Here is a 288358-nt window from a genome sequence, read left to right on the forward strand (position 1 = left end):
TTTCGTTTCATCAATGTTGATTGAGCATCAGTGCTGCTGGTCTGGGAAAGATTATATCTACCAGATCCAGGATGTCTTAACAGCTACTAGGGCTTATTTAATTAAGCTGAGCATCTGGTTTATAGCTGCTATATTAGGCTTCTAATTAAAAAAAGAAAAGAAGAATTACCCAACTAACATCACGTACCACACACGCACACACACAGCCCAATATTCCATCTTGGGTTGCATTTGATTTGGTGCAAACATTTTCCTTCCTGCTTTTCCTGAATGTCTTAGTATTTACTTGGTCCAAAGTCTGGGCTTCACTGAGCAAAGGGTCCATCTCAGGGTGGTTGTAGTTCTTAGCCATCCAATTCTGATTTTCCTCTGGCCTGCCGCGGTCGGCAACAGAATTTTGTTTCAGTTTGTTTTTGACATTACCAAACTTTGTAAGTGTCTTCTTAGAAAGAACTTGAGATTTTTATTTTTATTTATTTTTTAAATCAAATGCAGGAGAAACAGAAGCAGAAAATGATGGGATTCATCGAACTAGGCCCAGGGCTTTGAGTATCGCCTCTTAAGCCTGGGTTGGAATTCCTGTGCATTCAGCCATGTTTGTGGCACTGAATTCAGGTTGCCACCTCTCTCTATTTCTTCTTCATATTGAACCAACTATATGGCAGGCTGGTACAACATAGTTAACTCCGTGTAGGTTACCTATTGCAGAGGATTTAGAATTTCATTTTGACTTTTCTGTTAAGAATTTACCAAAAATGTGCTAAGTTATTCATATTTGACATGGAATGAATGTAAGATTAGTAAAACTAGATGAATACAGGAGACCACAGAACAGACTGATTTCATTCATTTCTAGTTCATGATTGTAGGATCAGCGAGCGCCATGAAATACTACCTCTCATATGAGCCTGCCTGATGGGGTGGGTGTGAGGAGATGTGAGGCTTCCCCTCCCACCCTGCAAGTCAGTACACGGACCTTAAGTTTCTAGAAACCAGTGGTGGCTTCACATCTTGGATGGCTGGAGTTCTGACTGAAACCCGGAGCGGATTCTCTGCCCCACTGACACTGGAGCCACCAGCCTCCACTGAGAAACTTAAGGCAGGGGTCGGTAACAGGCAACCCATGAGCTGCATGAAGCCTGTCTGGCCTTCTTTGCACCCCCATTGCCCCTGCCAACATACTACTGAATTTGTGATAGCCCACCACCAAAATGCAGTGGCACCAGGGTGCCAAAAGAGTCAAAGTTAAAGCGAAAGAGACCCCTTTCCCTGCTGCAGGTGCACTGCTGAATTTTAGTGACAAACCACCATGTTTGGTTGTTTTTTTAAAAATTGATGTTTCCTCACAGAGGCAGGGAGTTAAGAACATCAGAAGTGCCCTGATGCTGGATCAGACCAAGGGTCCATCTAGTCCAGCACTCTGTTCCCATAGTGGCCAAACAGCTGTCAACCAGGGACCCATGAGCAGGGACCCTCCCATGTTCCCCAGCAACTGGTGTACATAGGCTTACTGGCTCAGATACTGGAGGTATCACATAGCCATCAGGGCTAGTAGCCATTGATAGCCTTTGTGGCGTTACATGTCACAAGTCAGTTCCCTAATGCATGTCTGGAATTGGTAAGTTTGGTGCTTAGAATGTTGACCTGAGTGGATGGAGTTAGAATATCTGAGGAGGAGGAGGAGGAGTGATATATAAGGGAATGACTGAGAGGATTGAGGGAGACTTTTAGGTCCTCTTAGGCCACAGCTAGACCTAAGGTTTATCCCTGGATCGTCCAGGGGTCAAACCTGTCCATCCAGGTGACACACAGGGGATCCAGTGCTCAGGCAGGGGCGAACCCTGGATGATCCCAAGATAAACCTTAGGTCTAGCTGTGGCCTAAGAGTCTTTAGCGCTTCAGCTCTCTCTGGGTTAGCTCTGTATGTTAGCTCTTGGTGTGTAGAGTACTTGGGTTCTGGAGAATTTGAGGGTCAGTGTAGAGAGTGGTGTCTTTTGAGGGTGGTGTGCTGATAGTCAGTTGGTGTACATTAATCAATACTGATAATAAAAGTTCAAGAGTGAATGTGTGTGAGAAAGGAAAGCGTGTATGAGAAGAGTGAAAGGATTGGATGGGAGGTTTTAAAAAGTTTTTTTTAACTGTTTTATTATGAAACAAAGCGTGTGAACTTGTAAAATATTTTTTTAATCAGTTTGTTTTAACTACCACAAAAATCCCACGTGTCTGGCAATGATCATCTGCAGTTATTTACATTTAACACCCACTCTGACAATAATTCACCTCAGTACATATAATTCACAGCGCTTTAATTTATTACAATAGCTTTTGGTATTTTAGCTTGATTTACTGTTCTTATTACTATGATTATTCTCTAATTTCTGTTTTGTGTAACCCCTTCCCCCCTTCATATGTTTTAATGTGATTTTAAGTTGTAAGCCTCTAGGCAGGGTATCGCTGTTTTATTTGTATATTTTGTACAGCACCAAGTACATTGTTGGTGCTATATAAATAAATAAATAAATAATTACTGAAATCCTTCCAGTTTAACCCCTTTCTCCACATAGTTTGGAGAAAGGCAGTGGTTGTCCCTCGCCTCAGGCTCCTCAAGTGGCGGGGCTTAGCTTGAGCAGGGAGTGTCCGCGGCTGGGCCTGTTGTTCAGAGCCTGTGTGGTGGCATATATAGCCATCAGGGCTAGTAGTTTTAAACTGTTGGGTGTTTTACTGTGGTTTTAATTTTTGTGAACCGCCCAGAGAGCTTCGGCTATTGGGCGGTATAAAAATGTAATAAATAAATAAATAAATAAATAGCCATTGATCGTCATCTCCTCCAGGAATTTATCCAACCCCTTTTCAAAGCCATCCGAATTGGTGGCCATCACTACAGTTCCATAGTTCAGTGAAGTCCATAATTTAACTATGTGCTGTGTGAAGAACTACTTCCTTTTATTTGTCCTGGATCTCCCACCAATCACCTTCATGGGATGACCTCATTGGGTTCTAGTATTTTGAGAGAGGGAGAAAAATGTCTCCCTATCCACATTCTCCACACCATGCATGTTTTTGTACACCTCTATCACGTCTTCCCTTAGCCTTGGCCATCCCTGAACTAAAGCAATCACAGGGAGCTTCCCTGCATGAGTGATTTATTGCACACTCATGACTGGCCACTCACGGAAGTTTGTGGGTCCATTACATGACACTGTAACTTCCAGGATGTCTCCCCCACCTTCCCCCAGAAATCTTGGCTAACTCCCTCCCCCCCCCCACCAAGATAACCTGGTATGTAAAATAACCGTGGCTTTAATTCCTCCACTAGATGACGCTGTTACATCGAGCTTAATGAACATTGTCCAGAGGGGAAGGTTTCAATTATAAATCATGTGATTGCGTGTAAAGAAGCCTGTAGTGAACGCGGAAGGGCCCAAGAAAAAAAAGCCTGCTAAGTTTTCATCCCTCCCGCCACTTAATGTAGAGATGCTCAGTGTCTGTTTACAAAGCGTAGAATCCTGATGGCTGTATCAAACCTCCCTGTTTAAGGGCAGTCTATGCTGAGTATCATTTGCTAGAAGGCAGCAGCGGGAGAGGGCTATTGCCTTCATGCCCTACTTGGAGGGCTCCTCCAAAGCATCTGGCTGGCTGCTGGACTAGTTGGACCTCCGCTCTGGTCTCCCAGTTTCTCTTACAATCTTCTTTATTGCCCTTCTCCTCTCGGAGGAAATCTAGGCTTCACCTATGTGTACTTACCTTTTCCCAGGTAAGGTGGAGCCACATCTGGGGGAAAGTTGGGGGCTGGCCCTGCTCCACCTCCTTCCTTTGGGCCCGCCCCTCCCTGTCTTCCTCCCTCCCTCCCTCCCTCCTGGCAAACAGTAAGCAGCCTGCACTGGGCTCTCGCAATGAAGTGCTAACAAGATGGTTCTGTCAGGAAGCTGCACTCTATGCAGAGAAGCAAAGAGGCGCACGGGAAGCCATCCGTAGCTGCCAAGAAGCCTGCAAGGCACGGCTCCCTCCTTCCCCTCCCTGCGCCTGGGCTGCTCTTGCTGATGGGACAGGATGGAGAACAGCCTGAGCAGTGCCTTGAAGCAAAAAGCAACCGAGAGGCACCACAGAGCCGAGGTCATGATTGCAGGAGAGCAGCTGAGGTATGTTTTGTGCTTCAGCCTCTCTCTCTCTCTCTCTCTCTCTCTCTCTTCCATTTTTCCTTCTGCAAAGTGTCTAGATGCCACTTTGCAGTACTTGGTTTTATACATAAAACCGAAAGAGAGCATAGTTCCACGCTTAACTCCCGCGCCCTCTGTTTCTCCCCTGGGAATGGTTTATATGGAATGGGAAATGCAAACATTATTATTATCTCTCTTTTCTCGCTTGTGTCAGTTGTTTATTATTATTATTATTACAACGTTATGTCCCTCCTTTTTACCCCAAGGAACCCAATGCAGCTCACATGGTCCTCCCCGCCCCCATTTTATCCTCACAACAGCCCTGTGAGGTAGGTTAGGCTGAGAATCCGTGACTATCCTAGTGTCACCCAGTGACCTTCATAGCCCGACTGGGGAGTAGAACCCTGATCTCTGAAGTTCCAGTCCAACACTCTAACCACTACACCACAATGGCTTTCAATGTATAGCTTAAGTGTTGAAGCTGTGTGTGAACGAAACCAGTACATAAAGCTGTATATTTTCCCAATCATTTCTATTCCAACGGCTTGCAAATGAACTCCATGTTTTCCATCAACGTGGGCGTGCAGAAGGAGCTTTAAACGTAGGAACTGCAAGGATGGCTCGTGACTCTAGTACAGCTTTCTCCATACCTGGCACCCTCCAGAGTTGTTGGACTACAGTACCCATCACCTCAACCAGCACGATGAGGTATGATAGGAGTTGTAGTCCAACAAGTCAGGAGGGTGTCAGGCTGGGGAAGTCTGGCTTAACAGGATGGGTTGTCCTTAGAAAGTTAGATTTATAGTGCAGCCTAAGAAACATGTCTTTCAGCCCCCCCAAGTGAGTCATGTCCCAACCTGAGGAGGGTCTTTCCTGCAGCATCCCCATAGCTTGTTCTCTGGCTTTGCTTTGCTTTTTGGCTCAGATATTTTCTAAGAAATCTTCAGTGTTTCTGAACTCAAATCTTCAGTGATGACCGTCACTTCGGATGGCTTTAAAGGGATTGGACAAATTCATGGAGGAGAATGGCTATCCATGGCTACTAGTCCTGATGGCTATGTGTTACCTCCAGTATCAGAAGTAGTAAACCCATATACGACGGTTGCTGGGAAAGATGGTTGGGAGGGTGCTGTTGACTTGCCTCCTGTTCTGCTTGTGAGTGGTTGACAGCTGGTCGGCCACTGTGTGAAAAGAATGTTGGACTAGATGGACCCTTGGTCTGATCCAGCAGGGCTCATCTTATGTTCTTCCTGGTCCAGTGGTGGCAACTGATGGCCAAAGAGTGTAATCAGCCCATAGACAACTGCCACATGCCTCATCAGTTCTGTTCTGATACCCAGAAGGACTCTTTTAACTCTAGCTAGCCTCCAAAATAGATGGTTTTAGGACGGAGTGGAACTGTGGAAAACATGCATGCTGACCAACATGGTTTCCGAAGTCTTCTCCTTCTGCCTATGAAAAACGCTGAGGGTTGGCACAGGGGGAGGCAGGAAGAGCCCCAAGGGGAATAGTGCCGGGGTGGAGATGGGGGAGCAATACAGGTTAGAGGGGGATATATTCTTACTGTGTAAAATGTAAATGTAAAATGTGGTAAGGGTAGGCAGGAGAGTGGAATCGAATGTGCGTTCCCAGTCTGAAAAGATCGCTGATCTGAGGAGAGTGGGGCTCAGTCATTGCCACGAGTTCCAGTCCTGCTTCTCCACTGTACAGATCTTCATTTGTGAAAATGGAAATCAAAGTGGCTTTCCTCACAGTGTTTTTGTGAAGTCAAAAAGAGCTACTGCTACACATGATAAACATAACAGTTGTACATCCCAGAACCTGCTTATAAATGTCTAATAATAATAATAATAATAATAATAATAATAATAATAATAATAATTTATTTATTATTATTTATTTATTTATTTAGAATATTTATATACCGCTCCCCATTGAAAAATTTCGGAGCGGTGTACAAGGTAAAATGAAAATAAAAACAGAATAAAACAGTTAAAACAAAATTTAAAAAGAAGCAAAAAAAAACCCAACAACATCACAGAAATCCAAGGCTGCGTGTTAAAGAAAGGCTTCTTGGAATAAAGATGTTTTCAGGAGGCGCCGAAAGGAGTACAAGGTTGAATAATAATATCATCAGGGGGACTTTAGATGACTTGGGGGAACTTCACCCACCCCACCTCTGCACTTCTAGAGCACAAATACATAATAAAATGCAATAAAACCATTTACACAACCAATAAAAAAACAAAGGACTTGCCTATAAGTCAAAAGCCTACTCAAATAAATAAGTCTAACTGTTGCCTAAAGGACAACAGCATGGAGGACATCCTAATCTCTACTGGAAATGAGTTTCACAGCCAGGGTGCTGCCACTGAAAAGGCCCTGTCATGTGTGGCAGCTCTGTGGGCTACATTTTCTCAAGGGCACCACAAGCAAAGCCTCTGAATTGGTTGGTTTTGGGGAAAGCAATCCTCTAAGCTTTTTAATAATAATAAAAAAGCCGTCTTTATTGCTTCCTGTTCAGCACGGCCTGGGATTAGTGATGAATTGCTGCTTATTAGTCATTTTCTGTTCCCTGCAAGCAGAGCAGCTGAGTAACAAGTTCCTTTGCATTTCTTTTCATTTTCTGAAGAGCAAAATGACACCATTTCACTATATAAGAAAAATGTAGTAATGTAAGAAAACCATCCCTCTCATCCACTCCACAAAATGGGGAACAAATGCTAAGGGGCAATTCATTACTCGTCCCCCCGCCAGCTGTGCTGAACAGGAAGTAATAAAACAGGCAAAACGGCAATCAGGAAAGCTTTGATTCACATTGGAAATGACCTTGGCTGACTTATTTGCAAGTAAACATTATAGAAGGCTCTTGGCCATGAGGAAGGGCATTGCAGAATAATATAGCATCGTATTAAAGTGCTCCGTGGAACCGCCACTTCAATTCTGCTTCGAGCTAGTTATGAAAAAGCCATGCCGGAGGTAGGGCTTTTATAGCCACAGTCAGAAAATTTACAAAATACAACTCTGCATTCATGATGGCTGGAAGCCTGTTGGTTTATTTGTTTTGTGGCGTGTGTATGTGTGTGCCTATTTACAAAAAATGAAAGCTGCATTTCAAGTTCGATGCGAGAATGGCTTTGTAAAAGCCCCTCTTGAACAGGACTGATGGAAGTCACCCAAGCTTCCACTCTGAGCTGAACATGTCTGCATGAACTACGTCTTTCAAGCAAAAAATCATGGCATGGATTCCAGAAGATTTCAAGCAGGAGGGACACTTGTGGGTTTTCTGAACTGTAGGGGTTATTTCAGGACAAGATCTCCATTGCCTGAGATTGCTGCATGCAGGACGGCCTGCAAGGCGAATGTATGAGAGGGTGACCAGCATCCACGGCACTGGGAAAGGGCAGGTCTGACCTATAATTTTGTGGCAGAAGGGAATGTGATGCGGGAAGGGTTAAAAGCAGCATGTGTAAAATGCTTTTTACAAGGTCTGACTCGAGTGAACTGTTGGCAGGGAAAGAACTTGGGAAAGGTTGCATTCTGTGTACTTTTCATTGGGGAGCAAATATAGGTGTACATCATCTTTGGGAGGACCAACTGCTAATAATAGTATTTACCATTTATAGAGCCCCTAAAAGAACAGACTACTGTACATAGTATGAAAAGAGAGAGCCTGTGCTGACAAACTTGCCATCTTCCCCCGACCCCCACCCATTTTCTTTTAAAGTAGTAGAAGTGTGATTTTATATGATATTTGTAGCAATGAGGGGCAGAATGTTATCGATTCTCTGAAGAATTGGAATCATGGATCTGTGCTGCATTTGTGTATGGGGTTTTCCCTTCTGCAAAACAGAAGAAATTTTAGCAAGTGCAGCTTAAATACCTAAGACCAAATGTCCATCTTCTCCAGAATTGCAGAATCTCCAGCTTGCTGGTGTCAGGATCAGGCTTGTTCTCCTAGTGTGGGGAAAGGGATTTTGGGGGCTGAATTGGAAGAAGAAGAAGGAGGAGGAGGAAGAGGAAGAGGAGGAAGAAGAAGAAGAGGAGGAGGAGGAATACGACAACGACAGGAAGAGCATGAAGAGATTCTCCAAGGCCACAGCTAGACCTAAGGTTTATCCTGGGATCATCCAAGGTTCACCCCTGCCTGAGCACTGGATCCCCTGTGTGTCACCTGGATGAACAGGTTTGACCCCTGGACGATCCAGGGATAAACCTTAGGTCTAGCTATGGCCCAAGACTCTTCAGGAGTCAAGGATGTATCTTCCCAGGAACTTATCAGACCCGATGCTGAAGGCTCACAGACCATTCCCACACACCCCAGAAGCTCAGCCTCTGTCAGAGGGGAAAGGAACACCAGAGCTGACACAGCCCAGGTTCCTCTGCAGGGTCAAGCAAGCAGAGCTTGAGAGAAGGTGGGAGCTGGTCCTTTAGGGTAGCCACTCACCAGAGGCTTTTCCAAAACGGTCCTCCCTGATTTAAAGTACCTGCTGGACTGCAGGCAAACTGTCAAGTTTTAATTGAAAGACAACTGTCTAGCTTATTTAGCCTAATTAAGCTCAGAGGATAGCTCCTAGCGTTCACCCTGCCATCAGGTGTGAAGACATGTTTATTTGTTTGCTAAAGCTTTATGGATTACACGGCAGACCTCTTTATCGTCTTACATCTTGGCGGGAGGTCTTACAGTCATGGCAGCTGGCCAAATTTGCCCTGTCAGGCTCCCCAATCCTGCCCACGGAGCTTACTCTGGCTCGACACTGCTCATTCTACTCCAGCTTCCCGCTTTGAAAAACAGTCCACTGGATGTTTTAGGGAACGCCACTAACAGTTAGGAAGGCCTCTGCCTTTGCTACTATTTGCTGCCAAGCAGCTGGAATTCAGTGCTACAAGTGGAACCTGCGATGGAACGTTGCAGCCAGCCAGTCAGCCATCTCTTTGTCCACGATATTCCATTCCATCCTCCCTCCAATCTGGCTTTCTGTTCCTGTCCCCTGTACACAGTTGGAATGTCATGGCCAGAGAGGTCCGCCTGGCGCCTACACTGTATTCTTTTCATCGCCAGCTGAAGACCTTTTTATTTTCTCAGTATTTTAACACCTGAATTTAAACTTTGCTGTTTTAATTCTGTATTTTAATCCTATATCAATTTCTGCTGTGCGGTTTTAGCCTGGTTGTGCTTTTTATATTGTATTTTGTATTTGGGTTTTTAGATTGTTGGATGTTTTATTATGTTCTTAATGGTTTTAATTTTTGTGAACCGCCCAGAGAGCTTCAGCTATTGGACAGTATAAAAATGTAATAAATAAATAAACAAACAAACATATTCCACCCTCACTGGACTTTTTCTAGTGTTCCCCCAAGCCTTGGGGGGGGGGGGGGTGGAGTCTAGTTTTTTAAAAAATATTTTCTGGATTACAACTCCCATAAACCCCAGCTAGCATGCCCAGTGGTTAGAGATTATGGAAGTTGAAATCCAAATCACCAGGAGGGCACCAGGTGTCCTGCCTCCTGCCCTATGCCTTTGGGTACTTTCCTTTTGTGCATGGGTGGTGTTGTTTTGGCTCCAGTAGCCATGTCACTTCCCCTTGAACCACACTGTGCTGAAGATTTCTTGCCCAGCGCATCCAGCCAAGAGGGAGAAAAAGGCAGGGAAGAACCTCCATCTTCTCTTCCCGTGTCCCCCTGCTCTGCAACTGCTTGAAGGGAAGAGAGTGTGTATGGTGGACCTAGTAGGCACATTGGGGGCCAGCAGGATGTGTGGGTAGAAGCAGAAGCACAGAAGGGTCTACAGGGACCCCTCCGCCAGCTTTGTTGAGAGACCAGCTCCAACAGACTCCTCCTCTGCCTGAATGTTTCTTCGCAAGCTGGTCATTATAAGAAGAACTCTGTAACTTTAAAAAATGGTTTGCTTATTTTCCTCATCCCTCCCCAACCCCTCTTCCTTTCCTGTCGTGTCATTTAGATTGTGAGCCTGCAAGCAGTGACTGTCCTGTTTATGATTGATCTTCTGTAAAAACAACAACAACACGCTCTTTCAGCAGATGAGCAGGCTAAAAATAAATATGCTGGGACTTCTTCCCTGACTCACGGATTTGTTTCTGAGGCAGGCTTTTTACCCGAGCCTGGCTTCAGAGAACATCTCTGGCATCTCTGTCTACACCATCAGGGAAGCTGAATTAGGCTGTGATTACCCAAGTCTGTATTCGGAGTGCCACGCGCACTTGTGTGTTTTCACACATGGTGATCTTCATGTTTTACCTGACACTGAACAATTTGTTCATGCACAAAAAGCATTGCATGTGCAGCAGCTGTCAGAGACTATATAAGCAGGATTATTCCTGAGGGTTATTTATTTCTTGCTTTTCTTTTGTTGTTATGTGCAAAGAAGCCCTGAGGACAAACAGATGTCTGATTGGCATCTCTGCTTCATGGCTGTTTCTTTCAGTAAACACGGCCAAACCATTTGGTTCCTTGTTTTGTGCCGTGACCTTCCACTGGGTTTGGTGATCGAAATCTGGTTTCAGGCTAACTGGGACTTAATGTGATTTCCCTGGCGCTTCTAGATCAGACTGGCTGTGGACAAGAAACCAGTTACCTGTCAAACCAGATCTCTTGGCCAAAAGAGCTGCCAGCGATGTATAAAGAACCTCTTTCAGACGTCCTGCTTTTCATCCCTTGGAAATAAAACCTAGATTGCAAAATCGGATCACGTGTTGGTTCACCTCCTTTTATTGCCCCAACTTACTCTCAGACAGGCCAGTCAAAGATCGGCTCTATGCAGACCTTTATTTGCTGCATCCAATTGGATATAGGTGTAGCATTATCAAGACAGGATACCATTTATAGAGAAAAGAATAGGTGGGCGAAAAATTCGTTCATTTTGCACCTTTATGCGAACTCATCTAATTTCACACGTTCAACATTTGCACTTCTTCGAATTTACAGCGTCATTCTCCAGTAAAAAAAAAAAAAAATGCTTACAAAATGTAGGTATTTGGGGGACTAATATGAAGAAATGTGTTATATTAGGAAAATTGCTTCCAAAAAAATGTGTATGTTAGGCACAAATGCCTGCATTAGGCGAAATTTGCACGAGAAGGCTTATGAATATTCATTCAGCCTTCTTTTAAAAATTCTCAAAGCTTGTGTTGAACCAAACTTAAGAACAAAGAAATCCTCAACGTTCAAGATGAACCAAATTTAAGACTGGGGAAAAAAAAACACCCCTGAAATTGACAGCGCTTTAATATTAGAGCTGTGCACCAGCGGCCTCTCAAACTTTTCCACCCTATTCATGGGCAGAGAAATTGGAGGGGGGGGGGCAATTTCACCAAATTTCTCCAGCTGGAGAAATTGATCCCTGGAGACCTGATTTGAGAGCAGTGGACAATGTTTAGTTCAGTCTTCCCTGAACTGGTACCCAATGGCTTTCTCAGTGGAGATTAGTGCCTCCAATGTCAACGGGTTGGTGAATCACTCCAGGTTTCAGTCGGAACCAGCCAGGAACTATTCAATTCTGACTGAAACCCGGAGTGGATTCACTGCCCTATTGACATTGTAGCCCGATGCATCTGCAGTTTGGAGGGCACCGGGCTGGGGAGTGCTGGTTTAAGCTGTGCGCCTCTACCTGTACTCAACCTTGCCAAACATTTTTTTTAAAAAATTATTATTTTGATTTAAAAGAGGTGGTTTTTAAAGGCCTCTTGAAGCTTCTACTTTTCTCTTTCCCACAGTATTTGATTGCAGTCCCCTGCTGCCTGCATCTGCATTGTTATCTCTGATCTCAAAATGGAGATAACAATGAGGATTTATTTAGGAAGAATCCCTGCAATAGGAAGGACTTGGAGGAGTTCAAGGAAGGTCTCTGGGCTAGACAGGAATCCCACGGGCTGGAGGTCCTCCACCTCTGCCTTAAGGCCAACAGCATGCCCTTAGAGTCCCTCACCCATCTGCAAAATCCAAGACTTCTTCCTCCATTCCCTTCAGCCTCTCCCAGGGATATACATTTTTGCTGGGAAGTGACCAGCCACTGAGTTCCTTCAGGCTTTTTTCAGAAGGCATCGTACGTCGATCCGTCACCACTATCCGTCAGTGAACATCTTTAGCTGTGAGCTACCCAAAAAGTTTGGAGAGGGCCGTCTCTTCGCTTTACACCCTACAGTGGCACTCACGTGACATTGCGTCGAATGAATTTGACAAATAATGGCAAGTACCCAAATAGCAGCGTGGGTGTGCACACGCAGAGCAAACAACGAACACGAGGGCCCGGGATGGAGTGAAGGGTTGGGCTATTGTCAGAAACAGCTTGAACTCAAACTTGAGCCTGATAGCAGTGAGGCACTTGGCTGCGAGCACAGCCTGTCATTGTTTGAACAAAAGCAATATTTGAACGAGCCCTGGAGGCGATTTTGTCGGCGTTGGATAACTTCACATTTATTTTTGTTTAATGTGCCAAGGCTTTGCCTTTGAACAAGGCCGTAGAGGAGGATCTCCTGCTCTTGACCTTGACAAAGTAACACTGTTGCTTCTGCTGTCCCCGGCCCAGGGCCAGGTTTTTGAGAGAGGCTGTTTGAGGGATAGCTAATAGATCCACTTTCGCAGGCTCCCACCAATGTCCATGGACTCGTACAGATGTCAAGCTGTTAGGGATGGGCGAACCCACCCGTGCACGATTTGTCGGACAGTTGCCCCAACATAGCCCACCCCTGTTCATCAGGACTCATGAGCTTCTTTTGAGACCTGGTGAGGCCCGATAAGTGCTCGACAGCCGTCTCCCTTCACTCTGGAAATTACATATTTCCCCCCGCCCCATTTGCAGAAATGGCATCCATAAAGGCCCCATTTATGCAAGAGTAAAGGTGTGAATGGAAATATATAATTTCCGGAGCCTCCATTGTGGCGCACAACGGAGGCTCCAGATGAGGGTGGCAGCTGTCGGGCCTCATTGGCACATGGAGCAGGAGTCTGCGAATGTACCACAGGTGCCTGACTGGGTCCTGGGGGTGGGCAGATATGGGGGAGTCCATTGAACTTGCGGACTCAGTCTCACCTCTGTGACATTCCTAACTTTGAGGTATTTGGTCCTGCTCTATCTCCCCTGCTAAACCAGAGCGGCTGAGGGCCTGCATCAAGTTTGGGAATCTTACTGAATTGTAGCAGGGCAAAGCAGATATTCACCTGTTCAGAGAGCTTATTCTTTCAAGAATCACTCCCCTAGTCCAAGGGTGGGCAGAAGGTAGATCTCCAGATGTTTTAGACAACTTCCATCAGCACCAACTAGCATGGCCAGTGTTCAGGAATTCTGGAAGTTGTAACCCAACGTATCTGAGGGTTGCCAGGTTGGGCAAGGTTGTCCTAAAGAGTGACCTAATCCTGCTTCACAAGCTTCCTTTTTGCCAACTTTGTGAAATCCAAAGATTTTCGCTCTGTATGTCCTTGCTTCTTGATGCATACTGAAAGTAGAGCACAGAAGACCAAGAATATCTGGTCTTTTCATGCCTATGCTTTGACATTGAGCAGTATTGTTAAGCAGTACTGTTAAGTATTGTTCTAGTGTGAATATATGCAGTGCGTATTATATTGCAGTCCTTGCTGGTTAACTTCCGTTAACAGGAAGTCAACTCAGAACAAGTTAAGGGAAAGGAAGTGAGGCAGGTGGCTACTAGGAGGAGGGCTTTCTCCGCTGTGGCACCCCGGTTGTGGAACGAGCTCCCCAGAGAGGTCCGCCTGGCGCCTACACTGTACTGCTTTCGTCGCCAGCTGAAGACTTTTTTATTCACTCAGTATTTTAACACTTAATTTTAACTTAAATTTAAATTTTACTGTTTTAACTCTGTATTTTAATCTTATAATCAACTTTGCTGTGTGGTTTTATCCTGGTTGCGCTTTTTATACTGTATTTCGTAGTTGTGTTTTAACCTGTTGGGTGTTTTATTGTGGTTTTAATTTTTGTGAACCGCCCAGAGAGCTTCGGCTATTGGGCGGTATAAAAATGTAATAAATAAATAAATAAATAAATAAATAAAGGGAAAGATAAGAACATAAGAACACGGAATAAGAACACGGAATAACAGGCTCAAGTTAAAGGAAGCCAGATTCCAGCTGGACATCAGGAAAAACTTCCTGACTGTTAGAGCAGTACGACAATGGAATCAGTTACCTAGGGAGGTTGTGGGCTCTCCCACCCTAGAGGCATTCAAGAGGCAGCTGGACAACCATCTGTCAGGGATGCTTTAGGGTAGATTCCTGCATTGAGCGGGGGGTTGGACTCGATGGCCTTGTAGGCCCCTTCCAACTCTGCTATTCTATGATTCTATGATAAGACCATAAGAGGACCCCTGATGAATCAGACCAAGGGTCCATCTAGTCCACCATTCTGTTCACACAGTGGCCAATCAGCTGCCCATGGGAAACTCACAAGCAGGGCATGAGTGCAACAGCACCTTCCCACCCATGATCCTCAGCAACTGCTGTACATAGGCCTCTGATACCAGAGGCGGCATATAGCTACGAGGACTAGTAGCCATCGATAAATTAAGCAGTTTTCTCTGTGTTTGTTTTGTTCTGCCTTGTAGGCTGCTTTGTGATGCGCCTTTGCTGATTTATTGCTATTTTTCAGATGATGATGATGATGATTAATATTAATATTATTATTTCATACCCGCCTCTCCCTCTGGATCTAGGCAGGGAACAACATTGAATACAAAAACGTAAAATATATAAAACCAATTAAAAACATAAAACCAATACATTATTACAATCTCAAAATCTTTTAAGACATTTAAAAATTCGACTGGGTAGGCCTGCCAGAAGAGATCTGCCTTTACAGCTTTTTGAAATTCAGAAAGACTATTAACCTGGCGGATCTCCATTTAGTGATGTCTATCTAAGATAAGTACGCGTGGGTTTGTTGTTTTATGCTTTCGTAGATTGCTTTGGCTATATTTATGGCTAAAGCAAGTTCTAAATATTCTAAAAAACTTATCTGTAACGTCAGATGCCAGGCCTGTCCCTGGATAAGCTTTGAGCAAAAAAAGAGCAAGGCCTGAAAGAGCGTTCAGTAGTGATGAATGTCTAAGCAAAGCAAAAGGCCTGTAGAAACCGAACGTTCATCATGTTTTTCATGTGTTCGGAGCCGCTGACCTTGCTATCACTCGGCACTAGCAATTACTGAAGTAATTGGGCCCCAGAGAGCGCATAATAACAAAGACTGGTTGGACACGTTTCAAATAGTATGGCGGGCAAAAGACCTTGCCGCTCACATTTCAAGTGCAAACGTTTGCTATGTCAACCGCGGCCGCCGTCGCTCCCATCGATTTTCCTTTCTGTTCCAGGCTTCGGCTCCATGATGGGAAGCTTATTAAAGACAAGCGCTACCACCTCCGCACCTACCCCAATTGCTTTGTGGCCAAGGAGCTCACCGATTGGTTGATTGACCACAAAGAAGCCCCCGACCGGGAAACGGGCATCCGGCTGATGCAGAAGCTCATGGACCACTACATCATCCATCATGGTTTGTGAGCTTCTCAGTTTTGATAGCACTTGAAGATTCCCTGCTCATTTGCAGGAGAGCCAGTGTTAGGGTGACCATATTTGGGAAACCAAAAAAGAGGACACCTAGTGTGTGTGTGGGGGAAGCAGCTTTCTGAGTCCTGCAGAAAGTATGTTATTCCCCCGCCACCTTAAAGAACCCGATTGGAATGGAGGAGGGGAAAGGATTTCGTTCTGCACCACCACCATCCACTCCAATTGGGGCCTTTTCTATAATGTCCACAAATGACCCACTTTCTCCTTTAAGACCTCAATTGGAACTCGGGGTGGGGGAATGATGTGCCTCAAGAAAGCATGTCATTCCCTCCTGCCATGCTAATGGCAGCCTTAAAGAGGAAGGTGTGTCATTCCAGGACATTATTGAAAATGATAGAAAATCCCTCCTGACACCATGGAAAGAACAAAAACCAGGACAAATCCGGGGAAATCCTGACAGTTGGTCACCCTAGCCAGTGTGGTGTAGTGGTAACAGTGTTGGACTAAGACTCAGGCGATCTGGGTTCTAGTCCCCACTCGGCCATGAAATGCACTGGGGCTGGGTTCACACGTAATGTTAAGCCATGATGGGTTGCTAACCACTCTGTGCCATAGAATCATAGAATAGCAGAGTTGGAAGGGGCCTACAAGGCCATCGAGTCCAACCCCCTGCTCAACGCAGGAATCCACCCTAAAGCATCCCTGACAGATGGATTATACAAACAGCCCATTCTGCCCATTCTGCAGATTAACCCATTGTGGGTTAACCCTACAGATGACACATGGACTCATCATGGGTTGAACCAGAAGATAAACCATTATGGCTTAGCGTGTGAATGCAGCCTGGTTGACTTTTGGCCAGTCACTGATTCAGCCTAACCTGCCTCACAGGGTTGTGTTATATCCAGTCATAGGGATCTCAGAGAAATCCACAATGGAATCAAATGAGTTTGGATTTCTATGAATCCGAACCATGGATTCTGCAGCTGACCCGCTCTTCCCAAGTCACACAGATTCCATGGGCTGTTTTTATCTACTTGTAGAAAAATACATTAAATAACACCACTAGCCAAAAATATGCATTTCCTTCATAGGGTAAAGCATGAAGATGCAAATTTGGTGGGTTTTTTGTGCATATTTGGGGGGGGGTGTATTTGCACATTTGTGCAAGTATAATTTTGTGTATGTGTGAATCTGCACAAGTTTGGGAAATTGGGAAAAACACAATTTCACCAATGAGCGGACAGTGGAACGGAAGGGACCATAGTTAAATTATGCACTTCACTATCACAGGATGTAGTGATGGCCACCAATTTGGATGGCTTTAAAAGTGGGTTGGATAAATTCCTGGAGGCAAAGGCTATCAATGGCTACTAGCCCTGATGATTGTGTGCTAACTCCAGTATTCGAGGCAGTACAGACCCAACAGTATCATCCTGCCCATCTTCCCCTGTTGCACCATGTCCGGCTTGTTCATCCCAGGCTGATGTGAACAGAGTGCTGGACTACATGGACTCCTGGCCTGATCCAGCAGGGCACTTCTCATGTTCTTATGACCTGATGATCTGCGAAACACATATGGAACGGATTTTACAAAGTCCATACATCCCATAAAAGTATACGTAACAAAGGTAGTAGAACTAGCAGCTATGTCTAGAACTAAGTTTACTCCTTTGCTGCTTCCTATTTCTTTTTATAGGCTGGCTCCTTTTCGCTGGGCAGCTCTCATAAAGGTACAGTATGTACAAAATCACCACTGTTTGTTGTGAGGATAAAAGGGAGAGCAGTTTTATTTAATTTGGTTCCTTGCAAGAGTTGGGATATAAATGTGATGATGATGATGATGATGATGATGATGATGATGATGATGATATGCCAAATAGCTGTCCATGGTGCTGCCTTAAACAGCTGGGCAAGGATTTTGTGGACATGGAAGGATAAAATATAAGAACTTAAGAAGAGCCATGCTGGATCAGACCAATGCTCCATCTAGTCCAATGCTATAACAGTAGTGACAACTGTTGGGGTCACTACTACACAATTATACACACTACTACACAATTCAAGAAGGATGCAGACAAGCTGGAGTGTGTTCAGAGGAGGGCAACCAGGATGATCAGAGGTCTGGAAACAAAGCTCTATGAAGAGAGACTGAAAGAACTGGGCATGTTTAGCCTGGAGAAGAGAAGATTGAGGGGAGACATGATAGCACTCTTCAAATACTTGAAAGGTTGTCACACAGAGGGGGGCCAGGATCTCTTCTCGATCCTCCCAGAGTGCAGGACACAAAATAATGGGCTCAAGTTAAGCAACTGAATGTGATGATCGAGAAGAGGAGGGCCAGGATCTTTTCTCGGTCCTCCCAGAGTGCAGGACACAAAATAATGGGCTCAAGTTACAGGAAGCCAGATTCCGGCTGGACATCAGGAAAAACTTCCTGACTGTTAGAGCAGTATGACAATGGGATCAGTTACCTAGGGAGGTGGTGGGCTCTCCCACACTAGAGGCCTTCAAGAGGCAGCTGGACAACCATCTGTCAGGGATGCTTCAGGGTGGATTCCTGCCTTGAGTAGGGGGTTGGACTCAATGGCCTTGTAGTCCCCTTCCAACTCTGCTATTCTATGATTCTATGATCCAGGACACACTCCATACATAGTTTTCAAACAGTTTTCAAAGTATCAGATCCTGCTTGGTGTAGATCGGTCCACAGTGATCGACCAACTGTCAACTAGGAACCCACAAGCAGGACACAGATCTAACAGTACCCTCCTGCCCATCTTCCCCTGGCAACTGGTATATGTAGGCTTATTGTCTCTGATACTGGAGATAGCTCATAGCCATGAGGAAAAGCAGTCATTGGTCGCTTTCTCCTCCAGGAATTTAACCAGCCCACTAATGACATTTATATGAACTAAAACCTTGATGCCTTGTGACTTCGTCCTAGATCTGCTCCAAATTCTTGTGATAGAAGAGGTATGTGTTCTTTTTAAAAGACTGGTGCTTGGGTTCTTGGACGGAGTCAGCCAGGATGAAGCTGGCCATTGAGAAGTGGATGGTCATGTGAGGAGTTGCAGGGTGCCTGGTCTCGTGCTGGCTGATGAATGCTCCCCTTTCAGGTTTATCTGGCAGAGTCCCTGCCAGGCAACACTCTTCCTGAGGAGCTGCACAAAGCTTGGGTCTGTGTCTGTCTCGCTCACAGCCGGAGGCTGTCTGAAATAAAAATATACACAGGCTTGTGGGGTGCCTTACATAGACAGTCCGGAGCAGGGCTGAAGGCGTTAGGAAGGAAAAAGAAGAAGAAGCAACTTTGAGAGATGCTCTGGGAACATGCACAAGGGTTGGGGTGAGGGAACGTCATGTCTGCCTCGTGGGGCAGGGCAGGGAAATTCCATGTCTACATGGCACATTAGTGCCCACCTCTGAAAATGCAAGCTCCAGAGATCAAGGGCTACTTTGATGGATTTTCTTCCGTAGATATAAACTGAGCATAGGAAAAGCATCCAGAGGGGCTTTGGTTGGTATGGATCAAAGCCACATCAGAAGCTGTTTTGGTCCATCTAGCCCAATATTGTCAACACTGGCTGGCAGGGATGGCTCCCCAGGGTTTCTGGCAGGAGTTTTTCCAGCCCTCCTTGGAGACGCCACGGATCGAACCCACTGAACTATGGCCTTGTTTAGTCTCCAAGTGGATCCAGTAAATGTTCCTTCAGTGAAATAATTTCAGTTGGCCTTGAAGATGCAACAGGGTTCTTGATATAGACTTCTCAGATGGCTAAGTCTGTTGGGCATATCAACAGCTGGTGCCCTCTGCATGTCGTCTTTCATAAGTAGTGTATGTGTGGCAGGGAGGTTGGAATCACCTGGATGGGAGAGACCTCTCCTTAGTCTTCTCTCTATTCAACAGAGGCCTTAGCTAGACCAAGCGGTCTAGCAGGGTGGAGGGGTGAAGATCCCGCGATATTTTTATCATGAGATCTCCCTATCAGTACACACGCGGTGCGCGATGACCTCAGAGGCGGCGCACCCGCCATTTTCTTTTTTTTACTTAAGGGGACAGTAGCGCACAAATGCTCGTGCACAAAACATAAGTAAAGTTTTTTAAAATATTTACTTTCCCTGCTCCCCCCACCCCACCCCACCCACCGATGGGCGCAGTGTGGGTCCCGGCTCCTCGTGAGGAATCAGGACAAACCGCAGCAACCAGGCCTAAAGGGGAGGGCGAGATCCCTGGGCAAGGGAGGCGTCATCCTTCCCTGATCCCAGGATCCCCTGTGCATCACACAGGGATGATCCCGGGGATCACTCCAGGACTTCGCCCCATCTAGCTGTGGCCAGAATCTACCATTTGTGACAAAAGCCATATGGACAGCCTTTTCCAACCTGGCTCCTTCCGGATTTTTTGGGCTACAACTCCCATCACCCCCAGCCATGCTCATTGGGGATGATGGAAGTTGGTAGCCCAACACATCTGGAGGGAACCAGGTAGGGAAAGGCTGGATAAGAACATAAGAAGAGCCCTGATGGACTACAGGCCAGTATTCTTTTTTCTACCATGGCTGAACAGATGCTGTAATAGGAAGTCTACAAGCAGGACATGAAAGCAGTAGCTCACTCCTGATGGTGACCCTGAGCTTTGGGGTTTTGGGGGCGTACTTATCTGATCTTTGGGAAGATTAAGGGTGCAACCCTACACATGTTTAGGCAGAGAAAAGTCCTGCAACTCCCAGTATCCCCCAGTCAGCTGCCTGTTAGCTACTGAGACACATACAAAGTTAAGTTCTTATCCTAAACAACTTGGCACCAGGATATCTACAACACCACCTTCCCTTATATACACTGATGACATATTACGATCTTCAGAGGAGGTCTCACTGGTCTTTCCGAAATGTCGCCATGAAGACCTTCAATGGCGGGGCCTTCTCTGTAGCAGTACCCACCCTCCGGAAAACCCTCCCTCCTGCATTTCTGGAGGCGAAAAATATAGCATCCTTTAAACCCCGCTTGAAAACATATCTTTTCACACATATCTTTCCCTGGGCTGTAACTTATTTTGGTTTTATATGATTTTTTTTTTCACTTAATGCTTTATATTACACTTTAACTAGTTGTGTTTTTCGGTTTTAATTGTGAACTGTCCAGAGAGCTCTGAGTATCGGGCAGTATAAAAATGTAATAAATAAAATAAAAATAAATAAATTCAGGGATGTTGAACCTCTTTTCACCTGAGGGCCAAATTCCATTCTGGGGAAGCTCTCAGAGGCTGCAGTCCGGTGGTGAGTGGAGCGGAAGTAAAACGGGGCAAGGCAAAAAATACCAAAGATGCCGCCATGTTTTTGCTTAAATTTCTTACTGCCGGCAACTAAAGCCTAAGTCTTAATGGCACCTATATTGTGCATCTTACCTGCCACCTATCTTGCAGATCTGGGTCACGGACAACCAGGCAGTCTGATGTAGTGGTTAGAGTGTTGGACCAGGGCTTGTGAAACCCAAGTTCTAGTCCCCGCTCAGCCATAAGGCTCACTGGGTGACCTTGGGCAACTCACAGACTCTCAGCCCAACCTACCTCACAGGGTTCTTGTGAGGATAAAATGGAGAGGAGAAAGAGGATCATGTACAGCCCTTTGCTCGTCTTGTAGGAAAGGCAGGATATAAAGGTAACCAGCAAATAAATACCCACCCCTCCCTATTGGGACACCTATTGGCAAAAGAGCCAATGTGGTTTTCACACTGGGAATGGAAAATCACAGATATTAACAGCACTCGTAGTAGCTCCTGGAGGGGAATGCATTGTGCCCTCATTTGTGTCAATAGTAAGGGTTTAGGTAAGAAGGGAATGAATGAGTTGAGTTTTGAGCTTTAGTATGGGCAAAGGAGCACTTTTTGCAGATCTTTTGACTCTGCTTGGATTATATTGCAAGGTAAACATTCTACTCCCTGACATCTGCTGCCTGGGGGGAAAGACTGATCTACCTTGAATTAAATTAAACTCTGCTGTGGCACTATAATGCAGTTGCAATTAGTTTCGGGTAAATTATTAACACTTCTATCTGATTTTTCCACCCCTCTCCCCAAAATAACCGCTATTAATTTTTCACAGCCAGCAGGGTAGTTTCAAAAGAATCCCAAGACTTTTAATTAAATAATAGAACATTGGCAAGGAACGGAACCTTTTTGGCTGGTTATCAAGGACGTCATCAGCCCATAATAATCCCTTGCAAAATGTGCAGAGCTGGCCAGGGTTTTTGCTGCGTTTGACTTTCCTTTGTGTGATTCGTATGGGCTTTTTTATGTGGGCGGGGGGAGGTGTAGGGATAGTTGTATCAGATAGTAATTTCCTTTTGAGCCCACACCTAAGTGACTAAGAGTTATCTTCCTATGGAATGTGCTAGGTCTTAATCAATTCCCCCTCTTCAGAAATGTGGTCATTCAGACAACACGCTTATCCATGGTGGTTAAGCATTTTGAGCTAAACATTACGGCTTAGAGGATCATAGAATGAAATTTAATAGGGATAAATGCCAAGTTCTACATTTGGGAAATAGAAACCAAAGGCACAGTTACAAGATGGGGAATACTTGGCTCAGCAATACTACAAACGAGAAGGATCTTGGAATTGTTGTAGATCGCAAGCTGAATCTGAGCCAACAGTGCGATATGGCTGCAAGAAAGGCCAATGCTATTTTGGGCTGCATTAATAGAAGTATAGCTTCCAAATCACGGGAGGTACTGGTTCCTCTCTATTCGGCCCTGGTTAGGCCTCATCTAGAGTATTGCATCCAGTTCTGGGCGCCACAATTCAAGAAGGAGGCAGGCAAGCTGGAGCGTGTTCAGAGGAGGGCAACCAGGATGATCAGGGGTCTGGAAACAAAGCCCTATAAAGAGAGACTGAAAGAACTGGGCAGGTTTAGCCTGGAGAAGAGAAGATTGAGGGGAGACATGATAGCACTCTTCAAATACTTAAAAGGTTGTCACACAGAGGAGGGCCAGGATCTCTTCTCGATCCTCCCAGAGTGCAGGACATGGAATAACGGGCTCAAGTTACAGGAAGCCAGATTCCAGTTGAACATCAGGAAAACTTCCTGACTGTTAGAGCGGTACGACAATGGAATCGGTTACCTAGGGAGGTTGTGGGCTCTCCCACACTAGAGGCCTTCAAGAGGCAGCTGGACAATCATCTGTCAGGGATGCTTTAGGGTGGATTCCTGCATTGAGCAGGGGGTTGGACTCTATGACCTTGTAGGCCCCTTCCAACTCTGCTATTCTATGATTCTATGTCAGCCATGACTTAGCATGTCGTATGAACCGTTCCTAACCATAGTGGCTACATAACCATGGTTTAAACACACTCACTAACCGTTTGCTGCAAAAGGGTTAGTGACCTAACCATGGCTTAGCGTGTTGTTTTTACAAGACCATCATGCATCATTGCCCCTAGTAGAGTTCACCAAGGTTCTCATATCAATGAAATAATGTGAAGTAAGGCCATAGCTAGACCTTAGGTTTGTCCCGGGGTCATCCCTGCCTGTTCCTGGGATCCCCTGTGTGTCATTTACATGAACAGGGATGACCCCGGGACGATCCTGGGATAAACCTTAGGTCTAGCTAAGGCCTAAGACACACCATTCTGTAAAGGACAAAAATATGTTACACACTCAAAAGCAGTGGAGGCTGGTGGCTCCGATGTCATTGGGATGGGGCATTTTCTCTGAGTTTTATTTAGAATTCTGATAAAGTGATCCAAGGTGTGAAGTTCTGACTGGTTCTAAACGAAATCCAGAGTGGATTTAGCGCCCTACTGACATTGCAGCCACTGGCCTCCACTACACTAAAGTAGATTTGGAGAGCAATCCTATGGTCTCTAGACTGCAGTGCAGGGGCAATAGGATTGTGCAACACCAACACCACCCCAGAGGTCTTGGTCAGAGCTCTGACCTCAGAGGGGGTTTCCTGATGTCGGAGCCTCCCCCCTGGCCCTGCCTGGTCACCACAGAAAACTCTGTATTAGCTCCCTTTCCCGAGATAGGATTCAGGAACTACGTCATTGGAACTCTGACCTCAGGAAGGGGGTTGACAAGTGTGTTAGATCCAACATCCTCTCAGCCCCCATCATGCCCCCGTACTTGGATCAGCTCTTGGGCTGGTCTAAATATTTCCTGTCCATTGCCAGCAACGGACAGGACATTTTCTGTGGAAGGGAGGGGTGGGGTGGGGTGAAACCAGGAAGCCCCGCCTCCTCCTGATCTGCACCCAGTCATCTCTTGCTGATAGGGCATAGCAAGGGGTGGAGGCTCTGATATTGGCATTTCTGATATTGGCATTTCTGCATAGAGGCCATAGGACTGCTTTCTCAGGAATATACACAGGCCAGGATCTCTTCTCGATCCTCCCAGAGTGCAGGACACGGAATAACGGGGTCAAGTTAAAGGAAGCCAGATTCCGGCTGGACATCAGGAAAAACTTCCTAACTGTTAGAGCAGTGCAACGGTAGAATCAGTTACCTAGGGAGGTTGTGGGCTCTCCCACACTCGAGGCCTTCAAGAGGCAGCTGGACAAGCATCTGTCAGGGATGCTTTAGGGTGGATTCCTGCATTGAGCAGGGGGTTGGACTCGATGGCCTTGTAGGCCCCTTCCAACTCTGCTATTCTATGTTTCTATGATTCTATGACAAAACATTACGTAAATTGCATGTAAACTACTTTATATGTCCAAATGACTTGCATCTTCTCAAGCATTCAAAAGACTAGAGAAGATGCAAAGGATCCCATATATAGTATACAAAAATAGCAAACTCCTTGTCTGAGTGCTAATCCTGACTGAGGTTCGGAAAATGCAGAACTACAAAATGAAAAAGTTGTGTGTTTTTTTAAGAAAGAAAGAAGACACCACAATGGAGAAGAAATCAGCAGAAAAGCCCAACGAGGACAGGGTATATTCAGTGGCTATGGAATTCTGACTGACCATTGATGGGGGGGGGGGGCAGGTGGAATGGAGTGTCCAGGAAGAAACTGGCTGGCTGGAACCCTGAACTGGTACATTCCACACTGCAACGTTTTGTTACAGGTCCCACTAGCCCAGCCTTCCTCAACCTGGGGCGCTCCAGATGTGTTGGACTGCATCTCTCAGAATGCCCCAGCCAGGCTGGGGCATTCTGGGAGTTGTAGTCCAACACATCTGGAGCGCCCCAGGTTGAGGAAGGCTGGGCTAGCTGATCCCTGGCCTCCATTACATTCTAGGCATCGTACCAGGGAGGAGAACACAGGGATGAGGATATACTGATGAATGGGGTGGAGATATGTAGATGAGGAGTAAAACCATGGCAGTCTCTATTCTCAATAGCTCTCATTGAGTTCTATGGGAAAAGCGGACTGTCATTGAGCATGCAGCACACTGCCCATCATAGTGGTGGCCATTTCATTAGTCACCATAACAGAGATCAGGAAATTAGCAGTCATAGAATCATAGAATCATAGAATAGCAGAGTTGGAAGGGGCCTACAAGGCCGTCGAGTCCAACCCCCTGCTCAATGCAGGAATCCACCCTAAAGCATCCCTGACAGATGGTTGTCCAGCTGCCTCTTGAAGGCCTCTAGTGTGGGAGAGCCCACAACCTCCCTAGGTAGCTGATTCCACCGTCGCACTGCTCTAACAGTCAGGAAGTTTTTCCTGATGTCCAGCCGGAATCTGGCTTCCTTTAACTTGAGCCCGTTATTCCATGTCCTGCACTCTGGGAGGATCGAGAAGAGATCCTGGCCCTCCTCTGGGTGACAACCTTTTAAGTATTTGAAGAGTGCTATCATGTCTCCCCTCAATCTTCTCTTCTCCAGGCTAAACATGTCCAGTTCTTTCAGTCCCCATAAAGCTTCTCTTTGTTTCTCTCTGACTACCAGTTGCCGGGGAACTTGAGTGGGAGGGGGATGATTTACCCATGTCCTGCTTGCTGCGGGTTTTCTATTGAGGCATCTGGTTGCCCACTGTGGGAACAGAAGCTTGGTCTGATCCAGAAGGACTCTTCTTATGGGGGGATTTCAGCAGGTGCTCCTTCTCCCTTTATTGTCGCAGCGTTAAAACACATGACGGCACTGAGTGTCATGTTATGCCAGGTAGTGAGTCAGGTATTGTCTGGGAAGGGGGGTTATTCAGAGGGGCTAAAACTATTAACAGCTGCATGGAGCCTCCAGGTATATCTCTGAGTGCCCTGTGCTGGCTTTTCCTATCCTGATGCCCTCCGGCTTGCCTTATGCTGAGGACAAACAGCAGACAAGACCTTCACGCCCTGCTTTGGCTCTCCTAGCATCCATTGGAGAAAGCAGGGTTGGATCCAGAAGACCTCGCCGCCTTCTGTTCTTACATGACTTTCTGCTACCTCACGGATTGCACATATATATAGCCAGGTGTTTACAGCCTTGGCATGTGCGTAATTGTCATGGTTGGAAAGGAGATCGGCATCTCTAATTTCCCTCCCTTCTGCATCACATGCTGAAAGCTTGCCACACACTTTTTGCGGAGCTGCCCTTGAAAAGCCTTTGGAGGCTGGAGCTAGTACAAAAGCATGGCCATGGCCATTTGGCAGCTCCAGCCAAGGACTCGATGAGAGCTCAGAAGAAAAGACAGACTCTGTTGCTGGCCCCAGTACATCTGGTAGTCAGCCAAGACCAGCAACCCTCTTGAGACCACCACCCAGGCAGATGTCCAACTTCAGTTGCTGTTGTTGCATTTAAATCCCGCTTTTTTTCCTCCAAGGAACCCAAGGCAGCATACATAATCTTCCTCCTCTCCATTTTATCCTCACAACAACAACCCTGTGAGGTGGGTTGGGCTGAGAGTCTGTGACTAGCCCAAAGTCACCCAGTGGGTTTCCATGGCCAAGTGGGGACTAGAACCCAGATCTCCTGACTACCAGTCCAACATTTTAGCCACTACACTGGCTGCAGGTTCAAGAAGACAAAGGCATCCTGACTTCACCCGCCCCACACATACACCTTCCAGATCTGCCAAGGTCACCTCCAGGAACAGAGGTGGTGGTGTGTCTGACTGGAAGCTCCAGAGCTGAAGGCACAGTGCTTGTCCGACAGCCGCAGGTCATCTCTCCCTGAGCCCTTCACTCATAAAGAGGAAGGCTGACTCTTCACATGCTCTGGATCAGGGCTCTGAAGGTGGGGGGGGGCTAGTAGAGCCATCTATGAGGCTGCCCATTTGGGGTGTAGGCCAGTGCTGATGCAACACCTTCTCTTGCTGTGCTCTCGTGCGATCCCAAACATCTTGTTCAATGACCCCTTGAAACACTCCATGACCTCTCTGATAAAACAGGGTTGGTAGGAATGGGACAGCCAGAGGGCTGCCTCTTTGAGACTCTGCACTCTCCAGCAAGTGGGCAGAGGCTGGGAAGGGTAGTCAGGCTCCAGGAACATGAAATGACTCAGTTTGGACTTCGGTCTCCTCTGTTGTCTGGGGTCCTGAAAGACCTGCCTATCCCATTTCTTCCATCCCTGCTACAGGGCTCAAAAAAATCCAGGAACTGTCAATCCAAAATCTGGAGATGCAGATTAGCGGGGGAGCTGTCCAACAGTTTGCCCAAGAAGATGTTGCTTCAGCAAAGGTTAGACTTGAAATCAGCAGCTTTATAGATGGTGTTGCTGTCCCAGCCCATTCGTGGTCTGTCACTAGGGACCTGATGACAGAGGGTGTGAGTAGAGCTCAGGGAGAGATGACCCCGTACTACCATCTTGGTGGAGAGGAGGAACAAGTGTGGCAGCGTTGGGCTGCAATGAGGTGGGTAGCAGGGGCCATGAGTTCCCCATCTCTGGCCTAGATGACTGTGCCCTTGAATACTTGGTCACAGAACTGGCCAGAAGGTAGGTGCCCATAACCTAGTGTGAGATGTGAGAGTTGCTAAACTGTTTGGAAAGAGCAAGTAACAATTTGATGGCCCCTCATGACAGCCAAACGCAGCTGCCCAATGCCACTGCCTCACTCTGCCTTATGGTAGGGCCCGCCTGGTGCTCCCATGCATTATGATTATTCTTGGTGGTTCCAGTTCTGCAGAACTTCCTTGCTTGAAAAGTTTGTCATAGCTTGTCCTTGCTTGCCTCCTGGAGCCAAGCTAAAACCTGTTTTATAAGCCAGCTTTTTGTCCCCTGTAGGAATCTGGCCTTCGACATGGTAGCATTTGATGTTTTGATTATAAATGGTTGGAGGCTACACAGAAGGACAGAACAGAAATATTTTAAGTAATTAACAAAATACACTAATCTGTAATTTTTAACTCTGTAGAATGCAAGTCTGCATATGTTTGGAGGCAGAAGACGGGAGTCTAAGTCAGAGGATATACTGATATTTCCCTTGAACTCCTTTCAGTTTGTGATGAACATTTTGACTACAAGGACGCCAAGCTGCTATATCGCTTTCGCAAGGACGACGGGACCTTCCCCCTCAACAAGGATGTCAAGGTGTTCATGAGGGGTCAGAGCCTCTATGAGACGTGAGTCCTTTTGTCCCAGGTCATGGGCCTGAAGCCTTGCTGCTCTCACTGTTGGCGGTAGGGGTGTGCACGGACCCCCCGCTCCGCTTCACTTGCAGATCCGCCATTTTTCGGAGCGGGTCGCTCCGCCCCGCCCCCGCTCCGCCCACTTCCGCTCCGCTCCGCCCGGAGCTCCGGATCGGATCCGGAGCTCCGTTTTTGCCCCCCCATAGGCTTGCATTGAAAGCTAAAAAAGTAAACAACTTTTTTTCCGTTGAAGTTAGAAACCTCACGTTTGGCACCATGACACCTCATGGGCGTATACACACACACGCCAAGTTTCAAGGCAATCCCATCATCCCCTGATTTTTGGCGAATTTTTGAAAATCGGGCACCCCATTCACACCCCTTGGGATAGCTCCGTCAATTTGCATGTTACAAACCTCAAACTCGGCACCAGGGCAGCTTATCCATGTGTCCACATGCACGCCAAGTTGCAAGCAAATCCCATCATCCCCTGATTTTTGGCGCGGCTCTACCCTCTAACGCACCTCCCATAACCCTAATTCACACCCCTTTAGATAGCTCCGTCAATTTGCACGTTAGAAACCTCAAACTCAGCACCATGATAGCTTATCCACGTGTCCACATGCACGCCAAGTTTCAAGGCAATCCCATCATCCCCTGATTTTTGGGGAATTTATGAAAATCGGGCACCCCATTCACACCCCTTGGGATAGCTCCGTCAATTTGCATGTTAGAAACCTCAAACTCGGCACCAGGAGAGCTTATCCATGTGTCCACATGCACGCCAAGTTGCAAGCAAATCCCATCATCCCCTGATTTTTGGCATGGCTTAACTCACCCCAAATTGTCCCATTCTACAACTACGTCAATTTGCACGTTAGAAACCTCAAACTCAGCACCATGATAGCTTATCCACGTGTCCACATGCACGCCAAGTTTCAAGGCAATCCCATCATCCCCTGATTTTTGGGGAATTTATGAAAATCGGGCACCCCATTCACACCCCTTGGGATAGCTCCGTCAATTTGCATGTTAGAAACCTCAAACTCGGCACCAGGAGAGCTTATCCATGTGTCCACATGCACGCCAAGTTGCAAGCAAATCCCATCATCCCCTGATTTTTGGCGCGGCTTAAACTTTTTAACTCACCCCAAATCAAGTCCCATTCTACAACTACGTCAATTTGCACGTTAGAAACCTATCCTTTGGTCCCATGACAGCTTACCCATGTGTCCCCATGGACACCAAGTTTCAAGGCAATCCCATCATCCCCTGATGTTAGGGGAACTTTTGAAATTTGAACACTCCAGTATGTCAGGGATTTAAAGTTGCAATTGCAGACAGCTCAATGGGGCCAGTTCCAAGGCAATCCCAACATGCCACGAGATAACCCTAAATCTTCTGGCACATTTGAAAAAGGGATTATTGAATTTGATAAAGTCTAAGTGAGCGCAGGAAGGACTTCTCCCCTTAGTCAAAGCAAGACACATACACCATCGCTGCAAGGCGGGAAGGGGAGAATTATTATTATTATTATTATTTATTTATATAGCACCATCAATGGAAAGCAGGCAGGCAGCATGCATTGTAGTGCCGCAAGGATGGCTTGAGCACTAACGCATAGCAAACCAACCCATAAGTGGGCGCAAAGTGAGGCAAAGATGGCTGGTTGTTTCTTTCTAAGCCAGCAGTTACGCCTTGAGGGGCACAGAGGAGGACGATTGGGAGCAAACCAGGCACCAGGCGGGCAGAGAGGCAGGCAGAGTAGGCGAGGAGTCAGTCCTGGCAGATGCCCCACCACAGCAGCACCCCGGGGGAGGCGGGCAGGCAGGCAGGCAGGCTGCGGGCATTTCTGGGGGCACAAGGAAGTGATGGCTGGTTTCTAAGCCAGCATTGCAGTTAGTCACGCATTGCAAACGCAAACCATCCCAGCGAGTCGGTCACCGAGGAGGACAGGCTAGCAGAGGGGCAGGCAGAGTGACATGTCATAGATCTAGTATTGGGGAGGAGTCAGTCCCGGCAGATGCCCCAACACAGTAGCACCCTGGGTGGGCATTGGAAAACGCCATCTTGTGGGTCAATACTTCCCCCACCCCATGTCCTGCAGGGTTGCCTGCCTAACCCTTGTGGGGATGGGAGATGGAGAGCTTAGAGTGGCAGTGCCAGCAGCAGCCTTCGGCTTTCCCCTGGAACCAGTCGCCTTGCCCGCCTCTTTCCCCAGCAAGATCGCCTGGTGCTGCCTATGAAGATGCATCTTCATGCTGCTGGTTCCATAATGCCCTGTCGATGAACCCCTGCTTAGGCTGAGTTTGCAGTGGCGACAGACAGCAAAGCGGGGATCCGCTCCCAACTCAAAGTGGTCCCACACGATGCTTGTCTTTCGTTTCTGTGGTGACACCACCAATTGCCCGCCTGAGCTCTCTGGTGTTGCCACAGAAACAGGGGTGTGGGATGAGACTGGGGAGAGAGCCTCGGCCTGCTGCTGCTCCTCCTCAGCCCCCACATCCTGGAGGCCCACCGCCTCCTCCTCCTCCCCCCCCTCCACTGTGCTGAGGACCTCGTCTAGGTCCATCAGCGGGCTCGTGGGCTGAAAGGAGAATGAAGGAGTTGGGGATACTCCTCCTCCTCTAATGGCACTGCTGCCACGTGCCTCTTGCAAACGGGCACTTTTCCCATTCCCACCCTCAAAAAGAGAACGCCGGGCACAAGTTGCAGAAGAGAGTGGCTCTGCCTGCTGCTTGTCCTGCTTCTGTTTTGGAGCAGTCAGCCAAGGAGTTGCCCGTTTGAGTTTCACAGGAGGAGAGGAAGCCCTGCTGGCAGACTGAGCCTTGCTGCTTTCAGCACGCCTGCTTTCTCTTTTCATGATGACTAACAAAATATTAATACTACTAATACTATGTATAAGGTACTACTAAGAATATGTATAAGAAGAATATAATATGTTTAAATGTAGGGAAATGGGACAAGAACAATAAAATATACTACTACTAATATGTATGAGAATATACTACTAAGAATATCTACAAGAATATAATAATATGTTTTAGAATATTACTAATAAATGTAGGGAAATGGGACAAGAAATGGGACAACCACTACTATAAGAAGAACAAAATATGAATACTACTACTAATATGTATGAGAATGTATACTAATAGACTACTAAGACTATGTCAAAGAATATAATAATAATATGTTTAAGAATAGGGAAATGGTGTGCGTATGCTTTCCCCAAAATGCTCAATCTGTGGCTGCCTGTTGAACTTGACAAAAGCAGCCCACTCCGTCGAAGTTACACAGAGAAGAAAAAGAGAATCCAATTTTTTTGGTATATTTGGTATATAGAAGATAGAAGGAAACACAATCAGGATTTAAGAGAGGGGAGGGGGAAAAAGAACCAACCACTACTATAAGAAGAACAAAATATGAATACTAATATAATATGTATGAGAATATATACTAATGGACTATGTGAAAGAATATAATAAAATATGTTTAAGAATATAAATGTAGGGAAATGGGACAAAAAGTGTGTGTATGCTTTCAAAAGAAAGCTTTCACAAAAGCAGAACAGTCAGGCTTTAATACAGGGAAGGGGGGGGGCAACCAACCCAACCACACACTCCAAAATTCAAAAATAAAGTTTATATTAAATCAAAGTAAGGGGAAAACACAGGGCAAACTAAGCTACAAGTCAGAAAGAAGCAAACAAACACACACACGCGCCAAACTAAACCTATATTAAATTAATCTATCTCCAAAGCAGGAGCACTAGCTAAGTAAGTGTTCCCTCCACGAACGCCAACCCACAAAGAGACACAAAACAGAAAGTTCTCAGGGTGGGTCTGCCTTAGTCCCCCCTCCAACGCTGGGATTGGAGGAGGATGCTTTCTGAGGAGATGAATTCTCATCAGGATTGGGAGTTGAATGTGCCTGTCATCGCTTCCAAAAAAATAATAATAATAAAAAAAAAAAACCCAAACCCCGATTTTTAAAAAAATATTGCACGTGAACCACAGCACGCAGAAAGTTGAGAGTGGTCTCAAAATGACCCCCATCCACGACTCTCTGTGCACAAGAATTTTCAGAACGATAGCTTAAACCCCCCCCCAGTTATCCCCGATTCTTTCCCTCAATGCAATCCTATGGGCGAAAAGCCGAAACGGAGCCCCGCGGTTGACCCTATTTTTAAAAAACTTCTAGCCCGCGACCCGTACGATGCAGAAAGTTGAGAGTGGTCTCAAAATGACCCCCATCCACGACTCTCTGTGCACAAGAATTTTCAGAACGATAGCTTAAACCCCCCCCCAGTTATCCCCGATTCTTTCCCTCAATGCAATCCTATGGGCGAAAAGCCGAAACGCAGTTTGAGCCCCGCGGTTGACCCGATTTTTAAAAAAATATTGCACGTGAACCACAGCACGCAGAGAGGTGAGAGTGGTCTCAAAATGACCCCCATCCACGACTCTCTGTGCACAAGAATTTCCAGAACGATAGCTTCAAAAACAACGTAGTTATGCGCGATTATTTGCCGCAATGCAATCCTATGGCGAAATGTTTTCAAGATGGCGACCGGAGCGCTCCGACTGAACTCGGAGCTCCGAAAAATGGTCGCTTCTCTTCGCCTTGCTTCTAGGGGGTCCGCGGTCCGCTCCTACTCCGCCTCTGGGTAAGGCGGAGCAGGCCAATCCGCTACTGCTTCTACGCTCCTAATCGGAGCGGAGCACATCCCTAGTTGGCGGTCTCTGGAGTGTTCCACCACTTTCCCACCTAGTTTTACCTCAGGACTGGCATCAAGGGTAGGCATGGTTGGAGACTTGCCAAGGGATCACAGCCCAGCAAGGGACCACTGACAAGCACCCCCCTCAGCTTGCTCCTCCTCTTCACCATGGCAACCTGCTTGTTCACCTGCCTCTCACTCAGGCCCAGACAATGGTGGTGGTGAGGAGAAGGACCAGGGGATGCTGCCGCCCACCTGCCCCCTGGCTCTCTGCCTGTCAAGCAAGCAAGTACGAACAATGAATGGGGGGAAAGATGAGGGGCAAGAGCAGCTGGTAGCAATGGTGGTGAGGAGGTGGACTCACTGAGGGAGGGGCACCACTGAGGGTCTCTTCCTCTGTTGCATCCTTGTGTAGGATGACCCTATGGCAAGGAGGAAAAGGCTCCTGTATCTTTAACAGTTGCATAGAAAAGGGGATTTCAGCAGGTGTCATTTGTATGCCTGCAGCACCTGGTGAAATTCCCTCTTCATCACAACCATTTATTTATTTATTTATTTATTTATTTATTTATTTATTTATTACATTTTTATACCGCCCAATAGCCGAAGCTCTCTGGGTGGTTCACAAAAATTAAAACCACAATAAAACAACCAACAATTACAAAATACAGTATAAAAAGCACAACCAGGACAAAACCACGCAGCAAAATTGATATAAGATTAAAATACAGAGTTAGAACAATAAAATTTAAATGTAAGTTAAAATTAATTGTTAAAATACTGAGAGAATAAAAAGGTCTTCAGCTGGCGACGAAAGCAGTACAGTGTAGGCGCCAGGCGGACCTCTCTGGGGAGCTCATTCCACAACCGGGGTGCCACAGCGGAGAAAACCCTCCTTCTAGGCTTAAAGCTGCAGGCGCCCTGCCCTCTTTTGTATCTGGCCTCTTTTGTATAGTTCCTGCAGATGTAATGGTTGTGATGGAGGGAATTTCACCAGGTGCTGCATGCATCCGAATGACACCTGCTGAAATTCCCTTTTCTAGACAACTGTTAAAGATACAGGAGACCTGTCCTCCTTTTCATAGGGTCACCCTATGTAATAAAACCTGGAGCCGGCACTGTGACATCTGCCACTTGCCTGGAGCTTTGAGATCTTAATTCTTCCCCGAGAGATTTGGGAGAGGAAGGGAACAGATAATTCCTCAAGCTCTGATGGTGCAAAAAAGGGGGAAAATATTTTTTAAAAATGAAAATGAACATCTGTTCAATATTGGAGCCAAGTGTTGACAAATTTATCTTGCTTCTAGTTCTTACATACTTCACATCCTCATTGCAATTTTTTAAGACAGGCTCCTGATAGAATATCTTATTTAATTGCTTGTTTTTTAATTTAATTTCAAAATGTGACTAAAAGGACATCTCCCATGTTCCAGTCCAAAATGTTGCTTATTTAAAAAAGAAAACTGTATATTTGGAAGTACAGTTTCAACTTGTGGTGGTATTTCCGTATTATTAATAAATGGTTAGATCAATAAAAAGTATCAGTACGGACATTGGATTTCAGGTTTCGTAAATCGAAACCTTTTTCGTGGTGGCAAGTGCACAAAAGTAGGGTGACCCTATGGAAAGGAGGACAGGGCTCCTGTATCTTTAACACTTGTATAGAAAAGGGAGTTTCAGCAGCTGTCATTTTTATGCATGCAGCACCTGGTGAAATTCCCTCTTTAGCACAACAGAAAGCTGCAGGAGCCCTGCTCTCTTTTGTATCTGGTCATTCTAGCTATACTCCTGCAGCTTTAACTGTTGTGATGAAGAGGAAATTTCACCAGGTGCTGCATGCATAACAATGACACCTGTTGAAATTCCCTTTTCAATACACCTGTAAAGATACCGGAGCCCTGTGCTCCTTTCCATAGGATCACCCTAACAAAAGGGCAATCAAAATGCTTAGACATGAAAGAAGTTTCTAAAACTTATAGTGAAAGTTTTTAGAGGCCATTTCCCTCTCCTTCTTTCACAATACTAGAACCCAGAGTCATCCAATTAAGCTTACTGGCATGAAATTTAGGAGAAACAGAAGACAGTACTCCTTTGCACAATGCATTAATTTATGAAATTAGCTGTTTCAAGATGTAGTGGCGTTTCCCTTTTACCCTTTGGTCTGATCCAGCCCAGCAGGGTGGTTCTTATGTTTTTATATTTACATTTTTCCTTGGTTTGGGAGTCAGCGGTTTGAAAAGGAAGGAAGGGGAAATGCCGAGATCAGATGCGACCACAACATATTTTAAGGTGGCAGAGAAAATGCTAAGCTAAACATCTATTGTTACTATCTTGGCCTCCAGAAATTGACGATTGACATAGAATCTAATTCCTTGCACAACCAAAACATGTTCTGGAATGGCATCTGGGAACCAGCTGGGCCCTCTCTGGCAACCATCTTCCTTCTCATAGGGATGTTTATTGTTGCACTCTGAGAACCATCAGTAAAAACTCTGGATACAGGAGGGGTTTGCTTCATCTAGACCTCATCTAGAGTATTGCGTCCAGTTCTGGGCTCCACAATTCAAGAAGGATGTAGATAAAGCTGGAGAGTGTTCAGAGATTATCAGGGGTCTGGAAACAAAGCCCTGTGAAGAGACACTGAAAGAACTGGGCAGGTTTAGCCTGGAGAAGAGAAGATTGAGGGGAGACATGATAGCACTCTTCAAATACTTAAAAGGTTGTCACACAGAAGAGGGCCAGGATCTCTTCTCAATCCTCCCAGAGTGCAGGACACGGAATAACTGGCTCAAGTTAAAGGAAGCCAGATTCCAGCTGGACATCAGGAAAAATGTCCTGACTGTTAGAGCAGTATGACAATGGAATCAGTTACCTAGGGAGGTTGTGGGCTCTCCCACACTAGAGGCCTTCAAGAGGCAGCTGGACAACCCTCTGTCAGGGATGCTTTAGGGTGGATTCCTGCATTGAGCAGGGGGTTGGACTCGATGGCCTTGTAGGCCCCTTCCAACTCTGCTATTCTATGATTCTATAACAACTTGGAAGAAGAATCAGCTCTTGGTTATATAGGCTTGGAATGCCCTCTTGTGGTTGAGGCCATATTAACATCCATACACGAGAAGAGCAGCTCATTTTCAGAGTGTAGAGAGTTTAAAGAATTCAGGGGAGCATTCAATGCTGCACCTCCCCCCCCCCAAATCTGTAGTCTGAAGTGGTACAGTCCCATCAGGGCTGTAGTACTTGGCCATGATGCATATCCACCGTGCTCTTTTTGACATGCTCTTTCCTGACTCTAGACTGATCAGCGTGGAAGACTCCATCCTGAAAGTTAGAGAGGAGAACTCGGTGAAATATCAAAGGACCTTTCTGGGTTGTGAAATGATCGACTGGCTGGTCCAGGAAGGAGAGGCAGCAAACCGGAAGGAGGCTGTAGAACTCTGCCAGACTCTCCTGGAACATGGGATTATCCAGCATGGTATGAGGAAGGAAACCATGAAAAGAACTGAGAATGGGGTGGGTTGTTTTAGCTGCCTGCAGGTAGGGAACAAAGGGCTTGGCTAGCTGCTAACACTGGAGAGCAGCATGGTATAATGGGTGGAGCGTATCAACTCCAAGTTAGCTTGGGAAAGGGTCCGAATCGATTCGAACCAATCCGATTCGGAGTGATTCGGACTTCCCCGGTCCACTTCGGATCTGTTTTAGGGAGGTCTGAATTGCCCTGATTCCGTTCGGATTCGGGATTCAGATCTGAAGTGGTGCACAGCCCTAGTTTTAATGGTGTTAAAACTAGGCATGGGAAAATAAGGCACCAAAAGATAAGAGAGTAGGTGCCAGGTGCGCCTTCCTAGAAAGAGCGTTCTATAACCTGGGCACCACCACCCAGAAGGCCCTCTCTCTCCTTGCCACCCACCTCACCTCCGATGGAAGGGGCACCTGGAGGAAAGGCTCTGAAGATGGACAATACGGTTATCAATGGATACGAATCCTGACTGCTGTATGCTACCTCCAGTATCAGATGCAGTATGCCTACATACAACGGTTGCTGGGGAACATGGGTGGGAGGGTACTGTTGCATTCATGTCCTGCTTTTGGGTTTCCCATGGGCAGCTGGCTTAGCTGGGCTAGATGAAACCTTAGTCTGATCCAACATGACTCTTCTTTTTTCTTAAGATGATGATATGGGCAAGCTGAGGTGGAGACAGGTGGTCTTTGGGCACCCAGGTCTGGTGGTCACAAGCTATGCAGAGCATTGAAGGTAGTGGGAGTTCTGCCATGAAATATTCTGGGAGCAGCCAGTACAGAGAGAGAGAGAGAGAGAGAGAGAGACAGAGAGAGAGATTGCCTCCAGTCCCCAAACTGGTGAATCCTGTCACCTGACAGCTGCCAATATTTCCTGGGGAGGGGAGCAGGCTGTGCAGAACCACTGCCTTAATCTCCCCCCTCCCTTTCTCGTTGTCTTCTCCTCAGTTGCTGTCCGGCACCATTTCTATGACAGTGACCTCCTCTATCAGTTTCACATCAACTTCCGTCGGAGGAGGCGTCTCACGGAGTTGCTCAATGAGAACTCGCCCAGGGCTCTCTCGGACAGCCCCGACAGCCCCTTCTGCCTCCGCAAGCTCAACCCTGAGCAGAACAGTTCCAGCTTCCTGTCCGGTAACTCTGGATGATGGCGCCATTGCAGGGGCATGTGGGGAGGGATGGTGGTCATTGTGGGGGCACACTGTGTCTTTGCAGCCCGGTTGTTGCTACTTTGGGGCCATGGGAGGGGACAATTTGGGCAGGAAGAGAGTGCTTAACCCTTACCCTCACACATGGATTTCCCCCTCACCCTACATTTTGGGCAGTAGGAGAGTGCTTAACCCCTTCGCTCACCCTACATTTTGGGCAAGAGAAGAGTGCTTAACCCCTTCCCTCACCCTACATTTTGGGCAGTAGGAGAGTGCTTAACCCCTTCCCTCACCCTACATTTTGGGCAAGAGAAGAGTGCTTAACCCCTTCCCACACCCTACATTTTGGGCAAGAGAAGAGTGCTTAACCCCTTCCCTCACCCTACATTTTGGGCAGTAGGAGAGTGCTTAACCCCTTCCCACACCCTACATTTTGGGCAAGAGAAGAGTGCTTAACCCTTACCCTCACCCTACATTTTGGGCAAGAGAAGAGTGCTTAACCCCTTCCCTCACCCTACATTTTGGGCAGTAGGAGAGTGCTTAACCCCTTCGCTCACCCTACATTTTGGGCAAGAGAAGAGTGCTTAACCCCTTCCCTCACCCTACATTTTGGGCAGTAGGAGAGTGCTTAACCCCTTCGCTCACCCTACATTTTGGGCAAGAGAAGAGTGCTTAACCCCTTCCCTCACCCTACATTTTGGGCAGTACGAGAGTGCTTAACCCCTTCCCTCACCCTACATTTTGGGCAACAGAAGAGTGCTTAACCCCTTCCCTCACCCTACATTTTGAGCAGGAGGAGAGTGCTTAACCCCTTCCCTCACCCTACATTTTGGGCAGTAGGAGAGTGCTTAACCCCTTCCCTCACCCTACATTTTGGGCAGTAGGAGAGTGCTTAACCCCTTCCCTCACCCTACATTTTGAGCAGGAGGAAAGTGCTTAACCCTTTCCCCTCACCCACTGATGTCCCCCTCAGCCTACATTTTGGGCAGGAGGAAAATGTTTAACCCCTTCCCTCTCCCTACATTTTGGGCAGGAGGAGAGTACTTCTTCTCTTGCCCAAAACAACACTCATAGGGATCTCGAACCTGACCTGAAGATTGCGGAAGCAGCACGTAAGGAAAAGGTTACATGCCTGCTCCCACTCATAAATTCTCTAGTGCAAAGCATCCCCCCCCCCCCGGCACTGACTTGCTTAGAAACAGCAGCAACCAAGCTACAGAGAGACAAGTTTGAGGCAGAATGTGTAGTTCTTCCCTTATTCTATACAATAACGACAACAAAACTTTGCACAACAAATGGGATGATTTTCGTTCATTTAAAATTAGTGATGTGCCAAAAATTTAGATTATTCTGTTTTCAACATTTCATGGGGTGTGGGAGAAAACCAAAAACTCTGGTGAAACAGACTGGGAGAAGTGAGAATTTCAGAGAATTTTCTCCTTGGGGAGAGGGACAGGGTTTCTACATACCTTTCTAAGTATAGGAACTTTTGAGGAGTTTTCTTTCTATTTTTTATATTGTTAAGAAACACACAGCATTTGCAGGAGCCCAGGAGTTCTTCCTGAATGCCTATTGGAGAGGGCAAGGTCACATGGTCTCCAATAGGCATTCAGGAAGAACTGCTGAGCTGCTCCAAGTGCCAGGGTGTTTTTCTAATTAAAAAAAACAAAACATAAAGAAGAGCCCTAAACAACTGGCTACACTTTTTAAAAGGCATGCGGAAATGCTGTCTCCTTCCACAATGAGAACATTTCCTGAAATTTCTCCCTGTGCCTGAGAAAGAAGCAGAAAAAAAGCAATGCCTCTTTCACAGGGTGAGAAAAAGTTCCTGAAAATAGGGGAAGGATTCAGCACAGCACTATTCAAAATAGTTGACATTTGACATGTATCAATCAAGTCAAATGAAATGTGCATTTCACAGCTGAGATTCAGATTCTGAAGCTCCAATCAACTTCAGCTTTCTACTTGAAGAATTATTATTTTAAAAATAAATAGATAAACAAACCTGCAGGGTTGATTATTTTTGTTTCAGCTGAGCTCCATTTGTCTCTTTCAGTCCAACCCAATAAGGAAATCAAGACTGTCTCAGCTGTTCGAAGGAGTAGTGTCACCTCGCTTGCTGGTGGACCCAATTCATATTTCAATTTCTCCCCAAGCTTGGGGTTCCTTCCATCTGTTGAGTGCAACCCCAAATCTGGTGAGGATGCCTTCTCTGTGCCGTCTAGGGGTGTGCTTTGCCTTGGTCCCAAACCCCGAATCTGAGCTGAAGTGGGTTGATTCGCCCCGAAGCACTTCAAGCCGATTCAGCTGAATCGCCAGTCACTGCCCCCTCCCCTCCCACCCCCTTGCAGGACTTACCTGAAGCCTCAGTGCACACCATCAAGCCACCCATCCTCCCTAGATCTACTGTTGGAAACTACGGCAACCAGAAAGGGCCATTTCTGACCATTGTAGTTTTGCAACAGCAGATCTACAGCAGGTCAGAGCACAACACCCTGCCAAATCCAAAGTGGGCTGGAGTGGCATTGAGGCACCCCAAGTTGAATCAGGGCCAATTTGGAAGCTCTGTATCGTCTTCCAAGTCGAATCGGTGTTTCCGTGCACAGCCCTGGTGCTTTCCCTTTCTTTTAAGTATAAGTAGAGACAGCTAGGAACCATGAATCGTCATGACGATATCACAGAGCGTAGAATGTGGCCCTGGGTGTGTGGCATTGAATAGCAGGAGGATAAGAACCTAAGGCACAAACTATAACTCCTGTGGAGTTTTGTTATTGTTTCCTCTGCTTTCCCCCCATCTTTTTCTTGATTCCTAAATGGAAGAAGGCAGGCTGGGAGAGGCTGCTTAACCTGTTCCCTTCCAGCTGTTTTAATTTCATAATTCCCCTCCTCAAACTGGGGAAAGATACAAGGGGGATAGGAGGTTCCTGTATGTGGTTGAAAATCCAGTTGGGGAGAGTGAGGGCATGTCTACACCAGGCAATATCCCAGGGATCATAGAATCATAGACTAGCAGAGTTGGAAGGGGCCTACAAGGCCATCGAGTCCAACCCCCTGCTCAATGCAGGAATCCACCCTAAAGCATCCCTGACAGATGGTTGTCCAGCTGCCTCTTGAAGGCCTCTAGTGTGGGAGAGCCCACAACCTCCCTAGGTCACTGATTCCACTGTCGTACTGCTCTAACAGTCAGGAAGTTTTTCCTGATGTCCAGCTGGAATCTGGCTTCCTTTAACTTGAGCCCGTTATCCCGTGTCCTGCACTCTTTTTTTATTTATTTATTTTATTTATTTATTACATTTTTATACCGCCCAATAGCCGAAGCTCTCTGGGTGGTTCACAAAAATTAAAACCATCATAAAACAACCAAGTTAAAGATACAAATACAAAATACAATATAAAAAGCACAACCAGGATAAAACCAAGCAGCACAATTGATATAAGGTTAAAATACAGAGTTAAAACAGTATAATTTAAATTTGAGTTAAAATTAAGTGTTAAAATACTGAGTGAATAAAAAGGTCTTCAGCTGGCGACGAAAGGAGTACAGTGTAGGAGCCAGGCGGACCTCTCTGGGAGGTCCGAGGATCGAGAGGATCTCCCACTCTGGGAGGATCGAGAAGAGATCCTGGCCCTCCTCTGTGTGACAAACTTTTAAGTATTTGAAGGGTGTTATCTTTACTGTCCCTGTGCATCCACATGCTACACCAGGGATCCTGGGAACAGGGAGGGATGATCCCTCCACTTCCCTGGGATATTGCCATATCCATTTTTTTCGGTTTTTCCCGTGGTCCCGGGATGATCCCGAGGATTGCGGGTGGTGTGGCTGCCCATCACAGCTTCTTCTCTCCTCCCCATGAGTAGCGGGGGTCCATCAGAGGGAAAGAGCCAGGACAGGGGGAATCCAGGGCCATCGGGGTGGAGTGGGGAGTGGGGTCAGGGCTTTTATTTTTAACTTACTTTTTCACTGGAGCGCAGGTGCACTCCAGCTCCTGTCTTCTTAAACAAAAAATGTGGGCCCGACATCCTCCTTCCTCCCTTGATGTCACGCGCCATGTGTGAACCCAGGGGGAGGATCTCGCGACCAGCAGCGTTAAAATGAAAGTGGAGAAAAGAACCACCAACACTTGATGTGTACCTTGGACCTCAGCCTTTGTGCTAAAAAATAAGGGAGGCACATCCACTCCTGAACCAACGTGATTTGCTCTTTTAGAGCAATTCGGGCTTTGTCCACGGTGAAACTGGGCTTCCCGCAAGCAGCCTGCAGTGAAGCAGGATGCTCCCAATGCCTCAGCATCACCTTGGAAATTTGGAGGATGCAGACAGAGTCACAAGAGGGTTATAAAAGGAAAACATAAAAGGAAAGCAGTAGGCAGGGGAGATGGAAGGAGGAGCAGGTGTGTAGTTTGTATCTGATAGCCAGGGAATCACTTTACCAGGGGACTCTTCTTTTACTTCCATCTGCAGTGCTTTGGAGGAGGGATGTAGGAGGAACTTAATCAGTTGAAGACAAAAAGCCTCAAACGGTTTTCATTCATCACACCTCCCCAGACCCTGCACCTATCCTTCTGACATTTTGCAAATTTGTTACCTGGGGGCGCTTCTATAATGTGTGCTATTTTCATAGAAACCCCCTGGCACAAAACTCCCTGCACCTATCTGTCTGGCATTTGGCAAACTTCATCGCTCTACACTTGCAAATGTCCTCTAATTCTGCAAACAAATACAAAGAGGTATATGCACCCCCCTTTTTCTTTTTCTTTTTTTAAGAAGCAACCCTGGAAGTGAAAAGGCGTTTAGCTCTTTAACCCTCAGCACCTATTTATCTGAAATTTGTCAGGCTCCTTCCACACAGCAAGGGTGACTTTGAAGGCGAAGCGGTCTGAACTTGAACCAGCCCACTTTCCAAAGTGCTGAAGCAGCAGCAGGGTCCAAATTGGAGCTGGTCTTTGCTGTGCGTTCTGCAAGAAAGTGAGGTTTCTGGGCCTTGAATGCATAGCAGAATCAGCCACCCGTGAAGCTGCACACTAGGAAAGCCTGGAGTGAGTTCACTACAGCTCTTCCACTGTCTGACCTTGCTCTGGTGTTGCGCCAGGGGCATTCCCGGGCAGAAGGTCACCGGATTAGTCACCGGAAACCAGGCGAGGGGCAAGTGGCAGGACCAGCAAGTCAAATGGCCACCAGAAAGCCCTCGCTGCCTCCTCCAGTGAGGATTACTCACCGCCACCCTGCAGCAGTGATACCGCAGGGTTTGGCGCATAGTGGTGCCAACGACAGAGTCAGACAGAAACAGAGAGACTCAAAGATGCACCGACACAGACACACCTTTCTCTGCCTTCTGATCTATTCTCCCTCCCCATTCCCTTGTCTCTGTGACTGAGGGAGCCTTTTCTGTCATCCCAGCCCACTGCACTCATCAGCAGACGCAGGGAGGTGAGCCTCTGAACATCGCGGTTGGTGTAGCTTCCTTTCATTCCTCTTCCCAAGGAGCCCTCCATGCTGTTTCGCAGGGCATTTGAATCTCTTTTTAACATTGCAGAGGCCAAAGTCTACACATTCCTTTGCAAATTGTCTCTGACCTTAAGGCAGGTGTGTGTGTGTGTGTGTGTGTGTTTCACCCGGCCACACCAAGAACTCCCTGCGTGCACGAAACAAGCCTGTCTTTTCTTCTTAACATCCCTGGTTCATTTCTCCAGTTGCTCCGCTGTGTTGCTCTTTTGCACACTTGACTCTCAGATTAGACCTGTCATTTCCCTTCCTCTCCAAGTCTTAAAGAGGCCTGTCACCAATGAAGAGCTTCTGACCCCCGGGGCGCCGTATCTCAAGAAAACACTAACGGTAAGTCACCCCGGTCATCAGAATGTTACATTAGCATTATTGCTGAAGTAAATCCTTCTGACTGCTTGCTGTAGAATGAAGCCTCACTTAAGGGCAGGATGTACAAGCAGAAGAATCGACTGGTAACACTTTTCCACTGGGTGATACAGATCATGCCCTGATGGATCAAAGTGGTTTTTTGCTTCTCCCATGCTGGAGAGTGAAATGCCTCTAGGAAGCCCACAAACAGGATGTGAAAGCAACAATTCTCCCCTTGGGTTGATCCGTGCATCTGATATTTAGGGGCATACTGCTCTGGAGCATGGAAGTTCTACCTATTATTATACTCCTGGATATTGATACTCAGAAACTACAGCAAGCTGCACAGGGCCCATGTTCCCCGTATGCCTTGGGGCTACGGGATCACGACCAAAATAGTGTACCTCTGTATTTAAGCTGGTTATCTATACCCAAACATAGGAGGGCATTTTCCCTAGCAAGGCTTAATGCTATGCCTTCTAGGGTAATGGAGGGCAGATTTGGGAAAGTCCCACTATCAGATAGATGCTACCCCTGTAACAACGAGGAGGTGGAATCTATCTCCCACGTATTATTCAACTGCAGCTTCTATCAGGAGGCAAGAAAAGCCCTTATCCATCCTTTCACGCAACGATTACCTGGACGATCATCCGTGACCCTTATGCCGGTCCTTTTACAGGCTCAAGATAAGCGTACCACCGAACAAGTTGCTAAATTTCTTAATCACGCAATCCTTACCAGATCAGTTATGGTGGCAGGACTTTCCTTTGCTTCTAGCACAGAACTTTAAGGAGGCTCATGCAATCATACTCTGTTTTAATTTCATGTATTTAAAATATTTATTATGTGTTTTTATATGTTTTATTGGTCTGTTGACTGTAATAAAAGGAATTGATATTATTATTATTATTATTATTATTATTATTATTATTATTATTATTATTATTATTACATTTGTATACCACCCCATAGCCAAGGCTCTCTGGGCAGTTTACACTTAAAACAAAAAACAACAACATTTAAAATCACACACAAAAAAACCCATACAAAAACAAACCCAGGCTAATTACAGATTGCTAAATGCCTGGGAGAAGAGAAAAGTCTTGACCTGGTGCTGAAAAGATGACAATGTTGGTGCCAGGGGGGCCTCGGCAGGGAGATTGTTCCACAGTTGGGGGGCCACCACAGAAAAACCCCTCTCTCTTGTTGCCATCCTCTGACCTTCCCTCGGAGTAGGCACTTGGAGGAGGACCTTGGATGTTGAGCGCAGTGTATGGGTAGGTTCATGTCGGGAGAGGTGTTCCATCAGGTGTTGTGGTCCCAAGCCATATAAGGCTTTATAGGTTAAAACCAGTACCTTAAATTGAGCTCAGAAACATACAGGAAGCCAATGCAAGCGGGCCAGAGTGGGTCTTATATATTCGAAACTTCTGGGCCCTGTTATCACTCTGGCTGCTGCATTGTGCACAAGCTGCAGCTTCCGGACCATCTTCAAAGGCAGCCCCACGTAGAGTGCATTGCAGTAATCTAACTTGGAGGTTACTTGGGCGTAAACAACTGAAGCCAGGTTATCCCTAGCTTTCATGTCTGTTGCTAGACCTGTCCTGCTCTATGAATTGTCTAATCCACCCTTCCCCAATCCTGGGCCCTCCAAATGTGTCACGGAGGATGGTGGGATATAGAGGCCGGGAATGAGCTCACGCCCTGGCGCCTCTGCTTCTCCAGCCCTGCTGTGATCTGTGGAGGGGGCTCCGAAGTGTGCGGAGCTTCAAAGTTCAGGCAAGTGGAACTTGCGTGGAGCAGCTTTTCAAAAATCAGGTCCTTAGTAGCGGTAGGAAAGACTCACATTATGGCATCGTGGCATTTTATTATTGGTTTTAGCTGTTTTAAATTGTTTTAAATTTTTGCATATCTTAATTTTGTAAGTCGCCTTGAGTCTTTTTTTTTAAAAGAAAGGCATAATAATAATAATAATAATAATAATAATAATAATAATAATAATAATAATAATAAGGCAACTGCCGTCATCCCCAGCCAGGAGGGCTGAAGCATTTGGCAGGTCCGTCTTGGGCTGTTTTCCTCCAAGACAGAAGATGGGAGCAAGAAGACAGACAGTATCTGATGGCTCTTTGAAAAGAAGGGTTTCATGGAGAAAGGGGTTGGTGCATTCCCAACGGTGGGGGTGGGGGCACAGAACTGAACCAGAGAACTCTGCATGGCCAGGCCAGGGTGGTGCTTGAATGGCGGCTGCAGAAAGAAACTACTGTTTGGGGCTCCTTACAGCTGCATTAATTGAATTAAACCGTATCAGAATTTCCTTATGTCAGTCTGAAAATGGGGTAGGATAGCAGGGGGGAGGGGTATAAAGGTCATGGGAATATGCCTTATAGAAACATAGATTCATAGAATTATGTGGTTGGAAGGGACCACAAGGATCATCTAGTTCAACCCTCTGCAATGGGCAGGAAAACCAATTAAACCATCCATGAGAAGTGACTGTCCGCCCAGCCTCTTCTTAAAAACCTCCAGAGATGGAGAACCCACAACCTCCGTAGGTAGGCTGTTGCACTGTTGAACAGAACTTGCCGTGTGGATGTTTTTCCTTATACTTAATTGAAATCTAGGTAGCTGTAGCTTACACCCGTGACTCCTGGTCCTAATTTCTGTGGCCGTGGAAAATAGTTCTTGACCATCTTCCCTGTGGCACCCTTTTATGTACCTGAACACTGCTGACATGTCTCCCCTCAGTCTTTTTTTCTCCAGACTGAATATCCCAAGTTCCTTCAGCCTGTCCTCGTAGGGCACATCCTCAAGTCCTTGTATCCTCTTCGTTGCCTTCCTCTGAACCTGTTCTTACCTCTCCATGTCCTTCTGGGAATGGGGTGCCCAGAATCGTACACAGTATTTCCAGGTGTGGTCTCAGAGAGGCATAAGGACTTCATGCATCTTGGGGACAATGCGTCTTCTAACGCAGCCCAGAACTGGCAGTGGGTCTACAGAGTCTTCCGCAGGAATCTTTCCTCTCACCTGTGACCTCATCCTTCCACCTCAAGATGCCGGGGAGTGAACCTGGCGCCTTCTGCATGCCAAGCAGGTGATCCAACTGCAAGCCCTTGCTGGTCCCAGAACATCCTGTAGAGTTTAAAAACCACTGGATAGATCCAAAGGAAGTTCTACACCTGTTTTGTCCTTCCTCTCCCTTCCTGCCGCACCTTTCCTTCACTTCTGAACTTGCCCTGCCCTTCAACTCCCAGAGTCTTGTGGGGGACATCTTAGAATCATAGAATCCTAGAATAGCAGAGTTGGAAGGGGCCTACAAGGCCATCGAGTCCAACCCCCTGCTCAATGCAGGAATCCTCCTTAATGTATCCCTGACAGATGGTTGTCCAGCTGCCTCTTGAAGGCTTCTAGTGTGGGAGAGGCCACAACCTCACCAGGCAACTGATTCCATTGTCGTACTGCTCTAACTGTCAGGAAGTTTTTCCTGATCTCCAGCTGGAATCTGGCTTCCTTTAACTTGAGCCCGTTATTCCGTGTCCTGCACTCTGGGAGGATCGAGAAGAGATCCTGGCCCTCCTCTGTGTGACAACCTTTTAAGTATTGGAAGAGTGCTATCATGTCTCCCCTCAATCTTCTCTTCTCCAGGCTAAACCTGCCCAGTTCTTTCAGTCTCTCCTCATAGGGCTTTGTTTCCAAACCCCTGATCATCCTGGTTGCCCTCCTCTGAACACGCTCCAGCTTGTCTGCGTCCTTCTTGAATTGTGGAGCCCAGAACTGGACGCAATACTCTAGATGAGGCCTAACCAGGGCCGAATAGAGAGGAACCAGTACCTCACGTGATTTGGAAGCTATACTTCCATTAATGTATACTTCTATTAATCTTTTGTCCTTGTCATGGCTTGTTGCCTCTCCTTGCTGAAGCAGCAGCTGCTGCATTAATTCTCTTGTTTTAAATCAAATGAAGTCCTTTGAGTGATGCCCTCTCTCCACTTCCACCCCCAGGGATGTTGCTGGGGGCTCTAAAAGGAGCTTTGGTCGTTGTGCATGAAAGCCCAGCTTCTTTTTTCAAGGGCATCGTGAGCGCGCTGAGCAGTTGCATGCTATGACAATGGGTCTCACTGGGACCTACGTGTACCTCTCGCTCTCCGGTACTGGTGCTGCGTTCATAGAATCATAGAATCATAGAATAGCAGAGTTGGAAGGGGCCTACAAGGCCATCGAGTCCAACCCCCTGCTCAATGCAGGAATCCACCCTAAAGCATCCCTGACAGATGGTTGTCCAGCTGCCTCTTGAATGCCTCTAGTGTGGGAGAGCCCACAACCTCCCTAGGTAGCTGATTCCACTGTCGCACTGCTCTAACAGTCAGGAAGTTTTTCCTGATGTCCAGCCGGAATCTGGCTTCCTTTAACTTGAGCCCGTTATTCCGTGTCCTGCACTCTGGGAGAATCGAGAAGAGATCCTGGCCCTCCTCTGTGTGACGTTCGGCACGGTAGGCCTTCTGCTAGAATCCCTGTGTTTCGCACATGCTTTGCGCGATTGGGTCGGAGGAGAGAGATGCAGGTGGTTTGAGATGGGATGATCACAACAGAGTTGGCTTTAGGGGTGGGGATATTGAGCAATGGCCTGGGGGTGCTGACTGGAGGGGGGGCACCCAACTTTGCTGAGAAGGGAGCCAAGCTGAGGTCAGTGGCTGTGTTTTTCTGACTGGGACTGTCTGCAGTGAGTTAGGGTGGCAAAAAGCATGGGTCGATAACCCCCTTTCCCCCAAGGTCCTACAAAAGTGAATTTCCTTCAGTTAGCTTTAAAGCATGTTTCTTTTCGAATTTCCGCTTTGATGTCATTTGCGCTCGGTAAAAATCAATGGAACAGAGCTTTACTTTGAGGCTACATGACTGATCGCTTTGCACTTTAGATACAATCCATTCATTCTTGCACCAGCTTCCACCCCAGCTTTGTACACATAAGGATTGGGGGGCAGCAGCAGGGTCCTAAACTTGGAGTGAGCGAACCCGTCTGCGCTCGCCTCGGTGGGTGCTTGGCCCACTGCCGCCAGGCCAAGCGAGCCTCTTCTGAGGTCGCCTGCTGCCTGCTCATGTGCCGAAATCACACACTTCGGGAGCCTCTGTAAGTTGCGCACTCCTTCCCCCCACTTTGTGCCAGTGGCAGCCTTAAAGGTGCCATTGATGCAAGGGCAAAGACTGGTGGCCCAGGGGGCAATTTGCGGAGGGTCCCAAAATTGCACAATTCCCCTGTTGCATCAATGGTGGCTACCAAACCAAGCACTCACCATGGCCTTGTGAGTGCTTGGGCAGGGGGTCTGCACTTGTGTCCGGAGCACCCAACTGGTGGGGGGCAGACATGGGGGTCTGCCAACCTCCTGGACCCAGACAGGAGCTTGCAGCATCCCTACCCCCAACATCACACCTGTACCAGGTTACAGATATTTTTATGCATGCAGCACCTGGTGAAATTCCCTCTTCATCAAAACAGTTAAAGCTGCTCTAGCTATATGAGAGCGACAAGATACAAAAGAGGGCAGGGCTCCTGCAGCTTTAACTGGTGTGCTGAAGAGGGAATTTCATCAGGTGCTGCATGCAAACAAATGACACCTGCTGAAATTCACTTTTCTAAACAACTGTTAAAGATACAGGAGCCCGGTCCTCCTTTTCATATGGTCACCCTGTCTTAAGGCCCTAGCCTTGGAACTCACTTCTCAGCCCAAAGAATTTGTCTCTAGTGTGAGCACACTGCTTGCCTCTTCCTTTGGATCCTGTCCCCTGCCGGTCTTGACTTCACACCTGCCTCTGGCCTCTCTAGCCATTGTTTGCTGTCCTCACTCCTCCCTGTTTCAAATCACACATCTCCTTCTGGGCCGCTTAGATGGGCAGCCCTTTAAAAGAAAGAAGCCAAAATCTCATGGACCGAGAGGGATTGGACTCAGCCCCACCCCCTCACTCACAGTTCCCTACTGTCATGATTCCAAACCTTCCCACCAAAACGTGAGACAAAGAGATTCACTGTGCCATCCACAAAGTCTTCATTCAGTGAATAGACATGAATCAACTGTGAAGGCTAGGAGCTACCCTCCTAGCTTAATTACCCTAACAAAGCAAGGTTGTTGCCTATCCACTAAATGGATGGTTTCCTGCCATGCCCAACAGGCTTTTACCAGACCCCTCCTTCAGGGAAGATCCTCTTGACCCAACTTCTGATATGCAGCTAGTCTGGCAGACCCCCTCCCACCTTCTCCCAACTCTGCCTGCTTGACCCTGCGACGGACTCTGGGTTCTGTCAATTCTGGTGCTCACTCCTACTCTGTCAAAGGCTGAGTTCCCAAGGGTGGGAGGGGGGGAAATGATCTCTGAACCTGGGCCTCCTGTCTGATAAGCTCCTGGGAAGATTCCTCCTTGACTCCTGGAGAGACTCGGATAATCCACTTCCTGTCTTGGCTCAGCTTCTTCTAGTTCTGTCTCTGCAACTGAAGACAAACCAAGGAGCCTGGGGCCCATCCTGATACCTACCAAAGTGCTGATGGGTGGGATTTCGGCTTTCTAAAAAGAGCTTCATTCTTTGCTTTTATCCCAAAGAGCCTTTTTGCAGGATTGATGTGGAAACAGAACAACTGCAATTGCTTTCTCTCTTGTTTTCAGATTGTGGGAGATGCAGTTGGTTGGGGATTTGTGGTCCGTGGAGGTCAGCCTTGCCACATCCAGGCTGTGGATCCTGGAGGACCAGCTGCTGCAGCTGGCATGAAGGTAGGTACCAGGCCGTAGCTAGACCTAAGGTTTATCCCAGGATCATCCCGGGTTCGTCCCTGCCTGAGCGCTGGATGCCCTGTGTGGCACATAGATGAACAGGTTTGACCCCAGGACAATCCTGGGATAAACCTTAGGTCTAGCTACAGCCCCAGTCTTATGTTGAGCCTCATGAACTGAGCAGGAATGTAGTCTACTTCCCTTACATCAGGGGTGGGGAAAACTTCTCAGGGGCCTGCATTCCAGCTGTGGGTGGGGCCAAAATGTGATCCTCTCTGATTTTAAACCTACTCACAAGTAAGCAGAACAAACCTCTGCATGCCTACTCAGAAAGAACCATGACTACATCAATCAGCAACACTTTCAAATACCAAGTCTCTGCATATATACTCAGAAGGAAGCATGAGCAGCATGTGTACTCAGAAGAAAGTGGGATAAGCTTCAGAAGTAAGAAGGACTGAATCACTCAGTCCCCAGTTGCTACCCCATCTCCTGGGCAGGGAAATGCTCTTATCTCCAATCAGTTACTAACTGGAGATAAGAGCTTTTCTCTTCCAGGAGAGGGCATGCATCCTAGGGATGTGAGAATCAGCAAAAGGTGAGCTTGCTGAAGTTCTCCAAACTCCACCTCAAAGCTTGTTTTGACTCATGTCCTTACTGGACTGTGAGCCTCGATTTTGTGTGTGTTTTCCTATGTATTTTTCCAAATGTACGCATCAATTGTGCACATTTTTGAAATGTTTCTCCCATAGATTAAAGCATGCTTGTGCTCATTTTTCAAAAGTATCCTTTTTTTCAGGCACATTTTTCCAAAGTATGCATTTTTGAACTCATGTTTTGGTTCTGTGAATCACACCGCAAGCTCCAAAATGTGTTCAACCACAGATTGCATTCATAAGAACATAAGAAGTGCCCTGATGCTGGATCAGACCAAGGGTCCATCTAGTCCAGCACTCTGTTCGCACAGTGGCCAACCAGCCATCGGCCAGGGATGAACAAGCAGGACATGGTGCAACAGCACCCTCCCACCCACGTTCCCCAGCAACTGGTGCACACAGGCTTACTGCCTCAAATACTGGAGATAGCCCACAACCATCAGGGCTAGTAGCCACTGATAGCCTTCTCCTCCAGGAGTTCACGTTCGGATTTATGATCAGTCAATTCCAGTCAAAAGCAAACTCAAATGAATTTCTCACACATCCCTGGTGTGGCCTGGGGGAGAAGCTGGCAGGCTGGATGGGGACCCTGTATCAGCCTGTGGTACCCCAGGCCTGCCTTATACAGATGATGAGCCAAACATATGGTTACCCAAACTCACTGCTACCATGCAACATACCATCTGGCAGCTGTCATTCCCCCCAAAAGCCCCTGGGAATGATGCTATATCATCACACAGCATCACTCCTGGGCACCTTTTAGGAATAATTTCCCCCCTAACCAGGATTCCATTTGGAACAACACTCCTTCCAGGGAATTATGGGAAAATAAAGACGGTAGTTGCCAACCAATGATTTTCCTCCACTTTCAACATCATCCCCCTTCACACAAACACACACACACACACACACACACACACACACATAATTTGGCTGAAAGTTCTCTCCTGGGAACATTTGCACTAGCACAGGCCAGCTCTAAGCCTAAAAAGCTGCCGGGATTGAGATGCCTTGGGTGTTGTACAAAGCGGCATGAAGAGACTCATTCTAGCACTTAGAAGCTGATAGTGGTAGAAGTGTACGGTTTAATTCAACAAGCAAATCCTTTCTGTCTACTCAAGCATGAAAGGCGATAAATGCCACCTGAGCCCACTGAACCAAAAGTAAGTGGGTTTTGTGCTCTGCTGAGATCAGTTCCTAAGGAATGAAGGAAGTGTGTGTGTGTGTGTGTGTGTGTGTGTGTGTGTGTGTGATGGCTTTATTGCCTAAAGGCTTTTGAGCGGGTGGGGGAAAGCGGAAAAAAACACACGAAGGGAGTGGTTTACAGAAATGCACTTTTGCTATCATTCCAATCACTTCGATGGGTTTTTGAAATAATGGGATTCTCAAAAGGCTGGTTCTAATAGAACAGGTATGTGTACGCCAGTCTCACATTGGCTGATGAAGAGCGCTTTCTTTTAAATGGGATTATGATTTTGCAAAATGTATTCAATTAAAATTATTTTTTAGGCTGCCCTTAAGGACAGAACTCTCTCAAGGCAGTGTATAAGATAAAAACCAATTCAAAACTATGCAAAACAAATACACTAGCAGATCAATAATTATTCAATCAAATGCTTAAATACTGATAACGCTACTAAAACCTGCAGCCCACAGACTATTACTAGGCTGGTAAAAACAGGTGGAAGTTCAGAACTTTCCTGAAGACCTGCAAAGAAGGGGCTTGACCCCAACCCCTGATGGAAACTGATTCCAGAGGTGTGGGGCCACCTCTGAAAAGGCCCTCTCCTTTGTACTTTCCAGACTAACCACCTTTGGTGTTTACGAGGGAATTAAAACTCATACTTAGGTTCTTTTCTGGTTTAAAGCTACATCCTTGGTCCTAAAAGGAGTGTGGCTTATTCTCCTGAGTTTTCTGTAGAAATGCATTTTGTTCTACTTCCTAGTATGGCACTTAATATACATTGGGCCTCATTATAGTGGTGAAAGTGTTTGTGTAAACTTGCTTTATTAATGGTTTAAACAATTCTCACATGCAAAAAATGCCAGTATTGAAATATAGCTGCCCTCCAGAAAGCCATTTGCTTGGCCTCAATCTCACCCCTTGCAGTAGTGATGAGCATAGTATCTTACCATGCTTAAGGATTACTGTGATAATTTATCTTTGAACATATACATGATAATGCAACATACTATTATTTTTATCATCTTCATGAACTCTTAGTCAATTTCTTGAACTGCTTAGAGGTGATGTGTAGATCATGAGCTACCACTGCCAGCCAGACAACGATGACCTTTCCTCAGATACTCCATTCCATGTCTTCTCCCATCCTAGTTTTCCAATATTTCCCCCAACAAACACTCGGTTTTTTGTGGCCACTGGACATGCTCAGTCTTCAAAAGGCTGTTTGTGAGAAGTTGTTCTCTTGGGGGGGGGGTCCTCCTAAAGATCCCCAGAATTCTGAGCCCACTTCCCAAGTAAACCTCTAGCATGCCTAGAGATTTGGGAACATATGAAGGTGCTTTATGCTCTGTCTGACCGTTTCTGCATTTACGTCAATATTGTTTAGTCTGACTAGCAGCACTTCTTGGGGTCTCGGGCCAAGAAGGTCCTCTTCCAACACATGTGACCAGATCCTTTTGACTGGAGATAGCAAGGACTGAACCTGCGACCTTCTGAGGGCAAAGCATGCGTTCCACAACTCAGCTATGGGGAAAATGTGCATTTTCCTCCAATCAAAACCACACATTTAACCCTGTAGGCTAAATCGTGAAAATGCAGATTTTAGGGGGATTTGCACACGTATGCAAGTGAGCAAATGCACATTTTTGGAAGTGTTCACTTTTAAATGCAAATGCAAGTTTGGGAAATTGCAAAAAAAAATCCTGATAAATGAGTTTCTACTCATGTTCGGGGTTGCAAAAGGGACGTGTTCGCAATGATTTATAAACAAGAATAAAATTCTTGCACACACTCCCTCCAATTTCGCTCTAGGCAGAACTTCTGGCAGGCCTACCCAGATGAATTTTAAACCTAAGAATTTTAAGATGCCGTGATTGTTATTTTAATATTGTATTGGTTTTATATGCTCTTTTAACTAATTTTATGTATTATATTGTATTTGGTGGTGTTCCCTGCCTCGATCCAGAGAGAGAGGCGGGTAATAATTAAAATTATTATTATTATTATTATTATTATTATTGAAACTCCAGTCCCTGATCTACACTATTCATTACACCGTTGTTTAAGTGCATTGTTGCGTCCTCCCTTGCTACGTTACAAAATGCAACTTGAGCCCAGTCAATCGAAATACCTTTTCTTCTATCGTTTTACCCGGGCACACTCTTCTTTAGAACGTTCTTCATTATGCTCATACTGGCTCTGAAGTAAACCTCTTTCTTCCGGTGACTCTGAGCTAGACCTGCCGGGATAAGCCGGCAGGGAGGCGGGGCGACGCGTAGGGACGAGGGTCTTAAAGGGGCCACGTGCGCCCCGAAAGATAAGCAGTTTTTTAAAAAAATTAAGCCTCTGTCCCCTCTTTCACCGCCCGCCCTCCCCCTCCCCCTCGTCGCATTGTGCCAGCTCTCCCTCCCCTAGAAAAGCCCTCACGTCCTAATCAGGAAGCAAAGACCATGGTCACGAGACATGACTTTGAAAGACGGCATTGAATACAACGAAAGGTTGGGGCACATTGTTAGTTTTAAAACGATTTTAACAGAAAGTGGAACGGTTTTAAAAGTCAGAAGAAATGTAACAACAACAGCATCATGTGACTGCTGACGTCATCTCTGCCAACTTGTTAGACGGGCTCCAGGTGTGACTCCTCTTCTGCTTCCCTCATTTTAGGTATGCCAGTTTGTGTATTCTGTGAACGGGATGTACGTTTTACATTTGGACTATCAGACGATCAGCAGCCTCATCATGACGGGACCTCGGACGCTTGTCCTCGAAGTCATGGAAGCCATGGAATGAATGAAAAGGCACATCCATTGGTCTTGCTTCTCCACACGTCCACCAACATTTTTCTGAGACTTCCTTTGCCAAGGATGCAAAGACTTCCTTTGCCAAGGTTGAGACATTCTGCGAAGTGACTACTCAGAAACCAGACAGGGTGTTTTTAACTCATGCCAACTGACCTAACAGAAGATGGAGCATGTCTCTTAGATTCTGAAGTGATCTTGAAGGAGGCCTTGTGAAAACACCAAAAAAAAAAAAAAAAAAAAGATTATCTTTCCATATGGAGAAAGGGGTTTATAGTAAGGCAGGATTTTCTTAAATGAGTGGTAACTAAATGTAATTATGAATGTGCCTTTTCAATAAGGGTTTGTCTAACTTGCACAACTGTTGGAGATGTAATGCATCTAATGCTTCTTTAACTCATATGTTTTGGCAATGCGCCATAGTCACCCCTTTTTGGGAGGAATTTATAATAAGGGTTAGGGTAAAACCCAATCTGTAATATGGAACAATGTCCACGTCCTCCTAAATTACCTACCAGCTTTGTGGAAGTTAACACATGGTCAGCACAGATAGATCGTCAGAGCCCTTATGACAGCCAAAAGTCTTATCCTATCACATTGGAAGGACAAATGCTCACCTCCCATAATGCAATGGATCGAGGACCTAATAAGGTTATCAACTTTTGAACGGGTATTATATAGATGCAACTTGTGAGTGGATAAATACACGGATATTTGATCTGCTTTTCTTGAAACTTTTATATAACTCTCCCCCCCCCCTTTTTAATGAATGGTACACATGATGGAAAAATGACGATAATCATATATATATATATATATATATATATATATATATTTCACGATGTATTTTCTGTTCTGTTTTGTCGATATTCACAATAAAAAGGAAAAAAAAAGTAATTGTAAATGGTTAGTTGTTCATAAAAATGATGCCAAAATATAGCGATATCCCCCTTGTATCTTCTGTCTAGAGAAAAGAAAAGGGTTCTTTCCTAGAATGGGGAAGAGGACGATCACTCAGATATCCTTACAGGACTTCACTGTGTCAGCCAGCCATGCCCTCTTCTAGCGTACCCCATTTCTTTGTAAACCTCTCAGAGGGCTTCAGCTATGGGGTGGCATCATCATCATCATCATCATCATCATCATCATCATCATCATCATTCCCCCACCCCATTGCTGCCATTCTTTTCTTTAATAGATACTCAACATTCTGTAGCTACTGAGCATGCTCAGTCTTCAATAGGCTGTTATTTTGTGGAGGAGGGGAGTGTTCTGAAGTTTTTTTGTTCTTCTGCAAAACTTGGAGTTTCCTCGACCATGCTGATACCTCCCATTTGTTTCTCAGTGGTCCCGTTTCAGCCACAATCTTGTTGGCCCTGACCACCTGAGTTTGCCATTAGAAGGAGTATTAATACTTTACATAGATGTAATGCTTTGGAGAGTTCAATGAGTTTCATACGATTCTCCCAATAGTTCTTGCAAGAGGCCTGAAAAAAGGGATAGGGCAGGTCCCACTTCAGCAGGAATCTGAGCAGAGACCACAGCTTCCAGGTGAGATGGGAGCATTTCCGGAGAGGGTCCGTGACCTGCTGCTCTCTGGCAAGTTCTGGGCACATTCCAGAAATATGTGAAGTACATAAGCAGTGGACGCAGCATGGCCCAGGGTTTTCCCCAGTCAAACCATGCCTGCCTTGCATTCAAGTAGGTTTCTGGTTCATTAAGGGAACACTGCTGGGCACTTGGTCTCTTAGAAGCCATGGAACCAATGACAGGGTGCAATATTTCCTGAGGGACCTCTTCCAGGTTACTCTAGGCTTCCTCTAAGTATGTAAGGGGTGGGTATTGCATAATCCCAGTTATCCCAGAAGGGTACTAGTGTGCTCACGTCCTGCCTGTTGGCTTCCCATTGGAACATCTGGTTGGCTACTGTAGGAACAGCATGTTGGACTAGATACATCTTTGATCTGATCCAGCATAGCTCTTCCTATGTTCTTATCCCCAGACATGTAAGGCTCATGGGATTGGTACTATGACTAGCTTGCCATGTACTAGAAACTTTTGAGGAATGTGTAGAGCATGCACAGAGTGGACTGTAGAACCCTTCTGTCTACCATGGCCTGCTCCAGAGTGTTGGTAGAGCAGAATGCATTTATTCGGCTCTCTTCTTCTGAAACAAATTCAAAGAACTTAATAGTACTGCTGGTCTGTACATTTGTACCCTGAAAGAATGAACTGGTTGTGTTCTCTCTTTCATATGAGAACAGAAAGTGATTATATATAGATCTGGCATTGACCTTCTGCGAACTATGAATTCTAATGGCTTTTCCACACTTGGGTTTTTCCCCACAGAAAGAAATGTAAAGATTTGGTGTGCGTCATTGATGTTTTAGGCGGTTTCCGGATGTATTTCATCATAATAGCTCTCAGCTTGCAAGGAATACCAACTTTTCGCAGCATCTAAATTATTTCTCTCTGACACATTTCAGCGTATTTGCATTGCAGTTGTGAACATGGTTGTGGGCACTGGTTTCATACCATGACATCATCAACAGAGATGAGTAATGCAGCTCTCGCTCTCGCTCTCTCACTCTCTCATGCACATACATGGCTATCTCAACTATTTTTTGTGAATGGCACTTAGAATTTAAATTTATTTAAAGCGGATGAGTGCTCCCCATGATACCACTTTAATGCAAGGACACTCGTTAGCCAACGGAAGATACAAAGATGTATTGTAGTGCAAGACCTCTGTAATAATACGTTTCACTATACTATTTAATTCATTTTTAATGGTGGTGTTTTTCTTAGCAAACGATGAATCTGTCAATATGGTTTCTCTCAATTTCTTGTTTTTCCAGCCTTGAGTTCAGTTTGTCTCAAACTTTAAGAATTTCTCCAGTCTTAAGTTTTGTTCTTTGAGATATTTTTCAGATTCTTATTTTTTAAGTTTGTGTGAAAATTCATAAGCATTTTGTGCACATTTTTCATAATACATGCATTTTGTATGCAGTTTTGCATAATATGCACATGTGTGCAAGCAAGTTTCCTAATATGGTGCATTTTTGAATATTATTTTCCTTAATATACCCATTTTTGTATGCTTTGCAGAGTGGTGGTGGTGAATCAGAGAACTCCATCATAAAATTTGGAGATATACACGTTTTGAAGGATAACTGAGTTTAGGTTCACACAATGGTTTGAAAGTGCACAATTAGTTAAGCATCTGAATGTGATGATCGAGAAGAGGAGGGCCAGGATCTTTTCTCTATCCTCCCAGAGTGCAGGACACAAAATAATGGGCTCAAGTTACAGGAAGCCAGATTCCGGCTGGACATCAGGAAAAACTTCCTGACTGTTAGAGCAGTACGACAATGGAACTAGTTCCCTAGGGAGGTTGTGGGCTCTCCCACACTAGAGGCCCTCAAGAGGCAGCTGGACAACCATCTGTCAGGGATGCTTTAAGGTGGATTCCTGCATTGAGCAGTGGGTTGGACTTGATGGCCTTGTAGGCCCCTGCCAACTCTACTATTCTATGATTCTATGAATGAATTTCTTCCTCTTCCCTAATGTTCCCCCTTTCCATTGGAACAAACTTCTCTGTTCTTTTATTTATGTGTCCAACAGCACATTCCTATGCATATTGTGACTGAAAAAAACCCTACAACTCTCAGCCTTCTTGAGAGTTGTAGGACTCCCCGCCTCCCATCTAAACATGCATAGGATTGCACCCTAAAAGAGGGATGGCAATTCTGTGTCACCCATCATTATTATTGGGGACATAACTTCATAATATTTGTTCTGGATTCATGTTTCCCTAAACATGGCAGTAAAAGAAATGTGTGCGGGTTTTGGCCACAAGGCAAAAATCCCCGTTCACTGGATACTAGATTACAGTTTTCCTAATTCTCTCCCCCACCTCACCTTCCCAAGTTCTGCTGCTCAATGCCTCACTGTGATGATCTCCTCCGCTGCCTTTCGCTCGCTCTGGCCGCTGCACACCCATGAATAGAATATTCCATCCTTCATCAAGAGGCTCAAAAGCCTGTGACCCTTCCCTGCCATGCAGAGTTCAGATCCTGTTGAATTCTCATGAAGGGGCTTTTCAAAAACTTGAAAGGAGTGCTTGTTTAATAAAAAAAAAAAAGGGAGGGTGGAGAAATCCTTGTCTGAAGATATTTCTGCTGGGTAATGATCTAGCATCATTTCCCGTTTTGACGAGATGTTATAATAGCCACACCAAAGGAAGCAGGTGGGGTGGAGGAAGAGGCCTTTCTTGACTGCATGGGGGGCAATACTGGTGCAATCCCAAAGAAGAAGCAAGTTAGCTTAAAGACTAGAGATGCGATGAATGCCTGACTGGGTTTGGGAGACCCTGAGGATGCCCCCCCCTCACAAGTCCAGCCCTTAGATCTAGTCAGGTGCTCCCAATGCAAGCACTCATGACATGAGCAGAGACTCCTCAACAACTGGCCACATTTAAAAAGGTCTATGGAAACCCTGTCCCCAAGGAAAAAAATCTCCAAAATTCTCACCTCTCCCAGCCTCTTTCACCTGAGTTTTTGTTCTCCCCGCATCCCCCACGAAATGCCCAAAATGGAATGGTCAAAATTTTCAGCCCAGCACTAGCAAAAACATAACGTAGCTCCCACAAGCATGGAATAATAGGCTCCCAAATGCACATGATATTGTAACACCAGCCCTCACTTCAGAAGTGACTGGAACAGAATTGCATTCAAAGATCCCTGCCATGGCTTGCTTGGCCCTAGATAACAAGATGACCTTCAAATCCCAAGGATTAGAAATAATTCATTGACGGCTTTCATTTCCTCTGGCTTGATGAGCCAGTAAACTAGAGACCTTCGAATTGAACTTGCTACAATCTACTTTCTGAATAAATGCACCATGAGGCTCAGTCTGCTAGCCTTTTCTCCTATTATTTTATTATTATTATTATTATTATTATTATTATTATTATTATTATTATTTATTTATTTATTTATTTATATAGCACCATCAATGTACATGGTGCAGGTCTTGTGTGTTCGCTCCCACCTTACATGTGGAAATTTAAACAACGGTGGTTGTACTTTTATGTTGTGGTTTGAAATCATGGTTTTAAGCTTCCATATTTTATATTTGGTGCTGTACCATTACATTAGAGCCTTGTGTGGCGCAGAGCGGTAAAGCAGCAGTTTCTGCAGCTGAAACTCTCCCCACGGCCTGAGTTCGATCCCAGCGGAAGCTGGTTTCAGGCAGCCGGCTCGGGTCAACTCAGCCTTCCATCCTCCCGAGGTCGGTAAAATGAGTACCCAGTTAGCTGGGTGAAAGGGAATAATGGCCGGGGAAGGCAACGGCAAACCACCCCGCTATAAGGCCTGCCAAGAAAACATCAGCGAAAGCTGGCATCCCTCCAAGAGTCAGGAATGACTCAGTACTTGCACGAGAGGTTCCTTTCCTTTCCTTCCATTACATTGCAGCTTCCTTGTTCACCTGCCTCTTTCTCTGGCCCAGACAATGCGGGTGGTGAGAAGGAGGAGCGGGACACGTCACGGCCTACTTGCTCACTGCCTCTCTTAAAAACATCCCAAATGTCTTGACTTTTCCTTCCCCTCCCAAAATGACTTGACAAGAGCCTACTAGGGTTGCTTCTCCTCTTCACCATTGTGACCTTTGCATCCAGTTCTGGGCACCACACTTCAAGAAGGACGCAGACAAGCTGGAGCGTGTTCAGAGGAGGGCAACCAGGATGATCAGGGGTCTGGAAACAAAACCCTATGAAGAGAGACTGGAAGAACTGGGCATGTTTAGCCTGGAGAAGATAAGATTGAGGAGAGTTATGACAGCACTCGTCAAAGACTTAAAAGGTGGTCACGAGGAGGAGGGCCAAGATGTCTTCTCAATCATTTCAGAGTGCAGGGCTCAAGTTACAGGAAGCCAGTTTCTGGCTGGACATCAGGAAAAACTTCCTGTTAGAGCAATACAACAATGGAACCAGTTACCTAGGGAGGTGGTGGGTTCTCCCACACTAGAGGCCTTCAAGAGGCAGCTGGCAACCATCTGTCAGGGATGCTTTCGGGTGGATTCCTGCCTTGAGCAGGGGGTTGGACTTGATGGCCTTATAGGCCCCTTCCAACTCTGCTATTCTATGATTCTATGACCTGATCATTCACCTGAGGAGCAGTAGATGCCACGGCCTACTTGCTCCCTGGCTCTCTGGCCGGCAAGCAAGAAAGTGGGAGTAGTGATGAGAAACAGGAGAAGGAGAAATAGCAGCCGGTGACACTGGTAGAGTCACTCAGGGAGGGGGGGCATTGAGAGTGCCTTGCCCAAAAATCAGAGCCAGCACCATCCCACACACACTTTAAAGTTTCTCCCCCCACTCAACAGACACCCAGCATTTATTTTTATTTTTTTTAGACACCCAGCATTTTGTGGCCACGAGCATCCTCAGCCCACACTGAGCTGTTATGAGTTCCCACTTTTCGGGTTTTTCTTCTTGATTTTTTCTGCAAACTAAGCCTGCCGTTTACTCCCTTTTTTGTGTATGTGGATGGGGCAGTTTTAGCACCACAAATAACGGAACTCTTCCCCTGTTAAAAAATTCCCAGTAAAGAGTGCGAGAAGAATAACAAAGGTAAACTAAGGCCTTTGCTAGACCTTACCTGTAAATCTGGGCCTGACCAGGGGAGATCCCGCGCTGCAAATATCGCGGGATCTCACCCTAGTCTACATGCGAGGCACACTGGCGAGCCCACCATTTTTTTTTTTTTACTGATGGGGCTGGATGCGCAGGAGTGCTCCTGCATGAAAGTGAGTATGTTTTTTTTTAAAAAAAAAAGTCCACCAAACTCCCCCCTGTCCCTGATCTCTCCCCTTCTGTAGCCCCAATCTCTCCCCTTCCATGGCCCTGATCTATCCCCCCCGTCCCCGATCTCTCCCCTTCCGTGGCCCCGATCCTTACCCCCCATCCCTGATGAGTGCAGGGCTCCTGGGGAGCGCTGCACCCTGTCCGCAGCTCCTGGCTCTTTGTGAGTAATTGCAAGGAGCCGGGAAAACCATTTGTTAGAGGCACCACATGCTTGAGGTCTTGGGCTCAGCCTGAGACTGCGAAAAATATCAGGCTAAAAGTGGTGCCTGTTATCCCGGGGCAAGGGAGGGTTGATCCCTCCCTGAGCCCGGGATCCCCTGTGCATCATCTGGATGCACAGGGACAATCCCGGGGTTCACCCTGTGATAAACGCTGGTCTAGCAAAGGCCTTAGATGTCGGGTCCATATATTTCATAAAGATATCTATGCTTCTCGTCTCTCAGATTGGAAGGCTGAAACATATCTCTGCCAAGAAAACTGATTATCCCTACCCATAGCAGGTTTTTGTTATCAAATGTTCAAAAGCAAACTGTTTGGGACTTGTTGGTGCTTGAGCCTGAGACGAACGTATGTCTACTCCAGACTCAAATCAATTCAATATTATTCCAGCCAAGCTGATTCAGCATGGAGACATGCCCTTTCCCTTGAAGCCCTAAGCTGTTCCACCAGCTAATGAGAGCAATTGAAGTTAATTAGGTGAATATTTCTGTTACTAAAAAGAAGAGGCCCTTGTAAACCAGTTTGGCTTGCCACTCATGTTAAGGAATGTATGGTGCTGTGGAGAAGCAGAGGGGAGTATAAAATGTGGATGAGATTGGATGTTGGAGGAAGAGACTGGACAGGAGAGTGAGGATGAGGAGCAACAGCAGCTGGTATCAATGGATGAAGCGAGGATGAGGAGCAATAGCAAGTTGTGTCAAAGGGGGTGAGAAGGTATGCTCATTGAGGGAGGGAGCCCATTGAGCATGTCTTACCCAAGGCTCTCCAAAACCTGGAGGTGACACTGCATCTTGCTCAGTTCTTTCTATTTTGACTGGCAGCAAAATAGGCAGAACCAAGCAAAGTAGATAGAAGATAGCCCCGCAGTGTCTTAGATAATTTGGTGGCCATCCCTACAGTCATAGCTAGATGGCCCCGGGATCGTCCCTGTGTGTCCAAATGATGCACAGGGCATCCCGGGAGCAGGGAGGGATGATCCTTCCCTTGCCTCGGGATATCGCCCTACAGTTCTAGCCTGCTTTTTCTGTGGTCTCAGGATGATCCTGAGACTGTGGAATTTGTGGGTGCGCGTCGTGGTTTGTCCCAGCTTCTCGCGAGTAACCACTAGGAGCCGGGAGCCGGGCACTGGGCACAGAGCTCCTCAGGAGCACTGTGCCCATTGGGTGGGGTGAGGGGAGTGGGGAAATTTAGGTTTTTTTAAAAAAATACTCACCATTTGTGCCTGAGTGCCCATGCGCTCTTTCTTCTTTAAAAACAAAACAAAACGGCGGCCACAATGTCACACACTGCATGTAAACCAGGGCAGCGATCTTGCGATCATAAAATCGTGAGATCGTCTCCCTCCGCCCCACCTTGTCTAGCTGAGGCCTACATCTTGTAGAAGTGGATTCCATAGCTTATGCACTGTGTGAAGAGGTCCCTTAGGAACCTGCTTCTCTTTTGGGAATGGGCATGTTACTTGTGTTGGCTGCTTTCCTTAAGCTTTCCTTCTCCATTTCTCTTGATTTCCCCAAAAGTGAGCATAATATAATCCTATTTTCTGTTTGTGATGAGGTCTATCCATTTGCTCTACAACAGCTCATTACGCACCAATTTTAAAGCATAAATTATTTTGATCTTGATTTTCCCATTAAACCTATACTAGGAGGGGGGAGACTATTGGCCGATCTCAATCCTACCATTCTTACTATTTTGAGGCAAGGTGCTAGCAAGCCAACTCCAGTTTTTCTTGGATGAAGCTGCTTAATTAGATCACTTCCATTGTGGTTCCTGGCTTGGTTTTGGGACTAAAAATATCTTGGTTGGCCTGATGCGAAATGGACAGGGGAGAGTGTGATCCTTTGATTTTCTCAGAAGCATGGGTGATGGTGTACAACCTGTTATGGACAATTTGCACTTCCTTTCCCAAAGCAGCAAGTCTTCAGCTTGGGGTAACCCTGGATACTAAGGTGGTGATGGCAGCCAGGAACACTTTTACCAAGTTCATCTGGTACACCAGCTTTGTCCTTAAACAGAGAAGCTGGGCCTGGCTTCAGTCATCCGTACCCTAGTTTGCTTCTAAGTTGGACTACTCCAATGCAACCTATGAAGGTTGAACCTGAAGACCATCCAGAAGATTCAATTGGTCCAAAATGCAGGCATGACTGTGAGTTTTAGATCAGATCATGTTTAGGGATGAGTCAGTCTCTCCAGTTTGTTTTCACAGACTTCCTAATTTCCCCACCTGTGCCATTTCTAGGGATGTTGGGGGAATCCAGTCATGGGGTGGAGCTCAATGAACTTTCATTGGCTCGGGCTCCCAGACTCATTTCGTCTTCCTCCAGCTGCCCGACTCAGTGCACAATGAGTCAGGTCAGCTGGAGGAATTTCCATAATTGTGTGTGTGTGTACATTTGCACAAATTTTGGCTGTGCATTGCATAATTTGCACAAATTATTGCCATAAATTGTACGTACATTCTGGCCTTAAATTGTGTCATTTGCTCAAGTTATGGCTTCAATTTTCCCATATTATGCCATTTCTGCAATAAATTGCAGCCACAAATTTGCACAATTTGTAGCTGTAATTTATGCAAATCTCTATTTGTGCAAAATATGGCCAAGAAAAGAAAATGCATAAAATGTCACCAGAACTTGGGGGAAATGCCCAGCCCAGCTCTGCTCTGGGTTTCAGTCAGAACTGGTCAGGACCATAAAGAAGCTCTTCAAAGCACCTTGGAGAGTTCCTTAAGAATTCTGACTAGTTCTGATTGAAACCTGGAGCAGTTTCTCTGCTGACATTGGAGCCACCAGCCTCCACTGGAGGCAGTGTATAGATGCTGAGGGGCAAACAGTGAGGGAGGGGTGCCACCTTCATGACCTTCTTGTGGGCCCCATCATACAATATGATATGCACTTTTAGCAAACATTCCATTCCCCAAAATCACCTGCGACACACCGCCTAAACTTGCAAGGATATGGAATACTCATTCACTTATCACATTCATATCCTTGCCTTTCCTCTGAGGGGCAGTACACTTGTATGCTCACAACAACCCTGGGAGGTAGATTATGTTGAGGAATGTTCTAGCCCAGCAGATGTTTGAAATGTGGTCTTCATGTCTACAATCAATTCCATCCTGACGTTGTACTGTAATGGAGGGATTCTTTATCAATGCAGTGTTTCCCAGGGATAGGGGCATGGTCAGAGGGTGAGATCATTGGATCCCTCAGTATTCTGACCTCATTGAAGGAGCCACTGCAGAAACCTCTGCCATGGTTGGGTGGAGCCAAGGGGGAGGGGGACAAATATTAGAAAACACCCTTCAGGGTTGGAGGTCTGGCCTAATCTACACCAAGGAGGATATTGCACTATGAAAGCAGTATGAAGGTGGTATATAAAAGGCAGGAGCCACACCAAGCAGGATATAGCGGTATGCAAGTGGTATGGAAGTGGAATATGGGCCCCAACAGTTGTGAGTGCACTTCACTACCACTATAAAGCAGCAGTAGTGTGGCTCCTGCCTTTTATATGGCCACAGCTAGACCTAAGGTTTATCCTGGGATCATCCAGGGTTCGTCCCTGCCTGAGCACTGGATCCTCTGTGTGTCACCTAGATGAACAGGTTTGACCCCTGGACGATCCAGGGATAAACGTTAGGTCTAGCTATGGCCTATATCACTTTCATACTGCTTTCATAGAGGAATATCCTGCTTGGTGTAGATTAGGCCTCTGTCGACAGCATCAGAAGTTTTTTTCTGAAAATCTATATGACCCCTGGGACACTGTGTCTTGGGATCATGGGATTGCTCTCTTTATAGATGTATGATTTGCACTCGCCATTTACTAGGTAAAAACATCTATATCATAAAAACAGACAAACACAGGAATAAAAGCATTCAATGCAATAAAATCAGTGTCAAGATGAAGCCTGATCTCCCTGGTGTGGCTTCCAAATCGGATGCAGAAGCTGAAGAAGTAGAAGACCCATCAGGGGAGGAAATTCTCAAAGACATCTCCAGGAGTCAAGGAGGAATCTTCCCAGGAGCTTATCAAACAGGAGACCCAGGCTCAGAGATCGTCTTCTCCCTTCTCTCCTTCCTCCCAGGAACTCAGTCATTATTGGAGGGGGAGGGAGCATCAGAATTGACAGATCCCAGAGACTGCCACATGGTCAAGCAGGTGGACTTGAAAGGAGGTGGGAAGCAGTCTGCCAGACTAGCCACATGCCAGAGGTTACAGCTTGAAGACCCGCCCTGAAGGAGGGGTCTGGTAAAAGCCTGTTGGGTATGGCAGGAAACCATCCATTTAGTTGATAGGCAACTGCCTTGCTTTGTTAGGCTAATTAAGCTTAGAGGATAGCTCCTGGCATTTACACTCCCTTCAGGTGTAAAGAGATGTCTATTTATTGAACAAGGGTTTTGTGGATTGCACAGCAGACCTCTATTGTCTCACACCTTGATGGGAGGCCTTGGAATCAGTTTTGGCTATTGGGTGGTATAGAAATGACAACGACAACAATGTGACAGTAAACAATGACATAAACACCATTAAAAGCCCAATGGAACAAGACAGTCATTACTGCCTGCCTAAATCATAAGAGGAAGGTACCCAATCTAAACTCTCTATAGAGGGAGTTCCATAATTGGGGTGTGGCTACAGAAAAGGCCCTTTCTGAAGTATCCACCAACCGACCTTCTCTAATTAAGGTCATAAATTATGGGCAGGTCAATATGGGAGAAGGCCATCCTTGAGATATCTTGGTCCCAAACCATGTAGGGTGCCCTCCAAATATGTTGGACTGCAACTTCCGTAGCTCCTAGCCAGAAGAGTCCAACACATCTAGAGGTCACCAGATTGGGGGAAAGTTGCTTTAGGATTTAGTAGGCTAAACCAGCACCTTGAACTCTACCTAAAAATGAACTAGAAGCCCGTGAAGTTGATCCAAGACCAGCATTATAGGATCTGTAAAACACACTCCTGACAAAAGTCTGGGCTGCTGCATTTTTCATTAGCTGTAGTGTCCAAGGGCAGCCCCAAGTAGAGCACATTGCAGTAGTCTAAATGGGATACATGTTTTGCAGTGTGCAGATGATTCTTCATGCAGTCTTTTACATTTAGTTTCTTATGGGCTGTGAACTCTGGAAAGATGTTTTACAACAAATTAATAAAAGATTAAATCTCTCTCTCTCTCTCTCTCTCTCTCTCTCCCTCCCTCCCTCCGGAGTATTGACATCTGGGCAAGAAATCTCCCACCCAAAAAAAAAAAAAAAAAAGACCAGAAAGAAAGAAAAACCCTCAAAGGCAGCAGACAAGCTGCTGGCTTCCTTCCTCAGATATCAAGAATGTACTCGGATTATTCACACCGTCCCAGGCAACTTAAGGGAGAACCATTCCAAGGCTCAAGGTTCGTGACAAATCCTTGTTCACAATTTGGAATTGTTTCGGAATTTGTTTTGTGATGGGTCATTCTGGTGAGCATTTTGTGGTGGGCCTTTGCATAGCCGCCTGTCTTAATTTGACTGTGTTGGTGTTGGTGTAAGCGCTGAGTTGAGAGCTAGTTGCTCGTCCTTGCTGCCCACCTTACTGGTGGTGGTGAAGAAGTGAGTGGGCTAAGGGGAGTCCACAGCTTCTCCTGAGCTATGAACTTGCTAGATGACCTTACGAGAGGCAGAATTTTCTCAGCCCCCAAATCTGCAGTACGATCATACTGGCGGACTTTATAGGGCTGCTGTTAGTGCTGAGATAACACATGTGGAGCAGTCTGAAGACACTGGCCATAGCTAGACCTAAGGTTTATCCCTGGATCGTCCAGGGGTCAAACCTGTTCATCTAGGTGACACACAGGGGATCCAGTGCTCAGGCAGGGGCGAACCCTGGATGATCCCAGGATAAACCTTAGGTCTAGCTGTGGCCACTGTAATGCAAAGTATGATTGTTTTATTGAGCATGTTTGAGCAGAAGAGGAAATTGCAGAGCGTCTATTGCTCTAAACACACTTGGGTTGTTTTGGATCAATCTGCAGCCTGAAATGGAACTGGGAGAGCTGAAAATATAGCATAACCATTCCCTTTCGGATGATCTGGAGTGGAGATTGAACTTTTTTTCTTCTGTCCATGATCACCTTAGTTAAAAGATCGTCCCGGTATCCTTGGAGGTCAGATCTCTTGAGGGCAAACAAGACACTATATTCAGCACATCCTTGACCCTTCCATGCCTGTTTTTTGTTTACTGTCTAGCAGCTGCAGACAGAGGGGGTGGGTGGATGATGGTGGTGGTGGTTTCCAGATCGGTACTGTAGTATGGGAAAAAGGGGCTGTAATCCTTTCGCTGCCATGGTCCTAATCCAGAATGGACCCTTTGCATCTGATATTCGTCCTTGGAAGAAAGCTGGCATTGCCACTTACCTGGGAGTAAGCCTCATGGAAATCAATGGGACTTACTTCTGAGTAGACCGGTCTAGCATTATGCAGCTTTAAATCTCTCATGATGCAAATCCCCAATCCTTAACAGCATAAATGATGGTAGACCAGGTGGGGGAGTTTCTCATACGAGCCTATCCATAAAGTATGTCACACTTCTAGGCTTTCTTAACCTCCCCAGCTGCCGCATTTTGCCTCCTCCGAAGTAGAATCCAACCCCTCCTTTGTCACAGCTTCACCATGCACCAGCTCAGCCTTTCAAGGCATGAGACATATTATAGATAGAGACAGAATTTTGTTCATTGGCAAATCACTCAAACTTTCCCAGTTCGCAACCCTGAAAGTGAACAGCAGCAGATTTTTTGAAAAATATCCACACATTCTGGATCTTACTATTGTGTTCAAAAACTCTGTGTGTGTGTGTGTGTGTGTGTGTGTGTGTGTGCGCGTGTGTGTGTGTGCGGGGTGGGGTGGGGGGAGGGGAGGGAATGAGCACTTTGAAATGCACATTTTTCAAAAACACGATCCATTTTCATGCTTTAATCAATGGAGGTTGGGGGAGTGCACAGAAATGGATCCCTTTCCTATACAAAGTTTATGCTTTTACTGTTTGAACAAACCAAAAATAACATGTCACAAATGAAAATGGGAGTTAGTCGGATTGAGCTTCGAAGTGAAATCCAGAGAATTTTGGCAAACTTGAACATCTTTGGTCCTCCAATCCCTAGTTATGGATGACCCCTTGCTTCTGCACCTTGGAGAGCTCCTTTAGAATTCTGATGGGTTCTGACTTAACCCCAGGGTGAATTTACTGCCCCACTGACATAGAATCATAGAATAGCAGAGTTGGAAGGGGCCTACAAGGCCATCGAGTCCAACCCCCTGCTCAATGCAGGAATCCACCCTAAAGCATCCCTGACACATGGTTGTCCAGCTGCCTCTTGAAGGCCTCTAGGGTGGGAAAGCCCACAACCTCCCTAGGTAACTGATTCCATTGTCGTACTGCTCTAAAAGTCAGAAAGTTTTTCCTGATGTCCAGCTGGAATCTGGCTTCCTTTAACTTGAGCCCGTTATTCCGTGTCCTGCACTCTGGGAGGATCGAGAAGAGATCCTGGCCCTCCTCTGCGTGACAACCTTTTAAGTATTTAAAGAGTGCTATTATGTCTCCCCTCAATCTTCTCTTCTCCAGGCTAAACATGCCCAGTTCTTTCAGTCTCTCTTCATAGAGCTTTGTTTCCAGACCCCTGATCATCCTGGTTGCCCTCCTCTGAACACATTGGAGCCACCAGCCTGCACTGCTTCCAACTTTATGATTCGATGGTGGGTAACTCTTGGATCATGCTCAGTGGCTCTCACATGAAATGAAATGCCAGAGCACCAAATAGATATTGTTTAAATATTCTGCAGGAACTTTGAAGAACCTCCTACAAGCACTTTCTTCCCTGAAAGCAAAACAGAGAAAGGAGTGGACTGCTACTTCATTACTATTTTGACGGAATCCTACTCATTGTTTCCTACAGCGCTTGTTTTTAACAGACTCTGGATTCAAAGGCCCAGTAAAGGGTCAGAGCATCTCCCCTACGAGGAAAGGATACATCAACTGGGATTGTTTAGCTTGGAAAAAAGGAGGCTAAGGGGAGACATGATAGAGGTGTACAAGATTATGCCTGGTATGGAGAATGTGGATAGGGAGACATTTTTCCCCCTCTCTCAAAATACAAGAACCTAATGGGGTCATACCACGAAGCTGATTGGTGGGAGATCCAGGACAAATGAAAGGAAGGACTTCTTCACACAGCACATAGTTAAATTATGGAACTCACTACTACAAGACGTAGTGATGGCCACCAATTTGGAGGGATTTAAAGGGGGGGGTTGGATAAATTCCTGGAGACGAAGGCTATCAATGGCTCCTAGCCCTGATGGTTGTGTGCTATCTCTAGTATTCAAGCTGGTGTGCACCAGTTGCTGGGGAACATGGGTGGGAGGGTGCTATTACACCATGTCCTGCTTGTTCATCCCTGGTCGATGGCTGGTTGGCCACTGTGTGAACAGAGTGCTGGACTAGATGGACCCTTGGTCTGCTCCAGCATGGCACTTCTTATGTTCTTATGTTCTTAATTCCCCCGCACCACCCCTGTTCTTCTCCCTAACTAGACACTGACATGACAAGAGCGAATTAACACTTTTGCCAGAGGGGGAGTTATTGTGTCTGTCTATCTCATGGCACCCAGCGCTTTCACTGTGAATTCAGCATGTTGATGAGCGTGTGCGTTATTAGCAAGAAAAGATAAATTCATGGATCTTTTTAGCCAGAGAAGTTACTAATTAAAGGGCAAGGGGCCAGTAACTCATTCAATGAAAAATTCAAGAGAGACCCAGAAGTCGCAGGATTAGGATAAAATATGACTGGTTGTATATGTAAAGCAGGGGGGGGGTGTTGAACCTCAGCCGTAGAGGCTAAGTCTGGCCTTCCTAGGGTCCTGATCCAGCCATTTGGGGTTTCCATGGTTACCATGCTTCTTGCCTCTGGCCTTACCCTTTTCCTCGTGGCCTCTGATTTGGTGACTTCCCACTTCTGGGCATTTCCCCTCCATCCTAAAAGGCTGAAATGCTGCCCAGGGTGGGTGAGTGGGTCATAGGATCGCTCTCTCTCTATAAACTCTCAACACTGAGTAACCACATTCCACCTGTGACTTCCAGGCAGGCATGAACTCCAGATGCTCATTTCAGAAATTAAGCACTCTTGCTGAGGGCATTTGCTCAGGCCGAAGGTGCTTTGTTGTCTTGACGCTCTCTTGTTTTTTACATGCACAGGTCATCATGCTCGCTCATGGTTCGGTCTGGATTTTCTGCATAATGCTTGCAAGTGACATGACGTTACAGGCGTGTGGTCAAGGTAAGGAGGAATCCCGCCTTTTTTTCTTTCTTTTCCAGATCAAGTGCTAGGTGTTGTGATAATCTGGAGTTTGATTGCCATGCTGGGATGCTTGCCATGAAGTGGATTCATAAACCGCCCAGAGAATTTCAACTATGGGGCGGTATATAAATGTAATAAATAAATAAATAAATAAATAAATAAATAAATAAATAATACATCCCCTCTCTCATTGCATGGTACTAGGTTGCCTTAAAACAGTGGTCCCCAAATTTTTTAGATTGGAGGTCACACTTGGAATCTTGAGAGAGAGTTGTGGATGCGCTCACAAAATGGCTGCCGTGGTGGACATATCCAGTCACCAAACACTCATTTCTCAGCAGGCCAACTGGGCTAAGAACTGAGGTGGGGTTGGAGGTTGGTCTCCAGAACACAAAAACACTCTTTTGAACCCAAATAAAAGATGGCACTGGAGGGCAGCAGTTCACTTCATTTCATTTCATTTATTACTAGCTGTACCCAGCGTAACATACGCCGTTGTAGCATATCTTAAAGTTTATTAATTAGATATCATCGCTGGGGTGCGGGCTGCTTGGAGGCCGCCGATACAGCGCCGTCTGGCAGACCTGGGGGGCAGGGAGGTCGGGGAAGGGGGAACAGGTGTCCCCCTTTCCCTGGGGTTCCTGTCAGCCTTGGGCCGTTCGCCCAGCTTGCATGAGATTAGGCCGGGGCCTGGGCTCACAGTAGGCGAGTGGCCTCCCAGCCTCCCAGCCTCCCAAGGGCCTTGGCTGTGCCTCGCTCATGCTCCGGACTGTGGCGCTGCCCCCTTAATGGGGGGGGGGAGTGAAGAGGCAGAAAGGGAGGTAGGATTACCTTGGAAAGCCCGGAGGAGTCAGGCGAGGGGCTTAGCAACTTGTATCAGCTGACGTTACACGTCGTTACTGTTGCTTAGCAACCTGTATCAGCTGAAGCCTTTACGGAAACATACCTAAGCATTATCTATCTATCTATCTATTTATTTCTATACTGCCCCACAGCTGAAGATCTCTGGGCGGTTCACAAAAATAAAAATAAAAACCATTAATATACATTATGTAACCATTAACGTAAGGACATAAAACAGATAGCACATAAAATAAAATACATCTAAGACAAACAACCAAAAAACACTTTGCAGATGACAGCCTTCCAGTTATTATTTTTTAATTTAAAAAAATCTAAAGGAATAAAACAAAAATCAGGGGGGACAGGGATAGAGTGACCATATGGAAAGGAGGACTGGGCTCCTGTATCTTGAACAGTTGCATTGAAAAGTGGATTTCAGCTGGTGTCATTTGTATGCACGCAGCACCTGGTGAAATTCTCTCTTCATCACAACAGTTAAAGCTGCAGGAGCCCTGTCCTCTTTTGTATCTGGAGCAAAGCTCCTGCAGCTTTAACTGTTGTGATGAAGAGGGAATTTCACCAGGTGCTGCATTCATACAAATGACACCAGCTGAAATCCACTTTTCTATGCGACTGTTAACCATACAGGGCCCAGTCCTCTTTTCCATATGGTCACCCTACTGACTCAGGTATGAGTTTTCTACATGGAGGTTCCCTCCCCATCCCCATTGATCAGTATTCAATCAGGTAAACCCCAACCGCAAGCTGAAGTGGTACAGCCAAGACATGAGTATTACCACAGTATGGCCTGCATCTTTGGATGGGGAATAGGCTTTCTTTTTAGAGTAGGGGATGCAAAGTAAAACTCACTGCCCATTCATTTTGCCCTGGATATTTATTCTGTACATTTGAAACCTACCTGGTCCCTCTCCCGTTTTATTCTCACAAGCTTGTTGCAGAGCAAGGTGACAATAGCACCGCTGCACAGCACAGAAAAGGACATCCCAACAATGGACCCTTTCAAGGGGATGCAGCTGATTTGCAGGCTGGATGTCAAGGGACACTAGATAATCTTTTCGTTTTCATACTGGGCTGCCAACATTCTTGTCTCTTCGTTTTGGGGATCCCCGAGTGACCGCTGAGCGAGCCGAGTCGAAAACAGCCTCTTGTTTGATCAGGAAATGAATCTCCTCGTTGTTCTCTGCTCGCCATTTCTGCATTTGCTCCAGTTTAGCGACGCAACTGGGTCCTCTGAAGTCTCTTCCACATCTTTAAAAGGGAACGGAAGGCCCTTCATTTCTGCTTGGGCCAGGACGGCCTGTGAATCTCAGCTTTGTTCCCCCCCCCATGAAACAATTTCCTTACAGGAAGCTGGAAGGGTATCTCCAAAAGGTTAAAGCACGCAGATGTGGGACTGAGTCAGTTGGGCCACTGATGTTCTGTTCTGGTTGCCCCTGGAGGAGAACTTTTCAGAGCCATGGAACAGCATCCTCTGCTACTCTAGAAGGCAGCAGGTTAGCTTAGTGGGCATGCGGCAGGCTGCGCGGCATTCAGCTCTTTCCCCCAACACTTGGCTGCTGCCACCTGCCAACATTTGCCACCTGAAGTGACTGCTTCGCTCTGCCTAATGGTAGAGCTCGCCCTGGGTGGGGGAGTGGCTGCAGCCTGCGGATTGTGTGTTGTCCACCTTTGGTCTAGGAGAAACCTTGCTGGAGGTTTGCTTTAAGATCATGTTCATAACCCTGCTAACTGACCGTTACATCTGTGGAGCCTGAATTCCATTGAAAAGGTTCAACAGACAACAACATCAGCCTCTTTGGGCATGTCTAGATGAGGGCTTATCCTGGGGATCACCCCAGGATCATCCCTGTGCATCCACATAATGCACAGGGGATCCCGGGGGCAGGGAGGGATGATCCCTCCCTTTCCCCGGAATAACTGAGACGGCTTTAATCCTGACTTTTCCCACCGTCTCAGGATTGTCCCGAGACTGCAAGATGTGTGGGCAGCCATCCCGGTTTCGTCCCGGCTCCTTGCGAGTAAACGCGAGGAGCCAGGAACCAGGAATAGTCCTGAGGAGCTCCGTGCCCATCGGGGGTGGAATGGGGGAGCAGGATCTTTTTTAAAAAAACCACAACACCCTACTTGTATTGCTGGCGCACTCGTCCGCTCAGTTTTGATTAAAAAACAAAACAAAATGGTGGGCGTGACGTCCTCTTCCTCCCGGGATGTTGCTCGCTGCATGCGGACTGAGGGGGAGGATCTTGCGATCACCATATTGTGAGATCCTCCCCCTAGACAAAGGGTCTAGACATGCCCTTTGTCTTTTGCAGTGCTGGGCAGGCTCCAAAGTCAGGGAGTAACTCAAGCAACTGGGGGAGAGAATGGAGGACATCAAAGGCCAGTGTGCCAGTCCACTATGAACTTACATCAGTTTTAGCTCTGGACTACCATTGGGGAAGCGTGAAGCAGACCCAGGGTAGTAGCTTCCAGAATGATAACAGCACTGTCAATAACAGTATCTATTGACAAGGATGAAACAAGTTGCAACTCTTCCGGACGTGAGCCCCTTTTATACCTTCTCCTCCACATGATCGTACTAATGGCCTCTCCTCCAAAGTTGCCACACCTCAGTGGCCTAGATCCACACACAAAAGCTGAAGATCTGAAAAAAGGGCACCCATGCGTGTACAGCTGTGTGTACACTGATGCTCCAGAACATTGGGACCCTTCAGTGATCAGAGTTCCCATCTGCATGGACCACCTACGGCAGGGATGCAGAACCTCAGTTGGGCCAAATTCGGCACTCTGAGGTTCCCAATTCAGTCCTCCAGGTTTCCCCAGAAGACCCCACTCCTTTTCCCCAGCTGCAAATCCTTTCCCAGCCTTCATGCACTCCCCCACCCATTCTAGATGGTTGATCTACCTCTCCTGCGCTGATCTATGATCGTAATGAATGATCTGTCTACAGTATCTCCCTGAGGCTGAGTTACTGTTAGTAAGAGCTTGAAGTGAAGATGATTCAGTTCCTGGCCTCCCTGCAAAGCGGAGAACCAGTACAAGCAATCACCTACTTCTCTTGTTGAGCTATAGGCTGTCGGGAACTGTTACTTATACTTTCTTGGGTTTTGCAGTTTTTTGAACAGGTGGCCTTGAAGCTGCCAGCTATACTCGCACGCTCAACAGAGTCCAGAATCTCCAAAACTGCTGCATCTTTCCAAAATGTTTAATGTAAAGAGATATTTTGGAATTCCTGGCATGACACTGGTCCTTCTGTTTCGTAGGAGAGGCTGAACTCTCTGGGGGAAATGTCCTGTTATCAGCAACACAGGCCTGCTGCCCAAAACAGTAGTCCCAAGTCAAGTTCCCCTGTCTATGCATAGTGCGTAGTTCCACTTACCCAATATCATGACAACATCACATGGTGTATTTCTCTAAAACATTGACTACTGCTGATCTATGGTTCAGGGCGGGAGAGAGCACCATTCTGCTCAATGACGTCAGGACACAGAGTAAGGTGAATGACATATTAATGAGGGAGAAATGACACAGGGCTGCCTTTTCAGTGGCAGCTCCAAATTTCTGATCATGTGGACATCCTACCCTACGTATGAAACTGGACTTCTTCAAACATTGTTTTGAACCTCAAAACCTGCTTGAGAGTCCTGAATTCATTTTCAGGACATTTATTTATTTATTTATTTATTTATTTATTTATTACATTTTTATACTGCCCAATAGCTGAAGCTCTCTGGGTGGTTCGCAAAAATTAAAACCATAATAAAACAACCACCAGGTTAAAAACACAAATACAAAATACAGGATAAAAAGCACAACCAGGATAAAACCACGCAGCAAAATTGATATAAGATTAAAATACAGAGTTAGAACAGTAAAATTTAAATTTAAGTTAAAATTAAGTGTTAAAATACTGAGAGAATAAAAAGGTCTTCAGCTGGCGACGAAAGGAGTACAGTGTAGGCGCCAGGCGGACCTCTCTGGGGAGCTCATTCCACAACCGGGGTGCCACAGTGGAGAAAGCCTTCCTCCTAGTGTTAGATCAATGTTCTTTTCACCCAAGGACGAGATCCAAACAGCCCTTAAGCACGACTCCACCATTCCAGCGACAGAGGGTTCAAAAGCGCTTTATTGATTAGTAATCAAGGCCTGGTCTCTTCAAAGGGAGCAATCAGACAAAAGACATAGGGAATATGGTACAGTATTAAAGCTTTCAAGGGGCAGGGCCCAGTAGCAGCATTAACCAATCAGAACATAACACTGAGGCATAGCTAATTATGCTAAACAGTCCTGTAAACAATACCTTTGGCCTGACAGTAAGTTACAGAGAGTTAACTTCAACACAGACAGCTGGAGCCAGGACTCTTGTTTATATTAGTAATCAAGGATGCAAGGACGCACACAAGGAGACATTCTCATACAGGGCATTTTGACATTTTGCTTGGAGTGCAATGGAGATTTTACAGTTTCCTGTTAAAAATGGAGGTGGTTCTGCTAACAATTTCCCCCCTTTTAAAGCAATTCAAAACTTAAGCTTGCTAGCTTCTTTTAGATCATCTGTGGCTAAGGCTTCACAATACAAATACATTTGCTGGTGGATTACAGACTTTGCAAGACTTTTCACAAAAGACAAAATACAGGGAAGGCAAAAAGCAAGGATAAACAAAAATCATTACAATGGAACAAAATACAATGCAAGAAATCCCTCTTTTAACTACTCTATATTGGACAACTAACTAGTGAGCCATCTAAATAGATCATCAGTGGGTGGTTCAACTGCTTAATGAGGAAGGCAAATTGATAACAGACAACAAAGAAAAGGCTGAAGTGCTTAATTCCTATTTTGCCTCGGTCTTCTCCTAAAAGCGGGTCTATGACTCCTTCCTGGAAAAAGTGAAGCAGAAGTTTGAGGAGGCAGGATTGCAGTTTGAGATTGATAAAGAAATGGTCAAAGAACACCTAATTTCCCTGAATGAGTTTAAATCTCCAGGGCCCGATGAACTGTATCTAAGAGTAATGAAGGAGCTAGCAGAAGAACTCTCAGAACCCTTGTCTATTATCTTTGTAAAATCATGGAAGATGGGTGAGGTGCCGGACGAATGGAGGAGGGCTAACGTTGTCCTTATCTTCAAAAAAACAAAAAGGAACCTGGGAACATGGGAACTACAGACCAGTCAGTCTGGGAAAATTCTAATTTAATTTATGTCTGATTGCTCCCTTTGAAGAGACCAGGCCTTGATTACTAATCAATAAAGCGCTTTTGAACCCTCTGTCGTTGGAATGGTGGAGTCGTGCTTAAGGGCTGTTTGGATCTCGTCCTTGGGTGAAAAGAACATTGATCTAACACTAGTAGCCACCTGCCTCATTTCCTTTGGCAGGGGCTCATGGAGAAGGGCCCCTGTGGATGATATTAAGGTCCGGGCAGGTACGTATGAGAGGAGGCGTTCCTTCAAATAACCTGGCCCCAAACCGTTTAGGGCTTTGAATGTCAGTACCAGGGCTTTGAATCAGGCCCGGACCTGGACTGGCAGCCAATGAAGTTGTAAAAGGACTGGCGTAATGTGGTCTCGCTGGTCAGTATCATTCACAATTTTGTACTCTTGTATGCATACCAGAGTGCCCCCCCAATGAAAAAAGAAAAAGCTACTTTTTGCCTACAATTGAAAAATGCTGACACTTTCCCTCCAGGGTCAAACCGGTTGAAGCTGACGGTCCTATCAGAAGACAGGTTGCAGATGAAATGGAAAGAAACTGAAGGAAACACCAATGGGTACAAAGTCCGAGTGAAACCCATGGCAGGTACATAACTGAGGAGGTTGGGCATAGTTCTTCCTGGAAGGATACAGCTTCTGAGTAGGGCTATGCAGATGTTTTCCAGTGAATAAGGAATTGAACTCCATGGGGATCCAGGCCTGGCTCTAGGATTTGGTGGGGGGGAGGCAGAGTGCCATTGGTGGGCATTTCCCCGCTGGCTTTTTTGTGGAGAAACGAGTGGGCTGCCATCCATAATTTTGGTGGTGATAGTACCAATGGTTGTAGCAAGAAGCTATGCAGCCATACAATCTGACACCCTGGTCTTCATTATTCTGCCCTTGTGTCCTGGCTAGGAGTAAGGCCCTCTGTGTCTGTCTCTCTGTGTGTGTCTCTGTGTGTGATAAGACTGCAAATCAGTATTCGCTGTCTGCTCTAGGTCACATCAGACAAAGAGGGCAAGGCAGAAGTCAAGGCAGGACCTTGGATAGTGCATGTGGCTGGAGTATTCTCCTATAAGGAGCTGTTATCCCAGCAAAGAACTGTAGGCAACTAGGGCAGTAAGAGAAGACCAGCAGAACCTGTTCTTTTCCTGTGGCTCCAGCCCTGCTGGGTGTGCGTGTTCCTGCAGTCTTGTGCTCCTGCATGGCTGAGGGGCAGGAGCAGCTGCAGGAGAGTCATCAGCATCAGAGGATGGGAGAGCCAGCTGCTCAGACTGGGACAGTATAGAAGGGAGGAGGAACTGAGGGCTCCTCACAAAGTGGGGTGATCTGTGAGCCTTCTGAATCTGTCCACTTTGTGATAGGGTGGAGCCTCAGAATTAGGGCCATGACACCATGAGCTGTGGACATTGCAACCAGGGCTAGGCATTATTAAGAGGACGGGGCCAGAGAGCTTTGGTGCACAACTTGCCACTCTGATCAGAGCCAAAAGCATCCTATCCTTGCTGGCCACCACCATGGGCAGCCAAGTGGCCAGCACATAAGCAACAGAAGTGGTCCCACATTTACCCCGGTATGCTGTGTCGTAGTGCTGGAGCTGTGGGGGTCATTCAGATAATTTTTCATTTGTTTTTCACACACACACACACACACACACACACACACACACACACACAGATACAAGTGGGGTTCATTTTCATCACTCAATTCTAACTCATGCATCATTCATTTGTGGATGCGAGTGTGGCGTTACGCCCCACAAGTCAGTTCCAAAATGTATGTCTGCAGTTTGTAAGTCTGTGGTTTTTAGAATGTTGGCCTGAGTGGGCGGAGTTAGAATGTCTTGGGAGGGGGAGGAGTGATATATAAGGGAAGGACGGAGGGGATTGTGAGGGACTTGTTAGGTACTCTTAGAGTCTTTAGTGCTCTCTGTGTTTAGTGTACTTAAGTTCTGGGAAATTTGAGGGTCAGTGTAGAGAATGGTGTCTTTAGAGGGTGGTGTGCACGTAGTTGATGTATATTAATCAATACTGATAATAAAGAAAGTTCAAGAGTGATTGTGTGAGAAAAAGGAAAGCGTGTATGTGAGTGAGTGAAAGGATTGTATGACAGGTTTCAAAAACTTTTTTAAATGGTTTATTTGAAACAAAGCTTGTGTACTTTTGAAAATAAATTTTGATTGTTTTGTTTTTAAACTACCACAAAAATCCCATGTGTCTGTTTGGCATTTATCATCTAAAGTTTACTTATTTAACACCCACTCTGACAATCATTCACCTCAGCACATATAACTCACAGTGTTTTATATTTTATATATTAAAATCATTCTCCATTTAACCCCTTTCTCCATATAGTTTGGAGGAAGGTGGTTTTTATCCCTTGCCTCAGGCGTATCAAACAGTGGTGCTTGGCTTGAGCAGGGAGTAGCTGCGGCCGGGTCTGGTGTTCAGAGCCTGTGTCGTGGCAGCGAGGCCTACCTTCTTCAAGGCCAGAAGATGCCCTCCTAGACACCACCATTGTATTTTCCCAGAATGCCCTGGATGTTGTATAATCACAGGGCATGCATGCGTGGGGGGGGGGGGTGAATTGCAGCTGCCCATCAGGACTGCCATTTTGTTTTCTTAGAATGCCCTGGAATTACACAAAGTTTGGGGCCTTCTAGAAAATAAAATGTCGGCCGCCATGAAGAGCTGTCAAAAGTAGCTTCCAGAACCAGCACTACCATTAGAATGAAGCGGCTGCCTCAGGTGGTGAAGTGTGGGAGGACAGAGCTGTACGTTCACAACACAGCCTGCCCTGCATCCCACAATCTGGCTTCAGCCCTCGAGTGCAGTAGAGGCAGCCGGAATTGAAGTAAGATTCCACTGCCGGATTCGTTGACTTCTGTACATCGATTGGTGGGTGGAAGTTGTGCCATGGTTGCTCAGCCAGCAAAACCCTAGCTTTTCTGTCTCTAATCTCCACGAGAAGCAGTGGCAAAAATAAGAGACAAAGGCCACAGCTAGACCTAAGGTTTATCCTGGGATCATCCAGGGTTCGCCCCTGCCTGAGCACTGGATCCCCTGTGTGTCACCTAGATGAACAGGTTTGACCCCTGGACGATCCAGGGATAAACCTTAGGCCTAGCTATGGCCAAGAAGAAGAAACTATGTATGTGATTAATGACACGAATGCACATTTAACAAATGCATAATAAAATGGATGTGATTTTAATGAATTAACAAGAAAATGAACAGGGTCTTTAATAACAAAAATGAATAGAAATAATGAAACAAAAACAACTTTCTTGTACTTTTGGGAAGGCTGCTGTGCTTTCCTCTGAGCGAGAGATATTTCTGCACTCAAAATGGTGTCCTCCTTTCAGAGGAAAACTCCACCAACCCCATGCAAGGCCTTCCACTGATGAAATGTCACCTTTGCATCCCAACATGTGTATGATACCTCTGGGGCTTTCATAGGGTGACCATATGAAAAGGAGGACAGGGCTCTTGTGTCTTTAACAGTTGCATAGAAAAGGAAATTTCAGCAGGTGTCATTTGTATAAATGGAGAACCTGGTGAAATTCCCTCTTCATCACCACAGTTAAAGGTGCAGGAGCTATACTAGACTGACCAGATTTAAAAGAGGGCAGGGCTCCTGCAGCTTTAAGTGTTGTGATGAAGAGGGAATTTCACCAGATTCTCCATATATACAAATGACACCTGCAGAAATTCCCTTTTCAATACAACTGTTAAAGATACATTGTACATTGATGGTGCTATATAAATAATAATAATAATAATAATAATAATAATAATAATAATAATAATAATAATACAGGAGCCTTGTCCTCCTTTTCATATGGTCACCCTAGCTTTCATCACCAGAAACTGCCTGTCGGAGTCAATTCTCTGCACTCTTCATGGTCCCTGGCAGAATGACTTTTTTTTGGTAACATTTGCCATATAATGTTCAGACTGTTATCCCTCCCTTTTTAAATTCACACAAATATGGAAAATATGCAGGCTTGTCATTCCAGCACTTTAAGCCAATAATAGGTCTGTAAAATCAGATATAAACCTGTTCTGGATGTCTTCCAAGATTTCAGTGGGCGCCACTGCATTCCTGATGGGTAAAGAAGATTCCTTGTGATGTAATTAATAACTCTGATCATAAAAATGCATGCATGCAGATGCTGACAAGGCAGTGAAAGGTGTTAACACTTCATGCCATCATGTTTGCTGTGAAATGGGAAAGGTGATGTGCATAAGAACCGCTCTGCTGGATCAAAGGAACGCACCATCTAATTTGGTCTTGAGTCAAATGTTCTCCAGGTTTGTTTGTTTGTTTGCCTCAGATGTAGTGATTTTGGGCAAGGCAATGTCCACTTGAAAAAACCTTAATCTGCTTTTTCTGATTTTATTTCTCACTGAGTGATTCCAGCCTATCAGGGACCATATACTGTGCATGATGGTGTAACAACACTATGTAGCCAATCAGATAAAGTGGTGTGCTGACATCATAAAAGGCAAGTGAGGGCCCTGGTTTCTGTGGGTGATGCTAGACAATCAGGGATCACTCTAAAAATGGAAATCATAGAATCATAGAATAGCAGAGTTGGAAGGGGCTTACAAGGCCATCGAGTCCAACCCCCTGATCAATGCAGGAATCCAACCTAAAGCATCCCTGACAGATGGCTGTCCAGCTGCCGCTTGAATGCCTCTAGTGTGGGAGAGCCCACAACCTCCCTAGGTAACTGGTTCCATTGTCGTACTGCTCTAACAGTCAGGAAGTTTTTCCTGAAGTCCAGCCGGAATCTGGCTTCCTGTAACTTCAGCCCGTTATTCTGTGTCCTGCACTCTGGGTTGATCAAGAAGACAGCAACCCTGTCTAATTCTCAGGTGGCAGTGTAAAAATGTACCTTGATGATTTTTTTTTTAAAATGGCACCATCTCTCTTTTGGATTTTGTGTAGGCAGGAACATGGGCAGAGATGGGCTATAGGGTTTATTCTGGGGAAAATGGCTCTTGATGTCCATTTGCAGCTCTAAAACAGTGGTGAGCAGAAGTTAGAATGGGATCTAGTGATAGAACTCTGGGTGATTTGCAGGTGATTACCAAGAGTTTCTGACTCCCAACAACCACACCACAAAGGCTGCTTTCCTTTCTAAATTACTCTGCAAAGATGGAAGAAGGTTTGTGAGAAAAACTAGGTGTGGATTTTTGTGTGACTGGACTATGAACTCTAATTCTGGGTTGCCATCATTATTCCTCTTTTTGCCTATTACAGGTGACTCTGAACAGGAAGTCATGTTAAAAACCAAAACGGCTAAAGCAACAGTGGGGGGTTTGAGTCCCACAAAAGAGTACACCCTGCAAATCTACATCCTTAATGGTTCTCAAGAGGCCCTCTTTGTCAGGAGGAAATTTGTGAGTAAGTGTGGCCTTTGCTTCCTTGATGTCTCGGTCATGTGGATGGTGCTGTTCATATTGCTAGAAGACTGTGCTAGGCTGAGGTCCCTTCCAGAGCTATAGGAAGTATGGCCTTGCAGTGCAAGTACAGACGTATAGTCTTGGCCAAACAATCAGGGTTGCTACTGGAGAATTGGCCAACAGGGAGAAAGCAGTGAAAGGAAGAATGGAAGTAAAATCCAGATGCAAGTTATGGCCAAGAACAGTCCTGATGCCCTCAGCTGTTTTAGACTTCAGCTCCCATCAACCCCAGCCAACATCCCTAATGGTTAGGGATGGTGGGAGTTGTAGTCCAAAACATCTGGAAGGTAACTGGTTGGGGAAGGTTGGTCAAGAACATAAGAGGCCTATCTAGTCCAGTATACTGTTCCCACAGTGGCCAATTGGAAGCCTCTGGGAAACCCACATGCAAGTGTCTTTGATACTGAAGGTAATAGATAGCTATTATGGCTAGTAGGCATAGATTGATGATGTATCCTCCACAAGAACCAGCCTATATCCATTTGTGGCAGGAAGACAGGGCAGGGCAGGGAGCAATGTAGGAAACATTGTATGCTAGTTGGTCAGGCAATGCCTGCAAGCTGCTCTGAGAAGTTCTGATAGCTGGTTGGACTTAGCATGGTCCAAACAACTTCTGGGGAGGCAGAGCGACCCTGGATTAGGGGTGAGCTAACTCACCCTTGCCGTGTTGCCGTTGTTGTCTGAGGCTTGGCTTGGCTCGGCTCGGCTCAGCAAGGTTGTTAAGTTACCAGGGATGCAGCGGTGGGAAGTCCGTGATTACTGGAGACCCCCGACATCATGCATTTTCCCCCACTGCGTTAATGGCAGCCACCATTAAAGCAGGGGGGAAATGCATGATTTCAGCAGCCAGGGTGGGCGGCTGTTGAGCGTGTGTCCACACTCATGCCAAGTGTGCTTGATTAGGTCTGGGGGTGCGGATGTGTGTGTGTGTGTGTGGTCCTTTGGACTCCCTGACCCGATCAGGTGCTTGGGACATCCCTACTCTGGATGGGAGCACAATTATGCGCTGCACAAGCACATGTTCCCCCCTCCCAATATTTGTGAATTCTCGAACACATGCCCCTGTTCGTCTTGCTCCCAATTCCAAACCTGATCTGTGAAAATTAGGAATTTTTCGCAAATCGAACAGGGAATCAGGAATGAAATGAATGTCAGAATGTGTTTGATCATTTATGAATATTTCAAGCAGAACATTTTCATGCTCACATTCGCAGCTTCAGATGGGGCCGTGCTTGGACATTTTGCAAACACAACCAAAATTCTCGTGCATTCCTAGCTAGGTCCAAATCTATGGGTAGATTCCTGTATTTATCCAAGCTCTACTACACATGCAATTGGCCTTCCTTGATTTCTTTGTCTGAACACAGTTCATTGGATTGGACGCTGCTTTGGAGGACACCCTGACTCTTGGGAACCCTTTTGGGGGAATAAAGAAGGGTGTGGTACAAATGGGGTCTCGGAAGGGTGTTTTTTACACGTTATGCTGTGCAAATATAAACAACGCCCTTCTCAATACTGGGGATTCCAGAAAAGTACCTGAAATGTGCAAACACCTTTTACTTGTTTGGTTATATGACTGACTCAAATCCACTGACATGTTGGCTGTTCTAGTTGAAGAGTTAAAAAACCTCTCCCAAGCTAGAAGTAACAGAAGGAACCCAACGAGTGCTCCAGAAAAGGCAGAAGCATCCCTTGGGAGCACAGCGGCTGAAGACATCCGGAACACTGAAGCCTTGTCAACAGTCATCAGCGAAACATCAACTCAGATAAGTATGTGCAGGGGTCAAAGTGAAGAGAGGATGGGCCTGTTCAGACCACACACTGCCATGCTGGATCAGACCAAGGGTCCATCTAGTCCAGCACTCTGTTCACACTGTGGCCAACCAGCTGTCAACCAGGGACCAACAAAGCAGAACATGGTGCAACAGCACCCTCCCACCCATGTTCCCCAGCAACTGGTGCACACAGGCTTACTGCCTCGGATGCTGGAGGTAGCACACAACCATCAGTGCTAGTAGCCATTCATAGCCTTCTCCTCCAGGAATTTATCCAACCATCCAAATTGGTGGCCATCACTACAACTTGTGGTAGTGAAGTCCATAATTTAAATATGTGCTGTGTGAAGAATTCCTTCCTTTTATCTGTCCTGAATCTCCCACCAATCACCTTCATGGGATGACCCCCACTTGGTTCTAGTGTTATGGTAGGGGGGAGGAAATGTCTCATTGCAAAGTCATCTTGTTTCCAAACAGAGACTGGCATTAAGAGATAATTCATTTTCATTCATTCATTTATTATTTTTCTATACTGCCGCACAGCCAAAGCTCTCTGGGCGGCTCACAAAAATTAACCCCCCCTTAAAAATACATTGTGCAAAGTGCCAAACTTATCACATAAGAAATACAACAGTTAGCACACACACACTCACACACAGACAACGTATATCTAAAACAATTTTTGAACAAGCGGCCAAAGACAATGTAGGATCTGATTAAAAGATCATTATATGCTGCCAAATGCATGAGAGAAGAGGGCAGTTTTAACCTGGTGCCAAAAAGATAACAATGTTGGTGCCAGATGTGCTTCATTGGGGAGATCTTGCCATAATGCGGGGGCACCACTGAGAAGACCCTGTCCTCTGTTGCCACCCTCTGAGCCTTTCTGGGAGGGGGCATCTAGAGGAGGGCCTTAGATGTTGAACATAGTGTCCATACCAATGGTTGAGTTGCATTACAGAGTAGTTCGAAACCTTCTTGATTGTCTTGCAATCTCTGCATAGTTTCCCTTGTATAGCTTAAACTGAATTTCTTTAATACCTATTTGGGGTGTTCAGTCTGGAGAAAAGAAGACTGAGGGGAGACATGTCAACAGTGTTCAGGCACATAAAAGGTTGCCACAGGGAAGATGGTCAAGAACTATTTTCCATGACCACAGAAATTAGGACCTGAAATAATGGGTGTAAGTTACAGCTACCTAGATTTTGATTAAATATAAGAAAAACCTTCCTAACAGTAAGATCTGTACAACAGTGGAACAGTCTACCTATGGAGGTTGTGGGTTCTCCATCTCTGGAGGTTTTAAAGAAGAGGCTGGATGGACAGCCACCTCTCATGGATGGTTTATTTCCTGCACATTGCAGAAGGTTGTAGATGATCCTTGTGGTCCCTTCCAACTCCACAGTTCTATGATTCTATGACTATGTTGCAAAGGGGCTGGGGCTGTGGTCTTTGCCTGGGGTTCTTGCAGTGCCAAAGTCTGCCCTCTCAGGATTTCCCCCCTTATGAAAGAATATGCAGACCCACAAATTAAAACTTTTGATCACTAAACTGTGGTTGGTTGGTTTGCAGAGGGACCAGCTGCAGGAAATGTATTTATTTATTGCACGTTTAGACCACCGAATAACCAAAATTCTCTGACTGGTGTATGAATAAACTAAGAACACCAAATAAATGAATAAAGATAAAAACCAGCACATAATCAAACCAAGACAAAACCAGCAGCAACAGGTAAAAAAACAAAAAACCTGTAGCACATAGAAGCCGTGTAAAATAAGCAGAAAGATAAAAGAGTGCAAAGATCCAGAAGTACAAAATGCCCAGGAGAATAAAAAGATGCCCATCATTCAGGGACCTGGCAACCCTCTCTGGAGAGGGCCTTCAGCAGACCGGGTGCCACCAATGAAAAGGCCCTCTTTCTTGTAGCTCCTTGAATTTTATCATTTGGAGGGGGCACCTGGAGAAGGGTGGAATAGATGGACCCTTGGTCTGATCCAGCATGGTTCTCCTTATGTTCTTATAATGATCTTAAGGTCTAGGTAGATAATATAGGAGGAGATACCTGGTCCCAGGCCATTCAGAGCGTTAAATGTTAAAACCAGCATTTTGAATCGATGGTAGGAACAGACTGGACCTTTCTTTTTTCTTGTGATGTTCTGGAACATAGGAAGGGATGATCCAGATAAGAAACAGCAAAAGCCAACCATTTCGAAGGGGCCCAGTGAATCCATGCCAGACGTTGAGTCCACATTGATGCCTGCAACCCCGTTGACCATGAAAATGACTCTGCCAAGCCCAGTAGAATTCGAAATAGACTATCTGACCCAAGAGAAAACAACCAGAGAAGGGTTCAGGAGAGGTGAGCTGTTTCTATGGGCACATTGACATGGCTGGGTTGTTGTTGTTTTCAAGTGTAAGTCTTGACGCGCCTAGAGAATAACCAGCTTTTACAAGTTCCCATGTGTGCCTCTGACATTGCCCTGCACTGGTGTTCTCTCTAACCCAACTAAGTCACATCGCAGGGAGATGCCCTTACAGGATCTGCGTACAAGATGTTCATGGCAGGGATGACAGCGAGAGTGTGATCTGAAGGCTAATGGTGCATTTCTGCTGCTTGGCGGTTGGATGGCAGATTGTCTGCCTGAGAACCTTTGATGAAAATGGGCAAGCTATTATGTTCTGCAGAATAACGACAACATAACCAGCGTGACCTAGTAAAAGGGTGCTTCCTACAGTCCTATCTCATGTATTGTGTCTAGTCTAGTCCTGTGATTACAGCTTCATCTGATACTTTGGCCATAGCTAGATGGGGCTTTATCCCTGGGTGAACCCCGGGATCGTCCCTGTGTGTCCACGTGACGCACAGGGGATCCCGGGATCAGGGAGGGATCATCCCTCCCTTGCCCCGGGATATAGCCCTCTCCTTTGGGCCTGGTTTTTCCACTGTCCCAGGCTGAGCCCGAGACTGCAAAACGTATGGCCGGTTGCCGCGGGTTGACCTGGCTCCGGACGATTCCTCATGAGGAGCCAGGAGCAGTGCATGGGGTGCAGCACTCCTCAGGAATGCTGCTCCCATCAGGGGTAGGGTGGGGAGAGAGGGGAAAGTAATTTAAATTTTAAAAACCTTACCTTTTGCGCACAAGTATTCGTGCGCTGCTGGTCTGGTCCTTTAATTTAAAAAAATGGCGGGCACAACGCCTCTCCTTCTGAGGACGTCGTGCATCGCATGTAAACAGAGGAGGGATCTCCTGTTAAACACAATGTGAGATCTTCCCTCCTCTGTCGCGGGATAACAGGTAGGTCTAGCTAAGGCCTTGGAGTGATCACAACAATGTTCCTGGAAACTTTGAAAGTTTGTGATGGGGGCGGGATAATAGCTGGCCTTATATGAGCACCACAGGAAAAGCAGAAACTGAATTCTGGTGCATCCAGAGAACTGATTCCACACTGTTGGTTTTACTGCTTGAACACACATGCACAGTTGAATTCCATCTCAGTCGTACTGAGAGTAGACTCATTGAAATCAATGGGACTTAAATTACTGTTGACAAAGTTACATCCCCTGCTGATATGCAGCATACCAGCCTCCAGATTTTTTTAAAAAAAAAAAGTCAGAAGGGGCAGGGAACTCAGGGACACTACTTTGAGACCCTCTGGATTAGCATATACTTGATTTTTTAAAAAAACCACACACACATACAGATACAAAGGAAAACAGGAAATATTTCCATGCACCAATGGCAATTCTTAACACAAATGGTAATCCTCACAAAGAAAATACATGGTTTGAATAGGTACAGATAATGCAAAAATAATGAAGTTTTATACAGGACAGACATATTCTGGTCTGAAAGGAGATAGGGACTTGTTTTATGATCGGGACTACTGATAAAAACATAACCGAGGGCCAAAATAAAGTTTTCTTTGGAGGCATCATCCAGTAGACAGTCTACAACAGTGGTCTTCAACTGGAGGGTCACAACCCAAAAGTGGGTCATGAGATCAGTCCAGATGGGTTGTGGTAAAGTTGTTGCTGCCATGTTGGACATGGAGAAAATTGAGAAAGTGGGTCCCATGTTGCAGGTTTTGAGTCCAAGATGAGACTTAGGTCTGGACCAGTTGAAGACCACTGATCTAGAGTATAATGGGTATACTCTAGATCAGTGAGTATCATTCAAGAGGCAGCTGGACAACCATCTGTTAGAGATGCTTTAGGGTGGATTCCTGCATTGAGCAGGGGGGTGGACTAGATGGCCTTGTAGGCCCCTTTCAACTCTGCTATTTTATGATCTATGATATCCTCAGTAATGTATTACATATCCCTGCCCCAAACACAAAGGAGATGATCGACTGCTGATTTATGCCCTCCACCCCAGTATATCTGACATCAAGGGAGGCTCTTTGGCCATAGCTAGACCTAAGGTTTATCCCTGGATCATCCAGGGGTCAAACCTGTTCACCTAGGTGACACACAGGGGATCCAGTGCTCAGGCAGGGGCGAACCCTGGATGATCCCAGGATAAACCTTAGGTCTAGCTGTGGCCTTAGTTTAAAAAACTGGAAGCTATGAAGTCTTCTCTCAGCTCTTCCAGTAAATACATTCCTTCTCAGGTGTGTGCATTTTACATTAACCATTGTTACATGAGGCATCTGGAAAAAGACCAATGAAGAGGGTTATGGGACATGATGGAAGGGGATTTATGCACATGGTTTGGAAAGCACAATTTGGAAAAAGACTGAATCTGATAAAGGGAAATCACCTGAATAATTTTAGCCCCAGGGACAGCCAATGAATGTTAACATCGTACTAAGCCATCACACAAGGCTCGCCGTGATAAAGAAGCAAAGAACTGGATTAGAACAGTGATGGAATTGATCTGACAGCATGCATAAAATCACACCAGGGCATATTCCCTAAGAGGTTGACTGCCTTCACTCCCAGAGATTGCCACATCACCAGCGCACACCTGTGGTCTATACACAATGCAAGCTAGTGCTTGATCAAGAGAAATCTGTCATCTTTCTTCAAATGGACATTTCTGCTCTTTGTTGTGGTTGAATTTCCACAGGTTACAGAGTGTTTCATGAAATGCCCCAGTCATTGTCCTTGGTATCCCATACAATACATTGATTGACCTGCCCCACGTCCACTCCGTACACTGCAGGGCAGGTATGGGGATGTTAGACTAGATCTGTACTGGTCTCCCATTGAATGCAATTGGCCACACTGTCCAGTGAGTAGCCTTCGGGCACATTGTGTGCAAAGCTCTCACTCTTTTATACTTGGGTATCAACCCCTAAGTGTAAACTACACACGTTTTTCATGGTTTGAATAGGGTGACCATATGGAAAGGAGGACAGGGCCCTAGTGTCTTTAACAGTTGTATAGGAAAGAGAATTTCAGCAGGTGTCATTTGTATGCATGCAGCACTTGGTGAAACTCCCTCTTCATCACAATGATTGAACCTGCAGGAGCTATACTAGAGTGACCAGATACAAAAGAGGGCAAGGCTCCTGCAGTTTTAATTGTTGTGATGTAGAGGGAATACTACCAGGTGCTGCATGCATACAAATGGCACCTACTGAAATTCCCCTTTCAGTACAACTGTTAAAGATTCAGGAGCCCTGTCCTCCTTTCCACATTGTCACCCTTTGGACACCAGAATGTTTTGGAAGTCAACTCCTATCAGCTCTAGTTCCTCCCACAATGCTGGGAGTTGTAGTCCAAAACAGCTAGAGCACTCTAGTTGAATCCTCCCCTGATGGTAGAGAATAGGGGTGTGCATGGACCCCCTGCTCCACCCCGCGGCCCGATCCGAAAATTTCGGATTGGCCCGCTCCGCGCCGCTCCGCCCATACTCCGCTCCTCTTCGCCGCGGAGCTCAAGCTCCGAATCAGAGCTCCGCAGTGGAGGGGAGTGGTGCCAGGTAAGGCTGGGAGAGGGCGGGGGGGTTACCAGGCCCTGCGGCAGAGCCCGGTAAGGGACCAAGGGGGAGGGGGGCCTTACCTGCCTCTGTCCACGGTCCATCGGCTTCTTCAATTGAGCCCGCGGTTCAACCAGGAAATCTGGGCCACAAGTGCGGCCTAGACTTCCTGGTTGAACCGCGGGCTCAGTTGAAGAAGCCGAGGGACCGCGGACAGAGGCAGGTAAGGGAGAGGAGGGGGGGTTACCGGGCCCTGCTGCTGTTTCCACATGGGTGACAGCGACAGCGGCAGGGCCCGGTAAACCCCACTTACCTTTCTGGCAGAGCTCCGGATCGAGGTGAAGGATCCGCCGTCACCTCGATCCTCTTCGCCATGCTCCGCCAGCCCCCCAATCCTCTTCGCCTCCGCCTTAAGGGGAGGCAAAGCCCCCCGCTCCGCTTCTAATTCACTGGTCCGATTAGAAGCGGAGCACATCCCTAGTAGAGAAGCAACCTTAATGTGGAAAGATTTACTCATGTATCTGAAATATTTATTTAAAAATGTCAGCCAAAAATTATCAAAGTTCTCATTGACATAGTTACCTTAGGCATCAACTAGCATGTCCATTCTCAAGGTTTCACTACATTTTCATCTGCACTCCTCCCTTAATGGTTCATTCCTTGAGTCTTGTTATCCTCATCTCATAGCAGATGTGAAAACAGAGCTCCTGGCCTTCCGAACTCTCTATGGATAACACAGGGCTTTCTCTGTGGTGACCCCCCGACTGTGGAATGCCCTCCCCTTGGAAGCCCAATTGGCGCCAACATTGATTGCATTTCGACGCCAAGTAAAAACGTGGCTTTTAAGCAAGGCCTTTGATGGTTAAACTCACTGGCACATTGTTTAAACTGTATTAACTGCATCTATTGCTTTTAAATTATATATTGTTTTAACTTGGATTATGGTTTAATGTGTTTTTAACTGTGTATATTTATTGTTTTATACTGCATGTTTTTATCTGTACGCCACCCTGAGATCTTAGTGATATAGGGTGGGATATAAATATTTTAAATAAATAAATAAATAAATTGTTGGGGGAACAAAACCCTTCCTCTGACCCTTTGTGGCCTCCCCAGGCCCACAGCAGCCACAGGCAGTGCTGACTAAAGACATTTTGCTGCCACTGGCAGATTCACATGCTAATTCCTGCTTTTATGTATTCCCCCCATGATAGTGCCACCGGAAACAGGTCTCTTCACCCGGCCTCATGGCAGAGCCAGCCCTGGAGAGAGAGGAATAGCTCTTCCTCCCTTAAAGTATGTTACCAAGTAGGGATGTGCTCCGCTTCTAATCGGACCGGCGAATTAGAAGCGGAGCGGGGGGCTTTGCCTGCCCTTAAGGCGGAGGCGAAGAGGATTGGGGGGCCAGCGGAGCGTGGCGAAGAGGATCGAGGTGAAGGCGGATCCTTCGCCTCAATCCGGAGCTCCGCCGGAAAGGTAAGTGGGGTTTACCGGGCCCTGCCGCTGTCGCTGTCACCCATGCGGCGACAGCAGCAGGGCCTGGTAAACCCCCCCTCCTCTCCCTTACCTGCCTCCGTCCGCGGTCTGTCAGCATCTTCAATTGAGCCCGTGGTTCCAGCAGGAAGTCTGGGCCGCTTGCGGCCCAGACTTCCTGGTGGAACCGCGGGCTCAATTGAAGACGGCGACGGACCACGGACGGAGGCAGGTAAGGCCCCCCTCCCCCTTACTGGGCTTTGCCGCCGTCGCCGCATGGGCGGCGATGGTGGCAGGGCCCGGTAACCCCCCTATGGGGGGGGGGAACGGAGCTCCAATCCGGATCCGGAGCTCTGAGCGGAGTGGAGTGGGCATAGGCGGAGTGGGGGCGGGGCGGAGCGGCCCGATCTGAAAAATGGCGGATCTGAAAGTGAAGCAGAGTGGGGGGTCCATGCACACCCCTATTACCAAGTACAAGGCTGTCTAAAATCTGGGGCCTGTTTCAGCCAGGACCCCCACAACTAAACAGATCAGAGGATACCAATATGGCCCAAGTCCACTTGGGTGAGAGAATGATAGAACGTACCGACAGGAAATGGATGCAGAGGATAAAAGCAACATACATTTTTGTTCTTTAAATCAGAAATTCACCCTTTCTCTTTCTGAACCCATCCTCTTTCCATAGTTTCTCACTTCCGGTGTGACACCTCTGCTGTGACTGATATTGTCTTGCTTGTGGACGGCTCCTGGAGCATCGGCCGCAACAATTTCGGACTCATCAGAGAATTCCTGGCTTCTCTGGTTGCACCTTTCAACGTTGCTGGGGACAAGATAAGAGTGGGTGAGGGACTTCTTTTTCTACCAGTCCCCACAGTCAGGGGACCATAGAAAATTCTATATCACTTTTCTATGGGGATTTGGATTTATGAATTTATATATCCCCTCCTCCTCTTCCTTCGACACAGTATGGCCATACCATACATGCCACTAAGTTGGCGAATTAAATATAAAATATTACTAGCACTCATCATAGGCTATTAAGACCAAATACTTAAAAGGTTATCACACAGAGGAGGGCCAGGATCTCTTCTCGATCCTCCCAGAGTGCAGGACACGGAATAATGGGCTCAAGTTAAAGGAAGCCAGATTCTGGCTGGACATCAGGAAAAACTTCCTGACTGTTAGAGCAGTACAACAATGGAATCAGTTGCCTAGGGAGGTTGTGGGCTCTCCCACATTAGAGGCCTTCAAGGGGCAGCTGGACAAGCATCTGTCAGGGATGCTTTAGGGTGGATTCCTGCATTGAGCAGGGGGTTGGACTCGATGGCCTTGTAGGCCCCTTCCAACTCTGCTATACTATGATTCTATGAGTATCAAAGGAAAAAAGAAGGCAAAAGAAAAAGGAACCCCATGTCAGACCCTTTGATTAGCAGTGCAATCCTATATAGGTCTACTCAAAAGCGTGCATAGTACTGCAGCCCGGGCAGAGCAATCCTGCCATGGATGGGTGTGAGATGAAAGGCAGAGGATCAACATTATCCAAAGCCCTGCTAGGGTCATGCTAACAAGGCAGAATAGAGGGGGGGAGAAACATTTTGCCTGATTTTTCCCCCCCTTCAGGGTCTTCCCCCTGTTCTGCATTCCCTCCCATTGATTCCAAATCTATACCAGGACTGGGCTAGATTGCCTGGTAGGTTGGGGGGCATGCTGGGGGCATGAGGTACTATGGATCCATGGCTCCCCTTGATCCTCCACCAGCACACCCATGGAATTCCCTCATTTTGCCTCCACCAATGTCGAAACTGATGTCAGTGAGACAAGCGCTTCAAAGGTTTCTGCTGTGGCTGGGAAGGGGTTCCTGAGGTCAGATCTGTGCTACCTCCAGTATCAGAGGCACTAAGCCTGTGTGCACCAGTTGCTGGGGAACATGGGTGGGATGTCCTGCTTTGTTGGTCCCTGGTCGACAGCTGGTTGGCCCTTGTGTGAACAGAGTGCTGGACTAGATGGATCCAGCAGGGCACTTATGTTCTTATCTCCTCCTCTGAGGGCAGAGGCAGTAAGCCTATATACACCAGTTGCTGGGGAACATAGGCAGTTGGCTACTATAGCACCCATTTTCTGTTGTGGGTTCCTGGTCAACAGTTGGCTGGCCACTGTGGCAGGATCTACACTACAGCTTTATAATGGTATTGAAGAGCACTGAGGACTGTTGGGGCCCATTGACACATTCCACATACCGTTTTCAAACCACTTTCAAAGTGTTATATCCTGCTTCGTGTAGACCTGGCCCGTGTCAATGCAGTGCTGGGCAAGATGGACCCTTGGTCTGATCCAGCAGGGCTCTTCTTACGCTCTCTGTCCTCTTTGGCAAAACATGCTATGTCCCCTAGGTACCCTCCCAGGAATCATAGGACTGCATCCTAAATAGATTAAACATGAAATAGAACTTTTGAAATATAAATATAAAAAGTTCCAACTTCACAGCTCCCCATACCATTAAATAAAAACAAGGTTTTATAGGAAATGAATCTTTCATGAACCCTTCAGAAACAATTATAAAATTTCCAAAATATCTTTCACACAGTTATGATATTCGAACAGTGCAGTCCTGTGCCTATTTAGGCAGAAAAATGTCTTACAATTCTCATCATGCCCCGGCTAGAGCATGCTGGGAATTTTAGACTTCTTTGGCAGGGATATGCTGGGAATTTTGGGAATTTTTTCTGTCTAATTATGCATAGGATTACATAGGATTTGTCATCTTCAGTTATTCAAAACCCTACAATTGATTGATGAATGGTTCTCGAATTGGGCGTTAGCCCAAGAAATGAGATACCTCCCTCCCAGGAATGTTGTGAGGACACAGATAATTAACAGGAATGCTCAATGTTCTCATTGAATCATGAGTCCCAAAATCTATGGGTGGAAACATGGCATTTGCCCATACAGTTGCTTTGGATCCACCAAATAGACACACTTTAATTGATACAACACTTTAAACAACCACAGAGAACAGGCCATTATTGTTCCAATTTTGCAGATTTTAAGCAAGACCTTTCAGGACGATAGCTGTCATTCTGTTTGCTAGACCCCAGAGGCTCCTGGCTTTTTAAAGACTTCCTCCCTGATCTCTTTCTGTTGGTATCTCTTGTTTTCTTCCAGGTTTGTCCCAGTACAGTAGTGACCCACGCACGGAATGGGATTTGAATACCTACTCCACACGGGATGAGGTGTTAGAGGCCCTTAGAAGCCTCAGGTACAAGGGAGGCAACACATTTACAGGTAAATCACTGACCCTGTTCAGATGACATACTAGACAGGGCTTATCCCAGGGTGATCCCCTGGGTCATCTCTGTGGATCCACATGATGCACAGAGGATCCTGGGATCAGGGAGGGATGATCCCACCTTTGCCCCAGGATCCAGCCCTCCACTTTAGGCCCAGTTTTTCCTCTGTCTTGGGCTGAGCCCAAGATAGCGGAACACGTGGCCAGGTGTTGCGGTTTGTCCCGGCCCCTCGTGGTTCCTCACACGGGGTTCAGAGCTCCTCAGGAGATTTGCGCCCATCGGGGGTGAGGTGGGGAGAGCAAGGATTTTTTTTTAAAGGACTTACTGTTTGCACACAAACGCTTGTGCGCTCCGGTCTCTTTTTTAAAAATGGCAGGCGCGATGCCCTCTGTTCTCCCACGTGTGAACAGAGGGGGAGATCTCACGATAAAAATATCGCGGGATCTTCACCCCTCCATCCCGTTAGACCGCTGGGTCCAGCTGAGGCCTCTGCCATGGTGGTAGATCATTTTGACCTAAACATTATGGCTTTGTGTGTCATGCGAACCATGACTTAGTGTGTAATGTGAACCATTCCTAACCATGGTGGCTACATAACCATGGTTTAAACACACCCACTAATGTACTGCAAAAGTGTTAGGGGCCTAACCATGGCTTAGTGTGTTGTCTGAACAGGTCCCCCCTCTCTCTTTCTGGTTTAGGTGAGTTCCTTGCTTGGACTCTGATTTGAAAGCACGTCCAGAGGGATGAGCCAACCAATGGCTGGGGACTGTCACTGAAACCACAGGTTTTGTCTGACTGTTCTCCCAGCAAGTGGATCTCTTTGTACCTAAGCCCCTGTATTAACTAAACCTTGAAGTGTGTTGCTAGTGGACAAGCTTCCGTTTGATTCAAAAACAACGGAGGGTCTTGTGGAACCTTAAAAGCTAACAACTTTATTATGGCATGGGCTTTCATGGCAAAAGTTTATGCCGTACTAATTTTCTTTGTCTTTAAGATTCCCCCAAATTCTGGCTTTGCTGCAACAGACTAAAAACACAGCATAACCCGATAGGTCTTGGATGCTGAAGGGAGGGAGAATAAATGGGAATTAACTTCAGAGTAAGTAATGTCCCAGATTTGCCCTTTATTAGTAGAATAATTATTAAATATTGATTGATTGCTGTTCTAAAAGCCACACACAAGACTATGAACAAGACTTCCCTTGATCTTTACAGTCCACAGTGCATTACAATCCCTACGAAGGTTTTAATATTTAAGGCGTCCTTCAGTGTCTAAAAGTGCTTTTGCCAGTATTACGGTAGGTTTACACATTACAGAAAGTGTTAAGACGTGAGACCTCTTGCACACCTGAGTTTTCAGCTTCTGGTGTAACATGCAAAGGGAGAAATCAGGTATTGCTCCTCTCCGCTCTGCTTCTCATGTAACTGTGTGCCGTTCTGCCTTTCATTCTTTCTCTTTGAAAGGGCTAGCCCTGACCCATGTCTTAGAACAGAATCTGAAAGCTGAAGCTGGTGCGAGATCGGATGCTCCCAAACTGGTCGTCCTCTTGACCGACGGAAAATCCCAGGACGACGCCAGCCCATCTGCACAGACCTTGAAGAATAAGGGAATAGAGATATTTGCTGTTGGTGAGTTCACCTCTTCACCTCCACAGGTTTCTGATTTTTAAATCTGAATATTATAATAGGGTGGGAAACATCAAGAATCCAGGCTCCATCGCACATAATTTCCCCCCTGCTTTGTCTCCGTGTTTCTTACCTCCAATGCTCTTTCGCTTGTTCGCTCTTCCACTCCACCCCTTCTCTTTCTCCCTCCAGTTCATTGGTTGCTCCTCCTCCCCCCCCCTTTAACAAGACAGGTCCTGTCAGATGAGTACTTCAACCAGACTGCCTTTCTGCCTGGCAAAAATGGAACAACCCTTTAGTCTGGCTCTTTGGGTTCATCAAGGGAGTACAATCCTGTCTCTGCAGAGATACGGGCATTGTACAATTTTAAAAAATGCTTTCGAGCCTGGGATGCAAGGTTTGGGTTTTATATTGAGGCTTGGAGCCGGCTGCTGGGAGATATCGCTTTTCCCTACCAGGACCATTCAAGCCAACAGCAGGGCTCCCATCAAAGCACATGACCCCATCAAAGGAAAACCTGTTTAGGGAAAATAATCCAGACTTTAGGCGTTCTAGGAAAAGATGGAAAATGCTGGGGAAGAGGCAGGGTGTCGGCAGGACAGGCACGGCTTCATGTGAACCACCCAGAGAGCTCCGGCTATTGGGCGGTATAGAAATGTAATTAATAAATATAGAAATGTAATTAATAAATAAATGTGAGTACCATGCTGCAAATCCACAGACCAGGCATGGCAAAAGTGCGCTAAATAGCTGGTGTGATGGAGCTCTATGGGGCTGTAAATTCTTTTAGAATGCTTTACAATCCTAGCACCCACTTGAAAGGAGTGTCAAATCTAAGCTTAAATGACTGGTAAAGATTTGACATGTCTGTACATTGTTACCCAACAAAGGCCTTTGACATCCATTTATACATCCTCCAAAGCAGTGCACCTTGCCTCTGTTACTTCATTCAAAGTGCGTTAGCATTATTTGAACAACACTAGAATGTATTGTAATGCATTGTATGGATAATTCAGCAGATGGAATAGTCTGCTGAATTACTTAAACCTACTGAAAAAAATTGAGCACTTCACCAGATACGGCAGGAACAAAACTTTTTTTTTTTAATATTTTTATTATTGAAACAACAAACACAAGTCAAAATCACTTAATACAAGATATTATAATACCTTACTATCATATATTCAATGTTAACCTATTAAACATAATATAATAAACATAACAGTGCTCCCCCCACCTCGGGATCTCATTCTTGTTTCCAAAAACTCATAGTTTCATCTGTTGGTGGATCCCCCCTTCCTTTAGAAAATACAAACTCCAGGAACTTTTTCCATATACTCTCAAAATCATTCGTTTTTACTATGCCTCTTTTCATTTTTATATTACATGTCAATTTATCATTTATAGCAATGTCCCACACTTCTTTATACCATTCTTCAATACAATAATCTCCTGTAATTTTCCAATTCCTAGTTACTATCAACCTCGCAGCTGTCAGCAGGTTCGTTATCAATTCTTTCATTTCTTTATTACATTTAAGATCATCATGCAGTGAGAGTAATGCAATCCTTGGTGTAACTTCTACTTTAAATCCCACAATCTGTTCAATCTCATAAAACACCATCTTCCATAACTTTTGCACATGTATACAATCCCACCACATATGTAAATACGTTCCCTTTTCTCCACAACCCCTCCAACAATCTGCTGAAAGCTGTTTATTAATCTTATTTAATCTAACCGGAGTTAAATACCACCTCCATACAAGTTTATAGTAATTCTCCTTTATTCGGCAGGAACAAAACTTAATATGGGAAAAATGAGAAACTGAGTGGAATCAACTTTGACAGATTCATTCATAGAATCATAGAATAGTAGAGTTGGAAGGGGCTTATAAGGTCATCGAGTCCAACCCCCTGTTCTGTGCAGGAATCCACTCTAAAGCATCCCTGACAGATGGTTGTCCAGCTGCCTCTTGAATGCCTCTAGTGTGGGAGAGCCCACAACCTCCCTAGGTAACTGGATTGTACTGTCATACTACTCTAACAGTCAGGAAGTTTTTCCTGATGTCCAGCCGGAATCTGGCTTCCTTTAACTTGAGCCCGTTATTCCATGTCCTGCACTCTGGGAGGATTGAGAAGAGATCCTGGCCCTCCTCTGTGTGACAACCTTTTAAGTATTTGAAGAGTGCTATCATGTCTCCCCTCCATCTTCTCTTCTCCTGGCTAAACATGCCCAGTTCTTTCAGTCTTTCTTCATAGGGTTTTGTTTCTAGACCCCTGATCATCCTGGTTGCCCTCCTCTGAACACGCTCCAACTTGTCTGTGTCCTTCTTGAATTGTGGAGCCCACAATTCATTCCTAACCCAAAGATGTACCCTTATTTTACATCTACACTTTGGCTCTTGATCTTCGTTTTCTAGGGGTGAAAAATGCAGATGAGGCAGAGTTGCGCCACGTGGCCTCAGAACCGTTGGAGATGACTGTTTACAACGTGCTGGATTTCCCTCTGCTCAGTTCTCTGGTCGGCCGGCTTACCCGGGTCTTATGTGCCTGGATCAAGGAGAAGAACAAAGACAAGAACAGAGGTGAAGTGAACTCCACTTCCTTATTTAGCTTCATGCCCACCAAGGCAGTTCATTCATGTAAAACCTGAGTCAGAATTACTCACCTTGTATCCCCCCATCCCACCCCCCACAAACTCTGAACCAATGCGGAGAGCAGTGTTATGTCCGGGGCCTGGGCGGCAGGGAGCTAGGCTGGGCCACCAGGACCCGGGGGAGTGAGGCAGAGAACACCATATTGAAGCGGGATCAAGAAGAGTTCAGCTTTATTGACCATCACTAGCATGTGCCAGAGCCAGCAGCCCCCTCCTGTAGCGTGCAAGAGTTCAGAGGCACAGTTGAACCTGAGTCTGGGCCGAGCTGGAGCAATGTCCCAGAACTGGCACGAGGGTCCAGCACCACCTGCCGAGACAGAAGCAGAACCACAGCGTAGTCCAGAGGCAGTCCGAGGATCAGGAACCAACAAGGTGTGGCAGAGGCAGGGGGCAAGGCGAAGTCCAAAAGCAGTCCAGAAGTCAGGAAACAACATGATTAGGAACGGGATATCCCCGGGATATCAACCTCATGTCCCTTTCCCCAGGATATCAACCTCATGTTTTTCCCGTGATCTTGGGATGATCCCGAGACCATGGAAAGTGTGGCCCACCATCTCGGTTTGTCCCAGCTCCTCGCGAGTAACCTCGAGGAGCCGGGACCTGGGCATGGGGCACAGAGCTCCTCAGGAGATCTGTGCCCATCAGGGGTGGGGTGGGGTGGAGTGGGGAAGTTATTATTATTTTTAAAACGTACCATTTTCCACATGAGCATTCGTGCCCTTTGTCCCCTTTTTTTAAAAATGGCGGGCGCGACGTCCTGTTGCTCCTTTGTCATCACACGCCACGTGTAGACAGAGAGGAGATCTCGCGAAAACCTCATTGCAAGTTCCTCACCCCTCTGTCGTGCTAGACCAAGTAGGTCTAGCCATGACCTAAGTGCAACTAAGGTAGGGTGACCATATGAAAAGGAGGGCAGGGCTCCTGTATCTTTAACAGTTGCACAGAAACGGGAATTTCAGCAGGTATAGTTTGTATATATGGAGACCTGGTGAAACCCCATCTTCATCACAACAGTTAAAGCTGCAGGAGCTATACTAGAGTGATCAGATGCAAAAGAGGGCAGGGCACCTGCAGCTTTAACTGATGCGATGAAGAGGAAATTTCACCAGGTTCCCCATATATACAAATGACACCTGCTGAAATTTCCAATACAACTGTTAAAGATACAGGAGCCCTGTCCTCCTTTTCATATGGTCACCGTAGGAAAGGAAAGGGTCCTTTTGTGCAAGCACTGAGTCATTACTGACTCTTGGAGGGACGCCAGCTTTCGCTGACATTTTCTTGGCAGGCCTTATAGCGGGGTGGTTTGCCGTTGCCTCCCCCGGCCGTTATTACCTTTTCCCCAGCTAGCTGGGTACTCATTTTACCGACCTCGGGAGGATGGAAGGCTGAGTCGACCTGCTGGGTTCCACTGGGATCGAACTCAGGCTGTGGGGAGAGTTTCAGCTGAAGAAACCACTGCTTTACCGCTCTGTGCCACACGAGGCTCATATGGTCACCCTAACTAAGGGCTAAAACAGATATTACTTTATAACCATGTCTAGCCGCTACATCTTTTTTCATCATTACTGTAGAGTGGGTACAGGCAGCCTGATCTGGAGCAGGACCCTAGCATAGGGCTTTTAGATCTGGACTGGGCCAGATATGCCTTGTTGTTGTTTATTCGTTCAGTCGTTTCCGACTCTTCGTGACTTCATGGACCAGCCCACGCCAGAGCTTTCTGTCGGCCATCGCCACCCCTAGCTCCCCCAAGGTCAAGTCTGTCACCTCCAGAATATCCTCCATCCATCTTGCCCTTGGTCGGCCCCTCTTCCTTTTGCCTTCCACTTTCCCTAGCATCAGCCTCTTCTCCAGGGTATCCTGTCTTCTCACTATGTGGCCAAAGTACTTCAGCTTTGCCTTTAATACCATTCCCTCAAGTGAGCAGTCTGGCTTTATTTCCTGGAGTATGGACTGGTTTGATCTTCTTGCAGTCCACGGCACTCTCAGAATTTTCCTCCAACACCACCGTTCAAAAGCATCTATCTTCCTTCGCTCAGCTTTCCTTATGGTCCAGCTCTCGCAGCCATAGGTTACTACGGGGAATACCATTGCTTTAACTATGCGGACCTTTGTTGTCAGTGTGGTGTCTCTGCTCTTAACTATTTTGTCAAGATTTGTCATTGCTCTCCTCCCAAGAAGTAAATGTCTTCTGATTTCCTGGCTGCCGTCAGCGTCTGCAGTAATCTTTGCGCCCAGAAATACAAAGTCTGTCACTGCCTCCACGTTTTCTCCCTCTGTTTGCCAGTTATCAATCAAGCTGGTTGCCATGATCTTGGTTTTTTTTGAGGTTTAACTGCAACCCAGCTTTTGCACTTTCTTCTTTCACCTGCCTCCTCTAGGATAAAAATGAAGAAAAAGATGGTAGCTGCTAGATACAGAGTTAAAGCCATGTCTGTTGTGGCCTAATGAAGTTATAATGAGTTTTGTGAGGGCTTGTGCGACATAGCTCATAGAGGGTCTTGTACAGCAACTAGTGCAATAGCTTGTGGAACACCTTGTGTGGTGGCTTGTTTAATGGTTTGCACAAGCGGAATCAAAGTTTTGGATTTGACCCTTGCGCAAGGATGGAAACAGAGTTTCTACAAGTGGTAGAAGCTTTGCCCTGGTGGAATAACACCATTGGATTCAAATCCACATATTGTCCCAGATCAGTCCTCTGGGGTAGATTAGACTGGGAGCTACTGAATGGCTCACAGCCATATCTAACAGGCTTCATGCCCATTTGGGAACTTCAACCCAGCTCCCCCAAGTCCAGAAATGAAATTGTAATCATTTTCCTAACTTGTAGGTGATCCAGTAAAAGCCATCCCGGTGAATACCGGTGCCCATCTGAGCCCAACCAACCTTGTCTTAAAGGAGGTGACGTCCAGAAGTATGCGCCTTATCTGGAACCCTCCTGTGGTAACACCCAAAAAATACAGGGTGGTCTATTACCCTTCTAGGGGTGGGATTCCTAAAGAGGTAAGTGACCCTATCTTTGACAGTTTGAGCTTAGCTGAATCAGCCAGATGGACGCTAGTGATGGGTGAACACTCCACAATCCAAGCCGGAGAAGAACCCATGGGGCTGTAATGGCTGCCTCCAATTGAAGGAGAGTATTACAAGCAAGCCACTGAAGTTTGTAATCCAAGCCAGAAAGTTACTGGTTTTCACCATGTTTATCAATGCAGACTAGAGACACCAAGAGCCTTAAACAGCTATAGTAATGATCTTCTGTGGTCAATCTTCAGAGCTAAGGAATTGTTATATGTTTGCTGCAAATCTTCTACATTGCAGAAGATTCTGTGAGATGCTTTAGGGCAGCCTTGCCCAACTTGGTATCCTCCGGATATGTTGGAGTACAACTCCCATCAACCCAAGCTTAGCTTAGTAGACTTTGTTTTCTTTTTCTTTTCTTTTAATGGTTGTCTTAATGAATTCTGTGAACCGCCACCCAATGACCCTGTGGCTAAGCATTTTGAACTAAACATTATGGCTTGGCATGTTGCATGAACCATGACTAAGGCCGTAGCTAGACCTAAGGTTTATCCCAGGATTGTCCTGAGGTCAAACCTGTTCATCTAAGTGCCACACAGGGCATCCAGCGCTCAGGCAGGGACGAACCCAGGATGATCCTGGGATAAACCTTAGGTCTAGCTACGGCCTTAGTGTGTTGTGTGAATTATTCCTAATCATGGTGTCAATATAGCCACAATTTGAACATGCTCACAAGCCATTTGCTGCAAAAGAGTTAGCAGCATAACCATGGCTTAGCATGTTGTCTGACCATATCTCACCATAGTGGGGAAGATGGTGACCAGGTGATATTTTTTTCTGCTCAGCCTGCTGTCCTGGTGCTAACTGTTGAGGGGTTCATTCAAGGCCACCTCCTCCTCTCCTTTCTTATGGTTCTTTAGCTTTCAACCCAATTTGGACCAGATAGCCCTTCAAATAGAGCAAGGATGGGCAATTTACCCCTCCCCCCAGATAATTTGGCCTACAATTCCCATCATCTCTAGCCAGAGTAGCTGGTGGTGAGGGATTATGTGAGGGCTACATGTTTTCCACCCCTGAAACAGCCTATACCTTGAAATAGAGGGAGGTCCTCTGACTGCCCTTGAAAGAGAGAATTGTCCTTCATAAAATAGGACACATGGCTAGCCTGGTCAGACTAGACCTTAAGATAATAGCGTCCTCATTGCAACTTCCCTGTATATTTCCAGGTGGTTTTAGATGGGACGGCCTCCACTGCACAGCTCCTCAACTTGACATCCCACACGGAGTATCTGGTTTCAGTGTTCCCTATTTATGAGAACGCGGTTGGAGATGGGCTCAGAGGCATCACCTCAACGTGTAAGTCAAGAACTGAGCATTAGCATTTGGTGTCATGGTAATCTTATAGCAATTTACATCACCCAGATGGTGTTCTAGGATTGCAGCTTAAGGAATCTTTTTTTGGAACTGCTCTTCCATTGTACCTCCAGTTTTTTGCACAATGGTGTATTCATATGCTGAGGGTGGGCAACTTGTGCTCCTTCAGATGTTTCGGCCTACAACTTGCATCAGCCCTCGCCAGCATAGTCAATGGTGAGGGATGATGGGAGTTGTAGGCCCAAACACCTGAAAATATTCCCATTTGCCTGAAAAATACTTTTATTATCCCCAATTTTTGAGAGCATTTTAAGAGAGAAGAAGCATTGGAAGGATTCTTCGCAACACATTTGGAGAAATGTTTTGGGACACATAAGAGGCTTCCTCTCTTGCTGTTTCTAACACATCTGGAGAGCCACAAGTTGCAACACAGAGAGAGAGAGATGTTGTGGTGTATTAAGCATGATAAAATGGCCTCTCTTTTAATGTTTCCCTTTAATGTTTTGTCTCTCCGTAGTGCCTCTCTCTGCACCTGGTTCCCTCAGAGTTTCTGAAATCAGCCACAACAGTCTAAAATTGACCTGGGAGCCAGCAGATGGCGCTACTCAGTATCTCGTACTTTGTTCCTCAGCACCCAATGGAGCAGAAGATGATACTAAAGAGGTAAAAAAAAAAAAAAAAGGATAATGCTTTCTTTCAGCGGTATTCACAACTGTCCTTTTGGGCTGTTCTTAAAATGCTCAAAGGTAAACTATATATAAGCTGTAATTAGTGGCAGGTGTTTTTCATGTAGGGGTGATTTTAAAGTGGTGATGCTCCTCCATATGCACCCAGAGGAGGTGCAGTCCCACGAGAGGGCTGTACCACATGAAGTTCTGAATGTTTCTGTGGTCTCTCCCTTCGGCGGCTTACATGGGGGAGAAAAATGTAGCAAGACTGAGCAAACAAGGTAAGAAATGGAACTGAGAAAGAAATTTATGTTCCATAGCATGGAATTGTGGTTAGGAACAGAAGAATCTGACAATGTCAGTTTCTTTCAGCTTCTCATTTTTCCAGTCTTAAGTTCAGTTCAGCTTGTTTACATGTTGGTTTGAGTGGAGGTTTTTTTTTTTTTTTAAAAAAAGCATAAAAATATATTCATTTTTCAAATGAACACATTTTTGAATGCTCTTTTGTCTAATACACTCATTGTTTCAAGCAGTTTCTTCTAATACAATACTTCCTAAAACATTATTTCCACTATATGCATTTGTGCGCACTTTTCCTAATAAACAGATTTTATAGCCATTACTTGATTGAGGAATTCCATTACAAAAATTGAAAGAAAGATCATTCGGAAGGATAACTGAATTTCGGTTCATGTATAGGTCCAAAAGTACAAAATTGCATTAAAATATTAAATGATTTAATTTCTCCCCATCCACACTTGTGGGTGAATTGCTTCTTCAGATGGCTGGTCATTGCCTAGCTCAAACAGCTGTGGCAATAAAACTAGAGAATAGACTGGAGAAAACTAGACAATAAAATTTGGCAGATGAGCAAAATATGCAACCAGTTTATTGAATAAATTACAATACGGAGAAAATATTCTGAGATGCGAGTAAATCAGGAATGGTAACATGCGCTCAATTACCAGTTATATGAGTGAAAGAAAAAGTGTGGAAGTTGGCATTACTCAGGCCATGGCAATTTTATGATCACGAGATCATCACCCTGGTCTACACGTAGTGCGCGACATTGTGGCCACCATTTTGGTTGTTGTTGTTTTTAAAGGGAAATGAGTGCAGGGGCACTCAAACGCCAGGTCATTTTTTTTTAAAAAAAAAGCACAACACCTTGTTTTCGACCCACCACACCACTGATGGGCACAGAGCTCCTGGGGTGCTCTGTGCCCCATGCTCGGGTCCCGGCTGCTCGCGGATACTTGCAAGGAGCTGGGACAACCTGTGACACCCACCCACACGTTTCACGGTCTCAGGATCATCCCAGAACAGCAGTAAAAGCGGGATTAAAGGGTAGGGTGAAATCCCAGGCCAGTGGAGTGATCAACCCTCCCTGCTCCTGGGATCTCCTGTGCGTCATGTGGATGCACAGGGATGATCCCGGGATAAAAGCCTGGTCTAGCCATGGCCTCAGACTTGATTCTCACATGAAATGCAGCACTTGATTTCTCATCAATTAATTCCTCAGCCCAATGGGTGAACAGGCTACTTTGAGAAGTGCATGCATTTGAAGCAATCCAAAATTGCACCTGTGTTGTTTGACCTGTGACAGCTCATTCACACATGTAAATCGCTGCTCGATGCTGAACAAGCATGTTTGAACTGGGACTACGAAATGTCTTGTGCCTCCCCCCCCCCAAACAAACAAACAAACTGGAAGCTACATCAGCCTTTTTCAATAACAGTCATTTTAGGCAACAACCAACCACAACCAACTACAATAATATAATACTATACATGTCATCACAGAATCTCTCCAAAGATGAGATTGGAGAACCAGCATCACAAAGTATGTAACAGGAAAGCAGGGGTTTAGCAGAAACAACACAAAAAACAAAACAATACACAGACACACACAAATGCCCCAAATTTGGGAATCCACCAGGATAAATCATATTCAGCAATCCATGTACTTCTGCTCCTTGGGCAGAAGATGGCAGCAGGCTAGCGGTCTGGAAACAAAGCCCTATGAAGAGAGACTGAAAGAACTGGGCCTGTTTAGCCTGGAGAAGAGAAGATTGAGGGGAGACATGACAGCACTCGTCAAATACTTAAAAGGTTGTCACACAGAGGAGGGCCAGGATCTCTTCTCGATCCTCCCAGAGTGCAGGACACGGAATAACGGGCTCAAGTTAAAGGAAGCCAGATACCAGCTGGACATCAGGAAAAACTTCCTGACTGTTAGAGCAGTATGACAATGGAATCAGTTGCCCAGGGAGGTTGTGGGCTTTCCCACACTAGAGGCCTTCAAGAGGCACCTGGACAACCATGTGTCAGGGATGCTTTAGGGTGGATTCCTGCATTGAGCAGGGGGTTGGACTCGGTGGCCTTGTAGGTTCCTTCCAACTCTGCTATTCTATGATTCTATGATTCTATGATTCTAGCTGTAATGAATAAAGAGCATTAAAATTAGGTAAAACAGGAATGGGAGGGAGCTCTCCAGCAAACTCTAGTGTCTAGACCAATGTGTACAAGTAGATAGGGACATAGAAACCCTTGTTTAAGGGCTCTGTTTTATTAATGCTGCCAACACCCCCACACAGGGCCTGTTCATACAACATGCTAAGCCATGGTTAGGCTACTAACTGCTTTGCAGCAAATGGTTGAGTGTACTTAGACTAGGGCTGTGCTCTGCTCCATTTCAGGTCATAGAAGTGGGAGCGGAGCGAACTGATTCGCCTCCGCCAAAGGCGGATACGAATCAGGTCGGGGGCAGCGAAGCAATGCGAAGCAGTTTGCTGATTTGCGGAGCGCTCTGCATCGTTTCGGAGCTCTGTCCGCCATTTTGGACGTTTTTTTACCTAGGATTGCATTGGGTGAAAAAATGCCTATAAATTCTTTGTTTTTAAAGCTAGATCTCTGAAAATTAGTATGCTTAGACATTGATGATTGGGGGTCATGTGTGTAGATTTTCAAAAATCTATGTTGTGCTGTTTGCTTGCATATAAATTAATTTTTATAGAATGGGTAAAAATGGGAGGGGGGAACCTTTTATTTTCAATGTTGAGAGACAGATTCATCTCCCAATTGTGATAAGTGATCAGCCCATGTGAAGCATCCTCCAATCCCAATGTTGGGGGGCGGGTGATAAGCAAAAAGGGATACTGAGTAACTTTTCTTTCTTTGTCTTTGGGTCGGCCTTTTTTCAGTGTGGATTGGTGAAGCAGTAGCCCGAGCAAACTCACACAGTACATTAAATAATATACAAAGTATATAAAAGATAGGCAAATCAGCACTGCAAGGTACTTCCAGCTTCCAGCTGGACATCAGGAAAAGCCTTGGTGGACAGCTGGATAGCAGTGGTGCAAGTGGATGATGTCCTGTATGGCATGTGGATGTGCCCAGTGCCCACTGCCCTTGAGGGAAATCAGAACCCTCAAAAAGGGAAACAGTGGAAACCAATGAGTTGCATGAGTTGATATGTGACATGGCTTCTCAAAGGCAGGCACCTAGACAGGACCAGCCAAAGGACTGAGAGGTAGTGGCACAGTCCACTGTTTCCATATCACAGCCCGTGGTTCCATTAACCACCACCCTCTGTAGTTTGATCACTTACTTCCGTGTGGTCTAACCATGCCATTTTTCGCATGTCAAACAGCTGCCTGGCAGTCATTCAATCGCAAAAAAAAAAAAAAAAAAAAAGGAGGGGGGAAAAAGGTCACCAACCATGGAGAACAACTGTGGCAGCAAGAGCATTGTCAGAACTGGTGGACACTCTTGCTGGAGGACTTTATGGTTGCCAGTCATGGAGTTCTTGTCAGATGACACGAGAACCACCGAAGATGCCCACTAACCATCCTGCAGCAGGTGGGTAGTGGGCGTGGCTACTCTGCCCATCATGGAGAGGGAATTCTCCCACCACACGACATGTTAACAATCCCATTATGGAGTGTGTTTATGAGTGGTCCATGGTGGGTTAGTGTGTTGGCTGAACAGGCCCTCAGACTTGCAGGTGTGTGAAACATTATTATTAAAGACAACAACCTGTTTAACACTTGTTTCAGGCCTAATTAAGTTCGGCTTTATTTTCTTGAGTCTCTCCTCACTCTTTGAACCTTCAGCATAATTTTTTCTTCTCAGGTGAAAGTAGAACAGCCTGAGGCTCTGCTTGGGGGTTTATCCCCCAGCACTGAATACTCATTAGCAGTGTATGCAATGTACGGCGAAGACGCTAGTGATCCAGCAAGTGTTCAGGAAACCACTTGTAAGTCATACTACTTTTTTTTTCAAGCATATAGCTTACTGTGAGGGTTTGGGGGGGAGATCTAAATGGCTTTGATAGGGTCCCCTCCAGTTGGAGAACCCTCCAGGATCTGGTCCAACAGCATGTCCACCAGTCAGAGCTCAATAGTCCATATCTGGTTGCGTAAGGAGCAATCTTAGCACCACTCAAGATAATATTCTTAAACTGGCTTAAAAGTAGATGAACTGGAGGAATTTTGGGAATTTTAGCTACTTTTTCAGCCTATCAGGAAAAGTCTATGAGAGGGCCTTAGCCTCTGTGCTGAACTACACTTCCCAGGTCTTATTGCGTCTCTTCCTTGAAAGTTAAACTGGCTTCAAAATCTAGTGTGTAGACATCTGGTACATCACAATAATTATGTCTTCCAGTGGCCTTGAGCCCTCCAAAACATCTGCATTTCTCCAACATCAGCCATGCCTCTGTAAGGGTCAATTGGGAGGCGGCTTTACGTGCAGTGAAAACACACCGTGTGACATATATCTCCAGCAGGGGGAGCAACATTGGAGAGGTGAGTGACCCTAAGAACGGAAGAGGACTGTTGTCCAGTGTTTTGTTTCCAACAACTAGCAGCTAGCTTATGGAACCTCTCAAGGCAATGGCCTTCTGCTGTTGCTTGCGCAAACACCTGAGGCCATAGTTAGATGGGGCTTTATCCTGGGGAGAACCCTGGGATCGTCCCTGTGTGTCCACATGATGCATGGGGGATCCCAGGATCAAGGAGGGATGATCCCTCCCTTGCTCCGGGATATAGCCCTCCCCTTTGGCCCTGATTTTTCCGCAGTCCAGGTTGACCCAGCTCCGCGCGATTCCTCATGAGATTCCTCATGCACAGGGTGGGGGGAGCGGGGGAAATAATTCAAATTTTAAAAAGGACTTACCTTTTGCGCACGGGCATTTGTGTGCTGCTGGTATGTTAAAAAATAAAAAATGGTGGACGTGATGCCTCTCCTGCTGAGGTTGTCGCGTCTCACGTGTATTTATTCCTCATATTGAGGCAGTAGCTAAATCTTGTCGATTTTTCCTGTATAATATTGCCAGGATTCGATCATTTTTGTCTGTCTCTTCCGCCAAGACGCTTGTTCATGCACTGGTTATTTCACGGTTGGACTACTGCAACCTTCTTCTCTCTGGCCTTCCTTCTTCTCACATCAGTCCGTTGGTTTCTGTCCACCACTCTGCCGCAAAGATCATCTTCTTCGCTCGCCGCTCTGACCATGTTACTCCGCTTCTGAAATCTCTTCATTGGCTTCCAATTCACTTCAGAATCCAATATAACCTTCTCCTGTTAACCTTCAAAGCTTTTCACGGTCTAGCTCCTTCCTATCTCTCCTCTCTCATCTTACACTATTGCCCCGCTCGTGCTCTTCGCTCCTCTGATGCCATGTTTCTCGCCTGCCCAAGGGCCTCTACTTCCCTTGCTCGGCTCCGTCCATTTTCTTCTGCTGCCCCTTACGCCTGGAACGCTCTTCCAGAACATTTGAGAACTACAAGTTCAACCGCAGCTTTTAAAGCTCAACTAAAAACTTTTCTTTTTCCTAAAGCTTTTAAAACTTGATGTTGTGCAGACTTTATACTGTTAGTTTTACCCTACCCTGTGCCTGCTTACCCTACCCTGTGCCTGTTTGCATTCTCTTCCCCTCCTTATTGTTTTACTATGATTTTATTAGATTGTAAGCCTATGCGGCAGAGTCTTGCTATTTACTGTTTTACTCTGTACAGCACCATGTACATTGATGGTGCTATATAAATAAATAATAATAATAATAACGTGTAGACAGAGGAGGGATTTCGAATTAAACGCAATGTGAGATCTTCCCTCCTCTGTCGAGGGATAGCAGGTAGGTCTAGCTAAGGCCTGAGATCCAAAGGTACATTGCCTTTGTAAATGGATGTTCCATTTAGCTGCATTGGATCATAGCCATTGCCCAGCCCATCTACCAAGAATTTGATCAGTCCTGCTGTAAAACCACCAGGACTAGTAGTGGACTCCACTTCAGCTCATGGTGCGGTTTTCTGCGAGTGTATTTATTTTAGGGCCAGGGAAGTCAGGCCGGCCCTACCATTTGACAACAAAATGTCTTGGGCCGGCCCTGTGAGCAAAAAGGTCCTCCCAAAATTGCTCACTCTGTTTGCAGGTGGCATTTTGTTGAATATTCTTGAGGGGGAAGTTAAACTTCTCTCACAGTTCAGAGGGAGGCAGAAAAGAAACATCTCTTTTGAGAAATTGTGTCTCCCTTACAGTGTAATCTTCTGCATGTTTAGCCAGAAAAAAGTCCTACAACTCCCAGCATTCCCCAGCCAGCCAGGGAGTTGTAGGACTACAATTCTGGGAGTTGTAGGACTTTTTTCTGGCTAAACATGCAGAGGATTGCTCCCTTAATGCTGAATAAAACTCTGTTTTCTTCATTCATATTGGTGGATGAAGGGAGCAATGTGACGAAAGATGAGGACTGGAATGAATAGGGCCCAAACTCTTTGCTTCCTTCAACAATTATAAAGTAATATTAAGCAAGATTAAACCTGGTTCCACACTAGTGCCTGGAATTCTCTGCCCCATTCATAGATAGTGAAATTTGGGAGGCCAGATATGCTTAGGGGAAGGACTGCAATCCTCCTACAGTTCAGGAGAAGGATGTCCAAAACGTAACAAAGTTCTTTTCAGAGAAATTTCAGCACCGGTGGAAGTATTTATATCCTTGCATGTAGCTCATGGGTGTCTATGACGTACAATAAAAATTACATAAAATAAACCTGGCTCATCGGATTAGAAGTGTCTCATGCTACCTCCACACCCCTGGCACAAGGAGGCATGTCCCTGCCAGGTGGTCTGCTGCCCAACGTTCCATGCGTCATGGCCAGTTGGCCACAGAGGGTCAGCACAAAGAAGACCCTCGCCCATCCATACAGGCCTATTCCGTTTCCCAGGAAACAAGAGGCACTTCTTTGGCAGAACAACAGTTCCCATGGAGATTTGGACTCTGTTCACTTGATTCGGAATCCAGAGTGCTGGGTGTCACACCATGGGACTGCTTATCACGGTGTGCATGTAGTTATGTAAAACTTTGTGGTTTCTTTGTGCGGGTGGGTATCCGTACAACATTTAACAGTCAACCCCCACACTAGCTAAAGAAGATACCTGAGAAGCAGAGAATGTTAAGGCTGGTTTGGCAGAGGCAGCCAGAGAAAATAAAGGTTTCCACATGTTGGAAGTGAGAAAGGCCACAGGAAAAGAAGGGGAGAAAGGAATTGGAACACACTATTTTGCTATTTCCCCTTCCACTCATAAGACAGGGCATTGCCAGCCCATGACATGAACCATTTGCCTTGTGAAATGGCAACGACACCCCCCCACCCCCACCCCCCCACACACCCATACACCCCTTTCGTGGGTTTCTGATCAGGTGCAACAGTATGGCAAGATTCTCTGCACGATAATCATATATCCAGCTTACCGTGTGAAAGTTTGTCACTTGGAAAATTGACGTCTGTCGAGTAGCGCAGAGCGGTAAAGCAGCAGTTTCTGCAGCTGAAACTCTCCCCACGGCCTGAGTTTGATCCCAGCGGAAGCTGGTTTCAGGCAGCCGGCTCGGGTCGACTCAGCCCTCCATCTTTCCGAGGTCGGTAAAATGAGTACCCAGTTAGCTGGGGGAAAGGTAATAATGGCCGGGGAAGGCAACGGCAAACCACCCCGCTATAAGGCCTGCCAAGAAAACATCAGCTAAACCTGGCATCCCTCCAAGAGTCAGTAATGACTCAGTGCTTGCATGAGAGGTTCCTTTCCTTTCCTCCACCCCCATAGGGGGACACTGACCACAGTATTTCTCCTCATGCCTAGGGATGGATGGACTCATCTGTGTCTGGCTCTGTCAGATGCCCGCTAAGCCTCCGCCCGCAATGCCATATGAGCTTCTTTGAGGCTCGCTGAGAGCCTGATGAAGCTGCAAGGCAGTCCACACTAGGGGTGTGCATGGACCCCCCGATCTGCCCTGCAGGCTGATCCGAAAATTTCGGATCGGCCCACTCCATGACGCTCCACCCATAGTCCACTCCTCTTCACCACAGAGCTCCGGCTCCGAATCGGAGCTCCGCAGTGGAGGGGAGTGGCGCCAGGTAAGGCTCCCCTTCCTCCTCTCCCTTACCTGCAGAGCCCGGTAAGGGACCAAGGGGGAGGGGGCCTTACCTGCGTCCGTCTGCGGTCCCTCGGCTTCTTCAATTGAGCCCGTGGCTCAACCAGGAAGTCTAGGGCGCCGCAGGCTCAATTGAAGAAGCCAAGGGACTGCGGACGGACGCAGGTAAGGGGGAGGACGGAGGGGGGTTTACTGGGCCCCGCCGCCGCCTGTGCGGCAATGGCGGCAGAGCCCAGTAAGGGACCAAGGGGGAGGGGGCCTTACCTGCGTCTATCCGCGGCCCCTCGGCTTCTTCAATTGAGCCCGTGGCTCAACCAGGAAGTCTAGGCCGCCGGTTGAGCCGCGGGCTCAATTGAAGAAGCCGAGGGACCGCGGACAGACGCAGGTAAGGGAGAGGAGGGATGGGGGTTTACTGGGCCCTGCCGCTGTCGCCGCATGGGCGACAGTCACAGCGGCAGGGCCCGGTAAACCCTACTTACCTTTCTTGCGGAGCTCTGGATCGAGACGAAGGATCCGCCTTCACTTCGATCCTCTTCGCAACGCTCCGCCGGCCCCCCAATCCTCTTCGCCTCCGCTTTAAGGGGAGGCGAAGCACCCCGCTCCGCTTCTAATTCGCCTGTCCGATTAGAAGCAGAGCACATCCCTAGTCCGCACAACCATGGAGGCTCCGGAATTTGTGTATTTCCTACATTGTGTAAATGGGGTCTTTACGGGTGCCATTTACGCAACATAGGAAATTCACAATTTCCAGAGCATCCATTGTACACAACATCAGAGGCTCCAGATGAAGGCGGACAGCTCCTGTGCTGCTTCCTCCACTCAGCTTCTGCCGTTGGGGTCTCATGGGCAGCCCCACTAACGGAAACTCTGCAATCTCCAAACGTCGTACATTTCAGGTGGAAGTTTCTGGCGATGCCTCCTTTGCTGTCCTGAAGCCCCTTTCGTCACTGACGCAGTATTTTGTGAGCGTGATTTCCGTTTACGACGAAGGGGACTCTTTTCCGGTAACAGGCAATGTTACGACGTGTAAGTAAGGGGTGTCAGATTGATAAATGTTTGGTGATGCAGCCTTTGGAAACCCAGATGGCCAGCAAAGCTGCCGTTTGATGCAAAAGCACCAAGTTGGATGCTGAAGCCCTATATAATGCAGAGGAGTGAGGATATTTCAGTCCCAACAGTTATTGGAAGCTTGACAGCTGGAGTGCCATTGGGGTTGTTATGTCCTTCCAAGTTCCTGTCAGGTTGAAAATTATTGTCTCTGCCTGGCTTAGCTGTGGGGATTTCTCCCTTTCTTCCAGTGGGTCGGGGAACCTGCTCCAGGTTTCAGTCAGACCTCTAAAGGAGCTATCCAAGGTGCAAACTGAAAACTGTTTTCAGACTGAAAACTGAGGCAGGTTCACCACCCCATTGACATCAGAGCCACCAGCCTCCCCTGCCTTCTTCCCTTTCCAGAGTTAACCCGAGTTTAGTCCAAAGCGGCTGAAAGATTCTCCACTTGGAAATGCCACAGATTTTTCTATGCCTTTAAGGCAGCCTTCTCCAAAATTGGTGCCCTCTAGATGTTTTGGACCAGAACTTCCATCATTCCTGTTCATTGGCCATGTTGGCTGCAGCTGATGGGAACTTTAGTCCCAAACATCTGGATGGCTGGTTTAAGAACTGTCAGGGTGGAGACATAGGCAACCAGGGAGTTCAGGCCATGAGCTGGGAACTGGGAGCAGGGCTAGGGAACAAGCCAGGATGCTAAACAAACTGAGAACCAGAACCAAGAAAGGCTGGAGTTGCCAAGGACGGGACCTTGTCTAAACAGGAAGCCTTCATGGTCCTTCCCGTTGAGGAGAGTCAATAGGCAGCCTGGGTGGGCAAATCCACTTTGATATCTGAGTATTCTTACCTTCCTAGGGAGATGCCTCAACCTGCAGCCCTCTGGACATGGTGGACTATGAGTCCCATCATCCCCAGCCAGATGGGAGTTGTAGTCCAACACATCTAAAAGGCAACAGGTTGGGGAAGGCTGTTCAAATGCATACACGATAAGCGCAATCTCCCCCCTTCCATTTCTTTCCCCTTGAATGACCTTCCTGGTTTCCTCTGCCGTTGGAAATGCCAGATTGAATATGTCTTCGCATTCAAATGAAATAATCAGGCCTTAATTAATGGTTGCAAAAGATTACAGGCCGGTCCTTCAGGATGGGCTTTTGTCATTTGGGGTCTGGAGGAGTGAAAGACGTGCTGGTTAAGGACAGCTGCCCGGTTGCCGCTCAACTCCCTCACCATCTGCTCCCGGGCCTGGCCGCAAGATGGCTTCAGCTCCTGGTGGGAGGGAGAGAATGAGGAACTTTGCTTCTCTTTGCCTCTCAGTAAAGGTGCCGCCGCCAAGCCACCTGAAGGTCATGGAGCTCTCTGGGAGCGAGGTCCGGCTGGAGTGGGAAGCGCTGGCCGCCTCCGACGTGGTCGTCTACCAGATCAAATGGAACGTGGTGGGCGAAGAGAGGGCGCAGGAGGTATGCAATGGACTTGAGCATCGTATTTATATACTTTTGTGAAGTGCTGTACAGGCCTTTTGGGCCAAAAGGAGGCATAGAAATAAACTTTAACTTAACATGTAGTTCTCGGGAAGCCAGAGGTATTACTGAGTGCTTAAGGGTTTTACATGCTATGGGTTTTCTTTATATATTTGAAATTTCTGACCTGTCCTATCCGGAGGGTTACAGAATAGCCGTTAAAGAGTGGCTACTCAATAAAACAACCCACTAAAATACAAAATTGTATTTTATGGCACATACACAAAATTGTATGTGCCATACACAGCACATAATTAAACGGCAACTGCCATTACAATATGTAATGATCACCACCAGCTAGGATGTCTTTAAAAGGGGTTAGATAAATCCATGGAGGATAAGTAAGAACATCAGAAGCGCCCTGATGCTGGATCAGACCAAGGGTCCATCTAGTCCAGCACTCTGTTCACACAGTGGCCAACCAGCCATCCGCCAGGGATGAATAAGCAGGACATGGTGCAACAGCACCCTCCCACCCATGTTCCCCAGCAACTGGTGCCCATAGGCTTACTGCCTCGAATACTGGAGATAGCACACAACCATCAGGGCACCTCCAGGAATTTATCCAGCCCCCTTTTAAAACCATCCAAATTGGTGGCCATCACTACATCTTGTGGTCATTTAACTATGCGCTGTGTGAAGAAGTCCTTCTTTTCATTTGTCCTGGATCTCCCACCAATCAGCTTCATGGGATGACCCCGGGTTCTAGTATTTTGAGAGAGGGAGAAAAATGTCTCCCCATCCACATTCTCCATACCATGCATAATTTTGTAGACCTCTACCATGTCTCCCCTTAGCCTCCTTTTTACCAAGCCAAACAATCCCAGTTGATGTAACCTTCCCTCAACAACGACTACTTGTCATGATGACATTCAGTACCAGAGGCGGCAGCCTGTCTGTGAAACCCAGCTGCTGTGGAACATGGATAGGAGAATGCTGTTGCATTCAGGTTCAATTACTTTGTGGGCTTTCCATGGGCATCTATTTGCCCACTGTGGGAACAGAATGCAAGACCAGGGGCCAATCTACACCAAGCAGGATATAACACTTCTAAAACGGTGTGAAAACGGTACATGTAATGTGTCCTGGGCCTGAACAGTTGTCATAACCCTTATAAACTGTTATAAGCAGTAGTGTAGATCCTGCACAGATCCAGCACAGCTCTTCTTATCACACCAGCCATTAAAGTACAGCTTGAGGATGAATATCTTTAAAGCACATTGTCGCTGCTAGCAAATGACTTGGAGTTTCTTGGGGTAGAGCTTCTGCGATATGCACAACATTGGTTACCAGCCGGGAGCACTTTCCCTATGCCCAGCTTCCCAACCTGGAAGCTGTCTAGGCCTCAGGATACCAGAGATACCACTTGACTGTAACATTTTCTTCCTGGAATAGTTTCACAGGCCATCTGTCAGAGCTAGGACATCATCCTCAGCCCAACTGTGGACATCCCAGGCTCTACTTTATATCCTCCCGTACCTCTTCCCATATGACCTCCATATATTTCCATAATTCCTGATGGACCAACTCCTCCTTAAGCCTGCGTTAGTTAGGTCATGCACACTCTGTGACATGCACACACTGGTGGTGGCTACTATGAGGTCGCATCAGTCCACAGAAGCTCTGGTTGTATTGCAGCTTCACAATGGACTCCCTTGCCTGACTTTCCCTTGCAAGCTGGTCTTGTCTCAGGGTCAAGACATAAGGTCCTTCTCATCCTCTCCCTATTCCTGTTCCCTTTTCATTACCTCCTGGCATCTTCTTCCATGCATATCCCAGGAAGCCTTTCCTTAATGGCCAGCCACGGTTCACTGTACATTTTGCTTCTTTTAAAATCTATTTTAAAGTGTTTCATTCTGTTTTTATTTTATTTTATCTTGCGCACCGCTCTGAAACTTTGAATGGTGAGCGGTATATAAATATTGTAAATAAATAAATATGCCTCTAATATCCACTACGTCTCCTTGTTTCTGCTCTCCTGCCACAATACCAGCCCTTTCCAAAAGTCTAATCTTTGAGTTTGTAGAGGAAAGATTGCCCATTGAGCATGGACTGGAGTATATCAAACCCAGCCTTTCTTAGAGCAGAATTAGAAATCTTGGCAGGGAAAGGTAGAGTAGCAACTGTGGCTGTGCTTTGGCTGATCAGCATAATCAATGGCTACGTGTCCGGATGGCTACGTGCTACCTTGAGTATCAGAGGCAGTTAGCCTGTGTAGACCACTTGCTGGAGAACTTACACTCATGGCCTGCTTGTGGGTCCCTGGCCGATGGCTGGTTGGCCACTGTGTGACCAGAGTGCTGGACTAGATGGACCCTTGGTCTGATCCAGCAGGGCTCTTCTTATGTTCATATGTTTTTAAGATGCAAGAAATATAGAAAAGGCAAGTATGTTTGCACTTGGCTATCCATTTTGCTTCTCTCTCTAAGCTTGGTTAAGACAACATTTACTTAGTTTTTATTAAAATTTATATTCCTCCTCCTGGCTTTAAAAGCTCCACAGGATGACTTACAATAAAATATAAAATCACGCCACTTAAACAACTACATTTTAAAAGGATGAGAACAGAATAGTGCATTTTACAAAAAACAGAAGCAGCCTTTAAACTCCCCGATGAAAACACAGTAAGATCTGGAACTAAAGAGCCTCCCGTAGTTTCTTGAAGACCATAACTGGGTGTCTGCTGGCCAACCTTCCTATTCCAGCATTGTCTTGTGAAGGCCAACAATGGCCAGATCCAGCAGGGCTCTTAGAATCATAGAACCATAGAATAGCAGAGTTGGAAGGGGCCTACATGGCCATCGAGTCCAACCCCCTGCTCAATGCAGGAATCCACCCTAAAGCATCCCTGGCAGATGCTTGTCCAGCTGCCTCTTGAAGGCCTCTAGGGTGGGAGAGCCCACAACCTCCCTAAGAAACTGATTCCATTGTCGTACTGCTCTAACAGTCAGGAAGTTTTTCCTGATGTCCAGCTGGAATCTGGCTTCCTGTAACTTGAGCCCGTTATTCCGCGTCCTGCACTCTGGGAGGATCGAGAAGAGATCCTGGCCCTCCTCTGTGTGACAACCTTTTAAGTATTTGAAGAGTGCTATCTTCTTATGTTCTTTTGCTTCTCTTGCCATTAATAATACAATACAATACAATGAAATGGCATCAAATACATGGGGCATCTCTGATTTTCTTTGGAGAAGTGACCTCAGGAGAAGAGGCTGTTTAGATTGTCTCACCAAAAGTTGACGCCCCCCGCTGCTATTAGCACCACAGAAGAAAAAGCATTCAGGCATGATAACGTTTTTATTTTTATTTATTTATTTATTACATTTTTATACCGCCCAATAGCCGAAGCTCTCTGGGGCCGACAGCAGCATCAGGTGGCAATTTAGATGAAGGAGATGGCGTAGGGGAAGGGTTAGGCACCCCCTTCCCCAACATTGATATTTTGATCAAAATCAGAGCCTCCCATACCTGCTTTAAAAGGGTTTTTCATCAATTGACTCAGTCATTAATTATATTTATTTATTTATTTATTTATTTATTGTATTTATATTAGGGGTGTGCACGGACCCCCCAATCCACTTCGTGGCCGATCCGGAAAATCCGGATTGGGCCCAATCCTCTTCGCGCCGCTCCACTCATCTCCCACTCCGCTCCATGGAGCGAGATCCGGCTTTGCCGCCTTTGCTACATGGATGGTGGTGGCGGTGGCGGCAGCGCAAGATAAGCCACACACCCACACACCCTTACCTGCATCTGTCACGGGCTTCAGTTGAGGCCCCAGTTGAAGCCGGAAGAGGCCTCGGCCTTCACTTCCGCCTTCAACCGGGGCCTCAATTGAAGCCTGCGACGGACACAGGTAAGGGTCCCTCCTCCCTGCTCAGGCGGCGCCAGCAGCGCCAGATGAGTCCCCCTCCCCCCCAACTTACCTGCAGGCGAAGCTCCGGATTGAGGCGATCCTCTTCACCTCGATCCGCAGCCCCCCTGACTCTCTTCGCCTCCGCCTTTTCTGGAGGCGAATTAGGCCGCCTCGCTCCTGCTTCTCTGAACCGAAGACAAGCGGAGCACATCCCTAATTTATATCCCGCCTTTTTTCCTCCAAGGAACCCAAGGCAGCGTACATAATCCTCCCCTTCTCTATTTTTATCCTTACAGCAACAACCCTGTGAGGTAGGTTGGGCTGAGAGTCTGTGACTGGCCCAAAGTCACCCAGTGGGCTTCCATGGCTGAGTGGGGACTAGAACCTGGATCTCCTGACTCCCAGTCCGACACTCTAGCCACTACACCACACTGCATGGATCTCCCATGCTGGGATGGATGAATCTGTCAGTTTCGCCTTCTCCACATTCAACTATTTAAAATCTCAAGTTCTTTCCATCCCAAATACGAAGGAATTTGCTAATTTTCAATAATTGTTATCAAAACTGAACAGAGACTAAGTTTTCACTCACTTCACTCCACTGGCTTAATTCAACAGATATAGCTATTCCCAGCATGGAGTGGACCATGATGTACATAACTGCCATATAGATATTAAGTTTGGGAAGCATGCTAGAGGGGGGGGGGGAAATAGGACTGTGCTCTGCTCCAGTTCAGATCCCTGAATCAGGAGCAGAGCGACCAGATCCACATCTGCTAAGGGTGTATCCGAATCAGGTTGGGGGAGCTGCAGATTGAGGTGAAGTGGATCGTTCCACTGCAGATCGCTTCACCTCGATCCGGAGCTCCGAACACAGGTAAGTGGGGGGGAGGGGGCTTACCTGGCACCGGCACCGCTGCCACAGTCCATGCGGTGCCAGTGGTGGAGCCAGGTAAGGGGGAGGGGGCTTACCAGTTCAGATCCCTGAATCAGGAGCAGAGCGACCAGATCCACATCTGCTAAGGGTGTATCCGAATCAGGTTGGGGGAGCTGCAGATTGAGGTGAAGTGGATCGTTCCACTGCGGATCGCTTCACCTCGATCCGGAGCTCTGAACACAGGTAAGTGGGGGGGAGGGGGCTTTCCTGGCACCGGCACCGCTGCCACAGTCCATGCGGTGCCAGTGGTGGAGCCAGGTAAGGGGGAGGGGGCTTACCTGCCTCTGTTGTGGTCTGGCGGTGGCTTCAAACGAGGCCTTGGCCTCAGTTGAAGCCGCCGCCGGACTGTGATGGACGCAGGTAAGTGGGAGGGAGGGGGGCTTTCCTGCCTCCATTGCCCACTGCTGCGGTCCATGCAGTGGTGGATGGCGGAGCCAGGTAAGGGGGTAGGGGGGCTTATTCGGCCCCCATTTTGTCCTCCCTTACCTGCCTCTGCCGCCCTTCATGAAGGCAAGTAAGTGTGGAAGGGGGGCAAAATGGGGGGTGAATCTCGATCTGACCCTGTGGATCTTACTCCAGATCCGGAGCAGGTCAGGGGAGGGTCGGATTGACCTGAAGCGGTTCGGGGGCTGGCGCACAGCCCTAGAAAAAAAGATGTTGCAACCATAGCTCAGCACTAACATGGTTGAATGCACAGGAATTCGAGCCCAGACTTTGAAGAGCTCTGCACTTATAGGCGTGAGCTTGGATGGACGAATCTCAAGTTCTTTCCATTCCAAATATGAAGAAATGTGCAAATCTTGATGCATTCTTATCAGAAACGAACTGAAACAAATGCTCACCCATCCCTATTCCCGTGTGGTTTGATCTTCACATTCCAGGATGGCAACCTCTGCTTTCTCAGTCTATTCTTGGTATATATAATCACCTGATTAATGCAGATGCCTAGAAACTCAGTTGATTCTATTCCTCTCTCCCATAGCTCTCGGTTGCTGGAAACTTGGCATCTTCTATTTTGTCTGGACTGCAAAAGAACACCGAGTACCAGATCTCAATTTGGGCATATTACAAAGATGGGGCTCGGAGTGACATTGTCTCCATTCGCCACAGGATCAGTAAGTGAGCAGAGACACGCACGTTGTTTAATTTTGGGAGCTGGGGATGTAATAATGCTTAGATGGCATAGAACTAGGCCACGGGAATGCTCTTGAAATGAAAGGCCATGATAATAATTGGCAGCCGGGTGTGGCAGGAGAAAGCCTGGAAGTGGAGGATTGGAGAGGCCTGTTTCTATGGCCATATGAAAATGTGGTTGAAGAATGTCCCTGGGTACTCAAGGCTTTGGAGGCACATGGTCACCTGACATGGATGAAAATATATTAACAGTGCAATCCTAGTAGGGACATTGGAGAAAACTGTTTTTTTTCCTAGACTGCCCCCCCCCCCCCCGGACTTGGTTTCGGTTCCCCTGTGGTGCCCTACTCAGGCCACTTCCCCATTTTTTTCTACTAATGTTGCAGATTATTTATTTATTTATTTATTACATTTTTATACTGCCCAATAGCCGAAGCTCTCTGGGCAGTTCACAATTTTTGGGGGGAAGGTTCTGCAATTTCTAAGCAATTTCCATAACAGGATTTATGTAAATTTGTGCAAATTTGGCTGTAATTTGCCCAAACTGCTCAGAAATTTGCCCAAATTGCAGACACACATTCCCCCCCCCCTCCCCATGTGCAAAAACGTGCCTGGAGTTTGGGGAACAGCTCACAGCTTGGCTTGCAGATGCAAAGCGAGTTGTATAAGCTGTGGAACTCTGTCAAGCCAAAAAGAACCGGATTTCCCAGTGATGGACACAGGGCTGGTGCCAGATTATTTTGTGCCCTAGGCAAGGCGAGCTCTGGGCGTGGGCAGGGAGGGGGGCTACCTCATGGTGGTGTGTATGAGGGGGTGTCCCTTGTGCTTTCCCATAGCTTATTGGGGGTGCAGCCCCGCCCCTTATTCTGAGGGGCAGCCTGTGGGCGCCACTTCTTCCACGCCTCCCCGAGGGCTGCCCCCCCCAGCTGTGGAAGGGCAGCCCATTTGAGCCTCCTTTGGGGCACAGCAGCAAGGCCGGGCATGCCGCTTCTGCCCCCGACCCTGTGGCTGCGAGGAGGGGCTGCGAACAAGCCCTAGCTGGTAGGCTGGGGGGATGGTCTCTGCCCTGCAGTCTCCGCTCGGTCTCCAGCGGCTGCAGCCCCCAACGGGGAAGGCGGCGTGCCGGGGCTGCTGCTGCTCCATGGGGGCTGCCTGTCTCTGCGTCCTCCTTGCCCGCCTCCCCGGCCCACAGAGCCTTCAGCTGTCCCCCGGCCCACTCCTCTTCCGTCTCCTCCATGTTGTCTCCGAGGGTTTTGCAACAAGCAACACACACACCCTCACGGACAGAGGAAACGAGCGGCGACTCTCCGGGGCCTCTGACGGCAGCTGCAGGAAAAGGCTGGCCACACGGGGGTGCATGTCAGCCAAGCCCCCCACCCCCCAAAACCTCCAACCCCAGGAGTGGGGAGAGGGAGCAGTCTGTGCCCTAGGTGGCTGCCTAGTTGGCCTTAACGGTAGCGTTGGCCCTGGATGGTCATCCCTAAAACCTCTGTATGTCTACCGAGAAGTAAGCCCAATTGCATTCCATTGAATTGATTAAATATAGGATTGCAGCCTAAAGTCCCACAAAACCATCTGCCATACACTTCACCCATTTTGACACAATCAAGAGTGCCTCTTCAAAGCTGCTCTCATCTGTCTTCCTTGGGGAAGCAATTGTTCCAGATCTTACCCATGCTCTGGTAAGAATCAAGGCTGATTACTGTGATGTATTAAGGCACCCTTCCCTAACGTGGCAACCTCCAGATGCTTTAAATTACAGTTCCCATCATCCTAGGCCATGCTGGTTGGGGCCCATGGAAATTGTAGTCCAAAACATCTTGGAGAAGGCTGTGTTAGGGAGATAGCTTTGGAGATAGCTGGAGACTACAGTTAATTCAGAATGCAGCTGGCAGACTACAAACTAGATGGAATGGATCCTATTCCATCACTGCCTATAGAACGTTAGTGGTCGCTGCTTTCTTTCTGAGCACAATTCAAGGTTTTGGTATCAGCAATTACCTGGTTTGGGAACTAGGTACCTGAAGGAAGGCCTTTTCCCACATCAACCTCAGAACAAGGCATGGTTTGAGGGTATATTCCACAACAAACTTGGTCTGTTCAGTGCCTGGATGGAAGTCTTCCTGGGAATTCCATATACACCGCCTTGGGTTTTATAAGAACACTGGGATAGAACTATAGTAAATACAATATATAAAAACTAGCTTGACTCGCATAGACCAACTGCACGCTAGTAAGTACTTTATTTCTTAGGGTGACCATATGAAAAGCAGGACAGGGCTCCTGTATCTTTAACAGTTGCATAGAAAAGGCAATTTCTGCAGGTGTCGTTTTGTATACATGTCACACCTGGTGGAACTCCCTCTTCATCACAACAGTTAAAGCTGCAGGAGCTATACTGCAGCGATACTATGACCAGATTTAAGAGGGCAAGGCACCTGCAGCTTTAACTGTTGTGATGAAGAGGGAATTTTAAATTATTTTCCCCACTCCCCACTCCCCCCGCCCTACCCCCGATGGGTGCAGCACTCCTGAGGAGCGCTGCACCCCCTGCTCCTCGCTCATTAAGAGTTTGTAATATTTCTCAAGAGTTGCAGGGTGAGGTCGGGGGTTGTTTCTTGAACATCTCTGGAATTGTAGCTACCTAGCCTGACAGGGAGTTGAGTTTTCATCTAGATTTCTCCCTGCCCTACCATAAGCAAGCCGTTTGTGCTTTTTCCATTGTGTGAACTCCTGCCTACTTTTGAAAGTGGTACAGTCCCCAAGAGGGCTATATTGTGTCATTCCTCTTAGTGTGTGAGCTTGGCTCTGAACTCCTCAAAACAGTCAATAGGAAAATCCCAATAGGTCCCCCTGTAACTTGTATAACTAGATATTTAAGATAACTTTCTGCCTGGTCTTAATGTAGCTCTATTACCATCCAAACAAAAGACACATTCAATTGATTTGCACACTGTATTCCATGCACTGGGCTGTATTACCCTAAAGAAACATAATGCAGGTAGATTAGTTAGATGATGATGATGATGGTTTAGCACTTAGAAAGCACTTACAATTTTGTAAGCAATGTACAGTTATTAAAAAGGAAGACATTCCTGTCTGGAGGCTTACAATCCATTAGACATGATCGCTGTCGTCCATACAGTGGTAACTTCACAACTAGACTACTGTGATGCACTCTGTACAGAACTGCCTTTGCCTTGGTTCAGATGCTGCATATAGCAGAGTTGGAAGGGACCTACAAGGCCATCAAGTCCAACCCCCACTCAATGCAGGAATCCACCCTAAAGCATCCCATGGCAATAAAGGTCCCATGGCAAATGAGCCTAATGAGAAAAGGAGTGCAGGATGGGTGGGAGTATTTAAAAAAGGAAATTTTAAAGGCACAGTTACAAACAATTCCAACAAGGAGAAAAGATAGAAGACAACAGAGGAAACCAATGTGGCTCCACAAAAAGCTTAGAGATGACCTGAAAACAAAAAGGGATACATATAGGAAGTGGAAGGAAGGCCAGGCTACAAAAGAAGAGTACAGACAAGTGGCGCAGAAGTGCCGAAATGGCGTCAAGAAGGCTAAAGCTCAGAATTATTGCTAAAAGCAATAAAAAGGCTTTCTTCAGATATGTGAGTAGTAAAAGACAGAGGAAAGAAATGGTGGTTCAGCTGCTTAATGAGGATGGCAAATTGATAACAGATGACAAAGAAAAGGCTGAAGTGCTCAATTCCTACTTTGCCTCAGTCTTCTCCCAAAAGCGGGTCTATGACCCCCCTGGAAAAAGTGAAGCAGAAGTTGAGGGTGCAGGATTACAGTTTGAGATTGATAAACAAATGGTCAAAGAACACCTAATTTCCTTGAATGAGTTCAAATCTCCAGGGCCCGATGAACTGCATCCAAGAGTAATGAAGGAGCTAGCAGAAGAACTCTCAGAACCTTTGTCTATTATCTTTGCAAAATCATGGAAGACGGGTGAGGTGCCGGACGACTGGAGGAGGGCTAACGTTGTCCCTATCTTCAAAAAGGGCAAAAAGGAAGAACCTGGGAACTACAGACCAGTCAGTCTGACATCCATCCCTGGGAAAATTCTGGAACAGATTATAAAGAAGTCAATCTGTAAACACCTTGATATTAATGCGGTGATCACTAGAAGCCAACATGGATTTGTCAAGAACAAATCCTGTCAGACTAATTTGATCTCATTTTTTGATAAGGTAACCTCCCTTGTGGACCGTGGGAACGCTGTGGACGTCATATATCTTGACTTCAGCAAAGCTTTTGACAAAGTACCACATGACATTCTGATTAACAAACTAGCTAAAAGTGGGCTAGATGGAACAACTATTAGGTGAATTCACAGTTGGCTACAGAATCGGACTCAAAGAGTACTTATCAATGGAACCTTCTCAAACTGGGGAGAGGCAACGAGTGGGGTACCGCAGGGCTCAGTCCTGGGCCCAGTGCTCTTCAACATTTTTATTAATGATTTGGACAAGGAGGTGCAGGGAACGCTGATCAAATTTGCAGATGACACCAAATTGGGTGGGATAGCTAATACCCTGGAAGACAGAAACAAACTTCAAAGTGATCTTGACAGGCTGGAGTGCTGGGCTGAAAACAACAGGATGAAATTTAATAGGGATAAATGCCAAGTTCTACATTTAGGAAATAGAAACCAAAGGCACAGTTACAAGATAGGGGATACTTGGCTCAGCAATACTACAAACAAGAAGGATCTTGGAATTGTTGTAGATTGCAAGCTGAATATGAGCCAACAGTGCGATACGGCTGCAAGAAAAGCAAATGCTATTTTGGGCTGCATTAATAGAAGTATAGCTTCCAAATCACGTGAGGTACTGGTTCCTCTCTATTCGGCCCTGGTTAGGCCTCATCTAGAGTATTGCGTCCAGTTCTGGGCTCCACAATTCAAGGAGGACGCAGACAAGCTGGAGCATGTTCAGAGGAGGGCAACCAGGATGATCAGGGGTCTGGAAACAAAGCCCTATGAAGAGAGACTGAAAGAACTGGGCATGTTTAGCCTGGAGAAGAGAAGATTGAGGGGAGACTTGAGAGCACTCTTCAAATACTTAAAAGGTTGTCACACAGAGGAGGGCCAGGATCTCTTCTCAATCCTCCCAGAGTGCAGGACACGGAATAATGGACTCAAGTTAAAGGAAGCCAGATTCCAGCTGGACATCAGGAAAAACTTCCTGACTGTTAGAGCAGTGCGACAATGGAATCAGTTACCTAGGGAGGTTGTGGGCTCTCCCACACTAGAGGCCTTCAAGAGGCAGCTGGACAAGCATCTGTCAGGGATGCTTTAGGGTGGATTCCTGCATTGAGCAGGGGGTTGGACTCGATGGCCTTGTAGGCCCCTTCCAACTCTGCTATTCTATGATTCTATGATTCTATGATCCCTGACAGATGGTTGTCCAGCTGCCTTTGAAGGCCTCTAGTGTGGGAGAGCCCACAACCTCCCTAGGTAACTGATTCCATTGTCGTACTGCTCTAACAGTCAGGATGTTTTTCCTGATGTCCAGCCGGAATCTTTAGTAGCTAGGATGCTCAGCGGAGCCCTGAGCTCTCAATACATATTGCACCACTGTTAAAAGAACTGCACTGGCTACCTATTTACTGAGCTGCGTTCAAGGTTTTGGCTTTGGTAAGCAAAGCCTTAAACAACTCCGGACCAGGTTGCCTAGCTAACTGCTTCTGCTGGGCCAAATCCTACCCCCTTTTTTCAGAAATGTTCTCTCTCCCTGTGTTAGAGGCCTTGTTTTTTCTGCCTCTTGCACAGGGAATTTGGAGGATTTTCTCCTTGGGGAGAGGGAGAGGATTTTCACATACCTTTTATTTTTTTAAAAAAAGTTTAGCCACTTGCTGGGTGGCCTTCTTCCTATTTTTTTAGTTTTTCAAAGTAAAAGAAACACCCCCTCCCTTTCCTCAGCATTTAGAGGAGCCCAGTAGTTCTTACTGAATGCCTATTAGAGACCATATGAGCTCTCCCTCTCCAATAAGCATTCAGGAAGAACTCCTGGGCTCCTGAAAATGTCAGGGGTGCTTTTTTAAAAAAGAAAAAGAAAGGAAGATGACTCCCTCAACAATTGGCTACATTTTAAAAGGTATGTGGAAACCCTGTCCCCTCCCCAAGGAGAAAATTTTCCAGAATTCTCACCCCTCCCAGCCTCCTTTGCCTGTGTTTTCATTTCCCCCCCCCCCCACGAAAAACTGAAAATGGAATGGTCCAAATTTTCAGCCCAGCACTATTAACTGCCTTCCCTTATGTACACCCAGCTGACCCCTGAGATCATCTTCAGAGATGTTATTGGTTGTTCCGTGACCAATAGAGCATCACCAACTAAGAGCATGTTACAATTTTCTGTCTAAACATGCTTAGGATTTTGCGCTCATTGGTCCATCCATTCATACAAGGCACTGGAAGGAGCAAAATCACAGTATCCAACCTTCACTACATGTGTTAGTACCACAGTTAGAACATCCAAAATGGGCTTTTAATCCAAAAGTGTGTGCCACTCCAGCAACATAACAGAGCCTTCCGAGCATAGGAATGGGGGAAGAAATTTGTTCGGTTCAGATTTTAATGGAACTTACCTAGTTTTGCACTTTTGAACCACTATGTGAACTGAAACTCTATTACCCTTTGAAATGTGCACTTCTCTGAATTTTGTAATGGAGGTTTCCAATAAATATGTGTATATTAGGGATAATTTTATTGCATAAAATATGTGTATATTAGGGATAATAACACAAAAATGGATTATATCAGGAAATTGCTTGCAAAAAAATGGGTATATCAGGCAAAATACCTAAAAAATGCCTGTATTAGGAGAAGTATGCAAAGAAATGATTTTGAATTTTTATGCAAGACTTTTTTTTTAAAAAAAAAATCTCAGTGTTTGGGACGAAATAAACTTATTATTGGAGAAATTCTCAAAATTTGAGATGATCCAAATTTAATATTAGAAAAAAATGAAAAACTCAAAGAAACCAACACTGACAGATTCTTCCACCTATTCAATTCTCTTTCCATGAACTGAAGCGCCTTATGCATTTGTGGAGCAATTAGAATAATATAATAGCAGAGTTGGAAGGGGCTCATAAGGCCATCGAGTTCAGCCCCTTGCTCAACGCTTTAAGGAATCCACCTTAAAGCATCCCTTACAGACGGTTGTCCAGCTGCCTCTTGAAGGCCTCTAGGGTGGGAGAGCCCATGACCTCCCTAGGTCATTAGTTCCATTGTCATACTGCTCTAACAGTCAGGAAGTCTTTCCTGATGTCCAGCCAGATTGTGGCTTCCTGTAACTTGAGCCCATGATTCTGTGTCCTACACTCTGGGATGATCAAGAAGAGAGCCCATTATTCTGTGTGACAACCTTTCAACGTATTTGAAGAGTGCTCTCATGGTCATTCGTTCCATTGACGTACTGCTCTAACAGCCAGGAAGCATTTGAATCATGCTTCACACATGCAGAAGGATGTGTTAAATGTGTTCACTTTTAAGTTACTGCAAAACAATGCTTGAATTCATGGAGTAAACAGTTGTTTGTGGAAACCTTTTGCTCACGATGACACAGCAGTCTTTTAAAACAGGTAAGTCACCAGAGGAAGGCCTATAAAATGCTGCGTCACTCTTCACAAAGGGGCACTTTCGGAAATGAAAGAGAAGGTGGCAGCCAGAGTCAGACTCTGCGTCAACATAGTGGATGATTCTTGTTTGGTACGACGAAAGGATGTGAGGTTAAAAAGGGCCCTCCCTGAAGGTTCCTGCTTAATTAATTGTTCCTGACTAATGGCTTTGTTGGCAGTGAGTAGAGCATGATTCATTTTAGAGCTACCCTCAGTTCCTCTCATATAGCCAGGTTTTACATTTTTGGAGTTATTGAGGTCCACATTTACTAGCTCTCCTGGAATTGCCAGCCTTTCTTTGGATAATATTTATTTGTTTTGCTTTTCAACTCTGGTTCTCAAAATAAGTCACACCAGATGAAAATATTAATTTCTAAAAAGAATGAGCTCGACAGAGAATCTGCGCGATACAGATGGCAGCTCTCAAAGCAAATGCAATTTCCAGAAGGGAGGGGGCTCTAGAGTCAAGGGGCCACTTCTACAGATTTATGAAAAATTAATTTCAGTTCATTTTTTATCAGAATTTACCCAGTTCGCCCCTTCAGGAACAGACACAATCTGCAGCCAAAATCTGTACTTGCAATGTGATTTGTGGCCCCAAAAAAATGTGTTTGAGAGCAAGCATATATTTGGAAAATGTACACAAATACACTTTAATCAATGAGAGAAGGATACATACATTTGAAATCTGCATACAATTGATGTGTGCATTTGGAAAAATATGAATGACAATATGCATGGATTTTCTTGGGAAAAGACCCCCCCCCCAAGTTTGCTATTTAGCAGGGGGTTGGACTTGATGGCCTTATAGGCCCCTTCGAACTCTACTATTCTATGATTCTAAGGCCATAGCTAGACAGGGCAATATCCCAGGGCAATCCCCAGGATCATCCCTATGCATCCACATGACACACAGGGGATCCCAGGACCAGGGAGGGATGATCCCTCCCTTTCCCAGCGATCTCGCCCTACCCTTTGAGCCTGCTTTTTCTACGGTCTTGGGCTGTTCCTGAGACTGTGGAACGTGTGGGCGGGCGTCACAGGTTGTCCCGGCTCCTCACGGTTACTCTTGAAGAGCCAGGACCCATGCCCATTGGGGATGGGATGGGGGAAGCGAAACAAATTATTTAAAATAAAAAAACTTAGTTTTTGTGCATGAGCATTCATGTGCTCTGCTCCTTTAACAACAACACACAAAAATAGCGGGCGTGACATCCTCGCCCTCTGAGGTCATCACGTGCCGCATGTAAACAGGGGGAAATCTTGCAATAAAAATATCACAAGATCCTCACTCCTCCGTCACGCTAGACCTGGTAGGTCTAGCTGAGGCCTGCGTCAGAGCAAACTTCCCTAGCCCACAACCAAGAGAGCTTCTAGTATGGCCGGGTGTTCTGTTTTACAGAGGAGAGTTCTCCATTTTGGAGGACAGGCAGAGGACACTCCTCTCCTTAAAGGTATCCCATATTTGATGAGCTGTCCAGTGCAAGTCTGGTTTAAAGAACCCTAAGGTAACAGCACCTGGACAGCAGTCAGAGCACCAGGCACACAGGTCACCTGATCAGTCTGCTCCACTATGGTGAGATACCATATTTCTTGGATTCTAAGATGCCATCGATTGTAAGACACACACTAATTTCAGTACCACCAACAGAAAAAAAAACGTTGATTCTAAGAAATAATAAATGCACCCGAGATTCTAAGACGCGACCCATTTTTAGAGATGTTTATATGGGGGGGAAGTGTGTCTTAGAATCAAAGAAATATGGTATATTGTTTTCTCCCACATAAGAGGCATTCAAGAGACAGCTGGACAGCCATCTGTCAGGGATGCTTTAAGGTGGAGCCCTGCATTGAGCAGGGGATTGAACTCGATGGCCCTATAGGCCCCTTCCAACTCAATGATACTATGCTTCTATGATTGTATGTGTGTTTTTTTAGAAATAAATAACAGTTACTATTTCTAAATATGCACCTATACATATAAATTGGCCACCCTATGTCTTACTGGTAGAGACAAACCTTCTTTTCTGATCATGGAGGTACCTACTGAAAGTTCTCAACACTTGAGCTGAAGTCAGAATTTCCCAACCTGGCGCTCCCAAGATGTACGGCCATGCTGGCTGAGAATGATAGAAGCTGTATTCCTACACCTCTCAACAGTATCAAGTTGAGAAAGTTCCCCCGGGGGAATTGTGCACTTTCTGGCGGCTCCAGAAATTGTGCTTTCTCCTCCTCTCCAATCAGGGACTTAAAGCCCCTCTTAATGCAAGGCTACCTTGCATTAAAGGGGCCTTTAATGCCCCAATTGGAGTGGGCGGGGGGAGGAAAATACACTTTCTGGAGGGTCTAGAAAGTGCGCAACCTCCCTCTATGCTAATGGCACCATTAGCATGGAGGAGGGAAATGTGCAATTTCCAGACCCTCTGGAAATCACACATTTCCCCCTTTCATGCCAATGGCCATCACCATTAGCATGGGGGGGAGGGGGTTCTTGCCAATAGCTTGTGGGGCTTGTGAGTGCTCAGTAGAGGCTCATACAGCATGGCTCATGGAGGCAGGCCATGTGGTGGTGGGGAAGTGCTCCCAGGGTGCACATGGGAAGCGTCCGTAAAACCCTACAGACGGCAGAGTTTGGCTGCTTAGACATGTCAGCTATGCAGACTGTCGATCCTGTAGGCGCAGGGGAAATGAATTAAATCAGAACTGATCTAAGTTTGAATTATGAAAATACTTAAGTTTATTCGTTTGAAGTCAGGCCTCATTATACATTTGGGAATTAGGAATATATACCAGGTTTTAGTTACGAACTGAGCGATTTTGAGTTGCAGTGGCATCTCTTCGAATAGACACCCACCCAAAAGCTGCCACTGGAAAGAGGTCTCATATGTTGAGAACTAGTGTGGTGTAGTGGTTAGAGTGTTGGACTGGGAGTTGGGAGGTTTAGGTTCTAGTTCCCACATGGCCATGGAAGTTCACTGGTTAACTTTGGGCCAGTCACAGGCTCTCACAGCATTGTGTTGTGAGGATAAAATGGAGAAGAGGAGGATTATGTAGGCTGCCTTGAGTTCCTTGGAGAGAAAAAAGAATGAATGCAATAACTAAATAAGAATAAATAAATAAAAATATTGTTCCTACAGCATATTTTCTATATCAGCTTACTTCCCAATTGCCATAGAAAAAGTTATTTCTGAGAAGCAAGGACCCGTTTACTCTTTCACTCAGCTTGCTTGTGAACGAGAACTTTCAATAATATTGTGACAGATGCTTTACTTTTCTCAACTGAGTTTTGATTCCCCTGTGAAGGGGAAACTTCAAAAGCTCAGAACACATGGGTTTATTTTATATGTTCTTATTTGCACCCGTTATTCCTGGGGTCTCCAAAGTGGTGCCCCTGAGCACCAACCTGCCTACGGACACCTCTCTTCACATCCATCAGGTTCCCTGCACCTCGTGGTTTTATTTTTAACTGGGACACTTGTATGCTAAAAAAACAAAGTGTATCTCTCAGTGCCATCTTTATTTATTTATTTACAATATTTATATACTGCTCCTCATTCAAAATTTCGGGATGGCATACAAGATAAAATAAAATAAAAACAGAATGAAAACACATTAAAAATAGATTTGTAAAAGAAGCAAAATGCAAAGTGAACCATGGCTGGTCATAAAGGGAAGCCTTCCTGGAATGATGACGTTTTCAGGAGGCACCGAAAGGAATACAAAGTTGGCGCCCACCTGACCACCAGAGGCAGGGAATTCCATAGGAGGGGGGCCACCACACTGAAGGCTCTTCCCCTGGTGGACTCCAGTTGGAGGATAGGTCTATGTGGAACCACCAGGAGTAGGCCCTCGGATGACCTCAGTGTCCAGGGTTCAAAAGACTGGACGCTGTTTTTGTTTTGATGTTCAGCTCCCATCTTTGCTTTGTACTTACATTCTGGGCAAGTTGCTTTCTGGGAAATGAGTGTTTGTCCACCTTCGCAGCCATTTTACGACAGTGTTCACAACACCTTCTCAAAATTAAAAATGTGCAAACCAACCCAAAGAAGTTGGGGACTCATCGTTCAATTTACTCTTCTTTTTGCATGGATCTTTGATTTGTTGCGCTGTAATTTCTGTATCCCATTGAGATGCTGGTTTATGCCCTTTAATATATATATATATATATATATATATATATATATATATATATATGAATGAGATAGAGAGGAAATTGTATCAACTTCAGTTTGGGAAGCACTTGAAAAATGGCAAAGAGAATCTCTCAAGAATTGGTGAACTTCAAAGGTCATCGCTGAAGTATTCCAGAAATCTCAAGCTCAGCGGGAGGCAATACATTTTTGTTTCTTCTCTTGGCTTTTCCCAAGAGACATTCTTATCTTATTGAAGTTCCGGAATAAAAGTGAGGCTTCTCCAAGATCTGGCTTTCTGATGTGGAATAGAACGGCTGCTCTTCAAGTCTGGAATAAAATTCATCATGACAGGCTACGGAAGAGAAGCCCTGCTTATCCATTCCCCAATTCCATCGCCATCTTCAGCTGTGTAACTTTTTGTGCTGCTAAATGTAGCCTTTAAAGTGTTATACCTGCCTTGCCCTACCTGGTGTCCTCCCGTTGTGTTGGACTACAGTTCCCATTAACCACAGGCAGCATGGCCAGTAATCTAAGGACACTGAACATGTTTGATTTCCAGTGCAGATTTTCTGGTTTCTTTGGTGATCTCAATTTCACAATCTTTCTGAAATCTACCCAATTTATTTTTCACCAAGAGGGGGCACCTGGATGTAGACACTTGCAGAAGCTGAGAAGTCCATGGCCCAATCAGGGAGAACCTGCTCTGCAGGAAGAAGGTCCCATGTTCAAACACCGGCATCTCCAGGTAGGGCTAGAAAACCTCCTGCCCCAAACCCTTGACAGCTGCTGCCAGTCAGAGTCTGCAATACTGGCCAAACAGACCAATGGTCTGACTCAATATAAGTCACCCCCCGAAAAGAATCCTAACGGATTCTTTTGGAATGAAGATGCCCATCTGAATGGGCATCCCATGTCAAGCAGCGGATAGCATCTGAATTTGGATGTGCATCATATTTATGCCTGCAGTGTCTTAAAGCAAGCATTTTCATGTTACCACGTGGAGCTTTTGTAGATAGCCAAGCCCATAGAACATAGGTGAGGCAATGTGGTGTAGTGGTTAGAGTGTTGGACAGGGGCTTGGGGAGAGATGGGTTCTAGTCCCCGCTCAGTCAACCTACCTCACAGGGTTGTGGGGAGGATAAAATGGAGAGGAGAAGGACCAACCAGATGTCCTGCAGATGGTTTGGACTTCAGTTCCCATCAGCTTCAGCCAGCACGGCCAGTAAATAGGAATGCTGAGAATTGTAACCCAAAAGATCTGAAGGACAGCTGTTTGGGGAAGGCTGCACTAGCAGAAGGGCCTTTATAGTGGTGGCACTCTGTCTTCAGAATTCTTTCCCCCATGAAGCCTATGGCACCACCACCCCTTCTGGTCTATGGTGTCTGGTATTTTGAGGAAATCATTTTCCTGACTCTCCCTGCAGCTTTTATGATGATGTATAAAATTTTAAAGTATGTTCTATTGATTTATTTTGCAGCTTGTTCTTAGTGCTTTTGTATTAGTTTGCTTTTAAAGATTTTTTTTTAATTGTAAGTGGACCAGTGAACCATCTGGGTGGAAAAATGGAATATAAATAAATTAAACCAAACAACCACATAAACAAATTCATGTGTACTGGGCGGGGGGGGGGGAATATTATAGCTGCATTTCTTGGAATTGTCAATTATACATTAACTAGTAAAATACCCAGCACCATGCTGGGATGTTTGTGTGTATATATGTGTGTGTGTGTGTGTGTGTGTGTGTGTGTGTGTGTGTGTACATATATCAGTGGGGGTTGGTGGCTCCTGTTTTGATGGGGCTGGGATTCCTGCATGGCCAAAAAAAAGAGGACAGAACAGGCCATGGATTTACATAAAATGTGCATATGCTAATTAATATACATAGATGTACATTTGTAAATACTGATAAAAATCATCTCACCATGTTACGGTTGTAAATTTATGCAAATCGTGATTTCCATAAATATTCCCACCTGTAATTTTGTGCAAAACCACGGAGATATATATATATATATATATATATATATATATATATATATATATATGTTGTGAGCTCCCACCGGATGGTTGCAAACCATCTGGTGGTTCGCCCCGCATGCATGCCAGGGTTGGGCAAGCTGAGTGTGAACAGGACACAGGGCAGTTCACTAGAGGCATTCAAGAGGCAGCTGGACAACCATCTGTCAGGGATGCTTTCGGGTGGATTCCTGCATTGAGCAGGGGGTTGGACTCGATGGCCTTGTAGGCCCCTTCCAACTCTGCTATTCTATGATTCTATGATCAGTAAATCCTGAACTCCTTGAGTTTGTCCGAATTCCACCTTGAAGCTGATTCTGACTCTTGCGTATGTCTCAGATTGTGATCTTTGCTTTGCTTTCTGCATGAAAATACAGGCATACTTTCATTCACATTCCCCCAAATATACACATCAACTGTGCAACTTTTTGAAACATTTCAAATGTGCTAGTTTGGTTCTGCATCTTGCATCACAAGCTGGGAACTGTCCCGACTTCAACCACAGATTGCGTTTGGGCCCAGGAGGTGCGATATGGGTAAATTCTGGTCCAAAATGAACTGAAATGTTCACATGTATCCCTATTTCCATGGCAGGCTGGCTTGATTTCTGGACATTTTTTTTTAAAAAAAATTATGAACCAATTGTTGCGGATGAGCTTCCAAGGACTTTCGAAATCAATAGTATTGCTTTGCAGGCTGTGCAATAAAGAGAGATCATGGGTTTTCTGGATAGCTCATGCATTTAGATGCAGCATTTATTTATTTATTTTATTTATTTATTACATTTCTATACCGCCCAATAGCCGGAGCTCTCTGGGCGGTTCACAAAATTGATCCTGCTCAATTTGTCCAAGGGAGTCAGAAAGTTGCTCAGGCCTCCTGAAGAGAAGGATGGAGGGGGTGGAGAGGAAGTTGAGGCAGATTCAGGGTGGTTGGCACAGATGGCACCCCTTGCATCAGGGAACATTTGTTCCCTCCTGGGCAGCCTCAAACCCCCTGACCTTTCTTCCACCTGTCAAAATCATGTCATCAGGATTCTGCAAGGGCCCCCGGGAGCTTCCTGAGCAAATTCCTCCTTCCAGATTGCCACTTACTTTCCTTCAGCTTGTTAGTTTTTTCTGGGATGTGTCTCTAGGCGGCTGCAGAAATACAACTCGTCAGATGCCAGTTGCTACCGAGCAATGAACTTAGAATCATTGAATAGCAGAGTTGGAAGGGGCCTACAAGGCCATCGAGTCCAACCCCTTGCTCAATGCAACCCCACCCTAAAGCATCCCTGACAGATGGTTGTCCAGCTGCCTCTTGAAGGCCTCTAGTGTGGGAGAGCCCACAACCTCCCTAGGTAACTGGTTCCATTGTCGTACTGCTCTAACAGTCAGGACGTTTTTCCTGATGTCCAGCCGGAAACTGGCTTCCTTGTTCATCTATTTGATGTATTTGCAAGAGACCTTCCCATGTGCTTGATATAGTCATGTAAGAGAGCTGCAATCGGCATTTCCTGAATCTGCACCAGGAGGCCACACTGTCCTGTAATGCGCATGTCTGCGTTTTTACATTCTTAGAATTAATGCATCCTAGGGTGACCATATGGAAAGGAGGACGGGGCTCCTGTATCTTTAACAGTTGCATAGAAAAGGGAATTTCAGCAGGTGTCATTTGTATGCATGTCGCACCTGGTGAAACTCCCTCTTCATCACAACAGTTAAAGCTGCAGGAGCTATACTGCAGCTATACTGTGTCCCGATTTAAAAGAGGGCAGGGCACCTGCAGCTTGAACTGTTGTGATGAAGAGGAAAATTCACCAGGTTCTCCATATATACAAATGACACCTGCTGAAATTCCCTTTTCAATACAACTGTTAAAGATACAGGAGCCCTGTCCTCCTTTTCATATGGTCACCCTAATGCATCCACCATTTTGAGGCTTGGGATAGCCAGAATTTGGTTACCTACCCCATGGAGGCTGGTTCAACGGTGAGAAGGTAGGACCCAATGGAGCCTGAACAATCTCCTGAGCTCTTTGGTGAGGGTCACAGCAATAATAGGGTGGCCCTATGGAAAGGAGGACAGGGCCATCCAAGTAGGTGTGGAACCACTGCAACACAGTGCCTCCAACTCCCAACCCAGACAACCCATCCAGAGGATATCATGGTCGATAGTATCGAAAGCCACCGAAAGCCACTGAGAGGTCCAAGAGAATCAACAGGAGCTATAGTAGAGTGATCAGGTATGAAAGAGGGCAGGGCTCCTGCAGCTTTAACTGTTGTGATGAACATGGAATTTCACCAGGTGCTGCATGCATACAAAGGACACCTGATGAAATTCCCCTTTCAATACAACTGTTAAAGGTGCAGGAGCCCTGTCCTCCTGTTCATATGGTCACCCTAAGTAATAACATTTAGCCGTGTGGTTCTGGGGCTTTTGAGGGGTGTTTTTTCTTGTCATTTTGTCTCTTTCGCCTGGCACCCCCGCTCAGAAGTGCACATCAACTTTGGTTTGCATTAACTGGCAAACAGGATGGTCTTCTATCTATTCAGAATGGGATTACGAATCTGGGATGTTCTCCTGAAATATATGGGGCTCCGACAGAAGACCTTTCAAGAGGGTTGTGTCTCATTTATGTTTCTTAAAAGTCTATTTTATTGGAAATATTAAGTATTCAAGAACTCCAACTAGGCCCCAGGGCTGACCTTTGGCCTACTATTATGCGCAAGCGATAATATGTAGGTCAACGTCTCAGAGTGACGAACCTCTTCTGCCTCTCCTTGGCGGCTTGGAGAACAGCCATGGCCTCGAGCAAAATTGAGTCGATAATTCTTTGGTTTAGCTTCAGCGAAACGGAGACACCGCAAACAAAAAGAGGGGAATCAATGAGTTCCCACGTGAGCGGTGCAGAGCTTCAGTATATAACATTCTAAGGTTACCCCGGGCCCTGATGGAAGCGGAAAAGAAATGCTTAGACTTCTATTGCAGGCATATGTTTAGCAAGAGGAATGTTGCACCCTGGGAATGGCTATGCCCTTGTCCGTCCTTCGAGTCTTATGGCCTCTGTTTTCAAATGTAGGCCTCCAAAACTTTGGGTTCGCCGCTGATAGGAATGCAGCACATGAACTGTACGTAGTGGATGAAGATAAATAGCTTTAGACTCTGGACTTAATGGGGGAAGCTCTTTACATCTAAGGTCCTCCTCCGGGTGCCTCCTCCGAGAGAGGCTCGGAGTGTGGCAACGAGGGACAGGACCTTTTCGGTGGTGGCCCCCAAACTATGGAATGATCTCCCTGATGAGGCTCGCCTGGCGCCAATGCTGCTATCTTTCCAGCGCCAGGTTAAGACTTTCCTCTTTGCCCAGGCATATGGCGGTACATCTTAATCACCCACATGTTTAGTTTTTTCTAACGGTTTTTAATGCTTTATGTGTGTATGTTCTGTGTTTTAGAATTTTAAATTTTGTATATACGTTTTTATCTTAATTTTAGAATTTCTGTAAACCGCCCAGAGAGCCCTGGCTATGGGAGCGGTATATAAGTGCAATAAATAAATAAAATAAATAAAATAAAATACATGGTAAAGAAAAAAGGTATATTACATCACAGGTCAGTGGTTCTGATGTCAATGGGATGGTGAATCCACTCCAAGTTCAGTTAGGAAAGCTCCTGTAGTGTTCTGACTTGTTCTGATTGAAATCTGGCATGGATTTACCACTCCACTGACATCATAGCCACCAGCCTCAACTGTCAGAGATGTATTAAGCCGTTCTCATTCGTAGGCCTCCAGACTTCAGCTCTGAAGTCCTACCCTCACAACATCACTGTATGTATGACTTGATCAACTTCCTGTTTAAGCCAAACACTAACCAGAACACAGTTAGACTTGGAATTCCATACTTTCCTAAAGTTTGCAATGTCGTTTGCAGTCCTATTAATTTTTTATGCATACACTTTTGTAAACTGCCCAGAGAGCTTCAGCTATGGGGCGGTATATAAATAATAATAATAATGATATAATAATAATAATAATAATAATAATAATAATAATAATACACTTGGAAAAAAGTGCACATTTGAAATAGTGTGGCAAACTGCATATAATTGGAAAATGCACACAAAAAGGCTTTATTCGGTGGGGAAAATGCTTGAAAAAACCCGGACATTTGAAAATGTGTACACCACACTGACAACAAAGGTCCGCATAGTTAAAGCAATGGTATTCCCCGTAGTAACCTACGGCTGCGAGAGCTGGACCATAAGGAAGGCTGAGCGAAGGAAGATAGATGCTTTTGAACTGTGGTGTTGGAGGAAAATTCTGAGAGTGCCTTGGACTGCAAGAAGATCAAACCAGTCCATACTCCAGGAAATAAAGCCAGACTGCTCACTTGAGGGAATGGTATTAAAGGCAAAACTGAAGTACTTTGGCCACATAATGAGAAGACAGGATACCCTGGAGAAGATGCTGATGCTAGGGAAAGTGGAAGGCAGAAGGAAGAGGGGCCGACCAAGGGCAAGATGGATGGATGATATTCTGGAGGTGACGGACTTGACCTTGGGGGAGCTGGGGGTGGCGACGGCCGACAGAAAGCTCTGGCGTGGGCTGGTCCATGAAGTCACGAAGAGTCGGAAGCAACTGAACGAATAAACAACAAACATTTGAAAAAATGTGTGCAAAAGTGCATGTGTTTTGAAAAATGGGCACAAACTAGTCTACAGATTTTGTGCATATTTTTTTAAAAAAAATTGCAGCCAGATGTCAAAATGGAACAAAATGAACTCAGCAGGGAGGCAATGAGAACCTGAGCAAAATTGGGGTTGAGAGTTTCACCTATCCTTACTTTCCTCACCTCCAACCAAGCCCAATAGCCAGAGGCTGCCACTGCTGCCTAAGAAGAACATATGGAAAAGAACCGGGCTCCTGTATCTTTAACAGTTGTCTAGAAAAGGGAATCTCAGCAGGTGTCATATTTTTATGCATGCAGCACCTGGTGAAATTCCCTCTTCATCACGACAGTTAAAGCAGCAGCAGCTATACTAGAGTGACCAGATACAAAAGAGGACAGGGCTCCTGCAGCTTTAACTGCTGTGATAAAGAGGGAATTTCACCTGGTGCTGCTTGCATAGAAATGGCACCTGCTGAAATTCCTTTTGCAACTGTGAAAGATACAGCAGCCCTGTCCTCCTTTCCATACGGTCACCCTATTGCTGCCCCCCCCTCCACAGCATCCATCATCTCCTGCCTGAGGTGACCAACTCACTCTGTCTAATGATAGGGCTGGCCCCGATATGAACTCCGGCATTTCTTTTTCTAGAAATTTAGCACGAGAACCAAAGAAAGAAATGAGAGCTGCATCTTCCTTTAGCCTGACAGAAGAAAGCGGCTGCACAAAACAAGCCCGGCATTGTTTATTGAGTTCTTCTCCTTTGCCTTTGATCATATATACATGCCGCCTCAGGATACACTCTGTACAGTTTTGTGTTCGTCTTTTGGGACTGCCGCCTCATCTTAGCAGTTCCTTTCCAGGTTCAGAGAGAGTCAGTGGGGGCTTCCCTTCGGTCACCTAAGCAATTGGGCTCCTCAAAGGCCTTGTACTCGCCTGAATTCCCAGCCCCAGAGGTAACTCTTCCAGCTGCCTCTCCACCCCACCGCCTTTACCAAGACTCACCGTCTCCCTGGCAGCTGGAAAGCAACCAGCCCTCTAACTGGCTTCACAGCAGCCATTTTTTCAGCACAGGAAAGAGGGACAGAAACCTTCTCAGACAGCTTCATCGAACCAAGTCAGAAATGCCCAGGTTTGCTCTGCAGTAAGGAAAGCGAACCACCAGCTGCGAATTTGATGGAAGCCACTAAGCCTTAGCTAGACCTAAGATTTATCCCGGGGTCATCCCTGTTCGAGGAGGAGCTGAGGAGCCTTATGACGAAGGTGAAAGAAGAAAGTGCAAAAGCTGGGTTGCAGTTAAACCTCAAAGAAACCAAGATTATGGCAACCAGCTTGATTGGTAACTGGCAAATAGAGGGAGAAAACGTGGAGGCAGTGACAGACTTTGTCTTTCAAGGGCGCAAAGATTACTGCAGACGCTGACTGCAGCCAGGAAATCAGAAGACGTTGACTTCTTGGGAGGAGAGCAATGACAAATCTTGACAAAATAGTAAAGAGCAGAGACACCACACTGACAACAAAGGTCCGCATAGTTAAAGCAATGGTATTCCCTGTAGTAACCTATGGCTGCGAGAGCTGGACCATAAGGAAAGCTGAGCGAAGGAAGATAGATGCTTTTGAACTGTGGTGTTGGAGGAAAATTCTGAGAGTGCTTTGGACTGCAAGAAGATCAAACCAGTCCATACTCCAGGAAATAAAGCCAGACTGCTCACTTGAGGGAATGGTATTAAAGGCAAAACTGAAGTACTTTGGCCACATAATGAGAAGACAGGATACCCTGGAGAAGAGGCTGATGCTAGGGAAAGTGGAAGGCAAAAGGAAGAGGGGCCGACCAAGGGCAAGATGGAGGGATGATATTCTGGAGGTGACGGACTTGACCTTGGGGGAGCTGGGGGTGGCGACAGCCGACAGAAAGCTCTGGCGTGGGCTGGTCCATGAAGTCACGAAGAGTCGGAAGCGACTGAATGAATAAACAACAACATCCCTGTTCATGTAAATGACACACAGGATATCCCGGGAACAGGCAGGGACGATCCCGGGATAAACCTTAGGTCTAGCTAAAGCCAACATCTTGTGAACAATCAAACAAGGAGGCCAAAACAAGAATAATTAAAAGAAAAAAGACAATAAGACAGGGCAACGCATGGAGTTACTGATATTGGCTGACAATTAGAGATGGATGATCTCACCTGCACCAGCTTCAATGGGTGCACACAGAGCTTCTGCCCACCTCTGCTTGTGGCACCACGCAAGCTTCTAGATAGCCTGGTGAGCACCTGACGAAACCGTGGGGTCACTCGGCCTCGATTCAAAGCAAGCTGCTATTGTGCAGAACAATTGCAGCTCCAGACCATCCATATTTTTACTATTGTGTAATTGGTGGCCATCAAGGGGCCATTTACCTAGTATTAAATACACGGAAGTTCCAGAGCCACCATTTTGGTGGCTGCCAGAGTCCCAATCGCCGCCTATTAACGTAGGGTGACCCTATGAAAAGGACAGGGATCCTGTATCTTGAACAGTTGAATCAAAAAGGGAATTTCAGCAGGTGTCATTTGTATGAATGCAGCACCTGGGGAAATTTCGTCTTCATCACAACAGCTAAAGTTGCAGGAGCCCTGCCCTCTTTTAATTCTGGTCACTCTAGTATAGCTCCTGCAGCTTTAACTGTTGTGGTGAAGATGGAATTTTACCAGGTTCCCCATATATACAAATGACACCTGCTGAAATTCCCTTTTCTATGCAGCTGTTAAAGATGCAGGAGCCCTCTGCTGGTCATTGGAGAAGGGAAGCAACTGTGCGCTAGCATTAACCTCCAGCCCTTCTGGATCAGTGGAAGAAATGCTCACCCCCCCCTCCCTTTGGTTTCTGAGATTCCTCCAGAGATGTCTGACATACTTTCAAGCCTATCTTTTAGCTCTGCTGTTTGAAATCCGTATTTTAAATCTCTGCATTGCTGCTAGGTTTTATTCTGGTTGTACTTTTATATCGTAGTATTAAGCTTTTATATTGTTTTACACTGTACTTTGTGGTTTAAATTTTTGTGAACCACCCAGAGAACTTTGGCTACTGGGCGGTATGGCTTTTCCCCTCTTGCAAGGAATCCTAGACAGCTTACAAAGTCTTCTTCCTCTCCATTTTGTCCTCACAACGACCCTGTGAGGTAGGTTGTGTTGAGAGATTGACCCAAAGTCACCCAACTGAGCTGCATGGCCAAGAACCTGGGTCTTCCAGTCCAGTACTCTAACCACTACATCACACTGGCTCTCTTTTCTTGGGCAGCAATCCAAAGGGCCTGTTCAGAAGACATGCTAAGCCATAGTGGTTAAGCATATTGAGCTAAACATTATGACTTAGTGGAATTTCCTGCCTCTGGAAGTCAACCTTGTACTCCTTTCAGCGCCTCCTGCAAACATCTTTATTCCAGGAAGCCTTTCATTAATATGCAGCCTTGTATCTCTGTATTTGCTTCTTTTAAAATTTGTTTTAACTGTTTTATTCTGTTTTTATTTTCATTTCATCTTGTACACCGCTCGGAAATTTTTCAATGGGGAGCAGTATATAAATATTCTAAATAAATAAATAAATAAATAAATAACCACTGTTTAAAGATGCTCACTAACCATTTACTGCAAAAGGGTTAGCAGCCTAACTATGGTTTAGCATGTTGTCTGAACAGGCCCATCATAATACTTCCCTGGGAGAATGACCCACTGAACAAAGTGGGTTAAACAGAAAGCTCTGACATGGGCTGGTCCATGAAGTCACGAAGAGTCGGAAATGACTGAACGAATAAATAACAACAAAACATAGGCAACCTGCAACTCTGTATTTCACATGCTAACCTAACCACAGATTATCAGCGTGGGCATTTGACTTCAGGCAAATGAAATTTATCTTAATTTTAATTCAGGAATTCGCAGCTGCTATCAATCGCTATCAATTTGCCTCGGCTGAACTAAACCCGTTTTAATTCTTCTTCTTTGTCTGAATTTAATTTGAAAGCCTTACTCTTGGGATCCTAAGGATATAAACGTGTGAAATGCCTTTGATTGTCTCTCTCCTCTTCCCCAGGGTTGGCACACTGACTGAAAACTAACCTAGTTTTTATCTTACCACCTACAGTGTCCACATGACAAAAAGGGGGGGGGGGAAGGAAAGGCATCACCAGGAAAAAAAAACCCGGAACAAAAGAAGACAGAGATTTGTACATGCCAATTTATATGCATAGATGCAAATTTAGAAATAATTACTATAATTTCAATAGACATACAATTCAGCTCACCATAGGGGAGAAGACTGGGGCCAGGTGATCTGTGTGACTTCCCATTCAGTCTGCTCTCCAGGTGCTGTGATGGGCATATTCAATCCCCCTGCTCTCTGTCTTTCTATCTGTCTGTCTGTCTGTCTCTCTCTCTTTATGGTTCTTTGTCTTGAAACTAGATTTGGCAGGGACCAATTTTGAAAAAGATGACACCTTCAAATAGAATGAGGGCGTGAGAACTTGTAGCCCTCTGGGCATTGATGAACTTTACCATCAGGGATGTCCGTCCCTGGGAAATCTGGGCTTGACAGAGTTCCGCGGCAGGCCTGACTCGGTTTGCATTTGTGGGCGGAACCATGGCTTTTCCTCCAAACTCCGGGAACTTCGTGCAGATTTTGTGTTTGTGTGTGTGTGTGTGCTGAGCCATAAGTGGCACAGACAGAGATTTGCACAAATTGCAGAAATTACACAAATTTGCCCCAAATTCAGCCATAATCTGCGCAAATTCAACAAGACAGAAAATTTGCAAACCGGCCCAACTCACTGCAGACAGAGTCGGGCTCCACAGTGGAAAATGAACTGACGTCTTGGGCATCGGACAAAGGGAAACTCATTGAGTTCCACCCTGCAAACGGATCCCTCTGACATGCCTACTTTCCATTGACCAAGCTGGCTGGGGCTGATGGGAGCTGAAGTCCAAAAACTTTGGCAGGGCCAGAGGCTCCCCAGACCTAAAATAGTCAGCCCATAGCATGTGACAGCTACCCAGGTCCAAGTAAGAGATCCTGAAGGTTTGAATTTGTTGGCACAAGGATCTATCTCACACCTTGCTTAGGGGAGGTGCATAAACCCCACACTTCTCTGCTGACCAAGACCCAAATGACAGTGTACTGCCTGCAGCTGGCTTGCCTCTGTGAGTCATGATAGTGAGTGTGGGGCTCGAGGCCCATGTCTGGAATCTAGTCTAGTAATTCTCAAGCTCAGAAATCTGGAAGGCCTACTCACCAAGTCCAGCCATGTTGAGACATCTGGGAGCTGATGGCTCTAAGGTCAGTGGGATGATGTATCTGCTCCAAGTTTCAGTGAGAACCAGTCAGAACTTCTAAGGAGCTATCCAAGGTGAGAAGCACCTTGGATAGCTCCTTTAGAGTTCTGACTGAAACCCAGAGTGGATTCACTGCTCCACTGGCATCAGCGCCACCAGCCTCCACTGATGCCTACCTTCCCAACATTTCACGGATGAAAAAAGGAATACTCCTGTGTATGATTGGGTGAAGATAGGGGCAGCGTCTTGCAGCCTAGCAGTGTGGTCTGAAAAGGGGGACCCCTGAAGGGGGTGGTTATCGACAGGGACAGAGATCTGAAAAACTTGACAGTCCCAACTTGGCAGGTAAGAGAACAGCCATATGGATCTGTGTGCCTTTTGTTTCATCTGCCAGTGACACCTGAGGGAGGCCCGGCTGCCACGTCTACAAAGCAACAATCCTTCTTCCACCCCCACTTCTGTTTTCTTACAGCTGCCAAGAACCCACCGACGAACCTCTTTGTCGACTCGGAGACCCCCAGCAGCCTACAAGTCCGCTGGAATCCACCCGAAGGAGCTGTCCAGCACTACAGACTCACCTATGCTCCCGAAAGTGGTAACAAGCACCAGGAAATGGTATGATTTGGTGGGAGATGCTGGCCAGACAAATGGAAGAACTTTTTTGCATGGTTAAATGATGGAATTTGCTCCCACAAGATGCAGTGATGGCCACCAAAGTAGGCGGAACCCCGGGGTCATCCCATGAAGCTGACTGGTGGGAGATTCAGGACAAATGAAAGGAAGGACTTCTTCACAAAGTGGATAGTTAAATTCTGGAACTCAATACCACAAGATGTAGTGGTGGCCACCCATTTGGATGGCTTTTAAAAAAGGGGGTGGATAAATTCCTGGAGGAGAAGGCTATCAAGGGCTACTGGCCCTGATGGTTGTGTGCTATCTCCAGTATCCAAGGCAGTAAGCCTGTGTGCACCAGTTGCTGGGGAACATGGGTGGGAGGGTGCTGTTGCACCATGTCCTGTTTGTTCATCCCTGGCTGATGGCTGGTTGGCCACTGCGTGAACAGAGTGATGGACTAGATGGACCCTTGGTCTGATCCAGCATGGTAGTTCTTATCTTCTAAAAAGCGGACTGGACAAATTCATGGAAGAGAAGACTACCAATGTCTACCAATGTCTACTAGTCTTGATATCTATCTATCTATATCTATCTATCTATCTATCTATATATATTATCTTCACGGTCAAAGGCAGTATGCCTCTCAGTACCAGCTGCTGGGGAACATTGGTGGGAGGATCCTATTCCACACCTGTGCTGCTTGTGGGTTTCCACAGGCAGTCATTTGGACACTGTGGGAACAGAATGTGGAATTGGATAATTTTATTTATTTATTTATTTATTTATTTTATTTTATTTTATTTATTTATTACATTTCTATACCGCCCAATAGCCGAAGCTCTCTGGGCGGTTCACAAAAATTAAAATCATAGTAAGACAACCAACAGGTTAAAAGCACAAATACAAAATACAGTATAAAAAGCACAACCAGGATAAAAACCACGCAGCACAATTGATATAAGCTTAAAATACAGAGTTAAAACAGTAAAATTTACATTTAAGTTAAAATTAAGTGTTAAAATACTGGGAGAATAAAAAGGTCCTCAGCTGGTGATGAAAGGAGTACAGTGTAGGCGCCAGGTGGACCTCTCTGGGGAGCTCATTCCACAGCCGGGGTGCCACAGCGGAGAAAGCCCTCCACCTAGTAGCCACCTGCCTCACTTCCTTTGGCAGGGGCTCACGGAGAAGGGCCCCTGTAGATGATCTTAAGGTCCGGGCAGGTACATATGGGAGGAGGCATTCCTTCAAATAACCTGGCCCCAAACCGTTTAGGGCTTGAATGTCAATACCAGCACTTTGAATCGGGCCTGGACCTGGTTTTTGACCTGGCAAAATTTGTCTAATTCAACATGGCTTTCCTTATGATTTGTGTAGGGAGAGAGCTTTGGAGGACTTTAGTGGTCTTGGGTCCTTTCTCTTGGCCCCTTTAGTAAAATGAGAAAAAAATACTGTCACAGAATTTTTGGGTGGTTTCTTTAATTAATTTATCACTCAGCCAATCCCACAAATCTCTGGGCAGCTTATGATAATAAAACTCATACATTTCTGCAATAAAACAAACAAACATGAATACTCAACCACATTACTTTCAGAGCAAGAAATCTAACATGAATGAAACACAGTTGAAGTCCAGAGTAAAAGAAACATTTTGCAACACATTCTAAGATCTGTAAGTGCAAAAGGGCCTCCCTTGATAGCACATTCAACAGCAAGACAGTGCGGTACTGAATGTTGTTTATTTTCTTCTCTTTCTCAAGGTCACTCAAGGCAGTGTATGGCCTGGTTCAGAGAACATGCTAAACCATGCTGCTTAACCACAAAATGGTTAATGGAATCATAGAATCATAGAATAGTAGAGTTAGAAGGGGCTTATAAGGCCATCGAGTCCAACCCCCTGCTCAATGCAGGAATCCACCCTAAAGCATCCCTGACAGATGGTTGTCCAGCTGCCTCTTGAAGGCCTCCAGTGCGGGAGAGCCCTCAACCTTCCCTAGGTAACTGATTCCATTGTCGTACTGCTCTAACAGTATCATAGAATCATAGAATAGCAGAGTTGGAAGGGGCCTACAAGGCCATCGAGTCCAACCCCCTGCTCAATGCAGGAATCCATTGAGCAGGGGGTTGGACTTGATGGCCTTGTAGTCAGGAAGTTTTTCCTGATGTCCAGCCGGAATCTGGCTTCCTGTAACTTCAACCCATTATTCTGTGTCCTGCACTCTGGGAGGATCAAGAAGAGATCCTGGCCCTCCTCTGTGTGACAACCTTTTAAGTATTTGAAGAATGTTATCATGTCTCCCCTCAGTCTTCTCTTCTCCAGGCTAAATATGCCCAGTTCTTTCAGACTCTCTTCATAGGGCTTTGTTTCCAGAGCCCTGATCATCCTGGTTGCCCTCCTCTGAACACGCTCCAGCTTGTCTGCGTCCTTCTTGAATTGTGGAGCCCAGAACTGGACGCAATACTCTAGATGAGGCCTAACCAGGGCTGAATAGAGAGGAACCAGTACCGTACGCGATTTGGAAGCTATACTTCTATTAATGCAGCCCAAAATAGCATTTGCCTTTCTTTCAGGAATACATTAACCTTAATGCATTCCATTAACTATGTTGTGGTTAAGCAGCATGGTTTAGTGTGTTGTCTGAATGGGGCCTATACGCTTTCCCTACTATCACCACCACCACCACCTATTTTCTCCTCACAACAACCCTATACAATAGGTTATGCTGAGAGTTAGGTCACCCAGTGAGCTTCATTGCTTTGGGGAGATTTGAACATGTGCCTTCCCATCCCTAGTTTAACATTCTACCCACCATGCTGGCCTCGTCCTGGATTGGGGATTAACCTTCAACCAATGAGATTCAAATTCCAGCTAAGCTGTGAAGCACACTGGGTGACTTTGAGCCAATCACTCTTTCTCAGCTTGAATTCAGTCACAGTGTTTTTACAAAGGAGGCTGGTGGCTTTGATGTCAGTGGGGTGGCGAATCCGCTCCAGATGTAAGTCGGAACCAATCAGAACTCTAAAGGAGCTATCAAAGGTGCTTTGCACCTTAGATGATTCCTTTAGAGCTCTGTCTGGTTCTGACCGAAACTCGGAGTGGATTCACTGCCCCACTGACATTGAAGCCACCAGCCTCCACTGGGTTGCAATGTGGTTGGGATATGCAGTGCACATGGCCCTGAGCAACTCTGACAACCAACCGACAAGATATAAACATGATAAAGGACAGATATAATAAAGGTTTTTAAGTGCTTTGCAATTGAAAAGCACCATTGCAATGGTGCATAACTTCTGTTAGGGCCTTGCTAGACCTACTGGATAATCCAGCCGGGAGTCGGGGCGACGGCGTGCTACAGGTAGCGTGCGCCATCGCCCTTTTCCACACGTAAGACGTGATGGGGCAAGGGGAAGCCCCATCTCGTCTGCCATTTTTTTTAAATTAAAGGGCCGTGTGCGCAGGAACGCACCTCCAGAGAAGGTAAGTGTTTTTAAAAATAAATATAGGGTCCCCACTCCCCCTGCCCCTGATTTCCCCCCCCCACAATGCCTGATGCCCCCTGCCCGCTCGCTCACCCGTCCTACCCCCGTCCGCCATGCCCTGTCCCCCGTCCTTCTTTCCCCCCTCCCCGATGCCCTGTCCCCGTCCTTCTTTCCCCCCTCCCCAATGCCCTGTCCCCATCCTTATTTTTCCCCCTCCCCGATGCCCTGTCCCCGTCCTTATTTTTCCCCCTCCCCAATGCCCTGTCCCCCGTCCTTATTTTCCCCCCTCCCCGATGCCCTGTCCCCCGTCCTTCTTCCCCCCTCCCCGATGCCCTGTCCCCCGTCCTTCTTTCCCCCCTCCCCGATGCCCTGTCCCCCGTCCTTATTTTTTCCCCTCCTCAATGCCCTGTCCCCCGTCCTTCTTTCCCCCCTCCCCGATGACCTGTCCCTCATCCTCCTTCCCCCATCCCCCGCCCATCATGCCCGTGCCCGTGCCCATCCTTCTTTCCCCCCTCTCTCCTGCCGGGTCCGGCCTTTCCCCCGCCCCCATCTCTCCCCCCTGTGATTCCCCCCCACCTGATGGGCACAGCGCTCCTATGAGCGCTGTGCCCAGTCCGTGGTTTCTCCCAGCTACTCACGAGTAATCGAGCAGCTGAAAAGCCACGGACCCTGCTAGACCTTCCGCAGCCCCAGCCTCAGGCCGGGGCTGCGGAAAAGCCGGGCCATAAGCGAATCTGCTTATCCCGGCTTAAGGGAGTCGTTAGCCCGGCCTGACCCCGGAATCCCCTGTGCGTCATCTGGATACACAGGAGGGAGACTGGGCCTCACACCAGGCTAACGCCTTGTCTAGCAACGGCCTTAGTCTTCACTCCAGCTAGAAATAGTTGGAGAACTAATATTTGCTGTGTGAAACACTAGTGTGTGGATTTTCTAGCACCAAATTTTGCCAGGTCAAAAACCTACATCTTCTTCTTTCTGCAGATAACTGTTTCTGGTAGGAGCAGATCTGTCACCCTTCACTCGCTCCTTCCAAACAGATTATACATGGTGACAGTTTCTGCGATCTACACTACAGGAGAGAGTGACCCGGTTTCTGCTTTCGGCAATACAGGTAAATGGCAAATCAATAAACTGCTCGTCTTTTGCAGATCCTCTTATCCACTGATCTCAATGATTTTTCTTTTGCTTTGAAGAGTTACACTTTTGCTGTGCATATCATCTGAACTGTGAGTTACAAGAAATGCTGAGAGTTGGACACTGAGACCGGGCAGACCTAAGTGATTTTGATGTGAAGTTGGGGACAAACTAGACATTAGGAGAGCCAGTGTGGTGTAGTAGTTAGAGTGTTGGACTAGGACTTGGGAGATCTGGGTTTTAGTTCACACTTGGTCAGGAAGCTCACTGGGTGACTTTGGGCCAGTCACAGCCTCTCAGCCCAACCTACCTCACAAGGTTGTTGTTGTGAGGATAAAACAGGGGGTGGGGACTATGTAAGCCACCTTGGGTGCCTTGCAAGATATAAAAAGGCAGGATATAAACATAATAATGAATAAAATATAAATAAATAGTATAAGCACAGAGTTAGGGGTGCTTGAGGAATTCAGTCTTTGAAAATCTGGATCTGCACCTCTAAGGCGGGCATAGGCAGTTAGCTACCCACTAGATTTCTCACTTCTCCATATGCTACAGTTCAGTTCGAGGCAGTTTCAATATATCCACACATGCATTTTAAATATATCTTTTGAGGGTGTTTAAACAAACTGTCAGATGAATGCAGGAATGGAACAGAATAATGGATAAAATATGTGAAAGTGACAGAGACTGCATATAGACAGATTAGGGACTTACAGAGGGGTCCAGCATCCACCCTGCAAGCGCTCACTCCCCCCTCTCTGCTTGCACGGACAACCCAACAAGCCAGGCCGTGCGAGCCTCTGCCGAGCGATTGGGAGGCTCATGAACCCTGGAGCCCTTCGCAACCGCCTGCCCTTCCCCTACTCGGGGCTAATGGCAGCGGGAAATCCGCAATTTCAAGACCCTCTGGGAATCATGCGTTTCCATGCCCCCATTGGACTAGTGGGGTGGGGCAGCAGGAAAGCGTGTTTTCTGGAAAGTCCAGGAAGTGCATAATTCCCCCAGGCATGCTAATGGCAGCAGCCAATAGAGAGTCCAGGGAAATGCACAATTTCCAGAGGCTCCAGAAAAAGCGCTTTCCCACTCAGAGGTGGGTCTGCCCACATGCCAGATACATCCAGTTGGGGCTATGTGCAAGGGGGTCCACTGTCCTCGCAGACCAAACCAGATGCTTACACGTAGGGTCCATCTAGTCCAGCACTCTGTTTGCACAGTGGCCAACCAGCCGTTGGCCAGGGATGAACAAGCAGGACATGGTGCACCCTCCCACCCATGTTCCCCAGCAACTGGTGCACACAGGCTTATTGCCTCAAATACTGGAGATAGCAAATAGCCCTTAATAGCCTTTGCCCCCAGGAATTTATCCAACCCCCTTTTAAAGCCATCCATATTGGTGGTCTTCACTACATCTTGTGGTAGTGAGTTCTATAATTTAACTATGCACTGTGTGAAGAAGTCCTTCCTTTTATTTTTCCTGGATCTCCCACCAATCAGTTTCATGGGATCTCCCCATTGAGTCCTAGAGATGGAGAAAAATGTCTCCCTATCCACATTCTCCATACCATGCATAATTTTATACACCTTTATCATATCTCCTCTTAGCCTCCCTTTTTCCAAGCTAAACAATCCCAGTTGATGTAACCTTCCCTCGTAGGGGAGATGCTCCAGCCCCTTCATCATTTTAGTTGCCCTTTTCTGCACTTTTTCCAGCTCTATGATATCCTCTTTTAGGTGTGGTGACCAGAACTGGACACAGAATTCTAAGTGCGGTCACATCATAGATTTGTATAAAGGCAGTATGATACTGGCCGTCCTATTCTCAATTCCTTTTCTTATAATGCCTAACATGGAGTTTGCCTTCTTTACAGCGGCTGCACACTGGGTGGACATTTTCATCGAGCTGTCCACCACAATCCCAAGGTCTCTATCTTGTTCAGTCACTCAAGATCTCAAATACAATCTTATATTATGTTTCTTGTAGCTTCTCTCTTGGCCAGACTACCCACGATGAGAGAATCTACGCCCTTCAAAGCTGAGGGTAAGCTTCCTATGATGATTTGCTCTGCCCCTCTGTGGTTGCATTACTTGCTCAGTACACACACACACACACAGAGAGAGAGACACACACACACAAACACATCCAGGAATGTTCTCAGGAATTGGAAATTCTTCCTCCCAAATCCAGCACCAAAGTTTCAATTGCCAAATTTGACATTTCACCAAAGTGTTCTTGCTATTTTCCTCCTTGGTATCAGCACAATTTAGCAGACGCTTTTGAGATGCAATTGTTTCTTTCACCCCATCTCCAAGGTGAAAGAATTGCAAATTCACAAGGTGTGGAGTTATTTGCAACAAATGGCTGGTGTTTTTCCAGTGAGTGGATGTAATATTTCTGTGCCGTTGGCAGAATAGAAAGCCATGAATGTATTTCAAAAACCCGTTCAATTAAATCCTTCTCCACCCCCTTGCAAATTGTGTTATTAATGTAAGTGAGTTTGTCACGGGTGGCTCCTCAAATGACTGGCTATAAAGCACATTGTGGAGACGATTCATAGCAAATGTTGAGCCAGCCGGGCTATAAAAAACCTGTCAGGGAGGAAATTGTAAAACAGATGTTGTGAAAAAGTGGGGTGGTGCAGGGTTTGAGACCCTTTCAGAAATTGCAGTGGTTTGGGATGGATGTTTATAAGGGAAGTGAAGGGAAGAAAAGGAAAACAGAATTAGCAATTAAAGGAAGAAAGTGGGCCAAGCAGTGCCATCAGGATTTTGTCCCTTCCTCAGAATTGGTTTACTCAGATGACATGGCAGCAGACAGGTGCTTGGTAAATCTAGTTGCAAGACCAAGAGCCAATCTAGAGGACGTTTTTACCAGTACAGCAACGTATGGCTCACTCACATGGCACATGCCATATTCCTCAACTACTAGGGTTGCGCAGAGCGGGTCTGCGCCTCCCTGAAATTTGGGGCAGAGCTCCATGGAGCGGGTTCCCTGCTCCAATTTTCAGAGGCCATCCCTCTGTCTCTCCACACCACCTGATTACTCATCAATGAGAATTAAGAAAAATGCATATAGCTCCATTTCTAAAGCTAAAGAGATTAAATTTAGCACCCTGGTAGCTCTTAAGTAGGGCTTTAGCCATGCCAAGTTTAAAGCAAATCCCTTCATTCCTTGATTTTTAGGATTTTTTAAAAAAATCCCCCAATCAAACCATCCCTTCTATAAACACACACACACACTTCCAAAACTGCACAGGACCTTTTATCCTTTACTTTGCTGATGTTGAATCTTCAGTTTATAAAAATAGAGATCTGCTGCATTCCCTGACCATTTGCTCTAATGGGGTGAAACGGGGTGTGTGTGCCCTCTTTATGAGAGGTCAGACAAGAACAAACATAAATATTATATATATATATATATATATATATATATATATATATATATATATATATAGTCCCATCTTCAAAACAGGAGATATACTAGTACTAGCAATAGCAAACTTTTCTCTCGCTGCCCCTTCTTCTCTTGACTTTACACCTGGCTGAGTTGCGTCTGTACTTGCAGTACACAGATCAGCCTTTGGCACAAGATTCTTTTCCGTATCTTAATATCGGTTCATGACACTGTATGGATCTACACTGCCTGCCAGTCACCATCACTTCCTGGAACAACTCATTTACATGGAATGGGTTTCATTATTTTCATAATGTGAGCCATTTTTCCTAAATCCTTCCTTTGAGTCAACATCAATTTTTCAAGAAGTGAAGAAAAGTGGTTGTAGTTTCATTCTAGACACAGCTCCCATAATTTCAGCATATGGTACCGAGTCAACACACATGGGGGACTTTGATTTTTGTAGGAGGTTAGTTTCTGAAAGTTCTGCAAGCAATCTTGAGAGAAGATGAAGTGCATATGGGGAGCAGAACTTGGACTCTTTCTCGCTTCGTGAGCTAGCAAACCAATGAGTTCCAGGGCGGGGCAAAATGGGTTATATCATTTGCAATCTCTCCCCCTAAGCACTGTGATTGGAGGGGGGACAGGGAGGAGACTGTGCCTATTGGTTAGCCACAGATGTCAATCTCAAAACTTCTCCTCCTTCTCACCTCGGCGTCTCCTATTATGGAAGTGTTCAGTTAGCCATCCATCGACGTGAAACGAGCCCTCCTGTCAGCTAAAAAATCCTCAGGATACTTACGTATCCATTCTAACTCTATTAGAATTCTTACTGGTGGTAGTGACTTCAGAGCTGTAGAACCTGTTTTGTAACATTTTCTCTACTTTCAGTTTTGACCTCAGGTGGATGGAGAGGATTTGGGAGAAAGAAATCTGTGGTTGTCCTCCATTTTCTCTCCTTCGATAGGGATGGTTGGTCAGCCTTTTTTTTTGAGGCTAATTATCATTGTCCACAACTGCATTACTGCAAATAACCACTAGGGGTGTGCACGGACCCCTCGCTCCGCTTCACTTCCAGATCCGCGATTTGCGGATCGGCCCACTTCGCTCCACCCCCGCTCCGCCCATGTCCGCTCCACTCCGCTCGGAGCTCCGGATCCAGATCGGAGCTCCGTTTCCCCCCCCATAGGCTTGCATTAAGCTAAAAAAGTATATAACTTTTTTTCTGTGAAAGTTAGAAACCTCAAGTTTGGCACCATGACACCTCATGGAGGTATACACATGCATGCCAAGACTCAAGGCAATCCCATCATCCCCTGATTTTTGGGGAATTTATGAAAATCGGGCACCCCATTCACACCCCTTTCCATAGCTCCGTCAATTTGCACGTTAGAAACCTCAAACTCGCCACCATGACAGCTTATCCAGGGATACACATGCACACCAAGACTCAAGGCAGTCCCATCATCCCCTGATTTTTGGGGAATTTATGAAAATCCAACACCCCATTCACACCCCTTTCGATAAGCTCCATCAATTTGCACATTAGAAATCTCAAACTCGCCACCATGATAGCTTAGGCAGTCCCATCATCCCCTGTTTTTTGGCGGGGCTTAAACCTGCAAACATCTCAATGGGGCCATTTCAAAGGAAATCCCAACATGCCATGAATTGGGGAGTATGAATCTTCTTCCACACTTGAAAAATTGATTTGGAACTTCCAAAACTCCAAGTGAGCACAGGAAGGACTTCTCCCCTGAGTCAAAGCCAGACACACACAACATCCCTGCAAGGCGGGCAGGGGAGGAGAGAGGGAAGGCAGGCAGGCAGGCAGCAGACATTTATGGAGGCATAAGGAAGTGAGCCAAGGATAAGCCAGTAATGCATATAAAATGTAATAAATAAATAAATAAACAAAGGAGGGGTGGAATTAAAAGCAGCAGTGTTGCTGAATAAACAACAAGAAGAACTTTTTTAAAAAGGCTATATCTGTCTTTTACCAGCAATAGGGGGACGTGCCCAGGGGAGGGGGAAGCAGCAGCTGCCAATTTGACTGGTCAACCAGTCTTTTAAGAAGCAAGGCTGTCAGTTCAACTCATGAAAGCCATTGCTCTACCACGACAGCTCTGAAAAGTGGAACTGTCACTTCAACTCATGATAGGCATTGCTCCACCGGGTTACTCTCTTTGGAAGGCTCTAATGGCCCTCCAAGTACAGGAGAGAGTGGGGGCACGTCCACATGGGATGCCCTAGGGGAGCTCATCCCCTTGCACCACATCATTTCAGTTGTTCCCCAAAGTTAGGGTGGGTAGCAGTGCTGTGTTTCTCTCTCTTATTATTGGCTTAGTATATGATTTCACAGGTTGTGTTTGTGCATTTGGTGGGGCTACTGTTTTAAAAAAACACTGGGAAAAGTCCGTTCAGACTAAGAAAGAGAAGTTCCCAGAATCCCAAGTTACCCGTTTTGCCTATCCCCTCCTCCAACTTTGGGATCATGTGATCATGACCGGGAGTTGACTCTGCCCCTCAGCCCTTCGGAAAAGGTATTTTTCCCGCTGGTTTTTTAAAAAAATTCTAGCGTGCAACCCACGCAGAGAGCTGAGAGTAGTCTCAAAATGACCCCCATCCACGACTCTCCAAGCACAAGAATTTTTAGAAAGATAGCTTCAAAAACAACACAGTTATCCCCCTTTCTTTTCCGCAATGCAATCCTATGGGCAAAATGTTTCAAGATGGCGATAGAAGTGGAACGCAGAAACCGGAGCGCTCCGGAAATGGGCGCTTCTCTTCGCCTTGCTTCTAGGGGTCTGTGGTCTGCTTCTACTCCGCCTCTTGGCAAGGCAGAGCAGGCCAATTCGCTCCTGCTTCTGCGCTTCTAATCGGAGCGGAGCACATGCCTAATAACCACAGAATCCATTATTTTAATACCCTATTTCTTTGATTCTAAGACACACTTTTTTTCCCTATATAAACATCTCTAAAAATGGGGTGCATCTTAGATTCGCGGGTGTGTCTTAGGTTTTTTTTTTCTGTTGGTGGTACTGAAATTAGTGTGCATCTTACAATCGATGGCGTCTTACAATCGAAGAAATATGGTAGCTGTGAGCCTGCGCAGCTGCGGAGGTGTGCATGCATTCCCCAGACATTTAATAAAAGGAACCTGAAGCAGCAGCCTGACTTCTTGCAATTGCAGAAGCATATGGAACATGTGCTCATTCTATAAACACAAATGACAAGGTACACATGGCCTTATCCTCCTTCCTCCTTCTACTTCCCCCATGGTTACAACACGATGCATTGGCCGGTGGTACTTGGTCATATTATGAACATGGTGAATCCTGCACTGCATTCATTAATGTGTGACCATAGAACAGCAATTGCATGTGAATATTTTTTATCAAAACTCAAGGGACTCCAGTGTAGATTACTCTCATTTTGCATGAAAGTCCTCCATGCTGGTGTTGCACAGTGATTATGGGTCTGAACTATTGGTTAAGAAGACTCCAATTCGGGCTTCAGGACTGAGATGAAGCACAGCCCTATCCTTGAGCAGATGCTCAGAAAGACCTTTACAAAATAGGACATCTTCTTGCATGTCCTTGCCTTTCAGGGGCATCTCTGATTTTACCATCAAACACTCCATTGTTTCCACATCTTTCAACTTGCCCCTTCTGCTGTTACAGAAGCAAATAAGTGCAGCGCTTCGGATTTTGAAGGAGTCTTTTTTATTATTATTTTTTACTCTACCCATTTAAATGGAGAGCACTTTATAAGTCTTCACCAAAGAGCCTTTGATGCTTCCTTTCTTATCTCTGATTTGTATGAGCGGCAGTTCCCGATTCTTGATTCTCCGGCTCAAAGGATGAGAGAGGATTTAGCAGGGGATTTCCTGTAAAAGGTGAACTGCACACATACGCCAAGTGTTTATATTTTGTGCAAAACAACTCACTTTACCTTCCTCAATGCATTTGACATAATGGGCATGGGGAAAAAGAAATGCTGTTCTCACTTATAATTAATAAAATACACCAGCACAGTTACCCATGGAGCTGTTGTTATGGCTGCATTTCTTCTTGGTAAACAATGGTTCTGCCTTGAGTTCTATTTTACAGCACACAGTCTGAAAACCAGGGAGGGTAATAACTAAATAAATGGCAAATCTAAATAGGCAAGAACCAATTTGTATGCAAGTAAGTGAAATTGATCATCATATCAAATCACACGAGGTACTGGTTCCCCTCTCTTCGGCACTGGTTAGGACTCATCTTGAGTACTGCATCCAGTTCTAGGCACCAGACTTCAAGAAGGATGCAGCCAAGGTGGAGCGTGTTCAGAGCAGGGAAACAAATGCGCATTTACAAGATGGAGGATACTTGGCTCAGCAATACTACGAACGAGAAGTATCTTGGAATTGTTGTAGATCACAAGCTGAATATGAGCCAACAGTGCGATAGGGCTGCAAGAAACGCAAACGCTATTTTGGGCTGCATTAATAGAAGTATAGCTTCCAAATCACGTGAGGTACTGGTTCCTCTCTATTCAGCCCTGGTTAGGCCTCATCTAGAGTATTGTGTCCAGTTCTGGGCTCCACAATTCAAGAAGGATGCAGACAAGCTGGAGCGTGTTCAGAGGAAGGCAACCAGGATGATCAGGGGTCTGGAAACAAAGCCCTATGAAGAGAGACTGAAAGAACTGGGCCTGTTTAGCCTGGAGAAGAGAAGATTGAGGGAGACATGATAGCACTCTTCCAATACTTAAAAGGTTGACACACAGAGGAGGGCCAGGATCTCTTCTCGATCCTCCCAGAGTGCAGGACACGGAATAACGGGCTTATTTAAAGGAAGCCAGATTCCAGCTGGACATCAGGAAAAACTTCCTGACTGTTAGAGCAGTATGACAATGGAATCAGTTACCTAGGGAGGTTGTGGGCTCTCCCACACTAGAGGAATTCAAGAGGCAGCTGGACAAGCATCTGTCAGGGATGCTTTAGGGTGGATTCCTGCATTGAGCAGGGGTTTGGACTCAATGGCCTTGTAGGCCCCTTCCAACTCTGCTATTCTATGATTCGATGATTCTATGATGATCAGGGGTCCGGAAACAAAGCCCTATGAGGAGAGACTGAAAGAACTGAGCATGTTTAGCCTGGAGAAGAGAACACTGAGAAGAAAGCATGTATATCGTAGATGTTCACTTGTCTGAGAGCTGGAGCTGTTTGTGGCTGCCTGGTTAGTACATGGTCTGGAGAACCCATACCTGAGTAACCAAGGTCCAGAACATGCTTGGCATGCAAGCTGTCCCAGCTTCAATTCCTTTCCGGCATCTCCAAGTAAAGGCTGTGAGATAGCAAGTGTAGGGATGGCTGGGCTCATCTCTGTCAGTGCCAGACCTCCACCGGCTGGGCACCCCTGATCACCGAACGTACCAAGCCATAGGACAGTCCATGGGCGCCTGGCGAGCAGCAAGCAGTCTCCCACTTCCTTGCTAAGCTGCCATTTTGCATAAAAAATGAAGTTTGGCCTTTTTTGTATAGGCTCCTTTTTTAGACTGTATATGCCTGTAATTTTGCATAAATGGGACTCTTTACAGCCACCATTTTGAAGGGCTGTGCATGGATCCCCCAACCTGCTTCAGAGGATGGTTTGGATCTTCTGAATAGGCCCTCATGCACCTCCACCTGCTTCGGACCCTGCTCTGAATCCAGACCTTAAGCAAAATCTAGACATCCAAAGTGGGTTAGATGTTACAGTTTCCCAGGCACCTGCCAAGCGCAAGGCTGCACATTGTGGGCACCTGACTGGGTGTTTGTTGGACTTCCCCCCGGTAAACCCCCAAATCCACTGTCCCCACCCATCAAGCCATGCCATTGGCCAGAACTAGGGTGGAGAACAGAGCTTCTGTATCTTTAACAGTTGCATAGAAAAGGGAATTTCAGCAGGTGTCATTTGTATATATGGGGAACCTGGTGAAATTCCCTCTTCATCACAACAGTGCAGGAGCTATACTAGAGTGACCAGATTTAAAAGAGGGCAGGGCACCTGCAGCTTTAACTGTTGTGATGAAGAGGAAATTTCAACAGGTTCTCCATATTTACAAATGACACCTGCTGAAATTTCCTTTTCATTACAACTGTTAAAGATACAGGAGCCCGGTCCTCCTTTTCATATGGTCATCCTAGCCAGGACTTAACGGACCCGCCCGGCTGCGCCAGCAGCCACCCATCCTCCATGCGATTCACTACTTTTTACAGACGTTTGGGTCTCAATATTTTCGTAGATGTAATGTATACAATGGTGGCCATGAAGGGCCATTTTTCTTTGAGATGAAATTGGGGTCAGCAAGAAAGGCAGGAAGGGGGGGGAATCTTAATATGAGGCTGAGAGAAAATTTCCAGTTTTGGGAGGTGAGAGGTAGGGATGTACTGATTGTGCAAAATCTGTTCCATCTGTGTTTCGCAGATTGTCTGGCACCTTTCGTTCTGTAATCCTCCCAGCAAAGGAATCAAGTTGTTGTTGTTTTAGTTTCCAAATTTGTGCGAATTCACACATGCAAATATGCAAACATTCGCCCAAAATTCACACTTTCACACTTTAGGGGAAATACACATTTTGGGCCTTTTTTTAAAAAGTGTATTTTTCTATGATATACGCACAAAATTACCAAAGGATAGGAAAATAGTCTGCAAGTCCATAGAATCTAACAATAGGGGAAGAAGCAGGTCCACTGTGGAATCTGTGATTCATAAAAATCTGAACTCATCTGCCTCTGTTGTGGATTTCTCTGGCATCCCAAGTGAAGGATTCAGAAGCTGTGGCATTGGCTTCCCCCCACACAAAAAAAATATTTAATCTAAAACTTAATTGCTTTGCTGTCCTCTGCATCAGACTGCAAATATGCATTTGATTGTTTTCATGCCTTTCCCCCTTTCCCTCTTCTATGTTATTTTGCAGACTGTCCTGCTCTTGACTCCACGGAAGGCTCCCTGCAAGGTAGGCTTCTCAGAATGCTCCTTGATTATGTAAAACAACAGCCCGTTCTCTTGAAGGTCCTCAAAGTTCAAAGTGGAGTATAAGGCCATTGCTAGACGAGGCATTAGCCCAGTGTGAGGCCCGGTCTCCCTCCTGTGCATCCAGATGACGCACAGGGGATCCCAGAGTCAGGCCGGGCTAAGTCCTCCCTTAACCCGGGATAACTGGATGCGGTTATCTGCAGCCCCGTGGCTTTTCTGTGGCTTTTCCTGGCTGCTCGCTTACTCGCGAATAGCTGGGAGAAGCCACGGACTGGGCACAGCGCTCATAGGAGCACTGTGCCCATCGGGCCGGGGGAGAATCACGGACGGGGGGCGCGGAGGGGGCATCGGTCATGACAAGCGGGCAGAGGGCGGGCATGATGAGCGGGCAGGGGGACGGGCATGATGAGCGGGCATGGTGAGCAGGGACGGGCATGGCGGACGGGGGGGAGAAGGATGGGGACAGGGCCTGACGGACGGGGGGAGGATGGGCAAGCGAGCATCAGGCATTGTGGGGGGGGAAATCAGGGGCAGGGGGAGCGGGGGACCCTTTATTTTTTTTAAAAAAAAACCTACCTTTTTCGGCGGTGCGCTCCTGCGCACATGGTCCTTTAAGGGGGGGGGAAATGCCAGATGCGACGGGGCTTTCCCTTGCCCCGTCGCGTGTTACATCTGGAAAAGGGCGACGGCGTGCACTAGCTGTAGCGTGCCGTCGCCCCTACTCCCCACCGGATTATGTGGTAGGTCTAGCAAGGCCCTAAGAGTTAAACATAAGATAGATATGTCCACAGGTTGACCATCCAATTGGCATTCTGTATAATGGGTTAGGCACTAAGGTCCAGCATCTCCAGGCCTCAGACCACCTGCTTGGCTTGCAGGAGAGATTTAGCCACTGAGAAAAAGAGAAGAAGAAAAGCAACAGCCCTGGTTCGATTCTGCAGCTGTTGCCAGCTAGGATTCTAGCTGGCAACAGCAATTTTCAGAATATTGGGGTGCTGATGTTGCTTGAACACCAATACTCAAGGACTCCAGAAAACAGGGCAGAGGTTCCTCCCCTGACTGCTTAGGGGGCTACACACACACACACACACACACACACACACACACACACATCTGGACTGATCAGGGAGAAAGTCCTCAAGTAGGGATGTCCATCACCAGAAAATCCAGCCCTTTGGGGGCTTCATGGATTTTGTGGGGCCCCTGATTTTGCTTGCATTTATTTATTTATTTATTTATTACATTTTTATACCGCCCAATAGCCGAAGCTCTCTGGGCGGTTCTCAAAAATTAAAACCATAATAAAACAACCAACAGGTTAAAAGCACAAATACAAAACACAGTATAAAAAGCACAACCAGGATAAAACCATGCAGAAAAATTGATATAAGATTAAAATACAGAGTTAAAACAGTAAAATTTAAATTTAAGTTAAAATTAAGTGTCAATTTCTGAACCAAGCCATGTCTCTCCCCCCCCCCCCCAAGAAATCTGGGAACTTTTCCCATTTTTTAAAAAAAATTGCACAAAGATTCAGGACAGATAATAGGAAGGACTTCTTCACACAGTGCATAGTTAAACTATGGAATCCACTACCACAAGATGTAGTGATGGCCACCAATTTGAATGGCTTTAAAAGGAGTTTGAATACATTCCTGGTGGAGGAGGCTATCAAGGGCTACTAGTCCTGATGGCTATGTGCTATCTCCATTATTTGAGGCAGTAAGCCTGTGTGCACCAGTTGCTGGGGAACATGGGTGGGAGGGTGCTGTTACAACATGTCCTGCTTGTTCATCCCTGGCCGATGGCTGGTTGGCCACTGTGTGAACAGAGTGCTGGACTAGATGGACCCTTGGTTTGATCCAGCGTGGCTCTTCTTATGTTCTTATATGCACAAGTTTTTTTAAAAAAATGGATGGGAAATCCACCAGCTGGCCCAATACACTGTGGACCAACTTGGGCCAGCTGATAGAAGTCAGAATGGATTCACGGGGGTGGAGGGGCAAGCTGATGTAAGCTCACTGAACTCCCCTCCACAATTGGGTTCCTCCAACATCCTTATCATCAAGGCTAATGGAAAAAGAAAATGGAGAGGTGGATACCATTTTCTGGGTGTCATCTCCACCATCTTTGATGTGGTGCTTTGGAACAGATCTTTTCTGTGAAGGAGGGAACTGAAGTCAGTTTGATGGGAGCTAAAGCATGGATATAGAGAGGGAAACAAAGTGGAGGATAAGAGTGACGAGGATTCGACTTCCTCTACCATTTTATCATAATTTCCCCCCCCCCCCCAGTACGTTCAGCATCAATTTTGAATGCCGTTTTTAATTTAATATTGGATCACCTTGAGCCCCCTTCAATTAAAGACATCTCTGTGATCCCTGCTGCCTGAAGGCATGCTTGGTTCCCCTCTACTGAGCCTCCACATGTATAAAATAAAACATAGTAAATTACACAACACACGCACACACACACCTCAGTATTCCCTGGGTTGCCACAAGGCAACAGTTCTTCTTAGAATTCAGAAACAATGAACACACCAGTGGGTGAAGGCTTAAAAATTTATTATTCAGAAACAAAATACCACAGCAAGAAACCAAAACACTACAGGGCAACGAACTGCAGGAATTGATCTCTTGTTTTAGCGGGTTGGCCAGATACCCAAAAGAAAGCGCCAGTGTCCACTTGAGACTACTGGAACTACCGTGATGAACTTAAGTGTCCAAGATGGCATCATATTTAAGGGCCAACGGATACTCATTCCAAAGACCATGAGAAAAGAAATACTATCCAAAATACATTGCAGTCATTCCGGAATAGAAGGCTGCTTGAGGAAAGCTAGAGATGTGATCTTCTGGCCAAATTAGGGTGACCATATGAAAAGGAGGACAGGGCTCCTGTATCTTTAACAGTTGCATAGAAAAGGGAATTTCAGCAGGTGTCATTTGTATATATGGAGAACCTGGTGAAATTCCCTCTTCATCACAACATTTAAAGTTGCAGGAGCTTTACTAGAGTGACCAGATTTAAAAGAGGGCAGGGCACCTGCAGCTTTAACTGTTGTGATGAAGAGAAAATTTCACCAGTTTCTCTATATATACAAAGGACACCTGCTGAAATTCCCTTTTCAATACAACTGTTAAAGATACAGGAGCCCTGTCCTCCTTTTCATAGGGTCACCCTAGGCCAAATATTGCTAATGACATCAGAGACCTTGTAAGCAACTGTGATGCATGTGCTGAATTCCAAGCAAATCAACAGAAAGAACCATCCTAACAGACCATGGAGCAAGGTGGGAATGGACCTTTTCACTGAAAATGGCAGCAGTTATCTCATTTTAGTAGACTACTATTCAGATTTCTGGAAAATGGACAAACTGCCAGATACCATATCAGCAACTGGAATAGAAAGATTCATGAACCATTTCAGCCGACTAGGAATACCTGACTGCGTGATTTCAGATGGTGGACCACAGTTCACCTGCAAAGAATTTGCCAGATTTTCAAAAGATTGGGAATTTCACCACATAACATCATCTCCCTACAACGGTCGATCTAATGGCAAAGCTGAATCAGCCGTCAAAATTGCCAAAACTCTCCTAAGGGAAGAGGATTATATGCACCACCTTGAAGAAAAAAGGCGGGGTATAAATGCAATAATAAATAAATATTAAAAAAAAAATTCAGACACCTAAACTGTATCTGCTTGGGCTGCACAGGGCAGTGAACCAGCATGAAAAAGATACACTGGGGGGGGGGTTCTTTGAGGAAATGATTACTTGGAAACAATTTCCAAGTAAATGGAATTGTTGTCAGCCCATGCACTGACAACATTATTGAACATGTGATCCTGCCAGCAGATCCAGAGAAGCAGTTCTTTTGTGATTATTCCTTTGCAATCGTTTTTTCTCCCTGCGTGGAAAAATAAAAACGATTTCACAAGCAGAATTGCCCGGTGTGCCTCAGCGGCACCCTCCTGACCTTTTCTCTTCATAGATCCAGAGAGAGAGAGAGAGAGAGAGAGAGAGAGAGAGAGAGTTTACAGCTGCAGCTCCTACTTTTTCTTGATTACATTATTAGTGTCTGGTGCAAACCTTAATTGAGATGAGTAGATTTCAAGGCTGGGGTGTTTTGCTAAAATGAAATCCAGCAAGAGTTCTAATTCTTCAAAAATAGAAGTGCCCCCCCCCCGCCCTAAACTCTGTCTTCAAGATAACAATCGGAACTGAGCTATAGAAAAGGCAGAAGTATTGGGGAGATGAAACCAGTACAGTCAGGATATTGATTAAAAGTTTAACGTGCCCCCCCCTTTTACTATTTATGCTGTTATCTCTCTTCCAGTTGTATCTTCGCTTTGCCCCCACCTCGGCCTCGGCTTTCCATAAATTCAGATAAGCAAAGGGAGGGAGGGGGGAATTGCTGATTGCAGAGTCCGCTTGTATTAAAGACTTTAGAAAGTGACTCATAGAGCTTTAATGAGGAGCTGGGGAAGAGGGGGAACCCTCCAAGGGCCTGTAGATGGGTTTTTCTTTTTTCTTTTGCTGGAAAATACTCGTTTGCCATATAACCCAGGTCAGCCCTCGTTTAGCAGTTTAAAGAGATGGGGGGGAAGGGGGGGAGCCACGGAAATGGAAAAGCGCATTTTAATTTTCTCTCAGCTTGTTCATTACCGCATGCGAGCTGATGCAATTTTGGGGCCACTGTATGGATCGTTACAGCTGATTCACACCATTTAGTCTCATTTCATTTCTATAACCCCCCCCCCCCCGCCCCATAGCCAAAGCTGTCTGGGTGGTTTACAAAGCAGTATTATGTACATTATTAAAAAAAAACACCCCAGCTTAGATACAAACACGTGAAGAGAGCACACACACACTCACATGCACACCCATCCAAGCAATATCCCATGAGCTGATTAAAAAACCTATCATGTGCTGCCAAATGCTTGGAGTAGAGGGACGTCTTAACTTGGTGCCAGAAAGATAGCTTTGTTGGCCCCAGGTGGGACCTCTTGTGCACGGGCTGGTGCAATCCTGTGGATTGAAACTGATGTAGGAGCTCTGAGTTCAAATTCCTCACTTCTTATGGCATTGACACGTCCTTCTCAGTCTCCTAGTGGGGTTGGGGCTACCCTACTCTCTCATAGGCCCTTTCTACACCTAAGGGCCTTCGGGGAAGGAGGGGGGAGGATCCCGGACTTACCTGCTTCCGGGATCGTCGCTGGGTGTCCAGACAGAAGCGCAACATGCCGGAAGGGGATGTCATGCCTGTCTCACCCACCATTAAAAGAAAAAAAAAATCAGGAGCCAGAGTGCAATTGCGCTCCAGCGGAATGTAAGTAAAACAAAACAAATGGAAAAAAGCCCCGACCCCACTCCCCACTCCACCCCTGATGTCTCTGGACTCCCCCCCCCCCCCGGCCGGCTCCTTCCCTCTGCTGACTGCCACTGCTCTTGGGGAGGAGAGAAGAAGCTGGGTTGGGTGCCCACACTGCCCGCGGTCCTCGGGACTGTCCCAGGACCACAGGTAAAACGGGATAACCAAGGTCTCCAATATCCCAGGAAAATGGATGGGTCATCCCTGCCTGCTCCCAGGATCCCCTGTGCATCACTTGGATGCATAGGGGCAATCCAGGGATGATCCCGGGGGACCACAATACCTGACGGAACACCTCTCCCGACATGAACCTACCCGTACACTGCGCTCAACATCTAAGGTCCTCCTCTGAGTGCCTATTCCTGCTTTTTGGAAGCTTGGAGGATGGCAACAAGGGAGAGGGCCTTTTCAGTGGTGCCCCCCCAATTATGGAATGATCTCCCTGATGAGGCTCGTCTGGCGCCAACATTGTTATCTTTTCGGCGCCAGGTCAAGACTTTTCTCTTCTCCCAGGCATTTAACAGCATTTAATAACATATGTTAAGTTTGTTAGTTTTTTTTAATGGACCCCAGAACTTTTGTTGTTTAAGTGGATACTGTTGTTTTGTTTTTATATTTTTGATGTTTTTAAATTTTGTATACTTTTTAATGTTCACTGTTTTTAACTTTTGTAAACCGCCCAGAGAGCTCCTGCTATGGGGCAGTATATAAATTTAATAAATAAATAAATAAATAGCAGGTATAGAAAGGGTCAAACACACATACATCCTCATCTAACATACATAAACCCATAAACAGCCACACACAGGGCCCTCCTTTGGATACAAGCCCAGCAGCAGTGTGGTATGCAATTAAGGTGGGGCGAGGTGTCACAGCACATCTGGAGGAGACGCTTCCGTTGCTATCCAGGCACAAAGGCACTTTTGATCCCCATATTCATTCATCTAATGCGCATGAACTAGGAATGGTCAGAACAGGAGTCCTGGGGGATGTCTATATGGGGAAAGCCCTGCAGTGACTATGGATCTGTGCTGCGCTGGTTAGATGACACAGATGCAGCTTCACGGCCATCGTGGGGCTGCATCTGTAAAGCTGCATCCATCCAGTAGCCGCAGTTTGAAAAAGTCAGGGATTTACGCTGACTTTTTCAATCAGATCGACAGCAATGCAGCACTTCTGCCATCTGATGATGCTCCAGGGCCAATCTGGGGTCAACCCAGGGGCGGTGCCTGGTGGAAGGTGACCGACGATTGGTCTATTTTATGTTTAACACAGAATAATGGGCTCAAGTTACAGGAAGCCAGATTCTGGCTGGACATCAGGAAAAACTTCCTGACTGTTAGAGCAGTACGGCAATGGAACCAATGAGCTAGGGAGGTTGTGGGCTCTCCCACACTAGAGGCCTTCAAGAGGCAGCTGGACAGCCATCTCTCAGGGATGCTTTAAGGTGGATTTCTGCATTGAGCAGGGGGTTGGACTTGATGGCCTTATAGGCCCCTTCCAACTCTACTATTGTATGATTCAATGATTCTACCACACCAGGAAGAGGGCGGGGCAGCTCCAGTACATGGATGGCATCCCAGAACCCCTACTTTCCCTCCTCAGTGTTGGAATCACCTGACACCACCCTGGGAGAGGGAAAGTGTGGGGTTTGAGAGGAAGGCAGCACCCACCCGGCACCATGAAGACAGCCCCCTACCCCTGGGAGACGATATGTGGAATCATAATGCCAATAATCAGGATATCAATAAGAAGAATAGAAGTATTTATTTATTTGTGGGATTTGTATACTGCTGAATATAGTAAAATCCCTTGGCGGTTCAAAATATCAAAATGCAAGTAGATACAATATTAAAAAAAACTTTAATAACACAACATTAAGAGCACAATATTAAAACAACTACAGCAAAAAAACCTATTTAAGTAAAAACGTCATAGATGTATTAAGGTGGAAAGAGTTGTTTAATATCTGTTTAGTTGGTTATAAGGATGTTTGTGGATTTTGTTATATCCATGCCATCTGCATATTGGGTATTCTCAGGCATCTTTTCTTACAGTTATTGACAGGATCAGATTTTTCTCAGCTTCCTGAACTTGAGCGCACATTAGAAAGTTCGCACTTGCACAAATGTGCACTTCTGAAAATGCACATAAGCCACCCACGTTTTCACACTTTAGCCTATGGGGAAAGGAATTCACATTTTCATACTGTTTTTAATCATATTTTTGTACAACTAAATTTGTGTGCCGTTCTAGAAAGTTTTTAAAAAATGGTTCACAAGACCATGTGACTCAGACAATTTATTTATTTTATTTATTACATTTATATACTGCCCCATAGCCGAAGCTCTCTGGGCGGTTTACAAAAGTTAAAAACAGTAAACATTAAAAAGTATACAAAATTTAAAAAGTATACAAAATGGTCTAGTGCAGAACCTGCAGGTCGGATTCATAGAAATCTGAATCCATCATTGATTTATCCAATATCCCTGGTTGGTTATCAATTTTAATCACTAGATCCCAGCCTACTCCCGGGAAGAACGATGGCCTCCCCCAGCTGTGTTTATGCCATCTTTTCTTTCTCTGCTTTCTCTAGGTTTTGACATGATGGAGGCCTTTGGACTGACAGAAAAGGAGTATGCCTCTATCAAAGGGGTTGCTATGGAGCCCTACATCTTCCTGGGGACTCACACGTATACCCTCTTCAGAGATATCCAGCTAACTCGGAAAACGAGGTACTGCGAGGAAGTACACCGAGAGGCCTGATGGCAAGAGTTCCATTTTAAAAAATATGTAGCTCAGTGTACTAGGAATCTGCTATCAGCTAGATGTATTTTATTTATTATTTACTTATGTATTACATGTATATCCCGCCTTTTCATAGAATCATAGAATAGCAGAGTTGGAAGGGGCCTACAAGGCCATCGAGTCCAACCCCCTGCTCAATGCAGGAATCCACCCTAAAGCACAATTCAAGAAGGACGCAGACAAGCTGGAGCGTGTTCAGAAGAGGGCAACCAGGATGATCAGAGGTCTAGAAACAAAGCCCTATGGAGAGAGACTGAAAGAACTGGGCATGTTTAGCCTGGAGAAGAGAAGATTGAGGGGAGACATGATAGCACTCTTCAAATGCTTAAAAGGTTGTCACACAGAGGAGGGCCAGGATCTCTTCTCGATCCTCCCAGAGTGCAGGACACGGAATAACGGGCTCAAGTTAAAGGAAGCCAGATTCCGGCTGGACATCAGGAAAAACTTCCTGACTGTTAGAGCAGAACGACAATGGAATCAGTTGCCTGGTGAGGTTGTGGGCTCTCCCACACTAGAGGCCTTCAAGAGGCAGCTGGACAACCATCTGTCAGGGATGCTTTAGGGTGGATTCCTGCATTGAGCAGGGGGTTGGACTCGATGGCCTTGTAGGCCCCTTCCAACTCTGCTATTCTATGATTCTATGATGGATGGTTGTCCAGCTGCCTCTTGAAGGCCTCTAGTGTGGGAGAGCCCACAACCTCCCTAGGAAACTGATTCCATTGTCGTACTGCTCTAACAGTCAGGATGTTTTTCCTGATGTCCAGCTGGAATCTGGCTTCCTTTAACTTGAGCCTGTTATTCCGTGTCCTGCACTCTGGGAGGATCGAGAAGAGATCCTGGCCCTCCTCTGTGTGACAACCTTTTAAGTATTTGAAGAGTGCTCGCATGTCTCCCCTCAATCTTCTCTTCTCCAGGCTAAACCTGCCCAGTTCTTTCAGTCTCACTTCATAGGGCTTTGTTTCCTTGGGTTTCCTCCAAGGAACCTGGCAACATGCATAATCCTCCTCCTCTCCATTTTTATCCTCAAAACAACAGCCCCGTGAGGAAGGTTGGGCTGAGAGTCTGTGACTGGCCCAAAGTCACCCAGGGAGCTTCCATGGCCAAACAGGGACTAGAACCCGGATCTCCCGACTCTCAGTCCAACACTTTAGCCACTACACCACACTGGCTCTCTTATTCTAGAGCTGAGCCAAAATTACTCAGAAGACATTTCTCCACAGAAAATTTCTGGGATTTTCCTCTTTAGCCCTCTGCCCAACAGAAAAAGAATGCCACATTGCAGAATTTTCTCCAAATGTTCTCCACTATATTTGGACAATATTTCTGGCAGCTGCCACACATACACAAACACAGGCACACACCCTGCCCAAGAATGATGCTACATCCATAGTACTGAGGAAGATGCCAAATTATGGATGAACTCTCAACACAGTTATTGCTGTTGTAACTTTCAGTGGCACCAAAGAGGGGAAAATGAACCTTAGAGGAACAAGTTGTTCTACTGCCCCTGCAAAGAGTGGGTCCCACCTTTGAGGAACTGTTGGAGAATTTAGCCTAGAGAAATTTGATGAAAACCCCTTCCTCACAATGTCTCTGTCCACAAATTAGATGGAGAATTTTGAGAGACCATTTTAGATCACAGGTCTAGTTTATTCTGCAGGATGCTGCTACAGCTTCACGCTATAATAGAATCATAAAATCATAGATTAGTAAAGTTGGAAGGGGCCTACAAGGCCATCGAGTCCAACCCCCTGCTCTTTGCAGGAATCTAGCTTAAAGCATCCCTGACAGATGGCTGTCCAGCTGCCTCTTGAATGCCTCTAGTGGGGCAGCACCGGCAACATGAGGCCCAGTATTGGGCAAAACTTGGGATACAAATAAATATAATAATAATAGTAATAACAACATTGGTACATTCACATCAAAATTCAGATGAAAATAACTTTTCAACCATCCGAGCTGTGAAGTGCTTTGAATATTCTAAAGCAGTGTATACATGCTAAGGCTTATTGCTGATTATTATTTTGGGAACTGGGGAATTAAGAAAGAGGAGCTGGCAGTGAAGATGCAATATTCATGGATTGGGATGGAAGTTCAGAATTTCCCATGCAGCTCTGCTTGAGGCTGTGAAAGTTACTTTTTATGGAATTATCTCAATGCAGAGACCTCAGAAGTGCCTCAGGATGAATCAAATGTGCCACTTAGCTATGCAGCAGAGCTAGCTGGGGTAGTGAGATTTTTCATAGGCAAGGTCTGTTCCCCCACCTCACCAGCTTTTGTTTCGGTACGCAGATCCCCGTCTCAGTATTTATGCTTTTGCTATCTCTGTGCATGGTATCATTAAGCATCCGTCTAGCTGGCCATCTGATAAGGCAGACAGAGCAGTGCTGTGTGTAATTTGCTGGTGACACACTTAAATTTTAATAAGAAACTCTATTCTTATTCCCTCTCCTCTCCTCTTTACGGTCACTTTGGAAAGGGTGATCAGTCTTTCACCCCACCTTTTAGAAGAGGAGAAAACAATGACCTTGGTCACTTTAGGGCAAAACCGCCTGGCATGTTAATGGCCTGATTGCAATTAACACATTCAGTTGTGTGTGGGTTTTTTTAATTTAAATAACAGCTATGATGCAGGGGTGATCAAGACTGGGATAATGAAGAATGAAGAGTAGAGAGTTAACCCTTTTCCCCAACACCATGATCCCAGTGAAAATCATAAAATAGTAGAGTTGGAAGGGCCTATAAGGCCATTGAGTCCAACCCCCTGCTCAATGCAGGAATCCACCTTAAAGCGTAACTAGCAGATGGTTGTCCAGCTGCTTCTTGAACGCCTCTAGAGTGGGAGAGCCCACGACCTTTCTAGGGAATTGGTTCCATTGTCGTACTACTCTAACAGTCAGGAAGTTTTTCCTGATGTCCAGCCAGAATCTGACTTCCTGAAACTTCAGCCCATTAGTCCGTGTCCTGCACTCTAAGATGATCCTCCCGACAAAAGCTGGTATTTGTCCCAGGCAGGAAGCTTCCATTGGTGCCAATGGTACCTCCCCAAGCAAATAGCAGCGGTGAGGAAGTGGTTAACCCACCCACCTGCTGATATCATGTCTAGTTTGGCCTTATATCTCCTGCCCATGTTGTTCATCACCAGAGCCCAATTAAGTAGAGGAATTTGTTTTCCTTGTCTCTAGAAGCTCTCTCTGGTGAGCCCTCATACTCTTTCCATAACACCATAGTTCTCAGGCTCTGCATTCCAGTAGTGGGTGTGTCCAAAAGCAAAAGGGGTGGGGCCAAAGGGAGCAGGGCCAACACACCAGCGCTAACGCCAGCTCTGCTACGTAAAAGGAAGGACTTCTTCACGCAGCACATAGTTAAATTATGGAATTCGCTACCTACCGCAAGATGTAGCAATGGCCACCAGTTTGGATGGCTTTCAAAGGGGGGTTGGATAAATTCCTGGAGGAGAAGATCATCAATGGCTACTAGCACTGATGGTTATGTTCTATCTTCAGTATTTGTAGTAGTAAGCCTGTCTGCACCAGTTGCTTTGGAAGATGGGTGGGAGGGTGCTGTTGTACCATGTCATGCTTGTGGGTTCCTGGTCAGCAACTAGTTGGCCACTGTGTGAACAGAGTGCTGGACTAGATGGACCCTTGGACTGATCCAGCTCAGCTTTTCTTATTTCCTTTTGCTATGGATAGTATAAAACTGGTCAAAGTGATCACCATCCCAAACCACATAAGATTTGCCACAATTTTGTGACCTGCTGCAATTTGTGCGAGTCTCAGTGAATCAATGACTTTGGAACATGACTTTGCTTGTTGAGTTCAGACTCCTCTTCGTAATCTGGGGTTTATAATGGCCCGGCATGTATTCCATTTGATTCTATTATTGACTACAGCTTTGCAAATCAAGACAGACTGGATTATTAAGAGGCAGCTGTAGCTTTCTTTTTAAGTTTAATTGCTGAAACATAGGGATAATTTTAATCTTGTTTAAAGAAGCAAAGCTTCTTAACAGCAAATTGTGAGATTCCACAGAGTACCCTTCGTCAAAATGTTCAGAGATTCAAATTGGTTCTCTCATATAGCCATAAGGACAATAAAAAGGATCCTTTCAAGGGCATGATGTCAATAAAGAGAGAAAGATAGAGAGGCCAGAAATGTAAGATTTTACCTTTGGTTACATTGCCATGAAATTAAAGGCTGCAATCAGCATGTTAACAAGGCTAAAGTTAGTTGCATTTGGGTAGGGTGACCATATGAAAAGGAGGACAGGGCTCCTGTATCTTTAACAGTTTTATTGAAAAGGGAATTTCAGCAGGTGGCATTTATATTTATGGAGAACCTTGTGAAATTTCCTCTTCATCACACCAGTTAAAGCTGCAGGTGCCCTGCCCTCTTTTAAATCTGGTCACTTATAACTCCTGCAGCTTTAAGTGTTGTGATGAAGAGGAAATTTCACAAGGTTCTCCATAAATATAAATGTTTGTTGTTGTTTATTCGTTCAGTCACTTCCAACTCTTCATGACTTCATGGACCAGCCCACGCCAGAGCTTTCTGTCGGCTGTCGCCACCCCTAGCTCCCCCAAGGTCAAGTCTGTCACCTCCAGAATCTCATCCATCCATCTTGCCCTTGGTCGGCCCCTCTTCCTTTTGCCTTCCACTTTCCCTAGCATCAGCCTCTTCTCCAGGGTATCCTGTCTTCTCATTATGTGGCCAAAGTACTTCAGTTTTGCCTTTAATACCATTCCCTCAAGTGAGCAGTCTAGCTTTATTTCCTGGAGTATGGACTGGTTTGATCTTCTTGCAGTCCAAGGCACTCTCAGAATTTTCCTCCAGCACCACCGTTCAAAAGCATCTATCTTCCTTCGCTCAGCTTTCCTTATGGTCCAGCTCTCTCAGCCATAGGTTACTACAGGGAATACCATTGCTTTAACTATGTGGACCTTTGTTGTCAGTGTGGTGACTCTGCTCTTAACTATTTTATCAAGATTTGCTCTCCTCCCAAGAAGTCAACGTCTTCTGATTTCCTGGTTGCAGTCAGCGTCTGCAGTAATCTTTGCGCCCAGAAATACAAAGTCTGTCACTGCCTCCACGTTTTCTCCCTCTATTTGCCAGTTAGCAATCAAGCTGGTTGCTATAATCTTGGGTTTTTTGAGGTTTAACTGCAACCCAGCTTTTGCACTTTCTTCTTTCACCTTTGTCATAAGGCTCCTCAGCTCCTCCTCGCTTTCAGCCATCAATGTGGTGTCATCTGCATATCTGAGATTGTTAATGTTTCTTCCTGCGATTTTAACTCCAGCCTTGGATGGAATTAAAATATAAATGACACCTGCTGAAATTCCCTTTTCAATAAAACTGTTAAAGATACAGGAGCCCTGTCCTCCTTTTCATAGGGTCACCCTACATTTGGGGCTCTACAAATAAATAGCAACAATATTCTCTGGTGCCCATCACAATCCTATTATTATTATTATTATTATTATTATTATTATTATTATTTATTTATTTATTTATATAGCACCATCAATGTACATTATCAGTCCAAAGTTTTATCCTCCTTCTATCAGTCCTCTTGAAGTGACTGAACCCCTATATGCCTCCTGGCCTGGATGTATGAGAAATTCATTTCAGTTTGTTTTTGATCAGAATTTACCCAGTTCTCACCCTTCGGACTGAAACCAGACTCGGATGAAAACTGTGGTCAAAATTTGCATGTGTTCAAGCTTACAATGTGATTCATGGACTCAAACAAAAATATGTGTTCGACAGCATGTGTACATTTGAAAAATGTACATGAAAAATGTGTCTGTTTTAAAAAGGTGCACATATACACTTTAAACAATGGGAGATGAAATGTGTATGTTTCAAAGGTGTGCATAATTAAGGTGTACATTTGGAGAAAATCTGCACAAAAATATGCATGGATTTCCATGCCAAAAGAAAATAGCAAAGCTTGCAATCTGATACAGACTTCAGTTAGAATGATCTCGAGATAGAATTTGGAGAACTTCTGTGATTTTGACGATTCACACATCCCTATGCTGAGTACCTTCTAAGGGTTCACACCCTTCCCCTGATGTGGCGTGGAAAGCCTTAAAGGGGCAGGCCTCCAGCTGAAGCTGAACACTCAGCTGTCACTCTGTTTGCTCCCATCTGGTCTGCTTACTGTGCCGGTGAGCAACAGCAAGAAAACCAGTGTGACGTAGTGGCTAGAGTTTTGGACTGGGAGTTTTGAGTTCTGGGTCCTGGTCGCCACTCAACTATGGAAGCTCACTGGGTGACTTTGGGCCAGTCACAGACTCTCAGCCCAACCTACCTCACAAGGTTGTTGTGGTGAGGATAATGTAAGCTGCCTTGGGTTCCTTCAGGAGGAAAAAAAGGCAGGATATTAATATTATTAATGGAGTGTGTGGCCCCTATCAAGGAAAGCCCATGTTCTTCGGGAGAGTCAGGCTCTGGGAATGCTGTTTCTAGGTGTCACACAGAGCTAGCTGGAGTGAATCTGCCCCCCAACCCAGATTTAGTAATTCACCCCTGAGCTAGATGGACCAATAGTCTGGCTCCGAATAAGGCAGCTTCCCATGTTTCTATGTTCCTGTGAAGTTCACTGTTGAACCTTCTACTAAGTATTCTACTTAGGTGTCTTTCTGCTCAATTTATTTATTTCCTCAGTGAAGTCTTTGTCTCTGGAATTCCAGCTGAATACACCATCACCTTTCTTCTCCGACTGCTGCCAGAAAGCCCCAGGGAAACCTTTGCTGTGTGGCAGATAACCGATGAGGACTTCCAGCCTCTTCTTGGCATCATACTTGATCGTAAGTAGGTCCATAGAACACTCAGAAGAGAATCTACCTGTTCCTAACATGCATAGGGACCTTTTCCATTGTACTGTCCCCATTAGGAAATGCCCATTAGTTCGGCCGACAGAAAGCTTTCTCAATTGGCTCTCTCCATTGCTTCTTCCCATTGACTCATTCCATTGCTTCTTTCCATTAGCTCTTTCCATTGCTTCTTTCCATTAGCTCTTTCCATTGCTTCTTTCCATTGACTATCTCCATTGGCTGTCTCCATTGGCTCTTTCCATTGCTTCTCTCCATTGGCTCTTCCCATTGCTTCTCTCCATTGAATCACCAGGGTCTCAGTGGCAGAAAAAAAGTATTTCCCATCACCTGCTAACTGATCCTTTAAAGCAGGTGTATTGAACCTCAGGCCTATGGGCTAAATCTGGCCAACTGGGGTCTCAATCTGCCCCCCGCCCCAGTGCTCACCAGATGTCCACACCCCTTCCCCAGCTCCACCCCATTTCTCCTGATGGCAGATCATTTCCCCCCACACACACACAGTTTCCCCCCTCCCTTTCTTTTTTTTACTTATTTTTTCAACAGCAACATCTAAACAAGCCTCACACATAATACATACACAGACATTGCACATACCCACAAAACTATGTATAACAACTACAATTACTAAAAAACATTTAAGGGTGAGGTTAGGATATATATTTCTTCCGTCCTCTCCATGCATGAAATGCCCCTTATATTCTTAATTACCCTTCTACCTAAATTACAACCTTGAATTCACAGAATTTGTTTTCCCGTCCCCCCCCTCAACCTAAAAACCACAAACAAATAAATCATTTTTCTCTGTCTCTTTCAAATAATCTATCAATGGTTTCCATTCCAACATAAATGTGGCTGTTGACCTTTCTCTCATTTTCGCTGTAAGTTTTGCCATTTCTGCCAGTTCTAACATCTTCAGCATTCACTCCTCCGTTGTCAGTATTACTGGGTCTTTCCAGTTCTGTGCAAAAAGTAGTCTTGCTGCCGTCACCATATACCCCATGCACTTGCCCCTCACAGCTGATTGGTTGTTCGCTGAGTCTGGAACTCACAGCGAACAACAACGACCTCGCACAACACAAACGTTCTTCGGAACGGATGCGAGAGAGCCGGAAAAACTGCAACAAAAGCAGTCAGGGATAGTCCAGGAAAACTGGGAGGTGGAGCCGAGATCCCCACGAGAGCCAGTGAACGTCATGTGACCTGTTAGTGATGCTTGTGATACAAATCCTGCAATAAATGGCTGGTGTAGACTCCCCCTAGGTCTCAATAAGTTGATTGCAGACCGAATGAATTAGTCACTGGGAGGTGTTGCTGTTATCAGGTTACATCTAGGATTCTGGAATGAAGGAACAATGGCTGAGCCCCATTTCTGAGAGCCAATCAGCAAGCAGACCTTCTAAGGCAGGGATAGGGAACTTTTCTCAATCCAAGGGCTAAATTCCAGTCTGGCAAAGGTCTCAGGGGCTGTACTCCATTTAACTCCTTACCAGGCCGTAATCCTTCTCCCTTGTATGGAAAAGCTCATCTCCGATCAGCTACTGATCAAAGAAGAGAGCTTTTCCCTGCTGAGTGCTGAGAAAGGGAGTTGTTTTCCCAGTGAATGGGAAGGGCTCTCCATATACAAAAACAAAGTTCCCCCCTTCTCTTGGATTTGTTTATCCATTAATCCAAGTAAGAATGCTTCCAGGTTCCCCCTCCCTTTCTAAAAGGTTGAACTGCCTCTCCTGAAGGTTAGTTATTGGCGACGAGAACTTTAAGCTACAATAGGCTGGCATCTTTTGTATTTTGGCCCTGCCCCTTTTTGCATTCAGATCCACCCACCACTGGAATGCGGCCCCCAAGAGCTTCTCCAAAATGGAATTCGGCCCTCGGGGTAAAAGAAGTTCAACCCCCCTCCTGTAAACTGAAGATATTGAGGGCTCCATTTGGAAGTTTCTGCAGGTAGTATGGGTTTTACCACTCAGCTATGGTTCTACCTAGCTAATGGCTTCCGCCTTCCTCACCTTGAGACCTGCATCTGGTTGTCAAATGGGATACCAGCCCGGAATGAATCCTAACACACATTTAAGTCCCATCAAAATTGATGAGTTATAAGGATGCCTTAATCTGGCTGGATTGTATCCACTGATTTTTCATGTATCACCACCCATCCCAAACCTTCAGGTTTGGGCACACCGTACATCAGGCCTGCAGAATGTGGGACCCACCAAGCTGAATGCAAACTGGCTACTATGGCTAGTGGCCCACCTGGGGTTTGATGCTGTTTTTTGGTGCCTGGGGCTGCCAAAATGAGGAGCAACAATAAACAGTTGCAGGGCTGGTATATATGTCTGCTATATATTCACAGACAGAAAGATGCTTCCGGTTGACCATATTGTGAGAAGGGCTCCTCTAAATGCGTGGTTTATTGCAAAAGTTTGTGGTCTTTTACACGATGTTGTGAATGACAGGGACGTCTCCCGCAACAACCACTGGAAATTCCGCTATGAAAAGAACCACTTTTAAAGTGGTAATCTCCAGGGGGGAAATGGAATCGTTCACCACTAGATGGCGCTGCCTCAATGGAAGTGAATGAAACATGTTTAGAGAGGAAGTATTTCACTGGTTGCGCCTCTCTGTCCATGTAATGCAGCCCATAACAATTGCGCCCAAAAGCAGGAAGCACAAATGCAACACAATTTCCCAGTAAAGATGCCCGTTTTTTCAGTCATTGGGATTTTTCAATTCTCTCTCTCTCGCACACACACACAAAATATTTTCATATTTTTCTTTATCATTTCAGTAAAGCTTGTGGGCTTTCATTGGTGATCATGAAATCAATTCTTTGAGATGCTCTTTAAAACATCCACTTTATTTGTCTTCTTCTTCCCTATAGCCAATAAGAAATCCTTGATATATTTCCATCGTGACCATGAAACGGATGTAGATGAAGTCACCTTTGACCAACAGGAAGTGAAGAAGATATTCTATGGGAGCTTTCACAAGGTCCTTATCCAAAGGAGAAATTGATACATACAGAATGAATGAATGAAAATAATTAATAATAATAATAATAATAATAATAATAATAATAATAATAATAATTCTAGTAATATCCTTAGGATGTTTGCTAACCTGTTGGCATTTGCTCCTGCTGAAATACTAATGGATTTTGGGGGGTGTGCCAGCATGATAATGAATTACTAAATCACTTCCTGTCTGCAAGTGCTAATCTATTTAAATGTATGCATAAATGTATCCAAGAATATGTGCAGAAAGGAATGAGAAAATCTGCAAGGACAGGAAGGGGGGAAATAATCCTGTGACTTTAGTATTAAAAAAGATCTACAAATTAAACTGATGTAATTAGTTGGACCTATAAAGCTGGCTTATACTGAGTCAGACTATTGGTCTTCCTAGTCCGCTACAGAACTGTCTGTTCGAAATAGCAAGCAGCTTTGCAATGCTACAGGCCAAGATCTTTCCAGGCCCTTATGGGATGTATTGCAAGCAAAGCTAGGACCAATATGTGCCATGCGTGTAGCTCAGGAAAGGGGCTGTAGAAGGTCCCAGTTTCAATCCTTGGTTTCTCCCAGTAGGGCTAGGAAAGAATCCAGCCTGAAACCCTGGAGAACTGCTGCCAGTCAGTGTGGACAATACTGGGCTAGATGAACCAAGAGTCTGACTCCGTATAAGGCAGATTTCTGTGTTCCATAATTTAATTTCCATAATGTATTTATTTATTTATTTATTTATTTATTACATTTCTATACCACTCAATAGCCGGAGCTCTCTGGGCGGTTCACAAAAATTAAAACCATTCAAAGTATAAAACAACAGTATAAAACCATAATATAAAATACAATATAAAAGCTCGACCAGATAAAAACAGCAGCAGTGCAAAATTACAAATTTAAAACACCAAGTTAAAATTTATTTATAGACACGGAATAACCGGCTCAAGTTAAAGGAAAGCAGATTCCAGCTGGACATCAGGAAAAACGGCCTGACTGTTAGAGCAGTACGACAATGGAATCAGTTACCTAGGGAGGTTATGGGCTCTCCCACACTAGAGGCCTTCAAGAGGCAGCTGGACAACCCTCTGTCAGGGATGCTTTAGGGTGGATTCCTGCATTGAGCAGGGGGTTGGACTCGATGGCCTTGTAGGCCCCTTCCAACTCTGCTATTCTATGATTCTACGATTCTATGACTGTTAAAATGCTGGGAGAATAAAAAGGTCTTCACCTGGTGTCTAAAAGCATATAATGTAGATGCCAAGTGAACCTCCTTATGGAGCTCATTCCACAGCCGGGGTGCCACAGCAGAGAAGGCCCTCCTCCTGGTATCCACCTGCCTCACTTCCTTTGGCAGGGGCTTGCGGAGAAGGACCCCTGAGGATGACCTTAGGGTCCGGGCAGGTACATACGGGAGGAGCCTGGCCCCAAGCCATTTAGGGCTTTAAATGTTAATACCAGCACTTTGAATCGGGCCTGGACCTGGACTGGCAGCCAGTGAAGCTGGAAAAGGACTGGCGTGATGTGGTCTCATCAATTAAGTTTAGTTAATTGAGGGACGAAACAGGCATTACTTTAAATCCATATCCAGCAGCTACAACTTCTTCTTCTTCTTCTTCTTCTTCTTCTTCTTCTTCTTCTTCTTCTTCTTCTTCTTCTTCTTCTTCTTCTTCTTCTTCTTCTTCTTCTTCTGTAGGCACAGAAGGCCCAATCAGGATCTTAGCATGGTGTGGCAGAGGAGCTGTTGTAGACTTGGCCCCCATGCAAGAAATACTATGGTTGCTGTTGGTCCCAGATCACCCCCTATTGAAAGACTGCTCTTAGAGCAGAGGTGGGGAACCTGGGGTCCTCCACATGGTGGACTTTAATACCCATCATCCCTGATGACTGGATAGGCTGGCTGGGGTTGATGGGAATTAGAGTTTAGCAATATCTGGAGGACCACGGGTGTCTGGGTGTGATGTGTCTGGAAGAAGTGTCATGTTTTGGCATCCAGGTGGCATAAAATCTCCAGCTGAAATTTTGAATGTGAAAAAAAACCCTGCAAAATTTAGCATCTCTTGACTGATTGATTGATTGATATAGATTTGGCTGGTATCAAATGTGGATTTTCATAGGTCAGGGCTTTGCAAGCTTTGATCTGGGGAGCCCAGAGGTTTTATATTTATTTATTTATTTATTTATTTATTGCATTTCTAGTAATATCCTTAGGATGTTTGCTAACCTGTTGGCATTTGCTCCTGCTGAAATACTAATGGAGAGGCCACCAGTGAGGGAGGAAGCAGCAGCCAGGCACTTCTCCACCGGGCCTGGGTCCAGCTCCAGCTGAGAGCCCCCTCCCTCCAGCTACCAACTGACACTGCAGAGGCCACCAGTGAGGGAGGAAGCAGCAGCCAGGCACCTCTCCATCGGGCCTGGGTCCAGCTCCAGCTGAGAGCCCCCTCCCTCCTGCTACCAACTGACACTGCAGAGGCCACCAGTGAGGGAGGAAGCAGCAGCCAGGGACCTCTCCACCGTGCCTGGGTCCAGCTCCAGCTGAGAGCCCCCTCCCTCCTGCTGTCAACTGACACTGCAGAGGCCATCAGTGAGGGAGGAAGCAGCAGCCAGGCACTTCTCCACCGTGCCTGGGTCCAGCTCCAGCTGAGAGCCCCCTCCCTCCTGCTACCAACTGTCTCTGCAGAGGCCACCAGTGAGGGAGGAAGCAGCAGCCAGGCACTTCTCCACCGTGCCTGGGTCCAGCTCCAGCTGAGAGCCCCCTCCCTCCTGCTGTCAACTGTCTCTGCAGAGGCCACCAGTGAGGGAGGAAGCAGCAGCCAGGCACCTCTCCACCATGCCTGGGTCCAGCTCCAGCTGAGAGCCCCCTCCCTCCTGCTACCAACTGTAACTGCAGAGGCCACCAGAGAGGGAGGAAGCAGCAGCCAGGCACCTCTCCACTGTGCCTGGGTCCAGCTCCAGCTGAGAGCCCCCTCCCTCCTGCTGTCACCTGTAACTGCTGAACTTTCCAACTAAGATTGTAGTGCCTGAGTTTGCTTTCCTTTTCCCCCTCCTCCTCCTCCCTCCCAATCCCCTTTCCTTTTGTGTCATGTCTTTTAGATTGTAAGCCTGTGGGCAGGGACTGTCAAGAAATACTTTTGTAAGCCGCCATGAGAGCCTTTTTTGGCTGAATGGCGGCATAAAAATCCTTAAATAAATAAATAAATAAAATAAATTTCTATACCGCCCAATAGTCGGAGCTCTCTGGGCGGTTCACAAAAATTAAAACCATTCAAAGTATAAAGCAACAGTATAAAACCATAATATAAAATACAATATAAAAGCTCAACCAGATCAAAACAGCAGCAATGCAAAATTACAAATTCCTTGGAAGGTCATTGTGGGAAGGGGTCCTTAATGAGAAAATCTATAATGGTGGATACAGAGTTTTACCAGTAAAATGCATAAATAAATAAATAAATAAATAGCACCACCACCAATATGATGTATCTCATGTCTCTCCTTTTCCATATATCTTGCTGACATTGAAACCTTTGTGTCTGAAGAGCCTAATAAAGTACCTCTGTTCCTCCATCTCTCTTGTGTTACCCCTATTTATATGACTGATGGCGATGTTGCATCTCTCTTGTATTCCTGCCCCTTTCCTCTCTGCTTCTGTGAGTTAATGATCTTAGCTAGGGGCTCTCATCCAGGCGTCCAGTTTGGCCAACAGCTTTAATTTAAAGAGACGGGGCTCAGCATATAAAGGCACTTCTTGTGCTTAGCTGGAACTCAGTTGTGGATTATTTAATGACTGATTGAAGCCCAGTTGGTCCTCTCTTACTGACTTGAATAGCTCTCAAGTTGACTTGCCTTTGATGGTGCTCGCTTAACAGAATTGGCAGGCTTTCCTTGAGGGGGCATGAATACCACTTTGTTCTCCCTCTGTTCCCTTCTCCCATTTCCGATTTGTTCTTCCCTCTGCCTGGAAGTGGTGCTCCAACTGTGTCCACCAATCCACCCCCCTCTTTTCCTCCAAACCTCTCCACTAACCGTTTCCATGTGCAAAATGTTTCCTGGGAGCCGTCTCGACGATGGCACATTGGCGCCGTGAGCCCCCCCAAACCCTGCGGTTTCACTCCTGCGGGGTTGCGCCATGTTATCCCCATGCCAAGGAGCGAGTGCTACTTGATCTGTTGTTTGTTTGAACTAAGCCTGAGAACTAGGGATTTCCTCATGCCTTCTTTCCCACATGCTTGCTTCCTGGTTGTTGAGCAGAGATTTGAACCCAGATCTCTTTATTTTAATCCTATTTATTTATTTTATTTATTACATTTTTATACCACCCAATAGCCGAAGCTCTCTGGGCGGTTCACAAAAGTTAAAACCATGAAGAACATAATAAAACAACCAACAATCTAAAAACACAAATACAAAATACAGTATAAAAAGCACAACCAGGATAAAACCACGCAGCAGAAGTTGATATAAGATTAAAATACAGAATTAAAACAGTAACATTTAAATGCAAGTTAAAATTAGTTGTTAAAATACTGAGAGAATAAAAAGGTCTTCAGCTGGTGACGAAAGGAATACATTGTAGGCACTAGGCGGACCTCTCTGGGGAGCTCATTCCACAACCGGGGTGCCACAGCGGAGAAAGCCCTCCTCCTAGTAGCCACTTGCCTCACTTCCTTTGGCAGGGTCTCATGGTGAAGGACCCCTATGGATGATCTTAAGGTACATATGGGAGGAGGCGTTCCTTCAAATAGCCTGGCCCCAAGCCGTTTAGGGCTTTAAATGTTAATACCAGCACTTTGAATCGGGCCCAGACCTGGACTGGCAGCCAATGAAGTTGTAAAAGGACTGGCGTGATGTGGTCTCGCCGGCCAGTCCCTGTTAGTTAACGTGCTGCCCTGTTTTGTACCAGCTGAAGCTTCCAGACCATTTTCAAAGGCAGCCCCACGTATAACGCATTGCAGTAATCCAAACGAGAGGTTATCAGAGCATGGATAACTGTAGCTAGGCTATCTCTGTCCAGAGAAGGGCGTAGTTGGTATATCAACCTAAGCTGATAAAAGGTGTTCTTTGCCACTGAGTTCACCTGTGCCTCAAGTGACAGTTCTGGATCCAAGAGCACCCCCAAACTACGGACCCAATCCTTTAGGGAGAGTGCAACCCCGTCCAGGACAGGGCAAACATCACCTCGCCGGACAGATGAACCACCCGCTAACAGTACCTCCGTCTTGTCTGGATTGAGTCTCAGTTTGTTAGCCCTCATCCAGTCCATTACCGTGCTCAGGCACTGGTTCAGAACAGCCACTGCCTCACCTGGGTTTGATGAAAAGGAAAGGTAGAGCTGGGTATCATCCACATATTGATGACACCTCAGTCCTAACCGTCACCAAGCTGAATCTGCTCCATGTACTATTGATTGATTGATTGATTGATTTAAAACATTTATATCCCGCTCTATATCAGTAAGATCTCAGCGCGGCGTGCATATTATTTCGTCAGGTTCAGAAGTCTCTGATTGTCTCATAGTGCATCAAGACAACACTCCAGCATCAATTTGAGGCGCAATGTAACTATTTTTGTCTGTTGAGCAGGTGCACATATCCGTGAGCCGTTCCAGGGTCAATCTCTACATTGACTGCAAGAAAACATCAGAGAAGCCACTTGGAACTTCAGAGACCGTCTCAACGGCTGGCTTTGTCATGCTGGGGAAGCTGACAAGAACACGAGGGCCCCGGAGTGGGTCAGCGGCGGTAAGTCCATTGGTAGGATAGGGTGACCGTATGGAAAGGAGGACACGGCTCCTGTATCTTGAACAGTTGTATAGCAAAGGGAATGTCAGCAGGTGTCCTTTGTATGCATGCAGCACCTGGTGAAATACCCTCTTCATCACAACAGTTAAAGCTGCAGGAGCTATACTAAAGTGACCAGATACAAAAGAGGGCAGGGCTCCTGCAACTTTCACTGTTGCAATGAAGAGGGAATTTCACCAGGTGCTGCATGCATACAGATGACACCTGCTGAAATCCCCATTTCTATACAACTGTTCAAGATACAGGAGCCCTGTCCTCCTTTCCACATGGTCACCCTATCTGATCTAGCATGTCTCTTCTTAAGTTCTTATGTTCTTAATGGAGCAGGAAAGACTGTCAGCCATGAGACTTCCTTAAAGTTTGTGGAACCCTTTTGATGCTCTGGATTGTGTTGGAGGGGGAGCAACATTGCAGCCATTAACTGCAGCTAAATGTTGACACATTCTTTTGACTTTCTGCATGCAAACTGAGCCTGTGTAAGCTAGGAATGGACGGATCGGTCTATTTCTGGTCTGTGTCAGTTTCACATGTGTTCATAAGTCTGTTCTGCCCTGTTTTCACACCAAACTGCAATTTAAAATGTACACACACATGAAAATTCACATTATTTTAATGCATTTCCCCACATAATTCACATTATTGTAAACATTTTACCCTAAGTTACAGGGTTTTGTGCATTTTATCCTAAAATATGAATTTTGATACTTTTTTCAGCTGAGAATTGTATTGCATAATTTGTAGAAGTGTAAAAAAACAAGTGAAGGATAACTGCATTCTGATTCACATATTTGTCTGGAAAGTGTGAATTTTGATTCACTTAAACATGCAGTCGGTTAAAGTTCATGATCATCCCTGGTGTAAGTTCTCTGTACGAGGGTTCTGCATTCTGTATTTTTTCAGGATACAGATAACAACATAGGCCATAGCTAGATGGGGCGATATCCCGGGGCGATCCGTGGGATCGTCCCTGTGCGTTCACATGATGCACAGGGGATCCCGGGATCAGGGAGGGATGATCCCTCCCTTGTCCAAGTATCTCGTTCTAGCCTTTGAGCCCACTTTTCCCATGGTCTTGGGCTGATCCCGAGACCGTGGAACGTGTGGGCGGGCGTCACGGTTTGTCACGGCTCCTCACGGTTACTTGCAAGGAGGCAGGACCCACACATAGGGTGCAGCACTCCTCCAGAGCTTTGCGCCCATTGGGGGTGGGGTGGGGGAGCAGGGAAAGTAATTATTTTTAAAAAAAATCCATTTACCTTTTGCGCACGAGCATTTATGCGGTGCTGTCCCTTTAACCAAAACAAAATGGCGGGCGCAATGTCCTCTCCTTCCAAGGTCATCGCGTGCCACATGTAAACAGAGGGGGAGATCTCGCAATAAAAATATCGTGAGATCCCCACCCCTCCATCATGCTAGACCCATAGGTCTAGCTGAGGCCATAGAGAATGTCTACACATGCGTAGGTCTCTGGTTCCCAGCTGACTTCTTGGGAGGATGAGATTTGGGATTCCACGTTAAACACTATGCCCTCAGAAGATGTGGGACATCTGAGGAGGCCCATTGAAGCAAGTCCTCGTCTGTGTTCTACTGTTCTTGATTGTATCCATCCATTGTGGGATCAAATTGGTTTTGTAAAAACAGAGACGATGATTCAAGCAGGGTTTATTTAATTTTTTTTTTTTTTAAAAAAGAATGTTATTCCAAAAATTTCCATATGATACAGATTGACAGCTGCCTTGCTGAATCTGGGAGAAAAAGCCTGAGACATTTCTCTCTTTCTTGCATCTGTGTTATATTCTTTTTTGGCATATTGAACAAGTAGGGGGGAAAATAACTAATGAGCAAACTTGGCCTATCCATTGACTTTTCAAAAGTGCTCTCTTCAGATAGCCAGAGTGCCTCATTATTGGCTATCATCTTGCCTTATTTAACGGGATGTATCTTCTTAAAATGTCATTTTGATCCGTGGCGCTTGTTTGAAGTCCATTTGCTGTTCGATACATGCCTCCTCCCTGCTAAATCAGTCTACTCTCTCAGACTGAAATGCACATTTCTAGTTTTATTTTAAAAGGAACTTGATTGGAGAGGGGACTTTTATGTTAGACAGAGAACTATTTTTCATAGTGATGGACGAGCTACCTTTGGCTCAACTCACAATCAAGATTTCTGGGCAAGTGGGGAAAAAAGATTCTGAGAGGTCTTGTAATGATGATGTATGAGTACCAGTGGTGCGACACGTACACATTACTGCATTGCCCCCGGGAAATCGTAGTTTGGTTTTAGCTGCTATGCAGCGACCCCATATAGTGGGGCATTACTTGGAAAATCAACCTCTCCCCCACCTCAGTCCCCCCACACACCTGGGAACACAGGAGGGTTTTAGACTGGGGAGGGGGATCAGGTTTTAGTGACAGGTGAAATCTCCCAGCAATTCATAATTAGGTTCTGCAAACTGAGCTATTATTTCCTACCCCCTTGCCCCCGCAAATCAGAAAATAACTCTTGATGATCTCATGTTCAACAGCAACCCAGCTGCAAGGAACTCCAGGACATGGAGTTACCAGGGCACCTGATATCCACACCAAGGTTTTCGGCATCCTGAAAAAGCAGTGGTTCCTAGGATAACTTGAGCCCGTTATTCCGTGTCCTGCACTCTGGGCCAGGATCTCTTCTCGATCCTCCCAGAGTGCAGGATACGGAATAACGGGCTCAAGTTAAAGGAAGCCAGATTCCAGCTGGACATCAGGAAAAACTTCCTGACTGTTAGAGCAGTCTAACAGTCTGCTCTAGAGCATTTTAAAAAAAATGACCGACGCTACGGGGCTTCCCGTTGCCCCGTCGCGTCGTGCGTCTCTAGCGCGCCGTCACCCCTCCTCCCTGCCGGCTTATCCGGCAGGTCTAGCAAGGCCCTGAGGCTTAGGAAAGTTATTTCAACCTTTTAGAATGAGGGAGGACGAGTGCAAAAGTTAGGAAACCGTCAAAGGATTAGCAGTTGTGGGAAAGAGGGCGGGACCCTTGGAAAGGGTTGTGGTCATATGGGGAACCCTAGAGGGCCAGGTTTGGCCCATGGGCTAGAGCTTCAACACCTCTACAGACACTCTTATGAATGACCATGTCAGGGATGGAGTTTGCTGTCCTCCCTTCCATGCAAATCAATTGCATGTTTCAATCAATTGAACAAAATTGTTCAATCAATTGAACAAAAGTGCGTTCAGAGGAGGGCAACCAGGATGATCAGGGGTCTGGAAACAAAGCTCTATGAAGAGAGGCTGAAAGAACTGGGCGTGTTTAGCCTGGAGAAGAGAAGATTGAGGGGAGACATGAGAGCACTCTTCAAATACTTAAAAGGTTGTCACACAGAGGAGGGCCAGGATCTCTTCTCGATCCTCTCAGAGTGCAGGACACGGAATAACGGGCTCAAGTTAAAAGAAGCCAGATTCCAGCAGGACATCAGGAAAAGCTTCCTGACTGTTAGAGCAGTGCAACAATGGAATCAGTTGCCTGGTGAGGTTGTGGCCTCTCCCACACTAGAGGCCTTCAAGAGGTAGCTGGACAACCATCTGTCAGGGATGCTTTCAGGTGGATTCCTGCATTGATCAGGGGGTTGGACTCGATGGCCTTGTAGGCCCCTTCCAACTCTGCTATTCTATGATTCTATGATTCTTTTATTCTAATTATCGACACAGGTTTTGTATGCCAGAAATGGGTTCTTATCTCCATCCAAAGAGTAGTTGATAAGGGGGATAACAGAAAATATATAGTGGATGGCAATGCACTCTACATGGGTCTACCTCTGTGCCTAGTCCGGAAACTTCAATTAGTCTAAAATATGGCAGCCAGGCTGGTCACTGGTACACCTAGAGGTGACCACATTACACCAGTTTTAAAATCTCTTCACTGGCTGCCGATTAGTTTCCGGGCGAAGTACAAAGTGTTGGTTATTACCTTTAACACTCTACATGGTTTGGGTCCAGGCTACCTGCGGGATCGCCTTCTCCCGTACAATCCACCCCGCACACTCAGGTTCTCTGGGAAGAATCTACTTCAGCTAGTACAAACTAGATTAACAATTGTTACCCAGAGGACCTTCTCTTCTGCTGCTCCCAGACTGTGGAATGGCCTGCTGGAGGAGATTCGTCAACTTGACGGTCTTTTAGAATTTAAAAAAGCAATAAAGACTGATCTATTCTGGCAGGCCTATCCAGTGAAATTTTAGAATGTTTTGAAGATGTTTTAATGTTTTAAAGATGTTTTAATGATGTATGGTATGTTTTTAATCAATTTTTTAAATGTGTATTTTATATCCTGTTTTTATACTGTTTGTTTTATACTTTGAATGGTTTTAGTTTTTGTGAACCGCCCAGGGAGCTTTGGCTGTTGGGTGGTATAAAAATGCAATAAATAATAATAAAATAATAATATCAGTCCTGATGACTGTGTGCAACCTCCAGTATCAGAGGCAGTAAGCCTATATATGCCAGTTGCTGGGGAACATGGGCAGGAGGGTGCTGTGATGCCCATGTCCTGCTTTGTGAGTTTCCCGTCAACCACTGGCTGGCCGCTTAATTAAGAACCAAACACTGAACTAGATGGACTCTTGGTGTAGTCCAGCATGGCTCTTCTGATGTTCCGGTAGTTCTCCTTTTAGGAATAATGGCTTATTACTTTTAGATGATTTTTTAAAAAAGAAAATACAAGGAAACAAAACCCTATCACTTTCTTTCAATGGCAGCAAAGTAAAGCTTTCAGTTTATGGTAGGGTGACCCTATGAAAAGGAGGACAGGGCTCCTGTATCTTTAACTGTAATGTAGAAAAGGGAATTTCAGCAGGTGTCAATTGAAGAGGGTGAAATTTTCTCTTCATCAACACAGTTAAGGCTGCAGAAACCCTGCCCTCTTTTGTATCTGGCCACTCTACTATAGCTAGTGTAGCTTTAACTGTTGTGATGAAGAAGGAATTTCACCCACTTCAATTGACACCTGCTGCAATTCCCTTTTCTACATTACCGTTAAAGATACAGGAGCCCTGTCCTCCTTTTCATATGGTCACCCTAGTTTATGGTTGAAACCAATTACTGAACCCCTAAAGAGAAGAATGAGTTGGGCTCTGGGCAAATGAGAATTCAGATTTTGCCGTTGTAGCTTTCCTCATTGAGTTTTCGTAGGAGGGGCCATCCATGTTTGTAACCCATAAGCCCACTGAGTGTTCTTGCCATGGGAATTGGCCATGTTTTTGTTTTCGTAAAAAAAACAAAACACCCTTCCAAAATGTATCAACAAAGAAATGAAGCCGAAAGTTTGGATTTGTGGAAAATAAAAACACTAATGATGTTTGCTGCCTCATTGTGAACATGCTAAGGTTTCACAGCAGACAGATATATATATATATATATTTGGCAGATGCACATTTGTGGGCTGAAGGAGGATGAGCTGTTATTCTCAGAGGTGCCTTGCTGAGACCCAGTGGGTGGTTATAAGAGTTTTGCTTCCGTTTCCATAATTGGAAAGATTTGAGATTTTGTTTCAGGAAGCTGAAAGTTTGGTATCTGTAGCTCTGTCCTCTCCTCCTCCTGTTCTTGGTCCATCTGAAGTATTTATTTATTTATGCTGTATTTATGTAGCTGCCTGAGTTCTCAAGTTCTCTGGGCAGCTCGTGAAATGAAGGCAGTATTAAAGTTACAATATAAAACAATAACAGAATTTAAACTCAAAGCAGAATTAAAACACACATTTTAATGCTGAGAAGACCAGGGTGAGACATGAATTTTTAAAAAAGCTCAAGTGAATTACTACTAATCTTAGCCAAAAGGCCAAGAGGCTGCTATAATCTTCTGTCATTATTGTTACTAGGGGCTATAATAATATTTTTTTTAAAAAAATCTTAGCCTCTTCTCCCAGTCTGGTGCTTTTATATGACCTTTTGTTCCCTGACATCTTGGTTTATTATTGTGATTGTAACGGCCTTTGTGCCATAGACAAATAAAATGTATTCATTCATTCTCTCTCAACAACAACAACAAATCTTCACCTTGTGCCAAAAAAAATGGCAAATATATATTCCTCTGGGAATGCTATTTCATAACAAGGAATGACACTGCCCCCAAAAGCTCTCCCTGTTGTTTACCTGCCTCATTTCATATGGTGTAGGTACTCAGGCCAGGGCCTAAGAAAAGGATCTTGAGTTTGAGGTTAGGGTGACCACATGGAAAGGAGGACAGGGCTCCTGTATCTTTAACAGTTATATTGAAAAGGGAATTTCAGCAGGTGTCATTTGTATGCGTGCAGCACCGTTGCAAAATGCCCTCTTCATCACAACTGTTAAAGCTACAGGAGCTATACTAGAGGGACCAGATATCAAAGAGGGCAGGGCACCTGCAGCTTTAACTGTTGTGCTGAATAGGGAATTTCACCAGGTGCTGCATGCATACAAAGGACACTTGCTGAAATTCCCTTTTCTATGCAACTGTTAAAGATACAGGAGCCCTTGTCCTCCTTTCCATGTGGTCACAACTGTGCAGTATGTCTGCAGATGGCCCCACCCATCCCAATCCACATTAACTTTAGAAGACTTTTTTGTGACCAATTGCCTTGTCCTGTTTCATCTCCAGTTCCAGCTGCAGTTGTTGCAGATTGTGTGCAGCAGTTTGTGGGCTGAAGAGGACAGATGTTGCGATGTCCCAGCACTGGTAAGGATGGAGAGAATGCGTCTCCTCAGCTTGCTACAAATGTAGAGCGGTTTACTGCCAGTTATATTGTAGGGTTCTATGGATTTTGTTAAATCCATTCATTTCATTGAATCCCGCACTAGAGGCCTTCAATATGTGGCTGGAGAGCCATCTGTCAGGGATGCTTTAGGGTGGATTCCTGCATTGAGCAGGGGGTTGGACTCGATGGCCTTAGAGGCCCCTTCCAACTCTACTATTCTATGATTCAATGACTCTGTGATCTGTGTTTCACAGATTGTCAGTCATCTTTCATTCTGTCATCTCTAGGGTGACCATATTTGGGAAACCAAAAAAGAGGACACCTAGTGTGCGTGTGGGGAAGCAGCTTTCTGAGTCCTGCAGAAAGTACGTTATTCCCCCGCCACCTTAAAGAACCCGATTGGAGTGGAGGAGGGGAAAGGATTTCATTCGGCACCACCACCATCCACTCCAATTGGGGCCTTTTCTATAATGTCCACGAATGACCCACTTTCCCCTTTAAGACCTCAATTGGAGCTCGGGGTGGGGGAATGATGTGCCTCAAGAAAGCATGTCATTCCCTCCTGCCATGCTAATGGTAGCCTTAAAGGGGAAGGTGTGTCATTCCAGGACATTATTGAAAATGATAGAAAATCCCCCCTGACACCATGGAAAGAACAAAAACCAGGACAAATCCGGGGAAATCCTGACAGTTGGTCACCCTAGTCATCTCCTCATTGATGGAATCAGATTTGGGGGGGGGGGGGATCTATGAGAATTTTGTTCACTAGCACAAGCGCACATTATAGCTAACACACATTTTCCTATCTAAAAAAATGAGAAGCTTCTGCCAGTCAGTGTCGACAATGTTGCACTATATAGACCAGTGGTGTGACACTGCCTAAGGTAGCTTCCAGTTGGCTTCTCAGTGGCTGCTCCAATGCTCTGGAACTCTCTTCCTGGGGAAGCTAAGCTGGCTCCCTCCTTGGTGGGCTTTTGGAAGCAGGGTAAAACTTTTTTTTCCCAGCAGGCCTTTGGAGAATAATCTGGCCCTCCATCTATGTTAATGACTTATCATTTTGTTGTGTATTTTAAACATTTATGTTTGTTTGTTTGTTTGTTTTTCCCCAATGTATGTTTTAAACTTTGTAAGGCCGGGATACAAATAAATATAATAATAATAATTAAATAATAATAATAATAATAATAATAATAATAATAATAATAATAATAATGGATGTGCAAATCAGCAAAATTTGAACTCACCAAACTTCTCCATATTCCATCTTGAAGCTCATTATGACTCGTTCAGGTTGTGAGCTTTGTTATTTCTTTGTTTTTGCATGAAAATCTATTCTCCTCTCCCCCACCCCCCAAATGTATGCAACAACTGTGTGCATCTTTGCAACGTGGACATTCTTCTCCTATTGATTAAGGCATATTTGCGTGCATTTTCCAAGTGCATTTTTCAAATGTACAAATGCTGTCAAACACATTTGGGGGAGATCCGCAAATCATTTTGCAAGGTCGGAAATGTGCAAACTTTGACTGCGGATTGCATCGGAATCTGTGTTTGGTCCGGAAGGTGCACACTGTATAAATCTTGATCAAAACAAACTGAAACTAATTTCTCATACATCTCTATTTCTGATGTTCCACCCGGCAACATTTTGTTGCCGGTCCCATTTGTGTTTCTGCATTCGTAATTCCTTCTTTTCTTGGTCTTTTTCAGAGAGATGAAGAGGCCTGTCCCAGCCTGCTTCCATCTTGCAGCTGCACTTCAGGGATTCCAGGCCTTCCAGGGTCTCCGGGCCCTCCGGTGGGTGAAGCTTCCTATGATTATTTCCAGGCCATTGAAGGGCATTTCCCACCATGTGGGAAAGAGGCTGAGCATCCTACCTAGCAGTAAAGAGAATTGTAGCACATCACCACACCTACACAGAAAGCAGAGATGCTCCTACACTTTCCACTGAGACCATAGCTAAACAGGGCGATATCCCAGGGATAACCCTGGGTTCGTCCCTGTGCATCCACATGACTTACAGGGGATCCCAGGAGCAGGGAGGGATGATCCCTCCCTTCCCCAGGGATAGCACCCTACCCTTTAGTCACGGCTTTTCCACGGTCTTGGGATAATCCTGAGACCATGGAAAGTGTGGCCCATCATCATGGTTTGTCCTAGCGAGGAGCCGGGAACCGCGCACGTGGCACAGAACTTCTCAGGAGCTCTGCGCCCTTCGGGGGTGGGTTGGGGGAGCGGGGAAATTATTATTATTATTATTATTATTATTATTATTATTATTATTATTATTTAAAAAAACTACCTTTCAGCACTCAAGCACTCGTGTGCTCCTTCTGGTTTTTTTAAAAAACAAAACAAAATGGTGGGCGCGACATCCTGTTCTTCCGTGGCCGTCGCGCGCCATGTGTGAACAGAAGGGGAGATCTCGCGATAACAATATCGTGAGATTGTCATCCCTCCATTGCACTAGACCCGTAGGTCTAGCTGAGGCCGAAATGTCACCTCTAAAGTAGAGTGTCCACTTTCACATAAGCAAAAAAAGAGGATGCAGATATGCATACAATTACATATGCTAACGTATATGCATAAGTACGCATTTGGAAATAATTACTGTCCTTTAAACAGAAATACAACACATCTCTCCATAGTGGGGGACTTTGGCCAGTGACCAGTACGCCTGCTGAATCCGCAGTCCAGGTGCTCACTGTTGCTGGATGAATTCGAAGCTTCCTCTCCGTTCTGAGGGTTCTTCAGCTTTAAATTGGACTTAGACTGGACAGTCCTTCAAATAAAGGACACCTTCAAAGAGAGTGCTGTCCTTTGTAAAGTTGGACACAAAGCCACCCTAAACTAAAATGAAATTTTGAGGATACTTTGGTAGTTTAGGGATGGGCGAACTCACCCACTGCCTCCTCGCCCTCCACACGCTGGACCTTTGCCGGCCACCCGATGCTACTCACACTGGGAAGTGAACCACCTGGTGGTCTTTGGGTGTACAATTAGTGGCTCCCCCAGGGAACCACCATTGTGTGCAAAATGGTGGCACTTCTCTCTCATTGCCCTTCCTGCCACTACCAAGGCTGTTCATGCTCGCCTTCCTTGCAAGGAGGCAGAAAAGGCCTTTTCCATAACAGCGGTCGGCTCAGAGGGACCTTTGTCGTAAGGCTCATTTTATGTAAATAGAAGCTGCCATTTAAGTAAAGCCAGCCTTATTTATTTATTTATTTATTTATTTATTATATTTCTATACCGCCCAATAGCAGGAGCTCTCTGGGCGGTTCACAAAAATTAAAACCATTCAAAGTATAAAACAACAGTATAAAACCATAATATAAAATACAATATAAAAGCTCAACCAGATAAAAACAGCAGCAATGCAAAATTACAAATTTTAAAACACCATGTTAAAATGTATTTATAGATTGTTAAAATGTTGGGAGAATAAAAAGGTCTTCACCTGGCGTCTAAAAGCATATAATGTAGGTGCCAAGCAAACCTCCTTAGGGAGCTCATTCCACAGCCGGGGTGCCACAGCAGAGAAGGCCCTCCTTCTGGTAGCCACCTGCCTCACTTCCTTTGGCAGGGGCTCACGGAGAAGGACCCCTGAGGATGACCTTAGGGTCCGGACAGATACATATGGGAGGAGGCGTTCCTTCTGATAGCCTGGCCCCAAGCCGTTTAGGGCTTTAAATGTTAATACCAGCACTTTGAATCGGGCCTGGGCCTGGACTGGCAGCCAATGAAGCTGGAAAAGGACTGTGCATCCTTATGAACCAGGCCAAGCTGCCATTCAGGCAAGGAGCAGCAACCAAAGCGCTTGCCTGTCTCGGCACACACTGGTTCAGGCAAGCGCGGGGATCCACGGACTGGCATCTGGGGGCAAAAGGGGGGGAAATCTGCTGAGCTCAAGTCCCCAACCAGATGCTCGCAACGTCCCTCCTTCTGTAGAGGAAATTTTTTATGAAACCACACAACTTTTGATTAAGGCTTGCAGCATTTCTTGGGTGCCAAAGGAAGGGGATATCCCTAGATTGTCACCCAGTTTCACATAAATTGAACGTTGAAGGTCAATTCTCTGGTGGAACAAGATATTTCAAAGGAAGCGAAATGAGCTCCACTCTTGATTTTAATCCTTCACACCATGTGAACAGGTCCTATAGACAACCAGTTCCCCACATGGTGGTGCTAAGATCAGTGGGACATCACTCAAAATGGGGTTGTGGCTTTATTAACAGTCCATCTGTATTCACTGCTGAGGTTTAAGCTATTCTGGGTCCCGACACTGCTAAAAGAATAATGTAGCAAGTGCAAGGTCCCTACACTTAAAGGAAATGATGTCCTTCTTAAAGTTTGTGGTCATGATGGAAACAAACTCTACCAAACTCTATTCAGCTTTGACTACTCCGAGTCAGAAATTCAGTAGATTGAAAGACATAGGAAAGAAGCAATCCTCTGTTTAAAATATGATAGTTCAAGCAGCACCTGAACACACTCCTAGATCTGCAGGTGAGGTGGACGCTGAAATAAATGAGCTTGCATAGATTTGTCACCTTTCCCCAGCACCGTGTGTGTGTGTGTGTGTGTGTGTGTGTGTGTGTGTGTGTGTGCCTGCATGCGTGCTCATGCTCTGTTGTAGCTGGGATGCCCACACAGACAGCAAACAAGCACGAACCTTATTTCCAGCTTCTTTTGTTATAAAAGTGACTGGAATACAGATTAGGCTGACTGGCAAAGTCAGAAGCACTCTGAGAAATGAGAACCGGGGGCGGGGGGGGGCATTACTGTAATAAGCGGTTTCCCCTTGTATATCTGTGTTCACCGTTAACTATGTTTCCTGCTTTTAACTTACATGGGGAATGACAAAGACGGCCTATTTAATGCAGAGTGCTGTTCTTTGTTGGTGGGGAAAGTGGGCTGGGTGCTTGGCAGGAGACTCTCTCAGTTGCATATTCCCTGCCACACTGCCAAAGTCAGGTCAGGTTCATTCAGGCTGCAGCAGCAGATGGTGGGTGCGTTTATTAAGGATGGACACTCTCTCTTTCGCTTTCTGTAGTGTTCACATCTTCTCAAGCACAACTTCATTCCATCCCATTTCTGCATCAGTTTGCAATGTTTTATTTTTGATTTTTTTAAAAAAAAAAATTCATGGGTATTTCTGTGCGCGAGAAAATCTGAATGCATTTTTGTATGCACTTTTTATTATTTATTTATTTATTTATTTATTTATTTAGTAAGGCATATTTATTTAGTAAGATCCTATATCACTAGGATCTGGCGTAGAGATAAAAATAAATACATATACATGTTTCTTTACAATATACATGGGTTGTTGTTTTTTGCAAGTGCTTTCCCTGAATATAGGCATTTTTGTACTCTATTTTTCCTAGTGTAAAACATTTGTTTATTTAATTTATTTATATCTTATTTATTTATTTATTACATTTTTATACCGCCCAATAGCCAAAGCTCTCTGGGCGGTTCACAAAAATTAAAACCATAATAAAAAAACCCAACAGGTTAAAAACGCAAATACAAAATACAGTATAAAAAGCACAACCAGGATAAAACCATGCAGCAAAATTGATATAAGATTAAAATACAGAGTTAGAACAGTAAAAATTTAAATGTAAGTTAAAATTAAGTGTTAAAATACTGAGAGAATAAAAAGGTCTTCAGCTGGCGATGAAAGGAGTACAGTGTAGGTGTCAGGCGGACCTCTCTGGGGAGCTTGTTCCACAGCCAGGGTTCCACAGCGGAGAAAGCCCTCCTCCTAGTAGCCACCTGCCTCACTTCCTTTGGCAGGGGCTCACGGAGAAGGGCCCCTGTAGAAGATCTTAAGGTCCGGGCAGGTGCATATGGGAGGAGGCGTTTCTTCAAATAACCTGGCCCCAAACCGTTTAGAGCTTTGAATGTCAATACCTGCACTTTGAATCGGGCCCGGACCTGGACTGGCAGCCAATAAAGTTGTAAAAGGACTGATGTAATGTGATCTCGCCGGCCATTTGTTGATGCAATTTCCCCTAATGTACATATTTTTGTAAGCAATTTCCCCATATGTTACTTTTCTTCTTCTTTTGTGATCACAGACCTTCATCACAAATTTTGTAGAAGTCTGAAAACCCAAAAAATATTTGTGTTCCATCTTTCACTTTTGTACACAATTGCAAATTAATCCGGGAAGTGAAAATTAGGTCAGTTTGTATTAAAATACAAACTAATGGACCAGTCCTATGTCCCATGAACAGCATCTGGAGGGACATAGGATTTTTCGGTTTTCTGGGTGGGAGCCAGGAAACTGTGCTCCCCGCTCTTCTCCATCACAGTCAATGGAGAGTGAACCACGATGGTTGCTTCTCCGTACTCTGTAAACCAAGTGCAGTGAGGGTGAAGGGGGGGGGGTCCCAGGGGCGAAAAGGAAAGGAGATAGCAGGAGCTGGTTTAGACAGCTTCCTAAGTGCCGCGTGGCCTCCCCACTCCCATTCCGTAGCTCCCAGCTACACAGCCACAATTGGCCACCTAGCTGAAAAAGCAGGGTGGATGGAACCCAGAGGAGAGGAACCCCTCCAGGCTGTAGCCACCCTGCATTGGATAGTTCTAAGTCCCAAGTCTGGGGGCTTGTGAGTACCCAGGGTGCAACTCATAGGACTGTGCCCTAAATGAATTGGGCCCCATCGCTATTTTGATGCTGTTCTTCTGGATCACACCAAGGGTCCTCCTAGTCCAGAATACCCTATTTCTTTGATTCTAAGACACACTTTTTCCCCCATATAAACATCTCTAAAAATCGGGGTGCATCTTAGAATTGTGGGTGTGTCCTAGGGTGTGTGTTTTTTCTGTTGGTGGTACTGAAATTAGTGTGCGTCTTACAATCGATGGCATCTTACAATCGAAGAAATACGGTACTATTTCTCTTGGGGCATCAGGCTGGCCACTCTAGGAAACTCTAGGACCTTGGTCTAAGTCAGCACATTTTGTGTTAGGAACTGATTTTTAGTTTTTGTTGCTTCTTCTGCAGGGCAGTCCTGGAAGGAGAGGACCACAGGGAGAACAGGGTGAGCCAGGCCCCAAGGTAAGTTATGGGATCTCTAAACTGACTGCTGACTTTTGGGGTGGGTCGGAGGGTTGCGGCAGGCCAAGCTGAGAATCCTCTAAGCTCAATTGGGGCTTCTTCATTAACTTCTCTGGTATGGTCTGTGGACATCTCCTGTCCACAGAAGATAGCTCCTTTAGAGTTCTGACTGGTTCTGCCTGAAACCCAGAGCGGATTCACTGCCCCACTGATACTGGACTCCATTGGTACATATTTAATCTAATATGACTAAATGGGACAACACTGTTGCATTCTTCTGCTCTCTCATATATTACCTATCTTTAAAAGTTTAGCACTTTGCCATACAGAAACACAAGGTCTTTTCCTACGAAGTGTTTCTGGGCATTCAGATGAGCTGCTCTCTCTATGAATTTGTATTAGACTTTGCATTGCTGTCTTATTATATCCATGGCAGATTTCTCTCCCCCCAAAATCAGTGTGACAGCCACAGAAATGAGTTGGCTTTCTGCTATAGATCAGCAGATGAAAAGAGCCAACGATCTTGATGTGAAATGTTGAAAGGTTTGGGAAACGTTGAAACTAATCATCGCGACTTTGGCAGCATGTGCTCCATCTTTTCACACGCTGAAGACTGACTGGCTGACACAGTCAGAGGGAGACGCACCAAAATGGAGATTTGGACTACTTGTCCCATCATAGCCTTTTAACAGAGCTTCTTAAGGGTGGGGGTGGGGAGGCGATGGAGTTGAACTATCAAGCGGAATATTTCTTGCGAAGTATTTTAAACAGAGACTTGATACCATAGCTCAGCCTCCCCCAATTCCCAGCATTTCGCCATGCTGGTTGGGGCTGCTGGGAGTTGAAGTCCTAGGCTGGGGAATGTGGTCCAGGCTTTTTCTATGCAAAAAATGATTATTGTAGCCACAATAGTCCTGGTAATCACGATTGACCCCAAACCACTACAGCAGTGGTTCCCAAAGTGGGTGGTACCACCCCCTTGGGGGCGGTGGGATTGCATAGGGGGGGCATTAAGAGGCAAGGGGGCGCTAAGAGGCAAAGGGGCGGCAGGGGAGCACTCGAGGTGGTCTTTTCCGTACCAGGAGTTTTGGTTACAGAAGGAAATTTTTGATCACTATCCTGCACTTTGAAGAGTGGTTCAGAAGCTCCTGGTTGCATTTCCAACATCATATTTGGTGGAATGTGGTTTTAGTGTGGTCTGCCTACTTCTCTCCAAGCAAAGAAATCGACTCCAGACTACTAAACGTGGTGATTTAAGACTCATGTGAAGTGACTTTAAACCAGACATTGGGAAACTGGTATCACTTCATCAGGCCCATCCATCCCATTAAGAATTTACAGAACAGTGAGGTACTCTACCCTAGTTACTAAATGTGATATCTAATGTTCTTGAAAAGATGATATCACTGGATCGAGTTCATCAATTATGTTTAATTGAATAAACGAAAAAAATGTAATTGGATTTTAAATGAATATTCAATTGTTACTGTTTTGAATTTTATTGTTATTATCTTCCTTAGTGGGTCGTTGAAAACGTCTATTCTGAATAATGATTTTTATAGTGTAGGGTAGGGGGCACTGGGCATGAGTTTGTGGAACCAAGGGGTGGTGACCTGAAAACGTTTGGGAACCACTGCACTAGGGAACATATCAGCAAAGACATTACACTACAAAGTGAACTGCAAAGTCCCAAATTAAAATTTCACCCAACTTAGAATGCCGTGTTCACACATTTGGGATACTGTGTACAGTTCTGGTCACCACATCTAAAAGAAAATGTTACTGTAGAGCTGGAAAAGGTGCAGAAAAGGGCAACTAAAATGATCAAGGGACTGGAGAACCTAGAAGTTACTAATGTTTGGATGCTTTTCCTTGTTGTCTTGGCCTCTGGTGGCTTTAGGGTGAGCCAGGTCCACCTGGGCAAGTTGGACCCGAAGGTCCAGGAGGACAGCAAGGGACACCAGGCTCCCAGGGGTTGGCTGTGCAGGGCCCTGTTGTAAGTCATCTTCTGTTGTGTTTTCTTCTCTTTCCCCCTTTGCATTTTGCTAACGAACCCTGTTTCAAATGTTAGCACAGGGCAGGCTAAAGTGACACATTAGGTCGTCACAAAAATTCAGGTAGTTCTGCTGACATAAACAAGCAACCTGGCACGAATACGTGCAAGCAAAGTTGACGTGGGACTAGCCTCCAATGAGCATATACATAAGTGTGTCCTTGATCTATCTGTGAGTTGCTGGAAGGAGGGATGTAGGAGAAATTTATTAATGATTTGGACGAGGAGGTGCAGGGAACGCTGATCAAATTTGCAGATGACACAAAATTGGGTGGGATAGCTAATACTCTGGAAGACAGAAACAAACTTCAAAGTGGTCTTGATAGGCTGGAGCGCTGGGCTGAAAACAACAGGATGAAATTTAATAGGGATAAATGCCAAGTTCTACATTTAGGAAATAGAAACCAAAGGCACAGTTACAAGATGGGGGATACTTGGCTCAGCAATACTACAAACCGCCCAGAGAGCTCCGGCTATTGGGCAGTATAGGAATGTAATAAATAAATAAATAAATAAATACAAACGAGAAGGATCTTGGAATTGTTGTAGATTGCAAGTTGAATATGAGCCAACAGTGCGATATGGCTGCAAGAAAGGCAAACGCTATTTTGGGCTGCATTAATAGAAGTATAGCTTCCAAATCACGGGAGGTACTGGTTCCTCTCTATTCAGCCCTGGTTAGGCCTCATCTAGAGTATTGTGTCCAGTTCTGGGCTCCACAATTCAAGAAGGATGCAGACAAGATGGAGCGTGTTCAGAGGAGGGCAACCAGGATGATCAGGGGTCTGGAAACAAAGCCCTATGAAGAGAGGCTGAAAGAACTGGGCATGTTTAGCCTGGAGAAGAGAAGATTGAGGGGAGACATGAGAGCACTCTTCAAATACTTCAAAGGTTGTCACACAGAGGAGGGCCAGGATCTCTTCTCGATCCTCCCAGAGTGCAGGACACGGAATAACGGGCTCAAGTTAAAGGAAGCCAGATTCCAGCTGGACATCAGGAAAAACTTCCTGACTGTTAGAGCGGTACGACAATGGAATCAGTTGCCTGGTGACATTGTGGGCTCTCCCACACTAGAGGCCTTCAAGAGGCAGCTGGACAACCATCTGTCAGGGATGCTTTAGGGTGGATTCCTGCATTGAGCAGGGGGTTGGACTCGATGGCCTTGTAGGCCCCTTCCAACTCTGCTATTCTATGAGTCTATGAAATTCATTTTCGGATAGAGCTTGATGAATTTATTTATTTATTTATTTAGTACGTTTTTATACCACCTAATAGCCGAATTTTCCTAGGCTCAGTTCCCAGGACTTCATTTCAGTTTCCGCTGAAGCCCCCGACGTGATCTGCAGCAAGTTGCGCCATTTCGTGAATTTATTTTTGAATAAAATGCACTTTTTTTTCTTGGAAGGGTCGGCAGCTTGTGCAAATTATGGCTGAATCTGTGCAAATCATGGCCAAATTTGCACAAATTGCAGAACCTTCCCAAACAAAATGAGCAAAAAGTGCCCAGGGAACATCCCCACAACTGAGCTCACAGACAGAACGCTAGTCATATATGCTTGGAGCTCCATTGAGCCCAAAAAGAATCTGACTTTCCAGTGAAAGATATCCCTAGCTGGAAGGTATAATGATTAGGGGTGTGCACGGACCCCCCACTCCGCTTCACTTGCAGATCCGCCATTTTCCGGATCGGGCCGCTCCACCCCGCCCCCGCTCCGCCCACTTCCGCTCCGCTCTGCCCGGAGCTCCGGATCCGGATCCGGAGCTCCGTTTCCCCCCCCCATAGGCTTGCATTGAAAGCTAAAAAATTATACAACTTTTTTTCTGTTCAAGTTAGAAACCTCATGTTTGGCACCATGACACCTCATGGGGATATACACACGCACGCCAAGTTTCAAAGCAATCCCATCATCCCCTGATTTTTGGCGAATTTTTGAAAATCGGGCACCCCACACACAACATCCCTGCGAGGTGGGCAGGGGAGGAGGGAGGGAAGGCAGGCAGGCATGCAGCTGGCATTTCTGGGGGCATAAAGAAGTGAGCCAAGGATAAGCCAGTAATGCATATAAAATGGAATAAATCAATCAATAAACAAAGGAGGGGTGGAATTAAAAGCAGCAGTGTTGCTGAATAAACAGCAAGAAGAATTTTTTAAAAAAGGCTATATCTGTCTTTTACCAGCAATAGGGGGACGTGCCCGGGGGAGGGGGAAGTAGCTGCCAGTTCAAGACACTGACAGCCACCAACAGCTCTGAGAAGAAGTAAAACGCTCACTTCGACTCATAACAGGCATTGCTCCACCACTGAAAAGTGACCATTCACTTCAACTCATGATAGGCATTGCTCCACCGTTTTACTCTCTTTGGAAGGCTCTAATGGCCTTCCAGTGCAGGAGAGAGTGGGGGCACGTCCACGATGAGATGCCCTAGGGGAGCTCATCCCCTTGCACCACATCGATTCAGTTGTTCACCAAGGTTAGGGTGGGGAGCAGTGCTGTGTTTCTATCTCTTATTCTTGGCTTAGTATATGATTTCAGGTTGTGTTTGTGCATTTGGTGGGGCTACTGTGTTAAAAAACACGGGGAAAAGCCCGTTCAGATGAAGAAAGAGAAGTTTCCCAGAATCCCAAGTTACCTGTTTTGCCTATGCCCTCCTCTAACTTTGGGATCATCATGACCGGGAGCTGACTCTGCCCCTCAGCCCTTTGAAAAAGGTATTTTTCCCGCCGATTTTTTAAAAACTTCTAGCCCGCGACCCGTACGATGCAGAAAGTTGAGAGTGGTCTCAAAATGACCCCCATCCACAACTCTCTGTGCACAAGAATTTTCAGAATGATAGCTTAAACCCCCCCCCCCAGTTATCCCCGATTCTTTCCCTCAATGCAATCCTATGGGCGAAAAGCCGAAAACGCAGTTTGAGCCGCGCGGTTGACCCGATTTTCACAAAAATATAGCCCGCGACCCGTACGATGCAGAAAGTTGAGAGTGGTCTCAAAATGACCCCCATCCACGACTCTCTGTGCACAAGAATTTTCAGAATGATAGCTTAAACCCCCCCCCAGTTATCCCCGATTCTTTCCCTCAATGCAATCCTATGGGCGAAAAGCCGAAAACGCCGTTTGAGCCGCGCGGTTGACCCGATTTTCACAAAAATATAGCACGCGACCCAGACAACGCAGAGAGGTGAGAGTGGTCTCAAAATGACCCCCATCCACGACTCTCTGTGCACAAGAATTTTCAGAATGATAGCTTCAAAAACAACGTAGTTATGCGCGATTATTTGCCGCAAGGCAATCCTATGGTGAAATGTTTTCAAGATGGCGACCGGAGCGCTCCGCCTGAACTCGGAGCTCCGAAAAATGGGCGCTTCTCTTCGCCTTGCTTCTAGGGGGTCCGCGGTCCGCTCCTACTCCGCCTCTGGGTAAGGCGGAGCAGGCCAATCCGCTACTGCTTCTACGCTCCTAATCGGAGCGGAGCACATCCCTAATAATGATATATGCTTTCACAGGAATTATACCAGAATGTACCATATTTCTTCGATTGTAAGATGCCATCGATTGTAAGACACACACTAATTTCAGTACCACCAACAGAAAAAAAACAAACCCTAAGACACACCTGTGATTCTAAGACGCACCCCATTTTTAGAGATGTTTATATGGGGGGGAAAGTGTGTCTTAGAATCGAAGAAATAGGGTATATCCAGTAATTTTGAGTTTACATTCTAATTCAAGGGACCCCCAGGTGTTAAAGGAGAAAAAGGAGACAATGGCAGCCCAGGCATACAGGTAATTGTAACATGTACATTCCTGGCTTTTTTATTTTTATTCCCAGCGATCTACATCATTGCCTGACCATTTTCATGAATAAGATCTGAGATCTTCCCCTGTACGTTTTTAGCTCCTCTTTGAATGGGAATCCCATTGCAGTATTTTTCATTAGCTTTGTTTCCCCCCCACACCTCAGACCCTGGGGTCTAACAAATATTAATTATCTGGAGTCTCAGAGCCACTTTAGAAGGTCAGCGGAAGAATTATTCAGATTTTGCAGATGGATAAGATAGGGGAGAGAGCCAGAGAGAGAGCATACATTGACCTTGGCCAAGGATGAACAGCGTACAATGGAGAGTGAGAATCACAGAACTCAAACGCCCAATTTCCTCACACCCACTTCTCAAACATTCTCCAGAATAAGAAAGACTAGAGGTGTCACCCACTATGTGCCTCTCTTTAGAGCAAGGGCTTACTTTCATGTGTTGTTCTTCTAAAATGGAGGTGTTGAACCTCAGGCCCATGGCCTGAATTCAGCTCTACCAGCATTGCAATCCCACCTTTCAAGGCTACCCAGATGATCATGCTCCCTTTTCCCAACTGCAGTTCATTTAGTGGTTTTCCATCTTGTGCACATTTTTTTCCCCATTCTAAAAGGTCAAAATGCCTCTCCTAAGGCTTAGCTACTGGCACTAAGAACTTTAAGCTAACGTAGACTGGTATTTGGGGGTATTTTGACTCCACCCCTTTTGCTGTCAGGTCCACCCACTACTGGAACGTGGCCCTTGGGAGGTTCTTCAGAATTGAATTCAGCCCTTGAGCTAAAAGAGGTTCAAGACCTCAGTTACAAAATATTTTTTAAAGGTTGCTCTGAATTTCTTTGGGGTGGGGATTGTAACGTGTTGGTTGAATAGCTGGGCATTCTTTGTTGCTCTGGCATGGAATAGGTTTCTGAAAGCAGTTCTCTTTGCAGGGCATGATGGGTCCCCAGGGAGCTCCAGGGAAAGATGGAATTCAAGGATCAAAGGTAAAAAGATGGCATGGGTTAAAATTAGGGCTGTGCTCCGCTCCGATTTGGATCCCTGAATCGGGAGTGGAGCGACCCGATCCGCATCTGCTAAAGGTGGATCCGAATTGGGTTGGGGGGAGCGGCGGGTCGAGGTGAAGCGAAACACTCCACTGCAGATAACTTCACCTCGATCCAGAGTTCCGAACGCTGATAAGTGGGGGGAGGGGAGCTTAACTGGCACCAGGGCCACAGTCCATGCGCCGCCACCAACAGAGCCAGGTAAGGGGGAGGGGGGCTTACCTACCTCAGTCGTGGTCCAACGGCGGCTTCAACTGAGGCCCAGGCCTCAAAGCAGAAGCAGCCCACGGCCTGCTTCCAGCTTGAGGCCTGAGCCTCAGTTGAAGCCGCCGATGGACGCAAGTAAGTGGAGGGGAGGGTGGCTTACCTGGCTCCGCCGCCTGCCGCCACCACGGTCTGTGCGGCGGCAGGCGGCGGAGCCAGATAAGGGGAGGGGGCTTATTTGACCCCATTTTGTCCCCCCTTCCCCACTTACCTGCCTCCGCCGCTCGCCATGGAGGCAAGTAAGTGGGGAATGGGGGCGAATCTTGATCCGACCCTTTGGATCTTACTCCAGATCCAGTTCCGGAGCAGGTCAGGGGAGGGTCGGATCGACCCGAAGCGATTCGGGCCCTCTCCAAAAGTTTTGGATCGGGCCACGAAGCGGTTCGGGGGGCTGGTGCACAGCCCTAATTAAAATCCTCCAAATGTGAGTCCCCATGCCCACAAGTGGCCAAAGTCACAGGTTTAAGGCGAATAATTTCTGTCACACCCAGGACCGAATTTGGTGGCTGCTGTTGCTGCTGCTAAGTGGTGCAATGGAGAAATTGAAACTCATTGATATATGCATTTGCATGCCAAATTGAAAGCCCCGGGGGGATTCCAGATGACCTTCAAATGCACATGTCTGTGCAAAGCAAGGAATAACTAGGGGTGGGTGAGCCAGTGGTGTTCAAGATTCTCTGACCATCGTCTTACTGTTCATCTCATGCCCGATTCCTGTTGGTGTTTGCAATCGCTGCCTCCTTCTGCACAAACTGAGTCACGATGGACTGGGAGAGTTGCGAAAATTTCCCCAAATTTGCACAAATTTCCTCCACAGGCTACATGCTACTGAGGAAATTTAATCAAGGTGGGAATCAGGAACGAGTCGAACACAAGCATGTGTTCAACAAACTGCAAATATTTTCCTTGGGCACATGCTCAAGCTCACATTTGGATCTTTGAAGGAGGCACGCTCTCGTGTTTTGCATACAAAAATGAAGTTCTCAGACATCCCTTGGAGTAAGAGAGAAGAACAGGATGTGAGAAGCATGGATTAGGGGCCTATCAAGAGTGGATTGGCAAGGTTACATAGTATCTACTTTTGGTTTTGCCACAGAATTGAGATATAAACACTACACAAAGAGCATTTCCTTTTTTGCTTTTCCACTACATAACCTTTAGGTGGCACTATAACGTAGTGTATTAGTGCAAATACACAAGTGAAAAATAGCATTTTCTTTTGCTTTCACAAATAATACCACATATTCCCAGCTACTCACCCTAATTACTCTTTAGACACAGAAGTGAAAGTGGAGGGTCATGTCATCATCTAACAAACCTGAAATGACCGTGAGTAGGGAATGACAGACACACAATAAATGCTTTGTGTAGAAATGCTCCTAGGCACCTGGGAAGGTGACTTAGATAAAGTCAGATCATAGATCCATCTAGCTGAGTGTTGCCTGCACCAGAGTTATTGAACATCAAGGCTGTGATCCAAATCTAGCCTTTCTTGTTTTTCAATTGGTTGCATCCTCTTCGCGGAATCTCACTCCCTTTCCTCTCTTTTGTGCAGCCCCCCCCCCCATTCTAAAAGACTGAAATGTCTCCCTCAGGACTAAGTTGCTGGCAGTAAGAGCTTTAAGCTAAAGATATGCTCGTATTTTGGCTCTGCCCCTTTATAGCCTTTGGTTCCACCCACCACTGGAATGCAGTCCCTGAGAGCCTCTCCAACATTAAATTTGGCTCTTGGGTTGAAAGAGGTTCTTATCTCTGGTCTCCATGGACTAGCCACAACTCTCCCAGGTTTCAGACAGAGGGTTCTTCCAGCCCTACCTGGAAATTCCGGGAATTGAAGCTAGGACCATATGCACACAACGCACCCTCCCCCTCTCCTATGGAACTCCCTGCCTCTGGAAGTCAGGCAGGCGACAACTTTGTATTCCTTTTGGCACCTCCTGAAAACGTCATTGTTCCAGGAAGCCTTCCCTTAATGACCTGCCACGGTTCACTTTTCATTTTGCTTCTTTTAAAATCTATTTTAAAGCGTTTTATTCTGTTTTTATTTTATTTTATCTTGTGCACCGCAACAGAATTTTGAATGGTGAGTGGTATATAAATATTGTCAGTAAATAAATAAATCTGCACTGACACTGGTCTACTGCCTTTTCTTGACAGTCCTGTCAGGACATCCTGACTGCCTAAGAACATAAGTATCACCCTGATGTATCAGAGCAAAGGTCTATTTAGTCCAGCTTCCTGCATCTGCCACCCCAGTGCTTTGGGGGAGCTCCCAAGCAAGGCCACAAAGAGGAAAGACCTCCCTTCCTGTTTGCCCACACTACCTGGCATCCAGATTTATACTGTCTCTAAACATGTAGGCTTCATTTAGCTATCCAGGATAATCACCAAGGCTTGTCCTAACCTCCAGGCAGTTCAAATAGTCATTTGGAGCATCAGTATTTTAAGCACAGCAAGGAATCCCAAAGGAATTATCCAGAGGCAATTCTAGGGCAGACCTCTCAGATCTCATGGAACCAAATATCATACTTGGATATCTAAGCCAACCTTCCCCGATCTAATGGCCTCCAGATGTCTTGGACTTCAACTTCCAAGATTCCTGACCATTGGCTGCACTGCCTGGGGCCTTACTGTTGTCCAAAAACATCTGGAGGTTGTCAGACCCTCACTCAGAAGGCCATGCTTGTCCCTTTAAATACCTTGAGTCCACAGGTGAGGCTGCAGCAATGGCAGCTCCCATCTTGTTCTTTCAATATTTTCATAGCCCATCCTGACCCTCCTCCCTTGCTAAGTGGGATGCAAACGTTGTTATTTTCAAGCAAAAGGATGTTGCAATTTGCCATATTGTTACAGACATCTTGGACTCCATCTCCCACCATCCCCAGCCAGAATGGTCAGGAATGCTGAGAGTTGTAGTTCATCACATCTGGAAGGCACCAGTTGGGAGTGAGCTGGAAGTTGTCCATGCGTTTTGAGGATGGAGGGACATCTAACTAAGTGCAATTGTTTAGTTGTTCCTTTGAGTGGGGAGGATCATCTAATTAAGTGTGATTGTTTGATTGTTTTCTGTTTTGCAATCATTTCTTACAAATGCTTGCAAAGCCCTTTGAGTTTTTGTGAGTCCTCAAAGGGAATGCACGCCAAAGCCCTGATTCAAAGACAGGGGTCCTCGTGCATCCCTAAACGCAACGCATCCTCTGCTTTCACTTTCTGTTCTGACTTGGTTCACAGGGTGTCCGAGGACTTGAAGGTACAGCTGGGCCCCCGGGGCCCCCAGGACCAAGGGTAAGACATTTCAGTCATGTGAAATGGAGCATTTCCACTCCGAAGACTTGCTACCAGGAATAGGTTGAGTTGAGTTCCCTTGGGTTAGAAGGAGCAGGCGAAAACGAATAACACGCGCTTCATGCCTTCATCACCAGTGGGCAAATGTAATATATTTACCTCTGGCAGCTGGTTGGCAAGAGCAGGAAAAGCCACCTGGTCCCAATCCCCAGGGCATCTCCTGGAAGCCAAGTTTTGCATCCAAGTGGCACCACCAGAGTGTTGCTCTGTCTCTCAGAGCATTCCTCTTGCATTAGAAGAGGGGGAGGCACAGATCTGGGGGAATTTCGGTGGGGGAGGGGGAAGCAAAGACACTTCAACAGCAAGGGGACAAGAATCTGAGCCAGGTTTAAAGGCCCAATTTAGTATTCCCAATTAAATTGAAGAACTAGAAGTTAATGCATTTTCAAAGCATCTGTACTCGTCGCTTTTAAACATCTCGTCTTTTGTGGTTAACATTTTCAACACCTTTCAAAAGATACGTATGTAAAATCCAAAGCATTTCCAAACATTTCATATCTTCCAACCTAACCCTTAACCTTTCTCTGAAGTGGATTCGCTTTGGAGTTATTATCAACGACGAGCAATACGATAATTAGCAGCTAGCTGTCCTCATAGTAAGGCAGCCTAGTTTATTTATGGCATCTTTTGCCTTTCTTGAAGAGCCCAGAGGAGAGAGAGAGAGAGAGAGAGAGAGAGAGAGAGAGAGAGAGAGAGAGAGAGAGAGTGTTTCCTCCTCCCATTTTATCCTCACAACAGCCTTGTGAGGTAGGTCAGGCTGTAGGGAAGAAAGATTGAAAAAAGAAAGAGGGAGGAAGGATGGGAGAGGAGAAGGATCAGAAGAAGGCTGGGAAAGAGAGTCGGAGAGAAAAGGAAAAGATAGGAATTGAAGGAGAAAGTGAAGAAGAAGGTAGGCTAGGAAGAAAAAGTCATTGTGTGTGGGAGAGAGACAGAGACACAGACCGACATAGTTGGTTTGAGCAAAGGCTGGTTACATCATGAAGCCATGGGAGAAAATACCCTGTAGCACCATTCTTGGATATACAGTTCTGACCTACAGTCCTACCCCTAAAATTGTGACATTAATAGGAAATGAAGCAAGCTTGAGTCATGTACAATATATTCTTAATATTTTCCTGGCTGGGTGGGGACTCTGGTATCAACCTGGAAGGCATAGTTCCCTCTCTGGTGCTTTTGCAAGCTAATTTCCCAGGCTTCTCTCAAGCCTCTAGTAGTGTTAAGTTCCCGTCAACCGGCGTCTTCAACAGTTGCACCTTCTCCCTTCCTGTCTGCAGGGTTTCCAAGGCATAGCAGGTGCCCGAGGCGGCAGTGGGGAGAGGGGTCCCCCAGGAGAAGTTGGACCAACTGTAAGTAGCTCCCCTTCTCACTGCCATTAGAGGATGCACTGTCCATTTATTTTCACAGGTATTTTCGCCTTGGCACTACTGCATGTTCAGGACAAACGGCATTTTGTTAACCGGCCTCAAGCCACTGGGATGGGGCGGGCTGTGAGTCCAAACGACCTCAAAAATAAATAACAATTGTCTGTCAAAGCAGACACGTCATTTTTCACAATGGTGAGATTTTCATAATTGGTCGTTCACATCGTTGTCAGAGTTTGTGTTCGTAATTGTCTTAATTGTGCATCACTTACAACCATAGAGATGTGACTCAATTGTGCATTTGCAAGCAGCGGGAACTGCATCGTTTACTTCCTTCTAAAATTCTGAGATGCATTCTACAATAAGAGTGCTCTGCGCAATGAACCAAACAACCCTAAAAACAATATTAAAAAACCAACAAACTGAAGAGTAGCATTAATCCATTTTAATAGAATCATAGAATCATAGAATAGCAGAGTTGGAAGGGGCCTACAAGGCCATTGAGTCGAACCCCCTGCTCAATGCAGGAATCCACCCTAAAGCATCCCTGACAGATGATTGTCCAGCTGCCTCTTGAGGGCCTCTAGTGTGGGAGAGCCCACAACCTCCCTAGGTAACTGATTCCATTGTCGTACTGCTCTAACAGTCAGGAAGTTTTTCCTGATGTCCAGCTGGAATCTGGCTTCCTTTAACTTGAGCCCATTATTCCATGTCCTGCACTCTGGGAGGATCGAGAAGAGATCCTGGCCCTCCTCTGTGTGACAACCTTTTAAGTATTGGAAGAGTGCTCTCATGTCTCCCCTCAATCTTCTCTTCTCCAGGCTAAACAGGCCCAGTTCTTTCAGCCTCTCTTCATAGGGCTTTGTTTCCAGACCCCTGATCATCCTGGTTGCCCTCCTCTGAACACGCTCCAGCTTGTCTGCATCCTTCTTGAATTGTGGAGCCCAGAACTGGACGCAATACTCTAGATGAGGCCTAACCAGGGCTGAATAGAGAGGAACCAGTGCCTCACATGATTTGGAAGCTATCCAATCAAGAAGACCAATCAATCATCAGCACAATTGAGTACCTGCTTCATAAAGTGCCATTTGGATCCATTGTTGCACAGGGCATGAACAATTGTTCACCTGTAGAAGGACATGGGTTTATGGGGGCAGATCCAACAATTCAGTACATTTATATCCCACGTTTCTTTCATCATGGAACTCAAATGGTGTTACAAAGATCCTTAGGTGCTTTCCCGTCCAAACACTGACCAGTTCAGATTGGAATGGCTTAGCAACGTGCATTTTGCTTATTTTACCTTGCAAGGCTCTGTGTGTATGGATTGTGCCATGTAAGGACATGAACTATATTTTTGTCCAAGACTTCTCACCACTGGAGGCTTTGCCCACTATCTGCAGGAAAGCAGTTATTTATTTATTTATTTATTTTATTTTATTTTATTTTATTTTATTACATTTATATACCGCCCCACAGCCGAAGCTCTCTGGGCGGTTTACAACATTAAACCGAAGCTCTCTGGGCGGTTTACTGGTCAAAAGAGGAAATATCCCAGTAAAGAGGGCTTATGGGGAAACTTTGCTCTCAATTTGCCATCCATCTCCAGGGGTTTGTATGAAGTTTGCACTTTTCCCTCGGAATAACATGGGCAGGCCACTGTAAATGTGGCGGTTGTTAAACTGACCTTTTCATTTTTGTTCATGGCACCCAAGGAAAAGGGGGGAAATACATCTAATTGCCTTTTGCTTTGTTTTCTCCTTCAGGGGCTGCCCGGTCCAAAAGGCGAAAGGGGCGAGAAAGTGAGTCTCATTGGCTTTCTTTGTTGATGTTCTTTGCTGGCCATCCAAGGTTTTATTGTATAGAACCCATAAAGGAGGATGCTTTATGGTGTAGAAGCCACTGCTGCAGTATCAGGAGTTGTGACAGTATCAAAGTTTCATGGAATCATAGAATAGTAGAGTTGGAAGGGGCCTATAAGGCCATCCAGTCCAACCCCCTGCTCAATGCAGGAATCTGTCTTCAAGCATCCCTGACAGATGGCTGTTTGATGTTTTTTCATTAAAAAAAAGTACAGAGGATCAATACCACTTAATATTAATCTTCCTACACCCCAATATTTTCCAATACATGTGATACTTTTGTCTTAAAAGTCAAACAGCTTTTCAGGAGACGAAGGGTCTAAGCAGAACCTTCCCCAACCTGGGGACTACAACTCCCATCATTCCCACCCAGCATGGCCAATGAGGTGATGGGGATTGTAATCCAATGCATTCAGAGGCCACCAGGTGGGGGAAGGTTTCCTTATGGAATCTATTCTTCAACTTAGGCCTCAGCTAGACCTACCTGTTATTGTGTGACGGAGGGGTGAAGATCTCACGATGTTTTTATCATGAGATCCCTCTCTGTTTACACGTGGCACGCGACGGCCTCGGAAGGAGAGGACATCGCGCCCACCATTTTGGTTTTTTTAAAAATAAACAGAAGATGTGCACGACTGCTCATGCGCAAAAGGTAAGGTGTGTTTTTTAAAAAAAGAATTAATTTTCCCCAAGACTGCAGAAAAAGCAGTCCTAAATTGTAGGGAGAGATCCCGGGGCAAGGGAGGGACGATCCCTTCCTGATCCTGGGATCCCCTGTGCATCACGGGGATCTCCCCAGGATTTTGCCTCGTCTAGCTAAGGCCTTAGATTCTCACAACTATCCAAGGTGTACTGGGCTTCCATGTGTTTTTTTTTGGGGGGGGGGGGCAGGGCTGACTGACGGGTTTTAAGCTTTGGCTAGATTTCCTCAGCAGGTATTATCAGGACCAGGTGGAAAGCTTCCTATCATTTTCACTGACATTTCATTTTCTAAAAGAAGGATTTTTTAACCCACTCGCACTCCCGCTAGCTTTTGCTTTCTGATGTTTTTGTGAGGTGATAGCATATTTTTTTTCCCTTTCTTTTTTCATGCCCTGGGCACCTTGCCCAGTTTTTGTTTAATTTTGTGTAAAGATGGCACATCGATCTAGATGATATCGTCAAAATCACACTGTTTGATACTGGCCTCAATTTTCATTTCGTTGTGAGGTTTTATGGACGGTAACGATGCCTATTTTCAAGTTGTTTTCTGTATTTTGATTATTACTTCCCGCAATATGCATAGATACTCTCTCTCTCTCTCTCTCTCTCTCTCTCTCTCTCTCTCTCTCTCTCTGTGTGTGTGTGTGTGTGTGTGCATGTTGTAAATAGATAAATAGGTACTACTTCAAATATAGTTTGATTCTTCAGTTGCAAGGAATGGCCGCTGGAATTAAATATTCATTACATATTCAGAAATGAATCCATTTGGATAGCAATATTTGTTCATCTGTATTTTAAGCATCAGAACTCTGCGTGAATTTCCCTTCAGGAGCCGTGCATGGATGTAATTGTCTTTAGATTTACTGTTGCCTTGAGCAAGAGTCTGTTAATTCAAAATTCTTACTGAGGTTTTGGGGACAAAGCGGAAGAAATTATTATGTTTAAAACCAAGGCCATAGCTAGACCTAAGGTTTATCCCTGGATCATCCAGGGGTCAAACCTGTTCGTCTAGGTCATCCTTCCTCAACCTGGGGCACTCCAGATGTGTTGGACTACAACTCCCAGAATGCCCCAGCCGCAGTCCAACACATCTGGAGCGCCCCAGGTTGAGGAAGGCTGGTCTAGGTGACACACAGGGGATCCAGTGCTCAGGCAGGGGCGAACCCTGGATGATCCCAGGATAAACCTTAGGTCTAGCTGTGGCCCCACATGTTCAGTGTGCTAAAGTTTACATGAAGAGAGACAAATAAATAAAGGGGCTAGGGTTGGAAATAGAAATATATGATTCATTGTGGAATATGCATTGCCTAACAGGCAGTTTGGCTATCTTGTGTCCATCCGTTGGTAGGGGATGTTGCACAAATATTGAGTTGGGTCCAGCTATATGATGGATCAACTGTGATGATGGACGTTGACTTCTCCACCTCTTCATCACCACGCCAGCCCATCCATCCCCACCCCCTCCAGCCTTTGAAACTTCTACACAGAGGCTCAGTTCACACAGCGCATTAGTCAATGCAGTGTGAAAACTCCACTCAATGGTTGTGATTTTAGGAGGTACTCCCCACACAACGTGTTCTAACCCCACCGTTGTGGGACTGTGGGCTACTGTGGAGTTGAGTAAAATCCATTGTGACGTTTGATTCACAGTTCCTCCACCCTGTCTTCTCTCCTGGTCTTCCCAATGGTATCCATCAGCCATTGCTGCAAAACAACAACAACAACAACAACAACAACAACAATTCTGGTGGCTCTCCTAGAGCAACACTCGCTCCTTTTATCACTGCTGCTGCCAGGAAACTCTGTGACCACTGGGAACAGTCAACACAATGCAACAGAAAACTCCATGGAGCCCTCCACATAACACACAATGATTGTGCAGGAACTCTCCTCTGCACAGGGTGGATATTCAGCGTGGAGTTTTTTCCAAACAAAAAAACTAAAAAAACCTCCACTGTGGGATGAAGTTTTCCCTCCAGACAACACATTTCTCAACGGTGGTGTAAAAACTCCACCGTGGAGTTCTAAAACCACCATTGAGAAACGTGTTGTCTAAACTGAGTGAGAGATTAAGGAGACCTGGATGAATGAAGTGAATTGTGGTGTCTATGGTAGGAAGAGGAGGGGATTCCCCCGCAAAACCATGCAGGGTGGTTCCCTTCCATTTGAGGAAGACAGATCATAGAATCATAGAATCATAGAATAGCAGAGTTGGAAGGGGCCTACAAGGCCATCGAGTCCAACCCCCTGCTCAATGCAGGAATCCACCCTAAAGCATCCCTGACAGATGGTTGTCCAGCTACCTCTTGAAGGCCTCTAGTGTGGGAGAGCCCACAACCTCCCTAGGTAACTGATTCCATAGGTTGGATCCTGGATCCAACCTATCACATTCAGCTGCTGCCCACTGTACCATCACGGTTAACTCTGAAAAACGGAGCATGGGGGTGTATGAATGGAGCTACCCCCACCATTCCAGTGAGGGTAGCAGTGAGTGCCCTTAGGGAAGTGTATGGATTTTTGACAATGGGGATTATCACCCCATCCCCAGTTCTTTGGTGGGAAAACGGCTAATGCAAATGGTATGCAACTAGGCATGTGTGAAACCTAACTTCTTGTTTCCACTGACAGTCCTGCCTTATTTATTTGATTTTTAATTGGATTTATATACCACTTTCCTCAGAGTTTCAAAGCAATAAATGTATGGCACCATATCATCAAAACTACAACAAAATGTAACAGTAAAACTACACAATAAAAACAAATTCTAAGTACCCATAAAACTACACATTCTGGTATACACTAGGGTTGTGCGCCTGCTTCGGAGGCTGATTTGAAGCTTCCACATCTGCCTCAATCCACCTCAGCCTGGATCCAACGAGCTCCTGATCTGGAGTGAGATTTGGATGTCTGAACTATTCAGACATCGGCCTTATGTTTACAACGCTTTTTAATCCTCTCTTCCCCCATAGGGTGAAGCACAGTCCTTATCCACAATCTATCATCTTGTTAATCAGGCTTGCGAGCGCCTGATTCAGTGTAAGTACAACCCTCTCCATCAAACTGAATGGCGAAGCCGCTTCCCGGGGCAGCGTATCTCCTGTGAACAGTTGAACTTCTACCACTACATTGTGAACCTTACAAGTCTACCGATATCGCCAAGATCTTCCCCAATAATTGGTTACGTAGATTTCTCCACATTGGTGTTGTGTTTCTCAGAACACTCCTGCTTTCAATGGGAGGCAAATGACGAGGCTTCCTAAGTAATCCACAAATCTTTTATTAAGCAACAAACGTCTCTTCTACCTGAAGAGAGTCTAACCTCTTGGAAATGTCCCCCTAGGCAAAACTATGCAAACTAAGCAAGACAATTGTCTGTTCAAGAAGAATAGGAAGCCACTTCCCAAATGCCCGTAACTTCAGAGAGCCTGGTGTGGAGGCAGGTTCTGGCACAATCCTAGTTGGACTGACTTTCTCACTCCTTCCTTCTTCCCTGTGCATTTGAGCTTCCGGCGGACCCTAGCATCAGCTAGCTTGTTGGGACGCTCACCTCTGGAAGAAACCTCACTTCCCACTGAGTGTGTAGGATTTGGCCTTGAGGAGATAAGCTCTGGAGAGGGCTGACTCCCAGCTGGGGAATCACCTGTGAGAGCTTCCTCCCCCACTGGTACAGGCTGGCTGGTGTCTGGCGCTGCGTCTTCTAGTTCTGAATCTGATTCTGATTGATTACCTTAAACATCTTCTCCCAAAACAGGGGCAGTAGGGTTAGACATGACAATTGGCGGCAGCGGTGTTGGTGGTCATGTGTGTGAATCACTCTGTGAGGGAGCCAGACTGTGATCAAATTTGGATCCCTTCCAGTACTCTGTTTCTAGTTAATCATAGCAAACTTAAGTTCTGTTAATTTCAGTGGGTCTACTCTAAGTAAGTAGTACAAGCACTGCATACAACCCGGGATTTACGTGCTATTTGTCTAGATCAATTGATTTCATCCTGGGCATAGTTGCCATTATGTGGCAATAGTAGTGTTTCTTAAGTGTTTAGTAGCCGACATTCATCCCACCCACCCTGACAAATTTATAATTGGAAGTACACTTTCACCTAGTGCTGTGACGAAAATTTCAATTCTTCCATTTTTGACATTTTATGGGGGTTGGGGTGAAAATGAAAACTCTGGTTAAAAAAAAAAGGGCTGGGGGAGGTGAGAATTTCAGAGAATTATCTCCTTGGGAGGGGGGACAGGATTTCCACACACTTTTTTTTAATTGTCAGTGATTTCTTTCTTTCTTTAAAAACCACACTTGCGGGAGCCCGTCGGTTCTTTGTGAATGCCTATTGGAGACCATGTGACCTCTCCCTCTCCAATAGGCATTCAGAAAGAACTCCTGGGCTCCTGGCTACACTTAAAAAGGTATGTGAAAACCAGTCCCCCTGTTGTGTACTGTAGCTGCTCCAGCTTTCTCTGGGAGACGAATGAGGCAAAGTGCTAGGCAATTTACAAAGCTTTATTGCAAGCAATGAACACTTTTGTAACACAAACTACGCACTTTCAGTGAAACTCCTCCTTAGGTGAAAACTATGCAAACTAAGCAAGACAATTGTCCGTTCAAAGAAAAGAAAAGGCTTATGTCCATAACTACAAGGTGGTTGATGCGTGGACGATTTCTCATGCAATCTGTCCGACTGTCTCTTTGCCTCTAACCTCGCTGAATGTTTTAATTTCTGGAGATTCCTAGCATCAAGTAAGGTTTCTGAATGCTCCCCCCTGAAAGTTGACTCCCTGTCCACTGAAAGCATAGAATTTGGCCTTGAAGAGATAGACTCTGGAGGGTGCAGATTTCCAGCTGAAGCCTCTCCTGTGTGAACCTCCTCCCCCACTGGCTCTAACTGCCTGGTGTCTGGTTCGGCGTCTTCTGAGTCTGAATCTGTTTCTGATTGATTACCTGCATCACCTGCTCCCAATACAGGAGCAGTAGAGCTATACATGACACTCCCTTCCCAAGAAGAAAATTCTCTGAAATTCTCCCCCTCCTTGCGAAAAAGGCAGAAAAAACAATGCTTTTCGCAGGGAGAGAAAAAGTTCCTGAAAATAGGGGCCAGGATTCAGCACAGCACTATTTTCACCTGAGAAGCTGAGTTCACTTGAGAATTTCTTTCACCTGAGACATTTTAATTCTGCAATGTGTAAATGTAAGAAAAGACCACAAACATGACACCAGGTGAGCTTCTCTGGGAAGGGCTGCCCCATATCCAGGGTGCCACAGCCTTTGTCCCACCACTACCTGGTGCCCTTCAAATGTGTTGAATTGCAATTCCCAGCATCTCTGACCGTTGACCATGCTGGATGGGGTTGATGTTTTTTTAAAAAAACTTACAGAGGGCTTCAGGGTGGTGAAGCCTGTCTTTTATTAAAAAATAATTAACACGTTTTCAACCAAACATAAATAAATAAATAAATAAACCTGTTGCCTAAAGGACTGTAGCAATTGCAGGAGATAGGATTGCATCCTGGGAATCAAAGGGTACTATAGAGAGAGACCCCTTTTCTTTTGGAATTTGCTTCCACAAGATGTAGCAATGGCCACCAATTTGGATTTTTATTTATTTATTTATTTATTTATTACATTTCTATACCGCCCAATAGCCGGAGCTCTCTGGGCGGTTCACAAAAATTAAAAACATTCGAAGTATAAAACAACAGTATAAAACCATAGTACAAAATACAACATAAAAGCTCAACCAGATCAAAACAGCAGCAATGCAAAATTACAAATTTAAAACACCAAGTTAAAATTTATTGATAGACTGTTAAAATGCTGGGAGAATAAAAAGGTCTTCACCTGGCGTCTAAAAGCATATAATGTAGGTGCCAAGCGAACCTCCTTAGGGAGCTCATTCCACAGCCGGGGTGCCACAGCAGAGAAGGCTTTTAAAGATGGCTTCTAAGGGGGGGTTGACAAATTCATGGAGGAGAACGCTATCTATGGCTACTAGTTCTAATGGCTCTGTGCTACCTCCAGTATCAGAGGTAGTAAGCCTATGTATACCAGGTGCTGTGGAACACAGGTGGGAGGGTGCTGCTGCACCGTGTCCTGCTTGTGGGTTGCCCATCAATAGATGGTTGGCCACTGCACGAACAGAATGCTGGACTAGATGGACCCTTGGCCTGATTCATCATGACTGCTCTTCTTAAGAACCATTAGTCAAAGGCCCATCTACTGTAGTGACTTGGGGGGGGGTATCCACACGTCGCTCCCAGAGCGCTTTTATGCGATCCCAGTGCACCCCGAAAATGATAGTCTGACTTCCCTGTAAAAGAAACGAGGAAGAGCCGTCCATGCCGCCGACGCCGGCAACGAGGAGAGCTCTCCCCCAGCAAGGAGAGCTCGGCAAAAGAAGGAGGGGTGAAGAGCCCTCCACCCCTCCTTCTTTTGCCGAGCTCTCCTCGCTGGGGGAGAGCTCTCCTCGTTGTCGGCGTCGGCGTCGGTGGCGGCATGGACGGCTCTTCCTCGTTTCTTTTACAGGGAAGTCAGACTATCATTTTCGGGGTGCACTGGGATCGCATAGAAGCACTCTGGGAGCGACGTGCGGATCCCCCCTCGTTTCCCACAGTGCTAATCCAAATGGTGGTGATGGGCACCAATTTGGATGGCTTTAAAATAGGGTGACCATATGAAAAGGAGGACAGGGCTCCTGTATCTTTAACAGTTGTATTGAAAAGGGAATTTCAGCAGGGGTCATTTGTATATATAGAGAACCTGGTGAGATTCCCTCTTCATCACCACAGTTAAAGGTGCAGGAGCTATACTAGAGTGACCAGATTTAAAAGAGGGCAGGGCACCTGCAGCTTTAACTGTTCTGATGAAGAGGAAATTTCACCCTGTTCCCCATATATACAAACGACACCTGCTGAAATTCCCTTTTCAATACAACTGTAAAGATACAGGAGGCCTGTCCTCCTTCTCATATGGTCACCCTATTTAAAAGGGAGTTGGATAAACTCCTGGAGAAGAAGGCTATCAATGGCTACTAGTCCTGATGGCTATGTGCTACTTCCACTATAGGTAACTGGTGCATATAGGCAGTAAGCCTATATGCACCAGTTGCTGGGAAACATGGGTGGGAGGGTGCTGTTGCACCCGTGTGTTGCTTGTGGTTCCCTGGTCAAGAGCTGGTTGGCCACTGTGTGAACAGAATGCTGGACTAAATGGACCCTTGGCCTGATCCATCATGGCTGTTCTTATGTTCTTTTCCTTTCCTTTCCTTACCCCTTTCCCCATCCTTCAGCTCATGTGCTAAAGTTTGACTCCTTCATCCATGAACATTCGCAGAAGCCCGTTCCAATTTGGGAGGACAAGCTGAAGGCTGGAGAGCCTGGGCCCCCTGGTCTCCCTGGGGCCCCTGGTATGAAAGGAGAAAGAGGAGAAGTTGGGATTCCTGGTCAGCCAGGCAGAGATGGATATCCAGGAGAAAGAGGTATCAAGAGAAGAGTTTATGCTACAGTCTCAATATTCTTCTCTCCCACTCCTTGTACTGCTGTGCAGCTGTACATCAGAATTCGGTACGAATATCACCAAAGCTCATATTGGAAACATTGCTCCGTAGGCTTAAGCCCCTGAATTCTTCTCCAGCTTCAATTTTAATATGAGCCTTAAAAGACTTCCCTTTCGGTTCCACTCCTATCTCAGCGGAGGCTGGTGGCCCCGATGTTGGTAGGGCTGTGGATCCATTCTGGGTTTCATCCAGAACCAGCCAGAGATCTAAAGGAGCCATCCAAAGTGTTGCACCTATTTTGGGGGATGGGTTCAGCACTGTGGAGAGCTCCTTTAGAGTTTTGACTGGTTCTGACTGAAACCCAGAATGGATTCACAGCCCTACTGAAATCGGAGCCACCAGCCTCCACTGTCCCACCTGTCCAGTTTCCAGACTCCTCCCCATCTTACTTCCTGTGTTGGTGTCCTGGCAGCAGCAAGCCACAAGGAGATGGAAAGGAGGGATGGCTCTCCCCCTTGCCCTCTCTTTCCTCGTACCCTCTGTAACAATCCAGCAGGCTGCAAGGTACTGCAGTAGCCCCTGGAAGATATAGTTGCCAGTATCCGCTTAATTCCTTGCTGGCAGCAAGAACGTTCAGCCCATGTCTTTGGCATTTTTGCCCCATGCTTTTGCCTTTGGCCACACCCACCACTGGAATGTGGGCACCAAGAGTTTCTCCAAAATGGAATTTGGCCCTTGGGCTAAAAGAAGTCTTGCTCCCTCTGGCCTGGCTTGGAATAAAGCAGCTTCTTATGTCCCTATGAGAGTTGACACCTTCTGTAGAAGTCTTCTGATGGAAGGTTGGCCCAGGGGCGGCCCTACCATTAGGCAGGGTGAGGCAGTTGCCTCAGGCAGCAGATGCTTGGAGGCAGCAGCAAGGTGTTCAAGGAGACAGCTGTGTGCCTTGCAGCCCTCTTAAGTTAGCCTGCTGCCTTCAGGTTCAGTAGAGGAGACTACCTCATCATTAGTGCTGAAGACAGATTCATCTGCCTGTCTAAACAGATTTTGTACATGGAGTGGGAGGGGTGCCATCTTGTCTTTCTCCGCAGGCAGCAACATGTCTTTGTCCATCCCTGGGTTGGCCAGATATCCACTTGGGATGCTGTAGGCAGCGGGTTTCCTGCCCTGGGGGTAAGCAGAGGGATTGAACCCCCGGCCTCCTGGACCATGAAGAATCACATTCTATTATTCCAGCAGGCCTTTGTCAAGATGGCACCGTTCTTGGCCAATAGTTGTTTTTCCAACAGAGCAAAGACTGACATGAAAAGAAGCTTATCACACAACTCAGCAGGCTAACAAATACCCCTTGGTTTTATTTTTGGACTGGCTCTCTTCTGAGCTGAAGAGGGCTGGGGGGGGGGGGGGGAAACTTGCTTATCTCTCTGCCCTCTTGGCCCAGAGCAAAAAGCTGTCTTGCTTTGTGAGGGGCAGGCATTACCACAAGTCTTTGTTTTATTGCAAATGCTGAGTCATTTTGGCAGCTCCTTTGGTTTTAATGCAAGGATTAAGCCTCCATCTGTTCAAGGACCCCCCTCCTTTTTTTTTTATTTTAGACACTGCTCCAGAATGGCGCGGGCAGCATTATCATTAGAGCTGAAGACAGTGAAAGAGAGAGAAATAAAAAGCTATCCGAGAGCAAGGACGGATATTTAAGCTTCCTCCGTTGGTGACGGTTTCCCTTCTCGTTATAGCCAAGAGTCAAACTTAGGGGTTTAATTGGCAGGCTTCAGAGAGTAGATCAGACACCAACCTGAATCTGTCAACCTGTTTTTCCCCCTTTGCCCACTCTGATATTTTAGTAGCTCCTGAAGTTGCTTGCAGATACAACAGAGTCTACTGATGCCCCAGTAAGAAGCATTTCCAGCTGAGCTCGAGGCAGGAGCAGGGGGTGGGGGGATATTAGGCTCCATAGTTGGCCTTTTGTGGTCTTACAGTCTGATTCCTGAGAAGAGGGTAGTGGAAACTGGGCTGACATCTTGCCAGATGAAAACTTAATAAACTAGGGTGACCCTATGAAAAGGAGGACAGGGCTTCTGTATCTTTAACAGTTGCATAGAAAAGGGCATTTCAGCAGGTGTCATTTGTATGCATGCAGCACCTGGTGAAATACCCTCTTCATAACAATTAAAAGATGCAGGAGTATAGCTAGTGTGTCCAGATACAAAAGAGGGCAGGGCTCCTGCAGCTTTAACTGTTGTGATGAAGAGGGTATTTCACCAGGTGCTCTTCATCACAACAGTTAAAGATGCAGGAGTACAGCTAGTGAGTCCAGATACAAAAGAGGGCAGGGCTCCTGCAGCTTTAACTGTTGTGATGAAGAGGGTATTTCACCCGGTGCTGCATGCACACAAATGACACCTGCTGAGATTCCCTTTTCTATGCAACTGTTAAAGATACAGGAGCCCTGTCTTCCTTTCTATATGGTCACCCTAGATTATCAAATCCAGGCTCCAAATTTATAAACTTAAGTGAGTTTAGGATTGGAGATATAGGGTGGGGGGGGTGGAGATAGGTAGAATTAGAAAAATTAAACAAAAGAGTTTATTTCTATAAATAGTGTATGCTTAGGGTGACCATATGAAAAGGAGGACAGGGCTCCTGTATCTTTAACAGTTGTATTGAAAAGGGAATTTCAGCAGGTGTCATTTGTATGCATGTCACACCTGGTCATCACAACAGTTAAAGCTACAGGAGCTATACTGCAGCTATACTGTGACCAGATTTAAAAGAGGGCAGGGCACCAGCAGCTTTAACTGTTGTGATGAAGAGGGAATTTCACCAGGTTCTCCATATATACAAAGGGCACCTGCTGAAATTCCCTTTTCAATACAACTGTTAAAGACACAGGAGCCCTGTCCTCCTTTTCATATGGTCACCCTAAATAAACCCTTGCTGATCTTGGAGATTATTTGCCCCTTTACAAGTAATATGTCCGGCAGAAAGGAAAAGGCGATCCAGCACTTATCAATTAAATTGAAGAGACGAGCTGATGGAGGGGCGTTTTTTTTTTTAAAAAAATAATGCCTAAGGTAATTGTGAAATGTTGCTCATGGGCGGTTGAGGGGTGATGAGAGAATCGAAGGCACTAGAAAGCGAACTGGCTAAGCTGTCACCCTGTTGAGAACTACTTAAGGGATGCAGTATGGAGAATAAGCTGACCTGAGTTCAATGGTGTGATTCTGGGATGCAAACATTCAGAGCTTTTAGGGTGCTGTGAACAGAAGCGTGCATCTTGATGGTGCTAGAGAGAGCTGCACACACAAGCAGCCTTCTGCGCACATGGCCAATGTGTTTGTGTACCTGGATGCACATGATCCCCTACGTGATGAGGTTCATTTGAACAATGTTAACCTGGCTGAGTGATGGTGTGTGGGTTTCTAGACTTTTTCTCAGTAGAGAAAAATCTTAGCAAAAACGATGGATGAAGAAAGATTGGGTACGCCTCGCCTGGAGTAGGCAGGCACACCTTATATTCCTCAAGGTAGATTTATGTAGTTGGCAGGCACTTAGTACAATCCACAAAAGCCTGGCTTTGATGATGATGATGATGATGTAGCTAGTCTAAATGGCCAGAATTGGAAAATACGATAAGCCCACAAAATTGCTACAGAATTATATACTAGGGAGCAAATATAAAGAAGCCCACATTTTAATGGTGTTTTTCTCCCAGTTTTCATGATGACTAAGGCTGCAATCTCTACTTGGGAGAAATCAAAGGGACTTGCATCAGAGTAAGACACTTATAGGAGTGCACTGTATGGGCCAAACTATATGAGATGGTTTCCCCTGACCCCTGTTTTAAAACCACCTACAGGGCCCCAAATTTGACCAGGGATACTGAATGGAAGGAGAGTGCATTTAAGCTTTTCCCTTGCAGTTTTTTTTTCCTGTTCTGAGTTTCCCCTGCCCTGTGCCTTGAAGCAACAATTTCCCCCTCTAGAAAAGCACATGGAAACTTATTTATTGTACCCCAGTTGCAGCAAGTAGCCACTTCAGGGGGAGGGGGTGATTTAGATTGGGCAAATGGTGGAGAGAGTTTAAAATAGCATTGTATTGAATATCCACCTGGGTTCATGAGGGTAGCGGACTCTCCCATGCTCGGTCCTCATGGGCCCAGGTTGACCCACCCAACGCTAGGAAGGACCTGCGCTTGAGTCTTTTCAGAGCATTCAGGCGTGGGTAATTTCCCCAAGAAAAAAATAAATAAATGCAGGGCATCCAATCATGAATTACCTCTGTCTCATCTAATTTGGTGCAAGTCCTCGATTCTTTATGAAACATTAAATAATTGCACCTTCAGTGGAGAAAAAATTAATATCGAAGATGTCAGCTTCTTTATCTCTCTGTGGCATTTGTGGCATTTGGAGTTCAAACACCATATCAATCAAGGGATCTCTACTGAGTTTCAAAAGCTTGCAGTTAACCCATAGATGTCCACAAGATCCCCACAGACTTTTTCAACTCCTAAGGGTGAGATCCTGTATGGATTCCCAGACGCCTCTGAACCTGCTGAGTATCCAGTGCAGGATGGGAGGACAGTGGAGGCAATCTTCACCTCCATGCTCCAGCGCCCCTGAATTTCTGCTAGATGGGCGATATCACCCATCTAGCAGCAGCACCTTGGAGGGGGAGGGTTGGGGCAATCATAGTGCACAGCTGCCCCAGTCTCTTCCCCTCCCCACCCTGGGAACACCCCCCCTTTCTCCAATCTCTGCGCTCTGTTTTCCAAGCATGGATTGTTTGCTGGTGCAGTGTTCTCCATGGCAGTTGGTACAGGGTAGGGAGTGCGGTTTCCTGTCTCTGAGGTTGGAGCCAGGAAACCAAGCTATCCTATGCCGTCTGGCAGGCAGCGGATTGCTCTCTAAGGTTCTGTAATTCTTCAAATGAACATGGAAGGTAACTTCCTGCACTATTTGGCTTCCCAGGTTCCAGAGCTGACCCAAACATGTAGCAAAAATCTGTGGTGAAGGTTTCCCTGGACCTCACCTCTCCAGATTGCAATTGGGGATCGCATGTTTGAATGATCTTCCTTGGGTATGAAGCAGAAACACTGTAAGGGACATGCTATATTTCTTTTCTCTTTTTTTAGTGGGAAAATGTCTGGCATTCAATTCCCCTACCCATGGTTGACATGATACAGTCTTGGGGACACTCCACCACATTATTCTCCTGCGTGTGTAGCGTGGCTTTAAATCCAGAAAGGGATTTCTCTCTTACACACATGGAACTCTAGGAGTGACTCTCAGAGGGGGATTATCGATGGGACATGAACAGAGGAACTGTTTATTTTCTCATCCAACAGGTGCCCCTGGACCCAAGGGAGAAAAAGGTTCTACTGGACCAAATGATGAAGGCTCTCAAGGACCTAGAGGTCGAGCAGGTACAGAAAACGCATCGTTGGCATGGAGAGAGTGGCTAAGGAGACTTTATCCCTGCACTCCCAGAAACGATACAAGAAACTCGGGGTTATCAGGCAGAAGATTGAGCACAAACAAAAAGAGAAAACACACGATTAACCCATGGAACTCATTGATACAGGCTGCCAAATGGACTACTGGCACAAGTGGTTTAAAAACATTAAGGATGTGATCCTTATTGGCTGGGTCATGCTGGGAGTTCTAGGACATGCACAGGATTGTGCCCTAATTAGCTAAATTAGCTATCAGGCTAGCAGGTAATAGGAAAGACTTCTGCCTGAGTCCTGCTGCCAGGCACAGTAGACAGATAATATTGGACTAAAATGACAATCAGGGTTGTATCCAATGTTAAGACCTCCTCGGAGTAGACCCATTGGAACAAATGGGACTTAGGTTAGACTAAGGGCCTTGCTATACCAGGGGTTAGCACGGTGCGAGGCCTGTGCTTGTCCCTGTGCGTCCAGATGACGCACAGGGGATACCGGCCTCAGCCAGGCCTCGAACCGCCCTGGCACCGCACTAATGCGCTGAGGCCGGGACCACGGGTGTGTAGCCAGGTCCGCCACTTTTCCCGGCTACTGGATTTTCTCGCGAGTAGCCAGGAAAAGCGGCGGATGGGCCATAGCACTCCATAGGAGAATGGGGGCAGGGGGGGCGGGGGATCGGAGATCTTGGATGGGGGGGCGGGCGGGGGAAGAAAAACGGGGCCGGGGGGCAGGCGGGGGAAGGAGAACGGGGCCGGGGGGCAGGTGGGGGAATGGGGGCGGGGGGCGGGCGGGGGAAGGAGATTTTTTTTTTTAAAAAAAAAAAAACCCTACTTACCTTTCCTGTGTCCTACTGCTTTAAAAAAATTTTTAAAAAAATGGCGGCCATGACGGCTCTTCTCCAGAGCTCGTCGTGGCTCTTGTCTGAATAAGGGTGAGATCTCGGGTTATTCATAACGTGAGGTCTCCCCTCCTCTCCCCCAGATTCTCACTGAGGTCTAGCAAGGCCCTAAGACCTTAGCTAGACCTATGGTTTATCCCGGGATCATCCCTGTTCATGTAAACGACACACAGGGGATCCCAGGAGCAGGCCGGGACGACCCTGGGATGATCCCGGGATAAACCTTAGGTCTAGCTAAGGCCTAACATTGAATACAGGCCATTGGATACAACCCACAGTCTGACCTGATGTGAAACTAAGTGCTGGTCTTGCATTCAGCCAGGGGTGATGCTGGATTAGGGATGGATGAGCCTGACACGTCCTATTCTGTACAGTTTCAATTTTTTCTTACATTCATTTGATCCCATTCCATCCTGTTTTCACACTGGTCTACATATTTGTTTTTGTAGATTAAAACCAGAACAAAAAATTCTTTGTATTTTCATGCACATTTAGCAAAGCACATGCATTTTTGTATGCACTTTTCTAAATAGAGACCTCTCTTTTTTTGGAAAGTGATTTCCCCAAATATAATGTGGGCTTCTGTGAACTTTTGCATAATAAGAACATAAGAAGAGCCCTGATGCTGGATCAGACCAAGGGTCCATCTAGTCCAGCACTCTGTTCACGCAGTGGCCAACCAGCCATTGGCCAGGGATGAACAAGCAGGACATGAGTGCAACAGCACCCTCCCACCCATGTCCCCCAGCAACTGGTGCAAACAGGCTTACTGCCTTGAATACTGGAGATAGACATGATTTTGTGTACACTTTTTGTATGTAGTTTTGAGCTCCTTTCTCCATATTATACATATCTTTGTGCTCTTCTTCTTCTTCTTCTTCTTCTTCTTCTTCTTCTTCTTCTTCTTCTTCTTCTTCTTCTTCTTCTTCTTCTTCTTCTCCTCCTCCTCCTCCTCCTCCTCCTCCTCCTCCTCCTCCTCTTCTTCTTCTTCTTCTTCTTCTTCTTCTTCTTCTTCTTCTTCTTCTTCTTCATCATCATCATCATCATCATTCCAAAATTCAGAAAAATGTTATTATTGCAGTATTGCTGCATTCCAGTTCATGTGTAGATTTGAGAATTTCTCACCCTTCCGTATTCCTGCGCTCCACTATGCTGATAGTCTCCAGTGAAAACTAAACCCTCCCAGTTGCACCACTAGAGCTGCACTACGCAGCAGAAATCCAGGACCCCATAGTCTGCGAGGACTTCAAACAAAGACTGCCTACAAAGGAGAGTGTTTTTGCAGTGTCTGGCCAGCCAAGGGCCTTCAGTCTGTAACTTCTGCTATGTGGTTAGTTTGGTGGACTGACACACACCCCTCTCAACTCCACCCACCTGACCCTGCCGTGGACTCCAGGACCTGTCAATTCCAATGTTCCCTTCCCCTCCAACAAAGACTGAGTTCTAGGGGAGGGGAAGATGATCACTGAGCCTGGGCCTCCTGCTTGATAAGCTCCTGGGAAGATTCCTCCTCGACTCTTGGAGAATTTCCTCCCCAGCCTCCTGTCTTGGCTGGTCTTCTTTAGCCTCCATGTCCAATGGGAATCCACACCAGGGAGACTCGGCCTTATCCTGACAGGTGGCATGAGGAACATCCAGGGGGAGAAGTCCCTTGGAAAATAAGTTGCCTGGGGGGCCCTCATGTTTAGCACCACCCCTGAGCTCTCCAGGTGAGGATGGAATCCCAGTTTGCATTATGTTTCCCCTCAAGCAGGAGTGAAAGATCAAGTAAGCTGGGCTTTCTCCTGACTTGCCATTCACATGGAGGGCTTGGTTCAAATGCAGGGGACAGTTTATCTCTGTGGTGAAGGGGGAGCTTGCATCGCTCCTCCGCTATGCTAGTGCAGCCTTGCCCTGGGTAGATGTATGAACTGGGACTTGGACTCTTTTCTCTTTTATCTTTTCCCTGTGCATCTGGTCACAAGCCAAAGCCTTTCAACATCCTAGACTGATGGTGTGCTACTTCTGTTCCCTCCTCCCCTTCCCTCCCCAGGGCCAATGGGGGAAGAGGTGCTTGGCAAACAAGGCTCAGATGGATCCCCTGGAAGCACTGGGCCCCCTGGGTTTCCTGGAGCAAGAGGTCAGCCCGGAGAACCTGGACCTACCGGCGGCTGTATCCCTTCAGGATGCTACGAAGAAAGCACCAGAGGTAAATCTTGATGTCACGGCCCTGGTTCTGGAGGCTCAGTGTCGCCCTAAGGAGGACTCTGAGACTGACAAGATATTGGTCAGCCCACTCCAAGGAGGACCCTTGAGACCTAAGGGCTCGGTCCTCCTATCATCATCAGCCTCCAAAAATGGCTCTCCCAAAGCTTCTGAAGTCCCTCAGCTGTGTAGGAGCTCGAGGCTGCAAAAATGAGCTTGGGCTCTTCAAGGTTGCAGTCAGCAACCCAGTGGAAGGTGAAGCTTCTATGGGACCAATGCTGACGGGCCTACTTAAAGCCTCAATTGCTGCTAGTCCCTTGCTAGAGCGATAGCTCCTTCCATGAGGAATTACCTTAGTCTAGCAGATCCTTCAAAGCACTCTGCAAGGTTGGTTGGTCTTGGCCTTCTTTACCTGATGTAACTGTGGACCAAATATGACTCTTGCCTTGCCAGACTGTGTCCTTCTGCTAAGAGCCTGTTTGAGCACCTGATTGACCAGTGGCTTTCCCTCGGTCCTGACCAGGACACCTTACTTCATTCAGGCTAAGGCAATGGGAGGGATCCAGAGAACCATGAATAATGTTCCTTGTGTGCTTGACGGCTGTCTTGCCTCCTCTTTCCTTCTGCATCATAGAATCATAGAATAGTAGAGTTGGAAGGGGCCTATAAGGCCATCAAGTCCAACCCCCTGCTCATTGCAGGAATCCACCTTAAAGCATCCCTGACAGATGGTTGTCCAGCTGTCTCTTGAATGCCTCTAGTGTGAATCCTCCTTGGGGTTCACAAAAGCCACTCCTGAGTGCCAGCAGACCCTTCAAAACCCAGGGATGATGCTCAGATGACTGAAGCTGGAGGCAGAATAGATGGAAATAGGGGAACACACACACCTACATGAGTGGATGTGCCTTCTGCTGCCTACACAAGGGGTCTCCAATCGGGTTGTGTGGAAAGGCGGTAGAAGACGGGCCAAGACTGTGATCTGGAGCTATTCTTTAACCTGGAATTAGGTATTTTGCAGTAGTACTAGCAGCTCCAGGGTTGGTTTGTTTTTTGAGGCGGGGTGGGGGTGGGGCTTGGGCAAGATGCCCTCAATGTCACCAGCTACTGTAGCTCCTCACCTTCTTTCTCATCATTGTTACCACTTGCTTGCTTGACACAAAGAGAGCTAAGGAGCAAGTAGGCTGTGGCATCTCCTGCTCCTCCTTCTCACCACTATGGTCTGGGCCACTATGGTCTCATGGTCTGGGCCAGAGCAAGAGGCAAGTGAACATGCAGGTTGCAATGATGGAGGAGCAACAGCCCCAGGGAGCTCCTGCTAGTAGGCCCCTACTGGGGAGGGTGGGCCCTCAGCAGACACCCCACCATGCCTAACCTTGCTGCCAGCAAGCAGCCAAGACATTCTGCCACCAGCAGCAGATATGTGCAGGGCTGGAACTGGCTAGCTTCCCTGTATCATGACTAGGCCTGTTCCCCTTAGGGTGGGCGGGGGGAGTTTCAGGCTACCTATTGGAATCAGATTCTGAAGCAGAAGAGACAGGGCCAGAAATGTTCCAGCCTACATGGGAAGTGAGGGAGGTGATTCTCCCAGGCTCTTCGCCAGCTGGGGATGAACCTTTGCCAGACCTTATCAGTGAAAACGTTAACAACTCACTGACTGTGGGAAATTGGCAATCTTCAGAGGGGGGAAGGGACTTCAGAATTGGCTGATCCTACAGTCCGCTGCAGACTCAAACGGGAAAGTGAGAGGCGATCAGCTCAGCTAGCTTTTCGAGGAAAGCTTCTTCAGAACAAGCCTCCTTGAATTTCAAGGGGCTCACAGAAAAGGCTTTCCCCTTTTGTTGAAAGGACAATGGTCTCGCTTAGTTTAGTCGAGTGTTAGCCTAGAGGAAAGTTCCGAGAGTTTAAATTCTCTTAAGGTGCAAAGAGATGTTTATTTGCTGAATAAAGCTTTGTCAATGACTTGGCAAACCTCTTTATTGTTTCGCACTTCAGCGGGTGGGCTTGGAAACATGACACCTGGTTGAGTGCTCCCACCTCGCAGTACATGGCTGGGCAAGCAGAAAACGGAAATAAAGAGCTGGGAGCATCTAGAAAGAATTGTATCTCCAGGCTACAAGCAGGGAAATTTGAAAACTTTTAGAACAGTTCGAAAACTTTAAAACCAGCAGAATTAAGAGCAGGAGAGACTCTTAAGGATAGTGTGTTGTGCTAATACATTTAAATTACCAAAAAGCCATAAGGAACCATGAAAGGTTTTAACAGCATGCTTAAAACTGAACAAAGAATGGGGCAGACTAGATTCCTTTGGGAGGGAGTTCCATAGAGGATGGTGGTGCTGCCACAGAGAAGGCCCTATCCCATGCTCCCACCAACCTAACTTTTCTTGGTGGTGGGACATACAGAAGGCCATCTGAAGGAATCCCTAACACACCACCAGCCTATACTGTTGTCTTCTCTCCTGTCAGTGCTGCTGGTGAAATTGGGGTGTGTGTGAGAAGTAGGGATGTGCTCCGCTCCGATTAGGAGCGTAGAAGCAGTAGCGGATTGGCCTGCTCCGCCTTACCCAGAGGCGGAGTAGGAGCGGACCGTGGACCCCCTAGAAGCAAGGCGAAGAGAAGCGACCATTTTTCGGAGCTCCGAGTTCAGGCGGAGCGCTCCGGTCGCCATCTTGAAAACATTTCGCCATAGGATTGCATTGCGGCAAATAATCGCGCATAACTACGATGTTTTTGAAGCTATCGCTCTGGAAATTCTTGTGCTCAGAGAGTCGTGGATCGGGGTCATTTTGAGACCACTCTCACCTCTCTGCATTGTCCGTGTCGCGTGCTATATTTTTTTGAAAATCGGGTCAACCGCGCGGCTCAAACTGCGTTTCGGCTTTTCGCCCATAGGATTGCATTGAGGGAAAGAATCGGGGATAACTGGGGGTGGGTTTAAGCTATCATTCTGAAAATTCTTGTGCACAGAGAGTCGTGGATGGGGGTCATTTTGAGACTACTCTCAACTTTCTGCGTGCTGTGGTTCATGTGCAATATTTTGTTAAAAATCGGGGTTTGGGTTTTTTTTATTTATTTTTTTATTTTTTTGGAAGCGATGACAGGCACATTCAACTCCCAATCCTGATGAGAATTGATCTCCTCAGAAAGCATCCTCCTCCAATCCCAGCGTTGGAGGGGGGACTAAGGCAGACCCACCCTGAGAACTTTCTGTTTTGTGTCTCTTTGTGGGTTGGCGTTCGTGGAGGGAACACTTAGTTAGTTAGTGTTCCTGCTTTGGACTTTGGAGATAGATTAGGATAGGTTTAGTTTGGCGCGTGTGTGTGTTTGTTTGCTTCTTTCTGACTTGTAGCTTAGTTTGCCCTGTGTTTTCCCCTTACTTTGATTTAATATAAACTTTATTTTTGAATTTTGGAGTGTGTGGTTGGGTTGGTTGCCCCCCCCCTTTCCTGTATTAAAGCCTGACTGTTCTGCTTTTGTGAAAGCTTTCTTTTGAAAGCATACACACACTTTTTGTCCCATTTCCCTACATTTATATTCTTAAACATATTTTATTATATTCTTTCACATAGTCTATTAGTATATATTCTCATACATATTATATTAGTAGTATTCATATTTTGTTCTTCTTATAGTAGTGGTTGGTTCTTTCCCCCCCTCCCCTCTCTTAAATCCTGATTGTGTTTCCTTCTATCTTCTATATACCAAATATACCAAAAAAATTTGATTCTCTTTTTCTTCTCTGTGTAACTTGGACGGAGTGGGCTGCTTTTGTCAAGTTCAACAGGCAGCCACAGATTGAGCATTTTGGGGAAAGCATACGCACACCATTTCCCTATTCTTAAACATATTATATTATATTCTTTTACATAGTCTTAGTAGTCTATTAGTATACATTCTCATACATATTAGTAGTATTCATATTTTGTTCTTCTTATAGTAGTGGTTGGTTCTTTTCCCCCCTCCCCTCTCTTAAATCCTGATTGTGTTTCCTTCTATCTTCTATATACCAATATATACCAAAAAAATTTGATTCTCTTTTTCTTCTCTGTGTAACTTGGACAGAGTGGGCTGCTTTTGTGCAGCCACAGATTGAGCATTTTGGGGAAAGCATACGCACACCATCTCCCTATTCTTAAACATATTATTATTATATTCTTTTACATAGTCTTAGTAGTCTATTAGTATACATTCTCATACATATTAGTAGTAGTATTCATATTTTGTTCTTCTTATAGTAGTGGTTGTCCCATTTCTTGTCCCATTTCCCTACATTTATTAGTAATATTCTTAAACATATTATTATATTCTTGTAGATATTCTTAGTAGTATATATATATATATATATATTAGTATATTCTCATACATATTAGTAGTAGTATATTTTATTCTTCTTGTCCCATTTCCCTACATTTAAACATATTATATTCTTCTTATACATATTCTTAGTAGTACCTTATACATAGTATTAGTAGTATTAATATTTTGTTAGTCATCATGAAAAGAGGAAGCAGGCATGCTGAAAGCAGCAAGGCTCAGGCTGCCAGCAGTAAGCAGGCTTCCTCTCCTCCTGTGAAACTCAAACGGGCAACTCCTTGGCTGACTGCTCCAAAACAGAAGCAGGACAAGCAGCAGGCAGAGCCACTCTCTTCTGCAACTTGTGCCCGGCGTTCTCTTTTTGAGGGTGGGAATGGGAAAAGTGCCCGTTTGCAAGAGGCACGTGGCAGCAGTGCCATTAGAGGAGGAGGAGTATCCCCAACTCCTTCATTCTCCTTTCAGCCCATGAGCCCGATGATGGACCTAGACGAGGTCCTCAGCACAGTGGAGGGGGGGGAGGAGGAGGAGGAGGCGGTGGGCCTCCAGGATGTGGGGGCTGAGGAGGAGCAGCAGCAGGCCGAGGCTCTCTCCCCAGTCTCATCCCACACCCCTGTTTCTGTGGCAACACCAGAGAGCTCAGGCGGGCAATTGGTGGTGTCACCACGGAAACGAAAGACAAGCATCGTGTGGGACCACTTTGAGTTGGGAGCGGATCCCCGCTTTGCTGTCTGTCGCCACTGCAAACTCAGCCTAAGCAGGGGTTCATCGACAGGGCATTATGGAACCAGCAGCATGAAGATGCATCTTAAGAGGCAGCACCAGTCGGTCTTGCTGGGGAAAGAGGCGGGCAAGGCGACTGGTTCCAGGGGAAAGCCGAAGGCGGCTGCTGCTGCTGCTGCTGCTGCTGCTGCTGCTGGCACTTCCAGTCTCAGCTCTCCATCTCCCATCCCCACAAGGGTTAGGCAGGCAACCCTGCCGGAAATGGGGTGGGGGAAGTATGGAACCACAAGATGGCGTTTTCCAACGCCCTCCCAGATCACCACGTCAATCGGTGAGATGGTGGCGTTGGACGACCAGCCATTCAGCCTCGTCGACAACGCAGGCTTCAAGAGGCTGATGGCGCTTGTGGTGCCATACTATAAGCTGCCGTGTCGCACCACCCTGAGCAGGCGGGTGGTGCCTTCCCTGTACCGTTCCTGCAGGGAGTTAGTGCTGGGTCGTCTGTGCCAGGCAGAGGCACGGATGGTGCACTTCACCTCGGACATTTGGTCCAGCGAGGGCGGAGTGCACGCTTACCTGTCCCTGACGGCACACTGGTGGGCAGCCGTGGGGCAGGAAGGATCCAGCACTACAGGGACTGGCAAGGAGGGCTACTGCTGGGCCCTCCTCCACACGCAAGTGATGGACCAGTCCCACACGGCAGCGGAGATTACGGAGGCCATGAACCGCATGGTGGATGGGTGGCTAGCTGGGCAGAAGGTCACCCGCGGTTACATGGTCACGGACGGGGGAGCCAACATGGTGAAGGCGGTGCGCGACGGCGGATTCGAGGGCGTCCGCTGCATCGCGCACGTCTTGAACCTGGTGGTGAGGGATGGCCTTGGGATGGGCAGCAGCAAGCCCAACCTCGGTCCCCTGTCCGGGATCCGTAACCTCCTGGAGAGCTGCAGAAAGGTGGCAGGCCATTTCCACCACAGCGTCAAGGGCAGTCGCTTGCTGCGGGAGAAGCAGGAGGAGTTGAATCTCCCGCAGCACAGGCTAGTGCAGGATGTGGTGACACGCTGGAACTCCACCTACCTGATGCTGGAGCGGATGGTGGAGCAACAGCGTGCCATCCACGACTTGTTCAGGGTCAGGGACATGGGCGTCCACCACATGGGCAAGCAGCAGTGGGACGCCATGTCCCAGCTGGTGGCGGTCCTCAAGCCGTTCCTGAACGCCACCGAGACCCTGAGCAAAAGCTCTGCCCTCCTCAGCCAGGTGATCCCTGTATGCAGGCATCTCCAGAAACAGATGGGCGACTTTCTGGAGTACAGGGATCCCGTCACCGGCAGGCGCTTCGAGCCCGAGGTCCGCGAAGCGGTGACTAGGCTGAGGGACGGCGTGACGCGGAGGCTGGAGCCCATCCAAACCGACAGGGTCCACATGTTGGCAGCCATGTGCGACCCTCGTGTGAAGGATGGGCTTTGTGGGCCAAATAGCAGGCAGCACTGGGTGGAAACGCTGGTGGGCGAAGTGCGGGCGGCATGGGCCAAGAGGGTGGGGCAGAGTGAGGCAGAGGAGCAGGCCACCCCTCCCCGCAGCAGCACCAGCAGCACCAGCAGCAGCCTCACCTGCATCCCTCCCAGCAGCAGCACAGGCGAGGGGTATTGGGAAGAGGCTCTGCACACCGTGTTTGGGCAGAGACCCTCCCCAGCCACCAGCCAGGATGACGCTGCAACCACCGTGCAGCGTTACCTGTCAGAGCCCATCGAGGACTCCTCCATGGACCCCCTGGCCTACTGGTCATCCCGTTTTCAGATTTGGCCGGACCTGGCGCGGGTGGCCATGGATCGACTCAGCTGCCCACCCACCAGTGTTCCAAGCGAGAGGGTGTTCTCTATGGCGGGCGACATAGTGACCCCTCACCGCTCTCGCTTGGAGCCGGACTTGGTGGAGCAGCTGGTCTTTCTGAAGGGCAATCTCCCCCTGCTGGGATACCCCACCCTCAAGCCCTCGTGGGAGTGACAGGCAGGCTCCCTTTAATTCCACCCCTCCTTGGGTTGGCAGGCACACTACAGTTCAGGCAGGCTGGTTTTTTCTTTTTATTATTATTTTTATTATATTTTTCTTATTCTTATTCTTATTCTTATTCTTATTATTTAGTGGCTGTGTTACAGTTCACAACATCAACTCTGAATCATTACATTCGTCTCTGTAGGCACTAGGCAGAGTTTGTCACCGTGCGTGTGTGTGACTGACTGTGAGGGCAAAGCACCGCACTTGAGTTCATTTCATTTCTGTGGCGTCCGGTACAGCTTAGTCAACTCATCCGGATAGTTTTCCACCCAGTTCCAAAAGACTCCATGATTGACTGCACGTGTTTAGGTGAGGTGCAAGCAGGGGGCAAGGCAATGCCTGGCACCACCACCACTAGCCAGGCTGCCTCTCTCCAGCAGTCCACGGGTCGCCCTTTGGAGTGCCCTGGGAGTGGAAGACGTACTCCCTGATCCAGAAGTATGGTTTTTTGAGAAGCAAACTGTCACTTGAACTCATGAGCCTCTGTGCAAAAGCTGTCCTTGTGTGTGTGGTTGTGAGTGTTACTGCAGCTGCCTGTCTCGCTGCGAAAATGAAACAGGCGAGTCCTCGCCTTTGAGAAGCAACCTTTCACTTGAACTCATGGAAGTCATTGACTTCAGCACAGCCACTACATAGAGGCTGTGGTCCTCCAGGATCTGAGTGACTCCATCAGTGTGCTGATTTTGAGAAGCAACCTTTCACTGAAACTCATTCACTTCCCCAATTGAGGGTGAGGGAGGTTAAACTCCAGCAGTCCACGGGTCGCCCTTTAGATAGCTCGGGGATCAAATGGAGTCCTTGATCTGTGTGCTGATTTTGAGAAGCAACCTTTCACTGAAACTCATTCACTTCCCCTATGTGCGGGAGGTACTCCAGCAGTCCACCGATCGCCCGTAGCACAGCCACTAGCAAAGCCACTACAGTGGATGCTCTCTTCTCTCTCTCTCCTCAGTCTCATCCTCTTCCTCTTCCCCTTCTGCTGTAACCCGTCTTTGAGAAGCAAGCTTTCACTTAAACTCATCATTCACTTCCCCAACTGAGGGAGGTAAAGTCCAGCAGTCCACGGGTCGCCCCTTGGAGTGCCCTGGGAGTGGAAGACGTACTCCCTGATCCAGAAGTATGGTTTTGAGAAGTAAGCTGTCACTTGAACTCATGAGCCTCTGTGCAAAAGCTGTCATTGTGTGTGTGGTTCTGACTGTTACTGCAGCTGCCTGTCTCGCTGCGAAAATGAAACAGGCAAGTCCTCGCCTTTGAGAAGCAACCTTTCACTTAAACTCATGGAAGTCATTGACTTCAGCACAGCCACTACGTACAGGCTGTGGTCCTCTGGGTGACCCGATCAGTGTGCTGATTTTGAGAAGCAACCTTTCACTGAAACTCATTCACTTCCCCAATTGCGGCTGGTACTCCAACAGTCCACCGAACTCCCATAGCACAGCCACTTAGTGCATAGGGACAGTTTAAGTTTCCTCCTGAGAAGTGAGCACTCACTTCAACTCATGGACTTCCCCAATTGCGGCTGGTACTCCAACAGTCCACCGAACGCCCATAGCACAGCCACTTAGTGCATAGGGACAGTTTAAGTTTAATGAGAAGTGAGCACTCACTTCAACTCATGGACTTCCCCAATTGCGGCTGGTACTCCAACAGTCCACCGAACGCCCATAGCACAGCCACTTAGTGCATAGGGACAGTTTAAGTTTAATGAGAAGTGAGCACTCACTTCAACTCATGGACTTCCCCAATTGCGGCTGGTACTCCAACAGTCCACCGAACGCCCATAGCACAGCCACTTAGTGCATAGGGACAGTTTAAGTTTAATGAGAAGTGAGCTCTCACTTCGACTCATGACAGCCATTGACTTCCCCAATTGAGGGAGCTACTCCAGTAGTCCACCGAACTCCCATAGCACAGCCACTTAGTGCATAGGGACAGTTTAAGTTTCCTCCTGAGAAGTGAGCTTTCACTTCGACTCATGACAGCCGTTGACTTTACCAGCCACTTTGTGTGGGATGCTGTGGTCCTCCAGGATGTGGGGATAAGTAGCAGTCGCTGGTCGAGCTTCTCTCCCCAGTCTCATATGGAGCAATTTTGAGCTCTCACTTCAACTTCAAGTTCAGACACTTGAGCACAGCCCCTACGGTGGAGGCACAGCTGGCCGTGCCTCTCTCCCCAACCACTGACTGCATAGGGACAGTTTAAGTTTCCTCCTGAGAAGTGAGCACTCACTTCGACTCATGACAGCCATTGACTTCACCACAGCCACTTCTTGGTGGATGCTTTGTTCCACCAGGATGTGGATGAGGAGGATTAGTTGCAGCAGCTGGTCGAGCGTCTCTCCCCAGTCTCGCAATTCAAGTTATCTGAGAAGTGAGCTTTCACTTCGACTCATGACAGCCATTGACTTCACCACAGCCACTTGTCGTTTTGTAGTGCGCCGAGTTGAGCACAGCCACTCCGGTGGATGCTCTGGTCCTCCAGGATGTGGGTGAGGAGGATTAGTTGCAGCAGCTGGTCGAGCGTCTCTCCCCAGTCTCGCAATTCAAGTTATCTGAGAAGTGAGCTTTCACTTCGACTCATGACAGCCATTGACTTCACCACAGCCACTTGTCGTTTTGTAGTGCGCCGAGTTGAGCACAGCCACTCCGGTGGATGCTCTGGTCCTCCAGGATGTGGGTGAGGAGGATTAGTTGCAGCAGCTGGTCGAGCGTCTCTCCCCAGTCTCGCAATTCAAGTTATCTGAGAAGTGAGCTCTCGCTTCGACTCCAAGTTCAGACACTTGAGCACAGCCCCTACGGTCGAGGCGCAGCTGGCCGTGCCTCTCTCCCCAACCACTGTCTGCATAGGGACAGTTTACGTTTCCTCCTGAGAAGTGAGCACTCACTTCAACTCATGACAGCCATTGACTTCACCACAGCCACTACTGTGGATGCTGTGGTCCTCCAGGATGTGGGTGAGGATTAGTAGCAGAAGCTGGTCCAGCTTCTCTCCCCGGTCTCGTCCCACCCCTCTTCCGCTGTAACCCTGTCTTTGAGAAGCAAGCTGTCACTTCAACTCATGGACTTCCCCTATGTGCGGGTGGTACTCCAGGTGTCCACCGATCGCCCATACCACAGCCACTTAGTGTGTACGGACAGTTTAATTTTCCTGAGAAGTGAGCACTCACTTCAACTCATGACAGCCATTGACTTCACCACAGCCACTACTGCGGATGCTGTGGTCCTCCAGGATGTGGGTGAGGATTAGTCGCAGCAGCTGGTCCAGCTCCTCTCCCTGGTCTCGTCCCACCCCTCTTCCGCTGTAACGCCCTCTTTGAGAAGCAAGCTGTCACTGAAACTCATGAAAGCCATAGACTTCCGAAGCAACCTTTCACTTCAACTCATTGACTTCCCCTTTGAGAAAAAGCTAAGCTCCAGTAATGCACCGTTTTTCCGTGGGACAGCTCTCTTTCGAGAAGCTGCACTGCATATGCAGCAGTGCCATGGCTTTGAGAAGCCGAGACCCATCCCAGCCACCGGGAACCGGAGGAAAACTCCAGCAGTCCACGGGTCACCCTTTAGATAGCTCGGGGATCAAATGGAGTCCTTGATCTGTGTGCTGATTTTGAGAAGCAACCTTTCACTGAAACTCATTCACTTCCCCAATTGTGGCTGGTACTCCAACAGTCCACCGAACTCCCATAGCACAGCCACTTAGTGCATAGGGACAGTTTAAGTTTCCTCCTGAGAAGTGAGCACTCACTTCGACTCATGACAGCCATTGACTTCACCACAGCCACTTTGTGTGGGATGCTGTGGTCCTCCAGGATGTGGGTGAGGATTAGTAGCAGAAGCTGGTCCAGCTTCTCTCCCCGGTCTCGTCCCACCCCTCTTCCGCTGTAACCCTGTCTTTGAGAAGCAAGCTGTCACTTCAACTCATGGACTTCCCCTATGTGCGGGTGGTACTCCAGCAGTCGACCGATCGCCCATACCACAGCCACTTAGTGTGTACGGACAGTTTAATTTTCCTGAGAAGTGAGCACTCACTTCAACTCATGACAGCCATTGACTTCACCACAGCCACTTTGTGTGGGATGCTGTGGTCCTCCAGGATGTGGGGATTAGTAGCAGTCACTGGTCGAGCTTCTCTCCCCGGTCTCGTCCCACCCCTCTTCCGCTGTAACCCTGTCTTTGAGAAGCAAGCTGTCACTTCAACTCATGGACTTCCCCTCAGAGAAAAAGCTAAGCTCCAGCAGTCCACCGATCTCCCGTAGCACAGCCACTACGTTTCCTGAGAAGTGAGCTCTCACTTCAACTCGTCTTGTAGTGCGCCCGCCGAGTTGAGCACAGCCACTACAGTGGAGGCGCCTGCCCGCCTGCCTGGGAGCCGTCCTTGTGAGGTAGCTGGATCTGCTGGGACTGACTCCCCCGCAGATCTATGGCTTACTTGTGCAAGGTACCAGCTTTTCTGGGCCCGCCAACCCATGCCTGCCTGCCTGTCTGCCCGCCTCCCCCGGGGTGCTGCTGTGGTGGGGCATCTGCCAGGACTGACTCCTCGCCTGCTCTGCCCGCCTGGTGCCTGGGAGATGGGCTTTGCGGTTCGTGCCCAGCACCCTCCGGCACGCTTGCTCCCAGTCGTCCTCCTCTGTGCCCCTCAAGGCGTAACTGCTGGCTTAGAAAGAAAGAACCAGCCATCTTTGCCTCACTTTGCGCCCACTTATGGGTTGGTTTGCTATGCGTTAGTGCTCAAGCCATCCCTGCGGCACTACAATGCATGCTGCCTGCCTGCTTTCCCTCCCTTCTCCCCTTCCCGCCTTGCAGCGATGGTGTATGTGTCTTGCTTTGACTCAGGGGAGAAGTCCTTCCTGCGCTCACTTAGACTTTATCAAGTTCAATAATCCCTTTTTCAAATGTGCCAGAAGATTTAGGGTTATCTCGTGGCATGTTGGGATTGCCTTGGAACTGGCCCCATTGAGCTGTCTGCAATTGCAACTTTAAATCCCTGACATACTGGAGTGTTCAAATTTCAAAAGTTCCCCTAACATCAGGGGATGATGGGATTGCCTTGAAACTTGGTGTCCATGGGGACACATGGGTAAGCTGTCATGGGACCAAAGGATAGGTTTCTAACGTGCAAATTGACGTAGTTGTAGAATGGGACTTGATTTGGGGTGAGTTAAAAAGTTTAAGCCGCGCCAAAAATCAGGGGATGATGGGATTTGCTTGCAACTTGGCGTGCATGTGGACACATGGATAAGCTCTCATGGTGCCGAGTTTGAGGTTTCTAACATGCAAATTGACGGAGCTATCCCAAGGGGTGTGAATGGGGTGCCCGATTTTCATAAATTCCCCAAAAATCAGGGGATGATGGGATTGCCTTGAAACTTGGCGTCCATGTGGACACGTGGATAAGCTATCATGGTGCCAACTTTGGGGTTTCAAACATGCAAATTGACGTAGTTGTAGAATGGGACAATTTGGGGTGAGTTAAGCCATGCCAAAAATCAGGGGATGATGGGATTTGCTTGCAACTTGGCGTGCATGTGGACACATGGATAAGCTCTCATGGTGCCGAGTTTGAGGTTTCTAACATGCAAATTGACGGAGCTATCCCAAGGGGTGTGAATGGGGTGCCCGATTTTCAAAAATTCGCCAAAAATCAGGGGATGATGGGATTGCCTTGAAACTTGGCGTGCATGTGGACACGTGGATAAGCTATCATGGTGCTGAGTTTGAGGTTTCTAACGTGCAAATTGACAGAGCTATCTAAAGGGGTGTGAATTAGGGTTATGGGTGGTGCGTTAGAGGGTAGAGCCGCGCCAAAAATCAGGGGATGATGGGATTTGCTTGCAACTTGGCGTGCATGTGGACACATGGATAAGCTGCCCTGGTGCCGAGTTTGAGGTTTCTAACATGCAAATTGACGGAGCTATCCCAAGGGGTGTGAATGGGGTGCCCGATTTTCAAAAATTCGCCAAAAATCAGGGGATGATGGGATTGCCTTGAAACTTGGCGTGTGTGTGTATACGCCCATGAGGTGTCATGGTGCCAAACGTGAGGTTTCTAACTTCAACGGAAAAAAAGTTGTTTACTTTTTTAGCTTTCAATGCAACCCTATGGGGGGCAAAAACGGAACTCCGGATCCGGATCCGGAGCTCCGAGCGGAGCGGAGCGGAAGTGGGCGGAGCGGGGGCGGAGCGGAGCGACCCGCTCCGGAAAATGGCAGATCTGCAAGTGAAGCGGAGCGGGGGGTCCGTGCACACCCCTAGTGAGAAGCACGTGCGTAATGGCCACTGCCCTAAACAAGCATGGCTCCACCATTAGCATCTGAAAGCATTAATCACCTTTCAGGAGCAAGCTCAGCTGCAAACAATCCTGGTGGCAGGAGGCTCCCATACTACCCTCCCAACAATGATTTCGCTCGCTGCTCTTTTGAGTTTGTTCTGTAATTCTGTAACTATGACTTAATTTTGTCTCTAGATGCTGGGCTGATACCCTGATGGCTGAGGTACCGGCTGCAGCAGACCCACATCCAAGACCCCTGCTATAAACTGCGACTTACATAAAGGACAGCTACTGCAAAGTGGAGTTCCATATTTTCAGATGGCACCATTTTTGTTTCCCTGTTTGGTTCCGTTGAGTAAAATTGCCAGATTGCCTACAGCTAATGCCTAGACCTGCTTGGATATGCATCTCTGTGCCTTCTTATTTTTCAGAAGTACTTCATTTTGAGTAACCAGTTGGTCATATTCATTTCTGCAGGGTCCTTAAAACCATACCTTAGTAGATAGAAATTGTAGCATTGCAGACTTATTTACCTTGTTCAGACGACACACTAACCTATGGTGGCTAAGCATTTTGAGCTAAACATTATGGTTTCGTTAGCATGTCATGTGTTGTGTGAACCATTCCTAATCATGGCGGCTACATAACCATGGTTTAAATGCGCTCACTAACCATTTGCTGCAAAAGGGTTAGCAGCCTAACCGTGGCTTAGTGTGTTGTCTGAACTGGCCCAGTAAATGCAATGGAAGTTGACTTCAGTGCACTATGGGTTGTCCCCTTTGATTCATAGGAGATCAGTCTTGTTATCAACTTTGCTGGATTTCCTTCAAGATGTCTGAAAGTGTTGAGTGTGTTACAGCTGTTGAGTGTGTTACTCCCCGCCCCCTCTTAGTAGTGAAGAACTTCTGAAAAAGCGATGGAATAGGTTGGGTTCCCCCAAATTTTGGTTCCAGCAGGCAAATGTCAAATTTTAAGAGAGCGTTGTGGATGCTCTCACAAAGTGTTTGCCATGATGGTGGTGTCTCATCATAAAACACCCATTTCACAGAAGGCAAACTGATGAGGCTCAGACACAAGTAACTTGGCCAAGAAATGGAGTACAAGGCAGAGGTGGGGCTCAATCTCAAATGCCAAATCGCACAACAAGATACAATTTTACTGAAAGCAAACTGGTGTTGCTCAGAGAAACACAGTCAAAACTCACACCACACCAAAAACACCCAAACAGAGGCAAAACTAGAGAGAGAGAGAGAGAGAGAGAGAGAGAGAGAGAGAGAGAGAGAGAATACACACAGGCAAAGCATGCACCCCTCACTCAAGGACACTCTCCCGCCCAGCTTAATTTTCATTTTTCTGAGTCCATTCCAGTTTGAAGTGCAGCTGTTTCCCACTATTTTTATTTGGTAACAATGCCTAGAAGACCAGTGTGGACATGATGATGATCATCATCATCATCTCTGGTTTCTCGCTCATGGTGGTTTTTCTAGATGGACATGACAGGCTTTGCCAAGTCATGCTGTCTTTTACTGATTCAGGAATGTCCTGACTATTGAACATGTTATAAGTATGACTCCTTTCTAGATGTTGTTGTGGGTGTAAACTGGTAGGCCCAGTTTCTGAAGGTTTTCTGTATAGTTTTTTGATGGGATGCCTGTGACTGATAGCGGAATAATTGTGACCTTTTCCTGTTGCCATAGTTCTTTAACTTCCATAGACAGTGGTGTATATTTTCCTCTCTTTTCCTCCTCCCTTTCTACAACATTTTTGTCATTAGGTATTGCTATGTCGATGAGGTAAGTGTGTTTTTCTTTTTTGTCTATAACCGTTATGTCTGGTCGATTGCAAGGTATTGTCTTGTCTGTATGAATTGTTCTGTCCCAGTATATTTTATGATCTGAATTTTCCAAGATTGTTTGGAGTTGTTGTTGTTGTTGTTATTATAAATCTGAAATGCCTTAGAGGGAAGGGAGTCTAGAATGTACCAAGGGCATTGTCTATTGGGACATTGGTGCCCACATTGGAAACCGCAAGAACAAACCATCGCTAGGAATACAGATACCTTTTGCATAGCCGCACTCCTCCACTCAAAGGGGAACATCAATGCCAATTTCCCAGTCCATCCTGCACTCCAAATGATGCCTAGAAAGCTATGATGTCATCCCCTGCATGAATCTATGGGAAGTTATCATTAAGCAAAGCACTCCTACTTTCATGGGAACCGCTTTTTAAACTCTTCCTGCATCGTGCGCCAGTGTGTTGTTTTTTCTAAAAAAAAGACATACCGGCTGACCCTTTATTCATGGCGTCTGATCTTTTATAAGCTGATAATGCAAAAGCAATTACAGGCAAGTGCTAAGAGTATCAACGCAGGCCTGGACTAGTACAACTTGGCTGAGTCGAAAATAACTACCCGTGATTACAGTAAAAGGTGCTGAGCGATCTGAGCTAATAGCTCTGCAATTTGGTGCTGATACAGACGGTGGATTCCAGCCAATACAATTACATTGTCATGTGATAACAGCGGCTTGCTTATCGGAGTCTTAAAATTGAGGGTTTTGTGCTATTCGGTCCTCTTGAAGGCAGGATGGGAGACGGCCGGTGTGCTGGCAAAAGGTAAAGATGTTGTATGAGGAGCACGGAGGTCATCTGCATCATCACGTGTCAAGGCAGAAGCAATATAGACATATATTTAGTATTTTGACTCATTTAGATCCATGCAGTTCAAGTAATGGGGAATCACCTGTTCTGGGCAAAGTGAGGGAAGGGAGTAAGCACTGAAGCAGAACTATAGGAAACTGCCTTCTATTGGGTCTATGATTCTATGAGTCAGACCTGGTCCATCCTGTCCAGTATCGTTGGAACTGGCTGGGTTCACACAACATGTGAACCAACACTCAGTGGTTCAATGTGGGTGGTTGTTGAACTTTGAGCTGTTCCTGAACTGTGGGTTATCATGCTGTCTGAACGCAGCATGCTTTCACAGGGTGGCTGGTTCACCATGCAGTGTGGCTTGTTAATCACCCTGAACAATTCAACAGATGGGTTCATACTTAGAATCATAGAATCATAGAATAGGAGAGTTGGAAGGGACCTACAAGGCCATCAAGTCCAACCCCCTGCTCAATGCAGGAATCCACCCTAAAGCATCCCTGACAGATGGTTGTCCAGCTGCCTCTTGAAGGCCTCTAATGTGGGAGAGCCCACCACCTCCCTAGGTAACTGGTTCCATTGTCGTACTGCTCTAACAGTCAGGAAGTTTTTCCTGATGTCCAGCTGGAATCTGGCTTCCTTTAACTTGAGACTGTTATTCCGTGTCCTGCACTCTGGGAGGATCGAGAAGAGATCCTGGCCCTCCTCTGTGTGACAACCTTTCAAGTCCTTGAAGGGTGCTATTGTGTCTCCCCTCAATCTTCTCTTATCCTGGCTAAATGTGCCCAGTTCTTATAGTCTCTCTTCATAGGGCTTTGTTTCCAGACCCCTGATCATCTTGGTTGCCCTCCTCTGAACACGCTCCAGCTTATCTGCAGCCCACCCAATGTGGATAGGCTACACCCAATATGGATGGGCTACACCCAATATGGATGGGCTACATCCATATTGGGTGGGCTACTTCACTGTAGCCCACCCAATATGGGTGGCTGTTGAACTGTGGGTTATCGTGTTGTCTGGATGCAGTGCTTTTTCGGCAGGGTGGGTTATCATGGTGTCTGAAAATGGTGTGTTTCCTGCATGGTTGCTCGTTAACCATGCAGTGTGGCTGCTAACCACTCTGAACAACTCAACAATAAGCCATGAGTTCTCAAAATCATTTGATCGAGAAAAATACACCACACTTCATGGTTAACAAGACACCCTGCAAAAAACACGCTAGGCCTGTTCAGAAGACACCTTAAACCCTGCTGGTTAAGGCTTTTGGTTAAGCAGCAGGGTTTAAAGTGTTGTATGCAATGCATTTTGTTAACCCCTGGTCACTTTCTAATATCAGTCAGACCATCTGCAGCAGAGTTAGCAGCTCTAAACATGGCTTAAAATGTTCCATGCGACAACACAGCATGTGGTTAGTGCTAACCCCAGAGAACCACAGTTAAGCTAACCACAGAGCCTGAAGTGTCATCTGAATGGGTCTGCTGGGTTTAGACAACATGATAACCCACCCTGCAGAAAATGCATTGCATTCAGACGACACAATAACCCTTCATAGATGAGTGTGTTGTGTGAACCCTGCCATCAAAAAGTCATGGATTCTCAAGGTGGCTTGTTTGAGGAAAAACAAGCCATACTGCGTGGTTACCAAGCCACCCTGAGGAAAACGCACTGCATTCAGACAACAAGATAAAACCATGGTTCAACAACTACCAACACTCCACCGCTGAGTGTGGCTTAGTTTGTTGTGCGAACCCAGTCACTTACTGGCAGCAATGATTCTCCAGGATTTCTAGAAGGAGTGGGGGGGGGTGTTTCTAACCCTATCTGGAGTTGCCAGGTATCGAACCTGTGACTACCTGCACGCAAAGCAGGTTCTCTGCCCCTGAGCTACAGCTCATTTCCAAGTCATGCTTTCCACAGTCTTAATTTTAGAATGGACCAGGATATTTTAGAAACGGCTGAAACCCTGGATCACCTTCGCTTATACTGCATGCTCCTAATCAGTATGCTGCACCACTTCTGAATCTGAGCGCCTTCCAAGTAAAAATATCCAGAGGCATAAGAGAGAAAGGAGTTTTGACAGCATAAATCTTGTCACCACTACAGCACGGGTGGGCAACATCAGTCCCTGCAGCTAGAAACAGGAGTACAATCCATCTCAGCACCGTGGGGAAGGCTGGATTCAGTTGATTTCGGTGCCTGCTTGGGCCTTCGCAAGACGGGGCGAAATCCTGGGGCGATCCCCAGGATCGTCCCTGTGCATCCACATGACACACAGGGGATCCCGGGATAAGGGAAGGATGATCCCTCCCTTGCCCCAGGATTACGCCCTACAGTTTAGGCCTGCTTTTTCTGCAGTCCCGGGCTGAGCCCGAGACTGTGGAACGTGTGAGTGGGCATCACAGTTTGTCCTGGCTCCTCATGGTTACTCACGAGGAGCCGGGACCCACGCACAGGCACAGAGCTCTTCAGGAGCACTGCGCCCATCAGGGGTGGTGTGGGGGGGAGCGGGGAATTTTTTTTTAAAAAAAACTTAACTTTTGCGCGCGAGCGCTCGTGCGCATCTCTCCTTTAAGAAAAAAAACCAAAATGGCGGGCGTTATGCCTCTCCCTCTGATGTCGTCACATGTCGCATGTGAACAGAGGGGGAGATCTCGCGATAAAAATATCGTGAGATCTTCAACCCTCCATCCCGCTAGACCGGTAGGTCTAGCTAAGGCCTTGGTCTGCTGCCCTGGTGCTCAGTGTTGATAGGCAACTTCAAGGCTCTCTCTTCTTAGAGTACTTTATCTTTCAACTATACTTGGACTGGGCAACCCTTCAAGCAGAACACAATTCTCTGCAGTGGAGGCTGGTGGCTCAGTTGTCAGTGGGGCTCTGATGTCAGTCAGAACCAATCTGAATTCTAAAGGAGCTACCCAAGAAGTAAAGGCATAGCTGGCTGGGGCATGCTGGGGACTATAGGCTTTTTTTCTGTTGAAACATTGCACCTTGGATTTGTTTAAAATGTTCCTAGGCCACCTTTCAGGGCAGACTCCCCCTCACCATCTTGGGCAATGGGTACATTCATTAAGTGATCTGTGGGTTCTTTTTCTAGCTACTGCTACTGAAATTTTATATATTCACCATTAGGCTAAATCCTAAGAAAAAGGATTTCTTAAGAAATCAGGAAGAAAGTCTGAGGCCCTTCACTTCCGGATCGGTGGACCAAATTGGTTGCCCCATTAGCCATGGGAATGTGGGTGAGTTGGAGAGTGTAGTGACCTTATAAGGTCCCCATGTCCAGGGCTTAATTCGTGTCAAGGCTCATCAGCTTTCAACAATCCTCAAAGAAAGGATTAAGTGGAGACATGATAGCCATCTTCAAATATCTGAAGGGCTTTCAGGCAGAAGATGGGGTAGAATTGTTCCCTGTTGCTCCAGAGGACAGGGTGAATGTATAGTTGAAATCTGCTTCTTTGCCATTTCCGAGTGGAAATGGCAAAGAAGCAGATTTCAGCTATACATTCATAGTTTGACAGTGGAACAGATGGTGGGCTCCTCTTCACTGGAGGTGTTTATGGGAATGGGTGGATGGGCAATGTTTGAGATAGCTAGGATTCTCCAAACCTCATCTCGATGTCTGTCTAGTGCTAATCCCCATTCGCAATCACTGCTTGCTTTTCACAAATGGGAAACTTACACAAATCGAGCAGTAACTGAATGAGAGACTTGGGTAAATCTCCGCAAATTTGTGCAAATTTCCTCCATAGACTAAACTGGGGTTGATACAGACTATTGAGGAAATTTGCGCAAATTGAACTGGGTATTGGGAATGAGACAAACACGTGTTTCACAATTTGCAAATATTTGTGACAGACATGCTCTTGTTTGGTTCTTTGAATGGGGAATCCTCACATATTTTGTAAGCAAAAGCGAAATCCTCACACACCCCTAGCAGGACAGCCATCTGTCAGGGATACTGTAGTTCCATCCTGCATTGCAGACCTTGCATTGACCAAGGGGTTGGACTAGGTGACGACCAAGGTATCTTCTAATTCAGGGATTCTATGGTTCTTTGTAAAATAATGTGAATGGAGAAACTCTTGAGTAATGGCTTCCCTTACTACCACATAATCACACCATGTCCCCCCACACATGCAGGATTACGAACATAAGAACATCAGAAGAACCCTGCTGGATCAGACCAAGGGTCCATCCAGTCCAGCACTCTGTTCACACAGTGGCCAACCAGCCATCGGCCAGGGATGACCAAGCAGGACATGGTGCAACAGCACCCTCCCACCCATGTTCCCCAGCAACTGGTGCACACAGGCTTATTTCCTCGAATACTGGAGATAGCACACAACCATCAGGGCTAGTAGCCATTGTATCACATCGAGCACTGTCCAGGTGCACATCACTGCCACAGAAGCAGCAAAGTTGAATAGTATTTCCAGCAAACTCATACATTTCCAAATATGCCCTTGCTTTTATGCTAACATGTTTCATCAGTTTCTCTTTGTATCGCCTTTTCTTGTTGCCATCATGATCTCAACGTGACGACAGATCCTTCTGGGACATGCACCAGTCTGAAAGTCCTTCCAATGGCACATTTTCTGAAGAGTTGATGAGAAGGCTTGTGGGTGATTGATCAGATATCTTTTCCCCCCACTCCCTCCCTAGGATGTTAATGGTACATTTCTAAGCATAAGGTTAATGGCATTCCTGTGTTTCTAGCCATTCCAAGGTCACTGGGACATATAGCACCATTTTTTATGTCCACCACGTTGGCTTCCAATTGATTCCGGGGGCCCAATTTAAAGTGTTGGTATTGACTGTTAAGAACGTGGGCTTGGGATACTTGAAGGATGACCTTCTCCTGTATAAACATAACCTCATAATTTTCCTCGGACGCTCTGCTCTGTATGTCATCATCTTCTGAAGTAGGGCAGGTGTTTGGCATGTAGAAATGCCCATCGCTGTGGAATCCAGCTCTTTGGGGGCTTGACAGACTCCCAGAGAACACCTGACTCATATTTGTGGATCAAGCCGCAGAGCTTTTCATAAAATCATAGAATCATAGAATAGTAGAGTTGGAAGGGGCCTACAAGGCCATTGAGTCCAACTCCCTGCTCAATGCAGGAATCCACCCGAAAGCATCCCTGACAGATGCTTGTCCAGCTGCCTCTTGAAGGCCTCCCACAACCTCACTGGCAACTGATTCCATTGTCATACTGCTCTAACAGTCAGGAAGTTTTTCCTGATGTCCAACTGGAATCTGACTTCCTTTAACTTGAGCCCGTTATTCCGTGTCCTGCACTCTGGGAGGATCGAGAAGAGATCCTGGCCCTCCTCTGTGTGACAACCTTTTAAGTATTTGAAGAGTGCTATCATGTCTCCCCTCAATCTTCTCTTCTCCAGGCGAAACATGCCCAGTTCTTTCAGTCTCTCTTCATAGGGCTTTGTTTCCAGACCCCTGATCATCCTGGTTGCCCTCCTCTGAACACGCTCCAGCTTGTCTGCATCCTTCTTGAATTGTGGAGCCCAGAACTGGACGCAATACTCTAGATGAGGCCTAACCAGGGCCGAATAGAGAGGAACCAGTACCTCACGTGATTTGGAAGCTATACTTCTATTATTGCAGCCCAAAATAGCATTTGCCTTTCTTACAGCCATATCATACTGTTGGCTCATATTCAGCTTGCGATCTACTTTTCCCAAAATCTGGAAACCCTTCCTGCTTTAAAAAATGAGTATGTAAAAAGAAATGTGTGGAAATTGTGGGGTGCAACTTGCATGTTATGTGAATTTCAGCTGTAATTTATGGAAACTGCACCCTGCAATTTGTGCAAATCACAGCTTCAGTTTGCACACATTTCTTTAGAAACCTGGAAAAAAAATCACAAGCTGGCCTGACTCAATACAGTTGTTCATACAGGCCAGTTCATGTGCTGAAGTTTCCATGTACTGATGGAAGCTTGGTGAGCTCCATCCCCTGGATGGATTCCTCCAACTCACTCCATTGTGTGGAGAATGCGCTGTAGTGATGCTCACAAAGGTGAATTCTGGCAAATAGAATTGAGGCAGGAAAGGGCCCTTCAGAAGGGCTTCTCCCATTTTCAAGGGCCCCATCTGCTGCCTGTTGCTTACTCCATCCCCTTCCCCAAGGACATTTTCCCCCTTCTGGGAGTGGGACCACAATATACAGCATTGGAAGGATTAAAAATCGTTAAGGGTTTCTTTCTAATGCTCAAAGGGTGCAACATTTTTGGGGGACAAGCACCAAGTTGCCTCTCCATCACAAATGGGCGGGGGGGGGGGGAAATCTCTCAGGCCTTTTTGATAGGGGCACCTAAAGCCTGAAATACTTTCTTTAAGGAGGTCCACTTTGCTCCTATTCTGTTGTCCTGCAGGCAAAAACAGTATTTTTAAAAAAAAAAAAATAGAGGGGGGATTTTTGAGGGGATTCTGTGATTGTCTTATTTTGTATCTGCTGCCACTGGTCATTTTGATGTTCTTCTGGCCTCCTGCTGATTTTATGTTGGTGTCAATTTGACTAGCCAGTCACGGATCTCCACCACCACCCACCCACGCCATCTCATTTATTTGGACCACCAATAACCATCAGCCCCTGCGTAGCCTGGGTTTGCGCAGGATTGTCTTTCATCCATAAGATCGGATGAACATTATCCCCATTTTGTGGGTGGGAAGCTCTTCTAAGTCCATCAAGTCCTTCCCCAGACCACCGAGTGAGATTTTGGTTAAGAGTTGAACCAAAGGCCTTCCCAGCTCACAATTTTAGCCATTGCACGCACATCCCATCATAACTGATCTTGGAATTGTAGATGAAGGTTGGAGTCAATCCAACCTTCCTGAAAGGTAGGCCCCAGACCAAACGTCCTGTCGTCCCCGGCCACCCCTCGCCCTAGCCCTCTTCCCAACCGGGACGAGCCAGAGATTCCTGGAATAAAAACACACACACTCAGCTAAGGGCCAAAACAAGTTTAATACCATTCAGCTAAAACTAACACGTAAGGTTTTGGCCAGAGGTAGCAGCAAATGGGGAAAGGGGGAAGAAGAGGACGGGAAGGGAGGGGAATCAAAGGAGGAACCACAAAAGGATAATGTACTAGAAGCCAAGGCTCCATCTAAAACCTTCAAACACACAACCCACCCCCAGCCATAAAAGCGGCTAGCCTTGTCTCAGGAAATCCAGACATTTAAAATAAACAAAAGACCCTAGCTTACTCCGAGCAGCCGTCCCATGCTGACTTGGGTGTTCTTCCTCCAAAACCAGAACAGAAGATCCTCATCCCAAACAGGATACCCTTTTTATCCCCTTTTGGAATTTAGGGCCCCGTGACCTCTCTGAACCAACCGCCAGCTCTGCCTGGCTCTTAACAACCCTCCCCTCCTAGGGTGGGCTTCACCCTCTCTCACACACAACTAAACCCAATTATCCTAATGACCAGGGAGATAACCTGCAGGTGAGAGGCCCAATCTGATCTTGGAGTCTCGGTGCCGAGAGTTCCACACTCCCACCCCCACTTAACATACCATCACAGCTACACAACACATACCAGAACAGCTACAGAACAGAAAGAATAATACAATTAAAGAGCCAGTATAATTAAAGGGCCAGCAAGGCCCCAGGTCCTTCACAGGAATAATCCAAGCACTGGACTTGGCACCTTGCTGAGCACACCTGCTTAATAAAATTTGGAAGAATGCTTCTGCATGACAAGGAGAACAGAATTAAGCCTCCCCATCTGGCCTGCAATGGTTCAATCAAGCCGTTAGATCAGCCTTCCGCAACCTGGGGCGCTCCAGATGTGTTGGACTGCATCTCCCAGAATGCCCCAGCCAGCTGGCTGGGGCATTCTGGGAGTTGTAGTCCAACACATCTGGAGCACCCCAGGTTGAGGAAGGCTGTGTTAGATGCTGATGTCAGTTTTACCCAGAATTCCCCAGACTGAATCTCAGGCACCACTCAGTCTGTCGGTATCATCTTTCCTTGAGTCTTCCAAACGTAGGAGGGGAACCATGAGGACTAAAGCTATGCATTATTGGGCTGATGGCCCTTGTCAGCTTGAATAGCAAGTGGGTCTCCTCCCAGTTTGGAGAGTGGGTGTCCATGACCCCATTTGGAAGAGCTCCTCTGCACCACGATGTGGAATTCTTCCTCAGCGCTCATCCATATTTTATCCAGGAGCTCAAGAGATGTTCGAAGCACAGTGGGAGTAAGGCAGGGGACAGGGAGCGGCCATTCTCTTTTGATGTATGGCTTGCCTCATGGGACTGCAAAAGAACAATCTCTTGTTTGGCTTCCTTGTGAAGTTCAGAAGAACACCAAAGGAAGCGTTTTTTTAAACAAAACAACCACAGCAATCCACTTCTGTATATTCATAAAGTAGAGTTTGCAAAGTACTCCAGGGCCTGGTGAAAGGGCAGGCTCTGTTAACACAACAGAGTTGAGAGTCTGAGCCTAGGGTCGTGAGGTCTCCAGGTTTAACCAGAAATGATGGGATTTGAGCATCTTCCTCAGGTTTCTCTGGAGGAAGAAGATAAATAAGGAGCCAGAAACAAGGAGGTGGATTATTTTCTGTAGGACCTTTCCAAGACTTCATCTCCCCCTTCTGATTTGACCCTCTTACTTTCCTCAGTTGGGTCCTCCAGTCTTTGTATGAGTCTCTCTTTCTGTGGAGGAGTGAACTGAGCATGAGAACATCAGGAGGGACCTTCTGGTTCAGACCAAAGGTCTATCTGTGCCAGCATCCTGTTTCCCACAGTGGCCTGGAAGCAGGACATAAGAACAGGCAGTACCCTGTTCCACTGTCCCCCGCCCCCCAGCAGCTGGTCTGAACCTAGAGGTGGGACACAGCCATCAGGACTAGTAGCTGTTGATAGCCTTACATTCCACAGACGTGTCTAATCCTCTTCTAAAGCAATCTAAGCAAGTGGCCATGACAACATCTTGTGGCAGTGAATTCCATAAATGAACAATGATTTGTGTGATGTACATTCCTGCTTCCTGTACTGAATCTCTCACTTATTCGCTCCCTTAGAGAAGACCTCTCCCTGGACCACCCTGCCCATATCTGTAGTTCTCTGGTGGAAGCCCATCTCATTGTCCCACCACTGGTACATCAAGTGGTGACACTTAAAGTTAAAGAGCAGGGATGAAGAGTGTTGGGACTGGAGTGCATGTGAGAGTGGCTGGATTCCTGGCATGGATAACAGCAGGGGTTCTGCTGTTGTGCACCAGGAGAGGAATCCTGATGGTCATCTCTGACCATAGATGCCTTCCAAGGGAATTCTTCCAGAGGGTGGGGCTTGGAGCCTAAGCATCGCCCCCTGGAGGAACCCCATGAAGCTTTGTGGGCCAGATCAGAGTGTCCCACATGCCAGATTAGGCTCATGGGCCAGAGGTTCTGCACCCCTGAATTAGATGGATAGAGATGGTGGAGGCTGGTGGCTCCAATGTCAGTGAGGTGGTAAATCTGCTCTGGGTTCCAGCCAGAACCAGTCACAACTCTAAAGGAGCTATTCATGGTACTGAACTTGTTTTGGGGATTGGTTTCTCCACCTCCTTTAGAGTTTTGCCCCACTGACATTGCAGCGTCCACCCTCCACTGGATGGATGGATAGATAGATGAGATAGGATAGACAGACAGACAATAGGTGATTGTTTTAAGTATCCTGATTACTTTTGTGCTGCTCTATATATCACGTGTTTTAATCTTCTTGTTTTAATTTGTTTTATTGTAATTGTTAACTTTTTAAAACCTCCCTATGAACGTGTGATAGGCATGCTATAAACCAAAGCAATGCAATAACAGCCGTTAATAAATTCCTCTGGCTGAGCTTCATTGCTGTTTGCTGTAGTTATGTAACCATAGCAAATATACTAAAAATGCACTGCTTTCTATACTGAAAATGCACTGCTTTCTTTTCTTTTCTTTTTGCAATTTAAATATTGAATACATCCAGCGAGCAGCCTTTTAAACCTTCTGAGACTGCTCCCCCACTTCTTCTTCTTCTTCTTTTTTTTTGCCACTTACTGAAATCTGAAATGCTTCACTCTCATTCTTCATTGTAACTGGTTAACTGATAGACGATATTATTTTGGTGCGGCAGCAGGGGACGGGGAAGGTTACTGCTAACTTTATTTTAATTTTGTTTTATTTTAGTGCCCTCTCTCTCGCTTGCTCTCCCTTGCTCTTCATTGTATCCCTCAGCCTAGCCTGCCTCACATGGTTGTCGTGAATATGAATGGGCACAACATTGATATTCACAACAGTGAGAACCAGCCAGAACTCTAAAGGAGGCGTGGAACCCAATCCCCAAACTGGGTTTCAGCACCTTGGATCTGCTGCCTTTAGTTTAGAGGAAAGGTGAGGAATGAATCATGACTGCTACAGCATGATCCAGAATACAACCTTCTCGCACAATCTCAACACCAGGATGAGATGCTAGCATGGTTTCTCTCTGTGTGTATTCCATCATATCTGAGTGTTCAGCAGAGCCATGTTTGGGCTGCGGCATAACATCCGGATCCCCTGCAGCTGCCTTTGCATTTTACTGCTGGAGTCTCTCCAGGTCCCCAGAGAGGTCTGTATTTTTAGATTTTCCTTCTTCGCTCGCACGCCACAGCAGATGTTTAGACTCCCCTTATGCTGAAGATTTCGTTGGCTAATGGACAGCTGGACGATCAGCAATGATGCAAGAAATATCTGGGGAAGCCTCAGTGAGAATCCCAGTTTCTCCTCCAATTCTGTTCCTCACTCCTTTCATTGCAGAAGGCAGGATGCTATCAGACAAAGAGGCAAGGGCCAAGTGTGAATCTCTGCCATCCATGTGTGCATCGGTGTCTGATTTCACAGCAAAAGGAAAGTGTGACCCTCCAGCCCGCAAGCACACACCCAATTCACAGATAAGACTCTCAGTAGATATTTTGAGCCATTATAGCTCAATAGAACCTCCATGTTCAATGGCAGTTTTCCATAAGATGTGCAGGACACGGAATAATGGGCTCAAGTTAAAGGAAGCCAGATTCCAGTTGGACATCAGGAAAAACTTCCTGACTGTTAGAGCAGTATGACAATGAAATCAGTTACCTAGGGAGGTTGTGGGCTCTCCTACACTAGAGTCATTCAAGAGGCAGCTGGACAACCATCTGTCAGGGATGCTTTAGGGTGGATTCCTGCATTGAGCAGGGGGTTGGACTTGATGGCCTTGTAGGTCCCTTCCAACTCTGCTATTCTATGATTCTATGTGCTGGGGACAAACAGTGTGAGAGGGCTGCTCAGGGCCAGATTTAAGTCCAGGGGATTGTCTATATGGCTCGTTTACCCCAACCTAAATGCGCATATATGCATTTTAGGTTACATGACGCAACCGTCCATTAGCCACAGTGCCGGGTTTTAACTGTGATAATGTGCATCTTCGTATTCGTGATTTACTTATTTTTATTTATTTATTTAAAGCATTTTTATAGTGCCATCTCACCATTTCTGGCATCGAGGTGCTTTACAATAACATATAAAACAATTCCATTAAAACCCTCAACCCACATTAAGACAATTCCATTTACCACGACTTTTAGATCACGTCCGAGTTTGTACCGCATTATGGCTATGTGTCTTTGGGGGAGTTAAATCAGATTTTGACATGTGGGTGGAGCTTTGAGGGTAGGACAACATGATTGGCTGATTTCCCAATTTCACACCAATCGGCTGCCTCGTTCTTTTCCACCGATTTAGTTTGAAGTCTCTCTGTGGAGCTTCTTAAAACAAATTTATTTCTGTACTTATATATTTATTGCATTTCTGTACTGCCCAATATGCAAAGCTCTCTGGGCAGGACACAAAAACAAAGAGGGGGAAATGGGCAGCCAGACGAAGGAGACGTGTTCTGCTACCTCGTTCCTTTCCCTCTGTAGCCTCGTTCCTTCCCCCAACCCTGCTCCTGGTTTGTCTGTTCTATGAATCTGCGGAGCTTCAGATATAAAATTTATCGGTTTGCTCCTCTCTCCTCCATAGCTTCGTATATGCAATAATGCGCATGTGCGCATATATAACTCACTATAAAATAAAATAAAATGAGGAAATAAATCACTGTTGCTGCAGCAGTGTGATGCTCTTTACCTACATTCGAATCAACGAAAAATTGGGTTTATATTTAATGAGGAGCAATCCCGTTGTCGTATAGATGGGGGCCAGGTGTCTTGGGTCCTAGGCTTGTTGGGATGGGGACCTGTCATAGGATATCTGCTTAGCTATCTGCTCCACAGATGAAACAAATAATGCAAACAGTTCATAGGGCACAAATAAATTCAGATTCACAGATCTTCATATGCAGTTTTTTTCAACTTATATAGTCATGCATAGGGGTGTATGGATTTTGTTTAATCCATTCTGTTTTGTAGATTGTGAGGTGTCTTTCTTTCCATAGTCTGCTCATTGACAGAATCAGATTTTTCTTAGGAACATACAAGAATGTCACCCCACTCGTTCAAGTGCACATTAGCACTAATGTGTATTGGTGCATTTATTTATTTTATTTATTAAGAAATTTGTATCCCGCCCTAGATTACTAGGGCGGTGTACATATAAAATCATTAGGGGTGTGCACGGACCCCCCGCTCCGCCCTGCGGGCCGATCCAAAAATTTCAGATTGGCCCGCTCCGCTCCGCGCCGCTCCGCCCATACTCCGCTCCTCTTCGCCGCGGAGCTCCGGCTCCGAATCGGAGCTCCGCAGTGGAGGGGAGTGGCGCCAGGTAAGGCCCTGCCACCGTCGCCGCCCATGCGGTGACGGCGGCAGAGCCCGGTAAGGGACCAAGGGGGAGGGGGGGCCTTACCTGCCTCTGTCCGCGGTCCGTCAGCTTCTTCAATTGAGCCCGCGGTTCAACCAGGAAGTCTGGGCTGTGCAGCCCAGACTTCCTGGTTGAACCGCGGGCTCAATTGAAGAATCCGACGGACCGCAGACGGAGGCAGGTAAGGGAGAGGAGGGCGGGGGGGTTACCGGGCCCTGCCACTGTCGCCACATGGGCGACAGCGGCAGGGCCCGGTAAGTCCCACTTACCTTTCCGGCGGAGCTCCAGATCGAGGCGAAGGATCCGCCTTCACCTCGATCCTCTTCGCCACGCTCCGCCGGCCCCCCAATCCTCTTCGCCTCCGCCTTAAGGGGAGGCGAAGCCCCCCGCTCCGCTTCTAATTCGCCGGTCCGATTAGAAGCGGAGCACATCCCTAAAAATCATACAACCAATATAAAACAATAAATATACACAGCAAAAAACAAATTAAACCATTAATAAGCTAAAACCAGTACAGAATGTAAAAACAATTCAAACACTTAAAACTATGTACAGGCTTGGTGAATTTAGCCATCAAAAGATTTGTTGAAAAGCCGTGTCTTAACTTGGCGCCGGAGTGAAACCAGTGCCACCAGCAGTCAGGCCTCCAAGTGGAGGGCATTCCACAGCCGGGGTGCCACCACAGAGGAAGCCCTCTTCCATGTCCCACCATAGCATATGTCTCATGTTGGTGAGATGCAGAGAAGGGGTCCTCCAACAGATCTTAAGTCTTGGGCAGGCATATATAGGGAGAGGCGCTCCCTCAAGTATTGAGGTCCCAAGCTGTTTAAGGCTTTAAATGTCATTACCAACACAGGTGCGTAAATGGCCCCTTTATGTGCTCCATTTATGCAAAATAAATTTCTGGAAATACCCAAGCTGCCATTTCTGTTCAAAATGGCTGCTCATTAGAAGGACAGATGATCCTGTGGCAAATGCAGAGCCATCCCGCAGCACGTGTGGAATGGTTCACGTGGGCGGGCAGTTATGGTGGCTCAGCGAACTCCTGGCGGGACCAGACAGCAGTGAGTCCTTCTAACCTTAGTACACACAGAGGTATCTTTTTTATATGGCCCTTTCTACACCTAACAATTATCCCAGGAAAATGGAGGGATCGTCCCTGCCTGCTCCCGGGATCCCCTGTGTGTCATTTGGATGCACAGGGATGATCCCAGGGGGAAAGCCAGTTGTAGAAACAGCCTATATCATCTTACTTCATCCCTGTTTTTTGAAAAATAAATAAAGAAAGTGTAACCACAGTTGTGAGCATGCAGTGTGGAATGTGCAGCACTAAACAGTATATGGAGCAAAGAGTAATGCCTGGAAGATATTCCCCTCTCCCAATTAAAGGCATTTGTTGCCATAGGGGCATTGTTTTAACTGTTTTAATTGGTTTCTACAGCTTTTAAATTATATATTGTTTAGGGTGACCATATGAAAAGGAGGACAGGGCTCCTGTATCTTTAACAGTTGCATAGAAAAGGGAATTTCAGCAGGTGTCATTTGTATATATGGGGAACAGGGTGAAATTCCCTCTTCATCACAGCAGTTAAAGCTGCAGGTGCCCTGCCCTCTTTTGTATCTGGTCACTCTAGTATAGCTCCTGCAGCTTTAACTGTTGTGATGAAGAGGGAATTTCACCAGCTTCTCCATATATACAAATGACACCTGCTGAAATTCCCTTTTCTATGCAACTGTTAAAGATACAGGAGCCCTGTCCTCCTTTTCATAGGGTCGGTCGCCCTAATATTGTTTTAACTTGGTTCATGGTTTATTTTGTTTTTAGCTGTGTATATTTATTGTTTTATACTGTATGCTTTTATCTGTATTCCGCCCTGAGATCCTAATGATATAGGGTGGGATACAAATGTTTTAAATAAATAAATAAATAAATAAATAAATAAATAATAGGGGCCTCATTCACACGGAAGTGGTAAACCCTGGGTCTGGACTGTGCCACCTCAAACTACATCTAGGAGCTCACATGACAGAATGCTCCTCCAGCCACAGAAACAAGAATGAAAAATTACCCTGCCCTTTGAAAGCTAGCATGTCAGGGAAAGACTTGTTTTCTTCCTGGCCTGCTACTGTTCATGTGCAGGATTTTATTTGCATGTGAAGGGGTATCCTAATGTTTGAGCACCTATTTGCAGAGGGAAGTAGTACCGTCCAGACAGAGGCTTATCCAGTGGAGGCTGGTGGCTCCCATGGCAGTGGGGCGGTGAATCTGCTCCAGGTTTCAGCCAGAACTCTAAAGAAGCTATCCAAGGTGCTTCCGCCTCAGTAACAATTTAAGCCACCATCATCCTCACTGTGTTTTCCATTCATCTGGTCATGAAGAAGCAGTTGTGCCCATTTTCCCCACATTCTTGCACCCTTCAGGTGTTTGGATAACAATTTCCAGAATCCATTGGCCATGCTGTCTGGGGCTAATGGGAGTTGAAGTCCGAAACATCTGAAAGGCACCAGGCTGAGAAAGGCTGCCTAAAGGCATCCACAGAAGGGACCTTCTTTTTTCCTCCTGTAAATGTATCTTTGGGTTGAGACCACGAGCTGAGCTCATCCATATTCATCAGTGGCTTCTGCTGGCAGGAAATGCTAGCTCAGCAATGGCACACTTTGTCGTCTCGGCCTCCTGCGCGACGCAGAGCTAATATTTGCAGGTTCCCTTGGTTATTTTGAACTGGCTCATTTTAGAAGAAGAAGAAGTTTATAAATCCCAGTGGAATCCTAAGATAGCCCTGCCAAATTCCCTTTCTCGTTGCTTACAAACTGTTGTGATCCTGATTTGTGTTGGATGGAGTGATTGTTTTCATGGCTGCAGCAGCAGCAAATGGCCTGAGTTACCCAAGACAAGCAAGGGACAAAACTCTAGTGGTCAAGGGAAGAGAAAGTCCTTGGTAGTCGATGATGAACTCATTAAGCAAGCCAATATCTCACAGCCTCAGTTTGCTCATATGTAATATGGGCATAATAACACTGGCCTAGCTGTAGTTCCAGATTCAAATGCAGCTCTCAGGACCAAAAAAGCTGCTGTGCCTGCGAAAGGAACCTCTCGTGCAAGCACTGAGTCATTAGTGCTTGCACGAGGGACTGGCGTCTTGGAGGGACGCCAGCTTTCGCTGACATTTTCTTAGCAGGCCTTATAGCGGGGTGGTTTGCCGTTGCCTTCCCTGGCCGTTATTACCTTCCCCCAGCTAACTGGGTACTCATTTTACTGACCCTGGGAGGATGGAAGGCTGAGTCGACCCAAGCCAGCTGCCTGTGAAACCAGCTTCCACTGGGATCGAACTCAGGCCGTGGGGAGAGTTTCAGCTGCAGAAACTGCTAATAATATCCTAAATACTAATAGTGAACTCTTTTTCTGAATGTGGCTCCTTATATTGTATAAAAAGCAGTGTCCACGTACAAGAGAATTGTATCAGCCGGGCTGGGAAACCCCAATGCTTGCAAAAGTCCAAGGCGCAGTAGGTATGGAATAATGATTGTTGATGAAAATTGGATGGAAGGGGGAATGGACTGGACTGGCCAGAATCCTGAGGAGAACATAAGAGCACTGCTGGATCAGACCAAGCGTCCATCTAATCCAACACACTATTCACACAGTGGCCAACCAGCTGTCAACCAGGAAGCCACAAGCAGGACACGGGTGCAACAGAACCCTCCCACCCATGACCAAACAGCTGTTGACTTGAAACCCACAAGCAGGATACAGGAGCAACAATGGCCTTCCCTCGCAAGTGGTGCACACAGGCTTACTGCCTCAAATACTGGAGGAAGCACACAGCCATCAAGGCTAGTAGCCATTGACAGCCTTCGTCTCCAGGAATTTATCCAATCCCCTTTTAAAGCCATCCAAATTGGACCTCCATCACACCAGGCTGATAGTGTGCTTTCATGGCGAATTTCATGCAAAATACTCCCATGACGTTCACCTTTTAGTCTGCTATCAGTGCAAAGGACTCGGATGATGTTAACTATGTCCTGCTGTGATTGCGGTTCTACACCACCACCCCCTTGACAATGTATTTTGCCCCTCAGAAAGTGTGATTCTTCTGGAACTCTTAGCGGCCACTGGGGGTGCAGAAGTATGATAAGGAGCAGAGCCACCTCCCTTGGCAGCCCCCAAGCGAACACCGCGGAGCCCATAGCAGGCCCAGCACTCCTGGGGTACACGCCAGAGCAGGAAGACGAGGAGCAGGGCCTCCCTCGGCAGCCCCTAAGCGAGCTCTGTGGAGCCTGTCCCAGCCCTCCTGGGTGCACGCCGGAGCAGGGCGGAGACGCAGAGGCTGGTGTGATTTAGTTCAACAACAACAACAACAACATAAAACAAGCAGTATAAAAGCATAGTATAAAATACAATATCAAAACAGAGCCAGGATAAAATCAAGCAGCAATGCAGAAATACATATGGATTTAAAATACAAAGTTAAAACAGCAAAGTTAAAATTAAGTTGCTGGACTGTTCAAATGCTGAGAAAGTAAAAAGGTCTAAAAGAGTAGAGTGTAGGTGCGAGGCGAGCTTCTTTAGGGTGCTCATTCCTCAGCACCTTAGTGTTCTGGCTGGTTCTGCCTGAAACACTTGGCAACTTCACAGCCCCACTGTCATTGGAGCCACCAGCCTCCACCGGGTGTACACGTGGCTTTGGTCCTACCTAAGAAGGAATGCGGCCCTCGGGCTGTAAAAGGGACCCCAACCTCTTAATCTTTTCAGTGGGGGGTGGGGGGAGGGTAGTGGCATTTGCTTCCTATTTCAATTCAGAAAGAAAAGCATTCCTCAGCTATCAGGTTTGCAAAGCAGAGGCAGCCTTTCTTGAGCAGTGATTATTCATGCTCTGTTTCTTGACCTACAAGCAAGAGGTTTTATGCGGAAACCTGGAGCACGCCATTAAGAGCTTGTAATCACATTTCTCCCCAGTAGATTTAAAACTTGGGACTTCATTATCTTTTCCCAAATGCATTCAGTGGCAGCTCTGGAATGTGCGTTTTTCACTCCAAAGCGATGCCTAGGTCAAAGGTTGTGTTTTAATTAGTCACTAATAACTCCGTCATATCAGCTAATGGAAGAAGAATTGGGCGTAGGTCGGAGACGTCGAGCCGTACAGAGATGTCTGTCAAAGCTAAAAACACAGCTTAAAACAAAAGGTTGCAGATGGTTACATGGGTGGGAAGGCAGAATATAAAGAGGGCAAAGCAAAAATGGTGATCTCGTCCAGAGAAGGGTTTTGACCGACTTTTTAATGCTAGGGCAGATTTGAACAATGCATAACCCAACAAGTCGAAGGCATCTGGTCAGACGTCTATTATGGCCTGGTAATTTCTTGACAAGAGCCTCGTGTGGTGCAGGGCGGTAAAGCAGCAGTTTCTGCAGCTGAAACTCTCCCCATGGCCTGAGTTTGATCCCAGCGGAAGCTGGTTTCAGGCAGCCGGCTCGGGTCGACTCAGTCTTCCATCCTCCCAAGGTCGGTAAAATATGTACCCAGTTAGCTGGGGGAAAGGTAATAACGGCCGGGGAAGGCAACGGCGAACCACCCCGCTATAAGGCCTGCCAAGAAAACGTCAGCAAAAGCTGGCGTCCCTCCAAGAGTCAGTAATGACTCAGTGCTTGCACGAGAGGTTCCTTTCCTTTCCTCCAATTGCTTGACAATGCCCACCCCATACACAGTTTTTACACTCACAGGGAAGCACGATCAATCACACACAGCTCTGTTGGGACGTTGGCAAGTGCGCCAACCGACAGCTCAGCAGAGAAGGGGATCAGGGGAAATAGATCTACCTCGCCCCCCCAAAACAGCTGGTCAGCATGATCACCAATTTATCAGGTAGGGGATAGGTGTACAGCACCCTGTCTGCTACATCAGACTAGGGGAGGGGGATTACCCTGCCTCAGACCTATGGATATTTATTTACTAATTCAATATAATCAATAATTACCAGGGCGTCTCACAAAGGCCCTTTCAACACCTAAGGGCTATCCCAGGAAAATGGAGGGATCGTCCCTGCCATCTCCTGGGATCCATTGTGAGGCATTTGGATGCACAGGAATGATCCAGGGACGATCCTGGAGTGAAAGAGCAAGTGTAGAAATAGCCAAAGAATCAATAAAAGAGGACAACACAATGAAACAGCAATGGTCTCTGCCCCAGGGTCCACACTTTCACATGGACATTTGAAGCATGGAAGCCTTCATGTGGAGACCTCTTTGTGTGGGAGCAAGAGCTCCAGGCTCTGGGGAAGTCTCCACCCACAGTTGTGCAACTATGGCTGGACCTTCAGGCCTGGCAGCCTCTCATCAGGGCATTTAAGTCCATGGTCTAAAATTACCCAGCTGTATCCCTGTCCCACATGCAAAGGCTCACCCATGGCCCTGCGAATGGAAGAGGTGAGACCAGAGGGAGCTGTGTGACATTAGGGGCATCACCAAAGGCCCAACCCCATTGCTACTTTGGAAATGGTGATAAATGAAAACAGGAGCAAGGCAAAACAGGTGTCAAAGCGATGTTTGGATAATTTAGGCAAGCTTGGAAGTCACTGGTTCTCCCTTCCCTAAAGCACCTTTTATCAGCTTAGCTGATATACCAACTACGCCCTTATCTGGACAGAGATAGCCTAGCTACAGTTATCCATGCTCTGATAACCTCTCGTTTGGATTACTGCAATGCGTTATACGTGGGGCTGCCTTTGAAAACGGTCCGGAAGCTTCAGCTGGTACAAAACAGGGCAGCCCGTTTACTAACAGGGACTGGCCGATGAGACCACATCATGCCAGTCCTTTTCCAGCTTCATTGGCTGCCGGTCCAGGTCTGGGCCCGATTCAAAGTGCTGGTATTGACATTTAAAGCCCTAAAAGGCTTGGGGCCAGGCTATTTGAATGAATGCCTCCTCCCATATGTACCTGCCCGGAACTTAAGATCATCTACAGGGGCCCTTCTCCATGAGCCCCTGCCAAAGGAAGTGAGGCAGGTGGCTACTAGGAGGAGGGCTTTCTCCGCTGTGGCACCCCAGCTATGGAACGAGCTCCCCAGAGAGGTCCGCCTGGCGCCTACACTGTACTCCTTTCATCACCAGCTGAAGACCTTTTTATTCTCTCAGTATTTTAACACTTCATTTTAACTTAAATTTAAATTTTACTGTTTTAACTCTGTATTTTAATCTTCTATAAATTTTGCTGCGTGGTTTTATCCTGGTTGTGCTTTTTATACTGTATTTTGTATTTGTGCTTTTAACCTGTTGGTTGTTTTATTGTGGTTTTAATTTTTGTGAACCGCCCAGAGAGCTTTGGCTATTGGGCGGTATAAAAATGTAATAAATAAATAAATAAATAAATAAATAAAGTAGAGGAGGATTGGGGGCCAGATGCAGAAGACAGCTAGTGGCCAGGTTCCAGAGGAATCAAGACGAGGGAATCTGGCACCTAATGTGACTTGGTTGTGTGTCCCTTAGCCTGTAAGGGCTGTTCACCATATTCAGGCTACAACGTCGAGCTATAAGGTGCCCTTGATCTATAGAAGCCAATGCACCCATCCGTTTGATGAAAGATGCTAGGGCTGGTGGAGGAAGAATGGAGGTGCCCAAAGCAGCTGCTGGAGGCCCTGGTTTGATACACACAGACGCACGCGCATGCACACACACACCACCCTTTGGTACAGCAGCCCTGCCCTGGTGTAGGGATGAGGTCTTCCTCAAGACTGCCACCCCTTGAATCATAGAGTAGCAGAGTTGGAAGGGGCTTTCAAGGCCATCGAGTCCAACCCCCTGCTCAATGCAGGAATCCACCCTAAAGCATCCCCAACAGATGCTTGTCCAGCTGCCTCTTGAAGGCCTCTAGTGTGGGAGAGCCCACAACCTCCCAAGGTAACTGATTCCATTGTCGCACTGCTCTAACAGTCAGGAAGTTTTTCCTGATGTCCAGCTGGAATCTGACTTCCTGTAACTTGAGCCCGTTATTCCATGTCCTGCACTCTGGGAGGTTCGAGAAGAGATCCCGGCCCTCCTCTGTGTGACCACCTTTTAAGTATTTGAAGAGTGCTATCATGTCTCCCCTCAATCTTCTCTTCTCCAGGCTAAACATGCCCAGTTCTTTCAGTCTCTCTTCATAGGGTTTTGTTTCCAGACCCCTGATCATCCTGGTTGCCCTCCTCTGAACACGCTCCAGCTTGTCTGCGTCCTTCTTGAATTGTGGAGCCCAGAACTGGACGCAATACTCTAGATGAGGCCTAACCAGGGCCGAATAGAGAGGAACCAGTACCTCACGTGATTTGGAAGCTATGACCCTGACAGCCCCCAAACCCTGCCTGTACTGGATGGTCAAGATGGGCAAATGGAGCACAGGAACATCAGATCGAAGTGGTGGAAGAGGCCCAGAGTCCAGAACGCAACTTAAATTTATTCCCCCACGCAAAACATGTTGATTGTGCCTTGGCTGTTAGCCAGCATACAATGCAATAAGAGAGAGGTGGTGTTTCCCTCTGGCCAAATTGGGGTCTGAAACAACCAAGAGAGTTGGAAAGGAATCAAAACGCTGAACAGTTTTTTCCAGAACGAAATGATGACCTTTTATGAAAAATGATAAACTCTAGAAACTCTAACACATTCCCCCCACCACAGATATTAAATATGTAGGGCAAATGGTGACCTTCAGGTTTATAAGTAATTTCTCCTGAAATAATTCATAAAAGGGTTTACAAGGCAGATGCTTTCTACCAAAGATGATAAGTATATAGAATGAATAAGCCAGGGGTGCGGAAGCTCAGGTCTAGATCCCAATCTGGATCTTCAGGGTCCATCAGACGGCCACAAAGCCCTCCCCATGGGCCCAACCCTTGGTCGTTTGGTGGTTCCCAATTTTTATGCAGTTTCCACCCCCCCCCACATTCTAATATGTTGAAATGCCTCTCCTACACTTACTGCGTAGTGGTTTTGACCAGAAGAAATGGCGAGGAGGCTTAGTGAGTTCTCACAGGTCTGTCCAGTGTATACATCAGTATTATATTATGCATGGATGGAAACCAGTAGGGATGTGCTCCGCTTCTAATCGGACCGGCGAATTAGAAGCGGAGCGGGGTGCTTCGCCTCCCCTTAAGGCAGAGGCGAAGAGGATTGGGGGGCCGGCGGAGCACGGCGAAGAGGATCGAGGTGAAGGCGGATCCTTCGCCTCAATCCGGAGCTCCGCCGGAAAGGTAAGTGGGGTTTACTGGGCCCTGCTGCTGTCGCTGTCACCCATGCGGCGACACCGGCAGGGCCCGGTAACCCCCCCTCCTCTCCCTTACCTGCGTCCATCCGCAGTCCGTCGGCTTCTTCAATTGAGCCCGCGGTTCAACCAGGAAGTTGCGGCCCAGACTTCCTGGTTGAACTGCGGACTCAATTGAAGAAGCCGACGGACCGCGGACGGAGGCAGGTAAGGCCCCCCTCCCCTTTGGTCCCTTACTGGGCTCTGCCGCCGTCGCCGCACGGGTGGCGACGGCGGCAGGGCCCAGTAACCCCCCCCTGCCCTCCTCTCCCGGCCTTACCTGGCGCCACTCCCCTCCACTACGGAGCTCAGATTCGGAGCCAGAGCTCTGCGGAGAAGAGGAGTGGAGTATGGGCGGAGCGGGCCAATCCGAAATTTTCAGATCGGCCCGCAGGGCGGAGCGGGGGGTCCGTGCACACCCTTAGAAACCAGTGTTGTCAAATGGGAGCAGTTTTTAGAAGGCTTCAGGTAGCCGAAGTAGGCCTCTTCAGTAGCCAAGCTTTCTGACCTTTCCCTCTCCTCGCCAATTAGCACCAGGCAACGGTAGCTCCATATCTTTTGCGTCTCCTCTCAGTGAAAAGGGTGCTGTGCATCACCTCATCCCTTAACCTACGAGCCTTCTTCCCTTTGCTTGGGGAAGTTTGGCTTTCTAAAGAAAACAGCTCATCAATGTCTCAACGATCTGTGTAGACTTGGGAACAAAGGGATTTAGCTGATCTTGCTTCAGGAGGAGTCGTGAACCGGCCTGGAGAAGCTGCTTCAGCCCCTAGGAGAGGTGTTCCATATGTTGTGTGGGACCCCGGCATGCAACCAGGTGGACGGCTGCTTTGTACCCTAAAGGAAATTGAGCTTTCGTTGGCCGAATCTACATTACTGTAGCTGTAACGTTATAGATAGCTCTGGATGATGTCAGTGATCACGTGATGTGTTCCTTATAACGTTATACAGAAAGGTTTTGTACCGTTTTACCTTTCGTTGTAACACTTCTGCGTCGTTAGACTTCTTTCAATGTGCTCCATTGTTACGATGTCTTCTGTGTCGCATTGCGAAACTAATGTCACATGATCCCTCACCGGGCTTCCTGTCTGATGTAACTTCCTCTACGCGCCTTCAGTAACCGTTGTTAGAACTGGCGAATGGAATGTGTTAAATCTTTCTCATTTTTAAAACATTATTTCCGTGGCATTACATGCAACCTACCTCGGGTAAAAACTTTTTTAAAATATATATATATATATTAAAGGATGCGCATATGCGCATCTTTAATTTAATTTTTTTAAAAAAATAAATTAAATTAGAAATTCGCATATGCGCATCCTTTAATAAAAAAAAGTTTTTTAAAAAAGTTTTTACCCGAGGTAGGTTGCATGTAATGCCACGGAAATAATATTTTAAAAATGAGAAAGATTTAAGACTTTCCTCAAGAGACAGACAACTCCAACAATCCACAAAGCACTCTCTCTGAAGAACTCCCGCCACAAAGATTTGAAATTAAGAGCATGCGCATAAAGGAATGTTACCTAGAGAGGCGCGGAAAATACAAAAACAAGGAAGTGGGAGGTGCAGAGAAAGGACAGCCTGGGAATTGCAAGGATCACAGAAATGAGAAGAAGAAACAACACAGACGACCGGGCAACGAACAGTGTGCTCCGCAACAATGCTACAAGAAAAGGTAAGTAACGCTACTGAGCAACGGTATACAAGGTAGAGATACAAGTTACAATGTTACAAAGGCTCAAAATAACGTTATAAGCAGAAGTGTAGATCCACACTTCGTTTATTCTTTCTACCTTCATATATCGTTTGTGAATTCAATAAACTGTTAAACTGATCCATTTGTGATCTATATCATTTTCATAAACCTCAAACTTGGGTTTAGGCGGGAACCAGATCAATCAGGCTCCCATAAAATCAAGCGATTTAAGACATACAGCCAGTAAGAGCTAATATGCTGATATTTTTGGACCTGTTGCTTTTGCCTTTGGCCCCCACCCACCAATGGATTGAGGCCGCAAAGAACTTCTCTGAAATGAAATTCATTCCTCGGGCTCAAAGAGGCTCGCACCCCTTGCATAAGACCCCTGATCCCATCCATGGTAAACACGCCTCCTCCCTTCGGTCTTTCTCTTTTCCTCTGAAACCCTCCTGCTTGAAACACCTGCCTCTCACACAAGTCTTCCTGGGACTTCATATCCAAGAAAGATAAGAAAAGAATGATACAAGACCACAATTACTCAGAAATCCTTTATTTCAAGTTTGTTCATGAAGCTTCAACAATTGCTTCTCGGAATCGAGAAAGGTTTGGCCCAGAGTCACGGGAAATACATGTGCGGGGGAGACTTCCTCATGTTTCAATCTCCCTCCCTTCCAAAGAATCTCCTTTCCATCCTCCTCACATAATTTGAAACAGTTTAGGACTAAACCTGAGTTCACATCCTAGAGGAAAAGATTGAACTGTCATGAACCTGGCTCAGCTTGGATTAGAAGTGTAAGACCCATAGGGCCGCTCTACCAAAGAGGATCAAACCATCCACACTTCAACCCTTTTCCCCCCATCAATGAAACCATTCTCGTGTGCCACTTCCCCCCCAGATCTGCTAATCAAGTATGGCTTGACCCAAGACTTGAAGCTGCATCTTCCTAGCTATATGGACTCCAACAGATCAAACTCCCCATCAGTATCAGCCTGCATTTCAGCTGCACTGGAAATCAAAAATGTGAATTCTGCAACTGGAATATATTATGCAAATTAAGCCTGATGCCTTGAAAACGGATTTATGGAGGAGGGTGTAATAGAATAGATGCAAAATGTTGCACAAGATGCCTTTTGTTAGATCCATCGTGTTTATCGAGGGAGTTTTGTTGTTGGCTATTCCTTCATGAATGAAAGGAAAGAAATCTGTGCAATTAAGAATGTGTGAAAAGATATACTGGATCAGACCGAAGGGTTATCTAGTCCAGCATTCTATTCCCACAGTAGCCAACCAGGAGGGAATCTACACGCCGTACTGAAGGCGCACACAAGCTCATTCAGTGTGACCCGAAACCGCGTGTGCAGATCCTGCCTGGAAGAGGTGCAGGAAGAGGCGGAGAAGGAGGCTGCTGGGGAATCCGGCCGCGTCCTTGCCGCCGCTGCTGCCCACCACCTCCCCGCCGGCCTCCTGCTGCCGGCACCCATCCCGGCTTCTTCCCTCCTCACCGTGAGTAGCCGGGGTCAGCAGAGGCTCTTTCGCCGGCAGCAGGAGGCCGGCGGGGAGGTGGTGGTGGGTGGCGGCGGCAAGGACGCGGCTGGATTCCCCAGCCAATTCTTTCTCTGCCTCTTCCTGCGCCTCTTCCAGGCAGGATCTGCACACGCGGTTTCAGGTCACACTGAAGGAGCTTGTGTGCGCCTTCAGTACGGCGTGTAGATTCCCTCCAGGTGCCCATGGGAAGCCCACAAGCAGGACACAAGCACAGTAGCACCCCCCTGGCTCATGTTCCCCAGCAACTGGAATTCAGAGGCATACTGCTCTAATACTGGAAGTAATATATAGCGGCTTCCTACTTCCAGAAGCTTCCAAAGTTTGCTCCTACACTTTGCATGACTTTCAAAGTTTACTATTGTTCCAGTGTTCTCAGTCCAGTAAAACGTATTGTCAAGACCATTTTGGATCCTCCAAGTCTTTCTCTACAAAGGCTTTTCTTCTTCTTTTTTGTAAACACAATGATGGGACACTGGGCCTGTTCAGGCCACACACTAAGTCATGGTTAGGCCGCTGACTCTTTTGCAGCAAACGGTTAGTGAGCATGTCAAAACCATGGTTATGTAGCCAGCATGGTTAGGAGTGGGTCACATGGCACACTAAGGCCGTAGCTAGACCTAAGGTTTATCCCTGGATCGTCCAGGGGTCAAACCTGTTCATCTAAGGGCGTTGCTAGACCTACCGGGTGTTCCGTCGTTGAGGAGCGGTGAAAGCGGCTTTTCCCGTTCAGCCGTGACGCCTCATGATCCACACCTGCCTTCGATTTATGGCGGAAGTTTGCGCCGGTTGTGCTGCTGCCGCCGCGAGCACGGTTGCGCAGCCACACCGGCCTGATTGCCGCGGCTTTTTTTTTCGCTCGCTGCACGGTTTGCGCACGTCCGAAAGACCGCAAACTTGCGCAGCCGTCAGCGATGCCGCCGCCGGCCCTGGCGGCGGCAGCGGCGGCAGTGCCAGTGCCAGCTGAAGTGCTGCTGGTGCTGTTGAGGGTCAACATTGATGCGCTCACTTCCTGATGGGGGTCGTGGCGGGTGTCATATGACCCGAGGTCAATCGTCTGCATGGCCACTCTGTGCCTACATCTCCCATCATGCCTCTGAGGTGTCGGCGGCGATGACCGCCTCTGTGCCCTGTGCCCCATCCCAAGGAGCCAACCCACATCTGGCCGTAGCCATGGCAGCAGCCCACAAACAGCTCTGCCCTCTGCCAGCCTGGTACCCACACTAACAGGCAGCGTACAGCACCGCCATTATGCGGCCACGGTAGCTGCCCACCGCAAGGAGTCACCAGCCACTTTTCCGGTCCTCCGTTCCTGCGCAAACTGTCACTGGGGAAATAAAAAAAAAAAGCCGCTCCGCCGCGCTGCCCCAGCTGGCGGACTGCGCGCAAATGGCGGAGGCGGCTTGACCGAAGCCGCTGACCACTCCCCCTTAGCACGCCTTTTCCTGACCAGTGCCGACCGCAGTGACCTCACATCCTCCCACACGTACTCCGAATTACCGCGGGACAGCAGGAAAAGGCGCACTACAACTCACTTTTTTAAAGTCGGGAGAAAGAGGCTTCACCGCGGGATAACGGCGGATCCTCGTGAACGTCATCTGGAAGCCTCGACGTGGCTGCGGAAGGTAACGCGCGCTAGAGCCTCGTCTAGTAACGCCCTAAGTGACACACAGGGGATCCAGTGCTCAGGCAGGGGCGAACCCTGGATGATCCCAGGATAAACCTTAGGTCTAGCTGTGGCCTTAGTCAAGGTTCATACAACATACTAAGCCATAATATTTAGCTCAAAAGGCTTAGCTACTGTGAGCATCACACACGAGTGTTTTATTGCACGCTCGCTACTGCCCTCTTACGGATGTATTCCATCGCAAAATAGACTCCCCTTTAATCTGACTTTTTGTTTAAAAGGGAATGTGCTGCAATCTCCTGCTGTGTGCCGGAAAAGCAGTGCGATAAAAACGCCCTCTGAATAGGCCACATGGTCTTTGTTTATTTCCTCTTTCCAATCCAGGAAGAAAGAGGAAGTAATGAAGGACAAAAGCAGGGACAGAGAAGCGCTGGTAAGGAAACGCGATTCCCCCTGCCCTCATGGGATGACACTCCATGGCTTAGCGCGTCGTCTGAACAGGGTCACTGCTTCTAATTAGGGTAGCTGCAATCCAACAGAGCAGGCAACCCTGTGTAGGGAAGCAAGTCTCTTTTATTATCAGCATGGCAGAGGAAAGTGCCCTGCGAAGCTGTAGAACTTCATCTGACAATACAAGGAATAGGAAGCCTGTACATTTGCCAGGCAGCTGCCTCTGCTATGCACTTTCTCTTCCTCTTCTCATATCCAGACTTTGCTGATACACAAGACCTCAAGAGTGACCCAGCACAGCTTTTTCTATCCTGCCTCATTTCAAACTCCACCTGCAAGTGAAGTATCTTGTGCCTGACTATTTCCGCGATGCAAAAAGCTCCCTGCAACTTCAAAATGACTGAATCAGGGAGAAGTGATCTAACTTCGCCTCCTTTTAGATGTGTTTGTTTTTGTATGTACAGGGAATGTTTAAACATTTCTGAGGTCCGATATTATCCAGCCCAGCAGAAACCGTACTCTGTGATTCTTCTGAACATATGTGACAGCTCACAGATGGACTGATCAATGTGCAAAGTCCAGAAATGGGCAGACACACTGCACGTCCTTCCTGAAGTTTGCTCAGTTTCCTTATGAAGCAGAACTCTGAGGATCAGGAGCTTTTAATCTTTCATTTCCACCAAAATATTCCAGCCACAAAACCCTGGCATCTCAGCCTTCATTACCCATCTCCTGTTGTGCAAAATGTAGGGTGACCATATGGAAAAGAGGACAGGGCTCCTGTATCTTTAACAGCTGCATAGAAAAGGGGGAATTTCAGCAGGTGTCATTTGTAGGCATGCAGCACCTGGTGAAATGCCCTCTTCACCGCAGCTACAGGAGCCCTGCCCTCTGTTGTATCTGGTCACTCTAGTATAGCTCCTGCCTCCTTAACTGTTGTGATGAAGAGGGAATTTCACCAGGTGCTGCAGGCATACAAATGACACCTACGGAAATTCCCTTTACTATACAACTGTTAAAGATATAAGAGCCCTGTCCTCCTTTCCATATGGTCACCCTAGCAAAATGCACACCAATGACATCCTTAACTTGGTCCTGCAGGGCTACCGCTCAATTCCAAGCCTGTGCTTCACTTCTCAGCTGACTTGCCAGGGACTGAGTCTGTATGTCCGTGCCTCCGTCTGCACTCACTTTAAGGGAACACAGCTGTGTTCTTAGTATATATGACAACTGCCGCCATGCTATGGATAAACTTTAATTAACCAGCCCCGTCCCTCCCACCCACACCCACACCCACACCCTCAAAGAGATATAGAAGATGAAAATGGCTTAGGCAGGTGATGCAGCCTTGGAAGGCATCCCCGGAGCTTCCAGGAATAATTCATGCGCAGACATTATGGTCAATTATTCTTAGCGGCTCTCTCCAGCATTCAGGTTTTTCCCCTTCCAGGTGGACTGAAATCTGTTGAATGAGATGCAACTGATTCCTTGTCAGAGTTGTTTTGTTCCTAGATCATTCCTGCCAGCCAAGGTGGGAGGAACAGCCCTACAGTTCCCAGTAAGCAGACGATGATGAACATCCAGAGGAAAATTCGGTCGATGACCATTGCAACGTACTTCCAGTCCTCCTTGACCTGTGACGTGAGAGAGGAGAAGAAAAGAGCTTACCAACAACACACTGGCTATTCTCTTGGGATGGGAGTGATGATGCCATCAATCTAGCCAGAGCTGGCTACAGATCTGAGGGGAACCTTGGCCCAGTGCCCATGTAGGTGGGCCTCCGTAAGGATCACCAGGGAGGCTTCCCTTATAACATGCCAAAGTGTTGGGCTTTCTTTCTTTCTTGTTTTAATTGTAAGAAGCTGCAAAGCTTTGAGCATCCTCCTCCTGGCGATCACTCTTTTGATTTCCCCACTATACCTCAGTCTGGGCCATTGCTGGAAAAAGGAATTGGTGGCCATCACAAAAAACTCTCTTAATTTTTTTTAATTTTTTTTTGTGGGAACTGCCACTTTGTTTTTCCCATCATGCCCTGGACCAAAGCTAGGGTGACCATATGAAAAGGAGGACAGAGCTCCTGTATCTTTAACAGTTGTATTGAAAAGGGAATTTCAGCAGGTGTCATTTGTATATATGGAGAACCTGGTGAAATTTCCTCTTCATCACAACCGTTAAAGCTGCAGGGGCCCTGCCCTCTTTTGTATTTGGTCACTCTAGTATAGCTCCTGCAGCTTTAACTGTTGTGATGAAGAGAGAATTTCACCAGGTTCTCCATATATACAAATGATACCTGCTGAAATTCCCTTTTCTATGCAACTGTTAAAGATGCAGGAGCCCTGTCTTCCTTTTCATATGGTCACCCTACCAAAGCAATGTCTGAGGCATGCTGGAAAAAACAAAATGGCATCAACCATCCAGAGCTTAATCCTGTGTGTGAGAAGGAAAGGGGAGAGGCAAGTAGGCCTTGGCATGGTGGGCCCTGCCAGGTTATAGGAGCCCCAGTAGCTTTCCAGGGATGCTGCATGCTAACGCTTGGATGTGAGCTCAGGCCCAGTTCAGACACTTGGTCTACCGGGAAATCCAACTACCTGTCATGGACCAGCCTTTGGAATATTAGTGTCTATTACACAAATAATGTGTGAGTCAAATGGTTTGGGACCAAACTACTTGAAGGATTGCCTTCACCCATATCAGCCTGCCCCACACTTTAAGATCAAAAAGAGAGGCCCTTGTCACCTGCCCACCAGTGAGAGAAATTAGGTGGGTCTCCACACAGGAGAGGGCCTTCTCAGCAGTGGCCCCACCCCTGTGGAACGAACTCCCACCAGCAGTCCACCATGCACCATCCTTACTTACAAGCTTATAAGAAGGCCTTAAAATGTTCTATTTTACTACCGTCTTCGCATAAATGAATACTGTTTTTCTGATACTGCCCTTGTTTTTATTGTTAGCTTTTACTGTTAGCTTTTATTGTTTTAAACTGATATTTTACTGTTTTTGCTTTTATTGCTTTTAATGTTTATACTGTTTTGTGGTTGTAAGCCACCTTGAGAGGGCTTCTGCCCTGAAAGGTGGCTAAGAAATGTAGTGGATCATGTATATTGGGCACATGGCCCTTACATTTGTTACATTAATTAATTAATTAATTAATTAATATGCAAACAAATGTAAGGACCATGAGCCCGATATACATGATCCATCCATTTTGGAAAGGGTAAGTATTGTGGATATTAGGAAAATCATGGTGTGGTTGCCCAGCACATGTGAGGCACAAGGTACAGTTGGCAACACCAAAGATTAATCTGTATAGAGTAAGAAAAACCATAGGAGAAACATGGGGCTCTCTGTAACCATATGGGTTGGCATCAAGATACAGGATGCGTTTATGACCCTACATTAGCCTTCCTCAACCTGGGGCGCTCCAGATGTGTTGGACTGCATCTCCCAGAATGCCCCAGACAGCTGGCTGGGGCATTCTGGGAGATGCAGTCCAACACATCTGGAGCGCCCCAGGTTGAGGAAGGCTGCCCTACATGAAGGGGAGATAACTGGACCTGGGGCTGCCATTTTCTGAAGTGACCCAATGTTTCTCCTCGTGTACAGCTCCACCCTTAATCGGACTGGCGTGAGCAATGGTGGTGGTAGTGGTGGAACTATTATGGCAGCTGGCTATCTTTTTTTCAAAACAAAACCAGTGTGGTTCCCTAATATATTGTTGTCAAAATGCATCTTGTGCTGACCACAATGGAAAAAGTCATGCTAATACTGAATTCTTTTTTTAAAAAAACCCCTCTTCTGACCATCAAAAGGCCAAGATATGCTTTGAGGAATCGTTCTACCTAGGGACGTCCTGTCAGTTAAATGTTTTCCCAGCAGCCCTTCCATATACTTAAGGGAATGTGAAATTTTGTTATCTTGCTGTCAGTCAGTCATGCCATTCCGTGGTTCGTCCATCCATAGTTTTGTTGTTTAACCAGAGTTGAGTGGCACCCTCCTGAGAAACATCTTAGTGAAACTTTTATTGGCATTTCTTAAAATTCTGCCAATATTTTTGCCTGAGGAAAAAACCCGGTCTTCAAAAACATGATTCATTACTTACATTAAATATGCAATTTAGTTATTTCTCAAAGTAGAGAACAATAATTAGTAGCAAATCCATTACATTAAACTATTGCCAATACATTCTGATTTTTTTTAAAAATGTCCTTTGCCCTTCTCTGATTTCAAAATAACAGAAACGATGTTGCTCTTGGCCTGATAGACCACCTTTTATGCATCCCATCTCCCAAGGTTAGCAGCTGTTGTTCCGCTAATAAAATCTGTTCAGCGACCCGCAACTAACTGACCCATGATGTCTGTGTTCTATTTTTACACTGCTTTTCTAGATAACCTAACAGAACATAGTCATGGAGCTTTATGGGATCTCTTTTCCAACAAGCTTCTGAACTGCTGTTGCATTACTATTCCACCAACACTATCCTACCACATATGGAAAGAAGAAGAAGAAGAAGAAGAACATCTCCAACAAATATTCGGAATGTTTCCATGCATTCTCTGCAATCTCATTTGAGTATACTACTACCCACGGAAACCTTCCGCAGAGCTGGTATCTAACGAATATCTCAGAGATTTTCGGTAGATGAATATCGGTGAGGTGGCGGAGGGGGAGAGACCAACCTGAAGCCCTCAAGATGTTTTGACTCCAACTCCCATCAGCCCCAGACAGTGTGGCGAATGATGGGAGTTGTGGTCCATCAACACTGGGGTGTTTTTTTTTACATTTTTTTAAAAAAATGTTTTACATTTTGGATATTTAAATTTTTATCCTGCATTTTTAATGGTGTATTTTATTGTCTTATGAATTGCCGGATTGCGCAGTATATATATATATATAAATAAATAACAACATTTCCTGCCCCTGCTGTAAGTTGCCTAGAGGGTCAGCTAGAGAATGCTTCACTTTCTCTATCATCAGGGCAGCTCTCAGACAGAGGGAGCTGTTAGCCTGATCCTGGCTGCCTTGCCTGCAGTGCCGTCACAAAATGGCCAGAAAGATGCAGTGCAGCTCAGCAGTCCAACCAGGTCAGCTGATCTGAGGAGCCAATAGGGGCATGGCTGGTCTTATATAACCAAGGCCTCAGGCTTGGGGCCTCAATTTGAGGGTGTGGTTTGATGGAGTAGGTGCTCTAGAAACTCTTGTGTTATATCCTGCCCCATGACAGACCATTGGAAAAATGAATGCCTGCCTGCTTCTACCAGATTATGTCTCTTGCCTCTGTTTTTTTTAGGACTTATATTATGGCTGCCCTCAGGATCTGCCCTTTCACCTGCCTCGAACTGCACCACCTGCTTCCGGACCTCTTGACTGTTGTCTGTGGAAACTGAACCATACCTGTCCTGGACCAGGCTATTTAACTCTGGCCTTTCCACTGATTGCGTGAAAGATTTATTTATTTATTTATTTATTTATTGCTGCCTTTTTGCCAAAGAATGACATACAAGGTGTTAACAATAAAATTCAAATTAAAACACAACTTTAATTAAAACAAAGCATAAAAACAAATGAATCAAAAACACAATTAAAAGGCAACCATCAAAGAAAGAAGCAGCACCAGCCAATTAAAAAAAAGGGGGGAAGAATCATAGAATCATAGATTCATAGAATTGTTGAGTTGGAAGGGGCCTATAAGGCCATCAAGTCCAACCCCCTGTTCAATGCAGGAATCCACCCTAAAGCATCCCTGACAGATGGTTGTCCAGCTGCCTCTTGAAGGCCTCTAGTGTGGGAGAGCCCACCACCTCCCTAGGTAACTGGTTCCATTGTCATACTGCTCTAACAGTCAGGAAGTTTTTCCTGATGTCCAGCTGGAATCTGGCTTCCTTTAACTTGAGCCCGTTATTCCATGTCCTGCACTCTGGGAGGATCGAGAAGAGATCCTGGCCCTCCTCTGTGTGACAACCTTTTAAGTATTGGAAGAGTGCTCTCATGTCTCCCCTCAATCTTCTCTTCTCCAGGCTAAACGTGCCCAGTTCTTTCAGTCTCTCTTCATAGGGCTTTGTTTCCAGACCCCTGATCATCTTATGCTGGTTCTACTCTTAGGGGTGGTAGTAGTGGTAGTTGTTACAGTTTAGATAATATTATTGTTGATTTATATTTTCCTAGCCACGATTTCGAAGAACGACTCAGTGTTTTGGAATAGAAAAGGGGGATGAAAATACGCTGAAACAAATAGCCAAATTAAAACAGTACCCTGCCCTGGAAATGGAAATGACCAGTTTTGGCACTGGTGATTTATCCTGTTCTCATCTATTAGATAGCCTCAGCCCTCACTATCCACCTATCCCCTCTTCTGATCCGTCATTCTGTCCGGCTTGACACTTTCCAGGAAAACGGCCGTGTAAAACCATCAGTCGCTCTCACTTTCGGCATTAATTACAATCGTGCCACAGGGTAGGCATTTTTTGTTTTTTTAATCTCATATGCCAAGAAAATCATGTCACATCAAGACGGCACGAAGTTCCGACTGAAGCATGTTGTGATTTTGTTAACAGTTCTTAGAATTATTTATGGTGCATAAGTTATCTGGCAAATTCACCCTTTTGCTCAGCTTGCAAATCATTTCCGAGACAGGCTTTGGTTTCTTATGATGTGCTGTCGAGCGACAAATGATCAGCGAAGACTTTAAGTCAATGAATTTTAGAAAGATTGAGTAATCTGTTCCATTCTCTTCTTCCATCAGTAATATTAAGAGATCTTTGGCATTGGATCCCAGTCTATTTATGGGCACACTTCATGGTGCTTGGTTTGAATTTTTGAAGCTCTACCAGGGCTGTTGTTTTTTCTGTCCTGGACCATATTATCTCAGGGATAAACTGGCCAGGGCCTCAGTCCTCTCTCTGCAGGAGTATAGATAGACTGACTAGATACAAAAGAGGGCAGGGCTCCTGCAGCTTTAACTGTTGTGATGAAGAGGGAATTTCATCAGGTGCTTCATGCATACAAATGACACTTGCTTAAATTCCCCTCTTCTATGCAACTGTTAAAGATACAGGAGCCCTGTCCTCCTTTCCATATGGTCACCCTCCCCAACACCTCTGGGATCCATCACTCTCATCCAGCCCTGTGACTTTAATGAGACCTTCCTATGTTTTTAGGCAGAGTTTGGTTTCAGTGCTTTTAAATCCATGCTTCTTTAACGTCATCAGGGTCCACATATTTCCCCAAGAGTCGAATTAAAATAATATCAAGCCTGCTAGAAATGATCTCTAGAGGGCAATTAAAATCCCCAAGTACTTTTGGGGTGGAGAAATCAGATCAGAGGGGAAGAGAAAAGAAAATTCAAAGAACAGCTTAAAATGTAAATTAATGGGGAAGATTGGAACTCGGCCCTTCTCTGTTCATTATAATGAAGCTGGGGCATGGGGGAGGGAAAAGCTGGTCTAAGACAATGAGCAACAGTGCAGAGCTTGATCTGATGCAATCCTCTAAGGTCCCTCATACAGCACGGTTGCACATAATTTTCATATCGCTTCCCTTTTTCATCCTCTGGTTCTTAATAAAAGCAGTTTTGCATGAAATCCAGCATTCAGGCAAGGGTCCAGAATGCCCTCAAAGTAGCAGATGGAAAATCTTGATGGGCTGTTTTCAAAGATGCTAACGGGAGAAGTTTGTAAACAGATTTGAGAGCTTCTTGTGAATCTCAGCAGTCCGTATATTAGAATACACACTGGACCTGAGAACCACATTTTCTGTCTTCACAAGCAAATTCTTCCAAAGGTACTATATATCCCAACACAGAAGCATAATGTTGGGAGCCATCAGAGCCGGAATTCTTTAGACCTCCAGTAAACCACTCAAAGTCTCAGAGCTTAGAGATCCTAGAAGTATGATGCATTTCCAGGGTTACTCTACTCTCCAACACTAACCTGGCAAACTTCCAGGTCAAACATGAGTTTTGGTTAAAGCTGCAGGAGCTATAGAGACCAAATACAACAGAGGGCAGGGCTCCTGCAGCTTTAACTGTTGTGATGGAGAGGGAATTTCACCAAGTGCTGCATGCATACAAATGACACCTGCTGAAATTCCCTTTTCTGTACAATTGTAAAGATAGAGGAGCCTTGTCCTCCTTTCCATATGGTCACCCTAATACAGTGGGAGAAGAAAGGGCAGACAGCCACAAACAACCTCCGGTCACTAGAACCTTGCAAATGTCGTGTGCAAAAAGCCATTTCTGGAACACACTCTTGCTTTCTGCCTTCTAGCTTTGCTATTTTTTAATGCATTTTTTTACAGAAAAGAAGAAATAAAAAACCTCAATCACTTAATTAAAGGAACTATTTACTTTTAATAGTACCACATTTCCCCTGTGGCAGTGAAACTTCATCAGAATGCTGATCAGAGACTTGAAGAGCGGCCCGCCTGGCTAAGTGATGTCTTATTAAAACTTGTAAGAGGTTTTCAGACCAATCCTTCATCTGCACCTTTCCTTGCGAGTAAATCCTGCCGAAGTCACTGGGATTGCGGGATAAATTAGACCAAGATGGTTAGAGATCCATGAGTGGTTCTCTTGTGTTTTTGTATAAACATTAAAAGTAGCTGCTGTGGTGGGTGGGAGAGGGGCAAGAATCGGATTGGGTCCATGTGGTACCCATATATTTTCCCCTGGGGAGCTAATAAGAGTGTGTGAGGGAGGAGCATAATGCATTCTTTCAGTATTCTGCCAAAACTATTCAGAGCAGTTCTGAACAATCCTACTCTTTGGTAGTTTGGGCATAAGACCTTCGGTCTCTCGTGCCCCATGGCTATCAGACGAGGTACACATTCTGCAAAATGACTGAACATAGGCCACAGCTAGACGGGTGTTCCCCAGGATCGTCCCTGTGCATCCACATGACGCACAGGGGATCCCGGGATCAGGGAGGGAAGAGGCGTCCTTGCCACCGCCGCCGTCGCCACCCACCTAACTCCGGCCGGGTTGGAGAGCTCGGCACCTTCTTCCGCCGAGCTCTCCGTCCCGGCCGGCGAGGAAGTAGGTGGGTGGCAGCGGCGGCAGCAGTGGCGGCAAGGACGCCTCTTCCTCATCTCTTCTCCAGGCAAGTTACACGATCGCTTTGGGGCCGCACTGGGGGCGCATGGAAGCGCCCTCAGTACTACGTGTAGAATCCCCCCAGGAGACCCGGGTTCTAGTCCCCACTCAGCCGTGGAAGCTCACTGGGTGACTTTGGGCCAGTCACAAACTCTCAGCCCAACCTACCTCACAGTGTTGTTGTTGTGAGGATAAAATGAGGAGGAGGATTATGTATGCTGCCTTAAGTTTCTTAAGAAGGAAAAAAGGTGGGAAATAAATGTAACCAATAAATAAATTAAATGCATTTGGGTGTCTTTGGTACAGGGGGCGTTGAACTTTCAGGGGTGTGAATTCTATTTACAGACTGGCACAGGATTACTTGAGAGCATTTTGACACAGTTTTCTGAGGAAATTATTTTACTCCCTGTGGTGTTGGAAGCCGGAGAAGCAATTTCTGTTTCCAGCTGCAAACCAAGAACAAAACAAATATATTCTAGTAATATAGATTCTATATCTTTTTGCCAATAAAGTTGAAGAAAACCCAAGGTCACCAGGGGTAATTTATTTCCCTGCAATTTGATTCCTTGCTCTCACAGTGGGTTGTCTTATTATTTTTCTTCCATCGGATTAATCGTATCGTGGTCCTGTCCTTTATAGCAGGCAAAATTGTGTTGACGTTCGCCATGGAGGGTGCATTTCCAAAAACCATGACGCAGTGCGCAAGGGAGAAGCATCATTACGATGGAAAAAGATGTGCCTGAGTATTATGGTGTGGGTTTTTTTTTCATTTCACTGTCTTATGTTGCAAATTAAAGAAGGTGAGAAAGAATGGGGTAAAAGAAAATAATAACAGTACAATGATTGTTTCAACAACATCAAGAGGAGAGATGTTTGCGAGGAACGTGTGGTAGGATTTCTCCAACATCTGAAAAGTAAAATAAAAATTGCTTCCATTATGAGGAATCATGGGGGACCCGACATCGAACAAATTATGTTGTGTGATTTCCGACAAATGGAACTAGTTCTGTTATTAAGTGTGCATGGTGAGGATGTGGGTTGAAGTGTGTGTTTTTTATGTTGCAGGGTCGTAGGCTACCTACCACTGTCTTGAGATCTAATCTGAGAGGCCCAGTGGTGGCTGCACTGCTCTGGGTTCCCTTAGATCAGGGGTGTAGAAACTCAGGCCCAGTGAGCCCAATCCAGATCTGTGATGTTCCCAGGTGGCTACTCCTCCTTCCCAAGCCCCCCCCTCCCCCCCCCCCACTAATCAGTTGGTGATTTTCTGGGGTTTGTGCAGTTTTCCCCCTACCCAAAAGGTTGAAATTAGGGGTGTGCACGGACCCCCCGCTCCACCCCACGGGCCGATCCGAAAATTTCGGATCGGCCCGCTCCGCTCTGCGCCGCTCCGCTCATAATCCGCTCCTCTTCGCCGCGGAGCTCCGGCTCCGAATCGGAGCTCCGCAGTGGAGGGGAGTGGCGCCGGGTAAGGCCGGGAGAGGAGGGCGGGAGGTTTACCGGGCCCTGCCGCCTTCGCCGCCCGTGTGCGACGGCGGCAGAGCCCGGTAAGGGACCAAGGGGGAGGAGGGCCAGACTTCCTGGTTGAACCGCGGGCTCAATTGAAGACGCAGACGGACCGCGGATGGAGGCAGGTAAGGGAGAGGAGGGCGGGGGGGTTACCAGGCCCTGCCGCCGTCGCCGCCCGTGCGGTGACGGCGGCGGAGCCCGGTAAGGGACCAAGGGGGAGGAGGGCCTTACCTGCCTCCGTCCGCGGTCCGTCGGCGTCTTCAATTGAGCCCGCCCTCCGCTTCTAATTCGCCGGTCCGATTAGAAGCAGAGCACATCCCTAGTTGAAATGCCTCTCCTAAGTCATAGTTACAAGGGGTGGGCTTTGCCTTGGCCCGAGTCATAGTGGGACGATTTGTCCCGCCTCACCCCGAATCTGGATTGTGGCCAGATTGGGCCACTTCAGCCCAAAGCAAATGAAGCACTTCGGACCAATTCGGTATCAAAGGCAATATACCTTATTACCCCATTTGCTAGGGAAGCATGGGTGGAAGGGTGCTGTTGCACTCCTGTCCTGCTTGTGTGTTTCCTGTGGGCATCTGGTTGGCCATTGTGTGAACAGAACGCTGGACTAGATGGACCCTTCATCTGATCCAGCTCTTCTTACATCGGAATGAGGCCCCTGAAAGCTTCTCCAGGATGGAATTTGGCCCTCAAGCTAAAAGATTTGCACACTTGCCTAAAATGTAAGTGATTATTCAGACACCTGGTCAGAATAGATAGGGTGACGATATGAAAAGGAGGACAGGGTTCTTGTATCTTTAACAGCTGTATTGAAAAGGAAATTTCAGCAGGTGACATTTGTATATATGGGGAACCTGGTGAAATTTCCACTTCATCACCACAGTTAAAGCTGCAGGTGCCCTGCCCGCTTTTAAATCTGGTCACTCTAGTATAGCTCCTGCACCTTTAACTGTTGTGATGAAGAGAGAATTTCACCAGGTTCTCCATATATACAAATGACCCCTGCTGAAATTCCCTTTTCTATGCAACTGTTAAAGATACAGGAGCCCAGTCCTCCTTTTCATAGGGTCACCCTAGAATAGATTTCCCAGCAGGCTACTTTGAGCAAAAGCAGCCACGTCCTATTCCTAAATTGCTCGCCAGCAGGCTCTGTTGCCACAGAAGCTACTTTACCCACACTTTTTGTTATTGTTGTTGCAAAGGAAAAGGAGTTGTTCAGCATCCTTCATGGGCTGGATTTGGCCCAGGGACTTCTCGACACTGCCACCTGTAAACCACACCTATCTCCATCTGGCATTTAGCCTGGTTGAGGTCAGAAACTGCGTTGGCCATGCTAGTGCAGGATGGGAGCACAACCTTATCAATCCTGGTGGACCCCACCGTTGAAAGGATGAAATGTTCCAAGGTTTGAATGTAATTCATCAAAGCCTTTGAGGTCTGAATTTGCCTGAAAGCTGCACGTGATTTTAATTGTTTTTATGGCTTTAAATTTTTCTTCTGGTTCTAGCTTGTTAACGGTTTAATACATTTTTTAGCTGCGTACATTATTTATTGCTTTATACCGTTTGAATTGATTTTATCTGTACACTGCCCTGAGATCCCTGTGATATTACAAACGAGAAGGATCTTGGAATTGTTGTAGATCGCAAGTGGAATATGAGCCAACAGTGCGATATGGCTGCAAGAAAGGCAAATGATATTTTGGGCTGCATTAATAGAAGTAGAGCTTCCAAATCACGTGAGGTACTGGTTCCTCTCTATTCGGCCCTGGTTAGGCCTCATCTAGAGTATTGTGTCCGGTTCTGGACTCCACAATTCAAGAAGGACGCAGACAAGCTGGAGCGTGTTCAGAGGACGGCAACCAGGATGATCAGGGGTCTGGAAACAAAGCCCTATGAAGAGAGACTGAAAGAACTGGGCAGGTTTAGCCTGGAGAAGAGAAGATTGAGGGGAGACATGATGGCACTCTTCAAATACTTAAAAGGTTGTTACACAGAGGAGGGCCAGGATCTCTTCTCGATCGTCCCAGAGTGCAGGACACGGAATAACGGGCTCAAGTTAAAGGAAGCCAGATTCCAGCTGGACATCAGGAAAAACTTCCTGACTGTTAGAGCAGTATGGCAATGGAACCAGTTACCTAGGGAAGTGGTGGGCTCTCCCACACTAGAGGCCCTCAAGAGGCAGCTGCACAACCATCTGTCAGGGATGCTTTAGGGTGGATTCCTGCATTGAGCAGGGGGTTGGACTCGATGGCCTTGTAGGCCCCTTCCAACTCTGCTATTCTATGATTCTATGAGATGGGGTGTAATAAGAACGCTTTAATATATAAATAAATATAAAATGTGTTCAGTTTTACTGAATTTTGTAATACACTTTTATTGTCTGCTCCTCCTCCTCGTAGAAATCTGAAGTTTAGTTTCCACATGGGAAAGCCAACCTGGCTGCTTAGCTCCTTCCCGCCTCCCCGCCCCGAATTCTCGTTTGCTGTGTCATTCTTCCCAAACTCAGTTGCCAGATTCATTTTTATAAACAGTAGACAGAGGCAATAATGTTTCCCTGTCTTGTCAGGGGCTTATCTATAAAGGGAAATGCAGTGGAACTCTCCCCAATGAATAGTGAAGACTGCCTTTTGAGTTCCCTGCTTCGGCTTTTTATCTGCCTCTTGCAGGGTGCGGACTTTCTGTTCCCAGATAACAGCTTTAGGGGTGGGTTATTACGCTCAGCAGTATTTGGTGCTCAGTCTTTTGAGAGAGCTCGGCACCATCAATAGCCATTAAAACCCCACTGGGTTGCCATTTGCAGCCATCTCCAGTGTTGGTGCTCAGGTACGATGGGGCTCCAGGTGTGCCTCTGGGAATTCAGGTACACCTTCTCCAAAGGGATTTGTTTTCAAAGAGCGTTCTGGTTCTCTCCTCTATCATTACTGCGTATTTTCCTCCCAGATGTGTGTTTTAAGAAAGCCCAGATTCCAAATCTACCATGACAAACAGCAGTGCGCTAAGCTTAGGCATAAAGAAATATAATGAAAGGCCAAGGATAGGGTGCTCTGGACTGGAAACTTTGCAGTGTCAAGTTCACATAGCTGGAACGGGTGACCTAAAGCAGAGGAAGCAAGCCAGGATGGAGGTCATGGCCCTAACAGGGAGCAGAAAGCCAAATCTGGAGGTCTTATGACTCAGGGCAAAGCAGATGGACTAAGTCAGGTAGAGCAAGGCAAGACAGGAGCTGGTGTGGGAGGCAAACCGCACAGAGAGGCAACCCAGAGAGGCAGCCTAGTGGCTTTCTCTGTGACAAGCTGCCCAGACTAAGTTCTCCAGGCCCGGTAGGAGCGGAATTGGGTCTTCTGAATCACCAGACTCCTAAACCCACCCTGAAATGCGTGCAAGTCTCTCCTTCTCCCTTGTAACCCTGGAAGTGCAGAAACAATGTTCTATACCATGGGGCTGGTGGATGCTGGTGGCTCCGATGTCAATGGGGCTGTGAATCTGCTACGAGTTTCAGTCAGAACCAGTTGAGGAAGCACCTTGGAGAGCTCATTTGAAGTTCTCACTGACTAAAACCTGGAGCAGATGCCCTGCCCCACTGACATTGGCAGCGCCAGCCTCCAACGGATGGGATCCCAGTTTGAGGTCCATGGTAGCTCATCTTCACAAACGCATCTGCATCGCTGAGTTGAACAAGCCTGTGAGTTAAAGCCTCATTGGGGCCACTGAAGTGAAGAAGCAGAATTGTAAGGATTGGCCATGAATAGTTGAAGTCCTATCTGTTACAGTATTACTATCCTGCCACTCCATTGAGGTGGCCTGCGAAAAACCCTGGAGAAAACACACGTACACATGTGCGCATCCAGACGCACATGCACAGACACACATGCAGAGCCCACAAGAAAATATAAATGAACTGCTCAAATGGTAAAACCAGCCAACAGATGACTGAACCATTCAACAACTAAGTAAGTTTTGTATTTTCCTTTCGTAGGAAGTTGGTCACTCGACTGGATCATCTCCCCACCCTCCCTGGGCTTTTGGAGAGCAGTTGACTACATACTGCTGTGATGTCATCACATCCAGCCCGTCATTTCTGATTGGCTAGAATCGCTTGAGAATGAATGGCACAGAGAGGGGGGAAACGATGCTGAAGAGGTGGCAAAGGAGGGAAATGGTGGGAGAAAGGTGATTGTGAAAAGCTATATTAAAGGGTTGGGATTTAGAGCTTGAGGGGAGAGGTGTTCACCCACACTCTGACATTAGGTGGATTCACAGTTGGCTACAGAATCGGACTCAAAGAGTACTTATCAATGGAACCTTCTCAAACTGGGGAGAGGCAACGAGTGGGGTACCGCAGGGATCAGTCCTGGGCCCAGTGCTCTTCAACATTCTTATTAATGATTTGGACGAGGAGGTGCAGGGAATGCTTATCAAATTTGCAGATGACACAAAATTGGGTGGGATAGCTAACACCCTGGAAGACAGAAAGTGATCTTGATAGGCTGGAGTGATGGGCTGAAAACAACAGAATGAAATTTAATAGGGATAAATGCCAGGTTCTAAATCTAGGAAATAGAAACCAAATGCACAGTTACAAGATGGGGGATACTTGGCTCAGCAATACTACAAACGAGAAGGATCTTGGAATTGTTGTAGATCACAAGCTGAATATGAGCCAACAATGTGATATGGCTGCAAGAAAGGCAAATGCTATTTTGGGCTGCATTAATAGAAGTATAGCTTCCAAATCACGTGAGGTACGGGTTCCTCTCTATTCGGCCCTGGTTAGGCCTCATCTAGAGTATTGCATCCAATTCTGGGCTCCACAATTCAAGAAGGATGCAGACAAGCTGGAGCATGTTCAGAGGAGGGCAACCAGGATGATCAGGGGTCTGGAAACAAAGCCCTATGAAGAGAGACTGAAAGAACTGGGCATATTTAGCCTGGAGAAGAGAAGATTGAGGGGAGACGTGATAGCACTCTTCAAATACTTGAAAGGTTGTCACACAGAGGAGGGCCAGGATCTCTTCTCGATCCTCCCAGAGTGCAGGACACGGAATAACGGGCTCAAGTTAAAGGAAGCCAGATTCCAGCTGGACATCAGGAAAAACTTCCTGACTGTTAGAGCAGTACGACAATGGAATCACTTACCTAGGGAGGTTGTGGGCTCTCCCACACTAGAGGCCTTCAAGAGGCAGCTGGACAACCATCTGTCAGGGATGCTTTAGGGTGGATTCCTGCATTGAGCAGGGGGTTGGACTTGATGGCCTTGTAGGCCCCTTCCAACTCTGCTATTCTATGATTCTATGATCACTAATTTTGAGTCCAAAACAGCCTGGAGAACATGCACTTCAGCACCAGTAGTCCTAGTAAATAGAATCTGGAGTTGAATAACGGGTTTTTTGGCTTGCAGTGAAAAGACAAAGATGGAAATAAGTTATTTTACTTACTGAAAAATCTGCATCTTCTGCTCTCAGGTGATCTGCAATATAATGGACACCCTCCACAGCTAACTTCAAGGCAGGTGACATCA

The 288358-nt window shown here is 46.4% G+C and overlaps 3 protein-coding genes across 4 annotated transcripts in view; 2 read left to right on the forward strand and 1 right to left on the reverse strand.

The window, feature by feature from the left end:
* Window positions 1-3925: 3925 nt before the first annotated feature.
* On the forward strand, window positions 3926-54839 carry LOC134394987 (DEP domain-containing mTOR-interacting protein-like). 2 transcript variants are annotated; one of them, XM_063120903.1, is made up of 9 exons: window positions 3926-4139; window positions 15491-15669; window positions 28037-28160; window positions 36180-36358; window positions 37351-37536; window positions 39607-39747; window positions 43312-43382; window positions 50052-50156; window positions 54660-54839. In XM_063120903.1, exons 1-9 carry the CDS (start codon window positions 4051-4053, stop codon window positions 54783-54785), a joined length of 1200 nt encoding a protein of 399 aa, XP_062976973.1. In that variant the 5' UTR covers window positions 3926-4050; the 3' UTR covers window positions 54786-54839. The 2 variants fall into 2 exon arrangements, with proteins under 2 accessions (XP_062976973.1, XP_062976980.1); XM_063120910.1 differs by lacking the exon at window positions 50052-50156.
* Window positions 54840-71155: 16316 nt separating this feature from the next.
* On the forward strand, window positions 71156-242535 carry COL20A1 (collagen type XX alpha 1 chain). The gene is made up of 39 exons (XM_063142885.1): window positions 71156-71180; window positions 77751-77861; window positions 82523-82666; window positions 84337-84495; window positions 86668-86859; window positions 92583-92738; window positions 95060-95179; window positions 96651-96815; window positions 99235-99399; window positions 102301-102473; window positions 103715-103844; window positions 104380-104525; window positions 108665-108788; window positions 109196-109335; window positions 113851-113980; window positions 115316-115458; window positions 121291-121423; window positions 145665-145807; window positions 150266-150395; window positions 152400-152456; window positions 160757-160795; window positions 168787-168925; window positions 175670-175812; window positions 178715-178824; window positions 184415-184573; window positions 191242-191319; window positions 193049-193135; window positions 198354-198407; window positions 200308-200403; window positions 204190-204243; window positions 205199-205252; window positions 208808-208861; window positions 210196-210267; window positions 212049-212084; window positions 215816-215882; window positions 220131-220319; window positions 225679-225756; window positions 228711-228866; window positions 242412-242535. The coding sequence occupies exons 1-39, from the start codon at window positions 71156-71158 to the stop codon at window positions 242429-242431; spliced, it is 4371 nt and encodes a 1456-aa protein (XP_062998955.1). The 3' UTR covers window positions 242432-242535.
* A 31040-nt stretch (window positions 242536-273575) lies between these two features.
* Window positions 273576-288358, reverse strand: part of CHRNA4 (cholinergic receptor nicotinic alpha 4 subunit) — a 70776-nt gene continuing 55993 nt past the window's right edge. The window contains exons 4-5 of the mRNA XM_063147092.1: window positions 288276-288358; window positions 273576-273877 (exon numbers count right to left, since the gene is read on the reverse strand). The exon at window positions 288276-288358 is cut by the window's right edge and continues 1301 nt beyond it. Coding sequence (XP_063003162.1) covers window positions 273752-273877; window positions 288276-288358 — 209 coding nt within the window. The 3' untranslated portion in view covers window positions 273576-273751. The remainder of the gene's footprint in view (window positions 273878-288275) is intronic.

The sequence above is a fragment of the Elgaria multicarinata genome, chromosome 1 (genome assembly GCF_023053635.1).
Source record: "Elgaria multicarinata webbii isolate HBS135686 ecotype San Diego chromosome 1, rElgMul1.1.pri, whole genome shotgun sequence".
Taxonomy (NCBI): domain Eukaryota; kingdom Metazoa; phylum Chordata; class Lepidosauria; order Squamata; family Anguidae; genus Elgaria; species Elgaria multicarinata.

What these genes read in the sequence shown, in the direction of transcription:
- LOC134394987 (XM_063120903.1), top strand. Translation starts at nt 4,051, where the DNA reads ATGGAGAACAGCCTGAGCAGTGCCTTGAAGCAAAAAGCAACCGAGAGG. An exon ending in GGTCAGAGCCTCTATGAGAC is followed by an intron (nt 28,161 to 36,179) that starts GTGAGTCCTTTT and finishes TCCTGACTCTAG; the next exon opens with ACTGATCAGCGTGGAAGACT. An exon ending in CAGTTCCAGCTTCCTGTCCG is followed by an intron (nt 37,537 to 39,606) that starts GTAACTCTGGAT and finishes TGTCTCTTTCAG; the next exon opens with TCCAACCCAATAAGGAAATC.
- COL20A1 (XM_063142885.1), top strand. Translation starts at nt 71,156, where the DNA reads ATGACGTTACAGGCGTGTGGTCAAG. An exon ending in GGGGGAGCAACATTGGAGAG is followed by an intron (nt 109,336 to 113,850) that starts GTGAGTGACCCT and finishes CGTACATTTCAG; the next exon opens with GTGGAAGTTTCTGGCGATGC. An exon ending in TCTTGGCATCATACTTGATC is followed by an intron (nt 175,813 to 178,714) that starts GTAAGTAGGTCC and finishes TCTTCCCTATAG; the next exon opens with CCAATAAGAAATCCTTGATA.